At 42.2% G+C, this 288,358-nt stretch overlaps 4 protein-coding genes, 1 long non-coding RNA gene and 1 pseudogene across 7 annotated transcripts; 4 read left to right on the top strand and 2 right to left on the bottom strand.

Annotated features, from left to right (window-relative positions):
* Positions 1–89,820: 89,820 nt before the first annotated feature.
* Positions 89,821–152,331, top strand: LOC125706537 (uncharacterized). Of its 3 annotated transcripts, XR_007382013.1 has the most exons (5): positions 89,821–89,956; positions 124,381–124,516; positions 125,511–125,571; positions 143,391–143,479; positions 151,337–152,331. It is a non-coding gene; the product is annotated as an uncharacterized LOC125706537 (long non-coding RNA). The 3 variants fall into 3 exon arrangements; XR_007382012.1 differs by lacking the exons at positions 143,391–143,479; positions 151,337–152,331 and adding an exon at positions 132,717–133,675; XR_007382014.1 differs by lacking the exons at positions 143,391–143,479; positions 151,337–152,331 and adding an exon at positions 132,717–133,675 and having other exon boundaries at positions 89,826–89,928.
* Positions 141,091–166,103, bottom strand: LOC125706536 (potassium voltage-gated channel subfamily A member 1-like). Its single transcript, XM_048973262.1, has 3 exons — positions 165,525–166,103; positions 161,154–165,200; positions 141,091–143,460 (listed from the first exon to the last, which is right to left on the bottom strand). The coding sequence occupies exon 2, from the start codon at positions 164,496–164,498 to the stop codon at positions 162,492–162,494; it is 2,007 nt and encodes a 668-aa protein (XP_048829219.1). The 5' UTR covers positions 164,499–165,200; positions 165,525–166,103; the 3' UTR covers positions 141,091–143,460; positions 161,154–162,491.
* A 3,932-nt stretch (positions 166,104–170,035) lies between these two features.
* LOC125705949 (oxysterols receptor LXR-alpha-like) lies at positions 170,036–189,602 on the top strand. Its single transcript, XM_048972337.1, has 11 exons — positions 170,036–170,277; positions 170,986–171,093; positions 179,469–179,549; positions 183,976–184,173; positions 184,675–184,941; positions 185,768–185,976; positions 186,081–186,260; positions 186,477–186,576; positions 186,713–186,826; positions 187,139–187,233; positions 187,519–189,602. Exons 3-11 carry the CDS (start codon positions 179,510–179,512, stop codon positions 187,663–187,665), a joined length of 1,350 nt encoding a protein of 449 aa, XP_048828294.1. The 5' UTR covers positions 170,036–170,277; positions 170,986–171,093; positions 179,469–179,509; the 3' UTR covers positions 187,666–189,602.
* Positions 189,603–190,344: 742 nt separating this feature from the next.
* On the top strand, positions 190,345–244,117 carry LOC125705950 (MAP kinase-activating death domain protein-like). The gene is given in 37 exon segments (XM_048972338.1): positions 190,345–190,604; positions 202,117–202,309; positions 203,873–204,451; positions 206,790–207,093; positions 207,988–208,119; positions 208,827–208,940; positions 209,248–209,328; positions 211,720–211,889; positions 212,887–213,122; positions 213,605–213,773; positions 215,312–215,415; positions 215,544–215,737; positions 216,245–216,522; positions 216,873–217,012; positions 217,341–217,442; positions 219,642–219,701; positions 220,710–220,818; positions 221,325–221,511; positions 222,553–222,703; positions 223,127–223,342; positions 224,767–224,820; positions 226,204–226,304; positions 226,511–226,594; positions 230,352–230,510; positions 230,847–230,952; positions 231,509–231,531; positions 231,533–231,572; positions 232,705–232,825; positions 232,903–233,008; positions 234,034–234,144; positions 234,697–234,804; positions 235,247–235,411; positions 236,116–236,188; positions 237,654–237,760; positions 239,564–239,633; positions 242,129–242,175; positions 242,594–244,117. Coding segments are annotated over 36 exon segments (4,974 nt in total). The 5' UTR covers positions 190,345–190,604; positions 202,117–202,250; the 3' UTR covers positions 242,708–244,117.
* An 18,545-nt stretch (positions 244,118–262,662) lies between these two features.
* On the bottom strand, positions 262,663–262,810 carry LOC125706915 (U1 spliceosomal RNA; annotated as a pseudogene).
* Positions 262,811–278,686: 15,876 nt separating this feature from the next.
* On the top strand, positions 278,687–285,169 carry LOC125706514 (transcription factor PU.1-like). The gene is made up of 5 exons (XM_048973239.1): positions 278,687–279,554; positions 279,960–280,053; positions 280,666–280,856; positions 283,584–283,743; positions 284,208–285,169. The coding sequence occupies exons 1-5, from the start codon at positions 279,513–279,515 to the stop codon at positions 284,525–284,527; spliced, it is 807 nt and encodes a 268-aa protein (XP_048829196.1). The 5' UTR covers positions 278,687–279,512; the 3' UTR covers positions 284,528–285,169.
* The last annotated feature ends 3,189 nt before the right edge of the window (positions 285,170–288,358 follow it).

The following is a 288,358-nucleotide window of genomic DNA, read 5'->3' as shown; positions in this document are numbered from 1 at the left end:
CAAATTTAAAGATTAAAAATATTTTTTTAAATGTCTTTTGACCCTGGGCAGGATTTAAAGATAGAAAACACAAACATATTGTGGAAACTGATTATTTGATGACATGTCAATCAATCACATACACTATATTCTAGTGGCAAAATATCAAATTCAAAGAATGCGTCTTTTGCACTTACAATATGAGGCAGCATTTTCGTGAATTATACTGGACTGCAATCCATGCAATTCCTCATATTAACTTCAACTGCTATTCAACTGATGCTTGGCGTTTAAATATTTAAGACAGTAGATTTCCCTAATATGAATTTTTGGGTCACACCTATCCCTGGGCAAACTGTTTCGAGTAATTAATAGCGTACACTTGAACTCTGACACACAGGCGTTCTCTTACATCACAGCACAACACAATGCCTTCTGTGTATATATGATATCCAGCATTTCTTTGTGTCTCTAAATTGCTCATAGTGTGTGAGGGTGTGTCCCAGTGGTAGAATGTCATCATATCTAGGGTGTTTCCCTTCTTTACCCCCCCGTGCTTTCTGGGATGGCTCCAACCCCCCCCCCCCCCCCCATGACCCTGTACATGACAAGCATGATGGAAGATAGAAATATGCCAGTTCTGTCCGCTCTCCATGAATAACCGATTAACCTAATTTTAAACATGTGCTTTAATTCATCAATAAGAAGGCTGAGGAATTCAAGTGATAAATACCTTTTTTTTTTTGCATGCTACTCCACAATGCTGCGTCAGGAAATTAACAACAGTGTAGCGACAGACAGACCTCAAAGTGGCTGATTTTGTACAGAACTGAGTCTGTAGTAGAAGAAGTCAGAAGTCAACAGACAACAAAAAACCCTATAGCAGTTACAGGAGGACAAGAAAATAAGTTCTGCCAGCTCAGCTGGCTGCCTGCGTTGCCGTCGATACCAACATACGAGTTAGAAATAAGTGTGAAAGCAGAAATAGATAAAAGTCATAATGAAGTCATTAGAAAGAGTGGAGTTGTGGGCCAGTGTTAAGACCGAATATCACAAATCTATAGAGTGATGCTCTTTAGATCATTGAATAGGAAGCGTTATCTTTGTTATACCTTATTATAACATTTATATAAATGTGTGGAATGGATTACTCTGTAGTGCACATCTCCAAATAAAAAACATATGTGTGATTGCCACGTGCAAATTCCTTGTCAACGAACCATTAACTGTTATCTGACCGCTTTTCTCTGCTGCAAATCATAAATTGCATAGTAGAAAGTATACTGTGTAATAAAAATGTATTTTGGATCAAAATATCCTACAGTAGAACAATCTTACAGTGGCTTAACTGAACGGTTTTAACAATGTAAAATTTTCAGGTTTGGATATATTCTCTGTTATAGGCCCATATACTCAAACATGACATTAAAGCAGTAAACATTGTAATAATCTCAAGATGGTCACAATAATCAATCTCAATAATCTTGAGGTGACAAGATATCACATCACATCACCTCCGCTCACTTATACGCCCATTGCTCACAAGGGAGGTGGGCTGCTTTTCAGATGACTGAAAATTCTGTAGCTTTATTCGCAGGCTTATCTTGATTTCTTTGAAAGTGTGATATAACCTTCTTTAGCATAGGTTAAGTCAGCTAAGCTTGGGACCATAACGTCCTAAAAACACACTTCAGAAACTGAGGATATGAAAGAAAGATTTTTCACAGCCATGGAATTATGACTAGGGCTCACCCTGACCTCAGAACTCCTTTTTTCTACATGTCATTGTAGTATCTTTCTCCTGTGTATTTTGCTAATCTTACTCAACCCATTGTCAGAATTTGTATGCTGTGCTGAGCATTCTTGGCCATGTGAGAGACTGGCTTTGAATTCCCCAATGACTACTACCAGCTAGCTGGTAAGCTGCTGCTCTTAAACTTCCTTTTGAGGTTCCCCAGGGCTCCGTTTTAGGCCCTTTGCTGTTTTCTTTAAACTCCATAGTCCATTGGCTCTGTGATGTCTTTTTTTTTTTCTTGCACTTTCACTATTACTGCTTTGCTGCTGACACTAAACTCTTTCTCTCTCTCTCTCTCTCTCTTCCTCCTTCTGAGTCACAGGCCGCCTCGTGCCTTTCTGCTATTTCTGATAGGATGACATTCCACCACCTACGACTCAATCTGTCTAAGACTAAACTGATTTATTTAACAGCTAGATCGTCACCCCACCAAAGGACTCTCTATCCTCATTGACAGCCTCAATCTATTCCCATCTAAGACCTCAGAGAATCTGATAGAGTACCACCAGTGACCGCAACCTGGTTTTCATGAAGAAAATTTACAAAACAACATGTATCTCTTGCCTATACAACATCTGATACATCCAGTCCTTCACTACCAACTTCTCAGCCCATCTACCTATTGAGGCCTGTTTCTATTAAGTCTGTACTGTAGTCCATGCTGCCTGTATTCCCTAAACATACTACCAAACCATTTTAGCTAATTTTGAATCTGATAATCTTCCCTTTAAGGTGCTACAATTTCTTCTATTCTGTCCCTTCATCTACAGCAGTGGTTCTCAAACTCGGTCCTCGGGACCCACTGCCCTGCTTGTTTCCCAGCTATCCCTGCCCCACACACTGCTGATTACCTGGATCACGTGTGTTCAGTTATTCAGAAGCTGAAAGACAGCTGGGACTTGTGCGTAGGGCAGGGATAGCAGGAAAACAAGCTGGGCCGAGTTTGAGAACCACTGATCTACAGAAAGACATTTAAAGCAATAATGCATGTCAATTAGCACAAGAAAATCATGGAATGTATTAATTGTGGTTAGAGCTAGGTATTTAGCTTTAAGGTAATTTTAAAGTTTATTATTGCAAGCCGCAGGAGTGTTATGGTGTACCCCTGGGTAAGGTTCTTAACCATATCTTCCCTACAGAAATGATCCTACTGAATAAATGGGCAAACGTTTTTTTCAATATTGGAATCAATCAGAATCGATGATCTCCAGATGAACTACAACCATGCTCTCAGTCTTTAGACTAGCTTGACAAAATAAATACTTTATTCTTTAGTTATTGACATTACAGAATTATTAAAGCTAACTATAGTACTGTGATTTGCATGCCTTACCATATCCGATCTCAACTTAGAAGAGATTCTAAATAATTCACTTATTTTTTAACCTTTTATTTAAATGAAATATCGACAAAGTGGTGAACAAATTAGTTAATTAGAATACCTGGACGAAACATAGATGGAGAAACCAAGGAAGGTTTCCCCGCCCACCCTGCGGTCACCTCCGGGAAACGTCAGCCGGAGCGGCATCATTTAAACGTCCCTCTCCTGTTAACGAAAGCCGTGTCCCTGCCTCCGTTTCCAAAAAACTTGTTTCGTTGAAGTGGATTTTTTTTTACGTTGTTTTGCCCAGAAGCCATAAACAAGCTCAGCTGGCCCATTTTATTTGGTTTATGAATAGAATTCCTTTGTTTCTTTTAATCGGAACCCTCTTCTGGATAAGAAATACGGGTGAACATCGCGTGGTGCAATTCCGCACACGTATTATATTTCAATAAAACAATATTGTACTGGGAGCCACAGGATGTAAAGTCACACTAAAGCATTTGTGGCTTGCAGGCATTTTACTTTTCGTCTCTGGGCACACAAAGGATGGGATGACTTCTAGTAGGCGCGCTCTTTCTTGTTGGCCAAAGTGCTACTGGCTGCTGTCCCAGGTGCTGAAATCTTTTGGCTGCGATGTCGAGACTTTATTTGTCATTTGTACAAGTTTGAGTGTAGATGCATCGGAATGCTGTCGTTTTTGCATATATCATCTTGCTCTCCATTTTAAGGCATTCACATTTATACAGGCGGGAGTGAAGTTTGAGGCTCAGCCATTCATCCAGCAACCCACAGGGCATTTTTTCGGGGGAGGAGGGGGGATTAAGGGCCTTGGTCAAGGGCCCAACGGCAAGGATGGGATTCAAACCAGCGACCTTCCGATAACAGCGTCCTCACCTGCTGAGCCACAAACCACCCCCGCAAGGTGGCACTGAACAGACAGCTGACCTGTTCCCCCTATTTCAGATATATATATTTATTTATTTATTACATAAAAAAAAAAAATTTAAAACTTCTTATAATTCGAGATTAAGTGATATTCTGACAACATGTGATTTTGCCTTTGATCAGTGCTTAACTGACCTGGTAAAATGGCTGATAGATTCATTTGACTGTTGAGTTTGAAGCCTCATCTAACTTTCAGTGCTTTGGTGTATCTTTGGTATCACCAACATACCAGAGATAGTTTAATAGTATGTGTCAGTGCTCTAGTTATCTCAAGGACATTGAAGCTGATCCTTGATGACACAGTTATTTTACATAAATGGATGCCAATGTGAAGGTGTAAATCCTACATATGATTTTTTAAAATTTTTTCTGGACAGTTACGTTGTATATTTTAACAAGTTGCTAAAGTTTGTTGTCGATAAAAATTTGTCAATGTCTTTTGCATCTGCCACTGTTATATATTGCTTCTGTCATATTTTTTATGTCTCAGATATGTTTATTTAAAGCAAGTAAGACGCAATATGAAGGAAAGGTCTCAGAATACGAGTACCAGCTAATTTGGACTGCAGTTAAATATGTCACCTAATCGTCTGTCTCTTAACATCTGTTGTTGTATTTATGAGTCAGATAATGGCATTTAGGAAATTATGATTGGTTAACTTTAAAGCACGTCACACTGTACTTAAATATTTATTTCCATTAGAGAGACAGGGAAACAAATTTAACATTTATCCAGGTTTTTTCATGACGAAGAAATTACAGTTTTTGGCCGAGACGTTCATTTTTAAATAAATAAGTTGTCTTAACCGAGAAAGGTTACCATGATTGCTTGGAGCTACAGCAGCCTTAAATCTGTGCTATATTGACATTGGGTTTAATATATACAGCATCTTCTTTCTAAAACTTTGAGACACTGAAAGGTTCACAGTCTCCAGAGCCGATTTGTGGAGACGGGGGACGGTGTGGGCGGGGAGAGTGCCTCGCTATAGATTTTCCACAAATTAACGAAGACATGGAAAGTTACAGAGTGTGGAAGGGAACCCCTGACAATGCAGGCAAGATGTTCCCCTATCCTTGATCATGAGACGTCAGTGGGCGTACAAATAGAGGCCCCCGGGGTGTGGAAGGTAAACTTCAGCCAAGCTGCTCGTGGGAGAGACCTTTAGAGATTACTTGGTCTTTCTGAGCGATTAAAAAAAAAAAAAAAAAGTGCTTGCAAAGTCAGATTGCAGTGACGGCAGTGATGCCAGTCCTCACAAATAGCTACAGCCCTGGCGGTTTCTGTTTCCAGCAGCCCTGATGAACACTGATGCTGGGTGTGCGTGACTATATACAGTATGGCTCTTTAACTTTCCCCTAGTTCTTCCAGGAGAAACACTTGCATGAAGGATACATGGCGAGCCACAGGAAGTTACTTTATATACCACATGAGAGAGACCCCCCCTGCTCTGTGTGAAGTGTTCAATCGGAGGGTTAGGATCAAAAGGTGACCGGTTCCAATCCCGGCAAATTGACGTATTCTTTTAAATTCCAGAATATAATGCATCCATTCACCTGACCTGTGTCATTAATTAATAGCTTTAGCAGTTTTCTCTCCCTGGCAGCCCCCAGACCCTGAAGCATGACCCCACAGTGTCACACCGTGTTCCCTGCTCGCCGTTTTACACATGCCTTAGCCAGGGCAGGTGCGAGTGTAAACCATCCCATAACAGTCTATACAACCTTCCTCCTCTTCCCAGTCATTCAGAACATTAAAACCCACCCTCTCATGTGACCAGAGGTGGAGATTTCAGGTCCAAACCAAGATTTTGTTTCAGCCAACAGTCCAGGTCAGAGAGGACTCAACTGGTTGGTTGAAACAAAATCTTGGTCTGGACTTGTACTCTCTGGACCTGAAATCTCCACCTCTCATGTAACTACCTGGAGGCAGTTATTGAATGCGGCCTCTATGTCTTCCTTCCACGTAGCCATGTATAACTGCATATGTACCAGTCCTTTGTTTTCTTCCAGAAGCAAAATATGTATGTATAGACAGACAAAACATTGCATTTTTAATGCTGTTCTTGCATGAAATACATGTTCAAATATCTGAGACTGTCAAGTAAAACTGCACCTTTGTAAAAGTATTGAAATCATGCAACAATATGTATCAAATGCTGCCATGTCTTTAACGTGACAGTCTTTGGGGGCGGAGATACAGGGCCACTGGTCCCAGGTGAAAGCTGATTGGCCCTCGGACTACCCACTCCCCTGTCACTCATCAATTCAAAACATATCATTGGTTTGCCCCTCTGTATGAATTATGGCATCTCTTATACTGCCCACCTGAAAAATCCTAGAATCATCCCATCTTTCATGTTTGGACTGGTAATACAAATTACTGACACTGGATTGACTCCAGAAATTGCCTGCTTAGATCTGCACCCTGGGAGTTATAACATTCGAATAAAGGGATTGTAATAGTATGAAATAATTCCTGCTTTTTGTTAATTATCATGTGGGGTGAGAGTCCCAAACAAAAAGCATGTATCCTGTAGCAGTGCCCATCATGGCTATAATAAAATCAAAGAAACAAGAAAACTAACAAATTTACCACACTTATGATCATTTCACTCACAGTCTGACACTTAATACGGCAAGGGTGTGCACGTGCGTGTGTGTGTGTGTGTGTGTGTGCACGTGCGTGTGTGTGTGTGTGTGTGCGTGCATGTGTGTGTGTGTGTGTGCACGTGCGTGTGTGTGTGTGTGTGCGCGTGTGCATGCGCGTGTGTGCGTGCGTGTGTGTGTGTGTGTATGCATACGTGCCTGGCGTGTGCTGCTCCTTTCACCACCTTCCTCTTTCCTGTCTCCAAGGTGATAACAAACTTTGTTTTTACCTTCTCTGCAGGGTGCATATTAACTGGGCTCTGTGTGCCTTCTGAGTGTGGCTCACTAGTTCCACTGCAACCTTCTGACTGTTAACATTAAAACGCTAAGGCCCAGCTCTTCAGCTATACATGTCCTTATTCGTCAGTACTTATCTGTAATCATAAGTATATGTGTGTTTGTTTACAGTAGCTATACTATACCAAAGCAAAAACTCAATTTTGATGTAAATATACCATAATTTTCAGTGGGAAAATGGCATTGAGAACAGAGTACACAAATACTACATTTGTAACACACACTCAAAGTTAAACTGGACAGAGGTGGAAAGCTTGAGTCCAGGAAGTGGAAATCCAGACCAAGATTGTCATGAGAATGACAACAAAATAAAAAATAAGTCTTAAACACAAGTAACTCCACTAAATAACAATCTGTATCACTAAATAACTGTTTCATTCCCATCATGCTTTTCACTACCAGGAAGTTATAGCTCGAAAGCGACAGGCTCACTACAATACCTTTCTGTGAACATACACAGAAACTGGTATGTAGTAATGTGATTAATCAATTAAATAGATCAACAACTTATAAAGATCATGTAAAGACTGTATATGGTAAATTCCTAAAAAATTACATACTTTCAATGCTCAGTCTACAGTAGATTAAGTGCGCGGGAATAGCTGTAAACAAAACGAAATAAATGAATAACTTTGAACTGGATATTTTGTTGATACTAATTCATCTTTATAATTCACAAGAGATCTTCTCTTTATTAAGAAACTCTTTTGGTGTTTATACTCTAGCTGATTTACATCAGAATTCTGTTTTTTTTTTTTTTTTTTTTTTACAATTAAAAGACACTTAAGTTCTAAATGATTCCACACTAACTCCAATAAAATATCTAAAGAGGAAAGTGATTAAAGACTAGAGGGACATCCACCGTAACCAATGCGTTTCTCCAGTACCAAAACTCCTACGCTGTCATTACTCACTTTTATGAAGAGAGTTCTGTAACTTTTTAAGGCTGTCTGTATCATCAATATATTCAAAAGGGTAATTGGTTAACTAAGAATAGCATAATAAAATAAATAAATGAATCATTCAATGAAAGTTATATGAGTCACTGAAAAACATGATTATCTCATCCAAACATAGAAACTGGCGAAGCTTAAATGTTACTGGCCCATAAACTTACACTTGTGTATGAAGTTGTGTAACCTTTTCGTTTAAATGGTCTTCAACTGTGTGAAAGTTCAGCTATTAGCACCAACTTTACGTTTAATGACAGTCTGGAAACTGTCATTAAAGTTATGGAAAATAACATGTGACCTGATTTACCATGACTATACAATAGAATTGATAGTATCATTGTTGAACTAGATTTTGTTTAGACCTATAAGTGATCTAGTTTTTATGTTCAGCTGACACTCCTGTGAGTAAAAAAGAGAATATCTCCTTTGTATTATAACAAACTCATAATTTAGCTATTTCTCCAGTGAGAAGGTTAAAAAAAATATGGCACAACTCAGTGCTAGATAAGCAGGTATGGAAGATTTTGCATGAATATTTCTGATCATTGGCTGCCTGGAAAGTTCTTTCACCAGACAAGCTGTCTCACAATAAATAAATCCTAAATATCTATCCCACGACAATGCCCTACGAAATGACAACATTCCACTAACAGGCGGGTTGTGCAGAGACACGTGATGTTGGTAGTTAACTGAAACAATGACGGGTTTCTCTTTTCTGCACACGCTGTGTATTTTACTTAGATGCGCTGTGGAAAAACAGTTTTGAAACCGTCCCTCAGGAGACAAGAGTAACAAGGTCTCAAGTGTATCAGTCAAAGACCATATGCACTATAGTCTTTGTCACTCTCCTTCATGCCCTTTTCAGCTGTGAACAATAGACACTGCATAACATGAACAGGAGAGTCGCTTTCCTGTTTACTGAATTACACTAGAAGGAATTGATGAGTATTGACTTAGTGGCTGCCCCTTGCACACTTTAAAAGGTCCCTAAACCAGCTTTGAAACTCCAACCTTCAGTTTCTCAGATAGAATTGAGCAGTTCAAAGTCTTGATGTTTCCGTCAAACAAATACAGTAGGAAGTCCTTCAAAGTTATAATTGCTCCTGTGACACATCAATCGCAGCAATCAAAATGAAAAGAACACTGCACGTAAAAATTTTGGTTTAGTCCGCCGGAGAAGTAATTGGTTCTAGAGGCAATACCCACGGCTACAATCCTAGAACGTCGCTTCCTTTGAGTTCTGGGCTCCTTGGAATTGGTCCCATCCCAATCTCTCACTCGATAAGCACTTCTGAAACATTGAAGGATGATGAACAGGTGAAAAATGTCAAGAGAAATGACATCCTTTCTAGACTTGACACAAGAGTCATATTTCTTGATCGGAAAGACATCTGAGAGTCCTTACTTACCACTTTAATCAAATTCTTAAATTCACCCTTCTGCATTGCTAAAATGCGTAATAAAAATGCAATTATTTTCTGTTGCCTGAATTAGAAATGGATAATCTACACTCTGAAGCTGTAATTTGCCACTGTCAAGTTACTGTCCAAACAGCACTACAGGAAGTTCCAGAGTGGTGGAGATGCTAATTGCCTTTCGGTAATTTCTCCCAGGTGGTGATTGAATATTTTTTCACAAAACTTTGCCATTAGCAGATGACCCTTTCTGTTAGAGCTTATATATAAATACCTTCACATATTTTATAATTAAAAAGCATTCCTACATGCTCCTTTCTCTCAAATTATGTTTATACACAAGAACCAATGAAAAATATATCCCACCATTGTTTAACTAGTGTACTGAATCAGTAACAACATTTAATTTAGGGAGCGTCTGAAAATATATGCGGTAGGTTTCTTCGCAATTTATTTGGCTGCAGTTTTTTTTTTCTGTGCCCTGAGTCTGAATTAAACTGAATCTATTACGTTGAATTGATTTTCTTTTGACTTGATAATTACTATTAAAGGTTCTGAACAGATGAAGTATACGACAGTACATGCCACCCTAATTTATTGGGTGTCCAGTCATGTTCAAGCAGTAGGTGCTTAAGGATTGCAGAATAGCAAGTCTTTGAGATAAATGGGTCCGTATACCTTTCGCTGATGAATGATCTCCATCTCATCCATTTGCAAAATCCAGTCAATTTTAATTTATGCCATGCTGCACACTGACGTTTTTTTTTTTAGGTCCAAAACAGTTAGATTACAACTATTAGTTGTTAAATCAGAACAGGAGTTTATTACAGTTCCTCCTAAGAGTTTTGTTGTAATACATCTCTGGGGGCGTTTTTTTGCAACAAGAAAAAGGGGTAAGAAACTGGTTTACACATTTGTTTCCTCTGGGGATGTAAATATCAGCGCACCAAGGATGACTTCCAGCAAATTCTTATATCCAAACATCATTACATTGCAGCAGTTATCGTATTTATACGTTTTAAGCGCTGGAGACACCAAAAATGTCTCATTCTCCTTTAACTTCATATTGAATTATCTTTGAAATGAATCGGTATTAAGTCTGAATATTGCCCCTAGGAAGCAGTTGTCTGGGGTGCAGGCATGTCGCCTAGGGATGCTAACTAGTGTAATGTCCGTTCAGGGTGATGGAACTTCACAGACCAGTCATGTTTCATGATCCATCACCCACTAAAAATCATTTAACCTCTTAGAAGCGAGAATGTGCATTCATGGGACGTCTCTTTTAATGTTTATAAACAGTTACATGCACAGTAATGTCATTACAAAAGCACTGTCATCATAAAACCATTGTAACCTACTCTGTACTGTATGTATGGAGCCTCCATACACCTCACATGAGCAACTGTGACTGTCCATTTAAATTGCGATTTCCCATTTTAAAGAGGTCATATTCATTGCCGTCAGAACAACACATTTAATTGCAACTCCAATTTTAGTCCATCTGTGAAATATATTTAACATTTTAAATGAAAGTCATGACAAAACAAATATTTATGAATTTTTGTATTTTTGCACCACTCTCAATTTAAATTTGCATTTTATTCTAACATATACAAATAAAAAATTTCCAAGACATGAAAAAATTCTAAGAGAATATAAAAATATTTTATATGCTGTACCTTAGATGTTTTTTTTTATGTCCTCATAGACTATAAAATATACAGTTTGCTAAGTTTACTATAAAGATTAATGTTTTATTGATACAGTATAGACTAGTAAAATTCAGGTTTCAGGAAAGAAAACAGAAAGACTTCAGAAATGTTGCTAGAAAGTAAAATAGTACAAAGACTCGTTCCGAATTAATACCCAAACATGCCTATAACATGCAAAATTTTAACTGTCAATTTATGCTGAATCTTGAATGAACACCATAAGGGTTGGTAATATATGTCATACCTCTAATTTTTCTTGTTGAACCGAACTGTAGGGCATCAGATAGTATCGTTGATATTATTCAAGGGTCAACACAGTGTCGGTCAACTCATTAGGTGACATAGGCAGTCACCTATTGCATCATTTTCTGAGGGGGGGGGGCAACTTAGCAAATTACCGGTGCCACCCCTCTGGCTTGAGAAGCCTTCACTGTCTGAGACAAAGTGAATTTGGCCGGTGATATTTTCCCGTAGCGCCACTCTACAGCAAACAGCCAAGGATTACAGTGAATCACGAGCCGCCAGATTCCGTGACCAGATTAAAGGGAACATTAAGCTAGACATCCGAAATGTGGAGTGTTATGTCAGGTGCAAACACAACAACGTACCTCACCCACCCAACAGATTCCGCACTGTGAAGCATGGTGGTAGCAAGGTCAATTTATGGGATGCTTTTCATCAATATGAAGTAGGAGCTGGGTAACTTGTCAGAATAGAGTGCAATGTTGATGAAGGTAAATACAGAAATGAGGAAACAAAAAACATACTTTGGTCTAGAAGAAACCATCGGCTAAAACATCTATTGATCTTTTAGATTTTTAAGTAGAGCTAGATGAGTTAAAAGCCAGTACATTGATTGTTGTAGAGGCTAATGTCACAGTCACGGCAAGACCTATTCAGCAATAGCCTCCATCCCTAAGTAGACCAAGTCTGAAGAATCATCAGCAAAACTTACTCAAACTTACATCAAAGAACTTACATCTGCAATGACTATGTAGGTTCTGCCATAAAAAAAAATGCATAAATTATTCAGGATGTGACAAACAGCATGGAAAAAGAAGGCTAACACTTACACTATATATGATCGCGGTTGTAAAAAAAAAAAAAAGTTGCCATTTACACAATTCCAAGAGTATAAACATAGTTTCAGACGCGATGCAGCATCTCTTTCAATCTCTTAGGAAGTGAGAAAATTGAGTTTTGAGTGTAACTGAATAAAAAATAAACACAAAGTATAAATTTAGGTGAGGCTTTTCTAGAAAGACTTACAGTTTTAATCATTTATACAGATTAATTCTTTGCTAGAACCATCAAAGTTAACTGTCTTACTCTAGCGGACCCCTGTGGGCTCTCTCCCAGGATAGGTTGAAAGTCAATACCCTTTATTTTTACATTACAAGGATAATTGCTCAGATTCTTCATTATTTTTATTTTTTTTATAAACATAATATGATTATATTACATCCATACATACATATGTGCATGTATATGCATACCAATCACATACACAATAACTGTCTGCTTTCATTTTCCCGGATCTCAATTCCCCATCTTGCAGGCATGAAGGTTTACAGCTGTGTCTGAGAGCTGTCAAGTTCCACCGTTGTCAATGGGGATCTGACGTCAAGCAGCTAATTGGGCCCGTCTTTGTGCGTAGGTACCGGGGCACGCCCAGCGATGCTGACGTGGAGGACGCCTAAGATCAACAGGCGCTTGCGTCTGTCCCGAGCATGTATGGGGAGGAGAGGCACGCCGGAAAAATAGCTTCAGCGATTGTCGAGGCACGCGGCAGTTAGCCCCACCACCTGAACCCAGCAGCCGGCCGGCACCATGGCAGGTATCCTCATTAATTCCGTACACCGTCTCGGAGCATAGAGAAGGGGAGAAATATTAATCCCGTTTCTCCCAGTGGGATCTATTTGTCCAGGAAATCATGCAGCCTCTAATCCCGTCCATCATCCTCATATATCAGCATTCCGTCGTCACGGGTCTATCGACTGATGAGACTCTTATTAACAAGGGGATAAGATCTTGGTAACGGGTGGGGTCCTTTGTCTCAGTGTTTTTTTTTTTCTCCCCAGTTTACCCACCCTCCCTTTTTTCCCTCCTCTTCCTTTGTTTTGGTTCCTCTCTCCAGTCCTCTCTCCTTTGTTAGTCTGCTGACATCACGGACGTCATAGCGGCTAGATCATTTGGGAGAGGGGTTTACTCAAACAGTGGCGAGAGCTCTCGTCACAGGAGGGAACAGGTGTAAACGAGGCCACTCGCTTGTTCATTTTTAATATTTTTCCCTTTCATATTAAAGGACAGCGTGAGGCAGCGCCGATACTTATTCCGATAAATCCATATGGTACTTGCTGGTGGGGGTCCCATGGGATCAACAGGGTAGCTGATGGCTTCACTGTTGCCTAGGCGAGCCGGTGACGGGGGTGGGGGGCAGAGGGGCTGCTAAGGGCAGTCAGACGCCATGACGATGGCTATCTGGGGAGCTTCCTCTTTGTGTCTTACAGCTGCCACTGATGGAGCACTCCGATGTAGCCTCGCATTCGCTTCGCATCTGGCAGCCCATGTAGGTGTAAGTCAATTCTTCTTATGCTGCAGATTAATTTATAACTCTTGTTGCTCGACTTGGAAGAATCCACCCCCCCCCCCCCAATTTATTGACTAACGTTGTTCCACCCTGCGTTTCATGTTGGACCTAATATGTGCTGTTTCAGTGTAACGTCATTGATACTGATCTTAACAAATGTCTCATTCATTCATAGTATGAAAAGCTATATCCACACTAAAACAATATTGAGACATTTATCTTAGGTCTGACTAGAATTTTATCAATAACATGGTTAAAATACCATTTACAAATCATGAGTATGACAGAATAGTGATCCGTATTTTCCTGATTTTTTTGTGAAACCTACCATGATACCTCTATGTTCTGTCTCTCAAGTTATATACGGCTTACCTAAATAATTGGATTAGACCCAGCTCTGCCTACTTACACAGCGTCTTCCTAAATGCTTGTGTGTCCCTCAGTTAACTGGGGAAATATTTAAGTTGTTCCTAAAGTGCCATCTTCTTTCAGCACATTCCTCTTTTCACAAATTCCTACAACACTGCCATTATCATACCTTAGTCATGACGTAAGTGACTGAATTAATGCAGGCGATGTTGAGCAGAATCTTTATGATGCTCATCACACCATGACTAACAGATTCTGTGAATTATTTTATGTAGAAAGACCTAAACTTATAACACATCATCAGCTGCCATCATATGGGCAATTGGAGAGTTTAGCCTTTCTGTTTGAAAGATGAAAAATCTATCTATCTATCTATCTATCTATCTATCTATCTATCTATCTATCTATCTATCTATCTATCTATCTATCTATCTATCTATCTATCTATCTATCTATCTATCTATCTATCTATCTATCTATCTATCTATCTATGATTGTGGGTGTACTTTGTGTAAGCTGAAAAAATTCAGAATATGAGGAAAGTGTCCTTTCCTGAGTGCCACCCCTCAGTCTTAGGCGTACGCTGTGTCACCGGAGCAGAAACCTCGTCAGCTATCCAATGTGGTCAGAGCTTCTGAAGTGGGAGAATATAATTGCCTCCATACCACCATAGGGAGGTTAAATTGGCCCAGGTTGGCTTGGCCATCATGGCTGCCTGCTGCGTAGAGCTTTCCGGCAAACAACGAGAGGTACATTGGAGAGGCGAGTGTGATGGAAGACGGGGAGAAGTGTAATAGGGACTTTGATAAACATCTATAGCCAATGCCGCTTGTAGAACATCTTACGCAGTTCGTGCATAGAGTGATGTCTGTCCATGCATTCACCGAACCAGTCAGAACACACTTTCAACACCTTGGAATGATTTTCTCCAAAACCTTTTTAAAAGCTCCACTAGGAGTTTATTGAAATGTTTCATCATTCAAATATATGATATAATAGGTTTATAAATTGTGAACTAAAGCAATATAATGTACAGCATAAGCAGTATTACACCGATCGGTCGATTTCTATGAATGAATTGCATTTTTCAGTCATATTTGCCATCATGCTACTTTGGCTTTGAATTCTGTATGATCCAAGCAATGAAATCAAACTTACACACATGGGCAAGAAGTATAGATGGCACTGAATACCGTCCGAACTACTTCACTCTGCCCAGAAACTTTTCATTCTGGTTATAAATTGAATTTTTTTTGAGGCTGATATTTGAGAAAATAATCTTTGGAGTGTTTTTGAGGTAGACGGCATGCGGGTGGGGGGGGGGGGGTGGCCCCAGCTCTTTGTGCACAGAGCATGTCCTCTCTTGCTTCCGTGGAATTCCTCTGGGAACGCCGGTGTTCCTGCTCTGCCCAAAGACACACAGTCGAAGTGAATTGGCAACTATAAATAGCCGGTGTGTGTTTGTGTATCCAGCTATGTGTGAGTCCTCTGCGATAAACTAATGTCCTGTTGAAGGGGTGTCTCACCTCGCCCCTAAGACTGACTTTGAGTTACATGAGCAGAGTATTCATATGTATATTTTTTTATTTATTTCGCAGACACTTTTATGCAAAGCGACAAAATTTTTTTTTTCCGAAAGTAGAACCAGAACAATTATGAGTGTTGGGTCCACCAGCAAAAGGGAACTTGGGCAAGAGTCCAACAGTGACCAAGGCCCACCAACCTTGGGATTGGAACTGGCGACCTTCTGATCATAGGCACAGCACCCCACCACCCCCTTGAGCCCCTGATTGTTGAAAAGATTCATTATTGAAAAGAGGCATTATTGGGCAAAGGATATTGAGTATAAGATATTGTTTTTTGGGTTTTGCCAACAAGCTTGCAATTGTTTTTAAGTTTCTCATGTAGTACTCCAAGCAGCTGGTTCATAGATCAGGTCCCGGTTCTGCCATTAAAGTGAACGCAGTGTCTGTAAATGTGTGTGTATATAAACACACACACACACAAAGGTTTGTAATCATATCTTTGTGGGGACTGTCCATTCACTTCTATGGGGAAAACTCTAATCCCAACATGACGACCTTAACCCCTACCCAGCCCTAACCTTAACCATAAGTAACCATTGACAGTTCATGGTCTCAGAGCAGCTGATACTGCATTGCACTTTTTCCTGGTGGTAATTTGGACCATGTTTTAAAATCATGTTTCTTGTTTGTTTGTTTTTTTATTTATTTATATCAGCCAGTAATGTGATTATGGTGTGTGGCACTTAGCCGGCCGACATCCGTCATTAGGAAGTGCGGACAAAAAAATAAACATGTCTGACAGAGCTAATGTTTCATTAACACGACTCTGCCTTATATTTAACTTTTTTGTGGTTTTCTTTATTGATTTTTGACCCAGAATGGCATTCCGTTCTGCTAAATCGCCCCTGTGACTGATCATGACGGGTGACATCTGCTACTGTCAAACTCATTTTAACATGATGAAAAAAAGTACATTGACAGCAAACGCAGATAATCGATATTCAGGGACTTAATCCCTTATATGACTCAAGTTAAGTATATTTGGAAGAAACATTTGAATAACCATAAATTTTTTTAATAGTGTTGATAGCTAATTACAATGATCAGAATTACAAAAATGTAGAAATAAAAAAACGTGTATTACACGCTTTTAAAGATAAATTATAATATTGCAGTTTTATAGTGACTTTAAATGCATTGAACGTACAGGTCAGAACTGCAGCAGCGCCCCACACATCCACAGCCCCTTCAGTCTGGACTCCTGCTTTTTGACTAACTGTTCCGCTCTGCCGCCCAGCCGGACTGTCACAGCTGCCGTGGAGCAATGGCACCAAGGTCATTGTTCTCATTAAGGCCGCTTCACGGTGTTGTAGCTAATCTCCAGTTAATTGTAGTTAACGAACCAATTCTTGCTTTGCGAGTTTTACAAATTTAGGTGTCAAATGTAGCTGGAATTAAGGCCCCAGGTGGGTTTAACATTTTTCAATTTGTGTTTGTGTGTTTTTTTTTTTTATTAGTCGCGGTCTTTAGTTCTAGTATCAGATTCAGAGTAGACAAGGATCTAGAAGTTAGTGCCGTCGACCTAAAAGAACGATTCAAACGTTTTAGCAGGGAAACTGTTATCAGAAACTCTGTACTGTCTTCAGGAACTGTTGGGATACACATTATGCAAACTGAATAGCCATATAACCACACTGGAGGACAAAACAAACAAGTAAGTGAAATGTAACTTATTCCCACAGTAAATTTCTCATAAATGTAATCTCAGATGTGCGGGCTATAAAGTTGTGCATCTTTATGCCCATTGCTTAGAAATACTTACGTACGTTTCAACAGGCGCTTGCTTATGTACGTTTCTCATAAAACATTCGCTCAATCGCCTATAAATAGCATTAATAAAGTTCCCACATTATGTGGATATTTGGATGTCCGATATATCTGCATATACTGTAGTGCTATGAAATCTGAAGAATTAATTAAGACAAACGCTAATGTATTTGAAGGGGTCCAGAATTCTTATGATACCCTCCATGCAAATAAAACAACTCCTCTCTCATTCCCCAAATTGTGTTTTTGCTATTTCTAATTACTGCTTCATTGTTAAGAGGGCCTTGAACTCCCGGTGGCAGCCAAAGAGCATTTTAAGGAGCATTTATTTCATTATTCAGCTCTTTCAATTGTAGTCTGTTCATTTAATTGTTTAATTATTTGTTTGCCTAGAGGCTGTGGTGAATAATTAGTTGTTAGTCATCTTTTTAGACAACTTTTCTAACTAAATGCAGTTCCGTGGTCACACGTCCTCCTGCAATTTGGATAATCATCTCGGATTTCTGGCACCCTTTGGTCGAAGCATACAGCCAGGTTTGCATGTTAATTTTCTGCTTACCTAAAATGATATCGCGTCCGATTAAACAGGATACGTCCTCATCGCCCGGACCTCTAAAAGACAAAGAAGAGGCAAAGGAGTTAAGTCTGCATCTCTTTGGGAGGACGGACCCGGTTGTTATCGATCCGATGAGTCACAGCAAGTGCCGCAGAGCACAGGAGAAGTGCTGCGCGGAGCGTACACAGAGGCAGGCATCAAAGAGGGCGTGACGTGGCATGCATGGCAGTGAGGGCTGCAGCGGCGACGGAGCGTACACAGAGGCAGGCATCAAAGAGGGCGTGACGTGGCATGCATGGCAGTGAGGGCTGCAGCGGCGACGGAGCGGCGCAGCAGCAGAGGCGCCGTTACCTGCACCGCAACTGGCTCTGCGGCCGCATGCCAGAACGCCATCTGCATTCTGAGCGACTGTCACAAGAAATGCATTATAGAATATGACAGAAATTCAACATGCTGATTGAATGACACACATAATAGAACTGTAATGTACAGTATATTGTGATATGTATCTTTTATATAATCCAAACACACACACACACACACACACACACATATATTTCCAGTGAGGTACTTTTAAATAAAAGGTACAACAGAAGTTACCTGAGTTGTTGATCTGTTGCATCACAGGGCTGCTTTTTTCATAATGGCAGCTGGCGTTTATATACATAGGGAGTGCTGACCTTAGTTTTGGATGGCTCAAAGGCAGGACGCCCAGTAGCTGGATGCCTCAAAGGCAGGATGTATGCCGCTGTGACGGTCTCCCTGCCAAGGCTATTGCACGCTTTGCACACTATGGGTCAGCAGGCAGCGGGAGAGCCAATGCTAATCAGAGAACTTGCGCATTAATAACCGCTGGCAACCTTCAGGTGGACGGTGAGCTTTCTGGAGGCGTTACTGTAGTTTGCTAGTATCTTAGTTGCTCATTTTCTAGGACAACGACTTGCATTCCAGTGTGAAGTCACGGGGTGTAAAATTTCCGGAAATCAAATGATGTTAAACCTAATTTTGTTTGTTTCAAATTCCTGTTGGAAAAAAACATAGACAAACATCAGGCTATATTTGTGAGAGTTCCTGCGATGACTAAATTACAATGTAATTTCAAGCTCTTCGCACAACCATTGAAACATGCAGTATTGATTGAGTATTGATGCTACAATATTCTGACTGCTTGTTTACATAACTTCATACGACCTATATCTGAACACAAAATATAGCATACAGGCTGCAAACATCAATTAGGCATTGCAGTGTTAGATATGGATAACTTCACTGAAAAACAAAACAGAGCATTCTAGAACAATAATAGCAACATCAGTGCTATTAATGCCAGAATGCTACATAAACAGGCTTCCAAGTGGTTAGCACTGAGACATCTGTCATGCAGATTTCCTCCTGTGATGCAAAGACATACAGTACGCGCTGGTTAGCTAGCATATGTGAATTGTCTGTAGGTCGAGGGTCTGCAATTGACTGCCATCCCACCCTCCCTGATTCCCTATGTTGCCAGGTATAGGTTCCAACAACCCCTTTGACCCCAACCGGTACAAGCAGCCGGAAGATGGATGGATGTAAATTAAACTACACAGTACCACAGTTTCTGAATATATGCTGTGCTGACTAACACTGAATATCACCAGCTAGGTAATCTGTTTGCAAAACACAGTGCAACAGACATTGCAGTGCAAAGTGGTTGAGATTATTGGTACTAATTGCTATTAATAAATGAAATTAACACAATTAGTAAAATGAACTACTGAATTAATCAAATAAAATATAAAGAAATAATAAATATAATGGAAAATAAATGTTCGAGCTACAGGATGTCTTTTTCTATTGTTAATAAGTTGATTTTTGAAGGAGGAGTCTGAAATGCAACTGCTTGTGCTGAAGAACATGACATAACATAGCCATTGATGAAGATTTTGTCATTTATATTATTATATGGCTTAAAATGATCCTAACACATCATAAAGATGGGATGGGATTCTATCGGCATCTTCTTGTTTTTACAAAATATTGCGGCAGCTTTTCACTTTCACTGTAGTTCTGTTTGTCATTGCTGAATTATGAACAATCCACTTTCTTTTGTGAATGCTTAAAGCTTGCCCACTGTGTCACCTTGGAAACGAAACAGCATTCAGAAACCTTAACTTAGCTATGCTGACATTTAATGCGTGTTTAGTGTTTAATTAATGTCAGAGCACTCACAACTTTGGATCTCCAACTCACCTTAGCATGTTTTTGGACTGTGGGGGGTGGGGGGGGGCGGTGGAACTGGAGTACCCAGAGGAAACCCCATAATGACAAGGGAAGTATATGCAAATTACACACTCAGAACTCTGGGGGAGATTTGAACTATGGCCAATGAGCTCTGAGGCAACAGTGCTAGCCACTGTGCCACCGTGCATTAACAATTCTAGTAATTCTACAATTCTAATTCTTTAAATATGAGTCTGCCTTTTGGATGTCAGTATATTCATATCCAGCTTAACTCCTAGCCTGTAAACAGTGTTTACAGTGGAGGTACACCGACCGGCACTGGAAGAAAACAGGACAGAACAGTGACCGAGTGGGAGGAAACAGAAATGGCTATGTCCACGTATCTGAGAGGAAAGAGAAAGGGCTATGTCCACGTAACTCGAAGAAAAGAGAAAGGGCTATGTCCTCATAACTGGGAGGAAAGAGAAAGGGCTATGTCCATGTAACTGGGAGGAAAGAGAAAGGGCTATGTCCACGTAACTCGGAGAAAAGAGAAAGGGCTATGTCCTCATAACTGGGAGGAAAGAGAAAGGGCTATGTCCATGTAACTGGGAGGAAACAGAAAGGGCTATGTCCTCGTAACTGGGAGGAAAGAGAAAGGGCTATGTCCATGTAACTGGGAGGAAAGAGAAAGGGCTATGTCCATGTAACTGGGAGGAAACAGAAAGGGCTATGTCCTCGTAACTGGGAGGAAAGAGAAAGGGCTATGTCCACGTAACTTGGAGGAAACAGAAAGGGCTATGTCCACGTAACTGGGAGGAAAGAGAAAGGGCTATGTCCACGTAACTGGGAGGAAACAGAAAGGGCTATGTCCATGTAACTGGGAGGAAACAGAAAGGGCTATGTCCATGTAACTGGGAGGAAACAGAAAGGGCTATGTCCACGTAACTGGGAGGAAAGAGAAAGGGCTATGTCCATGTAACTGGGAGGAAACAGAAAGGGCTATGTCCTCGTAACTGGGAGGAAAGAGAAAGGGCTATGTCCACGTAACTTGGAGGAAACAGAAAGGGCTATGTCCACGTAACTGGGAGGAAACAGAAAGGGCTATGTCCACATAACTGGGAGGAAACAGAAAGGGCTATGTCCATATGACAACAATCATGTTCACAGACCAATTTCTCATATATCACTGACTCACTTTGCACGATTTCAGCACAGCAAGGATTTTTTTCGTTTTCACTTTTCTTTCCCTTGAAGTTGAGTGCTGGAAATAGACGTTAAAAAAACAACACGTTGGATGACTTAATGTGTCAGCGGAGTATGTGAGACAGTTTTTTTTTTTTTTTTGTTTTTTTTTTTTGAGTGGTAGTTGAACTAATATAAAATAAAACATGCAAACCATGAATTCTTTATTTTGAACATAGTATATTTTAAAAGATGGAACGAATACATTGGTGAGGCATTACACCAATTACAGTAAGGGTCATACCATCCAATAGTATTCAATAAAAGATTAATTGCTTCCTTTGAACCTATTTCATCATTTCATTGTTTAAAACATGTTAGAAATGGCTGTGGAGATTTCAGTACCTGTGTAGGTGATGCTGAGTCATAATTAATATGGTTACCCCTGAAAATCTTTTCAAATGTGCCCACAATGCTTCTCTTAATATACTAATTAAAATGTGGGTAAACAAAATTTCAGAGCAGATAATGAGTGCTACCCATTAATTCATGCTAATTAAGAATAAATTGACAGTTTTTAATTACAAAAATCTATACTAGATCCAAAGAAACAATGTGTCAGCTGGGGGGGGGAGTAGTCTATTTCTGGAATAAAAGCTAGGTTGTAGCAGCATGAATGCTGGATTCATGTGGTTGTGTCACCTTGGCAGGAGAATTTCCCTTTGAAGTACAGTGTAAGCAGACTTGGAATATTTTAATATTTTTTAAAATAAGCATAAAAACATATTTAAAAGTTAAAGGAACATAGAGTATTAGCCTTTTCTGACAAAGGTATTGTTCTGGTTTTGAAGGGTAAAAAAGGGCTGTGTTAAACAGATATGAAATTTTGGCAAATTCTGTAAGTGGACCTTTATGTAACCATTACCAGCTGGAATTGGGATGTGGAACAGCGCACAATGGACACCAGTCAGCAAAAAGACGCGTTAGATCTAAGCAACACAGACAAGCTACATTCACGAGATACAGAATACGCGATGTCTCTGTTAGCTAAATTCACGTCATTTCTCTACCTCTTCATATTTACATATTAATTCACTTCTCTGCTTTGGTTTGCATGTAAAATATGTATACTAAAGTCATTTATTTAAAACTGATCTTATTTTTCATCATGCGGTCTGCTGAAAACTTTGGGGTTAGGTAGATATTGAAAGCAAATGGCTGTGCTCAAGAATATACAATAATCAAAAAAATTTACTTCTTTCTTTGAAATGGAAAGGAAAACTTTATTTTAATTTCATATCTGTTTTTAAAACTGTCCCATTCTGGCTGTTTTTTTAATTAAATGCTTCAGGGACAAATGGCATTTTCTTGATAAAACATTAACTTAAACGTATATAACAAGGAGCATTGTAAACCCTAATGTAGACTCTGTACCTGGCTGGTGAATTTTTATCATATATATCTTTCTAGGATGTTATAAACTTAGGGTTGAATCTCATTACTATACTAACTATGCTCAGCTGTATTTTGCTAGAAATAGCACAAAATATTATTTCAACAAATGATTTTTTTTTTCTAATTTTGATATGACTTCAGTAAGACTCAGCTTCATACGTTTTGAAAACATGAGGCAGATTAACTACAAAAATAAATAAATAAATTGGATTTTAACTTGCTGAGACATCAGTATTTATCGATTATATTGACAGGATGACCCATTCTGCCACCTGTACTTCCGGGACCCAAATGTCCAAGTCCGCTTGATTGTGCCTCTCTGGTATGTTGGTGTTGATCTCTGCTCAGTCTGTAAGCAGTCGGCCTGATCTGTTTGAGCTCTGTTACAATTTTATTCACAGAATTTTGAATTCTAAGTTGCAAATCTCTGAAATCTGCATCTACATTTCCTGGTGCAGGAAGATACTTCTTCAATGGTAGATGCCAAGATTCACTAAGGTCAGCAAGTATCGTAGCTTTTATTTAATATTGGATGGTCTTGCTTCTTTCATTGCTACCTGAAAGAAAACCTGTATTACAATATACCCAAAAAAACTGCATTCAAATCTACTGAATGACATTGGTCTTTACAGGCGTAGATAGGCCATATATTTAGTGTTTGAATGCACGTGCATCTGTCTTTCAAGGTCGCAGCTCTCAGCAAATGGTCAATATACGTCCATCAGAAGTTTCGTATATTTTATGAATTTCAATTTAATTCCAGTAAATCCATTTACTTGTTAGCGTATGCTCTGTCACAAATGCATTCCATGCCAAATAACTGGATTTTCTATTTGCGTATTGCTTTCATAGTTGCAATAAAATGATTCAGTGTAAATTTAGTGGAATTGTCTGTACGACTGTAATAATTAGACTTTTTGATGCATCAAAAATGGGAAATGCAGCGTAATAATTTACAACCATGTCAGCTGATGTTTTTGTTATAGTGGATCTCTAGCGCCTCTGTGTGCCAATGACGAATAAAGTGGAAGACAATTGAGAAAGGAGTGCTTTTGTAATGTGTGAACAATGCGGCAATGTTTCTATATCTGGAAAAAGCATTTGAAATCCAATACGCTGCGCTACTGCACATTCTCTGCATTGTAAACTTCAGGGTGTCTGAGATTTATACCTTCATAAAGTTTTAGCAGAGCTTTGGAGAGCTTCCATATCATCCCTAGGAAAGAAGTCAACTCGTTGACCCTGATGTGTGACACAAGGAATGAGACGAAGACGGTAGATGAAGCCAAGCCGTTGTAAATACCTCAAGTCGAACCAGAGATCGGACTCTGGTCCACACTCCATAGTCGTATCTTTAGTGTTGGGCTATCTATTCCTCCAATGACATCTTACTCTGTGGCTCATTGCCATCTACTAGAAGAGATGTAGGGGTGATGTAGTATGTGGATAAGAAAAATGCTTGCTAAGCACCGTTAACCAGTATGATCCCGAGGTTTCCAGTGAAGGAAAGGTTCCAAGTGAAAGCCAGCATGTGGTCCTTTGAAAGGAGACTCATCAGTGTTTGGATGCATATGTGAGGTCTAGTCCAAGCAGAAGGCTTGTATATCTCAGACGCGTGTGAGCTGCAGGATTGGCTTTCAGTAATTGTCCTCTTTTCCTGTGTGATTTGAACACGGATCCTATGCGGTGTGGCTTGTATCTGAGGTTCCTTTTGTCAGTGTGTGATATTAATCAGCGCATCAGCTTGTCAGGTTTGTGTGGGTTCATACCACATTAATTAACCTGTTTAAACAAATATATATTTGATGTATTTTTGCGTAATTACAGATGACTAAATTGGAGATCTTCTGTCAAAAGCAAGGTGACAACTAGTGTACTGTAATTGCTGCAGAATTACTATAATTACCACTAGGCTTGAAAAAATGTTAATGAGGCCCATGTTATTGGCTTGCTTTTGGAGACAAAACAGGGCAATCAATTTTAATTGATACATGCAATATAGCCAAATTATACCCTGCAAGGCTTTTATTTAATCCTGAACCACCACACCCATCTTGACTGAAACTGAGACGTACGGTTTAGCTCATGTACACAGTAAAATGACACTAATAGATTTTCTCGACAGAAATGAACTATGATATTTGCATATAATGCACAAAATACTAAATTAAAATGCTAAATTGCACTTTCAGTTAATTATTTTCTGCAATATAAGAAAGTTAAAATGAGTACAACTCAAATGTAATGTTCTTTAAAGTAAAATTCTATAGAGTGGTAGATGTTTTTCATTTGAGGACATGATTAGGTCTAAATAATTTCTCATATCATGACAAAATATGTCTGGGAGTACCGTGTAATATAACCTTCCAAATGTCTCATACAACAGCACAAAACCTTGATTGATTGCTATATTATTTGATTATAAAGTAATTTTTAAATCCTTTGATTCTACATAATGTAATCTGTACCAGAGTAAGCACTTCCTGGAATAAATACCTTACATACCTCAAAGCAAAATTCAACAGTCCACTTAATGTATGCAAGAAAATCAACAGATTTTTGTGGGCTCCTGTGTAGGACTTTGGAAATACCAGGTTCTTCATTCCACAGCAGCCTTTCTGTAATACTGTCTTGAAAATTCATTGTGTATCAGGCTCAGAAATGGATTGGAGAAAAAGCTAAAGGCTGCCTTTTTTTGTTGATACTCATACTGTAAATAATCTTAGTTGTAACTGTGCAATGTAATGGGCACAAGTACTTTGGAAATGATTATCAAAATACTGTTGGAATTAATAGATGAATCAACTTGACAGTTACAACATTCTTGGGAATAATTACATTATTCAGGCAATTAATGACAGAGGTATACATGTGACACATTTCATCATCGGCTTCCAGTCAACCCTCCATGACAGCATGCTTCACTAGGGAAGAAACTCTTCCCTAAGGCAATGTAGAGGCAGCAGACCCCATAGGGTCTCGCATCGTTTTATTTTGAATAGTCTAATAAATGCACTCGTTACATGCATGTGGATATTGATCGTTTGTCAGCTGCGACGGCCGGCGACTGCGTCAGTGTTTATTTTATAGATGAATAGTTTCGTATCGTCAGCGATACTCCACCATGCTTAGCCAAACTGCTGATCCCAATCCACTACTGCTGTCTGGCAGATGGACGCACAACAGAGTAACGCCCATTCTGCTGCCGTATGTAGGGGGGGGGTTGACAGGGGGGGGGGGGTGGGGGTGACCGGGGGGCGGGGGTGATGCAGCGTGCAGGGCTTATAAGGTAAGGGGCTGTGCTTCTCTGGCTATAAAAAGATTTCTCAATGAAAGTCTTAGAGGTTGAAGCCATTTGAATGATTTTTTTGAATGACGCAGGGGCTTGTGTCTCACGGGAGGCAGATCAAATCCAGCCAAAGAGACTGAGATATTAAAGCGGAGTGAAGGCACAGCTAGAAGCCCTGCATTTCGCTGACTTTCAATTAAAACCTTGATCAAAATGAACCCGGAAATATCAGCCATCCCTTGGGGTCTGCTACCATGATAACGCGACAAAGCAGAAATCCAACACCATACCACCCACCTTTTTTTTTTGTGTTTTGCAATAGTCTCCTGCTTTTCTGGAATAAACACCAGTAATTTAGATTTGCTGATTGACTTCCTTAAACATCTGTTTTTGTGCAAAGCCCAGTAGCTAGTCGTGATCCTAAAACAGGAATGTGCGCTGAGGTAGTCTAGTAGTTCTCAAGCAGATACGTGTGGTCTGAATATTTACATTTCCTCTAATTCTTGCACGCATGCACACGCAGAAGTTTGGATTACTGCTGTGTGCAGAATAAGCATGGATGTTTTGAGAAACCACTGATTTACAGGCCAGTGACATATTTGGGTATTCTCCCAGTGCAAGTAAACATTTTTTTAAAAATAGGAAGTATCCTAAAAATGATCACAAAAAATAGTGGCAGATCAAGGGGACACGGGATGATAATTTGAAATATGCAATTGAAGCTCTTGGGGCAAACTGAGGACTGGCTGCGTCCCTCTGCCTCTCCCTGGAGGATCATGGGATTGAAAAATTCTCTGAAGCAAACTGAAGCACTTGGTAACACATAGACAAGCCATCCGGAAGCCAAGGAGCCTATTGTATATAGGGGGCTTTTGTTGCTGCTGGTTGAATTACTTACTGGGACATACTTACCGGAATGCCTAAATGAGGACATGCCGTCTAAGGAGTTGCCTCGCTACACCATCAAACCCTTGCTAATTTGGACTGCAATGTGCATCATGATGAGGTTCTTCAAAAAAAATCTATTTATTCACAGATTATTGCAAGACATCGGGCGCCTTTATTTGTCTACAAGTAAAATTGCATTAATGATACACTGATTGAAAAACTCTTTGTGGAAAATTAAATTATGGATTTACCTTTCTTTGTCGAAGTATGAAGAACAATCTTTCCCTTCCTGTTTTGGAAAACTCACCCTTTGGTATAACAGTTTGTCACCAAGGAAAAGTTACAAAAAAACTATTAAAAAACTGATCTCTTGTACTCTTATTATTTGAGTACAAAAAAACTCACCTAGCTTATTGTTTACGTCATTGTCTTAATCGTTGTACTATGATTATTCAATCAAAAAAGGTTAAAACATAATCAATTCCCCAGTGATGTTCATGGAGAGGGCTATGGCAGCAGCATGCTGAGCACGTCAGACAACTTTTCCATGTCTACAGACTTTAGGATCCCTAAATGTTCCCGAGCCAGCATCTCCTGGGTTTTCTGCCTACTGGGACATGATAGGTACAGCTCCCTTGGGAGCCGTCCAGGTGGCATCCCTATGAGAAACGCAAACCGCCTCCGCCGACTCCCCTCGAGCCAAAGCTGCACCAAACTCCCTCCAGATCTCCACACCCTGTCCCACAGAATGAGTCCATCAATCCTGTGTAGAAACCTCGTTTTGGCTGCTTTTACTCACAACCTTGTTCTTTCATTCATGACCTATATGTGAGGATAGGGATGTAGATTAACCAATAAATTTACCATCACTTCCGAACAAAAGCCCAAAGTACTTAAACTCCTTCAATGAAGGCAAGCCTTCGCTTCTTTCCTGAAAGAAGTAATCCAGTCATTTCTAAGAAAGTACCATGGCCTCGATTTCAGAGGTACTGATTCGGACCCCCACCACTCCACATTTTACACTGAGTCACTGAAGTGCGTGCAGGAGCTCCTGCTTGGATGAGAAGCACGACACCATCTGCAAATAGCCGGGACATCACTTCTAGCCCCATACCAGATACCATTCCAGCTATGGCTGTGCCTTGATGTCTTGTCCATAAGAATCACATGTGACAGTGGATACAAGATGCACTCTTGACAGATGCCAACACCCACTCTAAAAAACTTCGATTCTGTGCCAAGGACATAAAGACTCTTGCCTCATTCATATAGGAGCCATGCATTAACAGCCTTGGTACTCCGTATTCCTGCAGCCCCCCCCCTACCTCCCCAGTGTTGAGGGCAGTCATATGCCTTCTCCAAGTCAATAAACTGTGTTAACCACATAATCCCTACAGCATCTTGTGCTGTCAGCATCTCGGGACAGATTTCGTTTACTAGTGCCATTCCAATATGGAGGCCTTTGATCACCATAGTAACTTCCTCTGCACCAGAAGTGGTGGATGGGAGGGGGCATCCATCAAACTGAGGAGTTCCTCAACAGCTCGCATTTTGGATACAAAGTCCTGATTTTTCAAATATCCTAAAAATCAAGCAAAGCATCATTCACAGTCTTCGACAATATCAGTAGAGTTGGCTTGAACTTCCCCAACTTGGCTGAACACAGTCCGAACAAGGTCCCAACTCCCCTTTTTGAGGTGTCGAAAACATCTTGCAGGCCACCTGGTCTTTATCCATGGCCTCTCCAACCACCTTCCATATATGAGCTTCTACAACTGCTTTTGCTATAGCCTTTCTGGCCTGTCAGTACCTTCCAACTGTCTCTGAAGACCCCTGTTGCCCTGAAGGTCTCCTTCTTCAGCTTGACAGCCTCCTTCACCACAGGTGTCCACTTACAGGTCCTAGGGTTACTGCCATGACAGGCACCTACTGTCTTCTGGGCACAGCTCTTTACAGCCGCTGCAAAGGATTGAGCCCTTAAACATCGTCCATTCGGCCTTGCTGTACCCGACCTCACTTGGCTTACAATCGAAGTCTTTCCGGTACTGTGAACTGAATTCATCTCCCACAGAAGCTTCAGCCAGATATTTCCAGCAAACCCTGACTGCTTGTCTGGGTCATCCTGGTCCATCTGGCTTCCTTTCCATGCGCCAAATGTACCTTACTGGCAAGTGGTGATCAGTTGAGAAGTCTGCTCCTCTTTTCACACAAATGTTCAAAACACACATCCTCAAATCAGATGAAACAACTTGAACAGTTGATTGTTGACCTTTGCCCTAGGATACACTTGGTACTGGGTACACTATATTGTTTGGACATGGTATATGTCATGGAAAACCCATGGGTTTCACAAAAGTTCCACAATAATTTAGCACTCGAATTTTGATCCAGGAAGTCATTGTTCAGAATTATACCCTGTGTGAGAATTAAAGTTTTCTAGTTAGAGCATAGTCTGTAGACAGTTGTTTTGAGCAACACAAGTTGTTGTGACCAACTAATCCATGTCAGAGGGGACACTATGAGCAAGGACAGGGTTTGTAAACTACCATTTCAACCATTTCAATTTAAAAAAAAAAAAAAATGGATTTCACTTAAGTTCTTGCTGTTTGTTGATTGGTCAGTCTCCTCTAATCATGCACGTGAAACAGCTGGATGAGTCTTTCAATCAAGGAAACAATCCTGGAAAAGTACAAGATGAACCAAACAATTTAGCCGAGCATGGGAGCCTTTCAGTTTTAAAGTAGTTTATAAAAGCTGAAGTAGCTCATAGTGTCCCCCCTGACATGGGTTAGGTGGTCACAGTAGGGGCTGGGGCAAGGTCCCAGCCATGCAAAACCCTGAGGGGCACAATGAGGATATTTTGTTTTTCTGAACCTGAATCACAGATGTAAACCAGCTGGGGGGGGCACTTTACATACGAGACAGGGAAATATTTCTTGGTGGTTTTGAAAACAAGCTTCATAAAGAAGCTCAATAATTCAGATTTGACATTAATAGAAACTATCGATACAAATGCATTAGCAATCAGTAATTTAATATCAAGACAGTTAGCAAGAACTGAATGCTAACTTGCTAATAAAAGAGTTTATATTTTTAAATCAATAGGTAGAGCGTTACATGTGTGTGGAGTTTGCATGTTCTCCCCATGTCGTCGTGGGGTTCCTCCGGGTACTCCGGTTTCCCCCCACAGTCCAAAAACATGCTGAGGCTAATTGGAGTTGCTAAATTGCCCGTAGGTGTACATGTGTGAGTGAATGGTGTGTGAGTATGCCCTGTGATGGGCTGGCCCCCCGTCCTGGATTGTTCCCTGCCTCGTGCCCATTGCTTCCGGGATAGGCTCCGGACCCCCCGCGACCCAGTAGGATAAGCGGTTTGGAAAATGGATGGATGAATGGATAGGTAGAGCGTTTTAAAGCAATCGGTTTTGGTTTTTGCCATACAAATGGCTATGCAGAGGGCAGCTATGCAGAGTATTTATAAGCTTGGTGTCCATTGCAGGGGAGTATTTAGTGAAGGGAGGGTACTGGCCTCAATTCGGGCATCAAACACAGAAATAGGCATGACGGGATACTTTAACCAGAGACACATGGTTTGTTTTTCTTTTTGGATAGGTTGGATTTCTTTTGGAGTGAGATCAATAAATTAAAATGTAAATCTGCATTGAACTACTTATTATGCATATGGGTTAAATGTGGTATGTGAGTGAAGCGCTATCTACTAATCTTTTGGTTTGCTTACTTATTTATTTGTCCATTTATTTAGGTTTCTAAACAAATAAATACTGTGATGGGTTGGAGCCCCATCGTGGGTTGTTTCCTGCCTTGCATTCGTAGCCTCCGGCATAGGAGCCTGGACCATCCACAACCCTGAATAGGACAAGCAGTTTCAGAAAATGGTTCGATGCATGGAACAAATAAATAGTATTGCTGGCAGAACAGAGAATGGATTCAAGAATGAAACAAGTACAGGTGGTTAAAATGAACTAAAAGCTACCTAGCAATTCGAATAAACAAAAGCGAAGCGCAAACCTACTCCAGTAATTCAGTCTTGTACAGCTGTGCATATCCATAGCAGGATAACCGGTCCGGTCAGAACCAGCTGGCCATCGTTAATGTTGCCTCAAGTAGACCCTAATCATGTCATGAATGCATGTGTCTTACATAACAAATCCACTGCTTTCATGTTGAGATAATGGTAAGCAACAGGCTAGTTCGAATACTTTTAATATAGGTAATATTTATAGGTGTAGATCTTGGAATTTGTATTTTATACATTTGGATATTGGGGAATGGGATAACCCTCTGTGATATTTGCCTCACTCTCAACAGCCAATATCTTAATTTTCTGAGATCCTAAAAGTCAAGAACTGCACAGTGAATAGAATTTTCAAGGCAACAATTAGTAAAATAAGTAGTTATTTAATTGTATAGATGTGCCTAAAATTTGCTAAATTTAAAGCATTCCAACTAGTCTGTCTCTTACTATTACCTCAGCCTGAAAAGAGTGGTAGCTACTGTATGCAAAATTTAGTAAAAAGTTACAAATGCAGTTATTTAATTGTACTCTTTGTACAAACCAGCCGTGGCGATTACATCCGGAAGCTGTGTGAAATTGAGGTCCACACTCCCTGTGGTCATTATGGATGTCCTGGCCAAATCTGCTTCTCTCAATTTGATCACCTAATCATTCCACAGTTAAACACCCTAATTAATCCCTGTCTCTCCACTCAAGTGATAAATTACATAATGGCAGTGTGACAATGCTACAAAGATGTTTACTCATCCTTGTGTCACAACTTTTTAATGCTAAAAGTATTAAATATATATTAAATCTTTAAATCTTATTACATTATTTAAAGTGTCTTCAGTAGTAGGTTTCCGTTAAACCTACTAAAATATTCATAGTTATAATTATTATTATTGTTATAATAATAACTATTCCAAGTTATTATTATTTTATGAATTCATGATTTTCTCATAGATTTGAAATTTCTCACAGAGATTTATAAGTCAGGGAATTGTTTGGTTCAGTTCACCTAGGAGATTCAATTCCACTCTATATAAACTCAATAATGTTTGGATGATTAATAGCCTCACTAAACAGTTAATAACCTAGCTTTATTAAGAAGTAAGGGATCTGTTAAATATGTTTAACATGACATCAATATAGCCTGTGTTTCGTGAAGCATATGAAGAGTAGAACTGAATGTTGTGATGCACGAGCCAATAAAGATCTGGAAACAGCCAATCAGAAAAAAAACAAAAATGCAAGCATAAAAACCACATAAACACAAAGAATTTCACAACACTTTTAGTGAGAATTAAAAGTATTACATTGACATTAAAAGAATATTGTTAAACTGAATATTTTTGTAAGAGCGGCAGACTTGCACTTAATTGGATTGTAGTCTCCCTGGCTTAGCAAAATCTGCAAACCTTATTTTGTAAATTCCACTCAAGGCCTATTCATTGAATTCTGCATATGAAATCCCAAAAAAACACAATAAAACTGACATAATTTTATTTGTAATATCATAAAGATGATTAATTCAATTCGTCATTAATTGCAAACAAGAGAAATCCAAAGAGAATCACTTTGCCCTAATTTTGTTTTTACTCTACACACCAACATAGACATACGTACAAACAGGCACGGATACTCAGCATTCCATTTGTACTTTCCTTTGCCATTTTGACAGAAAAGGGAGGAAATTCTGTCTGGCGCCACTGTGGAAAAGTGACAGAGCCTAGTGATTGTAAGAAGGTGGTAATCAACACCTATGAGGCTGCAGATAGCTAGAGAAGAATCGAGTAATGTGGGGTCTCAAACACCAACCCTCAATTATCCTCCACTGAGAGGTTCAAGTCATAGGGAGCATTAGGCGGGGAAAATAACACATTGTAACAAGCTGTAATATTCACTGCGCTGCACTGTACATTTCACAATGGGGTACTCCGGGAGACTGGCAGCAAAGGAAAGCGGCAAAAATCAAGTGTTAAAAACAACCTTTTAGCTAATAATAGGGTTTATGATATGGCGTATAATTTGAGTCAGGGGCGGGCAAAAGTCAGGACGTTTGTTTTGTTTTTACAGTAGGTTTTTTTCTGAAGGCAGGCGGTAGACAGGAGAGACAAAATAAAACAGGAAATATTTTTTTCCTTTGTCTTACTGTTTATGGTGATTTTTTTATTTGGATTGTGTCGGTTGCTAATGTATTTTGAACTTCTAATTCAATAACTCATTTGTGTTTATTATCCATCCATCCATCCATCCACCTTCGACACACTTATTCCAGGCGGGATCATGGGTAAATCTATTTTGCATTTTAGAAATGTTTGCCTTTTGTATTTTTTTTTTATTATTATCTTTCTGGAACCAATAGTGGCATACATTTTACACATTTGCTGAAAAGTTCAGAATGGGATTTTTGAATTATGACTTTATGTTAATTGTTTACTGCATATAGTATAATATAGTCAGTGTAATGGAGGAAATGAAAAGGAAACAGCTATTCTGGCAGCTGGTTAAACAAATATCGGCATTAAGTGATACTGAAATGTTGTTTACCCTGGATGGATGTAAATATTGATGATGCTTTGATATTTTTTTTACATAATTTTTTTTTGCCAAAGTTTTACCTTTTTCAATGTTCCCTTCTCTTTGCAGAACTACTTGATTATAAAATAATGCTATAATACCATCATAAAATAAAGGAAAAGAGCTACTTTTTTAATAGCCATAAACTCCTCTGACTGCGTTATCGTTATTATTTTAGCTATGGAAAATGTAAAGTATGCGCCTATGAAATAAATCTCAGTCCCACTTCAGAGGTTCAGATGAAGCAATGTGGACCAGACTGTGAAGACGCGCAAACGATAAACTTTTATTATCTTTTCCAGGAAAATGAAATAAAATAAAAACTGGAACAGCCTGAGTGAAACATTCTGTGGAGAAACTCGAAGGCATTTTTAGCTATGAGTCTCCGGTGCAAAATTTTAAATAGTGTCAGCCGAATGCCCAAAACATGCGTGAAATGCAATACTAAAGCCCCATTTTCTAACCTTTACTATAGAGATCTGCTATGTGTTATATATGTAGACACATACATAAAGCAGATCTCTTCTATATATTTTTTCCTCATTGTTTCCTACGTCACGTACATAAGATTGTGGAAGTATTTTCCTTTCCAAGCCAAAACAGATACACTGCGATTTGGTGACTTGTTTAAGTGACTGAATGTGTTCACTGAATGGGCTGATATTCTATTCAAGATGCACTCTGCCGAACGTTGCATGTTTTCTGGGATGGACCATTAGACGGTTTGAAAATGGGTGGATGGGCAGCATCTCAGCATATACCTACGCTAACGTTTAAGAACCATTTTTAAAGGGTTTTAAAGGTTTTATTGCACTGCTGCCTTTGTCTGTGCCTCGGCTTGTATGTTTATGCAAAGTAAAAACCCATTAATATTTGTGTGTTTAATTAGCAGGCATGCAGATTATGTTACAGAGATTATCATGCTAAACTGAGGAAAGAAGTCAGAGTGCATTCAAAACACATTGCTCTAGAGCGGATCTAAATTCCAAAGGATTAGCATGGGTAATAAATAATGAACCAAAGCCTATATTTGACATTTACAGTATGTTATGACTTGTGTCGATGTGATAGGAGTTTAGATGTACATGGAGGCAAATAACAATGAATGAGACATAGACAGATGATTAGGACTGCCAAAGCCACCTCACCTGCCCCCCTGCCTGCTTAGCCGTCTGCCTACCTGCCTGCCCCAAAATGCATCTGCCAGCCTGTGGTGTCCTGGCATCTGCCTGAATTTACCTCGCACTGAATTATGTAAACATGTACAGCTTAGTGCCAGCCGGAGGAAGATGGGCTTCCCCCATGATTCTGCCCCCTCCCAGGGTATCATCCTGTCTTTGAGGGAGCCCCTCCCTGCTACTGTCACCTCAAGCATTCTCTCCGGGGACCTGGGACCTGTAAAGTGCTCTGTGTCAATGCCCCTTGTTGAAAGTACTATATAAAAAAAATTATATGAATTAAAATTAAGACTGTATTTTACAATAAGTGCACACGATAGCAGTTAATAAAATCAGAATTTTAAATAAATGAGGTTTTTTCACCAAATACATCCCCCAAATATCAATGGATATCAAAACTCTTTGCTTGAAGAGTTATTTTTTTGATTGTCTATATTTCACATTACTTTACTTGATTGCAATTCCTTACAAAAAAAGAACTAATTGTTTGTACAGCTTACAAAGCACCCAACTTTTAATTATTTGTTACAAATTAGAGATAGCTAATGTTTCCAACCTTCTTACTTACTCTGGGAGTTACCGTAGAAAAACTGGAATTTACTTTTCAATAAATTTATTTTTAAGAACTTTATTACGCAGAATTATATGTAATTTTATATTAAATGTTGAACTACTTGGTAAATTCAGCAATAGTGACAATAGTGTATAGAAAATTCTAAGTGTTCGGTTGTTGAGAATAGCCTTGCTTTGGACAACTGAGTCATTCACAACAACAATAATAATAATAATAATAATAATAATAATTTGTCATCACAAACATGTTTTTCCAGTATAGACAGTGTTATTTGTATTTAATATTTGAAAACAGTGCTATATACAGACTCTCTGCCGCTATACCTGATAAGCTGCTGGAATGCAGACTGATGAACATTCACAGACTGAGAACCATGGAAGCTACAGTAATAGTACAGTGCTGCTGAAAAGCATTTAACATGAATACAGTGTGAATAAAGTATGAAGATCTTATGCAGACTTTTGTAGCCATCCCAGCCTCAATGGACTTGTTGAAAGGCTGCTCGTGCAAATTTGGTGAACATGACTGACATTGGCAAATTTTAATCTTAATTTAAAATCACAACAAAATGAAGGAGAGAATCCTACGTTTTAAGCCTCTAGTCTGCGCCATAAATAATATCGAAGAGCAAATTATTCTGAGCCACAGATAATGCTATGGCATGGGATGCATGTTGATAATGGTGTTAAAATCTGGCAGGTACTTTACTTATTTCCCATATGCAAATGGGCAGTGAAGTGGCATCTTCATACATTTGCGAGTGATGAATTAACTCTGACAGGGTTTTTTCCCTACAGAGTCCCGGGAGGCCTAGACGATGTCATTTCCACTTGACATGCGATCTTAATCACTCAAGCAGCTCTCCCACAATCCCCTTCCTGTCACATTTCGGCGAACTGTTCTGCTGCCTCTCTAATGGTTGCCCCCACATTGCTGACGCTTTGCGTAAACAGAGATTGGATCTACTTTAACTGTTTAGGGTGATGTGGGTGTGTATGCGCCCGGCTGATGCTAAATCAAATATGATGTGATATGTAATCAGTTGGCTAATCATTTAGCTACTGGAGGGCTGCGGAATAGCCTCTTCAACATTGTAACAACAACCTATATCAGCAGTCGTGCTGTGAGAATTAGCGTGTGACACTTGCCGTCGTTTTTTGGAATTCTGGGTAACAGCAAGGAGGACTCATCTTTTGCTTCATTTCCGGGTGGAATCGAGCTGAATATACTTGCACGTTTTTCTTTCAAGATAAGGTGCAGCAAATAGTTTATGGAATATTTTACGGGATATCGTGCTTTATAGAATACAGTCTTATGTTGAGTTACGCCTGATTGAGCTACATCCGATCGCGTTTACGTCCAAGGTCCATAGTGAATAATATACACTGATCCAGAGATGCCTGATAGCAGGCGTAGTAGGACGGTAGTCAGTGTGTCGCTTAGTGTAATTGGTGTAGCAGGATGAGCAACACTGCCAGCCATATAATCATCCACTGTCCATATCTAACTTGCAATACAGTACACATACAGTAATGTATATGTGCTGAACAGCTGCAATATTGAAATATGCCCAAATTGATTTGTGTCCATTGGTCCGAGTCCCAAATGCCACCACGAGTCGACGCAAAACTGTATTCCTCACTGCAGTCAATTCATTTTACAATTACAGTATATATAATGTGTGGTTAGTTTGGATTAGTATCTATTCATTGACGGTAGTGTTTTGACTCTGTGTCTGTGCTGTCCTGTCCACTGTGTCCCTAGCATCTTGCTCTATGCTCCTAGCATAGACTTCCCACCTGTCTTCACGCTGTAATGCATAGGTGTTTCGGAAAATAGATGGATATATGTTCTGCATTACCTATTCTAGGCTACGATAATACATGCATATACTGCACGTCAGCAACAAGATGTGGAAAAAAAATACTACTAACTGGGACAGGAAGTAAACCTCAGGATCTGATGCTGGCATTCTGGTATTTTTAAGGGACCCTGCTCTGTAAATATCAGCTTTCACGTCTGTCGTTGGATCTCCTTATCTGCAGCTGTGTAATTAAGCATTCCTCAACCTTGCTATGCCCATCGCAGCCATCTGTCAGGTCGGATCGTCATCAGCAAATAAGGGGGATCGGGACAGGAGCCTGGGTTATTTTACATTCTGGTCATTTCCCATAGCCCCAGTTGTCAGGTCGGCCCTCTGTTCAGTTACTTTGCACTAAATCGTCCTGTAAGCTAGAACCGTTACTTTAAACATCTTTATATTTGAATTGCAAGATTAAGATAACAGATCCCAAGTAAGATCTTTGGTACTTAAATGTTAATGATAACTTTTTGCGGCAATCACATTAAAGAACGGGCTGTTTTTGTATTATTGAATAGCCAGCTAAAGGCTCAGAAGGCACTACTGAGTAAAAACGTTTCTTTTTTGAACAATATATCAATGAAAGGCAACATCAGATCACATGGACAACAGGTATAGGGTAATAGAGCAGCCATAAATCCTTAATGATGAGATATGTGTAAGCATTAAAAATACAAATATGATATTAAACTGAGCTCTCACGCAAGTTGATTTAGGATAAAATAAAACGAGATTGAAAGATTTAAGAATAAAGATTAAAAAAAAAAATAGCCAGTGTTTCAGCTAGAACGGCAGGTTTTAATGTCATTATCGAAAACGAAAATCCTTCACTCAGAGTATTTGAGGAGACTAAGATATATCTTTACTTGTGTTAAAAACCTTCAATGACCTTAAAAACAGCGTTATAAGGACACAGAAGAATGTGTCCACATTTTAGACACTTATCTCTTTTCCTGTCGATATTTGCAGTTTCTTCCAGTTGTCCCTTTATAGGATTTGTGGCATGATGGTGGCCGGGGTGGTGGTGGTGATGGTGGGGGAGGGGTGGATAGCCATCCTTTGGAGTGAGAGTCAGATGACGATGAGTGTTGCTGATCATTCTGTTCACCTGACCTGGTTCCTAATAATAGATATAACCTGGTGTGTTTTGCCTCGCCCCCTGGTAACCTGAACTCGGTCTTGACGCCAGACTGAGACCTGGGGAGGCAAGATTATGTTTTTGTTTTCCTTTGTCCCCTTCGTTACGTAGATGGGTTTTATTTTTTTCCCCTGTCTATGCTTAGACTTTGCGCAGTGCTCTGTTTCTCTGAAGGCCTCCTCACAGCGCTGCATACTTGGCCTGCAAGCAATTCTTCCACTTGTTTAAAAGACCTACTTCAAGTGCTTGTAACCAAATGTTCATTTTTTATCCAAAGTGACATTTCTTTTTCGGGTAAGCAGGAACAGCCAGTCCCAGTAGTAACTGAGAGGTTAAGGGCCTTGATCAAGGGCCCAACAGTAAAAAATGCTCTGGGATTTGAACCCGTGACCTTCCAATCAGAAGCACAGCATCCCAGCCCTCCAAGGCACGCACCACATCCCCATGGAAACAGACAGACACTGTGAAGTGTCCAAAGTAACTCAAGTGGCCCACCTTCTACACTTGTGAATTCACATTAATTATGTTTCTGCTTGCATTAACAGCAATTTTTCATTGTTTTTTTTTTTTTTTTTTACTGTTTCAGTCATTTTTACTCCAGTTAAGACACAAAGAATCAATTGTGGGACAGTGGCTCTGAGGCTATTGACCTGTATCAGCAATTGGCTGGTTGTTGGTTCCAATCCCGTGAACACCAAGCGTGATCCTACTCCATTGGGCCCTTGAGCAAGGCTCTTAACCTGCAATTGCTTCACCCTGGGTATGATGTTAATCTACATCCAGCCCTATAAGGAGGACCTCCAACTTACTGGAAAAATCTGGGGGTTGGTGGTAGGATTGGCACTCCAGCTACCGGAAGAAACTCACACTTTTCCATTCGAACTACCGTGCTACTGAGGTGCCACCTACCACATGGCTGCACTCAGGTTCCCGTCCCTGAGGTGCTTTGTGATGTGGTGGGCGAGGTAATGCCCTGTAATCAGCGTGTGCTCCTTACCTCTAAGAAGCAATATTTAGGTGCATGATTAAAGTGCCAAATGTTCAAAGGTAAATGTTTTTAGTCTATCTTATCTTTTAGGTTTTTCATAGCTGCATACTCTTTCCTAACATGGAGCAACATGACTAATACTGATATCCTATTCATCAAAGTTAATTCACCATTGAGTCAGACATTCAGGTGACATTCTGGCACTAAAAATAAGTTGGCGAAAACAGAACCAAGGAATTTTTACCGTTTATATTATGAATAAGTCTGAAAATAGCTGTAAGTATTACCTTAAGCCTTCCACATGTATAATTGTAGGACATGCATACTGTACGCTGCCCCCTTTTCATAATTAAAACAGCCTGTGCAAGGTTTTGTGTTAAATTTTCTCCATGTTCTGCATATTTTGCATTGAGCATTGCATTGCAAGGTGAATTGAGGCCTTTTATCAGCTGACTAAACTTAATTTGGTGACTTCTTTTAGCTGCCACTTTGTATTATGGGATGGCAGAGTGGCGCTGTGGGTAACCTCACACCTCCAGGCTTGGAGGTCTCACTCCCACCCTTGGTTTCAGTGTGTGGAGTTTGTGTGTCTCCCTTTGCCTGTGTGGGTTTCCTCGAGGTGCTCCGGTTTCCTCCCACAGTTCATAGTTCTACAGTAAGTCATGCATAATGTGTGACTGTGTGGTCTACAATGTCCCCTGTCCAGGAAGTCCCCTGTGTTTTCTGGCTCAGTGTGACTGTGCACCAGGCAATTGTGGAATTTGGATGGATGGATGGATGCCAATAAATGTAATTGTGCCTTTCATAGTGGATAATGAACTGAAATTGATGTACCGAACGGCACACGGAGAATATGTTTACATTTACGGCCCTAGTATACAGGTTATGTGTGTATTAAGAGAATGATTTTCTGCATGGGATGTATTGCCAAAAGTTCCTCATTGTATATGTATAAAGAAACTCTGTATGCATTCTCCATCAATGCTATAAAAGAGAATATAGATAGATAGATGGATGGATGGATGGATGGATGGATGGATGGATGGATAGATAGATAGATAGATAGATAGATAGATAGATAGATTTAGTAACTTATTTATTAGTGGTCTGTTCCATTATGCCACTGGCTCTTCCTACCTGTATAAATAACAGCTTTTTTCTGGGTCCTTTTCTCACCACTGAAGGTTCACTGCTATTTTGGCAACAACATCCTGTGTCTGGTCGTCCACTACAGAAGCTCATTCTCTGACACACGACCACACTAATCGGCTTGTTTATATTCTTGTATCAGCAAGCGTCTACACTAGTGCAGAAGATTGCATCCCCATGGTAACAGACAGATACTGTAAAGTACCCAAAATGACTCGCTTGCCACAGAACATGAGGGTGTGGAGGAACTCAAAGGGCTTTTTGATATATTTTGAGTATCCCAAAGGAAACCTGTGCTTCTCAAACCCATTCTTCGTTTCTCAGGAGAAGCACTGCATATCTCAATTTTTAAACTCACTTTGTTGTCTCAATTTCTTCTCCTGATATTATTAGAAAAACAAACAGCCCAAAAAAATGATCAGAAGTGAAGTATGAGTTGGTTAGATGCAAACAAATTTAGATTTTAGACTATATAAATGTGTGTGTGTGTGCATGTGTGTGTGTGAGTGTGGATTAGGTTTATATTACATTGTAGGGATCAAATGTCCCCAACAATATAATAAAAACCTGCTATTTTGACGTTCAGGTCCCCACAAAGTTCTGTGAATGCAATCTAAAAAGTAAAAATGCCAAAGGTCGTATGTTGTGTTTGATTGCTTATGGTTAAGGTTAGGGCTGAGTAGGGGTTAAGGTCGTCATGTTGGGATTACAGTTTTCCCCATAGAAATTAATGGAGAGTCCCCACAACGATATGATTACAAACCTACTATATGTACTGTGTGTATGTGTGGGTGTGTTTGTTTGTGAGTGTGTGTGTGTGTGTGTGTGTGTGTATATATATATATATATATATATATATATATATATATATATATATATATATATATATATATATATATACATACACAGAATAATGAGGTCTTCTATGAATCTGATTTCAAGATGTCCTGAGATGTTCTCTTTCACTTGGATGGACTGGAACATCCACTGCTACACACCACTGTGGCTGCTTGGCATCTGATCAGCTGGCCAGTGGCTTGTGGTTTGGGGAAGTTCTTTGTCCATTTCCGGATTCCCTCAGAGATATATACAAAACCAGGGAAACATTTCGTAACTTCAGTACCTAGTACCGTCATGAGGGTAAAGAACTGATGACTGTCAGCTGTAAGTTTTCTCTTGAAATTCACCATGGTTATATACGTAGCTAAAATCTCCCCTCCATTGAAGTTTTGGTACCGCCGAGGGTTGAAAATGTTGTCATATTTCCCCATAATTTACAGCTCTAATTATAGAACCATACAACTATAGAAGGTGATATGATATATAATAGAAAAGTATTACAAACAAGAGGTTCAGTCTTGTACAACTCATTATTTATAGTACAAATATTGGGAGAACCACGTTTTTTTTCCCAAACAGAACACCTAGGTAATTTCATCTCTGACCATCTCTGATGTGCGTCTTATGATGGAAACTTTTACTTTTGACATATTTGTTGACAGTTTGCTAGCTTCGCTATTTCAGATATTTTTAGAAACCAATCTTGTAAGCATGTCTACTCTACAGGATGCTCAATACATAGACCGTGTTACAAAGTTATAGAATCACAAACAAATGTAAGTCAGGTAACACTTTAATTTACCTCGATAATTTCTTATATATTGATGACAAGCCAATCAAACCGATCAAATATTATGAAGACGGATGTTGGCATTAAAATGAATTTTAACATCTATTACCATGGAAAGAATTTTATCTCAGCAACAACCAATCAATTTCCTCGGTACAGACGATTTGAGTCATTTCTGATGGTTTATTGGCACACATCTATAGCACATTGGTAATTATAGACATATACTGTAGATGTAGTGACATAACACACGACAATTACATTATATCTAATGCAACCAAAAACCAGTAGATAGCAGGATAATTTTCAGTTGTTTTTTTCATTAACTGCAATACCGACAATTAAAAATATGTTCTATTATACAGTTTGCATTGTAGAAAATCGTTAGGTGTAGGAACTGGTTATTTTGTGTAAAAAAAAAATGAATGAATCCTTCGAGAAACCATACTCTTTTTCCATCTGCTGCATTGGTGACTGGTGGGTAAGCTTTCGCACTGGTAGGATTATGACAAGTATGACCAATGGATTTTACATACTGTAGCATCAATGTGTTGCAAATTCGGAAAACACAAATTCTAAAGACACATGCAAAATGAAAAAAAAACAAACGCTGCAAATCCGGTCACAACACAATGGAAGTTTCTGGGGATCAATGAAAGGAGATGGACCATTAGGGCTGGGCGGTAAATAAAATATTTATTTCAATGTATTTTCAAAATAAGATGTGCAGTGGTTAGCACTGTTTCCTCACACCTCTGGGACCCGGGTTTGAGTCTCCACCTGGGTCACATGTGTGTGGAGTTTGCATGTTCTCCCTATGTCATCTTGGGGTTTCCTCCGGGTACTCTGGTTTCCCCCCACAGTCCAAAAACATGCTGAGGCTAATTGGAGTTGCTAAATTGCCCGTAGGTGTGCGTGTGTGAGTGAATGGTGTGTGAGTGTGCCCTGTGATGGGCTGGCCCCCCATCCTGGGTTGTTCCCTGCCTCGTGCCCATAGCTTCCGGAATAGGCTCCAGACTCCCCGTGACCCAGAAGGATAAGAGGTTTGGAAAATGGCTGGATGGATGGACATAGGATGACACAATACTGTTTCTATTGATATACTTTAATTGTGCGCTAAAATCGGGGCTCTTTTAAAGTGTACAGTCAAAATACTGGGATGTGGTTTTTGGTATGTATTGCCCAGCTGTACACGCCATAGAGAGAAGAGGAAGAACATGCAGGTTCCCATGTCATGAGTAAGTCAGATCTATGTTTTCTTGTTAGCTGACTATGACTACATTGACATGTGATAACCCCATTAAAGTGATTGCATGTGTTTTTAATAACCCAATAACTTCACATGCACGTGGCTCAGTGGGCTGTGCTTATGGTCAGGTCACCAGCTCGAACCCAGCCTCGGCATGTCAGCAGGTTCTTGAGCAAGGGTCTTAACCCCCAACTCCCTGGGTGCCGCCACAGGTGGCTGCCCTTCGCGGCCAGCTTACTCTTCCCTACAAAGAGCAAGTTGGGGGAGGAGTAAAGAGATTGGCCCCACAGGAATCTATAAAGTATCAATTATTATTTACATCCTTCAGAGGTCTGCGCAATGAATCTTGGGATATGTTGAGCTGCAAAGGATCCAACAGCTGTGTCAGAATTTAGGGCCTGCATCCTTATATGGTGCCTTCGAAGACCAAATACTTCACAGTGGTGAGACAGGGCTGCCCCATTTCGAAGGCTCCTTCAAATGTAGTCTAGACGCGCGTCGTCCTTTTGTCAACTTGCAAAAAATCCACCCAATGAATCCTTCGCAGCCCAGCATATTCCAAGATTCATGGAGCAGAGGTAAATGTGTCCCAGCTAGGTGATAGGAACAGAGCTCTATGACTAAGAGGTAAGTGCCGGAACAGCTGATGCCGTAGATAGGAAATTATCCATAGGCCAGAACGTCGCATTTGACAATGTTTTCTGTTCAACCTTTAAAGAAAGCAGCCTACGAAGGCTATGCCTTTGTGGACTGTGCCCTTCAGAAGATGCAGCTTCTGAATTTGGACCCAGCTGATGTATGGATCCTTTGTAACTCGGCAAAAGAAGGATGCAGTCCTAGACTGCATTTGCAGAGGCCTTCGAATTGGGACAGCTTTTTTATGTCGCTGTGATGCATTTGGTCTCTGAATTCAGACACAGCCATTGTTGGCTGTGGCCTTGGAATGAATCTTGGAAAATGTTCGGCGGCGAAGGATCCAGCAGGTAAATCATTCATAACTCGGCAAAAGAAGTATACATTCGTAGAATGTATTTAAATATAGCCATTGAGTAGTTTAATTTTAGCTGTGAATTCTGGAATTCTGGGCGATGTGATAACAAAAGATCTCTCGTTATTTACAACTAGAAAGGGATACTATTGGTCTCTATTCTCTTTGAGTCCTACTTTTAACACGCGATAAAAGTATGTAAATATAAACGGTATTGTGTCATCCTGTGCCTCATTTTGAAAATATATCGGAAACATTCAATATAATATCCAGCCCTAAAGCTCCCATGGATATTTTCATAGTGTTCTATTGTCTTGTGAGCAGATTTGCCACATTTTTTGTTTTGCATATGTTTTAAGAATTTGTTTTCTGAATTTACAGCACTTTGACATTCTTCTACCACCACAGTTAAATACCATTTTCACATGTAATTTAGTTAACAGGGGGCGGCATGGTGGTGCAGTGGTTAGCACTGTGGTCTCACGCCTCTGGGACCCGGGTTCGAGTCTCCGCCTGGGTCACATGTATGTGGAGTTTGCATGTTCTCCCCATGTCGTCGGGGGGTTTCCTCCGGGTACTCCGGTTTCCCCCCACAGTCCAAAGACTTGCTAAATTGCCTGTAGGAGTGCGTGCGTATCACACACACACATGAATGGTGTGTGAGTGTGCCCTGGGTTATTCCCTGCCTTGTGCCCATTGTTTCCGGGATAGGCTCTGGAGTTTGAAAGATGGATGGATTATTACTACTTAATAATAAGGTAAGCAGAGACTTTATAAATTACAAAATGTCACTTGTTTTCTAATTGTGATCACTGTTGTAAAAACTTGTTTTTATAAATATATGCAAACTGTAGGTGACAAGGTTGGTCTTTTAGCATTTTTCACTGCCTTTGTGAGACTTTTCGCGAGTAAAAGACTACAAAGCAATCATTTTATTGGACTTATTGTGTTTCTCAAAATACATGACATGTAAAATAGCTTAAAATAGTATGGATTGTATTTGCTGACCGTGTTTCATGTAAAATATTAACTTTTGCACTAAAAACACGTGCATATCTCACGTAAATGATGCAACTCACGTGTTCCCTCTTCATTCAAAAACAGAAGAAGTGGAACTGTGACATAAAATTTAAACATAAAAACAGAGTGGAGGTACATTTCCTAAAAGCATTGTTGCTAATTACATTAGCGACTTACACATTTGAACCATATAACTTAATGCTTTCAGCTATCTAAGATGCTAAGGTGAGCTTTTGGGAAATGTGCCCTAGTTCAGCAGTAAAATATGAATATATTTAGCGAATTATAATGCAAAGTAGTTGGGAGCGAGTGTTTGTGTTGCATTAGAATGTTTTTGTTGGCTGGTGGGCCCAAAAATGTTTTAAAAAATAATCATGCAAAGTATTATCTGTTGTGGTTTATTACTGTGAACTAAAAAATACTACTTGATGCACTGTTGTATAAAAGCAATAACACTTAAAATCGTGTGGGTTTACTGCAGTATACTACAGCCATGGTATACTGGAGTGCGACCACCCTCCTACTCGTATGTTAATGCTTAATTATTACCTAATTGAGTTAATTTGTTCTTAGTCACACCTGTGTTGTGTTATTCTCTTGCTACTTAAGCCTGGTCAGGTCCTGGTTACTAGCATCTTGCCTCTTCTGAGCATGCCTGTGAGTACTGTCTGCTGGCCTGTGAGTACTGTCTACTGACCACCTATTTGAGCCCAGCCCCCTTTGGATTGTCGAAGCCACTGATTGCTGAATCCTGGATGCTGCCTTTACTTCGACATTGACTTGCCTGCCCCTTTGCTGGCCCCTTAAGGAGGGATTGTCAGTATAACCTAGCAAGGACTGTATAGATCGCAGTCCTCTCTGTGCTCCACGGCTGATATTAAAATACATGGATCGTTCTCAAGCACTTGACAATTTTTCAAAAAACCGTTTTGATGAAATTGTTTTTTTTAGGTATCTTAAAATGATCATTTTGGGGGTGGGTAAAACAAGGTCGAAGAACAGGCAGGGTCCAATGGGAGAATAGCATGAGATTTTTAAAGACCGGTAGGGGATGGCAAGCTAGTTCATTTGATATCTTCCAGCCCTATATGTGTGAAGGGGGGGGAGGGGAGCATAAATATGAGGGGTGCCAACTTAGCAATGGTGGCGCACCTATGTCAATATTGAGGGGGGCTGTTAAACACTGATTTTGCAGTGAGGCAGTGCTAAGTTAGGGGTGTCGACTTAGCAGTGGTGAGTACCTACTAGGTAAGGGGGCCACTGACTAGGCAAGGCGGGGCAAATGGGAGGTGCTAACTAGGCAAGGGGGAGACCAAGATAGCAATGAGGATGCTGCCTAGACAAGGGGGGCACCAAGTTAGCAGTGGGGATACCAAGTTAGCAATGGGGGGTGCTGATTAGGTAAGGTGAGCACCTAATTAGCAGTGGGTGAAACACTCTAAGCAGGCCGCAAATAGATGCTCCTCGACTTGCGATGAGGTTACGTCTGTGTTTGCCAATCCGGTCCTCGGGGACTCTCAGACGATCCATGTTTTTGCTTCCTCCAGCACCCAGTAAAGGAACAACAATGTGTGCTGTCTGATAAGGAGCCGGGAGGGAGCAAAAAGGTGGACTGTCTGGGGCTCGCCAAGGACCGGATTGGGAAACACTGGGTTATGTTCTGATGAACCCATCTGAAGCGGAAGACATTGTACGTCAAATATGAATTTGCAGGACACACCTGGGTGTTTAGTAGATACAATGGGCTAGGAAAAAATTTTGAACACAGAAAAAATGCCGTTATTAAACACTGTATGAGATGCTCACAATCACTACAGGGACTGGAAGCATGGCTGAGTGGTTGCTGTCATCGCGCAGCAACAGCGTAAAATATCGTACCATGTATCGCTAACCCGGGAACTGAATTCAAAGTTTGATGACTACTAACTAAGCATCGCTATTGCACAATCGTAAAGGTGAAATACCGTAAGTCAAACACATCGTAAAGCAAGAAAGACCTGCACTTTGGTTTTACAAAAGCAAATTATCATGGAAATAACAAGGGAATTCTCTCACTGATTCTGTCACAAGATGAAAATCTATGGCATTTAAATAAAGATAAACGCTGAGTGGTGTGGATGTTTGATGTCACCATAGCGACAGAGCAGCTGGAGTATCTGCCTATTGTATTTTTAACGTTATATCTGACTTCATTGTCCTCCAAAGGATTGTCTTACATCCCCGGTTGTATATTGCAACACAATGTATTGTGTTAGCACTACAATTTCTGTATCAACACCTGTTCATTGTCATACAGAAATTTAGCTACTGTAGGTGTGGTATTCGATGTTCTATCAACTCGAATAAGCTAGGCGTTAGTGTGGTGCGTGGCCCAATATCCCTCTGAGTAAATATTGAGTTAACTGATGATCGTCGTCATTGATGATTACGACGGTCTTACCTTTTAAATGTTTTACCTTCTGTGAGGGTAGAGGCGAACGGTCCAATTGGAGCAGGATGTACCATGCTAAGGTGGCGCAGTTTGTGCAGTGGCCGACACCTTCACGCTTCGGGGATCCAGTTCCTGGGCCCGGCTCTGTTTGTATCGAGTTCCTCCGTGTGTTTGCTCTGGTTTCCTGCATGAGCTCTGGTTTCCTTCCACAGTCCAAAAGCATGTGGTTAGGAGGATCAGAGTCTAAAAATTACCCATGTGTGAGTGTGTGTACCCTGCGATGGACTGGCATTCTGTGCCTAGTCTGTCACGCCCGATGTGCTTCCTGTGACAGGCTCCAGGCTCACCATGACTCTGGTTATGGGTGCATGACTCTAGGATTTTGATTATTTTATTGACAGCAACACACACACAACTGAAGCAAATGCAGCTATATACGAGTACTGCTTCAACAATGCTATTGTATAGGAACTGGGGCAACCAGGCGTAGATTGAGAGCGGCTATAGTCATTTGTGTCTTCCAACCTTTTGTAAACCATAACCCATTCAGGCCTTCATAATCAGGAAATGCTTTTGAAAAGATTTGGTAAAATGGAAGTATTCTTTTCTATCACTGTATATCACCTGTTGGAACCTCTTTAGCTGCCATCACTGCAACAGTGTTAACGTATATTACACCCCCCCCCCCCATTTTAATGGTGATACAGTATTGATAAATTACAAGCCAAAGCTATTTCGGTCAGCATACCCAATACACACAGGTTATACAAACTATTACACCTATTGATTCAAGCATTCCTGTTGTAATAGTCCTTGAACTAGACTGCTGACCTCAGTTGTTCATTCAGACTGAAGTGCAGCGCAGGGTCAGCTACCAAACAAGCCTCGCCCCCTGGAGTATAATGCCCCTCGCACCCAGCACCATAAAAGTGTCTTTTCAGTGTGTCTGTTTGCTTCCGTTAGCTGGTTAATCTGCGCCCATTCACCTCACCCGGAGGCCCGCTGAAGTGTTACATTTATGCTCTGTTTCAACAGCGTGAAACAGTCCTTGTGTTCTTTTGTCTATGCTTATTTCCCTGGTCTTGCCACATTTGCCATCAACATATTCTGTAGATATAAAATGATTATAAAAATATGCATCCTCTGTCATGGTATTATGCAAAACGCAAATCGCCCGATATCTCAAAAATCAGTAGATGCTAGTGAAAATTTACACGTCAACCAGATTTACACGTTATATACAAATAAGTGTCCAAAATCATGCCATACATGCCATCCATGTAAAGCGCTTTGGGACAACCCTGTTGTGAAAGGCACTATACAAAAATAAATTGAATTGAATATGTTATGCAATGCTTAAAGATATTCATAATATACTAAAACATACACTTTTTTTCCAATGCAAACCTATGTAATAACAATCGTTTTATAAAGGTGATTGTTAGGGAAACGCGAGAATTTACAACAATGTTTATTTAGAAGAGATAACAAAGGCACAACCTCACTAGACAAGGAACTTATTTACTCGGGGAAAGATCAAACTGACCAAACTGAGTCTTTGATCCTCTGACTTGGCTCGATTCTGAATTTCCATGGGTAGAATACTTCCTGCTGATGTTAAAGTAGCACCCTACGGTTCATCCTTTGAAGAAAACTGACGTACAGAGCCATAATTTTGTTGCTTGATGATGCTCCATAGGTTCTCAGTGGGGTTGAAATCGGGTAAAGATGCTGGACACTCCATCAGATGGGCAGTTTTGAAGCCCAGTTTCATCAAGTACTTTTTGGTTTTCTTGGCAGCATGTGATTGAGTAATACCATGCAGGAATATCGTTTTTCATTTTGATGCCAGGGGCTTGCTGTTGTATCACGGCACAGAGTTGTTTTTTCAGAAATTCAATAAAGCATCTGTATTGAAATGTATACCTTCAGGAACTTGCCAATGACTAATCAGCTCGACAACAATTATTTCAGCCCAAAATGTCACACCATCACCTGCATGTTACTGTCTTTGGGAGGATGAGGCACCATTTCTGGTCCAATCCTTGCTTCATCAAGTCCTTCAGGAGTCCACCAGTGAAGAGTATAGCTTGGAAATATTTTGGGGCAATTCCACGCTCATAACTTTGTGGCTGCCCTTCAATGGATATAAAATCTGTACACAGTTTCCAAGGTGGATCCTGCATCTTGTAGCTCTTGATACATTGACGGTACCAACCTCGTCAAATATCTCTGTCCAATTGGCTAAAGGCTTTTTCGTTAACATTCACTTAAAGAGTAAGAACTTGCCTTATGAAATAATCTTTCATTTCCCCCTCATCTCATCTTGCCTTAACTGCATTCGATTCTGCCACATTCCTCCTTATAGCACGATGGTCTCTGCTTGTCATTTTAGCAATTTAAAGCGTTAATTTGCCATCACCTACTTTCTTAATGCTCACCCTCTTTGCCTCTGCAATCTATCGTGCATCCCATAACAGCTTTGCTAACAAATTTACACAACTTGCTTAATACCATGGTACGATTGTGGGAAAAAGAAGTGCAAAGATGGAAACAGTTTTTATACTCGGGAGCAATACGTAATCAATTAAATTCTCACAGATGATGCAGATGAATTACTGTCATCAAAGTCCTTGCAAGGTAAGACTCCCTCAGAGGGAAGGCGTTATGGAAGGACTTAAGCATTTCTATTTGCATAACAGAGTGGTGCATAGTGTGTATGTCTGTGTATATTTATGCAGACATATATGTGAAAGCAATAAATAAATACATTTAAGTAGAATTTCATTTGGGTATTAAGATGCCATTTTCCATACACAATGCTAAAGGCTTTTTTACAAAAAATATATTTTTTGCGCTGTGTAAAAACAGCCCTCATTATGCTTGAGGTTATGGAAATTACAGGCAGAATATGTTGTCATTGTTAATCTTTATTATTATTTTTCGGTTCAGTCTCGTTACCTGTTTTGCTACTGTGGGCACTGCAGTAGACAGCAGCATCACAGACGCAGGCAGAGCACTCGGCGGAGGGCTCCTCGGTGCTCGCATTCCGGACGGCGCCTGACCCACGGTCTCCGAGTGACGTCAGCCGGGACCCCGTGGGGATGCGGTGAGTCAGAGAGGGGTGGGGCCGCCGGAGCCGTGCGGCAGCCATCAGGCTGTCATTGGTAATCCCGGCAACACCTTCTCATACTCTTTGGCATTTGTTTCAAAGGGCCTCCGCGACGCCGGCTTTATTTACGAGTGCTGTCAGGCCCTCGCTCTGTTTGTTGTGCGGAGGGATGTGCTTTTCCCCGCAGTTTTTCGAGGCCTTGGTAATTTAACCAAGCGGGCCTGCAAGGAGAAGTGGGGAAACGTCAAAAAATAACACCGAAGAAAGATCACGTGTTGCTGCTTTTAATGGATCATCTTAATGTTCATGTACTGCAGATAAATTAGAATTATTTCCACGGGAATTTAGATATTGTTTAGGTAACACTTACCTAATCGACTTGTTCTTTCCATATGTGTATGTGCATGGCATGTATGTGATGTACAGAGATGCTGTTATAGCTGCTGTGTGATATCCATAATAATACATAGGCAGTGGTATACAATTTGATGCTTATAAATGTATTTTTTGTTATTATAATAAGCCCATTTATTATGAAATTCCAGATAAAAAAAGAATACTAAATCATTTCATTTTCTATGAGCCCACTGCCCATTCATTTTTCTCGGCAAGGCTGCGGTAAACTTATGCAAGTTACACTAATTTAACTGATAGTTACTAGCTAGCTAGAGATTACTAAAATTTGACTATCATTATGGGTGTCAGGGTATGACTAGTAAACTGTGTGTGACTTTTACCTCGTTTTAATTCAGAAATGCTCACTGGTCGGTCATTTGGATACAGTAGCTGCCAGTGGTCATTCTGGGCAGCTTAGGGAGAGGTATTTGAAGCGCATTGTTAGTTAAAAAGAGTTTTGATTGTCTTTGTTTTTTTGTAGTAACCATTTACATTTTTTTTTCATGAACGTATTGGTTAGCCTGCTTAATAGTCATTTAATAATGTCTGACAAATAAAATACAGATTACTATAAGAAAACCGACGTCAGTTGTTTAACGACCAGGGTCTTTTCCATGAGATTAAATTGCTTAAATTAAAATGTCAAAATGAAATTCTCCAGTGACAAACATACAAACACACTCGCCCACACACACACACACACACCTATACCATTGTGTATACTGTGTATGGATGGATGGATGGATGGAGTTTCATTACTGAAGTCTGAATTTAATAGCAATATTTCTGAAGAATTCCTAGTGAACCACGATGACTTTATCTATAACCTTTTATTCCGTTCTATAAAACTATAATTTGGTGAAACAAAATTAAATATTTAATATCAATAGGTGCATCATGCGTGCAATTATTTGGTTTGACAAACTCAGTAGCATATGCAAATATCTACAGATTTTGTCACACCCATCATCAGCGGCCCTTGAGGGCCATTCTGTTTGCGAAGGGCCCGTAATTACAGTATGTCTTAGACTCCATGTGTGCTGCGAGATTGAGTCTAATGAGAAGACAATCCTGTTAACATACCCACCCAAGCATGACCCCTGTGATGTCTGATTATTACCCAGCTCCTGCATGAAGCTCCTTTACTCCTTGTACAGTTAAGCTCCCTCAAATGTTTCTTCTACCTAGATCTCAGGTAGGGGTCTTTTACTGAAGAATATCTCACCTTATCATGTTGTACTTCACCTTGTCCTCAGCCCTGTCTTTTAAAAGAAATAGTGTTATACAGCATGACGATATACTATATTGGAATTAAATTGGAAATGATGTAACATTGTGTCTATATACAGTTCTCATTTTACTTGTAGATATTTTATTGACATTTGCTGTCATTCTACATTTGTTATTCCATCTGTTTTTATCCATGCATCCTTCCATCAACCAATGTATACAACAAAATCCCATTATGTTTATAAAATTAAGTTTTCGTATGTATAAACTTTCATAACCTCCATTCTTAAATTGCATTCTTAATTACATATCCAAATACTTAACGTAATTTGTATATTTCCCTTATGATGAAGATAAACAGTTTGATGGATGGATGGATGGATGGATGGTTGGGTATACTTCCATTAATGTCGAGTTTCCATTTAAGATTCCATTTAAAGAGCAAACAGATCAACAAGTTTTGATGCTATAAAGTGTAAAGCACTCTATAGTGTTCTATGGTTCAGTTGTAGAGGCTCAGCTCTGTGAAGAACAGTATTAAATGCAACAAATTCTCAGGTTTTAGTGTGTGTCTAAGCCAATAGCTTGACAGTTACAATATGTAAGTCATGTGACTGTATCTGGTTGGAAAGCTGATATAGGACTGTATGTCACTGGCTGGCTAAAGGGCCCTCCCCCATATATATATATATATAGTGTGTGTGTGAGAAAAAAAGAAAATGAAGTAAACACTAGACTCTTGGTATCCAAAGGTATATGAAACGATATCAAAAATGCAGGAAAAAGAAACAAGTTTAATGTTTTATGTGATTTGTTTAACAGACTGTTTGTTTGTGCACAGACTTTCCTGAAACAAGATTCAGTTGATACTTTGAAATCAAAATAAGCAAGGTATTTGCCCCCATATATATATATATATATATATATATATATATATATATATATATATATATATATATATATATATATATATATATATATATATATATATATATATATATATAATATGAAAAATCATAGGGATTAAGGGGATTAGTTTACAGTTAATAATTCTTTTTGACCAGAGCGTGACTCAGTGGAAATGGACCAGCTCATTAGTAAGGCTTCTTCTGCTGCAGCTTGTGACTCACCCCCATTAATAGTTAGATCTCAGACTCTCTTTTCAAAGAGGAGATGCGTAACGTGCCTGTTATCTGTTCGCCATTCAGATTCCCTCCGGCTAGCTACTCATTAACAATCTTTTTTTTTTCTTTTTTTTTTTGCGAAAAGGACACACACACACACACACACACATATTTATATGCATGTATCCATTTTGCAATAAAAGTGAAATGTGCATAAATTTGACACTATTAGCATAATTCTCTTTGTGGTTGTCTTTTGGTGGAATCATTTTGAATGTGTGTTCTCATTTCGTTATCTCAAATTGGATAACTTTTTTCAAATTTTTAAATATTTATTAGCTATCTGGAAATTGATTCTATTAATGTTGTCTAGTGGAAGCGCTTAGATACACAGTAACATTATTGTTTTTGTATTGTATTTTCTTTATAAAGATGAGCTCATGACTAAAATAAAGCTTTAAGTGAATCTTTAAGTCATGTTCTCATATCAGTAATTATTGGTTAGCTTATGGAAAAGCTTTAATGCTATAGTTTCATTTAACTACATTAGGTCATACGTTTTCAGCAAAATCACACTGTCAACATTTAGCAAGCATTCCACCATATTGAGGTTATCTTTGCGTAATCATGAATTAAACATACGTATGTCTGAAAATGTAATTTTTTAACTAGTGTTCACTAGTTTCGCAACATCTTGTTTGTGTTGAAGACACTCAACATGGGCACGTATGTTGTGTGAACAAAATTGTAGAATCTGGGCAATGGAATAATGTATAAATGATAATGTATCATGCACTTTACATCCCATAAATCAGGAACTACAATCAATATACAATCAGAAATTGTAATAGATGTATGTGACATATTGACACAATATATTTGGTTTAATTATATTACCTTTCTGTTTAAATGCAAATACGCTTACGAGCGTTATTCTTCGTTTAATGCATTATACATAGTTGCTATTTGATGTCAAAGTGCATTTTTATTTGACAGTATAATACAGTGAATTTATGCCTTCCAATCTGAAGCTATTTATCTTGTCTGCACATGCAAAACTAACAGGGTGAAGTACGTCACCTGACAAGCAACTTTTTAATACAAATTCATTTTTTGTATTTGAAAGGATGTAACTTTTAACATTTCATTGTGGATCTTTTCGCAGGCATTGTTCATCTCCATTTTCGCAACTATCTATCACCCAACAACATGCCGCAGAGGAAGAGAGCAGACGCACGGGCAAAAAGGTCAACGGAGAATGAGAAAAGCGGAAGAAGGATGAATACAAGGCCAGGTCAGAACAGGCAAGGAAGACATTCACAGTACATAGAAAAAAATGCTTTTGCCTTGAGATTCCTTTATAATTGTATTTTTGTTGCCTTGAGAATCTTTGTAGAATAGGCTAAGTTCATTCCCAGAGAACGATGTCAAATAGATTACATGCATGATGACCCAGGCCACTGCACCAGTGCAACCAGTGTAGCACAAGTAGGGAATGAATCCAACACAACTCCCAGGTAAGAGGATTAGCTTTCTGACCTGCATACCCATGTCCCCAGCTCAGACAACCAATCATGCTCTTGCTTAGCTATCAAGGGATGACATCACATTCAGAATGCACTCTTACACAATCCTGATATAGAGTTCTGATCAGCTTTGCCCTTCGACTGCATTGACTCATTCTTATGGCTAATGCTTATATTTTGCAGTATTCCGGAGTGCTAAGCTACATTTCATAGAGCTGTTGGGCTAAGTTATTTTTCCTGTTTGTCAGTATAGTTTGCTAATATGAGTTATAAAGCCAGTCATCACCCAGTTAGCAAGAGTGAAACACAAAACAGGATTTAACTAGGAAAAAAACTAAGGTTATGATTTTCTTTATTTCATTTTACTGTGAATAATAAGGATTATCTTGAGCTCTTTTACCGCAAGTGAGATCAATGAGTTCTTCAAGATACATATTTTAGTGTAATGTTAAATTACTGTGTGGAACCACTGTCCGCTTGCGTAAATGCTGGATATTTAAGGAGGATTTTGCAATTTCTTAAATTGACTTCTTATTTATGAATTTGAAGATGATGCCAGGCCCTTGGTATAGTTGATCTTAGTGAGACATTATCGGTCTATATTTTTTGTTCTCATTCGTATGTTTGCAAGAGAACATAAAGACAAGTCATGCCTTTTCCCACGAGTAAGAATGAATGTAATTTTAAGGTGAAGGGGTTACCAATTTTGTGAAGCCAGCAGAATTGTTATGTGCCAGAATAGCTGTACCTGGCACTTGCAAGGGGAGCTGACCGTGCATCACAGCCTAATGTTTCACTTTATCTATTATTTACAAGCAACCTATTGGCCATATGTCACAGACTTAGCTTGGTGACAGATTCAGTATTCGTCACCTTTTCAAGCTGTCTCCTATGAAAGTTTTTGTTCTTTCCTTCGTCTCTTTTTTACACTTGGGATTACACTGTGTCCCGAAACAGTCCCACTCCCCCATGGGCCCAGTCCCCTCCACACCCCCCCCCCCCCCCCCCCCCCCCCCAAATACCACTCTTCGCCGGCAACAATGCGCTGAGATGCCCCGTCAACAGGGGAGCCGAGGAAGATGAAGAATCCTCCTTAAGTGCTCTTTTTGTGTGACAGATATTGTCTTCGCCTATCTCAGTGTTTCCCAACCCGGTCCTCGGGGACCTGCAGACAGTCCACGTTTTTGCTCCCTCCTAGCTCCCTGCCAGACAGTCCACATTTTTGCTTCCTTCAAGCTCCAAGCTGGGAGAGAGCAGAAACGTCGTCTGTCTGAAGGCCCCCCCAAGGACTGGGAAACACTGACCTATCTTTGAAGCCGAAGACCTGGCTTCTCCATTAGCAAATGAAACGGTCAGGTGATACGATCACGGGGCCCTGGCACAGGTACAGCAACAAAAATGCAACATGCCGAGCGCCGCACTGCCAGGGTGCCGGCCAAAGAACCAGCCACCTGAGCAGAAGGGAGGAAAAAACACATTTCAAAAGGTAAACTAAAAATAGAAATACCTCAGTACATATATTTTTATTGCCCCTAAAACTGCAAACTACATTTTTGATTGGACACTTGCTGGCCGTTATTGTCAGAACGTAACAATGAAGCTGTTTACCTGGAATTCTCTATTCCCCCCAAAACAACAGTTGCACACATACAAGTTACACGCAGTGAACAGTTAACCAGCTGAGTCTGTGACTAATAAGCTGCTGATATAAGTGTATTGGTGCTGTGACCATCATGTCCCTGGACAGATTAGTTGTAAAAACGGTTGTAAAAATGGAGCCCATGGAAGGCAGTGCTGGTCAACCGGTGATATAGGCGACTGCCTAGGGCACGATCATCTGACTTGGCAAGCCAATTTCACATTGTCTCAGATGGGGGCGCCAACAGTAGAAGGCATGCTTAGGGTACCTTGTGGTCTTTGACCGGTACTGGCACTTATGATAAAATATTTGTATGCAAATTGTATTATTCTTTTCTTTCCTTTAGAAGAGTGAGTTACTTTATCAGACTGGTTATTTAAGAAATCCGTTCAATGGCCTTAGTATATTGTTGAGTGGATAGGCTCTGTTTGAAGCTGGATTGCAATAGATGTGATACATGAACTGCGACGTGTAATAAAACTCAGAATACTACGCTCGTAGTATTTGGGGATATTCAATGACACAATGGATAGAAAATGTGAAATGTTACATTTCAGTTAATATTTATAAGCATGTTTTTAATATTAAACAGCAGAAATCAGTTGTGGTTTATTCAAGGACTTACTATTATTTATGTAAAAATACACATCTGCCACCTGCTGCTTGTTGTGGTTTGCCTCCCGGAAAGCATCGCAATGTTAGCGATATGGTAGCTTAATAGGGACACGGTGAAATTAAGGCTGTGTTCGTTTCGGCTGAGACTCAGAAAAAGCAAAATCCCCCCCACTCTCCCCCCCCCCCCCCCCCCCCCCGAGTTCCTTCTGCATGGGGGCAGGAGCTACATTAATAACCTCTGCATATAGACGGCGAGACGCCAGCACGGAGAGAGAGGTCTGCACCGCATACGACATTCAAACTGCCACGTGACGTCAGCACATCAATAATTAATGAATTTTATTCATAGCCTGGAAGAAAAAAGAATCAATTGACAAATCACATATTCACTTTGAGTTACTTCAAACAGAGAGACGATTAAAATGCAAGTGTATATGTGCATGTCAGAGTGTGTGTGCACGAGGTCACATGTATACACAGTCTGTTCCTAGTTTTGGTTTCAATGAGATGCATGCTGATTTTGGACATTTAATACAATTCAAGCAACAACAAGCAATTCTGTGAATATTGTAGCGCTGACAAAATAGATACATGTTGTGGTATGAGTAGTTTTTCAATTGTCAATGTATTTTATGCAAAAATACAGATATTATACTATACATATAATAAAATACATATACTATCCATACATATGAAAATCATTGCACCACATGTTATAAACCTTAAGCATCCTTGAGAACAAACTGTTAGATTAAAAACGTTCAAATGAAGTGAACAATGTCTGATGAGTTTAAAAACGGCTTCAGTGAGCCCCAAAATCACACATGGTTAAAAATGCATTACATGCAATTATGCATTTTATATGACTGGCTGTTGCTCTCAGTACAGAAAGGAGTCTCCTGACTAAGCAGTAAGGTTGCATAGCATGCAGCACTATTGTGATCGATTATCACCTGACCCAAAACATACATCATCGGGTTCTTGCTATTAACTCAAAGCAGCTGCCTGTATTAATGAATAATCTTGCTTTCTTCACAATGAAGTTATGTACCGCAATGTATTAAATGTTTCACAGTAGCCACTTTAAATATCCTGTGTATAATATTAACTAATAGTAATATCTTAAAATATGTATTTTTGAACTGGTGAATAGGTTAAATGCATATTTACTGGCACTGTGAAAGGTATTACCCTACAATGCAAAACTAGCATCCAAAAACTGGTTAAATTTTCTACTAGATGTTTCAAGTTTGAATGAGGGACACTTAACCTATATAAATAGTTAAGGTGTAAAAATACAAACTGTTCTATATTGAAGTGTCTGCAAACCCGGCGATGTGTGACGCTGAGGTACTCTGAGAAGTCATCCTGCTTGTTCATTTCCGCACAGACGAGGACCACAGAGAAGCATTCCGCTCTAACAAGCATTTCACTAGGTCCCTAAATCAAACGGGAGCATTGCTGAACTGACTGAAGGTGCATGTCTCACTCTAGGCCACCGGCAAACGCTGACACATCTTTAACACAAACGAGAAGCCGTAGCCAATGAACTAAACCCCCTCCGTGTGATCAGAAAGCTACTAACTGCGATCCTGCGTTACGGAATTCCTGGAAATAGCCACTTTAAGGCTAATGGCGGAGTCCAGACTCAGTCCGGCCTACACCCTACATGAGCCCGACTCTGAAAATTAAACACAATGGAGCCACTTGAAACACCGTGATATGGATTTAAAGTGTGACTCATGCGGCAGGAAGTGTGCGCTTCTCCCCTGACGACAGTGATTCACTGACAGACAAGGGGATGAAGCCACTCGGTTTGTTGCCAGCGAGCCTGTGAATGTGATCCACGCCGAAAACAAGAAGATCACAGCCCGTCGATCCCATTACCAAATACTAGCAAGGACCACTCATTAAAGTTTTAGAAGAGGTAGACGTTACATCATGTGGAATGCCTAATAACTATCTAACTATGATATAACATTAATTAAATGTTACCTTTAAACCCAATGCTATTTACAAACCTGTATAAGAGCAAGAAGAAAGTAAAGAACCCTTACAGTAAAATACTAATAATAAAAAAAAACATTGCATGAAATATCAATGATATTTTTGGCGGAAAAACTGAGGACATCATGGAGTTTTGTCGTCACACTTTCACCATATCAATGACACGCATTCTGCCACTTATCAGAATATGGCTTCCTCTCTTGTAATGCTGTTGCTCTGAATAGCTTATAAGATTGACCCAGGTCAAGATGGTTCCATACTCTCCTGCACCACTGCCTGATCCTGTCTAATAGTCCACCTCTTCTCTTCCAGTGAAGCCAGTACTCGGAATCAGGTGCATTATGTTTCGTGCTGAGTAGAGCACAGACCACATTTCCCAAGAAATAAGAGACAGAAATGTTCTGTAAAGTCAGGGTGTGCGCGGGGGGAGAGGGGTTATCTATTAATGTGAACTGTCCAATCAGAAATTCACAGCTCACTCATTTTGTAAAGCGCTAACATGTTTACTAGATGTAGGCTTTCAGTCTGCAGCGCAAAGACTTAGGATGAGAGCGATAAGAAATTTAACTCGCCTGGGTCTAGCGTATAGCTCAGTGGGTTGCTTGTCTGGCTCAGAGGCTGTTGTTCCTCAATCATAGGTTTGAGACTGGCCTCATCTGTTGATCCTAGCAAGAGTACTGACTTTTCTTGTTCGGTTGGAGTAAGTGCTTCATGTTGTAGCATTGGTGGCCTGATGGTTGGAGAAACACACTTGTAGGGCACTGGGCACTGAATTAGCTGCCCCCCTGCTATGTCACATATGGGTTAAACGCTGAGGACATATTTCACTGTTGTGTACTGCTATGTGTCAATAATGACAACTAATTACTTTCATTTTGCTTAGTAAAGTTATTGCAAAATGTCTCTTTCTTTATGACTTAATGATCAATCCACTTATTGACAAGTCATATGTCTGTCTGTGTATCACTCAACCAATATAAATCAATTGCAAAAGAGCATATATAAGATAATTGTGTGTATGACATTCTATTATCATTTGTTTTTGGAAAGAGTTAACAAATGATCCATCAGAGGTGTAAAATCCAAGCTAAACAAGAGTGAGACTATCCTGTCAACAATTAACCTGTAATAGAGAGACATTCCTCCATCTCATTGTTCAGTTGAGAGCTTTGAGCAGCAGATGGCACAGTGGTGAGATACTGTGTTTATACTCAGTATGCGACAGGTTTATATCCAATAATATAGGGCTGTAGTCACCCTTCTTAGGCTCCGCTGCCCTCAGACCCACATGGCTCACAGACCCCGCTGCCCTCAGACCCACACGGCTTTCAGGCCCCGGTCTGCTGCCCTCAGACCCACACGGCTCACAGACCTCGCTGCCCTCAGACCCACACGGCTTACAGGCCCCGCTGCCCTCGAGCCCACATGGCTTACAGGCCCCGGTCTGCTGCCTTCAGGCCCAAGGCTCTCAGGCCCTGCTGCCCTCAGACACACATGGCTCACAGACCCCGCTGCCCTCAGACCCACACGGCTTACAGACCCCGCTGCCCTCAGACCCACACGGCTTACAGGCCCCGCTGCCCTCAGGCCCCACGGCTCTCTGGCCCCAGTCTGCTGCCCTCAGACCCACACGGCTCTCTGGCCCCGGTCTGCTGCCCTCAGGCCCCACAGCTCACAGGTCCCGCTGCCCTCAAGCCCCACGGCTCTCAGGCCCCGCTGCCTTCAAACCCACACGGCTTACAGGCCCCGCTGCCCTCAGGCCCCACGACTCTCTGGCCCCAGTCTGCTGCCCTCAGACCCACACGGCTCTCTGGCCCCGGTCTGCTGCCCTCAGGCCCCACAGCTCACAGGTCCCGCTGCCCTCAGGCCCCACGGCTCACAGGCCCCGCTGCCTTCAAACCCACACGGCTTACAGGCCCCGCTGCCCTCAGGCCCCACGGCTCTCTGGCCCCAGTCTGCTGCCCTCAGACCCACACGGCTCTCTGGCCCCGGTCTGCTGCTCTCAGGCCCCACGGCTCTCAGGCCCCACAGCTCACAGGTCCCGCTGCCCTCAAGCCCCACGGCTCTCAGGCCCCGCTGCCCTCAGGCCCCACGGCTCTCAGGCCCAGCTGCCCTCAGGCCCCACGGCTCACAGGCCCCGCTGCCCTCAGACCCACACGGCTTACAGGCCCCGGTCTGCCGCCCTCGGGCCCCACAGCTCGCAGGCCCTGCTCTGCTGCCCTCAGACCCACACGGCTCTCAGGCCCCGGTCTGCTGCCCTCAGACCCACACGGCTCTCAGGCCCCGCTGCCCTCAGACCCACACAGCTCTGAGGCCCCGCTGCCCTCAGGCCCCATGGCTCTCAGGCCCCACGGCTCTCTGGCCCCAGTCTGCCACCCTCAGACCCCCACGGCTCACAGACCCCGGTCTGCTGCCCTCAGACCCACACAGCTCTCAGGCCCCCCTGCCCTCAGGCCCCACGGCTCTCAGGCCCCCCTGCCCCCAGACCCCCACGGCTCTCAGGCCCCCCTGCCCTCAGACCCACACGGCTCTCAGGCCCCGGTCTGCTGCCCTCAGGCCCCACGGCTCTCAGGCCCCGCTGCCCTCAGACCCACACGGCTCTCAGGCCCCGGTCTGCTGCCCTCAGGCCCCACGGCTCTCAGACCCCGGTCTGCTGCCCTCAGACCCACACAGCTCTCAGGCCCCCCTGCCCTCAGGCCCCACGGCTCTCAGGCCCCCCTGCCCCCAGACCCCCACGGCTCTCAGGCCCGCCTGCCCTCAGACCCACACGGCTCTCAGGCCCCGGTCTGCTGCCCTCAGGCCCCACGGCTCTCAGGCCCCCCTGCCCTCAGGCCCCACGGCTCTCAGACCCCGGTCTGCTGCCCTCAGACCCACACAGCTCTCAGGCCCCCCTGCCCTCAGGCCCCACGGCTCTCAGGCCCCCCTGCCCCCAGACCCCCACGGCTCTCAGGCCCCCCTGCCCTCAGACCCACACGGCTCTCAGGCCCCGGTCTGCCACCCTCGGGCCTCACAGCTCACAGGCCCTGCTCTGCCGCCCTCAGACCCACACAGCTCTCAGGCCCCCCTGCCCTCAGGCCCCACGGCTCTCAGGCCCCCCTGCCCCCAGACCCCCACGGCTCTCAGGCCCCCCTGCCCTCAGACCCACACGGCTCTCAGGCCCCGGTCTGCTGCCCTCAGGCCCCACGGCTCTCAGGCCCCCCTGCCCTCAGACCCACACGGCTCTCAGGCCCCGGTCTGCTGCCCTCAGGCCCCACGGCTCTCAGGCCCCCCTGCCCTCAGACCCACACGGCTCTCAGGCCCCGGTCTGCTGCCCTCAGACCCCACGGCTCTCAGGCCCCCCTGCCCTCAGACCCACACGGCTCTCAGGCCCCGGTCTGCTGCCCTCAGGCCCCACGGCTCTCAGGCCCCCCTGCCCTCAGACCCACACGGCTCTCAGGCCCCGGTCTGCTGCCCTCAGGCCCCACGGCTCTCAGGCCCCCCTGCCCTCAGACCCACACGGCTCTCAGGCCCCGGTCTGCTGCCCTCAGACCCACACGGCTCTCAGGCCCCGGTCTGCTGCCCTCAGGCCCCACGGCTCTCAGACCCCGGTCTGCTGCCCTCAGACCCACACGGCTCTCAGGCCCCGGTCTGCTGCCCTCAGACCCACACGGCTCTCAGACCCCGGTCTGCTGCCCTCAGGCCCCACGGCTCTCAGGCCCCGGTCTGCTGCCCTCAGGCCCCACGGCTCTCAGGCCCCGGTCTGCTGCCCTCAGACCCACACAGCTCTCAGGCCCCGCTGCTCTCAGGTCCTGGCCTGAGAAAGATGTAGCCGTATACTTCTCTTCATATCCCAGTAGCTGCAGCCTTCATTGTTGTAATTATCCCAGCCCCCGTGGGGATTTAATTAATTAAACTAATTTTAAAAAGTCACGGAGGTATTGATTAGCTATATGTGGTGTGCCAGTGGTGAACTCCAGAAATACATGGGTGTATTAGATGGTTGCTGTAAATAGTGGGGTGACTTTCAGAGTGAAATAGGAATGAATGGCTAAGCTGGCACACTTTGACAGAATATCATCGTTCTACACAAACATGAAGATCATTTGCACATAATTTTCTTTGACTGCCTAAAACATTTGCACAGTACTGTACAAAGGAATTTAGTATTGATGCTTGAATAAATCAATTTTTGAGTAAATAAATATTTTAATACTAAAGACATGACAATAATGTTTAATTCATACCAACATATAATAGCTAAAATTATTATGCAGAAATCTTGCAAAGTTCATTGCTAAAAGTTGTATCTGTAAAATATGAATGAAAGCTGATGTAAGCTTTACTTCAGAGAGTTCAGTTGATAAAATTAAGTATTTGCACATTACTTTTACCTGGAAAGTATGGATAAATATTATTAAATACTTGTGTTTTAATGAATAGGTGTAAGATAGCTGTGAAAGGAGGTATGCAGAATATACACATAGACATGAGAGGTCCTACAGTGGGGATGTGCAAAGACGACATCATTTTTATGGACTTGAAGAGAAACCCCAAATGTAACAGAAATATTTATAGGTAAGACATACAGCCAAAAAGAGGAATTATTTGTTCTAGGGGTTAGGAGCACCTTGCATAGTTTAAATTCTACATGGTTCATCTGTCAGGATCATATTTTTTTTACTGAGAAATCACAAAAAAAAAAAAAATCTGGGAAATGGAAGGAGATGCATTTCCTCTCACAGAACTTAAGTCTGACGGCAATCTGATGACAGGGAGGTATGTAAATATACCGATGGTTTGCTGACACTGTATTTGGAATGGAGCCAATGCATTGCATCAGTAGAACAAGTCCGAAGCGTTCCTTCTACACCAAAGTAAGAATGGTTTTTAAAGTTCTATTTTCTTTCTATTGAATTGTTTTCATAGCCAGATCAAAAAAAAAGATTACATTTGCTTAAAACATTCACAGTGATTAACTTAGTTGTATGAAAATCGAAGTTAGCAGTATTATCTTTCTGAGGCAAACACACCGTGGTATTTATTAAAATAAATCATGCTTGAATGATATAGTGACGTGGATCTAGAGGGCAACAGGATCATTATCTTCTACGTTTTGTTCTACCCAGACACTGAGCCAGAAATCTTGGGAAAAAAAACGTGATGGATGGATATTGATTTAAAGTAAACTTTTTAACCTTTACCCCTATGGAATGAAACTGACCTTGGATCAGTTTGGGTTCAAACTAATCTGATGTCACAATAAACGGCACGTCGCAAAAGTCAATCCATGGCGCAGAATATTCAACAGTTTTACAGCTAAAGGCTAATGCTGATCTACAGAAGAGGATGAAAACGGAACCTGTATGGCGTACATGAGATTTCCTGAGATGGGCATGCAGTTGTGGATGAATCTGCAGTAATGTCACTGTTGGAAATCTTTGATTAATCACATCATATGTTGAGATGTGTGCTGGACCTGGCCTCAGATAGGTCCCTACCAGGATCTGGGAAATCTACCAGGTATGATCCTGGCAGTGCTGGTCAACCCATTAGGTGACATTGGCGGCTGCTTAGGGCACCATCTTCTGAGGGGGCGCCAGCTTGGCAAGACAGCTTCACTTTGGTTGTGTAACGCAGAGATCGCACTGGTATTCTTGGTAAAAGCGGCTGTGCGAACTTGCCTCCCAAGAATGAACTTGGGACGCAATGAATCATGGGATTGTTCTGTTAAGTGAGGATGCAAGTGATCTTAATATTTAAGGCAGGGTGAGAGTGACATCTGGCAATTTTTACCATGCTTCTGTTCTTGAGTATGGAACTGTACTGTGTCAATAGGACATGATGTCAAACGTGTATGCGAGAGCACAGGAATGGTCAGGTTCTTCAGTTGACACTGGATCCCAGTTTAACCGCCATGTAAAGATGGCAAATGCGTCAAAATGCCAGTTACCCAACTCTACCCTATTTATGTACATTCACACCCAGTCCTGAGAAATATTTCATTACTGATCTCATAAAAAATCCCCTACTGGGGACCTCTGTTAGGGTAGGACGCTTATCTGGGTGCCGGAATATCATTGCTATGACCATAGACTCCGGTTTTAAGGAAAATAAACCGCATATGTCCAATATCCTTGAATTAACCTTGAATTTTAATTCCATTTCATTTTCATTTTTTTCCTGTTTTTGATATTTTTTTTGTACTAAAGTATGATTTATATATATATATTCAAATGAACACAAAGGCATCTAAGTTTTTGAACTCCAGTGAATGCCGTAAATTATTTGATTGATGTCTAAAGACAAAATGAAAATAGTGTATTGCAGTGGAAGCTAGTTCAGGGAATTCACTAATACAAACATGTAATACCTAATACTATTATACATAAATCCTTGTAAAATGCTACAAGGTAATCGGTTATTAGTAACTATTGGCATCATGGCTTCTAAGACATATGGTGTATTTGTTTCTTAAAATTACAATATACATTCAGTTTATTAGCTTTTACGAATGGATACCGTTACTATTTTTCTTTAAATTGAATTTAAATCTAACTTTCTTAATATATTTACATATAACTGTGATGGAGAAAGGGACAAATGAGTTGCCTGGTGCCAGAGCTCAAGGCATACATTAGTTAGTTGTATCCATCAAATCAGGATGAGGAATTTAAGGATGCATGTATTTTGATGACAATCAGAGCAGCTCTGTGGTCTTACAGCAGATAGCCAGCAAGTCCTTCCCTGGATGCAGTGACTAATCCTCGTAACAAGGTGCTCAAGTGGTCTTTATAGATCAGATTTTAATGTATACTGACATTTCAGATCTCAGCTCAGGAAATTAATATGGCTGCAGTGAGTCGCACAGTGTCATTTGTTGAGTCGGGGAATGCTGGGGTATGGTTTGGGGGGAAGAGCGAGATAGATGTGGAGGAAGACAGCTGTGGGCCGTGCTTCTGCCGGTTCATTCATAAAACGGCGTGTGTATTTTTAGCTTTTCATTCAGAAAAAAATAGATAGAAGTAGCACATCCCAGTGGGGCCAAGGCAGGCGTCATACTGGAACTAACAAGGCATAAATTGAATCAGGAGAATGGTTTTTCCATTTTGTATCACTCCGCAAATGAATGCATTGCTGCCGCAGCTCATTAGCAATCTGCTAAAGTGTGCTGAAAATACCAAATGCAAAATAACAGGTTTTTTTCCCCCGTGCACTATTCCTGTTTAACGTTTCAGGTTCAGTGACTTTACATCTGGTATTATATAAATAAGCAAGGGTTCATAAAGTATCAGTGCGGCAAGCCTTGTAAATAACAGCTACCAGTTTTGTTAAAAATTAACAGGTTTTCGTTTCAGCTCTCCAGCTCATCTAAATGCACTTGCTACACTGAACCAGTCATAACAATCAGGAGTGACCTTTTTGTCATTTAAAAATAGAAAGCATGAGGCTAGGGACAGCTATACCCTTGTATGTGCATGTTTGTTTATCTTTTACCAGAATTCCGGAAGTGATTTAACCTTTATTGGTATTTTTGTATTATGTTTCAAATGTAGACAATCTATTCATTTATGTGCAATTATTGCCATTTAATTACTTGAATTACACTGGCATTATAGTTCATTGATTGTAATGCAATTAAATGCTATTTTCACCAGTTGTTTATCGCTCACAAATAAATCAAATTGATTTAAAGTAATAACTGAATTTCACAACTATATAAGTATAATATTCTAGTGATAGGACCTGTACCTCTTGAAAATCAGTCAAATTTTGTTAATTACAGTACATAACACAGAATACACACTGTAGGATAAGGGTGATGAACTATTGGTATAATGCTAATTTAAATATAAATATATCATAAGTGATTATGACTATATCCATCCATAGTCCAACCACTTACCTTTGGTCCCCGAGGTTCCAATATGAAATTAATGTCATATTTTACCAGTTATACAAGCCACACCTGACTATTTAATTCAGACTCATTATAGATCAGCCCACACCAAAGAGTCAAATTGCAGGGCTATCCGCCAGCTTCATAAACTGATTTACAGCACAGTTTGTCTGGAATTTCAAGACGCAGACTTATTATCCCTAACATTTCTGTTCTTAAAGCTCTACCTTCCAACATAACTAGCTTTTAAATATGAATACCACATGCAGATTGTTTTATTGGTACATTGTTGCGTGCTACAATATAATAGTCATTATTTAATTAATCAGCTACTGCAGGAACCGTCACCTCGAGTACGATACATGGGACATTTTCAGGGATTTACAGATGCACCCATTTCCACTTCACACCATCAAGAAGAAGCTGTCAAAAAGGCAAATGGGATGCTGAGATTTATCTGTAAGTGTTTAAAACTGAGGTCATGGTGATGCTGTATCATGCAGCATGGTCTCCGGTATTAGTGCTTCAAAGAAACCTCAGTGAAGAGTAACCTGAATAATCCTGATACTTGGAGACCTACCATATGAGGACAGATCCCAGATCCTAAAACTCTTTGACCTTGAGTATGATGGTACACAATCCAAGCATACAGAATTTCTCGGAAAATGATGTAGCCACCCTCGACGACTGCTATACTTCTTGAGCAACAAATTACCGCTAGTGGATGAGCGATTGGATTAAGCGAAAAAAATGCTTAAAACCAAAAGCGATAAACGTTTCTGTCATGTTTCCTAGCAGTTAAAAGGTGACAGGCTCTTTGAAGTTATCACAACATAAACTTTCATCACCATAAAGATATTAAATATCCAAATAACCCACAAGCAAGACTGTCTCCAGTCATGTGTAAGATTTTCCTACGTTACTTTTTTCTTTACTTATGCAAATAACTGAAGACCGAAGAAAAAGGCCTCCTTCCTAACAGGAATCATCATCCGCTTGTCATACATTTCTATTAAAAATGCAAGAACTGTGACTCATTTTGTGGTTCGTCAAGTTATCGTGGTATTTAAAAAATGTATTCCATCCGTCTTCATATGCAGTTATCCTGTACAGAGTCTGGGTGAACATTGGGCCAAGCGAGTACAGGGAGCCAGTCAACATAAGCTCGGATAGCCTGCCAACCACAGTCACACACAATCACATGGTATGAGTGATGTAGAGACAGAAAATCACCCAGCCATGTGCGAGGAAACCCATGCAAAAACCGGGAGACCCTGCCATTCACAACAATGCAGGCGAAACTTAACAATGCGCACTTTCCAGTAACTACAGAAAATATAAACTATAGAACATTGAACATTTTTCATGAAACACTTACGTTACAATACCTTCAAATAAGTTACTATTTTAAATTAAATTTAATGTTTTAATATCATGTAATATTACTTTTGTTCCAGGCTTTGAAAAAAGCACAATAAAATATTTACCTTAATTTTAAATTCTCGTAATATAATCCAATGTTATTTCAGTTAACTCTTAACAACGTGTGGCTGAAGTGAGGCACCGTTTCACTGGTTGTTGAATATATACTTAATTTTTTTTTTAACTCAGCAGTTCATTAAATATATGAATATCGGTATAATAATGGTATAAACAGCAGACTAACAGCTTTTTATTTCAAAGGACACAGTAGCCATTTTCTTAGGATGCATATTAACAAGCCAAATTGTGTACTTCCAAATGTTTTATAACACATAGAGACAGATTAAGATCATCCCAGTAAAGTAACATGTTGCTGCAGTTCCATGTAACCACGTCGTGTACTACAGAAGGCAAATAGCCAGTCATTCTCCAGGCTTTTTTGTAAATCATTCTTGTGGGAAAACAATTTATTCCACCAAAATACAATAGCAATTCCACGCAACAAAGCTGCATTTCCTGTGTACGAACAGGCACATTTATACAAATTTCTGATATCGGTTGTATGAACAAGAGACCAAACAAAAGGATGCAGAAACTGATTTTCAGTTGATTTGAGGCCTGTTGATATCAATGCATAAATTTTCTGAGCGTTTTTTTGCAGGCAGATGGAGAATTTTGATTAACTTTCCTCATGCTCAAGATGATCAAATTTGAACTATATTCTGAAAAAAAGAATGATACGAAATATAGACCAGGAATACTTTTCATAGTGACAGACATGGACATACAAATCATTCTACTTTGAAATGAGGGATTAATTGTGTCCTATTTATAGTTACGAACATTTCCTGACTATACAAAAATTTTTATATAGTAATTTTACTATTGTTGATGGCTTGATTTTTATGATAATAATCCCACGTACGAGTACCCTAAGGAATGATGTTTTGCTGTCTCGTAACAGCATGACAAATTGCACATTTGTGCTGACATACACCTCGCCATTTTGAACCCATCATGTTGTGATACACTTATTCGAACGGAACATGCTTTCTTGCTGGTCCATCTATGCAGGGACGGATTACGGACCTGGCCAGCGGGGCCGCTGCCCAGGGGCCCTTGGGGTGCAGGGGGCCCGTGGGGCCCCTAGCCCAAAACAATTTGCAACGCTTATCAACAATGTATTTTCGTTTGTCTATTTTAGAGGGCCTACATTCTTTGATCCTCTGCCTACAAGGGCCCCTGACCCTATAGGGAGGGCGTTTGGCTGCCAAGGGCCCTAGAATTGTGGTGGTTGTGGTGGTGGTGCTGGTGGTGGTGGTGGTGGGGGGGGGGGAGGGGGGCCCTCGCGAACGTTTTGCCCAGGGGCCACACAACCCATAATCCGTCCCTGCCTCTATGGGGTCGTGTGAGTCTATCTCCCCCTCCATGCCCCATTCGATATTAATCGGTAAAAAGTAGGGAGATGGGGGTGGGAGACAGAGTGGGAGGAATGGGGGCTGCAGGGCTGTGGTTTTACATCTGGCCAACATTCATAACCTGGGTAAATGTTGCAATAGCCCGCAGATTTAAAAAAAATGGCGTAATTTTACATAAAGTGGCTAAGTGACACAATTAACAGTAATTTTAGACACATCAACAATGCAGGTAAATATATAGATATATGCCAGAAAAGTACTGGAAAATGACAGCAACACTACAGTCATGTATCTGTAATTCAGAAGGGCTGCTAGATTTATTGTAGCAGTACTATAATATTATATATTTTTTCTGTGTCGATTTTGCGCAACAATGCTACATGGTGACCTTTCAGCTGAGGCCCCATTTTAAGATGCAGCCTAACATCTAATTAAGTTGTTGGGCTCAAATACATAAATGAAATGCTTCAGGAGGCACTGAAAACCAGCTCCGTGCAACAAACGATGGTTATAAAAGAAGCGGAGCATCTCAAGTGCTGCTGGCTAATGGAGATGTAACTAGGCATTCAAAAATGTGCCGTACGAGATCTGAGACACAGTTCTCAGGCAAAAATCATGGTAGTGGATTATTGCTTTTCCTAATGGGAAAGAGATGTGATGCTCCAGCCCCCCCCCCCACACCCCCGACCCTGACCAGGATAAGCAGGCGGCAGATGTATTGGCGGTTGGAAAGCAATGTGGTCCCGCTGTCATATTACATGCATATCAGCGACTGACAATCACAGTGAAGCAGCACAACTGTGTGTAAAGTCACAACAAAGTAATGTAATAGCCCTTAACAGTAAGGGGATTTGGCAAGAAGGACAATGGCCAGAAGGCTAAAGTAAATAGTTCATAATATATATGTGTAACCCATATATATATATATATATATATAATATACACACACACACATGCATACACACATATATATGTAAGTATGTTATATATGTATATACTGTATGAGTGTGCGTGTGTGTGTGTGTGAATATACTGTAAATGCTTATGTAGATTATGTTTATATTACATCGTGGTGACCAAATGTGAACCGCAATGTAATAAAAATTTGTTTTTTTTGATAATGTGGGGACCATTTTTCAGGTCCCCACAAAGATCTGTAACCGCATTCGAAAAACTAAAAATGCCAAAAGGCTCATGTTTGTTACTTATGGTTAAGGTTAGGGCTGGGTTAGGGTTAAGGTCGTCATGTCGGGATTAGAGTTTTCCCCATAGAATTGAATGGACTTCATTGTGCCTTGCAATGGTTTGGCTTCCCATCCTGGGTTCGTCCCATCCTGTGATCGGCCCGGGACCCCCCGCGACCCTGAATAGGATAAGTGGTTGCAAAAAATGGATGGATGTATATATCTGACATTTTAGACAAAGCCCAAATGTTTGTTATACAGGAAAAATTCCAAGTAATTAATGGTGGAAGAAAAAAAAATAGTTGATACTTTAATAAGTACATTTTAATAATATCCTTGAAATGTAAATGTGACTCATAATTGCACAGTTTTAGAGTTTGAAGAATAACTGTTGAAATATTGTAATTGTCCTGTTCTGACATCAGGCTGAAATGGACACTCGGTTAACAGACACTGTCACACAGAAGTTTGCGACGTGCCTTTCACTCCTCTCCATGATCTTTCCTTTCAGGAGTCATTTCTTAGTATTGAGTTTTACGCTAAGTGTGTGTTCATATCACCCAGCCTCGGGGCCTTTTCCTTCAAATCCCAAGCAATATTTGCTGAACGGCGACTGTCTCTCTTGATTGTAATCAGGGGTAGAGCTGCATATTCAGATAATGAAATCCCAGCCATAATAACAAGCAAATGATGAATTTCTGTATGAAACAATTTGAATGAACTGTCCTTCATAATAGAAGTTTATTGCCTGAGGTCAGGCACATGGACAAGAGGCAATTCTGGACACGGTGAGAGGGCTCAAAAGTCAAAACCCTGCCTTCTTAATTGGTATTAACTTAATTGACTTGTGACACCTGATTTACTAACAAATTAGCTAAGTTTGTGACATCCCCAGCCCTTGAGATTTGCCACAGTCTAACTAAACGCCAGTGTGTGTAAGTTCACAGTATTTATTGTGTTGTCCTCCAAAATATTGCTACAGACTTTATGTCTCACAAAATTTACAAAAGTTTCAAAAATGGTGACAAGCACAGGCAAACGAGACCAGTGGCTGCCAAGTCAGAGCTCACCGACTTAGCAGGATAGCTGCTAAATTCCACAAAAGTACGGCCACAAAAATGTACCACAACACTGAATCGGCACCTCTGTGGCTGGTTGTCTCAAAGAAAAAAAAAATGAAACAAGCTGTGAGCTTCACTAGGCTGGAATTTATGGCAGGACTGCTCATTGGAAACCAGCGGTATCCAAGGCCGATGCAAGGATGCATAACCTGATGCATCTGGACCCTTGAGCAATGGAAAGTAATATGGTTTGATGAGTCATCTCACACACATCCCTCTTCCTCTGGATGAGTTTACATTTGGTGAAACCCAAAGAATACCTTCAAACCACAATGCAGTTGATTTGTAATGCTATGGGCAGCCATCTTGCCTGTGACTACTTCTGATGACTGCTCTGCATGATCATATAACAGTCAAAGAATATAAGGCCATTTAACAGGACTGGGTGAGCCCTACTGTGCTGTGTTCCCTCATGACGTTCCCATATCAGAAGAAGATAATTCATCGGTACACACAGTTAAACAAATTCAATAGTCAAATGCCCCCAATCATTAGATCTGAACATCCTTGAAACTTTAAGAGAAGTTCAGAAGCAAAGAGTGCAAAGTAAATTTTCTCCTACTTCATCCATTGAAGATCTAGGACTAGAAGAACTTATTAGATCCTTGATATTATTACATTGTCGGATTTTTTTTTCCCACCCCCACAATTATAATATCCTGGATCAATTAATTAGTGAATCAGTTTTTTTCTCCATTTTATACATAAGAAAAACCACAAGCTGGGTCTATCAATATTTTCAAATAATATTCCTCATTGAGCCACCAGCCCCAATATACAGAAGAAATATACAGAGGAATATACATACTTATGAAATCAAAAATGAAAGCGGTACATTTAGATACATTTCTCTATCCCCCAAATGAAAAATCACGACAGGAAAAAAAGTTTTCCTTTGCTTTCTTGAGATTTGAAACTGGGGTATTTAAGTCCATAAACATGAAATATCCAAAGCTTGTATAGCTATTGGACAGTGAAGCGTACAGGTAGCGCGGATATAATCAGAATGAAATGGCAGATATGAACCGCAAGCTGCAGTTTCTCCTCTCCTCGTTTGTTTATGTACTGCCGCGTGAATGGAGTGAGCGAACCCGGGCGTCACGAAGAAAGGCGGAAAGCCACAGTATTAGAGCATGTAATAACTGGTAATGTTCAGCATTGGGAAGCAGCCCAGGTCCCATTACGGCCCTAAACGCTTTAGGCCTTTGAAACGCTCTCACCTCCCACCCTCTTCTGACCTATGACTCACCAGTCGTTCCAGCCTAATGGTAAATCTTTATTAGATTACCTTAAATCACAAAGCCTCACATTAGGGAAAAATTTGACATTCATCTCTTTCTTTGCAGGAGAATGGGTGCAGGAGCTCCGACGTGCCCGGTGGTGTGCGGGGCACGCTTCTCTGCACGACGCGTCAGCCACGGGCCCCTGGTGGTCATTGCTCATTGGCTGGAGTTTATGCGGGAGTCAGCACCCACACGTCTTATAAATACACACTGTGCACAACTTGTACTGAGAAGCAGGGGATGGCTACAGGGCTGACCGTTCCCCGGGAAAAGCACGATGGCGGACAGATAAAGACCACATATTTTTTCTGTTTGAGATGCGTAAAGCAGGACAATCTCTAGGGAGATCTATTAAGGGGCATTATTAATCACTTTATATTAAAATACCCCATTTACTACCAGCATATAAACAATTACAGCACTGGTGATGTTTGCATAATTAAGAAGGTCGTCGTTAACAACTGGCCCGTAAGACGCTTTTTAGCCGGCGTCTCGTCCGACCAAAGTTGTAGAAGCCTCTTCATCTGAGGATGACACAATATGTCCGCCCGTGAGTAACCCCCCGACATCGCCCACTGCCCCTCTGACACACAGCCTGCCCATTCGTGTGCTTCCTCCACACACCTACGGGGCAGGAAAGCTGCGCGCGCTTCCGGGATCACGCGTTCTCGCACTGACCCCTGCTGACTCACACCGCATCGGTGCTACCTCTGCCCAACGAGATCAGACCTGCTGACATCATCCGGTGGGAGGGACAGAGGCAGCTCGCATTGCGAAACGTTTCCAGTCATAATCCATCTGTAAGGCAGGTGCTCTTGCCAGCTCTTGCTAATTTGGTTCAACTGTGCATTTTAAAATACTGCATGTGTCCAGTTCCTGTTTTAGACTGACATCATCCTCAGCGATTGTGACAATAGCAGTATATATGGACATATGGTCTCACTGGGCCGACTTGCCAGTTTTCTCTTAAAATCCCATTGATATTGCTCATAGGGGCAGGTCTGCAGGACATGGGCTAATTCTACGGCTGAAATTAAAATAACAATATCAGAAATGCATTCAGTAAAGAGAAACAGCCGCACTGAGCAAGATAAGAACAGGAAGTGCAGCACTGAAATCTGTTTTGGACACATATAATATTCAGTTAACTCCCGGTGAGGAGTTTGTTGTTATAAACACAGTGTCTCTTTGTCACGGAATAACATGAATGAAAAGAACATATGCAGCTTCATTGTACTCATGTGGAAAAACGATTCATTTAAGTGAGTCATATCTGTGTGATTTGCCTCCTTGATTTATGCACTTATTCTATTATGGCACTTAATTATTCTTTAAATATTTTATTAGTTACCCCCATTGCAATGACAAGAAGAGTAATAACACCCCAAATTCAGTTTCTAATTACGTGAAACAATTTCCTCAAAGATAAGACTGCAAATGGGTCTGCTCAAGGGCTTATTAGTCATGGCACAAAATCATTGTAAAAAAACAGCTGGTGGTTAAATATACTATAAACACAAGCCAATAGCATCAGATCTAATTGTAGAAAAGATTCTCTCTCAGTCCAGTGTGGGTTCAGCATCACGCTCTGATTACCAGTTGGACATTGCGCTTCTGTCATGCACTGCATGCATATTTTTGCTTCGTGTAAAAATGAAAAAGATCCAGTTTTGATTTGTCCAGAATATTTAATACAGAACAACAGAAAAATAATATATGTTATAACCCCTTACAAAATAGTTCAATATTATTTCATATACCACCCCGCCTGCTAGCTACTAGTTATAACTCCTAAGATTTTTTTTTTTTTCTCTCTACTTTCTTTGCTTACATATCAAACTGGGTCACTTGTTAGTAGATTCATAGATGTTACAGGGTGTTATAATTAGCTAGTTAATGGGTTTTCACTCATTTTCTCGATAACAATTGTTATGATTGTAGAAAAAAAATCTGCACAGGTTTGTCTGTGCTGCTCTAAAGGAGCAGATGTGCATTAAATTAATTTGTTTAATTTATGGATGCCAACTGTGGTCTTAACCAGTTTTAAATACCTTTCGGTTTATTGACATAATCCCCGTTAGAACACTCAGCGAACTACTCTAGAATTAATGTTTTTCTCCCGGCATGTATTTCGTTGTGATCCCACGGGAGAACATTTCACACTTTTTGTCTTATTCTGGATAACTTTTGAGTACATCTATCTTATGGGCATGATCAGTAAAAACACTCACATAGATTTAATAATGCTGTCTGTGGAAGTGTTTAATAGCCACATTTAGGAGACAGTTACAAATGACAAAAACGCCGATTTACTACTAGAACCGAAGATCACGCTAGATAAGGTTCTGGCTTTGCTTGCCAGATTGAATTTGTGTTCCATTCAAACTCATTTATGGAAACAAAACAACAGCAAGTTAAAAGATGCCTGAAATAAAGTGTCTGACAAACATTTATTCCAGGATACATGCCAGATATGTATGCTAATTCTGAACCGTTACCTAAACCAGTCCATCCATTACATAAATGTAGATTAGGTTGATGTATCTGAAAGCAGTATTTAAATTCTTGCACTATTTCTTAAAAAAAATATTATCAAGCTGGTATGTAGTAAATAAAGGTCCGCAATGATAAATGAATTTGCCTTCCGTTTTTGCACAAGTCTGTTTGACAGTGATTTTCTGAAGATAACTGTGACCATATTGTGACATTTCATACTAGGATAAATGCATAGATTCACATTCACTTCATTTTGCTCTCGCGTCGTTCTTTCAGCTTCAGATGTGATGTTAAATTTCCACCTTCGTGTGAACCTTAAATTACAAGTGCGCCGTCCTATTCTTGAAATGCGGATGCGCGGATCAAGGCCTTTATGAAAGGATTTCATTTGGCGCGGCAATCTGACAGACTCGGCTGCAGTTAAGTCAAATCTATCCAGTGTCCGCACTGAATAACACGTTTAATTAATAAGCATTCAAACGTCCACTTAAATTAGTCAATACACTTCTCCAAACACTCGTTTTTTTCCTGATCTGATACCTGCATTTGAGGATTGCTGGCAGAATTCCACTCTTGTGATTTTGTACAGGAAGAATGAGGAGGGAATGAAACGTGTTACAGAGGAGGACATGTGTCAGCGGGTTTGAGCCCCCATGCAGAGGGAATTGCTGCAGTGTCACATACTGTACATGCTTACGGTAAAGCACTATAACTAATGCTTTTCATAGAGGACCAACCATCGAAATATTTAACTGAACACCAGGACAAGGTGGTTCAGGATGCCAAGTCATGCTTCGTTAATTAGGCGCAAAAAAACAAAACAAAAATACATCAAAACAAAATCACAAAGGATATGAACAAAAAAATATGCCTGCATTTTTCTTTTCTCCTCCCAACTCTCATGGCAAATACAAATGACAAACATACTCAATAATACAACAAATACTACAATCAATATTATTTCCCCATTGGCTCTTTGCACGGTTTTTCAAACAGCACAACTTCTGCTTGAGGTTGGATGTCAGAAGATGTAAAACATCCTGTGGAGCAAAAGTAAGCATAACCCCCCCCCCCCGACTTTATTAGTTACTCTTCTGCACTTTTGGTTCATTTATCTTTAATTTACCTGCCATTCTCTCATCCATCCCACCACCGGAAAATAATTGGCAGCTGCAGAGAGTGACTTTAAAGGTCTTAAACTACACGGTAAAAGTAATTTTACATGCTATTATAAAGTGAATGACTCTTGGGATTTTGTGACGCATATATTTCAAGCTTTGTTTATTTTTAAAACTCATTATAACCATGGCTGAATTGCAGGTTAAAGGTTTATTAGCATGAGGCTATTGCATAGTAGTAATCACCTTGCATTTCTTCCCCCAATAAAACCCCTGAGAAAATACATCAGCATTGTGCTACCACAATAATAGCACAGTTATCTTTAAATTATGCAGAGTGTTCCTACTTACAGCATGGAAGCAGCCGGAGTACTAACTCTACTGGAAAAAAAGGCAAACAGGAATGTGTTGAAGCCCCATAATCTCTGACGATGGAGAAAAACAAACAGACAGACAAACAATCAAACAAGACCCACAGATGATCATTGACGTTCCAAGAGTCTGTTTGGGACTGGTTCACCCATGTGACTATACAGGATCTATTCATAGCTTAGAAGCCGGTTGCCATGAATGTGCCTTGGCGGTACATTCAGAGGAAAGAGAGACCCATCAAAGATTTGTTTGCCCATTCATATCCCACATAACCGAAAGATGAGGTCAGAAAAGATGGGTGACCACAGTGAGCAAATGCTGCATTTAAAATCCAAAAATTACGAATAGGACCTGAGAATGTACACGAATATGGATACATGATATGTCATATACATCTACGAATTATGGCTACTGTGCCCCCTGCACGACTGAGATTGTTTCAAAAAACAGCACACTGTATGCTATATCATTATATTATATTATATATTTTTTTAAGGGGGCGGCATGGTGGTGCGGTGGTTAGCACCGTCGCCTCACACCTCTGAGACGCAGGTTCGAGTCTCCGCCTGGGTCGCATGTGTGTGGAGTTTGCATGTTCTCCCCATGTCGTCGTGGGGTTTCCTCCGGGTACTCCGGTTTCCCCCCACAGTCCAAAAACACGCTGAGGCTAATTGGAGTTGCTAAATTGCCCGTAGGTGTGCATGTGTGAGTGAATGGTGTGTGAGTGTGCCCTGCGATGGGCTGGCCCCCCATCCTGGGTTGTTCCCTGCCTCGTGCCCATTGCTTCCGGGATAGGCTCCGGACCCCCCGCGACCCAGTAGGATAAGCGGTTTGGACAATGGATGGATGGATGGATGCCATTCTTTGGTGATCTGTCTGCCTATGGTGTAAATTCAAGACTCTAGAAATACAGACTTTCTGACATATTTGAAAGAAAAGTTTTGGAAACCCCCCCCCCCCAGAAGTGCAGAAGTGAGCCATCAGAAAAATGTGAAATGACACAGGACTGGCAGACAAACCTGGTGCATTATTGGTTTATTCTACAGTCTGCAGTTAATCATGCGCCATTTTTAATATGTTTTTAATGCAAATCAAATTCATACTGGAGTAGCACTACTGCATTCATGGCACACAAACTAAACAGGTTCATGATAAGTGGTGTCAACAGTTTCTTACTGATGAGGCTTAATGTTTCTCCACATTAAATAGAATTTAAAGTCGCATATGAAATGAAATAAGCTCTATTAATGAACATATAATGCAAATTTTTGACTGAGTATTGTTGATCGCATATTGAATGGATATTGAAAAAATATGCATCTTTGACATTCTAGTATATGCATTGCTGGCATGCATCATTCCAGCGCTATGCTTACATGATTACAATAAAGAGGAGAATTCGGAAGTAACCTGTTTCTAATCTGCTGCATTTCTAGTTGTGAGTGGACCCTCTGTCGGAGGTAAAGAAATAAGGGAGGAATTGGATGAATACAATTTAAACAACTTAATGGTAGGTGCTTGGTTGCTATTTACTTCAGGTTCTTCTGGGAAATGCATTTTTGCTATACAACCAACCTATTTCTCTGTGCGGCCCGGAATGAATTGCCGGAATGAAACGCCAGAGCCAATCTGCGCATTTGCCTGACTGATTCATGCACCCTTGCATTTTATTTATTTATATATTGTTATTATTGCGCCGGCTTAAAAGCTGAACAAACTATCCGAAAAGGTTCCTAGTTTATACAAGCGGGGGGAACCACTGGCTCAATTTTTACTTATATGCAGAAGTCAAGAAGCAGCAAGCGAACGCATCTTGAGCAATGTAATACGTTTGCAATGTTTTTGGATGCTAAATTAATTTCCAGTTCTGCTCATGCTGAACTTTTCCCACCCTGTGAAGGATCGTGACTGGGCATTTCATAAATGTTGCAAAGTAGTGTTATGATGTAATGTACATTCAAAAGTAGTGCTCCAGGTCTCTCAAAACTGCATAGTTATTTTGCTTTTATCTGCTTTAGTCGTATTTTCTACAGTTGATGGTGGTTGAGGAGCTCTGGAACGTATTTACATATTAATCGCATGTCTGTTCTGTGCCAGAGGGTATAAGTACTTATAGGGGCACGAAGAGCACCACTTATAGGGGCACGAAGAGCACCACATGCACTGCCTAAGACAAAATGAAACTGGCTTTACCACGTCGGCGTCCCCTCCACAAGCAGAGGGTGGTAATTCAGGTCCAGAGAGTAAAAGTCCAGACCAAGATTTTGTTTCAACCAACCAGTTGAACATAAAGAGTTACAGTCACAGAGTACTCAACTGGTTGGTTGAAACAAGATCCCGGTCTGGATCTGACTTACTCAACTGTCCACAAATGTAACCCAGTGGGTTGATGCCACTGATTCCAACTATGATAGAGGTCTCTCTAATAAGCCTAATAAGACTAGGGCTGAAGTTTTACCATGGACTACTGTTACACCAGAGTCACCGTATTGGTATCAGAAGGGGATACCAATGTAGAGTTTTAAACATGAGAGGTTTAAAAACGCTGACTGATGTCTCTTAGTTGCCCAAAGAGTGTGTCAGTGTGAGTGTGTGTGCATCTGCCTCCAGGGAAACCCCGTCTTTCTGCCCCATGCTACATGGAATAGGTGCCAAGCACATCTGTGCAGGATAAGCAGTTCAAAGAAGGATGAATGGATGGATCATGATCTTTGTCATGATCATCAACATCATCATATTTTTTCTCCAGGTGAGGGTCAGTTGGGCAGATCCTCCACTTTACCTGAAAGGAGTAATCCTTTCTTTTCCAAGAGAAAACTCTGGCTTCGGGTCTGATGCTGCTGATCTTCACACTGGGCATCAAACTATTTAAGTTTGTACTGAAGGTCTTAGTTGGATGGGGGCGAAAATAGCAGCATCATCTAAAAATAATATTGATGTAACCGCTGATCCACATATCAGCAGCCCTTTCAGCCACAGCAACATCTTAATATTCTGTTCTGTTCTTCAAAGTTTTCCTTTCACCTAGTACTGGTGGCCACCTTTGTTACCTAATGGGTTGACTGGCAGTGCTTCCAAACACTCAGCAGTGTCCCTAGATTTGGGCAGTCTTCCTTACTTCTACTGAACACAACCTGGGGAGGGTCCTGCCCCAACCTCCTCAGGCATTAAACAGTTTTTCCACAGCATATTTTGGGCCACACAATAGTCTGTCTCTATAACTTCCCCAGATACTTCACATGCAAAAGATTTTACCTCTGTGCCTGCCTTTGCCACATCTTTCAGGTGTCTCGGGAAATCCCCATGCAAGCATTTCCCTGAAAGCCTCCTCCTTCAGCTTGACAGCTTCCCTCACCCCTGTTGTCCGCCAGCAGTTTCTAGGGTCACCTCTATGACAGGCACCAACTGCCTTCTGGCCACAGCTCTCTGTAGTCACTGCAATAATTGAAGTTTTGAACATGATCTGTTCAGACTAAATGTCATCAGCCTCACCTAGTCACTCAGAGTGCATTAAAAGTTGCATACTTTTTGCTATGTAGTACTGTATGTGAAATAGAGTATGCGAAGTGAGCATTATGTCTGAGTACTCAGCATGGATGAGAAAGTAGGTGAATGGTATCTGGATGACATACTATATTCTGCGAAATTCCAAAGCATTCAACTCACAGAAGCTATGCTATCCCACCAATCCACTGGAACTGCACCCAGTGATGAACAATGTTGTTCAATGTCAAACAGTTGTACTGTTCCTTACGCTTGCATATAGTATTTACTAATGGTCAAGCAGTAGGCGTCTGGCAAAATTCATTACCTACTGTGTAAGTAAACTGTGTAAGGACACTCAGTTCTTCCAGAGGTGGGAGCTGAAAACATATTGCATGGAACCTTCAGCCAGATCTGCCCAGCAAACCTGAAAAGCTCATCCGACTTTTTCTGGCCGCCTCTCCATGCAGTGAATCCAGCTCACCACCAAGTGATCAAGAGTTGATAGCTCTGCTTTCTTAATCACCCAAACGTTGAAAATACGTAACTTCACGTCAGATGGCAAAGTCAATCAATGACCTCTGGCCAAGGGTTGCCGTGACAGCAAGTACACTTATAAACATCCTTGTGAGTAAGTACAGTGTTCGCTTTACACAATCCATGGCTTTAACAGAAATCTAATAACGCTTCACCACTCTGGTGCAGACCCTGGAGGCCATTCTTACCCTTCATACCCTCCCAGCATTCCCATCATTCTCCACAAGTGCACTGAAGTCTGCCAGTAGAGCCATAGTGTCTGTAGGAGGTACCGTTTTGAGCACCTGACCCATTTTCTCTAAGAACAATGAGTACTCTGAATTACTATTTTATCCCTACACACAAACAATAGCCAGAGCACTTCTGCAAAGTGCATTCATGTAGAGAGAGTCTTCTTGTCCACTGGGAAAGACTCCTGCAGCCCAACCCTCAGGCTGAGACTTGTGAATATCCCAGCACCCACCTGTCTTACACCATAGGGGACACTTCACCCCCAATTAATCAGTCTACTTCCAGAGCCCAAACTGTGTGTGGAGGTAATGCCGACTACATACTGCCCATACTATTTCTGGCTTCTACTTCACCAGAGACCTAATGTTCCATGTTTTCAAACCCCGTGTCCTGTCTTCCTGTTCAAGCGTCTGCATCTGACTGGCACTTTTCACCTCGCAGGTTGTGACGTCACGAGATGGTTCAGTGGCTCACAATAACCGTATTACACCCCCCTGGTTTCCTGGGGTCTTTGTTGGATCATAGTTTGCCTGGACCCTCCCCAAAAGCCTCCCCCCACCTCCAGGAACTCCAGATGACAGAGCTCCATGGATCATTGAAGCAAACAAACCCCACCGCCATGCTAAGATCACAATCCTCTGAAGAGTGTACATGTACATGCATATTTGCTGGAGGCTTTGGCCTGTTGGTGTGTGGGTTGTCAATGGCAGCTTAAAGCAGAAACCTAATAAAGATTTAATTGAAAAACAATACTAATGACAATTGATACCCTTCGTATAAACAAACAGTCATGGTCATTATTTTCCTTCGAACATGAGTCCAGAAAATTAGGTTTGGGGGAATTAAATGTCCCACAACACCACTGTCAAAATATACTGTGCAAAATACAACTGCTTACTAGACGAATAAAAAGTGTGGCCCACAAATCATAATAAAAGCGTTCAAGAAATGCTATGTATGGTGTATTTCGCGAGTTACACAGTGGTAAGAAGGAACAGCAAGCAGACATGCAAGGGAAATGAAAAACCCATCAATTCAGAGAAAACGATGTGAATATATCAAACGAAACCAGGTATGGGAACTGCCGCTCTTCAAGACAAAAAAAGACAGGCACAGAAAACAGAGAGTAAGGGATTGTAGTCCAGTCCCTCTTCGCTTCTCTTGCTCCACCTTAATGGCAACACGGCCTCTCCTTGTGCCCTAGTTTCTCTTGTTAGTAAGATGAGAGCCAGAGTTGTCACTTTCATACAAGGGTCGGTTGGGGGGGGGGGGGGGGGGGGGATTATAGACCAAAGTCTGCACACTGAGGTCACAGTTCTTGCTGTAGTCTGTGAATATCCTAAATGTACTAGTTTGTCAGCTTAATGAATTATGCTGTTTTAAACAGTAAGGAATATGTTGTCTTTAAACAATGTTAAGATCACAAAATGTGTTACGGAGAATTCCCTTAAAAGAAATTACATTCTGCAGTTCCAAAACAAAGAAGAGGACTTAAAATTTCTATTTCCATAACGTTCTCTCTTTGGCACCCATTATGCCACAGTATGCTGGAGTGAAACATAGCGTCCTGATGAATGAGCTTCTATAACAATCCCCCTACACGCTATTGCTGTCTGTTGCTGACGCAGTGATAGACATGAGATGTGTCAAGCTAAATATAACCTCTAAAACAATATTTATAAAAGATATAAAATGGTATAAATACCCGCAGTCATCACCTGTCAACGCCTTTTGTCTAATGATGGTGTGTTTAATGCTCTGAGACCTGATTTCTGCCCGGTACCCAGCTGAGGGTACAGTATGTGTTTATTTTAGCCCTGCATTGTGCTGACGACTCACCCTCTTCCACTTTGCAGGCTTATTAAACAATGAGGACATCTTGTACTACTGATTTCTTTTCTACAGCTGGAATATGGGATATTAATTGTTTTACCAGAAATGCCTTTTTAACACATTAGAAAAAGCTGAACGATTGTTTTCAAACCCACATGCGAATAAGGTTATAAATTAAAAGAAACATACATTCGGTGACAAATTGTTCTGTGGAAACATCTGTTCATTTGTGTTGTTCAGTGTCTAAAAGAGAACACCACAAACACAAAGTAGATCTGAAGTGATATTTCGGGCGCAGAGAAACACCTTTCCTTTCTGTGGAGCACCGATATTCAGTTGTGCTATGAATATATCCTGCATGTCAGTTTGAGAAATGGTGGACCTCTGCAGCATAGTTCAAATACAGTACATTATTTACCTGGTGTCGCCCTCAGAGTACGGCAGAAAGCTGACAGCACTTAAGGAACATTTAAAGAACTCTGACACAGCTGGTTCCAAACATTGCTCGTTTAGCTACCGTGATAAGTTGTGCTTGACACGGGCCTTGTAGCCTTTGAACGAGGCACGTGGTTTAAGTTTATTTTTCACAGCAATTTATTTGTTATTACAGAGCTTAACTGTATAATGCATTTTCACCCCTATTTCAACAACGGTATTTAAGCTGTTTTTCTATTATTCAATCTATCCTTTCGTTTCTGCAGACGTATGTTTGTTATAGGCAGAGGAAATACAAGAATTTCTAAACGCTGCATTTTAACAGCATGTGTAATGTGTTCTATTGCAATATGGGTAGTCAAATCTGTATCAGAGGTAGCTAGCATTTGATTAAACCAGACAAAGTAAACCTTGGTTCTTTTCATACCCAGCTACAAGTATATGTATTATCCCGATAAAACACTAGCTGTAAGTCTGAATCCCAATTGTTTGCCAGAAGGTATCACCGTATTCCCTGGCAACAGCATAATTCCTCCACACAGCTGCTTCACTTCTGTCTCCTTTATTTAGTTACACAATGTTTGGCATTATTTGCATTTTTTTTTTTACAGATACTATTAAAATACTTCGAATAGACCTCTTTGAAATAAGCAATAACCCATATCGCTCACTCCTTGGTTGTGTAACCGAAGCTAAAATCGTGATACGCTGATGTAAGTGGACAACTGTGTATTAAGGCGTTGCTAAAAAAGTTCCCAGGTTGGGGTTGTGTAATAAGGAAAGGAAAAAATGAAAAATGAAATGTACTAGTAGGAGCAAATGCCTGGGAAGCAGTCAGTATATACAGCTGGAAATTCAAGCTATTTCTGGGTTTTATTATTATAGAGAATAAATATTTAGTTCATGCAGTCCAAGTCAGCATGATCCGAACATCATTCCATGAGCTTTGTAACACTGAAATGTAAGTGCCCTTTTTTTTGGAACGTGCAAAATGCCTTTTTGGCTGGACACCCCCTACCATTCCCAGTTATTCAGGTGTGAGTCAAGCAAGACTGCAGTTTGGGGGCTGGGGAGGGGGGGTTGTAAATGCGATGTCACGTCTATGGGCGCCGTATAACCATTCCCGGATGTGTTTGTGTTACCCCGGACTCTCGCTTGCCGCACTCGGGCTGATTCACTGGGCCTGCTGGCAAGCTGAAGCATGTGGAATATGCAACTATGTCACATGTGGAATTTCTAAGATGTATCACAACACAACTTTTGCCTGTTTTTGGGCAACGGTCCGGATGTTTTTCGAAATGGTGAAATAAGGGTGATTCATTGGACTTTTAAAAACCGTTAAAATTATTATTGCATTAAAATACGGTTTGCAGTGATATCGTCAAACAGGATACACTTTAATACATTATTCTGTTTTGTCGGCACCTGACTGGGTTTGATGTGGATTTGCGAAGGATGGGGGGGTGTTGTCCTGGCTGGTCTGCCCCCTCCCCCGATGCTGATTTTCATGCAGTACAATATAACACCCCATGAACAAAGGGTGATTGGGCATGTCCTTGCCTTTTTCCCTCTGAAAATACTTCCATTTGATAATGGGCTGCTTGTTGACGCCGGACATTTTTTTCCCTGTGGAGAACATAGCTGAGAACACATTACAATTTCATATCAGACAATGGTACATTCAAAACCAACTGGAACAGTTTGTCATATCAACCGAATTTGTAGTATATTTGTCATATACTAAGAATTAATACTAAATTGATTGGGATAAAAAGTTAAAAGGCAGCTTTAGGTCAACTTTCATTGTTGCGAGTGACACATCTCTAGTAGAACTGCTGGTAATTTGCATGTAAAGCACCGGTCTGCCCATATTAATTTTTAAACATGTTTCACTATAATGAAAAACACAAACCGGCCAATCATGTGAATCGGTGGAAATGCAACCCCCCATCCCCACCAGCAAGCTGATCCAGCAGCTGTCCAGCTCTGAAAATGGGGTATCGACTCCCCCCCCCCCCCAGTGGTGAACTGTGGAGATGCCCGGTGACAGTTTGGCGTTTTTTCTCCCCCCCTTGATGGCAGACAGCTACATAAAAGGCGAGCGTGCGAAAGAGACTGAAATGAAGAGATCAGTGCACACAAGCCAGACCCTTCTCTGACATCACAGGAAAGGTGCTTGACACCCAATCACAGTCAGTCTGCCCCACCATGGCAACTCGTACCTCTGAGGTTACAGAGAACCTTTTCCATCTGCAGTGTTTGCCTGTCGCTCTGGAGGGGCCATGACTGAAGCCATTTAATACGTGTCATGCGCATATATATGTATATATATATATATATATATATATATATGAAGAATAACTATTATAATCAAAATGACATGATCAAAAATGATGAGCCCTAATGTGAAATCCTTTCAAAATGCCATATTATAGGAAATACAACTACTTTCAGACACCAATCAGCAATTGATCAAATGTATCAAAAGTGCAAACTGTATGTACAGTATATCATGTGAATCACCATTATTCACATTTAACATAATATGAAAAATACCCCAGATACACTCTTCATCCAAAACACCGTCAATTTGACATAAAATGGCACAACATTCGAAAGCCTTTGAAACTGAACCATGCGGTACATCAGCGAGTGTCAGTAAAAACAATGTTATCGTGGGTAATTATACGTGGGGGTGCGCCGCGACGTCCTTAAGGTGAGCGGAGGAGCACTCAGAACGAGCAACAGCTGGGGGGCTTTTTATGGCACAATCCGGGCTGCCTTTGTTACTCCCCCGTTTGATAGCCTGTGAATCAAAGGGGCCCAGCGATTCGGCAATGACGTCACAATGGGGCATCAATCACGATCCTCCGGATTTCTCAGGTATAAAAATGATACATTTGCCGATCTCTTGTTCTGAATGAAAAAGCTGTCAGTAAAAAGGACAGAATGGCGACAGCAAATGATAAATAAGGCTTTTGTGAAGGTTATTTGGCGTGGAGGTACCAGTGTCATTCCAGTGTAACATGTCTTTCAGTATGTTCATCTATATAAATATCTAGACTGCTGATTATTAAAATTTCTTTTTACTAGACGTATGAAGAGTATATTTTATTTATATAGTTTTTTTCTTTCCTTTATTTATATGCAGAAATTGAAAATTAAATAGAGATAAAATAATTGGGGAGACTGGGGACGATTGCTGAACGGGGTCAGTTGTTTGAAGCGACACAGTAATATTCCGGTATAATTCAGATTGTCCAAAACACAGCTGATGTTTAACAGACTAGAACAGCTTTACTTTGAAAGGACTTTTTTCCATTGCGTCATATTTCTACATTTTCTAAATATTACAATGAAAAAAAAGTCAACTCTTGTCCCCAGTCCCTTCCTTTTTGTTGTGAAACACGGGAGGGTGGGTCATGTTGTAGTTCAGTCCCTGCGGTGATTTGCAATGGTGGCCACACTTCCTCTTGGTATCTGCCTTCAGGAAGTCCATCTTTCATAACCACATTTCAAATGCAGGGTCTAGGTGATCCTTGAGCCTGTCCCAGGAAGCACAGTGTTGGGGGGGGGGGGGCGGTAAGGCTTGAGGAGAATGTGAAAACTCCACAAACAGGGGGCTCACAATCCTAGGGGCGTGAAGTGTGAATGAAGTTATTGCCGGGATTATAATAGATGCTGGTAGCAAAACGAACTTCTAGGTAAAATATGTGAGTTGTTCACTTATTCACCTTATTTTAGGTTAATATACTGCCAGTCTTGTTTAACAAATTCCGGTTCCGGTCCATGCCTTTCTTGCACAACATTAGCCAGTCCGTAGTCATCAAAAGGTTGTGAAGCCCTAATATGGAGGCCTTAAATTACCTGGGGCAGTGTTCCCCAATCAGGTCCCCCGGAGGACCCGCTGACGGTCCACGTTTCTTAAGCTGGGAGGGAGCAAAAATGTGCACCAGGTTGGGAAACACTGATGTAGCGTAATAGAAGTCAGTAGGGAAGGAATTACCTGGACTGTGCACCTAATTCAGAAGCCGTGCGTACTGGGAACCACCATCGCCAAGCAGAAATCTCAGGCCCCCCAGTGCGAGTAGCAGTGATCTGCCACCCATCTCTTCAATATTAATTGAGAATTGTATCGAAGCTGGCGTGTTCATAAACATTCTGACAGAAGTCTGCCTATGCCGACTGACATGCCTGGTGTCAGTTATGGGGACAAAAAGTGCTGGAAGCAAGGATTTGACCAATCTGGGCTTGTCACCTTGACTACATTACTGACTGTCTGAAACTAAGGCTCGCAAATGTTTTCCATCTACTGACAAAGTCGTCTCCAGCTGAGGAGCTCTCGGTCACCCTCGAGGGTACCATGGTTACCCTCATCATCAACTTTCTCACTTATTATAGGCATTTCCTATAAGAGAATAAAAATTTCAGGGCTTTTATATTTTATACAGCTAGCTGAAATGTAAGGTATATGTAAAAATTACCTAGCTAAGGCAAATTAGCTATATATATATATATATATATATATATATATATACACACACACAGACACACAGACAAAATTGTTTCTGTATCTGTATTCTTAAAATTCATACAGCAAAGAGATACTTTATTAATCCGTATGGGAAAATCCTTCTTTTGCCCCATCTTGCTCTCCGTACAGGTGAGAACAAGCTTGGGGTCACAGCAAAGGGACAGCCACCTTGTACCCCCCAGGGAGCTGGAGATTAAGCGGCCAGCTCAAGGGCACACGGACATGTGACTAATTTGCCGACCAAACCAGCGACCTTCTGACCATGGGCACGGAGGTTTAGCCTGCTAAGGTACACGCCGCACACGGGCTCTCACAGAGTGTTCCGTCCAGTATTTGGTCATAATTGTGTCACGTCTCTTTTAACTGAATGCTAGCTACAGAATGACTCACAACGGCAATGCTGATTTTGTGCTAAATCACTGCCACACGCCTAATGCTACACGGCAACACTGGTTGTTCTCATCCATCACTGAAGTCTCACATTAATCATATAAATGAATATGTAATTCTGCTCCATTAATGCCATCGCTACAAATTGATTGAATATTAAACATATTAGCATAATACTTAAACCAGACACTGTGTTTAACAGGGAAATTGAAACATGATGAAACTAAGCATATAATTGCGAAAATGTGACAATGTGTTTTGGTAACAGTGTTTCCTTCAAAGCCAGACTGATTTAGAAATGCATATATATGTAGGGGTCAGATAAGGGTACAGTAACAGTAACACTGTAAAATGTAATTATAATAATAAAAAGGCAGAAAGTAATAAAAAGGTCATGCAGCTTTTAAAATGTGCAAATTACCGTAAATGAATGCATGCCACTGCAAAACAATGGTGTAACCCGGGTTTAGCCCAGCTTATTCAAACCGTACCCTATTAGGGTGTCTGTCCCTTTAAGGCTGGGTTAATAGGAGCGCGCTCCATAGCGTAGTCTGTGGATGGACGTACGGGTCATGCGGACGTGTAGCGCTGGATAGCTGGGCTGGAAGTGCTTAACTGCTCTGTGATTGGAGGAGATACTAGTCTGTTTGCATCCCACTCACATGGTAGGTGAGAGGGTGGGTCCGGGAGTGAAAAAGTAACGAGAGAGTTGAGGAAGGAGCTACGCTGTGTGTTCGACTGCAGCAGTTCCTCCGGCAACGCTGGATTACTGCGGATCGGATCCACTGGACGGGTGACTTTCCAAGCTTCACTGGGGTTTTGTGAGTACGAGACTGTTGGGTGCCCATTAGGGGTGCTGCAAAGCGCGCCAACGTAATTGAGCAGGCCTGTACCGGTATATACTTTTGTATACTGTGCAATATTGGTTCACCGTTGTTGGATATGCGACATGAATGTGTGGGGTAACAAAGGCTTTACCTATGTACTTTAGTTTGTTTTGTAGATTGTGTATGTGCTGGTATTGGAAAACCCTAGGGTTTCTAGTATATTTGTCAGTTGGGACTGTGTTTTCACTTGGACGGAGCTTCGGTATTAATATCTTGGGAGAGCTGTTTAACCGAATACTAGCGTGGGTTGGTATTGCTCGATTGTAGGTGTTTGCACCGGTATCGGTAAACGAGCCTTTAGCCGAAGTATTATTTTGTTTTTGTTTAGTGAGCTGACTTTGCAGACGTATATTCCTATGTTTTCATTTAAGAACTCGGGCAGACCTGGTGGGGCGAGGCCCACACCAAAGAAAGGCCACATAAATTGCAGGCACCGCTGGGATCGTTAGGGTTTTACGTTTCTTTGGAGGGGCTTATCGTAATTTTTCTTATTATTATTTTTGTTGTCTTAAGGGTTGGCGGAAAGCAAGCTTAACGTTTAATCTGTTGGGTTGCAGTTTTGTTCACATTATTTAGGCGTAACGAACTTGTTTCTAATTATTCTTAAGCATGTCTCTGTTTAGTAATTGGTGTGAGAGTGAAGGATTGGATCCCCATTATGCTATTATAGTTAACTGAATCCCCAAAGGCACTGAGATGGCTGAGGTGGAAGACACCCTCCATACCATCAAAGCCCTTGGCAGAATGAGGGTTAGGGGAAGAATTTTGATCCCTGAAATTCAAAAATGCATGGCGTTGTGTGCATGCAGTCAGAAAGTGAATATGAAGGCTGTTCCCCTAGATGTTGTACCTCTTAGTGGGGGGGAGCCATGGACCCTCATGGGGATAGGATGTGAAGCCTCCTCTATCACGTCGGAATGGTTGTTCCACAGTGAGGAACGAAGTGAGAGAGCAGTACCACATGAGTCCCTACCTGCTTCTTCTGTGGAGTCACTCCTTTGAGCGATGGGAGACCTTTTGGAGAAGACAATGAGAACTCAAGTGGGAAGTAATACTTTCAGACATCAGAAATTTTTCTGGAGTGAACCCTACTGCAGTAGGAGAAGAGAACCTGAGTAACTGGTTGGAACAAGCTAATTTAATGATTCAGAAATGTGAGTGTTCAGACCGGGAGAAGCGGAAGAGAATTGTGGAGAGTGTAAGGGGTCCTGCCTTGGAGATAGTTCAGACTGTAAGATTTAGTGATCTCAGTGCTACCCCGACTATCTTCAGGCACTGGAAAGGGCTTTTGGGGTTTTTGAATCTGGGGAAGACTTGTATTTTCGTAAGGATAGTGCATGCCTAGAGCAGATTTTGAGGGACGCTTTGGAATCGGACGTCATGCTATTACAGTTACGGTAAAGGAGCGGAGAAGACGACCGCCTTCTTTCCTGCAATTAGTCTGTGAGATTCGGGAGGAGGAGGAGAGGAGGCTGAGGCATATGCTTAGTGCTAACCCTAAGACAACAGTTCGTCAGGTGAGTGTAGCTAAAAGTGCCACAGAGGTGCCCCCTAACTCTTCAGACCTGATCAGTGAAATCCAGGAGCTGAAGGCTAGCGTCGCTAAGTTAAAAGCACAAGGGTGCAAGTCCTCCACTAAAAGTGTGCCGCCTCAGGAAGTGACTGATACCCAATTGTGGTGCACACTTTCTGCACACTTCAGAGACTGGAGTGGGCTATGTGAAATGGTCCGGTCCTGGACCTCTTGCACTTGCTTCGGGAGAAGCTCGCCTTGCCACGGGGGAAGTGATTTTGGTGGACTCGCAGAGCCCGAGTGTCTTAGTTCTTGATGCTCCAGGAAAGCTACCTGGAGGTGTTTTTTCACCACCATGTGTTGTTCTTCCAGCTGACCTGGCAACGGGTAGCTGTTCCGTATTGTTACAGCATGAGTCTCTGAAATGGTAATCCCGAAGGGTACGGTTATTGCCCAGATTTATAAAGCTGATGTAGTTACGGAGATCCCATGTCGGGGTAAGACCAAGAACCTGATTGACCCTAAGCTATTCAGCTTCGAGGGTTCAGCTATTCCATCAGAATGGAAAGACCGACAAGCAGCGAAATTGACCCAGAAGACCCAAGTCTTTTCCTTGGAAGAATGGGACGTGGGTTTAGCGAAGGGAATTCAGCATAACATAAGATTGTATGATTCAAGGCCATTTCGGGAATGCTCCAGAAGGATAGCCCTCTCAGATATCAACGAGGTCCGACGTCATCTACAACAATTAATGGCGGCGGGGATAATTAAGGAGTTGGAGTCCTTATGCTTCTCCTATCGTCGTTGCCCGTAAGAAGAACGGAAGCATTAGAATGTGTATAGACTAACGCACGTTGAACTCCAGAACCATTCCAGATCAATATACAGTACCCAGGATTGGCAATGTTTTGGATTGTCTAGCTGGCAGCAGATGGTTCACGGTGCTGGACTTGCGCAGCAGATATTGCCAAATAGAAATGGCAGAACAGAACAAGGAAAAGACAGCGTTCATTAGCCCATTAGGATTTTTTCAGTTTGAAAGGATGCCACAAGGGATCACTGGGGCCCCGGCTACTTTTCAGTGCCTAATGGAGAGGGGTGTAGGGTATCTTAACTTACTGCAGTGCCTTGTTAACTTGGATGATCTCATAGTATTCAGCAGGACACTGGAAGAGCACGAGGAATGCCTATTTAAGGTTTTGGACCATTTGGAGGAGTACGGGTTAAAACTATCTATTGATAAATGTCAGTTCTGCCGCAGTGAGGTCAAATACCTGGGCCATGTCATATCAGCAGCCGGCATAGCCGCTGATCCTGAGAAGATTAAGGCAGTAGCAGAGTGGGAGCAGCCTACTGATCTCTCCAATCTTTCTTAGGCTTTTGTGGCTACTATAGGTGATTTATTAGCAATTTTTTGGCTATCGTGCGCCCATTGACCAACCTCACCAGAGGCTATATGCCAACACAGAAGGGGCGGAGTAAGACGAATGACCAGCAATCTTACCTTAAGAAATCGGAACCCTTTGGAGAGAGATGGACTCCTGTGTATGCAGCAGCCTTTTAGAAAATCATTTATTGCCTTATGCATTCACCAGTGCTGGCGTTCGCAGACCCCAGTAAACCCTATGTGCTTCATGTGGATGCCAGTTTTGGGGGCCGTACTTAATCAGGAACATCCTGAAGGTTTGTGTCCCATAGCGTTCACAAGTAGGAAATTGCGCAACTCAGTGAGGAATTACCCGGTACACCAATTGCGATTCCTAGCTTTAAAGTGGGCCATAGTCGAGAAGTTTCATGACTACTTGTATGGAGTGCAGTTCACAGTGCAAACTGATAATAATCCCTTCATTTACGTGCTCACCACTGCAAAATTGAATGCTACAGGGCATCGGTGGTTGGCAACTTTAGCTACCTATGACTTTGGCATGCAATGTCGGCCAGACTGGGGAAACATAGATGCTGACGCATTGTCCCGGAACCCCATGGAGAAGGAGGGATAGATTCCCCCATCAGGGGTAAAAGCTATCTCATAGTTTGTCTCTTAGTTTCAGGGGTGGGCAGGTCACTGTGTAGAGCAGTTAGGGGTTGCTCCAAGTATGATTCTAGACCTATATGCTTACCCCACACGCCTGTCTGTCTCAGATGTGTCCCGACACCCGGGAGAGGGTATTGGAGATACCCGGAGGTGGAGGATCATCAAGAGACCTCAGTCAGTACTAGTGCGCCAGAAAGAGGGGTGACTGGCGCTCAGGACTCCAGTGAAGGAGAAAGTGCAGAGGATGTTGATCGGGAGAGGAGGTTGTCAGGATTGGCGCACGGTGAGGTGGATGTTCCTCAGGCATCGTCGCCTCTAGTAACCACCAGAAAACGGAGGAGTGTTAGATCTCCTAATCGCCTGAGCTATGATGAGCCAGGGAACCCGTCCGACCGGCCTATCGTAACAGTGCGTCGGGAGAACAAGGATGGAGGTGACTATCCATTAAATGCCTCAGTCACTGTAGTGCTCACGAATGTCTGTCGGGGGACATCCATCGAATTCCATATTAACGATCAGGGTTCAGTTAAGTTGAGTAACAGATCAGTACCTGCCATCTGATGGAGACATCTAGATGTTTAGAAGGGAGGGGGGGGTGTAACCCGGCTTTAGCCCAGTTTATTCAAACCGTGCCCTATTAGGGTGTCTGTTCCTTTAAGGCTGGGTTAATAGGAGTGCGCTCCATAGCGTAGTCTGTGATGGGACGCATCGGTCATGCGGACGTGTAGTGCTGCATAGCTGGGCTGGAAGTGCTTAACTGCTCTGTGATTGGAGGAGGTACTAGTCTGTTTGCATCCCACTCACGTGGTAGGTGAGAGGGTGGGTCCGGGAGTGAAAAAGTAACGAGAGAGTTGAGGAGGAAGGAGCTACGCTGTGTGTTCGACTTGGTTTTTTGTCTCGACACGCTTGGCGGTTGCGGCTCCAGAAGAGATGCCAGGCTATTGAGGTTATGCTGAGGCTAGCACGCACAGCTAGGCTAAATAGTGGTTGCACCGTTTTCTTTTTCCAATTTTCCTTTGGTTTGGAGTAATTGTAATAGTTAGAAGTATTATGGTTTACTTCCAAAAGGCTCCGGCATAAACGGGGAGGGTTTGGAACGTATATGAGTCACTAATGTGGAGGGAAGCAAGTATTTCTCCGAGGACGGCAGCGACCGTGACGCCATTTTTCACCGGATAGGACTGCGCGGTTACCAGGAGAGCCCGCAGTTCCTCCGGCAACGCAAGATTGCTGCGGATCGGATTCACTGGACGGGTGACTTTCGAAGCTTCACTGGGGTTTTGTGAGTACGACTGTTGGATGCCCATTAGGGGTGCTGCAAAGCGCGCCAACGTCATTGAACAGGCCTGCACCGGTATATACTTTTGTATACTGTGCAATATTGGTTCACCGTTGTTGGATATGCGACATGAATGTGTGGGGTAACAAATGCTTTACCTGTGTACTTTGGTTTGTTTTGTGGATTGTGTATGTGTTGGTATTAGCAAACCCTAGGGTTTCTGGTATATTTGTCAGTTGGGACTGTGTGTTCGCTTGGACGGAGCTTCGGTATTAATATCTTGGGAGAGCTGTTTAACCGAATACTAGCGTGGGTTGGTATTGCTCGATTGTAGGTGTTTGCACCGGTATCGGTAAATGGGCCTTTAGCCGAAGTATTATTTTGTTTTGTTTAGTGAGCTGACTTTGCAGACGTATATTTCTATGTTTTCATTTAAGATAGTGAATAGAATTGCAGTCGGATTTGAGTTAAGTCGTTTATATCTTTCTGCGCTATTTAGCCTTGCTGGGAGCGCATCGATTTATTTTGGGGTCAATAAAATTTGTTTGATTATAGAAGTAGCAACTCTGTGCCACTTATTACTACTCTAATGTCCATTTATGTTTTAGAACTCTGGCAGGTCTGGTGGGGCGAGGTCCACACCAAAGAAGGGCTACGATAGGTTTGTCATTTTGTTGTCCAAAACATAAGAGATGAACTTATATTCCGATCTTTTGAGGCAATTAACTTTTGTTTCACCCAAAAGCACTTAAATCAGTGTTTGTATATTTTAACTAAACATGGTGAAAAATCCCATATAAATATAATTTTGATATAATTTGAAATATAATGTGATTATTTGGATGAAAGAATGAAACTCAGTATTAATTTAGTTGCATCAGGTAGATGAGTGAACTGAAAATTGCACATAATCATGACAACACAAATAAACAGGTAGGCTTGTTGCTAGAAAAAGCAATTGACCAAAAAGTACAGTGTGAAGAAATGGGCTGTGCAAAACTCAACAAATGAACCATGAACCAGAGTATAAAGGGTTTCTTGTGGATTGAATAGCCATAAACTCTGGCAGCACTTGCTGTTGGGTAAGCAGCGTATTGCTAAGTAATTAAGCTGCATTTGTTGACGGAATAAGCACAGGGAGGAAAAATAATGCGTATGGGTAGGAAAAGCAGCGAAAGGCCTCGTGTGATGCACCTTAGGCGTTTAACGCAATACTCGCGCTATAAGGATGTTAGCTAATAAGTGCAGTGATATATAACGTGAGAAAAAAGGAAGAATTGCACCCTCCTTATAATTGGCCAGGAAAAGCTGCGACTGCCCCGGTTTTAATTATGTTAGAAATAAGAAACGGCGTCCCGTAGCCGATTTATCAAAGCCGTGGGATCTTTATTGAGCTGCCCTTGAGGAAAGAATTAGGAGGATGACGCACGGAACTCAGGTGTTTGCGGGAGTGCGAAGGACGCGCGCAGGAAAGGGGGCCACGCCGGAGACGCTTAAGCAAGAGCCCCAGCCAGCCGCCGCTTCTGCTCCTCTTATTCCAGCGCCTAAAATAATACCTACCGTCTCCCGTTTTTACCTGACTTCAGCCAAATCCATTCTGGGCGCTTTGACTCGGGGTCTACCCTGGCTCTGACGTCACGCACGCCCCACATGCATAGATAGACGCGCAAGCACCCAGAGACACTGTTTTTCCACATATATACATTCATGCATGCATTCCTATATATATATAAGAAACTGGATGTCTACATTTGCAGGTTTATAAATGTGCGCGTATCAAACATATATACATGTGCGTGAAAATTAAAAATTTAATAAATAATGTGTGCACGTGCCTGTGCAGATGTCTGTCAGTAATCGCTTGACGGGTGGGAGCGCAGAGGTTCTGTGTGCCGGGGGTAATATGACAAAGATTAAAATGACATGGAATAATTCACTCCTAACTGCCATGGAGCCCCCTCCCTCCCTTCCCCCACAGCTGTCCGTCCCGTCGATATGATTAGAAAGACTCCTCCCCGGCTGAGTGAGACGCTTAATTACTCCTTGCGGGGGTTCACAGCAACAAAGGGGGAGGGGGAGGGGGGCAGCTCCTCCTTGCCGGCAGCTGCTGCCGTCTAATAGAAGCGTAAATAAATGAATCAGTTCGGAGGGAAAGCCGTGGCGTGTGTGTGTGTGTGCGTGTACGTGAGTGTGCATATATGTTCGTGCGTGTGCGCGCATGCAGGCGTGTTCGTGCGGCTGCGGGGCGTGCATCTGCATGTGTGTCCGTGGTGCGTGTGTGTGTGTGTGTGTGTGTCTGTCATTCCCCCCGTGTCTGGTCTTGCCGGTGTATCTCTAACAAGAGCTACACTGCCTTATTTAAAAAAATAAAATAAATAAAATAAAAAACACCAACTCCCAGAGGTATGTGAGAAAAGCCTCCCGCTTCTGTGCTGTCAAGGATATGTGCGTAATAGTCACTCTCTGACGTGATCCGGGCTCGCAATGTGTGCTGGCAACACCTTTGGTGAGAAATTATTTATAAGTCGGAGACAGGAAGCAGAGGCAAAAATACCGCCGTGTCTTTGGACAGAATCCTGTGATTCTGCGGTAAAGACGGCACCATTTCTGCCCTAATGTTCTGTGTGTTTATCAGCTGCTAACCCCAGGGCACATTCTCATTTCTTACAGCCCTGTGTTTTGGTGGATAACTCCATAACATCCCCGTGCTAATTTTGGTACACTTTGCAGCTCTCCGCTGGGGCTGTGTGTGTTCCTGTGTCTGTGCCTGTGTGTCTCTGGGTGTGTGTGCTGGCTGGTTTTACTCTGTCAACATTTCTTTAAAACAAAACCCTCCCTCACCACTACAACTGTTTAAATACTGCTTAATATTGTTAATAAACACCTCTTGGTACCAATGAGTGGGCATAATATGTTTATTGTGTATTTCTTTTTCTAGGTATATTACAGTATATAGTCTTGACGTTGTTTCTAATAGATCTGTATTCACAGTGTGGACAGGCAGATTGCCATGGATACGATTGAGCACACTGAGAAGGGGCTATTAACATTAAATGAAACAATTATCAGAAGCAGTAATCCAGGAAGTAGTAATCGCTACCAGCACGACTGCGTAGCTTCACAATCCAAGGCCTTGTTATGATGTGCAGTGCCATAAGTCCTTGCAGACCTCTTGGGGCTATGCCACTTAGCCTTTTTTGTTTTTGATATTGTGCAGCTGTAGGATAAGATCATTCCCTGACTCTCACATACATTTGGATATGGAAACCAAAGATATTTATTGCAGATTTAACATAGACAAATTTTCAGATTGTCATCAAAGGAAATGCGTAATAGAGCCGTAAAAAAAAGGGGATTTCATACGTCTGGCCTTGTGTGGCGATGCAGCGTTGACCTCGGCGCTGACGAGAATCTCCGTCTCAAGACGTCCACATGCACGTAAAGGGTGAGAGGATCTTAAACCGCGGCTGAAGCAAACACACGTTACACTAGATATCAGCAATTCATCACAATGCAGACAAAGGGATAAATGATAGATAAATGATGCAGAAACGGAAGCCACAGTTTCATTAAATGACGTGTGACAGATAACCCTCGTCTCCAGCAGCCAATATTCAGGTAATAACTCTTAATTACAGTATTAAACCAGAAGTGAGTCTCGTTTATCTTGGTTTTATGTTTGAGAGTTTCTGGCATGACGACACATGTGCGTGTGGTTATTCATTCCCACCCTCCCCATATCCGTGAAATATGAATATTTCATAAACATTTTTGCCTTTCTTCCCCAGAAACGAGACACAGAAAACCCTTCGGCTGAAATATAAATTAGAAGTCAATGAAAGACAGGCAAAAGAATATTACCTTTAATCATCGAAAGAAATTCTTCCTATTCTGCGTGGAGTATTTATAATTATTTTGAAATGTAATGCATACCTCCTCAGCAGCAGCGACAGGGGCGAGGGGGGGGTTAAGCAGCGGTGAGTCATCGCGGGTCTGCTCACATAACGCCGTGATGTTAATCACCCCACCTGTGCGGCACAGTGCCCTCCACGACGGAGCCTCACGTGTGGCTAAATCATCACCGTGCTCAGACCGTGTAGTCTAGTCTCTGATAATTTTCTATTTTTTTTTAAAACACCATAAACACACCAAACAGGCAGGGGCACCGTGGGGGAGGGGGGGGGTTGGTAGGATGATTCCAAGGGTCCATGATTGACTAAACATTTTGTAATTTGGATTGGTCTGAGTTAAGGGTGCGGTATCTCTCGTAGCATCCCTGCAGAGAAGTGACAAGGTAGCCTCACGACTCCTGGATCGGGAGGGGGTAAGTGTCTAAATCCTCGCCCCCAGATCTCTGCGTGTGGAGTTTGCGTGGTCTCTGTCTCAAGTCAGCTCCCTCCAGTGACACATGTGTCCTGCTGTGGTCCAAAGACATGGGTTTAGGGGAACGGGCATCGTAAGTGGCTCATGGCGTCTGACTGTGCCTGTGTACGTGTCCTGACGTCCCTGGCATCCCATACAAGGTGTACCCTGCTTTGTGCCTAATGGATGGGTTTACACCGAACTCATGGAAAAAATATCCCTAAAGCCCAGGAAAGCGGGTGGGAGTCATGTCAGACGCATGAGCTCCAACTAGTATGTAGTATAACTGTATTCTATAAAGAAAAAGCACAAATTAAAGTTGAACCATGACTCAAGCTGTATTCAGATGAGAACAGCAATGTTACAATGGTGAAAAGGGACCCTGAGTTTACCCTTGAGACTCAGTTGCACTGAATGAAGGCTTAAAAAGGTAGAAACCATGGCGCTTGTGTTGTATAAGGAGATGACTCACCACCATCTTTATATCTTGAAAAGATGAAGAACTGTTTCATTGGTCCCCTGTCAGAATAATGCGCTCTTGAAGTTCTTTGGGAGGTACCTGTCATTGCTGCGGAATCTGTCTGGGAGACGTGGAATGTGCCGTTACCATGGCGGATGCATCCCAGACATGCATTTGGAAGCGTGCGGGTCACACCGACGCTCACGGAAGCGGCAGCCGGCGGGCGAGCAACACTGCGCTTACGAATCCCTCGCCTTTTGTCTCGCGTGTCCTGGGGAGCGACACTTTGCAAGTGTGGTCTGCATGGGTCAGTAAATACCAAACATGGGCTGCTACACTGGATCAGTGACAATATGTGCGGTAGAAAGAAAATGGTTTAGGATTACTGACAGGCTTTGACAACCACCTAGCACAGGGTCCACAGGGACCCCGATAAATATGTTTTTGTATTTAAATTATTAAGATGTGCCCCCCCCCAATATCAATCTGTCTGCTTATAGAGTTCAGTGTGTTTGCTGGAAACTACACAGCAGATCATCATAGCAACGAGCGAGCGAGACCATTGTAAGAGCTCTAATTCTGTAGAGGAAAAACAAGTAAGGTATATTAAAAGGAATTTATGAGTAAGGAGGGGACTGAGAATGGAATGTTGTTAAGACATGCACAGACAGAAGAGAGGCAAAGAATGAAGCACAGGAATCACACCGAAACAGAGGGGAATATGTAATGGAGCATTCGGCACCCAGATGGACCAGACCGGACTGAATATAATGAAGTATTTTGGTTCAAGTGCTGCTTTTTGAAATAGCACTCTAGCGTTTAATGTTCGACTGGCCAAATGGGCAGTTTACCCCGCCGACAGTGGGAGATGAGGGTATGGCAGCGTTCCCCCCCCCCCCCCCCCCCCCCCCAACACAAACTGTTTCCTGGGCAGTGCTTCTAAAAGTCAGTCTGTCATAAACTGGGGATCAAAGCGTCGCATGAACAGAGCGCTGCGTTCCGGTACATTGTCACAAGAAGAGGAATACAGTATATATGATGTGCTTAGTTTGGTAAGGCGAAGGGAAACATTTTCACTTTGGACTGTGCTTGGGACAGTCCAGTGAAAAGAGGCATGTGGCCAAGGGATTTTGGGAATGGACCAGAATTTTATTTGGGGATTCGGAGGTGGGATAAGAAACAGGACAATAAAAAAAAAAGTCTCCTGAATGACAATATAATGTTTCCATGTCAGGCAAAGGTCTGACAGCGTGGATACTTCAGTGGGGAATTGTAGACCAGGCTCAGGGGCATAGCTGGAAATTCGGGGCCCCCTGCTTGGGTGGGCACTTTCAATCCAAATTCCCACTGGTCCCACGGCAGATAGACTTTGCCGAGGGGGGGGGGGGGGGCGGCGGTCACCTTCGGTAGATTTAGCCAAACAGGAGGCCCCCGATGGTAGATTTTGGGGCCCTTGTAAAGTGCTGGGCCCCCTGAATCTGCCAGGATGTCCATACCTCTCTGGAACCCCTGTCCAAGGTTATAGGGTCTAATAAAAACAAAAGCATAAAAAGGAAATATGTATATAAAGCGATTAAGTAACATGTGGAATGAATCAATGAAAACAATGAAACTCAAAACCTTATCACATACCTAAGGCGGACGGCACACTCGCCTGCTTCTCCTCATGTGCTTTCTCAGTACCTGTTTACTGTATGGTCTGGCCTCATAAAACAAACCAGTCGAGTTCTGTTTGCGTGGTGCTATTTCTCACTGCATTACAGTTTGCACTTCTAGTTGTTTGTGATTTCTATGCTTCCATACCAACTCTGTGCTCACCCCCCCTTGTGAAATAGGGCCTAAAGATCAGTTGCTATAAATCAAGTGTATTGTGCATGTGCTTCAGTCATTTATCACTAAGGAGCATTTTAAGGATTGAGGAATCTCTTCATTTTCTGTATTCTTTGCTTAGATTAAGCACATCGCGTCTGTGAGCAGGATGTCCCTTATCATTTAGGAGTAGCCCTACATTAGCAGAAAAAGGTCATCTCCCTCCATGGTCCCTCCTCCTTCATATATAACACCGAGAGGAACCCAAGTGAACTTTGCAAGCTGCAATCTTACTTACCCTGCATATAGTTCGGCATTTTTCTTAATTCTTGCGTCTGTGTTTTGAATTGTAGCAAAAAAAAAAATCAGTGTGTTAGAGGACTACTCGACCACTGAACCAATTTTAGTTTCTCACCACAAATTAATATACTACTGAAAACAGACCCCCCCCCCCAGGGCCTTCCCCGTGCTTCTGTTTGAAACCCTGACCAGAGACAATATCTCACCATATCCTACTGAGGTTTGCGGCATGTTCAAGAGCGAACTTGCATTCCCGCAGAGTCGATTATCCCACATGACATGACACCACAGCTGTATACCCTCATCCGTATAACAAAAATCACTGCTGATGAAAAATCAGTCGTCTTAATAGAGCAGCCCGGGCCTGGCATTGTGCGATTTGTGATGGAGAGCTGCAGTTTGACCTTGTGGTCAACTATAGCCTCTGACCATAAATGAGAAGGAGACATGTGGTGCGCAAGAAGCTAAAAATAACCCCGCTTTCTCGTACTTGGGACGGCGGCATCCGGGAAACAGGCTGGAGTGCCAGACTAATGTGCTCTAAGGAGTCTTCAGCAGCAATCCTAAGCGCAGAGCCCCTACCGGTTCATTTGTCGCTCCCACTGCAAGCAACACATTTATTTTCGATGCTTTCGTTAGCGAGACGAGGCCCAGTCATGCTGACTTGTGCCTGTGCTGGGTTTTGGGTCGTGCCGGCGCTGGTCCAGGCACACTGTGGCGAGTTGCCCCTTGAGTGATCTCACCCTGGGCCCTGGTACAGTAAGTTTAGATTGAGTTTGCCGTTTTCCCATGGTAGATAAAGGTCACCAGCATCATTGTGATTCCTAGAGGAAAGTTTATTTTGGCCTCTGCTGACAACATAATTACCTTACTAAACACGGAAAGTTACACTCGAGTACTGCTGTTGATAAAAGTAAGAAAAAGTGATTAAATAAAAGCTTTCTGGCAATTTTATATATTCCAGAAGCCTCAATAAGCTGTAATAAGTGAGAAAAATGATAGGAATTTTGACATGGAATCGCGCTCTCTTGACCAGAGCATTTCTAGGTAAGGACATCATCATAGCTCTGGCATCCGCCCTGTTGAATATCATGACCAAGGGTTGTGGGAAATTTACTTTAGTGTCTCTGGAATAACCATATTTGGAAGTCTAACCCTCCACAATCAGAAGTACTGCAAATGCTTTGTACCCACAAAATCTGGCTGTTTCATGTACACTTTTGCTTTCTATTCCTCTCATCAGTGTCTCGCTGAAAGCAGATATGCCGATGAATAGCCAGGATGCATGTAGGAGAAAATGATTAATTTTGGCTTGAAAGATCAGCCTGTGCGAGGTGTCCTGCCCTCCCTCCTCTGCTGATGTTGATCCTATCGGTCACTACAATCAAAGGCAGAGGCATCCGAGGGTCATGGATACCGTGGCAGGTTCAGGGGGCCTGGAGCTTAACAGGGACCTTTGAATATGTAAAGTAATAGGCAAAATTTGGTGGGGGGTGCCCCTAATGTTAAGGTAGGCCACTGACCCTAGGTGATGGTCTGAATATAGACCGACCTGTGAACCAGAAGCTTTGTCCGAAATCTCAGCTCACAGTTTTCTGTGATGGAATAACAGTACCCATCATAAAGTGGAACCCACATCGGTCTACTGGACATGGTTGCCTTCCTCCTTTCTCCGTTCTAATAATTTAAGTAGATTTTCTTTAGTCTTCCTGCAAATATTTTGGCAATGCAAAATATATCGAATCACATAATAATGCTTATGTCCCTAAGATATTCCAGCCTCCCTCCCGGGTTTCTTAAACATCACTGTGCATGTTTTTCTTGTTTCTTACAGTGTGGCTCAGTTTGCTAAATCTCTGTGCCTGTGATCAAAGGGTTGCCAATTCAGGCCTGGCCTCCATGCATCTGCGGGTCCTTGAGCGAGGCCCTTAACCCCCAGCTCCCTGATCGCTGCTACGGGTGGCTGACCTACACAGCCAGCTTACTCTCACTGACAGAGAGCAAGTTGGGGGAGTCGTAAAAAGAATCCCCCCACGGGGGTCGATAAAGTATCAGTTTTTATTAATTATGTTTATTACCATGCCAGCTCTCACTTTTGAACTGCTAGTGTGCCAGACCCGCAGAAGTAGGACTTTCTTTTTTCCCCCACTCAGCCTTGTTTGAATGTTACGTAAGCACTCGCATTCAAACTCCGGGGATTCATCCAGCTAAAATACCCTCATTTTCTTCCAAAATTTTAACGGGTGTCAAATTCTGTGACGCTGCTTCCACATATTGAAACTTTTAAACATCACCAATGGTCACAAAAGAAGTTTTCTTCTACCCAGTTAGGTGGTAGAATGTTCTTGCCAAAAAAAAAAAAAAAACTTCTGGAACTTTCCATTCATTGCATATCATGTTGAACCAATTAAGATGTAATGAATATGCATGGATTCAGGTGGCAGAGGGCCTGGATTTTTACTGTATACAAAGATCAAAACCCTAAAGATAAAGCCAGACAGAGTCAGAGGCATGTTTTCTAGCCATGCATCCCAGCAGTGTTACCACTACAGTCACATGGGTTGCAAAAACCCCTTAAAAATGTTTTATGTCACCATGGGGACAGTATTAAGTGAAGGTAGCTATTATTGGATTTCTGCAAGGTCTGTGGCCATGAAAGAACATTACAAATTCTCTGACTCATCTGCTACGTGGTCCTTAAAAGTATCACTCCCTTTATGATGAATCTCTGTGTCACGATTAAGAATTGAACACTTTGTAAATGTATTGGTCTGTGTGTTGCTTAATTCCCCACCATCTTTCATGGCACTTTCAGAATTTTAACCCCGAAAGGTTCTTGGCTGTTAGGTGTGCGTTTTGTTCTGTTGTACATAGGTGCTCCAAAAGCTCGCTCCTTCACGGTCAATGGAGGGTCTTCATGGGACACACTGGCCTTTTCTCATGATTAGATAGCATTGTACAGTAAGTTCAACATTTCTCAATGGGATCTCGCCAAGTTCCAATTACGCCCACGTTCCTATCGGTCACCCGGCACGCTGCGTAGTTGAAATAACTAGCATCCCTTTTTTCTAAATCCACTCCACAACATACTCGCCACATTGTACCCAACTGACAGTCACTGCTGTTCCTAGATGAAGTGTTCATAAAATGTCCCACTAGAGTGGACATCAAGGAGATTTGATCTGAAGCTTTTTAACATTAATTAAATAACTAAATGCACTGTTAGCGCACAAACACACGTGTCGGCATTTGCCATACACTTGCTAGCTCTAGTCTTCTATTTCACTTTCCTTGTCACCTTTGTGTCACTGCCTTGTTAGAACCCTGATAACTCTTAATATTATGGAAATTGCTGACACTGACACTGTCCTGCTGTTTATCGCTCTTTACCTATTTGCATTTATTGTATTTCTTTCTTGGAAAGCCCAGCATGTTTCCCTGGATGAGATTTATACAGTTTTTAAATGAAAATGCCATACTGTGATTAATGAGTACACTGACGTGTTGGCATTTAATTAGCAAAGCAGTTATGTGGCATTTCAATGCCCCCCCCCGCCCCCCCCCCCCCCCCCGGACTGAGCATATTAGTAGGATAGTGGAGTTTAGTTTAGTTTTGTCGACCATTAAAGAATGTGTAGTTTCTTTCCTATGCTTCGCTGAAAATGTACATCAAAGGAATTGATACGAACGTCACCAAGAAGAATAACAGCTACTCTGGCTGTTTGGCATTTTTCAATACGCCGATTCACCCCTCTGCAGGAAAGGGGGAGGTCAGTGTTTAGCCTTAATGCAGAAGGAAATTCCCCCAAATGCTAAGAGGTTCACAAAATATGCAAATGGGGCAACACGGGCCGGGGGCTTTTGCAAGCGGAGCTATCCGTCGCTTTAGGAACGCCAGCATTCTGAATGGTCATTGGGCATCTTTTCCTCAGAACGCTAAGCCAACAGATAATATTACTGCAACATGCACAGCAACTGGACTGAAAAGACATTCATGCAGTTCAAATGTAACACAGTGGGTCTATGGCCTGTCGTGATGCGTATCTGATAAGAAAAGATGAAATTTGGGTGCGTAGGGCAAAAAAGATAGAGCAAACTCATTTTAAATTATTTGCACAAAACGAACATTAAGGAAATATATATAAATACACAGACACACACACACACACACACACACACACAAAGTTTGTAATTATATGTGTGGGGGACTCTATTTCTTTGAAGAAAACTCTAATCCCAACATGACGACCCTAACCCTACCCAGCCCTAACCTTAACCGTAAGTAACTGAACAATATACGAGACTTTTGGCATTTTTCGTGTTTTGATTGCATTCACAGATCTTTGTGGGGATCTGAAAAATAGTCCCCACAATGTCAAAATAATTACAATGTAATATAAAAATGCAATGCACACATGCACAGAGTACCAGTCGAAAGTTTGGCAACACCCATGGAAATGTCTATTTGTGCAATTCTCCACATTTTAGAATAAAGGCATAGAAATTGTAAAATAACATACATGGAATTATCCACTGCGCAAAAAAAGAATTCGATTAATTTATTGGGGTGGGGGGCAGCTCTGTGGATTAGGATTCATAAGGTTGCTTGTTCAGTTCCCAGGGTCTCCCAGTGCTGCATCTGGGCCCTTGAGCAAGACCCTTATCCCCAACTGGCTCCTGGAACTGGCTGACCCTACTTTTCCCTCTGTACCAGTTTTATAAGGTGCCCTCCTGAGATGCTTTTCCAGGGGTCCTGAAGGAGGTCCCACATGTCTGCTGAAACCTCATTGGCTGCTTTTCCTTTCCTGTAAGGTCACACTCCCCCAAAACCATTTCTCCCATGTTTAGGTCAGGTGGCCAGATTTTGTGATGCGATGCTCTCCTTTTGTAGGCAGCTCGGCGTGTCCAGACTTTTGACTGGTACTGTATACGGTGAGATTAAGTTACTTGTAAGAACGTGACACGATGCAGAAATGGAATTTTCAAAGCATTTTTTTTTTTAAGAAGTTCAGTCAGTGTCACCACAGAGAGAAAACGCAGAGCGAGATGCAGCAGGGACACCATGGAAGGGGCAGAGTGTGCGGAGGATTCGGTGGGAGTAGGTTTTCAGTGTTAACTTGGCACATTCCTGGGCCTGGGCGTCGTTGACGTCCTGAATGACAGGGCCGTATTCTCCAGTCAACCTGCCATTAAATAGGTCCAGCAAAAGAGAGACTCAAGCCACTTTCTCTGCATGAGGTCCTGGCGTTAAGCAGCAATGACGGTAAAAAAATGAAGCTATGGGGTTAGTATGGAGAGAGCCCATGTGCCTTTGTTAGAGAACGACAGGTAGCTATGACTCCATTCATTATGTCGGTAATGGATGACACATAATGAGTCAGTTCCTGCATTGGTATGTAAAGCATCTTAATGGGTCTGATGTTGCAATTCCCTTTACGTTTAAAATTCTGTTCACTTACTCACTCGTTTCGTACTTTTTTTTTTTTTTTACTCAAACGGAACACATTTGCCGTCTTCAGCAGTAAATAGTTTTATCGTGATATCAGAGTAGATAACGCGTCAGTACAGGAAGATTACTTGGGACTTCAATGAGAGATCAGCGGTGGGGAGAGAAAGACCTGCGGAGCAGAGACAGCGGCATCTAGTGTCGGGGCCACGCCGGGTTTGTGAAACGCTTTTCATTCAAAACCTTTGCTGCCTGTGGGGATTTCAGATGGGAGCCGCAGATGAGGCCCCATTGAGAAAGTGAAGAGGATGTTCTGGCAGTGTCATGTGTCTCATTCTGCGTGATTAATCTGTCGTATAATGGAACAAAGGGGAATTAGAGAACGCAGAAGAGGAATGGATCAAAGTCTCATATGAATTGTGCGATTCAAGCCTTACTCACCACGCTGAATCAGATTGTCATTAGACATGCTTTGCGCAGTGACACTGCACGCTTTCCTTACTATACATTAGTCGTTTCTGCTCAGCATAGATGGCTAATACCCAGCGGCCCTTTAGCCTCTGAGTGATGTTAGAAAATCAAAGGTTTCAACGCTTATTGAAACGTTACCTTTTTTTCATCCTGAAAATCTCCCATCAGACAGTTACATTCCATCAAACTGATTACGATTCACTGCAGTGCAGAATGTACAATATAACAACAGTTTGATGCAGTTTATATCGCATGAATAGTTTTCACGTTTAAGGAAAAGCCCCAGAAAATGACGTATTCATTAAATAGTATCGATTTGGTTTAATCTGTTTTAAATCTGATCCATTATGTTTCAGTACATTTTTGCAGAGTTAACCTTTTTGAGGCCTGGTACATATTTTCTCTGAATGTTTCATAGTAATGTTTGTAAACCTGGGAAGTTATCTGCCAAACAAATATTCCTGAAATGTTCATCATTAATATGAATGCATTGCTGAGGTAGTATTACATTTAGCATAAAGGGTGCGCAATATTGGATGTATGGTCATTTAAAAAGGTATTTCCATGCTTTTCTACTAAGGCAGCAGAGACAGTAAAGCATTTTAAGCGTCTGTATCCAAATGGAAGAGAAGAAAATACAAAATTGCAAAGTGCAGTGCTATGTGTTCTGTGGCTTCCATTATTCACTTACCTGATTAATACAGAATTTTCAACCAGTGACAGCTGTTGTGAAGCAGAATCCCATATCTTTAAGCATGGGGAAAATGCCTAGTGCTGTCAAACGGCCTTGCAAAGCCTGCTGGGGAGAGACTTTGAGACATGTGAATCTCATTGGATATCAGTATTCAGGCTCACCAGTGATACCTGACTTTTGTTGTACAAAAACGCATGTTTTCCTTCCCTCAGTGACACTGTCTTTGAGAAGACGACCCTGCGTCTTTTTTTCCCGAACACATCATCCATTCAATCAAAAGGACACGACTCTCATTTGGACCGGGGAGGTCAAGCCCCCCCAAAGACGACTTCATTAAGCATTAAAGAGCACATTACCATTTTCACTGACTAACGTTTCTAAGGCATAACGGAGAAAAGTAAAACAACTGTATGGAAAAATAATCACACCTAATGATGCTGTACAACACTGAGTTATAGCCACTCGCATACGGGAGGTGCAGTGAGGATTTACAGCCTACACGGGAGGGGGGGGGGCAGCATCTGGAATAACACCTCGTTTTTCTGCGTGTATAAAGATGGAAGCAATTATGGAAAAGAAAGTAATATTTGTACTAAAGATGTTACTATATACCAAGGAACTGTACCACTTATTCATTGTTATTACGATCAATCGGTCAAGTTTTATTTAGTGTAGCACCTCCTTTATAAGCTGGTTTGTTACACTCGCACAGGGGTCTTACAGTAATTTATCCAGAGGGAACTGAAAAACAGTAAAACGTAAGTAAATGTCAGTACTGGGGGAGCATGTGAAGCATTTCCTTGTGCCTTGAAAAATGGTGGTATATTTGACAAAAAACAGCCTACAAACAATATTCTGAAATATTTTTATTGTGGCTTATAATAATAATAATAAATAATAAAAGATGATGAGTATGAAATATAACGTAAATATTTTTTAAATACAGTATTTTAAAAAGTAATTGAAATGATTTTTTTCTATTGTATATATTGTACCCAGTACATGCATCTATAGTAAGAGTGACTTGATGAGTCAGTTATTGCCGATAATCATGAGGATCCGACTTCCTTTAAAAGTCGTTTTGCGGCTGTATCAGAACAGAGCACTTGGGGGCAGTGCAGGAAAAAAAGACATACTGTATGAGTACGGCCTCCTCGGGATGGGTCTTGGGCCTATCCCAGGCAGCTCAGGGCACAGGCCCAGGCCCCACCGCGGACAGGCTGCCAGTCTATCACAGGATGCACCTCATGCAATTTTAAATGCTCTTTAGCCAAACTGCATGTCTTGGGACTGTCAGGAAAGTCATGTGACCTGTAAGGGAGGGTATGCAAAATCCTACACACACACACACACACACACAGAGCACATGGGGGGGTGCGCTACCCCCTTTGTCATAATTCTACTTTTTGTAGTGTGTTAATCATCGGTAGTAATAATTTAGTGTCTGATGCTGTTCACCGTCACTGAGGTTGTTTGTTGGTCGACAGCTGCAGATTTAACAATATTCTAAAATTGATACCGTGCCTGACAAAAGTGGGAAGAGAGTGGTGTCATTGTGGCTGTAAGTTTAACAGTGTGGTGGATTAATAATCATACTACCGAGGTTCACTAAAAGTTCTCAGCGTCCTTTGATCTTATTGCTCTTTGCAGTTCTGCATCAGACTTTGTGATAACCCCCCTCTGTCCGGCCTGCTGCCTCCCTAACATGCCTGTGGGAGGTACTTCTGTTCCAGCCAGCTGATACCGTTGCATTAAACACCCCCCCCTCCACAAGCAGCTCTGCTCCACTGCAGTGTGACTCCCATTGCTGTTGGGGAGTGACGACAGATAGGCTGGGGGGCAACCTCCGAAATCACCACATCCCACTGAGTCACCAAGGAGCCTTTGAGTGAAGTTCTGAACGTAAATTATTCCAGTAAACACCCAGCTGCTATGCTAGTGGATAGCGATATGCATAAACACATGTGCCAAGTGGATGAATAAAATGCTTTATATGTGCAAGGATGGAGTTTCAGGGCCTTCAGTAAAATTCTGGAGCTCTAGGAAAAGATTAAAGTTACAGTCGCCAAATTTTAGCCTCAACAGCTGCATGCTGAAGGGAAGGGAGTGACAGTGATGGGTTGGTTGTTCCGATAGTGCGGAGCTGTTGCCATGGCGCCGCAAAGCTGATTGGCCGAGGCAGGATCAGTGAAAGGGAAGCAGAGTTGGTTGGGAGTGTGGGAAGAAAACAAGGGGTTCCGATTCTAGGCTACAGAGTGGTTTTGGAAGCACACGAACCAGAAAACTCGCCAAGACCAACTGTGGTCCTCTACGGATACTGGCTGGACACTTAGACAGCGAATGTCACTAATTATAGTGGCAGAACACATGGGCCAGGATGCACAGCTGGCTGAAACAGCTGGGGAATACAGAATGGCGGCTGTATAAAATAGACGGAAATTAATCAGACCACGCATCTTGCATGCAGGTTTAAATATTAGGGGTTTCCTTAATACCAAGAAATGCTACGATACTACCTGCCTAACATATATGTATATGAACCCATGTATATAAAAACTACTACTGTAACTACTGTAGGTGTACGCTACATCAAACTACTACTTTTGAAAATGAGTAATCAGTCCTCAACATTTTTATGGTACATGTGCTAACATCCCCCTTCATGTCAAAGGTTTCCCTCCAACATGGAAGAACCCAGGTACCACTTAAGGAAACCAACAATGATATCGCCCAGGCCAAAGACTGCCCCTTTAGAATCCTGTAAGGCCTTTTGACGGTTTCGAGGTTCCCTTAATTTGCCAAGCGCTGATTGGCTGAGCTATGTGGCCACTGCAGGGTTCATTTGTGGTTAAGGAAGAGCAGCACTGGGACTGGGAGCAGCTGTTACATCATCGCACCTGAACCCAGCTCTGCAGCCAGGTGGCACAGCGCAGTAGCCCCCAGTCTGGAAAGCCTCATGGGGGGGCGTGCCTGTTTTACACCTCCTGAAGCCTCTCACCCTATTAAAGAAACCACCAGTACACTTCATCTCCATTAAACTATGACAACTGTGCCTATTAATGCTAGGAATAGTGGGAATACTGCCACCTTCTTATGCTCCAAATGACCTCCAACGTGCTTCTCGTCACAGCAGTTCGGAGTCACAGCCAAAGTGGACAAGAGTCTTCATCTGTGTTTGTCATTCTTTCATCTTGCAATCGTTCTTCGTTTTTCTGTGTAAGGAACTAAACTTTTTTTCAAGCAAGAAAAAAGGAAAATTGTTGTAACCATTCCGCATACAGTACGTTTGGTGTGGTACTTAAAACGTACATATATACACACAGAAAAAATTAACCCTGAGGAACCCCAAACAGCCCTCCCATTACTTACGGAATAAAAGAAACCTTTTTTTCCCCCAAGGTTTTTTCAGGTCCTTATCTATAGCTTGCCTGTTTTGATGTGTCCAGCAGATGGCAGTATGCACAAAGACTTAGTTTGCTGCCCAAATTTGCCTGTTCAAGAACGACAAAAAAAAGTATTGAATGACTCCATTTTGCTAAGCTGCAAATAACCTAAAGCTTCATATGACAACTCTTAATCGTCATAACAATTACTAGCTGTAATTATATAATTATTTGCATATAATATGTGTATCTATGTGCAGGTGTGTGTGTGTATATGTGTGTGTGTGGCCATGTAAAGCTATTTGGTTTGTAGGTTCAGTGTAGCTTGTGTAATGCTTTGCTTCTGGTAAATGGACTCGGTGTCTAAACAGGTTCCTGACCGACGTCTGTCTGGGTCTGCAGGTCTATTCTTGTTGCTTCTTGCTGTTAGGAATCCCAGGGGTTCGATTCTTTTGTTTTGGTTTGGTTCAGTTTGGAAACAGCAGAGCCACACACTGCCGGTCTGGAAGTGGACATCGCGCCATTTACCTGAGTAAGCTTGACGTAAACGCGAAAGAACCTCGTAACGTAATTTTGTTTTATCAGTCTCATGACTACAACAAAAACATCTCAGCTCTGTTGACTTCTCAGAAATAATGGATGCAAGTATTCAACCCCATTTGCTACTCAGTCATTACATAACATCCATTGAGTGACAATTTGTTTCCTCGGTTTTGGGACTCTTCTGTCTCAAGTCTTTTTTTTTTTTTTTTTTTTTTTTTTACATCATACTTCTTTCATCTTTCGTACTGGTCTTCATTTGGACCCTAATGAATTATGTAGCCTGTATCGTGAGCGGGTTGAAGAGTAATGCATGAGAGCACTTTAAAAATAAGAGAAGCGTCCCCTCGAAATGGAATAAGCTTCTGAGGAAAAACACACGCAGGAACTGGTCCAGCATGAATGTCAAATTTCATCCCTTCAACTATCCAATCAAGTCGGGGAGGATTTTGGGGAATCTCTGCACCACGGACTCCTGGGTGCTTAAGAGATGGGGGCCTCACCCGATGATGCAAACATCTGACCCCTAGCTTTTATCCTGTCACATGACGGACAAATACACTCTCAAGTGGAGAGCGTCTTAACTTTTGGAATGCCTTAAACGGTATTTACAAAGTAGTATTCTGCATTAAACTAATGCTGTCATTAATCATCATGCATAAACTTGTCAGAAGGATGAAGGGCTAAACTAGAGGCTAAATGGAAAGTGAATCTTTTTACATTTATATTCATAGTAATAGTAACAAATTTTAAAGAGCAGTCACGCAAAGGTATTCTCTATATATTCTCCTACTGGTGGCTGTATCAAAAATTATCAGTATGATGAATGCATGCTTCCTCACATTGTGCCTTACTGGCCAGTACTATTTCTTTGCACCCGTAGACTAACTGTGTGGGTGCCCTGCGATGGACTGGCATCCTACCCAGGATGCTCCCCAGCCTTGCTGTGCCCTATGTGGGATGGGATCCGCAGACGGCATGTTCCTTGTAACTATCACCAAGCCCCGAGCTGCATCTGAAGCATTCAGTCGTGCAGCTTTTTGAGGTCACTGGTGCGGGAGTGATGTTTTGAGACGGTCATAGTTTTTGCTGCACATTAACCGCGATGCATCATCACAACCAGAAAAGTTCTTCAGTGCTTAATACTACATATTTGTTAAATACACTGGCAAAGATTACACATTCTGTTCCATATTTTCATGAAGAGCGTGTCCTTTTCGATTCACAATCCTTAACTGATTTTAAAACATGAAATAAGCTGTGTTTTGTCAAGAAACATGGATAAGCTGTGTTTTGTGCTTCTGTCCACAAATGTTTATTTTCTAACATACTTTAGTTTTTTTCCCCGTGGCTCCTCTCAGTCACACACACATCATGTCCACTTATCCCTGCTTAATTGAAAATGCTACACATTTTTTACCTTAAATGTCAATGTAATAATGTAATTCAGTGGTGATGAAGAAGCCTTTTCTTTCGGTTTATAGCATAATTACATTCTCATTGTCAAAAAGACTCTGTCTCACAAATGAAGTGTAACAAAAGTACAAAGTTTACGGTTCTCATTGGATTATAATAATCAAGACTTTGGCACAAATACTGGAAATGTAATGGTCATAAGAAATGGCCTGCGTATGATGTAGTATTTTTAAAAATTCTATGCTAATTAGAAGTAGTAATATTAAATAAGTACGATTTTCTTAAGTACTTCAGTGCAAGATAATTTCATAACATCGCTTAGAACACTGATTAGAGAAATGCCAATTCCTTTTCCAAGTGATTCATGGCTAAGGAAGATCCATGCATCCATCTTCGAACTGCATACCCAGGTCAAGGACAGGCCTTTGGATGATGAATGGGTGGATGAATGAATGGATCATCCTGTTCAGGGTCACAGGGGTGGGGGTGGGGGGGAGGGCTTGGTTATGTCTATATCCTACCCAAGGGCAGGGGTGCACTCTGGCCGATTTGGCAGTACGCTGTGTGATGAAAGATGCATTTAACATTTATTTGTTGCAACATTTCAAAGATCTGGAAAGTGAACAAATTTTATGGAAAGGGCTACTAATGAATTGCATATATCAGGATCAAGCTGAATGTATATCTATTGCAAGTATTACGTTGTCATGATCTGCTACAGCTCTTTTATCTCCATCATGGATGTATAACTAAGTGTAGGGTGTGTAGGTGTGAATTCCTCATAAATAACATGAGCAGAACAAATGACACGACAGAAGACAATGGTTCTTTGTCAACCTCATGTTAGTCAAGTCACTATTAGTCCTTGCTGTTGGACTGAAAAACTCAAATCATAGAACTACAGTATATGTGTGGTTATGTAGGGGGTGCTACACTAAATGGAGCATAAAGACAATGTAAAACCAAAGCCAGACACTGGTGTCTGCCCAAACCTGTAAAGTAGATCCAGGTGTAGCAATTACCTGGGTATGTCTACTCAAAAACGTTTAATCCTTCATTAATCTAACAAGCACAGATATAAAACATGCATGATTATGTTTTAATATTGAATTTACAAATGAAATACAGTCAGCCCTTCTGCGTTGTGACTTTCCCCATCATGGTTTCAATAGTTTCCGTGGGATCCTGTTTGTTTCTGTTTAATCCTTAGCTAATAAAATCTCATTTTATTCATTTAAATTCCTGCTCCCACATCCTCTTGCTCGACATGAGAGAATTTCAGGACTCCCAAACTATTCCCGTTGGCTTCCAAGCATCCATCCACCCGGCAAGCAAACTCCTGTTAGCGGAAAAATGAAAGGTATGGAGGATCCTGGAGGCTGTACTACTCATACGAGCTGTGGCGGAGAAGCTGACACGACTCAACCTGGGCTCAGATCCAAAAGCGGTGGAGAAGGTCTGGAACCTGTTGGCAGAAGAGCGGAGGTTCCTGGTGAGCAGAGCTCATAGGGGCATACTCTCTGGACCTGCCGTCCGGGCTTTGTGGTCCCTTGACGGTCTTGACCCATGAGTCCCCTCAAAGTAATTGGGTCCCTCTTCTGAGAACCCATCGTCGCCCATCGGTCCCAGCTCTGCTGTTCCCATGGGATCACCCAGTCCCTCAAACCTACCAAGACCCCAGAGAATCCATGGCCCCAGCTCCCTGGGTCCCAGAAGATCCCCATTCCCGTTGTTTAGGGCTCAGTTTCTGCCCCAGGATCCTGAAACAAGATTTATTTAAGATTCAAGAGGTTTATTCATCACGTACACAGTTGTAAACATACAACAAGCAGTGAAATGTAGCCCTGGTCACTCCGAGCAGCTGTGCATAAGAGAATAACAAAATATAGAAAGAATAAAAAAATAATAAAAGATAAAAACTATATGAAATGTTCAGCTGTACATAATCTATACACAAATGATGGGTAAAAGGTATTGTGGAAGAGGCCTGAGATACGTACCAAAAAATTGGACAGTATGAAAGCAGTACTCAGGATTATGTCAGTGTTACAGTGACTGAAGAGTCACTGTAGAGTCCGACGGAAGACCTGAGTATCGTCCTGGTTTAGTAGCCTTATGACCTGCGGAAAAAGCTCCTCCTCGACCTTTCAGTTCTGGTCATAAGGCTGCAGAAGCATTTTCTTGAATTCAGCAGGCAAAACAGAGTTATTGGGGTGGGAGGGGTCCTTGGAGATTTTTGTTGCTCTGGTCCTGCAGCGGCTGTTGTAGATGTCTTGTAGGGAGGGCCAGGCAGATCTGGTGCAGCGTTCAGCTGCTCTAACCACCCTCTGAATGGCTTTCTGGTCCTGGACAGAGCAGTTCCCGAACCACGATGTGATGCTCATGGTCAGTATGCTCTCCACAGCAGCCGAGTAGAAGGCCTTAAGGACAGCAGGAGAGACCTTAAACCACCTCAGATGGTAGAGCCGCTGCCTCACCTTGCTGACCTGTGTGTGTGTGTGTGTGTGTGTGTGTGTGTGTGTGTGTGTGTGTGTGTGTGTGTGTGTGTGTGTGTGTGTGTGTGTGTGTGTGTGTGTGTGTGTGTGTGTGTGTGTGTGTGTGGACCACGTGAGGTCTTCCTGTAGATGGATGCCGAGGTATTTTAAAGTGCTCACCCTCTCCACTGTAGCCCCATTGATGTAGATGGGTGTGTGAGAGCCCAGCTGCCTCCTGTTATCCACAATCAGTTCCTTTGTTTTGCTGATGTTCAGGTGGAGGCTGTTATCCTGGCACCATTTTTTCCAGGTTCTCCACTTCCTTCAAATAGGCTGACTCATCGTTGTTGGAGATGAGGCCGAGCACTACTGTGTCTTCAGCAAATTCCACGTAGGAATTTAAGCAGAGTGTGGATACACAGCCGTGGGTGTAGAGGGTGTACAGCAGTGGGCTCGAAACACAGCCTTGCTGAGCTCCCGTGTTGAGGGTGATTGCACTGGATACCCAGTTGCCTACACTCACCACCTGAGGTCTTCCTGGAAGAAAATCCAGAATCAATCTGCTCAGCTGGTCACTCAGTCACCCTGTCTCACCTTTGTTTTTCCCTGACCTGTGGTCTCCCCCAATGTGTTTGTTTCTAGCTCTGGTATTCATTCACTTGTCTGTCCTCTTTCTGTCCAATTGTGTGTCCTGTCTCCTTTCCCTGCAGTCCATACTCTTTATCCGCGTCCTGGCCTTAGTAGTGTCCTGTCTTGACTTGTCCAGTGTGTGCCTATCTCCCCGGTTGTCACTGGTCTTGTTCTGCTCTGTTCCCCTTGTGATATTCTGTGTTTGGTCTAGTGGTTAGTATTGTCCTTTTGGAGTTCTGTCTTGTCTTGTCTGGTACTGTTGGATATTGGATATTGTCAGCCCGTGCCTTGTCCCGGGTCTCGTCTGTTTTCAGCCCTGATGTTTGGTCCCTGAGTCCCCTCCCGCATTGGATTTTGGTGCATGGAGGGCATGCTTCGGGGGCACAAGGGTGAGGTACTGTCACGCTCTGCCTATCCATCCCTCCCTAGTGTGGATCTAACAAGCCATGCCTGTTCTGCATTAGTTCAACCTCTCGTTCCTGCCTTTGGATAATGCACTCCAGCTGCCTCTTGTTCTGCTCCCTTGTTAGTCTCCGGTATAAAAGTATTTCCCAGTTCTGTGTTCCCCAGTCCTGACATCAACAACACCACCCCTGTATGCTGTTTTCCCCATTTGCCCTTCCTTATTGGTTTGTGTCCCTGTTTGATTCTGTTCAGCCCTTAGCTAATTAAACTCCATTTTGTTAATCTTGACATGACAAAAAGCCCATTACCTGATAGTTATTGATGTTTTATACAATTTTGGTATTTGGGGGCCCAAGGGAAGCTAAACTTTGCATGATTCATCATAGTTTGGTGTCTTAACAGGTAAGATACTTTGTCATGTGTCGGCTTTATCTTTGTATTTATCTCATACTGAGTCCTCTTTGCAGTGATTGCTATTTCTGGAAAACTGGGAGCTGTTGCGTGATGCACTGTGGTTCCCACAGGCACCGCAGCATTAACTGCCGCGGCCGTCCTGGCGCTCGGCTGCGGCGGCTGCCGCTGAGACGCCGCTCGCTAGTTCACATTGCTTAGGGTCAGGCTGAGCCGGAATGACAGGAAGGATTTTGGTTCTCTACGTAACACCTCGAAGGCTGGGCGATGAAATGCTCATATCGCCGTCTGCCGTGTGTGGCGCACGCAGCGAGATTTACAGCTTATCTTTTCGTTGTTTGTTTATTTATTTATGTATTTATTTAGTTATCTTTGTGACTGCCATTGCAGGACGCACAACACCACTGTGATGAAGGGCATGTGATCTCTCTCAGCAGAATGACGTAATAGGAAAGTATTATCCTTATTACGGAGTGTTAACTGATGAACACTTAAAGAAATAGTCGTGATAATGGTAATTTGAATATCTAACTGAAAAGATGATTTAAGAATGTTATCGTTTGCCTCTTGTTCATACAAATGATACAAACGATTCAAATCTAGCTAGGCATATTTAGCTATTTAGTTTTTGCACTCATATTTGTCTAATTGAAGCACCTTAATCTGTATTTGTGGTTTGTGTTTATTGGTGGCATAGAGTGAATGTAGCGTGAGATTTTCAGTGTATAGTGTGACTCACGGTTTACAGTGCACATGACAAACTCTTGAATCTTTATTTGTTTGCTTTTTTATTTTATTTTTTTTTTCTTTCAGTTTTCTGTGCTGTATGGGAATGACGTCAGGCCAACTAGCCAGGATAGACATTAGCTATACCAGTTCTATCCAGGTTCATCATTAGCCATCATTAGCAATGCCAATTAATAACAATGTATTACGTGATATTTTGCGCATACATACAGCAATATGTCTACAGACAGAGGTTGGACAGTACCGTGTAAACGACGGTTTAGTGAGACACAAATAAGACAGAAGTGTAGTATCCTATGAACAGGTAATTACTACAGTTTTTTCATAGTTGATGCACAGAGCAGCCATCTTGAACTCTGAGGTCAGATTTGTAGAAGTTCCTCTGACTTTGAGTTGGAAGTCCGACTTCAGGGGACATTCCAGTTAAAATTTCCCACTAGGAACTCGGAAATTCTGACTTCCCAGTTCAAATGGAAAGCACCATCATTCACCATCTGTCACTGGTCTTCTCATTGCTCAGTAGTCTGTTAACTGTGGAGTAGACGCCGGGGGAGGACTGGCAACAAAATGCAGCCTGAGAATTTGCTGCTGACTGATCTCCCATCGCGATCCACCGGTTGACCACCAATGAAATAAAGCATTATCCGTTAATGATCTCCTTTAAGCGAGCTGGAACGATGTGAGATCGACCAGCGAGTTGGGCATCCCTAGTATATAGCTTGTATAATTCCAGGATTGGGGAAGAAGGACTATCCCTCACAAGGCCAGTGCAGTTTGAAAATTCCTGAACCTCCAGATGCTGTCTTCCAAAGGGATGGGCTGTTATATTTCTGCAATCTACCAGCCTACACAGCAGAATATCCATCCAGCCATTTTCCAAACCGCTTATCCTACTGGGTCGCGGGGGGTCCGGAGCCTATCCCGGAAGCTATGGACATAAGGCGGGGAACAACCCAAATGGGGGGCCAGCCCATCGCAGGGCACACTCACACACCATGCACTCACACATGCACCCCTACGGGCAATTTAGCAAGTCCAATTAGCCTCAGCACGTCTTTGGACTGTGGGGGGAAACCGGAGTACCCGGAGGAAACCACAGCAGAATATATTTAATGCAAATATTTAGCTTACTTCCTGGGGCATGGACAAGCAAAGAAATCCTGCTTCTGCAACAGCATAAAGGGCCATATCTTTATGAAGACTTGCTCTTTCATGGTTTTTGCATGTTTGATATGATCATTCGGCTGAACTGAAATAATAACCAGTGCTGATTTAATTATTAAACATATTGAGTAAATCAGGATGTTATTTTTCTTTGGATGTTGCCATCACTTTCCTCCACCCCTCCCCCATAGATTACATGCCATCAGTAGTATTATAGCTCTACAGCCATAATCGTTCCAAACCCCCCCCCCCCCCCCCCCCCCCCCACCCCCGCCATGTGCTAATGGGAGGTGGGTAAATGCCACCCTCTGTCTCTAACAGACTGCCACTCATTTTTTGGCACAAACAACCAACCACGAATAATTTCAAATTAAACAATCAGTTCTTATGCACTGGGTGGGGGGCGGATAGATGCATCGGCTGTGGAAGGCGGGGGCGCTGCTAGAGATTTTGGACCCCATGAAAGCATTGTATATTAGGCCCTTAACTCAGACCAATTATGTTCCATCTTTCATTTCCATTTTACATATTTAGCAGATGCTTCTGTCCAGCACAGTGTACAAGTGATGCAAGCAGCACATTACAAACATTCATGCCGTCAAGGAGTCAACTATGCGCAAGTACAGCTAGGCTGAGCCTGCAGTGGATGCCCAGGAGCATAAGAGGGCATAGAGCTACCGCCACCTCAGCAACATAAGTGGCTATTTCTTCATGAAGACTTGCTCTTCATTGATTTTGCCTGTTTGAAATGATCAGAAATAAAAATCACCACTAATTCAGTTATTTGTCTTATTCAGTAAAACAAGATGTTTTTGCGTTTGGATGTTGGCATCTAGGAGTGAACTGGATATACATCAAAGAGTCAACTAGGAGTTAGTGTGGCTAGGCCAAGCTTACAATGATTGGCCAGGTATAAGTGTAGTTCCAAAATTTTAAAGGCCCCTGACACTCGGGGCCCTTGGAATCATCTTGGAATCCCCCCCCCCCCCCCCCGCCACCTGGCATCCCTGACGCTGGGCTATAGATTAGGCCCCTAGCAAAAGCCGGGGCTTCACCCCATAACAAAGTTTTATAGCCCAGATCACCTAATTTTACTGACAGCACCTCATCATATTAGCCTGGGGCCCCCAGAGAAGTTAATGCTCCCTTCCTTTTGCAGTTTGCAGTGGCTTTTTATGCTGCCTTTAATTTGCATGGCCAGTTTTTTTAACTTCACTGGAGCCACTGTTGTGTCACATGTTGCTATTTTCCTTTTCACGTCATTATTTTGTTCTCCATTTTCTTTTTCGTTTCACATTCTTAAAACATTTATATTTTTATGTCTTAGAGGTTATATTGAATTTGGTATCATACGTCTTATTTATATCAGTATTTATCCTTAATGAATGTTACGTTTGTGCACTTTATGAACTCATTTGCACTATATTAACTTGTCAATACTCTGTGCTATATTGCACTTGTTCTGCACTAAATGTTTGTTTGTTTGCCCTTCACCAAACTTGCTGCTCTATGCAGAGTAATTCTCCCTTGTCATCTTATGACAACAAATAATTGTACAGAAACTTCAAATTATGGGGAAGAGCATGAAAAGTAATGTGAGAGACTTAATCACGCAGAAATGTGTGGCTTATGTAACTAAATGTGGGCTTTAGCGTATCTGCAGCCAGAATGTGAGTGATGAAAGCATTTTTAGATCTGACCTTGGATGGAAGGCCCAAGCGAAGCACTTGAACCTCACAGAAGGAAAATGGTAAGAAAACAACACTGGCTATAAACAGCCAAGTCGTATATAGCTCCTCTCAGGTACTGTAACATCCGAGGCATTAAATAAGCATCTGACTTAATAAACCCCATCTTCAAAACAAACATCTGTAATGTGAAAAGGTAGGGTGGTTGTGGGGGAAAATGAAAACTTTAAGTGAATATGTTAATGGTTTGCATATAGTTATATAATGAGATCCGCCAATCATCTGGAAAGGCAAAGAAGCAAGAAGCCTTTACGTGTCACTGGCGGAGGACACACTGGGGGCCAGTGACACGGAAGCCGTCAGCTTCGATTTATCACGGGCAGCTTGCGGGCTGGCTGTCAGCATGGCATGTGGGGCTCTGCGGACTGGCCTCCCGGGGGCCGTCTCAAGCTTCTGCTCTGACCCAGGTGTTGGTTTCCTCGCAGGCTGAATCTCATGCCGAAGAGATGCTGTTAGCTGGGGGTGGGGGGTGTGCATATCCTTGTATGCACCCCACACACATATCTTGAGATAAATATACTGAAGTGAATGCTGAAGGGGGGGGGGGTGCTGACATTTGTACAATAACTTGACAAAGGGACAGAAGTCCTATATTAAGTTGACTAGTATATTATTGGAGTTGCGTGATGATACACTATGACTGGGTGAATAGTGTCTCTGTGGGTAGGTGCTCTCACCTTTTTTTTGAAGGGGGGTTTGGATTTGAATTCTACCCCTGTTCTGTGTTTGTGTGTGTGTGTGTGTGTGTTTGTTTGTGTGTGTGTGTGTGTGTGTGTGTGTGTGTGTGGTTTTTGTAGGATCTTCTATGCTATGTACTTTGGATTCTTCCAGTTCCTCCCCCAGGGCAAAATCATGTGGTAAACGAATTGGTGCATCAGATTGGCAGAATGGCCCCTAGCATTTCCACGTTTGTGGCTCAGTGTGCCCTGTGATGCAGTGCCATCCGTCCAGCATGTTCCCCTGCCTTGTACCCTGTACTGCTGCAGGAGGGCTGCACGCTTGTTGCTACCCTGTACTGGATATTGAAGATGGATTGATCAACATTTCATGCATTTTTCCCTAATTAACCGCTATTTAAAAAATGCCATATTACAACATTGTTTACTGAATCACAATAAAACTACAAATGTAGCACTGGTCAGGGAGGCTTGCAGAATTTACAGTTGTTTATAATACTTGTAAATTCCCAGTGACATTGTACATAGAAAAGAAGTCTTATTTTATTTCAATACCAAAATGATTAAAATTAAAGAATGCATGGTGCAGTTTCATTGCAATTCCTCAGTGTTGGATCATTCTCACTGGAAATGCTTCCTAATCAGACTTTTCCAATTAGTTTGAAGCATTTCTCTTTACGACAGACGGCACAAGACAGCTTAGAATTACATCGTGGCTTTATGTAGTTAAGCTCAGTAGGAAGACTCAGGTTTTCATGCAGTTCAGCTGCAGGATAATTAATCACACAACTCAGTCCTTCCAGGGACCTGGGGGAATTGCACTGTGACAACTGGCAGCCATTTTGCCTGTTCCAACTCCCCACCCCCCCCAACACACACACATGCACACACGCTTTAATCTGGCAGAGACTGGGCTCACTGGTATTTATATATGTATATAATCGCACACACCAAAAATGTTCTTAGAAATGATACGTCAGCCGTTAAGCTGCCGGAATTTCGTCATATGGTACCATTTGGGAATTCCAGTAGGCCAGCTGTCTTTTTCCAGCCTTCCTAAAATATAAATACAATTACCAATAATCAGTGCAAAGACCACGATAATGATACGATCAAAGAAATCTATAGATGCATATCACACATTGTGAAAAACACTATGACATGGATTTATCTATAAGAAACTCAGAACTGTCAGATGGGGTTGATTTTTATTTTATTTTTTTCCCCTGACAAAACCTTCCTGGCACCTGTGAGTAGCTGCTTTCTCTGCCATCCTAACGTTTGCCGTGCAGAGGATGAATGCATTCGCTGAGTTTGTATGCCTGCAATTCGTCCTTCCAAAAGTACAGCCACGTTACCCAGCTGCAAATGAGTAGCTCGAATTGAGTTTACATTAAAATTCGTATCCATTTTTAATTAATCAATCAGTCTTATATGTGGGAGATGACGCTACTGCAGGAACCTTTCTTGCTGGATGGATTGCACATCATAATTTTATTTTCTGGGTATATTAGTCCTAGTTGTGTCAGCGTGGACAATGAAGAGGCAACCAGGTGAAAGGGGAGGTCATGTAATTTTCCCCAGGAATGTAATGAAATCTCTTCTCCTCAGAGTCCATCACTACTGCGCCCTGTGCATTACTGTAGCTTTGCTCCGATCTGCGATGCCGCTTGTTGATTTATTTGAAATGACAAGCTGACATTGTTGCATTGCTATTTTCATTGCTGACCTCTGGGAGCTGCAGATAAACAGTTCCTGGTCCTGTTCTGGAAACGGAAGCAGCTCTCTTCCAAGAAAACAACTTTTTTTTTTTTTTTTCCCCCATGACAGAAAACCGAAGTCTTTTTTTAATCAGAGCCACACAAATGATCCCGAGCCAAAATATCCCTGCGATCCCCGAGTCGGGAGCAGGCATGCACCAGTACTAACAGGGAGTGGAGTTCATTTTAACTGATACCTTCTATCCCAACACTGATTCACTGCCTTAGACGGTTTGCTTTGTGTAGACTAAATTCTGCTTGGTATTGAATATTGCTACTGACCTTATAAACCTTAACTAAAATCTGGTGAGAAGACCAACTAAGTATTAGTGGTTTAGAAAAAGGGACCCAACCTGAATTACTTTTGAAATAATCATTATTATTATTTATTGTTGTTGTTGCCTAGCGAGCTTTATACTTGTTAAAGAGCTGTATGTTCACTCTGTTTACATGTGTTTCCTCCCAATCCAATCCTGTCTAATTTACTCTTAATTGATCATCAGTATGTTGTTTCGTGATCGATTTTTGTATAAATGAAGTAACAATGGCTTCTCACACTCTTGTGGGCAGCTGTGTAGTGAACGGTGCTGTCTAACCAGAAGGTGACTGAGTATGTTCTCGCCCCGTGATGCAGTACCATCACATCCAAAGTGCCACTTGTCCTGGGCTTTCCGGGATAGTCCCAAGTTCACTCCAGCTCTGCGCCGGCCGTGCGTGTTTGGAACATGGACGCACGGATGGATCACCAAATTTTCATAAATTCAAAGAAGGTGATGTTTTTGTTTTTGCTGAATGTGATGTGTAATTGTGGAAGTCTTTGACAGTTGACCATTATATTAGTAAAATAAGGGACAGGTCACACTGACAGATGACACCATTACAGTAAATACCCTAAAATTGGATATTAATCTTTAGTAAGACAATCCCACGAAAGGGATTTACTCTACACTCATGAACATGCACCCTTTTTGTCTTTGCCATCTGCTTGGTGAGACCTTGGGTTTCTAACTGTGTCTAAAATAAGAATACACAAGAAGAGCCTATTTTCAGAGCTGATTCTCTGCAGGCGGTGAGCGAGTCTACAGGTTCGGTACGGCGTACGTGCTGGTGTGTGACAAGGTGTCTGGGAGACCAGCTGGGACTTTCTTGTTTCTTAAAATTAAGAAACATTTTGCAAATTGAAATGTACAAAACGATGGTTAGGGGCTATCAAGAAAGTGCATTGCTTTGATAAGAGCGTAATGCTCATAGCAGTACCTTAATTCATTTTCCCATTCCCGCTCACTTATAGAAATCCTGCTTTTAACTTTTCCCCTTATACATTAATAATGTAAGTTATTACTTTTTATTTTTCAAATAAAACTTACCCTGCTGCTATTTTTTTTACTTTAAGTCATTATTGCTTTTGTCAAATTCAGATCAGTGTTTATTCAGGTCTCCTGCAGATTATCCTGTAAAGTAACCACATCCATGGATTTCTTTTATAAAATTCAGTGGTACTTTACTTTAGTCCCTAGTGTGGCTTCCCCATCTCCCTGAGCATATAAACATCAGATGCTGATAGAAACGTTATGACTGTCTATTGTGGTCCAGCCTACATGGTCCAGGTTTTACAACCACTTCCATCTCTGTGCTGAACCCATATAATCTGACATTGTAGTTCACTTTTTAATCCCTGAAAATTCATTGATTTTCTCTTTACAGATAATTGCTGCTCACTGGGATGTTCTCCATTGTAATGTTCTACTTGTTTTTTTTGGGCAGAAAATGTAACGCTGGAGAGAAACCCCACCAACAAAGAGCGGCGTGACCATTTGCGCTGAAGGTTAGTCTACTTCTCTTGTTAGTGCGCTTCCGTCTACGAAATATTGCCCATGACTTTGACTGGCTTACAGGGAACTGTGGGTCAATGTATTATCTCTTAGTGTAGAGCCATCTAAAACCCAAATGTACTGTTTTTTGCGACTTTGGTTTAGGATCATTCATGTTCAAATACCTCATTTTCATGTGGCATGAAAAACAGGGTAGAGTACAATACAACAGAAAAATCTACATAATCTAACGAAAACATACACTACTTTTTAAGTTATCACTAGCCAGTGTAATCATAATGGCATGACAAAAAAAGGATCCGGTATTGGTACATCATGCAAAGGGCCAAACACCTGGCAAAGCAAACGGGATTCACAGTTTGAATTGTTGTCACGGCTGTTGCAGGTACCTTGAAATACGGCATCATGTGCGTGGTGTACAGACAATCTACTGGGCGGATACTTTCCACGAACTAAAAAGCTCCGCACCTCAAAAAAGTAACCCGTCTTCCAAGAGCAGCAGGACAGTCACATGGCTTTTAGGCCCTTAACCTCCCATTCCATAGGCACCAGATAAATGGCTGACCCTGTGCTGTGATGCCCAATCTCACCTCAATCTGTGTGTCTGTCTCGAAGGAGAGCAAGACGGGATATGCGAAAACTGACATATTCCAATGCACCTGTCCTCATTTGACATACAGAGCATCATTTCATTTCCTACCCAAAGTAGCATAGAACAAAAGGCAGGAGAAACGCCCTGCATGGTGTGCCAGTCCGCCACAGGGACCAAAGCGGGAGAACACCCTGGACGGGATGCTAGTCCATCACCGGACTTGAGACCAGGTACATCCTGAATGGCATGCCAGTCCATCACAGGGCACATAGGGTCTAGGACACCCAGCCCTGCAGGTGTGAGGCTATAGGGTTCCCGCTAAGCCACCTGCAAGCAAGAAATGGTAGATTTAATATGTTTTCATTCAAGGTGCCTCATTCAACACAAAACTAATAAATAAATAAACGAAGGTTGTTTTTACAGGGAAATAAATAATTCACCAAAAATGATTACTTATTCTCCCGCCCTAAAGCATCTTTTGAGTCCAGTACAATGATTAATATTAACTTCACACTTCCTTTGAGTTTGTTTTTTTTTTTTTGTTTTATGTTGAATATTGGGTGACTCAGTGTGTAGCACAGTGGCTTCACGCCCCCAGGGCTTTGTGCCTGCGGGTTATTAGGTATGTTTACATGGTTTCCCTACATTTCACTCGGATACTCGGTCTAAAAAATCAATGTCACTGTACTGGGGGACTGGCATGTCGCTCAGGGTGTTTTTCCGTTCTTGCACCTGATGCTTCTTGGGGTGAGCTCCCTCTAGTGGATAAGTGGTGAAGGCAGGTGAATTGAAATTTCAGACAATGTGTTCTATGGATTTGGGGAAGCATTTGTTTTTTGGGGGGTTTTTTTGCAAAGCACAGTGGCTATAGTGTGTCAGGGATTTCATCAATGCATATAAATGCCAATTTGTGTTATTTTAATTGTTGTTATGCAAATATATGTGGGAGAAAAGTCAAGCAAGAAAGCAAACATTGTCTGTTTGGCTATGGCTACCTACAAGTGCAATGTTTTTTATCATCATTTATTATTATTTTCAGTGTTTGGCTCTTGCTCACATTTTGGCTTTCATTTGTCACCCTCACCAACAACACACGCATAGATACTCCCAACAACTGGCTGCGAAGCAAAGTGCGTAACTTTAATTCATTACCTTGTAAATATGAATTGATGTTTCTAGAAATGCAATTTTCCACTCTTTGTTTAGTAATATCTTATTAATAGCAGACAGTTTTTCAGACAGATGGAGCGGTCCCAAAGGAACATCTCACCTCCTTCAGGAAGGTGCTGGACAGACATGTAGCTGAAAGACTCGGCAAGAAAATGCTGAGCCATTAGTCAATGTCGGTGCATTTTCCCGAAGGTGTCGTCAGTCTCTCCAAAGTCAATAGTGTGGTAAAGACACAGCATTGTGGATCAGAATGGGGTTTATTGGCCTGGTAATTTCACAAATAAAAACCACAAAACAGAATGCAGTTAGGCATAAAACCGCTCAATCAACAGTCAACTTCCAGCCAACAGCAAATACAGATAAATAAAGTAAATAAGGGCAGTATATGGTGCAGTGCAGGATACTAGCAGTAATAATTTAGCACTTTGTCGCCATGGCTGGGCGCGATCAGTTTGGGGGGGCTACTGCATAGGGAAAGACGGCAAGAGCAGCAACCTCCGTTTAGCTAAAACTAACAAACTTGTTTAATGTGATTGAAAAAAATATTTCAAAGATCGAAGTCCAAATAGGGCAGTAGCTGAAGCAATGAGAGATATGCAAAATGTAAGTTCCATCCATCCATCGCTGGGGCCCTATGCCAAAAGCTCTGGGTGCAAGGCAGGGAACAACCCAGTGTAGCAAAATTCAAGAACATTAGTCTAGCTATTAGCAAAAGAACAGGTCAAAGGGGGAGGAGAGGGATGTGGATGTCCCAGGTCGGGGCTAAATGATTAGGGGGAGGAGAGGGATGTGGATGTCCCAGGGCGTGGCTAAATGATTAGGGGGAGGAGAGGGATGTGGATGTCCCAGGGCGTGGCTAAATGATTAGGGGGAGGAGAGGGATGTGGATGTCCCAGGTCGGGGCTAAATGATTAGGGGGAGGAGAGGGATGTGGATGTCCCAGGGCGTGGCTAAATGATTAGGGGGAGGAGAGGGATGTGGATGTCCCAGGTCGGGGCTAAATGATTAGGGGGAGGAGAGGGATGTGGATGTCCCAGGGCGTGGCTAAATGATTAGGGGGAGGAGAGGGATGTCCCATGGTGGAGCTAAATCAAGTGACTCGCCCATTTATTTAGTTCACCTCTGGCTATCAGTGAGAAACACTGGTCTCTGTTTCCCCTGAGGCCTGGACTGCACACTCAGACCCTGACCCCTGAGTTCACGTAGCAATGTGGCCGTTTCTGAGAGCAGTTTCTTAATCCTGTGTTGTCCTCTTGCAATGATGCAGCTAGGCTACGCTTCTTGTGGAGGTGACTTTGGCTTTTTGCTTTTTATCCACATTTACTTTCCAGTGGTTATATTTAACTGAACGTAAAACATATTACTGCTAATTTCTGAATCATCCGATCGTATTTCCCATGGCACAATGATTCTATACAATATCCAAACATCCACTTCACTGTCCATTCACTTTTTAATTCAAATGTAAAAAAAATGCAATTAGTTTTGGTGAGAAACTGTTGTCTAGTACCTTCTGTCTAGTAGCACTACGCCTGTTAATTATCCGACTGTATTGTGCCGAAGGAGTAGAAGCATCAGCCACCAACAATAAAAAATGCCTTCCGGGAAGCAATATTTCTGCTGTTCGTAGTGCATATTTAATTATTTACGTTTTAAAATTAAAAGAATTCATCTCTTTCAAACTGTTACTGCAAACACCCCCATTTCACTTCATGCATTACATCTCTGGAATTGTACAAAAGTAGATATAAACATGGAATTGTGATGAAAGTATGGTAAGCACCATAATCAAAGTACCGTTTCACCAAGGAGTCTGTATGTTAATTTTCTACAGATTAATTTGTGTTATAGCGTTGCACCCACATACTGTGATATATGACCCAGATAAATAGCATTGTGCTGTTTTCATTAGGTTGCACAGTAGTTTACTTTTATATACCTGTCATTATAAGGTTAGACTATTGTATTGCAAACTACAGTGCTTTAATGACAAATGTTTCGATACTAGATGAAAAATGAGTCATCTGTATTCTAAAACATAACTGTTTAAAGAATCCCACTGCTATTTGTGATTTCCAATTTCTATTATGTAAGAGACTTATGCACCAGGCCTGTGTGGCCCAAGGATATATTATTATTAAATTGTGACATTTTATACGCGTGTCTCTGTCCATTTTCTGCCTGTGTGTGTGAATATTGAGCTGAATATTCAGTAGACATGATGGAGGCCAGATCTGCAGAGTAGGAGTAGGATTATTCAAGAGCCGCAGTTGGACGGACTTTGGAGTGCACAGGTAGCCATACGTCCATGTTCAAGCACAGCCAACAAATCGTTCCTGAACAAAAATTACATAATTACGTAATTGAAAGCAATTACAATTTCCAGTTTTTCGTCATTGCCACAATGACAAGAACCCATCACCCACTTGTGTATATAAAACTTGTATGTATATTCACGGAAATTCTTGCTATTGTATCTCATGAACTTTGTGAAATTGTTCAATATTACATTCCCCCAACTATCACAGTGTGGAAAAACAGGGAAAGGCAGTTTAATATACCTTTGTCGATTTTGCTTCAAAGTGAATATTAATTCTACTGCTAATTGTACAAAATGAACACACTCGTAGTAATGAGGGGCATCTTGTTTTACTTGAGGTCAGAGGTATATCCTGGTATGTTTTTTGCAGTAAGGTACTTCCCCCTGTATCTGCAGCTGGCTCATTCCAAGATCTACCACACACTGCCAAAACCGTGGATGACAGCGAACCATCCATGGACCCCATATATAATGTGGTTTTCCTGTATTTACATACGTTAATTGATCAGTTAACATACAGTAATAACAAAGTACATTATTCATTATTGTAGACTGGCAGTATGGTATAGTACTGCACTTTCTCTTAAAGGAAAGGGATTCTGATGTTTTAGCGTAATTCTCCAGAGCAATGAAAAAATATCACGTATCAATGGATGATGGAGCAATGAAAAGTCATGCCTTTTATACCTCTCAAAGGACGTAGGAACAATGGGAAAGGGCAATCTTTTTTCGAGACCATGGTAAACTGCAGATAATTGAAACCGCTAATATGGGGGAACTACTGTACGTGGGACTCAGCGGGCCAGAGGTGCTTATGCTGCTTTGGGTTTTATCTGATATCTTTCGCAGTTTGCAATTTGCCACACATTAGTTACACAAAATGACAAAAGCTGTTATGCATGCTTATGCCTGTGTAAATATGTGTTTTTACAAAATCGTTATTTTAATCAAGTGTGCATGACACATTTCAATGTTTTACTGAGTTCCTTTTTCACACAGGAACACACAGACTGTACAGATTGAGTAGTTTAAATCAGTGTTTCTCAAACCTGTCTGTCTAAAGAATTCCAGTGTAGTTGTGGAAATGACAAAATAAAGCATCATTTCATTAAATTGCCTGTAGTGTGACAACTGAGAGTATTGACCGTGTGATGTACTGGCATCCCATCCACGCGGGATATTCTGCGCTGTGCTTCATATAATGGGCTCCTAGCTCACCACAAGAAAAGCTGGAACAATATCAACTTTTGCAACCTACCCTCTGAAGCTGTGGCAGGGAGCTGGGAGGGAGCAAAAACATGGATCATCTGGGGATCCCCATGGACCGGGTTCAGAAACATTGGCATAGTCTCTCCTCCGCCCCTCAAAGGTGCTATGATATTTAACAGGTGCAAGTTTTATTATCGGCCCCCTACAGGCAGGATGTCCTACCACCCTCAGAACTGCCAAGCTGTTTGTATCCCTCTGTCATTCAGTAATTTAATTGGGGGCTTATATGGAAAGGGCTCAGGCACCCACCTGTGATGCTGTGTTATTATTTTGACCCCCCACCCCCGCAAATTCTCCCACAAATGTTTTAAAAGAGCAAATGAAGAATATGCAGTCTTAATTTTACGCTGGTTGCGCTCAGTAGCGTGCCTCTCTGCCGAAGGAGAAGAATGAAGTAAGGTGTCAGCATGCTGAAATACTGCAGGACCTTAATGGTTTCTTAAAAACCTGGCAAATTACGAAAAAGCTGTGGCTTTAAAGACGATTTAAACACATGGCATGTACAGAACAGCGGGGTCAGTTTGTCCCTGGATTACGGGCTTTGCTCGAGGAGCCCTACGGCAAAATCACAGATACTGGAATATGAACCAGTGATTTTCCAATCACAGGCACAGCAGCCTCACCTGCTGAGCCATGCACCGCCCCCAGAGCGCGAAGATCTCATCCCTGTAAAACAAAATATTGCTACTAATGATAAATTCACCTGGAAGTTTCCTGAAGTTCTTCAATGTAAACTTATTTGTGAGATACACTAACATACGCTATGAATGTCTGCAATGAAATGCTTTGTCCACCTGCCTCATGGATGGTGCTTAAATAAATACACAACACAAAGAATAGTAGTATCAAAAGATAAATTAAAATAATAAGCTAAAAATACAAAATATGTCAAAATTAAAGCGGAAAAATATAGCAATAAAAATCAATGTGTCAGTAACAGGATTTATTTAAGGCAGTGAACAGCAAGATGTAAAATGAAAAGTGAGGATTGGCATCACGTGTGTGAAGTGGCATGTTAGATATTGTGATATGTCAAGGATCCAGGCAATGGACAAAACCACAGAGGGTCAGTGCTTTGTGTAATAATTAATTTAGCTGTGACATTCCAGAGCAGCTGTAATATAAAGATACACAGATGAACTTGTGTGTCTGACGTTTTACTTGGTAATGCCAGATTTTGATTACAATTTTAGTGAATAAATGAATTTTATTATTTTTTATTATAGTGACTCCTGGCCAATAAAAAAATTTAAGTTAGAAAACATTTTAACTATTGTTTTAATCTTTCCCATGGATTTCAAGAAGGTCAGAGCACATACCCTTCTATATTTAGTGAATAACTTTTATTTTGGTCAAAATTACAATAATACATCATTGTTGAGAAACACCTGTATGTACCAGATGCAAGTGTTAAAGGTTATATATGCAAGATAAATCAGAAGATGAGCGGTCATTATAAAGAACTGAGGTTAATTTCAGAATTCGTAATAGCATATTTCAGCAAAGGCTCCATCTGTTAATTTTTAGAAACTTTCAAAAAAAGTTTTACCGTAGGTTTTTGACTGGATTACCCTTAATTTGAAAAAGTGAGTGATGTAAACCTCTATGTGACGGCAATTGCTGTATAGCTTTTTGAGGCCACAGTGTGTCTCAACATATTCAAACTAAGCCTGTGACCCGACCCTGACCTCTCTCAGCATGTCACATGACCGTCCACAGTCACATGACCGTCCACAGTCACATGACCGTCCACTCTCTCATGTATTCGCCTATTATTTTCTTTCCAGAAAAGTGCATGCCGAGGAGGGTAGATGATTCAGTTGGCTCAGCTGAGTGATGGCATCATGGAAAAAGGACAGGGTCTCCTCTTTCAGCTGCTGCTTAGAAGAGGCATCGCAGTTGTGGAGTGGACAATCGACGCCACGAAAGCCAATATGCAGAGATTATTCCTGCCTTTGTCTGGAATCAGACTGAACTCTGAATGTGATCTGCATGAAAAGACGAGGGAGATTTCAGTATCGCCATTATTGCCGTGGAAAATGGGATGATATTTCACACTTCGAAAATCTAATGGGTCTGTCATGAGGGTTTAACAGTGCAGTAATGTGACAGTCACAATGTTTGAATGAAATATGGAAAACATTTCGCATTTAAATCATCTAAATCATTGTTATGGAGATTTACACTGAAAAAAAATTAATCCTTTTCAACTTCTTATAATCAGCAGCCAAACATGTCATGCCGCTTGTCCACAATAGTTACACCATTTCAGATATCCCACTTAAATGCTTTGTAAATACCAGTGTGTGTAATCAGATAAATCCTGGCTGCTACTCATATGTCACTCTTCATTAATGTTAGGGAGAATACAGGCTGCTATTAAGGAAAATGAAAAATAAACTGGATAAAGACTGAAATTTGCAACCTTTGGCTAGAACCTTTGTTTGGTAGAACCTTTGGATAACTACTTATCCAATCTTGTGGTGACCTTGAAGCGCATTATATGAAGCACAGGGCAGAATATCCCGCGTGGATGGGATACCAGTACATCGCACAGTCAATACTCTCAGTCTGTCATTTCCACAACTACACTGGAATTCTTTAGTTTTCCCATTTCCCATCAGAGCTGTGGTTGAAATCACGTGACTGATAGGTATGAAGTCACAGTATTAGTCACAAAGTCAAAGTTTTCATGACCAAATGAAAGCTCTGAAATCATATTTATGATGATTTTTATTATGTTGTACTCAATGTTTTATTTTTACCTGTAATATTACGCTAAAGTTAAGCAGGGGACAGTAAGATAAGACAAGAAATAAATTCCATGTTGTTTTGAAAATGGTTTGACAAATTTCTAGTTTTTATTCATGTGAATTTGCTGCTCAACTTTCAGACTTCTTCAGCATTCTCTTAGTTTCACTCAAAGCTGTTTCCCCTATTTTTGGTTAAAAATATAAACATTTAAAATGTCAGGCTATTTTTATAATCAGTTGTTGGTTTTGGAATGCTTTAGTGTTCTCTCTGCAAAGACCGTCTAAATGGCTTTCATTCAAGGTGGAAAGAATTTAGTGATCAGTGGTCATTGTTGACACACCACAGCACACAGTGCACAACAACGAAATGTGTCCTCTGTGTTTAACCCATATGTGACATAGCAGGGGGCAGCTAATTCAGCACCCGGGGAGCAGCGCTTGGGGGCGGCACCTTGCTCAGGGTACCTTAGTGGTCCTTTGCTGGTCGGGGATTCGAATCTGCAATTTTTGAATTACAAGTGCCAAGCCAGCCTCCACTGTATAAGAACAGGGCAACACATGAGTCATTTGATTGATTGATTGATGAATCAATTGATGATTAGTATTCTGCTATGATATACATGGACAAAAGTATTGGGACACTTGGCCATTATGCCTGCAGTACCTTTTATGACATCCCATTATAAATCCATAGGCATCAGTAAGGAGTAAGTCCCCCATGGCAGCTATCATAGCTGCCACTCTTCTGGGAAGGCATTGGAGTGTGTTGTACGTGAAGGTCTGGCTCGCAATCTCCATTCTATTTCATTCCAAAGGTGTTCCATGGGGTTGAGGTCAGGCTACCACATCAAATTACATGTCCTAAATGTCTTGGTATGCTTAAGCGTTGAGAGTTCCCTTCTCTGGAACTAAGGGGCCCAAGCCCTGAAAAACAATCCCATACCATTATCCCTCCTCCACCAAACTTTACAGTTGGCACAGTGCAGTCAGGCAGGTAACATTCTCCTGCCAAACCCAGACTCATCCATCAGACTGTCAGACAAAGAAGCATAATTTTTCACTCCACAGAACACGTTTCCACTGTTCCAGAGTATGATGGTGGTTTTCACCCTACGCCATTTGACGCATATCGTACTTGGAGATGTGAGGTTTGCATGTAGCTGCTCGGCCATGGAAGCCCATTCCATGAGGCTCCCAATGCATTATATTTTTGCTGGGGTTAATGCCAGAGGAAGTTATTCTCTGCGGTTATTGAGTCAACAGAGCGTTGACGGCTTTTACACACCATGCGCCTCAGCGCTCAGTGACCCAGCTCTGTAACTTTACGTGGTCTCTCACCTCGTGGCTGAGTTTCTGTTGTCCATAATTGCTTCCAGGTTGCAATAATACCACTTACAGTTGACTGTGGAAAATTTAGCAGGGAAGATATTTCATGAGCTGACTTATTGTAAAGCTGGCATCCTGTGACAGTACCATGCTTGAATTCACTGACCTTCAGATCGACCCATTTGTTTGTGAGCCTGGCTGCATGGTGCTTGATTTTATACACCTGTAGCAATGGGTCTGAATGAAACACCCGAATTCAATGATTAAAACGTGTGTCCCAATATTTTTGTCCATATAGTGTAACTTTAATGAGAAAAGATGAGTTGATCTGGTTGCCCCTTACATTAGCGTTGTGGAGGGAATAGCACGCGTTAATCATCGACAAAGCTACACTATCGGCCAAAATTGTGGAAACATTTCCAATTTTTACAGATTGCAGAATTTTATTCCAGTTACTCCAGTTACTTATGTAATTGTCCTAAGTATGACATTTGTAAAAATTCTTTTGAAGTTTATATGCGTTAATGCCCATATTCCTGTATTATTTTTTTGGAGCATAATGACAAAAATACTAGGTGTTTCCATAATTTTGCCCACTGGTTCATGTGTTCTGGCTGGTAGGGCTTCCCTTGTGGAAACAGGCCAGAAAAATTATGACCCAAAAAATACCCCTAATGACCCACCAAGAAGATTCGTGTACTCGGCCCAGAATAGGGTTACTGGGACCTACCCCTGCAGTCAGAGCGCTAACCCTCAGACTCACAGGAGCATACCGCTGATGAGGGAGGCTGTCAAGTTGGAGAAGGAGACCTTCAGGGCAACAGAGGCCAGAAATGCTGCGGCAAACGCACTCACGGAAGTTCGGGGGTGGGAGGAGTTAGCAGAGACCATGGAGAGAGACTCGGGGCCTCAAAGGTATTTCAGTCACCTCAGAAAGGCAAGGTGGGACCTTGCTCAGGCCGTGTTCAGCCAGAGTGTGGAAGTCCAGATCTACAGTGGGATAACGTAGAGGGGTGCAGAGAACGTTTCGAGAAACGTCCTAAACCTGGGGGGGCGTCTTTTCCTTCTCCACACCTTTTTTGTCAGTTTGTGGTCAGGATATGAAGATGGAGCCTTAGCAAGAAGGATATCCAGATTGGGCAAGTCAGCCCATTAGGTGCCCTGTGGTGCCATTTTCTGGGGGGTGTGCCAACTAAGCAAATCGCCAGGGCTACCCCTGCCCTAAGTCGCCCGCCCGGGACGTCTTCAAAACCTCAGCACCTCTGAATCAGAGGACACTGTATAATGATGGATTGTTACTTTAATTTGAGGTGTGAGAGTCTGCCTTCAGCGAAGGTGGTTAAGTGATGGTTAGATTGGCAGGGAGGTCAAATAGGTGACTGCACTTTGCAGGCATGTCATGGAGGTCCATGGTGCTAAGTGTAAGGTTTGCAGTTTACCCTGCAGGCTGCGTCCCCACGGTCACCTATAAAGGTTTGGGAAATGTGTAAAAGAACAAGGTCACAAGCACTAGTGGCCAAAATGAGGTTTTTCCTCAAGGTTGCCGGGCTCACTCCCCGTGACGGAGTTCCGAGATCTGGGTGAGACTCGAAAGGGAGCCGCTGCTCCTGCGAATCAAGAGGAACCATGAACATCTTCTGGGGATGCCATCGTGATGCCTCCCAAGGGAGATATCCCAGGCACACCCTACTGCATGGAGGCCCCAGGGAAAACAGGGGACACGCTCCATGGATTATATCTGCCAGCTGGCAGGGGGATGTCCCCGGATCCCCCCCGGAAAAAATCTGCATTCTGCGGCCATGGAAAAAGTGGTCTGGCCTGTCCTGTTTGGCTGGCATCCGGTGTAACACAGTGGGAAAATGAGACAGTAACAGTTAGTTTTCCCGTCTTCCCTGTTGTCCAGTTCTCCACATTAAAAAGCTGATTAGCTGAGAGTGCGTACAGCCCCCTGATTGTTTCACTGTGATCACAGAAGTAAGCCTGAGATCCCAGCCCGGTCGGGGAGTCCCGGGGGCTCGGGCCGTCAGCCTGCTCCCCGCATCATCACCCACCCCCTGGCATGTTACTCACAGACGCCTCTTCCTCTCTCATTGGAAGCCACTCCAGAGAAAAAACACAGGCTTATTCTCCCTGTGACCCGCCCACACAAGCAGGCCTGTGTCTCTAAATGCATGCGGATATTATATGCGGCACAACTGAAGAATTAAAATGCTCTGTGTGATAAAAGATACCATTATAGATGCTTAAACATTGTTATTAATGAGGATTTGATGTTCAAATGTTATGACTTTGGCAAAAATGCCGAATAGCAAAAGAATTCCCATGATTCTGTGCTGTATAAGCAGTCTGGGAATGGAAGGTATGGAAATGTAAATGCTTTACAGAATGAATTGCATTTTTCTGTAATTCGTGGCATTGTTTCACAGCAGGAGGCTGCATGTGCTTTATGTTGTATTGTAACCTGAATTCTCAGTGAATTCTTAGCTTCCCTTCTTAGCTTTAACCTGTGTGCTGTGCCTCACTCACCATTTTTATTTAAAAAGCCCTCAAATTTAATTAACCATGACTGAGGTGCGGCTCAGTAGGTTGGGTCGCTGTGATCAGAAGGTCACGGGTTTGAATCCCGTGCTCCGTAGAATAACCCTTGAGCGAGGTCCTAACCCCCCCGGGGGACCAGACGGTTGGCTGACACTGTGTCCAGACCCCGTACTTTGCCCTCACCCCTATATGTGAGTGTATTCCTTAAAGACTAGCATGATGGCATATCTAAACACATTCCAATGGACTTGTGCAAAATATAAGGTTCATTTTCATGCTATTTTACTTTTGATGGTGTGCTGGGGCACAAAGAGCGGTGAGGTTTACGTGTTCAGTGCGGTTTAGTGAAATACGGTATATCTTCTCTGCTTCTGTCAATCTCACTGGCTCCTTGGAAGGGCTGAATGGGATGTAGGAGGCCATAACCTCAGTCCAGGTCCCACATCACGGCACCCTGAGAACAGAAGGCACCATGGTCACCTGAAGATGTGTGCAAACCCATCAAGCCGAGAAGGATCTTTATGCAAGGGCGGGGCCACAGGGGCACTGGCCCCAGCTGAGAGCTGAGTGGCCCTCTCCACTGTCACTCATTGATTCGTAACATATAATTGGCTAATGAAAATGTTTAGTTAAGGTTCAGATCCTGAACTTACAAAAATGCCCCTTTGAGTAGGGAAAGTGATCTCAGTCTCATTCAGAACACATTCAGGGCTGTTTCGTACGTTTTCTGAGAACAGAACCTGCATTATGTTAATAAAGCATAACAGGTTAATTCATCCGGCTTTCTTCAGCTGATCTCCTTGCTGGCTGTGACGTTTCTGTTGGGCACTGCATTTCCTCTGATAGGTTTCGTACGCTTACATATCACACTCATGCGTGTTTCATTTTTTTCCCAAAAAAATGCAGAAATATAGTCTCACCGCGAAGAGGCACGTAATCCCCTAAAGCCTCGATGGCGCTGGAATCAAACTGGCCTGACTAAGATTTCTTTTCCGCTGTAGACGATCTGTGCTGGCAGTTACCATGACAACGAGGAGGAATTCGCTTCACACTTCACTAAGTGCATTTCGCCGGCAGCGCGCCACGGCGCCCTCTCCCACGACCACGAGTGCGGCTGCTTCCGCATTCCGCAGACGTCCCCGGTGCTGTGGTCAGCAAACACAGCTGGGAAGATAAGGTGCTTCATTATATACACCTACATAACAGTTCTTGTGTGGTGGATCAGTCACGTGACACAAACATGAACCTCATAGACACAGATGAGCAGAGGAAGGAGACATGGAGATGGTGGTGGTGGGCACAGTGGGTTAGGCTGCTGTCTCTGTGTTCAAATCCCAGGGTCAGCAGAGCGATGTCACCGTTGGGCCCCTGAACAAGGCCCTTAACCCCCGATTGTTCTAGGGACTGGCTGAACCTGCTCTCTCAAACACGAATATGCTTTGGATTTAAGCGTTTGCTAAAATGAATAAAATACAACCGTGTACAGGTGGAGCACAGTACCCAACCATATGCATGCGTCGGAGAATGCTTTTCGCATTAAAAAAAAAAAAAAAAACATGCTAAAATGCGTGATTTTTCTATGTGCATGTTTGGGATTTTTAATCGGCAGAATGGACAGACTTCATAGATCAGATGTGACCCCATAGTAGCCGACCATGGAATGATTCCCCGTAACAGACAGGCCCTATTTGTCATTATGGTCTTTTCAGTGAAAAAAAGGTTTAAGGCACATGTATGACAAAAGGCAGAAGCGGAGGACATGTAGAGGGATGCCACGATTTTATTCGGGGGTGTGAGAAGCAGCGATTGGTTGTTAAATGGGACTCTGACTCCGTCGGCTGCAATTTAAAAGTACTAACAGCCTACGATAGTCGCATGCAGTGAGATCACATGAAAAACTACACAAGCATGCATGTCTTTTTGCAGCTAATGGTGGTACGCATCTCCATAGCGCTCTTCATCCGGTGTACCTCCACCTTGTACAAGATCACAGAAAGGGGGACACATGAATCTGAGAGAGACCTATATCGACAGACTTTGCCTGGTGATAAATTGGCATGGGTGGATTCTCTACCTGTCCACAATGCAGGCGGGGGGGGGGGGGGGAAATGCGACTCGCAGCCCTGACACTGATAGAACTGCGACAGCATGCTAATTGCTGCAAAGCCATTAGGGGAAAAACCATTACCAAGGCAAAGAGGAGGAAAACGAGCGTTAAGGCTGTGACAAATCAAAATTCTGCAAACACACAGTAACAAAATTAAGCTCTTTCTATGCTTATTATGACAATTACCTATTTTATGAGAAGGGGCTATTTATATCCGTGGTCGTCTCATTAGCACAGAATTCGTCTGAGCGGCGGTAACTGGAAATGAACCCCAAGGACAAATGCTGGTTTGTATCGATGCCACAGTGACGTGGACAGCCCATCAAATACCAGGCAGCTCTATATCCGTACTCATCAGTCACCCACATAAACAAGTGAGCTGTCCTGCAGGCTAGAGACGCCCTCGTAGGAAATCTGGGCCGAAAACATTGTGCAAAAAACATTTGACAGATACTTGTATTCCCAGCTGGATTATTGAAACTCATTACGTGATGCACGTTTTATTTTTAAATTTGTTTTCCTTACTTAAGTCTCGTCATAAGACTAGACTTAAAAGCCTTAAGTGCAAAGAATCGTCAATGTTGTTTTATCGACAGAATCCCACTGCTGTAAGTTTTTGGGCGCTTTTCTTTACTTTGTTTCTGGGGGTTTTTGCAGTGGGTTTGAAAGTCTGCGAGACTCATGCATGCAGGTCGCACACCTGCCGTGGTGTAAAGATTCAGAGGCCGGGTGTCAAATTGTTTGAATTTTCCATTTGCTGTCAGGCTGTCACGCTCCCCTAGGCATCGGGTTTCGTCTGGGCTCCTTCGGTACCGTGTGCCAGGACACCGTGCACCTGGGCAGCAGAAGCATGGGCCAGCGTCCACAACAATGCGATCCATCGTCCGATGACAAGTCTAGTGTTACGGTGGCCACGTGACAGCGACAGTTGCCCCCCTGGTCATTGTGATCAGCCCTGTAAACTGCACCAGCCCCCATTATTCTCAAGATAATGCTCAGTTGCCCTAGCGCACCATAAAGGCAGCGGCATCCCTTCAGCTTACACTCAAGCTCTTGCGCTGGAGTACTTCTGCATTTGCAATGGTCTCACCCTGCTGGCTGGAGACGATGCTTGGGTTTTTAAATAATGCTTCAACGTGGAAATTCGCTGATAAATCAATCATTCAATCGCATTAACAGGCATCAAAAATGTAGCATATTAAGATGCAAAGAGTCAGATGCTAGCGCTTTATCGGAGCCCAACTGGCTGCCCACCCAACATTCGCTAATTACAAGGCACAGAGCCTGCCTGAAATATTTAAATGACATTTGACACTGCTGTCTTAGGTAGTGTGTATGAAAAATTGCACCAATATCTTGCAGTTCTAGAAATTTTAAAGGGGCAAAAAAGGGTGAGGATTTTGTGGGTTTGCTGCTGAAAGACACAGAACAGTCTGGAACGTTTTAGTTTTCCTTTAATATATTTACGGATTTAATTCAACATTGCACGTGGTTTTCTTGTTTTTCCATCACATCTCATATTGCTGCCTACAAAATTATATGAATATAGAAAATCCGATCTAATTATGACTGCTTTACAAAAGAAAAATAATAATAAAAATAAGAAAATAGGTAAGGGAAATTAGTGTCCGGAAATACATGGTAACATACTAATAAATAACAAAAATACATCTTAGATCTGGACACTCTTAAAATTAAATCATGCAAAAAGGAAGGGTGGCAGTGTCCCTCTGAACTTTGGAACACCAGAAAGGATACAATATTAATATTACACATCTCTCTGTAATACAAAACTATATGTTTTCAGGTATCTAACATTTTCAGATTTTTAACAATAAATAATTTTGGGTTGATATCACTTTCATTGAGTTACCTGTACCCATCAGCACGCTATCGTTATCATTCGTAAGTCAATGACACAACAAGCGGTTAAGTGTTGAGGTCATTTGCTTCTCCTCTTATTGCAATGTCTGTAACATGATTGTGGTAACTGGAAAGGATCACCTTCATCGTATCATCATAACAGTATTTAGTTACATTGTGCATATGCTCATCAACACAAGTGACTTTACTTTATTTGTATATAAGGTTTTCCTACACATTTGTAACTTTTTCCAGTTCTGTCTCTCCTTAAAGAAAATAACAAGTCATTTGTTTTTGTTTTTTTTTTACTTTCTAGTAGCCTTTGGTTATTTTGGGGCGAATCCCCCACTTCTTTCTAAAATATAAAATAAAATCCATTTAGCAAGGTTTTTACTGTAGAGGACAATGGTCAATCCTCACCGTAACATTTTATGTGCACAAGTACAACATATTTTAGGGAGAATGATGTTGAATTTACTGTTTATTTATTCTGCCTATTTAAGTTCCTTTGTCAGAATAACTGATTTTCAATCACTAGCCATTGAAACTTTGATAAAGACACAAAATAATTGTCTTAGCTCGTACTGTTAGAGAACAATACTTTTCTACAACAATACCTTCTTAAGCTAGTGCACTATATATATTGTATAACTGTAATAGTACACAAAACACATCTTCCAACACATGGCTTTTTTATATTCACCAGAATATATTAAGCCCGTGAGATTTTTGGGGGGGTTGGGGTGGCACATATTTTTCTAAGTGTTTTATTGTTTATTTATTCTAATTGGATAAACTAAGTGAAATGCATAGGGCAACAGCATATCTTCCAAGTGTACAGGACATCCACTGATTCAGTATTACGACCAAGCAGTTTTTCTCTAAAGCTGCTTAAGAGAAGAAATGTGTGAATGTTATCTCAGTTAGTATTATTTATGAAGTTGAACATTGCAGTGTGCAATAGTATACAGTATCTGAATTTGCAATTGCATTTCTGTCAGACATTGAATACTCAAATTCAAGTTCTACACATGATTGTTCCACCAGGTGCCGGGAATGATAATCACTCTGTGGGTTTATCAGATTATAGCAAATGGTTTATTCAAACGTAAACAAACCATTTTGTCCATTATATCATTAAAAGAAATTAATTATTTTCAGGGATTTATAATATGATAAATGTTCTTAATGCAAAATTCAGCACTGTGCTAAACACTGGAAATGTTATTTTTGTGTTTTATAGGTGTTTGTTTTGTGTGTGAGTATGTCTACGTGTTTGTGAGCGTGTCTGTGATCACATGCGTTGCCTTGCTATTCCCATGACAACACTGTAAACGTCACTGAACACACAAATTCAGTCACACGCATGCACACACAAATGCACGCACACACTAACTCACGTAAAACAGGAGAAGTTCCTATGAGTAATTAAATAGGTGTAGCACTGATCATCTGTACACAATGCAAAGTCATGGAAGAACCTTCCTTTTTAGTGAAATGTAACCCAAAAAAAATCATGGATATAAATTAAAAAACAAATACACATACTTTTCATTCAGCAGCTCCACTTAAGTCAGTGGTATTTGGTTAACAAAATAAAACAAAACCGTTTGCCACCAAAAGATGGCGGAAATCTTTAGTTTGGTTCAGTAACAATGAAGCTGATAGCAAAAGTACATTTGACAACCACACTATTCTCTCTGAAGTATTAAAATATCTGCCTTAAAACACACTGCATCACATCTGAGGAAAAAAGATGAGTCTGTGATACAGTAGGTCTCTAATTACGGTGACTCAATCATGCATTATGTTTCTGATCATTAAGGCAATCAGCTGAACCCTGAAAAGTAACTCTGTTCCCCTTCCTTTCCGAGGGCCTCCAACGTGATGTTGAGTTGCTGTGTCCCGCGTTTGTCCTGCTTCCCGGACCGGCACTTCATGAAACTGTAAGAAAAGAGGGAAGGTCAGTGGAGGTACCACGCCGTCCCCACGGCAACCGTTTCTAAAATTATTCCTGGAATTCCTCAGAAACAAGAGTTTCATAAGTACAGCTCTGCTGCGGCGTTAAAGCTTCCATCTGAAGTGAAGATTTCGGACCGTAAAATATTTAGACCAAGTTAGAAACCGGTTTCAGAGCGAGGAAGTAAGAAGATTACCAAGCTAAATTTGCTATAACCCTTGTATAACAATTTCTTTCAGCCACCCATAAATATCACTAGTTGGTGTCTACAACACTGTGGGACAAATTGATCAGATATATCACTCTATGTATTAACTATCCGTCCATCCATCTTCCAAACCGCTTATCGTACTGGGTCTCGGGGGGTCCGGAGCCTATCCCGGAAGCAATGGGCACGAGGCAGGGAACAACCCAAGATGGGGGGCCAGCCTATCTCAGGGCACACACACACACCATTCACTCTCACACGCACACCTACGGGCAATTTAGTAACTCCAATTAGCCTCAGCATGTTTTTGGACTGTGGGGGGAAACCAGAGTACCCGGAGGAAACCCCCCGACGACATGGGGAGAACATGCAAACTCCACACACTTATGGCCCAGACTCAAACCCGGGTCCCAGAGGTGTGAGGCAACAGTGCTAACCACTGCACCAGCATGCCGCCCCATGTATTAACTAGAGAATGAAAATAAAAAGCAATCGTCATTACAACATCCATTACTGTCATTGTTATGGATGACAGTGTCACATCACAACACTAGGGGTTGTGCTTTGATTCTTTCCCCCCCACTCTCTGTGAGCAGTCTGCCAGTTCTCCCTATGTAACAGAAAAAGGAAAGGGGGTGTGTGTTGGGGGGAGGGATTCATCCTCTTATCTGTTACTGACGACAATTAAAAGCAGTCATTAAGTAGGACTATTGACCCTCTGTTGTCTGCCTCTGGTTTATAGAATGCCACTATCAGAGTAACACACAGTAAATCCATGAAATGAATACTGCCTGGACGAGCGGCTAGCAGCATAGCAATCCTTTTATTAAAATCACAGTCAGGTTAAAAACAGCTATTTAGGCAGCGCCATTCCCTGTATGAAAACGGTGGTATTTATTAGTGAAAACAATGGCATGGGATTTCATGTTAATGGCCTAATATCTATTACGCATTAACATCTCCATGTAGCATTTGGACCGAGCCTGACACAGAGGTAATCTTTTATCCTTGGAAATAAAATGTACTCCCCAAAGAGATCTGAAGAACAATTAAGAACCAGACAGAGCCATGCATCACCGGTTTAATCATTTAACTAAATAAAGCACCTAAATACTTATCCTCCTTTCTCACAAGAACCTAGAAAATTGGTGCCTATTTTCCTGGCAAGAGAAAAAAAAAAAAGCAAAATGGTTTGCGATATTGCAGTATAGTGAGCCAATTTATTTCTAAATGGTTTCTTCAGCGGAACACAGTTAGACATACTGGTCGTCAACCGAGCACCTGGTTGTTAAGACACAGGTACCCGCGAGAAGCCACTTGCCCAGGTTTCCACAGTGGAAGCCTGAACACATTATCAACATGGCGACTCTGCCGGCAGCCCTACTCAGGCTTCAAGAATCATTAAAGCCAGTTAAAATGAAAAAGCCGGCTGGGTAACTCCAGTGAGTAGGTAACATATATCTGATAGGAGCCAGTAAAGAGGTCAGATGAGATTGGAGGTGCTTGTAACGAGCGCGGTTAGCGGGTGCCACTTCGGCTAGCTTCGGGCTAGGGATTCCACTGCTTCCACTTTAGGGGAGAGTCCCGCATCAGTGGCACCAAGGGACACGGGAGTCTTGTTTACACTAGTAATTTGGCGTAATTGCAGTGCTTTCCCTGTGTGATGTTCCCTGTCATATGCTCCACCGGAACTAAGCCATTTGTATCCACACCCATGTCTTCCCTGTAGTCTTGGGTGGAATGGAACCCTGAGTGAACTGGAATGGTGCTTTTGTGAGCTGCTATGAGATTTGCCCGGAGCTAAACGGAGAAACAGCGTGACCGCCATTAGCAAACCAACATTAGCTTCTGCAGAAGGCTGCCCATTGTCCCACTGATACTTAGCTCAGTGCAAAGTCTCCCCGCATTGAGGAGGTCATACAAACTGACAGCAGGCGCATAAATAAATGCTGAATCATTAATTTGTGGTTTATCAACGCTTCAGGCTTTGATGCCAATGCTAATTTGTCTCAGCTGCTGCCGCCCCCCTAACCAGTGAGTTGGTCTCTTGATCTTCTGAAGCACCAACGGCAATATCCCATCTCCTTCAGCTCTCACTCACAGTAACAAGCGAAAGCCTGGGAATTCCCGTAGACTGGTGCCCATAAGACCGCGTGATAACAATCTGCTTCTTGCGAGCCGTGCGGCAGGCGGTAAGAAGTCGAAGCAAACCCCATCCACCGATAACGGCAAGTAGGGTGCCAGGAGATCGCATTCTATCCATCCTCCTTCCGAGGCCGATTCAGCTGGAACTCAGTGTTACAGTGCCCTCTATAATCACAGAAGGCTCTAAAGACATAAGTTTCTCACTGCTGCCTGGAAGATTACTACACACCAGCTTAGAATGCCGGACAGAAAGTGCCGGATTTCCTGACGATGGGGTAGCTGTGTGAACTCGCTTCAATAAGTGCAAATTTATTACATATTTTTTGGCAACACGTTTACTTGTTGACTCACTGCTGTATGCACAAGAATTTGCCCCTGGGATCAATAATGTTTATCTTAATCTTACATTCATTCTTACTAATGTCCAGGGCAGAAATACTCATTATCTAAAAGCTGCATCCATGTGGATAAGCTCTTTTTACAGGTATCTCTCCTCTGATGTTTTATCCTCTTGGTTCTATATTTGAGGAATGTTAACATATTTTTTTAAACGCTATACATCTGTAAATCAGAGCTAGATAAGATTTAAACAACTCTGGGCTATTAGTTAAGTTCTCCCCAAACGAGCTTGATGGGCCAAACGGCCTCCTCTCGTTTGTAAATGTCTTATGTATGGTGTGGGGATTTGATGAGTTTCTACATGTCCGTTTCCATATTCCTGTTATGAAACAGTGTTTCAGCAGATACAGCATGATAGCAGAATAACATAAAAATGGTACAATGGGACTTGCCACTTTGCAATCACCAGCACTTTAAATAATGACATCATGCTACAAGATATGGTAATTCTGAATAAATGCATATTGCATTTGAAGGGGGGATTGGTGTCCATCCTGACTACTTATGGGCGGGGGGCTGGGGGGGGGGGGGTTGCTTTTAAATGACACTGGCCTGTGTTAAAACACTTACAGTGAGAAAGCGTCACTTCACAGAGCTAAAGGCTTAAGTTGGCTTCTGTGCATGGAGGGGGAGAGTTTTCCTCAGGTTTAAATCTGGCCATCTTCTTGGAGCAGCCAAAAGGACTTTGCACCTACTTTTTAATATAAAAATCTTGCTATGTGGGTGGCAAATAGTCATCTGTGTAGCATCACACATCGGGGGCTGTGAGGCTTTGGGGTTATGGGACTATGAGCTGTGGGGTTATGGGGCTATGGGGCCTTGGGGCTATGGGGCCTTTGGATTATGGGGCTTTCGGACTATGGGACTATGAGCTTTGGGGCTATGGGATTATGGGGCTGTGGTTCTATGGGGTTTTGGGGCTATGGGGCTGTGGGACTTTGGGGCTATGGGGCTATGGGATTATGGGGCTGTGAGTCTACGGTGCTATGAAGCTTTGGTGCTATGGCACTGTAGGGCTAGGGCTTCACTTCCTGCCTCTCTGTGTGCAGACCTTGCATGTTCTCCTCCTGTCTGTGCATCCCTGTCTCTGAATCAGCTTTGCTGTGCCAGTGTGTGCCCTGTGGTAGACTGGCATGCCTTCCAGGATGCCCCCTGCCTTGTGCTTCCTGGAATAGATTCACTGCTACCCTGTCCGGGAGAAAAAGGAAGGATAATAGATGGAAGGATTTCAGATATTCAAAATAAATCTCACAGTTTTCACCTTGACAGGGTTTCTGCAATTTCGCTAGACATCCACACCAAACACACTGTTCACCTTCTGTTAGTAAATGTAAATTGTAAATATCAGCTAGTTTCTTTTTTCTTTAAAACTGTTCCAGTTTTGTATCCTATTTCATTTTTATGAATACTAATTCAGGCTTTTAACCATCCAGGTGCCTTTAGGTCTTTTACAAATAATGACAAGTAACAGGCAAAGACTGAAGGTGGACCAAACCCTAAAGTAACTCTTATAACCTGGCATTAAGTTGCTGAAATTAGATGCAGGTCTGAAAATCCCTTTGTTACAAATTGGCATGCCTTTGTTCTTACGACAAGCAAAACAATGCACAAGCACCTGGGAAAGCTGGATATTTCACTGGAACAGCTGGATTTTTCACCAGGACAGCTAGATATTTCACTGGGACAGCTGGATATTTCACTGCAGCAATTCAAGGGAACCACAACAAGGTCCTTTTGGGTTCAAAGATTTTTTTCTATTCCCTTACAGTAACAATGGTATTAAAACCAAGGTTAAGCTTAATAATAAATATTATATAATACCTTGTTAAAAACCTCAATTAACAAGAGAAGAAAATTCTATAAACTCCATATATAATGTTAACCTTATCTCAACCCTACCACCCATTGCACATCACATTGACAGATGATCAGAAGCTTGCGGCAGCATTTCTGTAACGGAACTAATTTTCATTCATTTTCATCTTGTACAACCATTTGTCTGCCATCGTACACTGTACCCACCTGCTGTGAGTTGTTTTGTTTCCAGTAGGCTGTCAAAAATATCTTTCCTTCTACCCGAAAAGCAAGTTTACCCAAAAGCAAAATAAGCTCTGTTTTTTGCGTTAATGTGCCACATCAGCTTATGGTCAGTTTCTCGTGAATAAGAAGCCTGGTTACAGGTGTTTTTCCACCGCTGTTGCACGCATGCTGGGGCACAGTGATTCGGAAAGTTTTCAGCCTTTGCTCAATACCTGAAGTGTTTCAGCAGAGGTCACTGTGAGTGGCACCTTTGTCACATTTCCCTTCTGGTGAAAACAGCATCGACGTGCAACCAAAAAGGGTTCCGTCTTCTGCTCCAGCTTTTCAGATGACCTCACCAGACACATTCATGTACAGTGACTCCTGTAGTTTCAACATAACTGAACACTGAACCGGAGAAAACATTTATTTCTTTTCCTTTTTTTGAGCTAGAAGCATCAGTGGCATTGAATATGACTCCGTCTTGCTTTTCGTTAGTTGTGTTAGACTTTGTAATACTGCCTGCAAGGAAGGTACCAATCAACATGAGCAACAGGAATATGATAGTGTCAAATAGGACGATTCCAAACTGTTCTATGTCGTCATTCTAGATTCTTTAACAATTCCAAATGAGCGTATGACTGAAGGCTCAGCAGAACCTTTTGTTTACAGCGAGCTCACATATTCAATCTATCTACTAACCTCTTATCGTGGTCAAAGTCCCTGGTCTGGAGCCTATCCCAGGTGGAACATGGCGAAGGAAAAGGTGCATCCTGAATGTGACCCCAGCCAACTGCTGGGCGCACACTCAAAATCTAGAGACACCACAATTAGCCTAACTGCTGGAGGAAGCCCAAGCACCCAGAGGGAACCTGTGTAACACCAGAAGAACATACAAACTCCACAGAGAGGGAGAACAGGTGGGATTCAACCCACCTAGGAGGTGTGAGGCAACAGCAGTACCCACTGAGCGTTGGTGCTACTTCCAAACTCCACATACTGTGGCTAATATATATTTTCTCTAACAAAACTCATTATTAGCATACAGATCCTGACATGAAACATGTTTGAGCATAAATGGCATGGAAAGAATAAAAATGAAACAATACATTAATCCAGCCAACTGCTAAGCACTCAACGCTACGCTGTCATCCGTGTCAGCATTCCCGACACCTTAAAGTCACCTCTGCGTTCCGAAGCACCCGCAGCGGTGACAGGTAAAGAGAGAAACCTCTTTATTACTGTAGCATCTAATATGACATCGAAATCCGTGCTGGCGTTTGTCTCCCTCTGATGTCGCTGGAGCGCAGACGATAAATAATTCAGCCCCACATCAGACAGCCAGTGCTACGGTGCAAATGCAGAAATGGAATCCCTTTCAGCCGAGTCTGCTTTGTCTACATGAGAGAAAATAAGCAAATAATAATAATAATAGTAATAAAAAAACGGCAATAAAAAATTCTTAGCAGCTGGGATTGACAGTTTGTGTGTCGCCCCGCAGACTTGCTGTTTCATGCTGGGCTTGACAGTCATTGCTGGGAGCCTTATCAGTCACACAGGTGACTAGTACCCTCCACTTCTCCCTCCCCAATCCGATCGCTTCCATATGCTGACAAGGACGGGTGATGTGCTGATTGTCTTAAATAATGCGTAAGAAAGCACTCATATCACAACATGAAGAATCATGCGATATTATAAGATTGCGATCCGTGTTGCTATGGTGATGCAAACATTCACTGAAAATGCTGGACTCTTCTGACGTCCCCCCCCCCCCCCCCCCACAATAAATCTGACTCTTCTGTTTTGTGTTTTCATATTTTCCCTCAGCTGATACCCATACAGCCTCGGCTGTGCCAAATATTCCATGGTGTGCTAGAATATAAATTTTAAAAAGCTATTTGAATTGTGGACTTTCTATCATTCCCCCCCCCACCCCCCCAGTTTTTTCTTTAGCAACACAGCACTGAAAAGCTTCATGCGTGGACTGAATGATTGAATAGAATTTTATGTCTTAGAATTAAAAAATATATATATTTCATATTAGTCCAGCTGGTTGCTGTTTATATAGTCAGGCAAGTGGGGCTTATCTGTATTCAAAACTTTACATTCATTTAGGAATGGAAAGATATAAACATTGTGCTTCTAGTGATTAATGTAATAACATTACATATACGGTTCTAAAACTGCCCACATACAATAACGACTGATAGAGAAACAGTGACATATTACATCCAGATCAAACTGGCTGCATATAGCCAGTGATAAATAAACACTTTAAGCTTACAAAGGGAGTGCCGTAGCTTCCTGTCTTTTTCAAATGAAATGCAGAGGCCCGATCTACTGAGCACCCTGCGTCTTTACACAGACTGGCAAACCTGTTCTGTCCCATGGAAGCGTTCCCTCGCTCGTTTCCCTCAAAACGATTGCATTTTAAATTCTATTTCACAGGTTCTTGAAAAATCAACGATGTAATTATATCGAGCATCACAAATAATAATAAAAAAAAAAAACGCAAGAAGTACAGTGAGCTTTCAGTGCTATATATATAAAGAACAAATATATGAGATAAATGGCTGCACACTTTCATTTCATATTTTTAAAGATGTGTCAAATAACAAAGGAAAATGCATCCAAGTTTGCTTCTGCTTCTGGGCAACTCAGAACCCTGCGTCCTTCACTGATCATCTGGATTCTCACTTCAGGATGTACCGCCAAGAACCTACAAATATCCTTTTCTGCTAAAAAAAAAAAATTCCATCACTGACCAGCAATGTTATTTTAAGGATTCTTTACATTCCACCCTTCATACTGCGTTATTTACAGTTTAAAATTATTGCAAGCAACTGCTAACTCATTTTATTCACGATCTCTTCCTTTTCCACGGAAATATTTTTTGTTCTTCTGGAATTAGACCTTCTGACAACCATTAAGATGACTTTAACAGGCACGTGCAACTAATATACTCAGAAAAGTGTAGAAGCAGGGGTACTGTAGGCCTGCCACAGTAGCAAAGCTGCCTTGTTTGAGTTTGTTTGTCACGTGTCATTTGGTGGATGCCCTGTGCCTAATTGCCACTCCCTGTTTTTCAGAATTATGAGCTGCTGAGAAACCGTAGTCAGCTGTGGAGGAGAAGATGCCCCTCAGCTGGGAGGTGACTGGTCCCACTGCTTCCAGAAAACCAGCTTCTGGCCCCGTGCACCACTAGCACGCCTGGGTTATATACAAGTCTCCGCTGCTTGAAATGGTGCTCATCCAGATAATTATCATGGTATGCTTAAAATTATTTACTGCCTGCATTAAAAATGTACTGTACGGTTATGCACTTCCCACTTTGTGTTATTCCACATAGCTTATTTGTTGATTTGTGCTTAGACAAAAATAAATGCTCATTCTTCCTTGCCATTGAAAAAATAATATAGAACCACTTGGAAAATACTGTCATGTCATGTTGGGGTCATGCACTGGTACAGCGTGTTGCTGCACCCACTACATGACGAAACACCCCGGGATCCCAGTTGGTGACCCAATCAAATCAAAATTTTGGGGCTGAATCTCTTGGTTGAGAAAGGCAAACACTGGCTGGTGAGCCCTGACACCCTGACGGTCAGAAAGAAGGACCTACTGTCAGAAGACGTGGCCTGAACAGGGAGAAATGCTAAACACAAACGTTACCAGTTCGGTAAACTCTGCCCAAATGCAGCACATGTACAAAAAAAACACTCCAAGTTAAATAGAAATACTTACGCAAGAGTTTAAGTGGAATCTTTATAATACTAAAACTCTGTCTACCTTTTCAAAATTACTACGCATTTTTTGTCAAGGGCTGATGTAAATTTCCATCTGTACTATCCCGAGTTTCAAAACAAACAGGATAGATATTTGTGTCCTGTACAGCACTTGAGATAAGTTTTTAAAGGCTAATGATGAAAATGAGCGTGAATTTTGTGGTCTAAGAGCAAATCTAGTCCGGATCAGTTTAAGGGGTAGAAAAAATCAAGAGTGCTTGTTTATTTTACATGTCCACTGTAACTTGGTGTGTGTTTTTACGTCTTCCGAGAAGCCTTCTGCTTTATGCTTTCAGGTTTTTCCCCCAGTTGATACCGATACAGCCAGTGAGTTCTGTTGTCGCTGTGAGTGTTTTTCAACTGGAAAAAAAATCTACACAATTAAGCAAGTCAAAAAAATGTGATTTGATATTGATATCCATCTGTGTTTCAATTCCAGTGCTTTGAGGTTAAAGGTTATTAATTGCAGAAATATAGCTTAGCTACGCTGTGACTGTATCTAAGAAGGGTTACGTAATAACAAGCGATCTGTCAAATAAACCGAAGACACTTTCCCCCGTATTTCACACTTGTCTGAATAATTCAGTCATGTCTGCTGCGTGTGTGTTCAGCTGAACATTTCAGGGAAGTACCAGAGCAACAGTTTCACTCTTTAAGCCTGAATTTAAACAATCTCTGGTTTGTAAGTCAATTTCCTTAAACCGCAACATGACTTTTTTTTCAGTTTTTTTAAACATAGTCAGGGGTTTCATTCTTCAGATGGATTCCAGTCATTTTGCTTTAGAAGCATACAGGTTCCAGCTGAGGATGTTGGCTCAGTGCAGCATTATTTTCGGAAAAAAAAAGACCAGTGAAAGTTTATTCCATGATCTGCAGCTAAATTCATTGCTATCATTGTGTAATATCGACAAAAAAAAGCACCCTCAGCCATGACAGTTGTGCCTTCCTTGGAGCTTAACGATAATATGTCGAGCTTGCTATTCAGCGTCTGTGCAGGCCTCAAAGCACGAGACCATTTAGGAGCCCACAAAATCAGCAGCGGAATTTTCATCTGCCCCAGTGCATAAAATCGCAGCTATTTTAAGCTGGGAGCCAGTGCCGGATGGAGGCTTGTCGCTTTAATTGAGAGTTTTGGTGACACTGCGGCCCCAGCAGGTCGTGAAACGGCAGCTTCGCGGCTTCTGCTCATGTGGCACGTGCTACTTACACACGGAACGGCGGTGTGCTCCGTCATTCGGGCCTAACGGACCTGCTGGCGGTCCCACCGCCTGCCCACCATCAACAGGTCAACATCGGGCCTTTCAGAAAGCGAGAACGACGGGATCCCTAAACTCCCTTCTGTCTCCCAGATAACAACCCTCAATAGGAATATTTCATCCTGGTAAATGATAATTGCGTATGGGCAGGAGTCAGACGTTTATAGTTATATACATAGCAAACAGTCAGTTACACTATGTGATGAAAACCTCCTTCTGCATATCATTGCAGTTACTGGTAAACGCAAATACAAATTAAGGTGGCATCAATATGACAATAAATACGATAAGTAGCTACTATACAGGCGCATGTGAGGAGCTCGGAATCGCTTTCTTGGATTGACATGTTCTGGGTTCAGACGTCCAGGGGGAAGCCGGTGTTAATGTGGCAGTGAATGGCGGCTTTTACAAAAGCACCTTGCACGTGCGGAAATGCGGAACACATTCCTACAATAGCTGTAATTGTGTCTTGACACATATGTTAAGCACTGCCACGATATGACGGCTGATGCAGACCCAGTTTGTCGTGTGCACACTTGGTACTGATGACAATAATCGGAAAACGGACAAAATATGGAATTAATACGGAAGTGTCACTTTCTAGCTGCTACCTGGAAGATGCACCAGCATCCCACCCCACTATCACAGTGGTTAAGTGCAGTATGGTGTGCTTAAGCATGCCCTACAGTACAGAGGAGAGCTGCTGACCACAGCTGGGTGTAGCGACTCCCTCAAAGGAGCGGAACGCTGCCTGTTTGGCTAGGCAAAATAAACATAACTTCTAAAAGTGCAAAATACCACTAATACAATCTCTACTAGTAAGTAAACACTCTTTTATTTGGAGATGTTCAAAGGTTCATTTCCTCATTAGTCAAAGAGTAATTGTGTTTGGGGAGGTGTGTGGATCTGTGGAAGTCTAACAATTAAATGCAATACATATGTTTAACTTTCTCCAACTGTCCGTGCTTGTGGGGAACATTTTTAGCAGACTCATCTGTAGCTTTGAAACCAACCCACCCGCAGGTTAACCCAACAATATATGCAATGCGCCTGCTTTTTGCGTAGCAAAGCTACAGTTATTTAATCTTTCCATGTGATATCGGAAGCATCATCAGATAATGTCGGACTGGAAATTCAGCCTGGGGAGGAATGTTCATTTCTGGAATGATGGAGCATGGAAGGAGCCAGTAAAACGAAAATGAATAGAATGAGAGATTCTGAACAAAAAGACTGAACACAGACTCTGTGTTGTCAGTGTTTTTCGAAATAGCCCCGAGGATGCATGCACATAAGCACAGGGCACTGAACTTTCCTCAGTGCAGACTTAGTCTAAAATAGATCTACTAGGATTGCATGGCGTCACATAATCCATTCGCTCTTTCAAAGACCGAACTAAACCATTTATGTGACAAGGTTTATCGTCAAAACGAGTGATTCGTCTTTAGATCCTGAAAATAAATATGAACGAACAAAGGCTCAGTAGAAGTAACATTATTTTGCAAAATATACAGCACAAAACACTCATGTTATCTTCACCATATTCATCAACACATCAATACTCACTGCAACCTACATGGACTGTCACCTGTGACCTATATCCCGGGTCCCACTTAAAATGAGACAAATTCACTGTGTAATTAGAGTCAAAGCTTTCATTTATAGAATTATAAAATTAAGCAACTAATTTTAAATTATGCTGAAGGTAATTTGCCTTGACTGGCTGCCAAGCTAATTCAAGATTACAGGAATCAGAAGAACTATACAACGATAAGGCCTTGCAGCTCACTGACTCAGTTTCATAATGTGCGGGTTGTTTGGAAAATGACATCAAGATCCTCTGGCTTGCACCTGTTGAACTCATGCATATATTTTTATTGCTGAACAAGCTCTGTAAGGCAGAAACAGCTCACACTTCCTTACTGGCCTGAACACAGACAGTTTGAACAGCAGTATATAATTATCCTTTATGACCATTAGGACTGATGTACATCAGGCATGTCAAACAACTATTGGTAACACTTCAAGGGCACAAATAATGTAGTAGTACTGTACACTCTTGCTTAATGCATTAAATACCCATAAATTAAGCATTAGATACGTACTGATCCCATGTTCGTTCATCATTAATCAATCATTACGGTTCAGGTATGTCCTACAGATACTATATTTGCTCACAGTTTTTACTTGAGTAGTAAGTGAATTACACAGTTACTTGGGCATCCCCTCTCAAGTAAGCGTTACCTAGTTGTTTTTATCCCAGCATTCTAAAAGGGCAACTTCACCCAGATTCGTAAAAGTTGGTAATATTGTATTACTCTCATAGCACACTGGAGATGCCAGGTACCCAGAAGATCAAGTCACAGGGATGTGTCCCAAGCCACATCGTTGCACATATTTTCTTCCATCTACTTTGTGCTAAGGTAATGGCCTTCCTTTCTTAATCATGGTCCATCCCCGATGATAGACACTGCAATGGAAACTTTATCTTCTTGTAAATTTTTCATAGACTACACCAATCTCACGGAACTGTTGCTCCTTTCAAGGGTCCCTTTATTCTTTACTAGCAATATATTCCAATAGTTCACTGACTTGAGTACTCCGGCTACTTTTTTTTTTTTTAAGAATGGTCAACCAGTTTTCTTTTTTTTCCAGTGTCTATGTCTAGTTTACTGCAGACGGTTTCTGAATCCACAAGAATAAGCAACAGGTCGCCCAAACACAGCTCTTGGTGCGGCTTTGTTTTCCTGATTTTACTCATAGCAAACACATAGCATGTGTGCAAACCTTTTTTTTTTTTTATGTGTAGCAGTGACAATGTAAATTACCATTACCGCTAACTTCCAGAGACTGAAATGCACTGAGTAAATCACTAGTGAGTTTCACTAGTTGTAATTATAACAGCAGCAAATGACTACAGATATAATAGTCACAATTATTGTTGCTGTTGTACTGCATAAGTGGGTGACACAGTGGCTCAAACTGCCATGGTTAAGCTTTGAATCACTTCTCAGCCCTGTTTTTACATGTTCCCACCATATCACATGTGTTTTCTCGGCGTACTCTGGTTTGCTCCCGCAGACCAAAGACACGCACGGTAGGCTGACTGGGGCCTCTAAACTGCCCATAGAGTATAACTGCATGTATACTATATGGACAAAAGTTTTGGGGCACGCCTCTTAATTCGAATGTGTCATTTAATCCCATTTCTACAGGTGTATAAAACCAAGCGCCAAGCCATGCAGTCAGGTTTAAAAACATTCGCGAAAGAATGGGTCATTCTGAGGAGCTCGCTGAATTCAAGCGTGGTGCCGTCATAGGATGCCACCTTCGCGATAAGTCAGTTTGTGAAATTTTGCAAGATATTCCACGGTCAACCATGAAGTGGCAGACCACGTAAAGTAACAGAGCGGCGTCGCCTAGTGCCGAGGCAGATAGTGCGTAAAAGCCGCCAACGCTCTGTTGACTCAATAACTGCAGAGTTCCAAACTTCCTCTGGCATTAACCCCAGCACTAAAACTGTGCACTGAGTGTTCCATGGAATGGGCTTCCATGGCTGGGCAACTGCATGCAAGCCTCACATCACCAAGTGCAATGCCAAGCGTTGGTTGGAGTGGTGTAAAGCACACCACTGAACTCTGGAGCAGTGGAAACGTGTTCTCTGGAGTTACGAATTACACATCTCGGGCAGTCTGATGGATGAGTCTGGGTTTGCTGGATGCTAGGAGAACGTTACCTGCCTGACTAGTAAAGTTTGGTGGAGAAGGGTTGGGCTACACTTCCAGTAAAGGGAACTCTCAATGCTTCAGCATACCAAGACATTTTGGATAATTCTGTGCTTCCAACTTTATAGGAACAGTTTGTGGGGGAGGCTCTTTTCTGTTCCAGCATGATTGTGCCCCAGCGTATGAAGCAAAGTCTAAAAAGACATAGTTAGGTGAGTTTGGTGTGGAAGACCTTGACTGGCCTGCACAAAAGCCCGATATCAACCCCATTGAAACACTTTTGGGATGAATTAGAATGGAGATTGCAAGCCAGGTCTTCACATCCAACGTCAATGCTTGACCTCACAAATGCTCTTCGGAATGAATGGGCATTAATTCCCACAGACCCACTCCAAAATATTGTGGAACGACCTTCCCAGAAGAGAGGCAGCTGTTATAGCTGCACAGGGAGGACCAGACTGATGCCTATGGATTTAGAATGGCCTGGTATCCTATTTAGCCCAGTTTTGTGCCTGGGATAAGCTCCAGGGTTCCCCCTGACTCTGTACTGGTCATATGTGGAAAGGTGGATGGATGATTATGGGTGCTAATGGATGGATCATTGCATGTAAGTTCTTGATTATTACCATGAATGGGGCGTGAAGGCAAACACGGTCTTTAATTCTAATGAGTGTCGTTAGGAGTGCTAGGTAGTTTATTGGGTTTACAGGTAGTTTATTGGGTCTACAGTCACTTCATGTTGCAGTACCGGTTAGAGCCCGGATGGCACCCTAGGCAACCTTAGACCCTGTATAAGACAAAATGAAATCGCCTTGCTAAGTCCTAGGCAGCTGCCTGTATCACCTAATGGGCTGACCAGCACTGTCCTGTTGCCGCCCTTGTGTAAATCTTAAAGATGAAGTAAGATTTACTAAGCAAAGTCCACACCTTTAATCACAGTTTCAGGACTGTAGAGTGCATCCTCTTCATCCACGTAGTCAGTTACAAATGGAGCGTGGCTGGATTTCCTCCCTCACTGAACATGGACTGTTTACAAAGAAATCTATATGTTTCTTTATGCTGTTGTATGTCTCATTTTCAAAATACAGGAGGGCGATGGCTTCATGGCAAGGCGAAGGAGAACATATCGACTCACAAGAATAAATAAGTACATTAACCTATAAAATAAAAATGAGCATAAGTGGAGATTAGCATTGAGTGAATGTTATAATTTGGGGGACCTTTGAAATGGCTTATTTTAAAGGGGGGGGGGCATGGGAGTTTGTTATTTGCAAGCTAGAGTTTGAACCAAATGCATCTGCTTACAGAGCACCAAAGGCCCGGTAAGATGTAATTTCCTTTGTGCCGGCTGGATGTGCGTGTTAACGTAAGGCAAGTCGTTTACACAGTCAAGATCAATATATCAACACGATGTCAAGCAGTCATTTGAGAATCATAATATCGACCATCATGCTCGATGCTCAGAGCTTCGGCACGTTGTTAACGTCTTGACAGCTTTGAAAGTTCCCCCCCGAGTTCGTGCTTCTGTCGTCCCACAAGCTGCATTTGAGCACTGTGCAAAGTTTCACGTGCAAAGTTTGTAAGGTGTAAGTCTACAGTAGACTTCCATTGACCAAAGGGTTCTTTAAGTCATAGCTAGGGCACGGAAACGTTAACTGGTTCAATGACCTGCTTTGTTCGTTTATGGCAATTTGCAGAAATTCCAGTGTTGCACAAAAGGTAGAGCACAGCACAGTGAATAGTGAATTGGGACATGCTACCTGTTGTTTGGCTTTCGAACGATTCATGCATCTTATATAACAGACGAAAGCTTCCATTCGGTTTGAACAAATACGCACAGTTAGAAGACTGCAGTTAACAGCTGGTAGGGTTTTTTTTTTTTCATTTCTTAAATTGAAAGAAAAAAATTAAAATCATATATTTGGAGCCCCGTCCATGGCAATTGCTTTGCACCCATATTTTTTGGAACCTCCATGACCCAGCATAGGACTACAGAAAATGGATGGATATGCATGGATGGATGGATGGATGGATGGATGGATGAATGGATTAACATGACTTAGAGTTAAAACTAGTATCTCTGTAGAACTACATGCTGTCACCCATACTCATACTGTATAAAGAAAACTGCTTATAATGGCTAAAAGCGATTGTGGGAATTAGATTAATTTTTTTTTTTTGCACATATTTATATATCTTTTGAATTATAATGATATCAAAGAGTGCCCAATATTAACGTAAACGAATATAATGATTAATTTAAATATAAAAATTGGCCAGTTTATTAGGTGTACCTGCTTGTTATCATAAACTGTCTACTGCTACAAATAGAGACTCACACAGCAGTTCCTGACTATACGCATCACAGGGGAAGCAGCATCAGGAGGCCCAGCTACCATTCGTCTAAGCATTGGAACAGCTACAGCGGTATGATTGCTGGTGCCAGTTGTGGTGGCCCCTGCACCCCAGAAACAGCCATCCTCCCGATTTTACATAAACTACAGTGTCTGAGGCTTACAGAGAACGTTGCGGCGGAAAAAAAAACACCGTGGTAATGAGAGAGGTCAGGGGAGATAAGCCAGACTCATTGAAGCTAGGAGGAAGGCCACAGATGCAAGTACAAGGAGAGCAGTGGTGTCAAAGACATTGCTAAACACACAAATCATCATCCCCTGAAGTAGTTCTGGGGGAGAAATGGGGCTCTGCTACAACGTGGTATGGGTGCATTATAAAGAGGCCGCACGATATATGACAGGTGCTGATATGTCACATATGCATAAATCCCATGCATTGTATCTTTTTTCAGAAATAGTCTTGCCAAGCAGAGTCACAGGGATCTGGAGTGCAGAAGCACGGCATGCCAGGCCATCTCAGAGCAAGCACACTTGTAGGCCTACAGTTTCGCTCACATGCAGACGGCCAGGTAGTGTCACAAGGTCACTTTGAGGCGCCCGAAGGAAACGCATACAATCACTGGGCAAACTCTGTACACACAAACACTGGAGCGAAATTTTATATCCTAGTTATCTGCCATGGGTCCTGAGCTGTGGATATATTTATGTTATTAATTTATTGTGTACTTTAAAAAAAGGGAATAAAGTCTTAAGAGAGATGTTCCTTTAAATCCCATTTATATAACATGCTTACCAGATTAATTCACAGGTTAAATATGTCTCATGGTCACGCTCAGTGAATTGCAGTGAAAACATTCAATCCAGATCAAGGTAAACAATGTTTTTTTTTTTTTAATAGGCCTACATGCTTGCAGTGGTCTTAATATTACTATGGATGAATTTGCCGCCTGTACCTAAAACTTCAGTGTAGTTTCACTGGAAAATCAACAGCTCATGGGCAGAAACCGACGCATTTTAAAAACCACTCCAGAATAACTTAATAAATAATATACTCAAATAACAACATACATTTCGACAGATTTAGATGTTAAACATTACTGTTTTAACTATACATTATTACAACGCAATGCAAGCCACTGTTGTTGTATTTTCAAGATCCTAATTGACACCAGCTAGTACTCTGCCTGGTAATGATGATTTATTATGATCTTTTAAATGCCCGTTATCGCATTCACTGGTATCATTAAAATGCACGGGTGCTGATACGTTACAATGATGAAGGTAATGAGGCCATGAAAGAAATGGTGGGATTACCATATCCTGTCAGTCACTGTGCCATTTTACCCTGTTCCTATATGGTAAACTGCTGATGGTGCACTTAACCAGTTTGTAACTGTCACCCCACAATACCCATCCCAGGCTTCGAAACCTCATTACCCATATAACTAGATGCCCCCCTCCCCCCAGTCATCTGAATATTCAGACAGGCCATTATCCTTATAATTTTTCATCACCCAGATCTTATTCGCTATCCATTAGTAAATCACACCCTCCACAATGTCATACAGATTTGATTCTCATAATTTACAAGTGCTGCTTTTCAGTGGACAAGTTGAATTCAAATTCTCGTGCTTGGCTAAAACACCTGTGTTCTCATAGTAATTAATGTGGTCCTTTTTTTGGATGCAATCCTGGAAATTGATATGCTTATACTTAGCATTTTAACAAGCATATGTGTCATTTAATTGTGTTTTGCATGTGATTAAATCACGAACATTTACAAACATACCTTTTTATAATTCCTGTATCCCGCATCTGCTCTCCTGGAAGACCAAAAGTTCTTTCACTGAGGGTTTGTACAGGAAGTCAGTTGATCAAAAGAAGAAAAAAAAATCGTCCACATACTCATAGACTCAATTATACATATTTTTAGATTTCCGTGAGATTTCATCAAGAGGAATGTTGACATTCTCTTGCGGTGTTAAAGGGGCAACCACAAGTTTTCTTTTGAATTGTCCAAACTTCTCGCTCTTCTTTGCCCCTGCAGTTTTTGCATGTCTGCAATTTTTGCTCCAGGTAATACATATGCAATGCCAAGCATGTATTCGTTGCTCACTGCAGAAATTCAGTGCATGCCTTCAAAGCATGAAAAGTCCATGTACAAATATATAATCCAGTTCATGCTTTAAGGAGGTGCCGAAATGCACATCTTTGTTCTTGCTATAGCCGCTGTTTGTGAATTTGATGCAGCTGTATAAAAAGAGGATTTCTTAGACGTCTAATAAACTACCCCATTTCCTATCTTGTGCCCATATCGTTCAGGAATGTGTATGAAAAGTCGATTAACATTGAACATTTCGAAGCGAGAGCCAATCATTTTCTGTGGCACAGATCACAGTGACAGGTACCGTCGCAGTTTCAATGACCATACTAACAGTAATAGATTTACAATTTAGGAGACGTCGAAGCGTAGGATTACTAAAATCAGGATTAAAAAATTCTTTGTCACTTTGTAAATCACAACGTACACAATTGTTACAATATCTATTAATGAATCTCCAAATTACGGACAATACAATGAGCCTTAAACATTGCAATTTGCCGTCTAAAAAAGGGGTAAATATAATTTAGTTACAAACACGCCTTTTTGCTGACGATCATCTGATCTAAGCATTTAACCTGCTAACCATTATATTAGTGTTGCATTATACGTCAGTGCTAAAAAAGTCTCCCATTAATCTAATTCCAAAGAAGTAAACCGTGTAAAGTGCCATCAAAAAATAAAGTTTACATAGGAAATATCAATTATGTCTATGAGTAACTTTATTTTATAGTAATTTGGTGGTTTTTAAAGATATGTTACTTAAAGCTGGTGATCTTGCGGTTGCATGTTTCAACTGAAATGCTTTCTCTAGGGAAGTTCGAAGCGACGGGAATATAGTTTTATTTTTAGCGCAAATAAATAAACATATAACGGAAATACCACTTCGATGTATGCAGCATTGCTGTGTGTGATTTCTAAATGCAATGTATGAATGTTCACTCAGACTTGTACCCTCTGCACGCTGTACCATAAATCGTAACAGGCGACTAATAAAGGCCAAACTGTCTTTATGCAGCCCTGTAATCATACATCGGTTTGAAGCGATTTGGGATTCGTGCTGTTTCCTCGAACATTATCTGTACCGTTTCCTTTTTCCGGGCTTTGCTTGTCCAAAGTGCATAAGGACTGTGTCACCGCTTCTTCCATCTCCATGTACTCTGCTTTATCCCCAATAGAAGAAGCAGACACTGAACTCCTGAATTTCTTGAAGAAGTTTCCAGAGAAATAGGGACAGGGGAGCGTGTTTTGCACCACTGGTGTTTGGTCGTCATTGTCAGTCTCTCTGTGATAGAAGTAATTAAAGTTGGAAACGATGACAGGGACGGGCAAAGCGATGGTTAATACTCCCGCTATAGCGCAAAGTGAGCCCACTATTTTCCCACCCACTGTTATTGGTTTCATGTCCCCGTATCCGACAGTGGTCATGGTGACAACTGCCCACCAAAAGGCGTCTGGGATGCTAGTGAACTGGGACGTCGGCTCATCGGCTTCGGCGAAGTACACGGCGCTGGAAAACAAAATAACGCCGATGACAAGGAAGAAGATCAACAACGCTAGTTCCCTCATACTAGCTTTTAAAGTGTGACCGAGGATCTGTAAACCTTTTGAATGTCTAGAGAGCTTAAAGATGCGAAAGACCCTGACCAGGCGAATTATTCTGAGAATCGCGAAAGTCATCGCTGGCTGCCCGTTGCCTTGCTGTTGGGCAAGATCAGTGCCAAGGGTAATGAAGTAAGGCAAGATGGATACAATGTCTATAGTGTTCATGATGTTTTTAAAGAAGGCAGGTTTGCTCGGGCTCGCGAAGAACCTGACGATTATCTCAAAAGAAAACCAGATGATACACGCGGTCTCCACGATGAAGAAGGGATCGTTGAATGGTGTGAAATCACTGCCAGGATGCGATGAGTTTTTACCCCCGCTGAAGGATTCTCTGTCGTCCCGGAACTCGGGCAAAGTTTCTAAACAGAAGATGACAATGGATATAACAATAACCAAAACAGACACGACCGCAATGCCTCTCGCGGGGCTTGAACTTTCGGGGTATTCGAAGAGAAGCCAGATTTGACGCTTGAACTCGTCTTCAGGCAAAGGCTTTTCCTCTTCTTTTACGAAGCCCTCATCTTCCCTAAACTTGAGAATCGCTTCTTCTCCCAGTTCATAGAACTTGACCTCCTCTGAAAATATGTCAAAGGGCACATTAGCGGGTCTCTTTAATCTCCCCCCGGACTGGTAATAATAAAGAATTGCATCGAAGCTCGGTCGATTCCTGTCAAAAAAGTACTCGTTCCTCAGGGGGTCGAAGTACCGCATGCGTTTGTCAGGGTCCCCAAGCAGTGTGTCCGGGAACTGAGTCAGAGTCTTAAGCTGTGTTTCAAACTTAAGACCGGACACATTAATGACGACTCTTTCGCAGCAGGCGTGCTCGCTGTAAACGTTTTCGTAGCCTGACTGGGGGCGTCTGTCCGTGAGTGAAAATGTCTCTTCTTCATCATCCATATTAGAGACAAAACTTTTTCTCCTGCCACTCGTCTCCTCGCCACCACCGCCTCCGTCCTCGTCTTCTTCTCCCTCGTCTCCAGCCTCCTCCTCCTCTATCATAATTTCCTCCTCGGATCCGAGTAGCGCCAACTCCGAGTGACGCAGATCCCCGCCTAGAGTAGGACGGTTCCTTCTTCGGTGCTCGGCACCGCGATGCCTTTTCCTTCCTCTCAGGACCGTCTGCTGTTGCTCCGTGTGCTGCTGCTGCGGCTGAGCCGGTTGCGAAGAGGAGGGGCGCGAGGCGGTACTACCGCTGGTGTTGTTGGCATGGCACGAGGAGGCGGCGCGAGACTGGTGCAGCTGGTGGTTGTTGGGGTGATGGCTGGTACAACATTGCGCTTCAGCAGCCTCAGCAGCTGCCGCTGCGGCACGCGACTGGACCTGCCTCTCCCGTTCGCGCTCGCGCTCCCTAGCACGCGCCTGTGCGTATCCGTAAGGCAGATGGCTGTTGCACCCGCCACTTTCAGCACCTACCATTGCAAACTCCATTTTAAAGATGATGTATATATATATATATTTCCGGTTCGGAGAATATATAGTCCCAGAGGCAACCGAAATAGGTACAAGGTTGAAGTCAATTTACATGCTGAAGCGCTGCATTCAACTGGGCGAAACTGCGGGTAGCATAATGATACCTTGTAAAAAAGCTTGCACCTATTACTCTATGCCTGCAGCCGTTAATGAAAGTACTTTTGACATCAAAATGATATGTTGTAACGGTCCAGGAATCGCGGCACTCCGGCATTGTTTTGTAGTTGCTTGTGTGTTTAATTTTCAAAGTTTTTTTCTTTTTCAGTCCGACTCAAGAGATTCGAATAATGTTGATAATGACAAAATAATGATCCTTATCTTCAAACAATGCATTCTATTGGTCGTTCTTTTTCCAGGTTTTACCATTAGAAGTATTTAATAACAAGAGGGCACAAATCATGTGTGTTTAAGATTTTAGAGCATCATTTCAAAACAATTGAATTAATATTTAATGCCGAATGACTCGCTTCTTTTCCAAAAATCGTCGCACGTCGCCTCTTTACGTCGGAGACTCCAAATAGAAATCAATATCTTTACGAACCATTTGTTGCTTCTTTTTCATCTTTTGTTTTCTTGCAGATGGGTCGAGTAGACGGCGTCTCCGTCTTTTTCTCCCATAAGATGTTCTGATTAACTATATTCCGTTGACGCGCACAGCAGCTGATAGGAAAAACACAGGAGTATTACAAGCGACAAATAGCTTCTGCGAAATATTTCCAAAATAGCAGCCTCCTTTTCCACGTTCACAAGCTCGTTGAAAGAAATCTCACCTGGAGCTGGTATCTAGCTAATAACTTGGAGAGAAACACAATTTAGATAATAAGCTAATATAGGCCAATTCAGGCAACAGGAGATTCTCCGTGATTACATCTTCATAAAGATCCGTATGCAGTTTCCCCCACACAGAAATGCAGTCTCTGCTTCATGCACACATTTTTCTTTTCACCCACAAACCTGCTTCATGCATTCATATATGTTACTTACATTTCAAAAGGCCAAACATCTTCTTATATCTTCTATTTTAATTCAAAAATGTATATATTGTTGATTAGCCAGGTTGTAATTTCCACATTTGCGTGATTTCCATTTTGCTTAAGAAATGCGCGTATGACAATGAAGTAAAGAAATGAAAATAAAATCTTCACATTTGCGGTCTATCAAATTGGAAGCACTGCACTTTTTGAAGCGTCTAGATAGAGGATTGTGTTGGAAAGTGACGCCTTGCCTAAAACGAAAATATCGCCTTATGCATTGCGCTGCTCTTGGTATTTAAGGTGGCAAAAGGGGTCTTCTAATAAATACACATAAATCTAGAAACAGATCAAACAGCTATTAAATTCGTCTTCATGTTGATGCAGCTGTTTGAAACGCAATTCAACAGCATTATTCATCACTTGTTCTTCACCTTGCAAAAACTGCAGAATCTTCGCGCTGCAACCGTTCTTGCACTAAGCAAATGGTCTCTTATCATAACAACGGTTCGTGATAATCAGCTATTTACAAAGTCGGAGTAACATACATGCGCCGTTCCGCTCTCCTTGTTTGCTATTGTGCATGTGTTTTGGAAACGCACATCACCGTAGTGTAAGGTTCGTTCTGTTGCGCTTCCTGGGCTTAGATCATCCCTCTGTGGTTGCTGTGTGATATTACACGCTGCAGTCCGAAAGTGCACGTTCAACACAACTGATACAGATTTTACATTCTTAAATAGTTTTGATTCCGACATATTCTGATATAATTCGATTGAATAATGGTGTGGTAAAAATAAGACCTTAAAAAATTAAGAAACTCTGTCTATTCGTCTGTCTATTGTAGGCAGTGCAGAGGACAGAAAAATCACCATGCAAACATTTGCATTATTACATATAGCGTATCTGTTATTATTTGTGAAAATATTTTTTTCTGGAATAGAGAGGAAATGTTGCAAAAAGGAATATTTAATGAGTGTTTTAAAACCAAGGGTGGTGTACATGCAGATTCATCAAAAATACATTGTGCCATTAGTGGATAGTAATGAAAGACACCTTGGCAGATATGGGACAATTCTGCATGTTAGGAACTAATAAAGATCCAGACATTGTTAGTGATGGTGATCTTATTTGAAGGTAAAACCTGATGATGTCCAGGAGATGGACCACACAGAGAGGAGATGTGGCCCTGAGCATATAGCTGTTCACTAGCTTGGACCTAAGCCCTTATACTTGATCCTGCTTGCAAAAAAGCCAATTGAGACAAGGTGAGAAGTAATGTATGGGTTCCTAGGGGATGAAACAGGCAAATTCCTAGTTGCAATGCTGTCTAAAAGCACATGCATGAACCCTGGATATAATTAATTTGCATTGGTATAGAGGAATGGTGACTACAGGGCCCAGGCACAATTCTGGGCTGAGATGAATAAGCAGATTCTTTCAGTATCATAAAGAAAAGACCTACATGTCCAGGTAACTAAGGTTACACTGTGGTGAGGTAATGCCGTTGTCAGGGGCAACATCTAAGTTCTTGGATACAGATGCAGTTAAAATGGAAAATCCAGGTGAGGTGAGTGACTGGCTCCAATGTATATCAGTGTGGGAGAGGTTCATTTTCAGGTTGTAACACGGCATTCATGCAGAATTCCCAAGAGTCAGCATGAAAATCACAGGGAAGAAAAGAAAGGAACACTTGTTTATGAGTAATTGTTTTCCGAGCTGCATCAGTGGTAGGAAAACCAAAGTAGGTGAGCAGAAAGAGAAGAAGCGTGGTCCAAGGATAAGTCACAAGAAACCTGGATATGAGGTGAGAGACTGAGACATGATCACTCCATGCCAATTGGTATGATCATGAATGAGCAGGCAGAGGTCTGGTTGTGGGAGTCTGCCAGGTGATGACCACTGATGTAAATCATAACCAAGTAGTGTTGTCAATGGCTGTATCTCACAGGGTGAAGCAACATTTCTGGTCGTTGTCTATGGTGTTATGGTGTAGATCAGTGGTGACCAAACTGTGTATATGGATTTTCATGCAACCCCCTAATTAAATTACTAATTACTAGACTAAGTTGTCTGAAGAGTTGTCACACCTGGGTTTGAACGATTGACCCAGTGGTTATCCCAAAAACCTGCATACACACCAGCCCTTTGCGGATAAGATTGGCCACCCCTGGTGTAGAAGGTCATTCGGAGTATAGAGTGTAAGAGTTTTTACATCGTGATTCTGAGCTGCAAGAATAACAGCAATAATAATTGCAATAAGAAGATGCTTGGGAAATAGAGAACAGATGTAGATTTCTAGGCGTTTAAAACCCTTGGATGATAACCTAACAGTGAAACGACTGGTACCGCTTACTTAAACTCTTGAAAAATGTAACCTCCAATCACTGTCAGCCTTGTTCCATTCCAGGGAAAGTTCGCCCTCTGCTGGAGAACAGGAATCATTATTGCTCTATGGCATAGGTTCTCGGTGTTGTTTTTGACACCATATAAAATGTATTTGTATAAAGATCAGAGAACGTCCCCTCCCCATAAAAAGTCCATTATTATTTATATAGCTCATATAATTTAAAAGCACACAGTAGAATACAGAGCTGGTGGAACTCGGATTGGATATTAAGTGGTTTGTCAGACAGAACAGTCTGTTTCAAATGAGAAAAATAAAAAAGGCTGTCATTATCATTACTACTACCGAGTAGTAAGATCACATAATTATTATGGTCATGTATATATCAAGAACAAGGATCAATTTTCCATGTAACCAATCTGTTAAAGTCCCTATAACTGTGAAGAGCCCATTCTTCCAGGGAGCTTCGAGGAACTGAGTAACCCTCTGGATGTGTGGTTCTTGGCTAAACCATGAATACACACAGCCAGCAGTGTCAAGGTCTCTTCCAGGATTGAAAACAATTAAAATTAATTAGCCTGCTAGTGAACAAGGCAATCTCATTCAAACAAGTACATTTCAAGGTAAAACATAACGGCTTTTTTACAAAATTGGAAGGGCTTGACAAACGATCCCCTCTTGTATGTTTTTAAGTGATTGATATACTACAAGGACACATCGGTGTTTTCGGTATTGATGGCCTTTACCGCTTCAGAAAGCCATTTTAAGTAATGCAATGTAGTATTTCTGTGGATACCGTGCTGGGAATTCTTTGAGCTGTAAATATTTTCCAAAATGGCAGTCCTCCTTTCCATTTTTCTTTAAGATTTGCTTATATTGATCTGTCAGTGTTCCACGGGACTTCTTTTGTTAATTTGTAACACACTGCAAAACGTAAACAAATTTACTGCCCAAACAACTCTAAAGCATCAATCTTGCATGATTAGATAAAAACTTCCCCTCATTTCTCTATAACCACGTTTCTCCTATCCCTGATAACCCAATTAGAAGGCAAGAAAGCCCAAATTAACCACCAATGGAAAACTTCTTAACAGGGTGTCATGCTGTGTTATGTGGTTATAACAGAGAATGGGATGGCTTAAAAATTGTTACAATCTGTGGGCCTGTGAAAGCTAAATAGACAGATCCATGCTGACAAAAAGCCCCATTGTCAGTTACAAAGCACAGTAACTAGGCAGTGTGCAACAAGCAACGGAAATTCTAGATTTCAGTTTCAGTTTATCGAATTATATGTAAATACCAATATATCAGCGCTAAAAAAAGTTACAAATTACAGCCACATGGTGGTGTCCTTTCTTAATGGATACGGATCTTTCGCTGCATGTTTTGTTAAATTTGGAAACAATTTTATTTAGATTTTTTTAATTATTAAAAATATTAACCTATACATTAACACATCATCGCAAATTATGTCATAAATTGTAGAATAAAGTTACCGGAAAACTATATATTTAGTCTCAAATCAGCTGACAAATATAAATACAAATGGTCAACAAACTAACAACCGACCATGTAGGTATCTGCATGCAATAAAACAGAAGTAATTATACCATGTTTCCTGCACAAAACAACTTACAAAATCAAAGAATACACGTGTGAAATTACCATATGGTAATGAAAGAAAAAAATGTTGCTTAAGAAATTGTAATTTTAGGTTTATTTAGTTCTGCCAAACTGCATAATATGTGCTATTTCTAAAACTGTTGTTTTTAAACATTAATGGTATTAAAAGCAGTCTAGTTTTAGTTGAAGGTAAGTACATATATTCAGTTGTAGTACAAGTCCTGTATAATAAAATGTAATATAATGTAAACAACATTTTCTTGAAGTTGAGATTATAAATGATCAATTTTTATAAACGCATAAATTACCTAAGCATGTATTTAGTAAAATTAAGGACATACTTGTAATCTAAATGTTGCCTTTTATGAATTCGAGTACAGCGTTCATTAACAGCCCCAAATTCGGTAAAAAAAAAGGGGGGAAGTGATTGCTTAGTGCTTAGAAATGAGCACATATAATACTGTATATAATATTACAGTGTAGAGATATTCGCCGATCGCCGCACAACTAAAAGGCCCCGCCCCTCGACACGGGGAGCTGCGCAGCGGGCGGGGCTGCGCGCAGCTCGAGGCGAAGCATGTGACTCGACGGTTGCTACGCTCGGTTTTTTAATATGACATCACTGCTTTTTAGGAATGGTAGCTGCAAAACGAATATAATTTCACGATAAACCAGTCTCCGACAAATTGACAACTTTTTGGTTATTACTGTCCTCGTAAAAGCAGCGATATCCTCCTGCCTAGCTTTGGAATAAGTGACGGACGCGAGGTTCAGCTCATTGAGGACTCATCAAGTACAGGTAGCTATCGGTTAGCCTGCTAGCTAATCCGGTTTCGACAGTGAGAGATACTCCATTTTCTTTGCTGCTAACAGTATCTGACTCTTTCAATGTTTCATTTGTTACGACTTTCGAAAGTAAAATGTCTACCAGCCGAAACATTTCGTATTGACACAATAGCAGTCGGTAGCAGGAGGTCATGTACTGCAGAGCAGCTGGTTAGCAAGTACAGTATAACTCGTCTGACTTAAAACACGGGTGTTTACAAAACCTTTCTATTTTAAGCACCTTGGTTTTGAAAATGTTCTTAAAATGCATAACTGGGGTAATTTGAAAATAACTAGTTAGCTAGCTAACTAAAGAAGTGATATGGTTATAACATACACATTAAGGTCTGGTGAATTGCCAGTAAACAACGTGCTAGTCTGGTTAACTAGCTACGTACTAGCTGCGAGTTAATCGGGTCATTCTCGAAATGGTTCGAGCACAGCGGTGATGCAACTTGCATGCCTTTGTTTTCACTTCAGCAAAAGGTTAACCGTTTAGCCCCAAGGGAATGCCATGCTGCTTAATGTCACCCAACTCCGTTCTATTAGCCCGCTCTTGTTCTTGTTTACCATGGATCCTGTTATCTGCCAGATTAAACAGCACCTTTGTTACAGGCGACCTAACCAGACATTAACCATGTCTTTGCTCAGATTTGATCTAAATTTGTCCTTTCATGTCTAGCTTTCCAACCTGTGGTGGAAAACCTGGCAGGATTGTCAAGAATCCCGCAGGGATAATGCCGCTCTCTGCAAAGCACAGAGTAAAACCACTGTCATCGTGTTAATGCAGGTATGCTTAATAAATGCCACATTTAGTTAATGTTTTAAAAGAATTATTAATACTTAATCAGTCTTTCACTTCATCCATTTCAGTGGTGGATAATGTTAGTTACAAACTGTGATTTAATGGTTAATATTAATACATGTTTTCAATCCATCTTTAAACACATGTATCCTTATTGCTGCAATGGGTATTGTAACTTGTTTCGGATGTTGCCCAAGAGATAGTTTTGGGGATAATCGTCTATAACTGGGTAGCACTGTTGCCACACACCTCCAGGGTTGGGGGTTCGATTCCCACATTTGCTTCTTGTCTGTCGCTTTTCTATGTTCTCCCTGTGTTGCGCAGGTTTCCTTAGAGTATGCTGCTTTCCTGCTGCACTCCAAAGATATGTAACTAGGCTAATTTGTGACCGGTAGATGATCGTGATTGTTCACGGTGTGCCCCGTCCTTATTCCCTATGCTGCCTGGGTTAGGCTTCAGGACCACCATGACCCAGATTCTTTATCCTAGTCAGATCATTTGATAATTTTTACTCCTTAGTTTGAACATATGTCATGTTTTTACTCATCACTTCAGTGAATGGTAATTATGACTGATGAGTTGTCAGGATGGGTAGGCGCCCCATCTTGAGTTATACTCTGCTTCCATAGCTTCCGGAATAGACTGTAGTCCCCCATGACTTTGCATAAGACAAGAGGGTATATGGATGAAGCTGATGAGAACATTGGGTTTATTAACTGCGCACTTGTAATGTGTTTATGCACGTATCTCAGTGAATTAGCGAAAAATACAAGCTGAGCATTTGTGAAATGTGTGGCGAGGTGTTTTGCGCTTTTATACAGTGTGAAGAATCTCTTCAGAGGTACAGTGAATATCTGCATGTTTGTCATAAGCAGCTTAATTCAGCTTCCAATATCTGTTTCCCATGCTGAGCAAAAGTGTAAGTTTGCTGATGTTTCTACTGAGAGATTGTACTGTTGCCAGTTATATTTAATTCCTCTTTTTTATACATTCCGTCGTATTCTGTGTTTTATGCGTTGGCATTTATATTAAAATTGCTGTTCTTTTAAATGTAACAAAAACATAACATCGCTTTGGTAATAACGAAGAAACAAGCTGCACTTATGTTTTTTTCCTCAGGTTCATTACTGTATAATATGCTAATTAAACAAATTGTGTAATTATAGTACACGTCTCATTCCCTGATTAAGAATGAACCATGTGTGATAAGTCGGAGCCAATGCCTAATTATATTGCCAAGTGTCAGGCAATCAAAAACCTTAGCAAGCCTTAGAATGCAGAGTAATTCACCTACCCAACCCCATCTTTCCACAAGCCACCTTTTCGCCATCTTTTTAAATTATTTGCTCTGTTTAACATGGTTTTCGTTGGAGCACGGTTTACTCTCAGAAAGTTGAAGTTGAAAACAGCAATGCAAGCAGCACGGTTTTTTTTTTATAAAGATGGGCGGAGCTTACAAATGACAATTTCCCATGATCCATCTACATTTTTTTTTGTGCCTTAATAGACTACAAAATCCTTCATTCTTGATACTTCTTGTAACACTGAAAGGCAGTTCAGGAGGAATTGCAAAGGTATGTAGCCAATACGTTTTATGCTGCTTGACTTGACAGCTCTTGATGTTAACGTGCCAAAAAAAAAAGGTTCAGTTAAGCAATTTACACCAATTGTGCGGTGAGCTGCCCTTTAGAATCATGCCATTCTTCTGTAATTCAATCCGATATGTATTAGGAAAAAATTTGTGTGCAGTAGTTGTCCAATTTCCATGAGTTTTGATATTATTTTATGTGGTGGAACCTATAGCATTTCTATGTGCAGTCACTTTACCATTTGTTGTTTAACTTTTCTTTTTACTGTAATATTGTGTTTATATAATTAATAGATTAAAGAATGAGTACAGGACATTACAATTTTATGGCGCAAGCATATCTTATAAATCAAACTGAAATCAAAGTGAAATTGCGGGACAAAAACCTATAACCCCCTTTCCAGAAATGTTGGTTTGTGGTGTAAAATGTAAATAAAAGCAGATCTCAATGATTAGCAAATCATATAAACTCATATTTAACTGAAAATCGAACAAAGACAGCATCAAATGTTGAAACTGAGAATTTTTATTGTTTTTTGACAAATACATGCTCAATTTGGTATCAGTTTGAATTTGATACTTTTATTATGTTTAGTAAAAGTTGGGATGGGGCAACAAAAAACTGGAGAAGTTGTGTGATGATAAAACAAAACACCCCATTGAATATCTCACAACTACTTAGGTTAATTGGCAACAGATGAGGCAGAATCTCTGGAGTGAAGATGAGGAGAGGTTCACCACTCTGTGAAAATAGTGGCGGCTAAAAAGTCCAGCAATTTCAGAATAATGTTCCCTAGTGTAATATTGCAAAGAATTTGGGAATTTTATCATCTACAGTACACAATATTTAAAAAGTCAGAGAATCGAGAAATCTCTGTACGCAAATGCCAAGGCGAAAAACCAGTATTGGAAAGTGTGATCTTTGGGTCCTGCATTAAAAACACACACAATTCTATAGTAAAACTCACTGCCTGGGCTCAGGAACACTTTAAAAAACCATTGCTTGTGGACGCAGTTCATTGTCGCATCCACAAAGGCAAAGAAGAATCCATATCTAAACATGATCGAGAAACGCCGCCAATTTCTCTGGGCACAAGCTCATTTAAGATGGACTGAGGCAAACTGGAAAACTGTCCTGTGGTCTGATGAATCAAAATTTGAAATTCTTTTTGGAAATCATGGACGCTGTGTCCTCTGGGCTAAAGAGGAGAGAGAGCATCCCAGCTTGTTATCAGACGACAGTTTCAAAGCCAGCATCTGTGATGGTATGGGGCTGCATTACTGTCCATGGGTCCTTGGCTAGCTTGCACATCTGGGAAGGCAGCATTAATGCTGAATGATATATACAGGTTTGGGGGCAACATATGCTGATATCCAGGCTACGTCATTTTTATATCAAGTCAATATAAAGCACATTCTGCAGGTATTATAACAGCATGGCTCCATAGCAGAAGAGGTTGTGTGCTAGACTGGCCTGCCTGCAGTCCACACCTGTCACTCACTGAAAACATCTGGTATATCATGAAACGAAAAATACAAGAGAGGAGACCCCAAACTGTTGAGCCATTGAAATCCTATATCAGGCAGCATTTCACTTTCGAAGCTCCAGCAACTGGTCTCCTCAGTCAGTTTACAGAGTGTTGGTAAGAGAAGAGGTGATGCAACACAGTGGTAAACATGCTCCTGTCTCAACCTTTTTGAAAGGTGTTATTTGAAAGCTGGCATTAAACTGAAATTGAGCATATGTTTGTCATAAAACAATAAAATTTCTGTTTCAATATTTGATATGTTGTCCTTGTTCTATTTGCATTAATCAAATTTTGGCTTGTATGTCTTGTAACTCATTGCATTCTGTTTTTATTTATATTTTACAGTGTCCCAACTTGACTAGAAACAAGAGTTGTAGATATTGGCTCCATATACACCTATGACAAACTATTAACTAATTGTTGATACATGGAAATGTTCTCAAAGTGTGAATCAGCAAAATTTAAACTTATTTATACTTGGAAGTTTTTGATATTTTTCTTTGTCATTTCTGCTCACCTAAATTTAATTGCTAATAGCTTTCAGGTCTGAACTTGGATGGCTTTACCCGTCTCTTTTTTTCATTAATAATCCGCCATGAGTGACACATTTCAGCACTAGGGCATCATTGTGTGCTTCTTGTTCACTTAAATCAAAATCTTTTTAGCTAAGCTGATAGTGTGTGAGGTCAAATCTGGTAGATGTTTTAGAATTCTTTATGTATACTTGATTTTTAAAAAGTCATAAGGAAGAGTACAATGTTTGTATAAGCTGTTATTTCTAATTAATATGCATGGTTACGTATTGGATACTTCAGCTGTAGTTATAAATACATCGCAATAAAAGGGAACTAAATTAAACAATAACTCAAAAAATTCCAGAAATCATTAAAAGCACATTTCCATGCTATTAACCTAATCGGCAGTGCTAGATTCCCATTTATTTTACATAGTTTTTCATTAGTTGAGGCTTTTGTCCAAAGCGACGTAGAAGTGAGGCAAATGACATATTACCTTAGGTTTATTGGTCATGAAATAGAAATTGCTTCTAGGGTGAAGGAAAAATGCATTCTGTTACAAATCGCAATTCTTCGATGTGGCGATTTTTAAGGTGCACGAGAGTTAAACTATCTTTTTAATATTAATGTAAAAATAGGTTACTGTAACTATGTTGGTCACATTTGTTAATGCCAAATATATTTATCGAGTTGTAAACACGTTTTAAGGGACTGACACAAGTCTGGCATAGTGCTATCATGAATGAGGAAGCATGTGCAGTAAGGATGGGCCTATTCACACTTTTTCAGTTCTGAAGCAATTCCGATATGCAAGCTTTCTGATGCTTAAAAATGCCCCACATTTTTTCCTCTCACTGACAAAAGCGTCGCTTTAACACCCCTCGTGTTTCACAAGCAGTAGCGATTGTTCAAAGAAGCCCAATCTAGTGACTCCCAAATCCTCTGTTGCTTTTTCATTTTACTTGCGTTGTCTCGCACAATTGTGTGCACTTTGTTTAGAGAGAATATCGGATTGCCGCATCTCTAATCTCTAAGAGACTTTTACAGCACAATCTCAATTTGGGCAAATTTCGATTCAGTAAAGTAAATAGACACCTAGATGTGATTATGGTTATCGTGATAATACTACTAACATTCAGATGTGTCATTCCGAAAACCCACAGTTTGATAACCGCAAACTCATTTGCATACCAAGTAAAAGTAAGATAAATTTAAAAATTTACAAGATTACTTCATAACAATCATGAAGAACTAAACCCTGTCTTCTCTCCTGCAGTGGTGGTCTAATGGATAGGGAAATGTGCTGAAATGTGCTTCAAATGTGTTGAAGATTGTTGGTGTGAATCTCTAACCTGCAAGGTACCACTGAGGTACCTTGAGTACAGTACTGTCCCCAAGCACTGCTTCCTGGGTGCTGAATTTGCTTTCCCCTGCTATGCCACAGAGGACACATTTCATTGTTGTGTGCTGTGGTGTGTCAGCGATTAATCACTTTCACTTCACTACAGAGTATGATTGTATATGTGTGGTGATGAACACCCCCAGGTCTCCATTCATTCATTTTGTCTGAATTTCCTGGCAAAAACACCTTAAATACCACTGGGAGACTAATGTGTTGTGTTTTCCTTGCTGTGGTTGTATGTAGACTCGGGTGATGAATTTGTCATTCCAAAAAAAGTCATTTAAATTGTTGTGTTCCCCTCCACATCAGGTCTTCTCCTATGCCATTAGTACCATACAGACCTTGTCTTTAGTTGAAATATAGACCTGAAATGCTATTCGTCAAAAACTATTAAATAACCTTGATACATATCGCATTGGCAAACAGATATCAAGATATAATTGATTCAGGAGGACTCTGTGAATTCCCACCCCTAGAAAGCAGTTTATGTTGTTGCTCCTGCTAATTTTACACTTATAATAGTGCAACGTAAGGCTAACATAACTGCTAACAGTGCAATGTCTTTAGTAGCGGCAGAGTTGAAGGTCTTCTGTAATACCCTTCAATAGATCCTATGCTTAGCAGGACTTTCCTAGTTTTAATGGCTGATGGTAATAACATTTTTCCTCAGTACTATTCACTCAATCCATGTGAAACTCATACGGTCAATCACACAGGACCTTTGGACTTTCACTCAAGCTCAGGCAGCAAGCATCTGGATGTTTAAACAAAGCCAAGCCTTCTGCCACCTTCCTGGCCCATCAGAATTCAGGCAGTTGAGTAAAAAAATAAACAACTGTTACAACTGCTGGACTGATAATAAAAACTAATGTCACCACAGCTTGGCCTGACACCAGGGGTAACCACCTGTGCTTTGACAGAGTGAATCCCTTTCCAAGGCTCATGGTTTGGGGCACAAACTTCTTCGGAAGTGGTGCAATGATTTTCAGGAGTAGCGAGTACAAGTATCTTAAAAGGAGGGGAAGCGGTAGAATCATCAATAATGGTGAAATTTTGTTTGTGGCAATCCTGTCTGTGTAACCCTTTTCTATTTTTTTATTATTTTTGCAGTCAGATGTCTGTTACTAACGATTAGATAAGGAAACGATGAAAGGTGGTGCTGTAAAGTTCTGCTTCTGGAGATCTGCCCTTCAGCTCATTTTTAAGCTCTCATTAAATCACGGAGCAGAGATAAATGGTTTCCTTCAGGGTTGTTTGTTGAACTGAGTGGTTCTGTGCCCAGATGGACCGAAGGCTCAGATCCGAACAACAGTGGAGTGTATTTGTCATTTATAATCAAGGCCTTTTCACGCCCCCTGCCTCCCTCTCTCAACCTATAAATAAGAAATTGAAAACTTTCTTTGTGAACCACATTACACTTTGCTTTGCTTCCAGCTTTGTTGACCAAACAGTTTTTGGTAAATTTATTTTAAGGAATTGAAACTAATATCTAGTATAATATTGAAAGTGCTTTACCCCGGCATATACAGGCGTGGAAAAAATTGAGACCACTATATATTTTTAAACAAAATCTGCATTTTTAAATCATAAATTGTGGTCTTCTGAGCAGCAGGATGCTTTCAGGTTGAAAATTTCTAAGACAGTAGGACACAAAAATAAAGTGAAGCAGGAGACACTGGGAATGACCAGAAACCAGCCAGGTAAAAGGCGGAAGCCATATTCTAATGCCAGAGATGACCGCTAACTTATGCGACAGTTTCTCATGAATCGTAAGATGACATCAAGTGACCTTCAGTAGGAATGGGAAACATTAAGTTCAGGTGTGCAGTGCACTGCTGGGACAGTTTATTTCAGGCTCCTGGAAGCAGGACTGGGGTCCCACAAAGCAAGGAAGAAGCCCTTCATTAATGAGAAACAGTGAAGGACCAATTTGCAGAACATTGTATATTATTCACAGACGCATACCTATTGAGAAATGAGTGAAACAAAAAATTATGTTGTGGTCTCTTAGTTTTTTCAGCGGCTGCATTATTGTAGTATGAGAAGTCTCTTTCTGGATTATCCTAGCAAAGCCTAACCCTCAAAAGATGTCAGGCTTATGAATATTATAATAATTTAAGGAGTTTATGTATCTCTTATGTATCGGTTATTTAAGGTGTGTGTGCGCCATTCAAAATATTCCTTTTAAAACTAAACTTTGCCAACAAGAGTCCTTGAAATTATACTGCTGTGCTACATATGTATAACATGTAATTGCCCCTGAATATGTAGCAGTCTTGCTATGTGCGTGAATATGCTCTGTCTGGTCATGGGAGTGGACAGTCTATGACATTATTTCAGTCCATCACTAAGAACTTTGTTTTCCCAGCAAGCTTGTGAGAGCATTTCCTTACCGAGTGGAATCCCTGAAATATACTTAGTATTTGTAAGGTAAATTGGTTGTTAATTTCTAGTCCTGATTGTGATTCCTAGGCTGTGACTTTTTGGTATCCTCAGGGTGTCTGTCATTCTTTTAGTTTGGTATTAAACTGCTTCGCTTACTTGTACTTCGTGCATATGCCTACATAGCTGCTATTGAACCCACATTCTACATTGATCAGAATGGAATACTGCACGGTCAATTGGCTCTAGAGTTCTCATGCTTTTGTGAAGACACTAAATACTGAACATGCAGCATGTCCCTCTGGCCACATACTGCATTGTGCTATAATTAGTCCTTCACTTCATGGTGCCCTAGGGTGGGGTTGTAATTTCCCATGTAATTTCCACTTGTCAGCAAGCACAAGGTGAAAAAGAAGAAGGAAGTCCGTGCAACCTTGCTAAAAGTGGAGGTCTTTGCGTCCTGCGAAACGCATTGTTCATCACTTTCAGTACTCTTGGGAATAGGGCAGGGTTTTTTTTTTCTTCTTCGAGGCAGTGCGTCCAAATTCCCCTCGCAATGCCATCCAAAAAGTAAGAGGAAGTATTATGTTAGGGATGTCTTTAGTATTTTGTGTCTCTGGGGAAGTTGTACAGCATAGCATACATTGAAATGTTCTTTCTAGTAAGTGTGATGTACAGTTGTGACCAGGGAGGCACCATGATATTGGCACAACATCAGTATCGCCTATTATCGGCCTCGGTAAATATGAAAATTTCGGCCGACGATCCTGGTCGATGAAGTGACGTGTTAACTCTGCCACAGGGGTTTCATGGTGCAGCTTAAAATGCGAAACACCCTTGACACAAGGGTTTAAATACATGTACATACATAAGGCTTTATATACATAATACAAGGTTATACTGATGCTAATTTCTTCCCATGTGTGAAAATGTATGTTTTCCAGGGTGAAGGTTGATTCTGTTATGACAAGCTGCTGTGAAAAACATGTCCACACTGTCTGCGACTACTATCCCTGATGGCCATGGTAAATGTTTCACTTCCATTCATGTCCATTTTTGTTCAAACGTTGGCCGGGTCGGTAGACCTGCAGAGATAAACACTATCTAAATAGCCGCTGCGTCATTCTGTTTCCCCTCTACATCCTTAAATATAAAGCAGATCAGATGTTGCTTAGTAAGTTGAAAGTATGTATCCTTGGTCTGATTATGATTGATGTAGCTTGTTTTTTTTTTTTTTTTTTTTTAAATCTGTGGCATCTGTTTGCCCCATGTTTTATGCCCATCTACTGTCTGATTGGTGTACCTTCATCATATGATGGGGGTGAGTGGCACAGCAGGTTAAAAGCTATGTCTGTGATTGGATGACCACCGGTTTGAACCTGTGGGTCGGCAGAGTGATTATACGACCCAGCTTTCTCAAAAGTAATCGACATCGCTGTGGACTAAAGCACCTTGCATAACCCTGACCTAATTAGTGAGTTTTAAATAATAACAAGTCGAATAATGATGACTAAAGGCAAAATAATTATCGCGAAATAAATGCACCAAAGAAAGAGCACAGGGTTTTTGGACTTGGATAAGCTCAGGGCTTTGCTGTAGCCATCGTATCCTTTTGCTGGCAGTGTGGGTCTCCCCAGCCTGAAGAAAAGTCATCGTGCGCTGCAAATGCCACTCTGTGTGCAGCCTGACTCATGGCTTGGTGAAGTCTCAGTGAGTCAGGAATTTTCCTCCAGCCCCGTATGAACGGCTGCTTTATTCAGCCAGCTTGCGCTGCCCGGGAGGCCGCCTTCTCAAAGGGCTACACTGGAAATGGAGGTCGCATGCGTTGCTCCGTGTCACTAGCAGCCATGAATACCAAACACTCTGCTTTGGGAAGCCGGTGCCTTCCCCATGGGGGTGGATGGGGAGCTTGAGGATGTGTTTTGATGTGCTGTGTATTTTAGTTTCCAGGCAGTAACCTGTCCAATGCAACTCTTTGGCCAGTACTTGTTAGATCCATTAGCGTCTATTGAAGCTACTTACGACAACAGCATGGTCTCTTTTTTTGTTGTCAGTCCGCTTCTTTTTATCCGAAAGTGAGGTGCGAGTAGTACTGGCATGACCAGAGTTTTGGCCGAATTAAACTCTGGTTCCCTTTTAGTTGTGTTGTAATGACCTTTGCCTTAGTTTTTTTATATGCGCAGGAGGTTATATGTGGTAGAGAGTTTCCTAAATTAGGTCACTTTTTCTGTGTGAAATACAGCAGAAGATGAACCACTGTTCCTGTTGCCCAGTATTGGCATTGACTCAGCAGTGGCTAACGATAGGTTGCTTTGAAACATTCCGGTATTTCTAGCTGGCTGATTACCATGATGTCGTTATTAAAACATAACTACTGTTACACAAAAGCAGGAACTTTATTTTATTTTTTTGCTGAGGCAAAATATTTTATGAGTAGCCATTCAGTCTTTGGACTGTTACAAATTGAACTCTCTGAAATAATCTGGTGTAAAATGATAATATTAGATTTTATTGCTGATTTATGTAGCATGAGAAGTGCCCCAGACATTCATATATGCTTGACCAGTATGGGTGGTCGCAGCTTTGCCTGTTGAAGTTCTTTGTTTGTAGCTGTGTTCTTCTCTCTGGTCTTTCGCCTAACACAAGCCTCATTAGACTTGCTCACAAAACCCGCATTCCAATACATTGCCAGAATAAAAAATAAATGAATCAACAGAAGAAGCCTTGTTTCATGGTGAATTGGGGGCTGTAGTAGAAATTGATAATCTGTCTATGTGTGCGTGAACAAAAGACCTTTTCACGAAAATGTCACCCAGACTTGTTTTGTCAGAAGAAGTTATTCAGCGGTATGATGTGACTGTGAATCATTCCTGCAGAATTTTTACATTGCAGAGATTTAACTGACGACAACTTGACCTGTTTGCACAGAGAAAATACCATAAGCCTGAGGTTGAGTTTAAGACATTTTATATGTGATTCTTTTAAACACAAATTTAACTCCCTGTCACTGTAAGCCAATACCTTGGCCTTTCCTTCATTCTTCCCGCTTGTAAGAAATGCCAGGTCGATTGTCATCTGCAGGCCTGCCTGCTGAATCAGTGCTCTCACTCTACAGCACCACCTACAGGCTGAAATGGAAAAATAGGTCTGTGATAAGTGGGCTGCTGTAGATCGGACTTTTAGATCTGATCTAAAAGGCCTTTCGTATTGTTATGTTGTTTAGATAAAACATTTTCATTAATATCAACATGATTACAATTCAAAGTCTGCTTTATATTAGTAGATCCTTTCCAAGCAATTTTGAAAGTATCTTGAAACATGTTATCCCAATAATAGACTGTACAGGCACAACTGACCAGCCAATAAATCTTCCGATTTATCTGAAGTTTGTTTATTTGTCATGCTGTGATACTGAATCATTTTAAAACACTCCCCCAGATGAGAGGAGTGTGGCCAACATTGGGCTAGTTGGTATGCACCAAAACCCATATCTTTGTATGTAAGGGCAGAATATTGACCACTAAGAAATACACTCACCACACACACACACACACACACACACAATTATTATTAAAACAGTGTGGTCAAAACGAAGTGCAAAAACAGCGTATACAACTATAGCTATTCAGCATAGACATTTTCACTATTGCAAACAGGAGTCTCAAAATATTTTTTAAGATATGCCTAGGCCTATATCTGTGTTGCAGAAGTTCAGTTAAGCAGCCTCGACATTGTTCTCTTGAAACGGAAGGTGAATGTTTATGAAAAAAAATCTAAATGTAAAACGTCTGCCAAATGGCTTTAAAACAGAAGCTTGACGACCAGCAGTGTGCTTAACTGGAAAGACCCTCATTTTAAGTTATTACTCTTTAACAAAATAAAGCAAATATTGCAAATTACGATATATTTAACCTGTGAGGCTTTTGTCAGTGTTTTAAATCAAAACGAACCTCCAACAGATTCCCCCGAGATGCTAACTAATTTGATTTTAGCTGGGAGTCGGTGCAATGTCATGACCGAGGATCTCGTGTTCTTTACAACCAGGAAGGAATACTATTGTTATCGATTAAAAAAATAGAGAGAGCCCTTTTTTAATGCACAATAAAAGTATATTGATATAGAAGGTATTCCATTATCCTATATCTCTTTCTGAAAATATCAATATACCATAAAAATTCTACGTACCGCCCAGACCTAGGCCTACATAACATGCTTGTTGCTTGAGAAAATCGTAGTGAGCGAGTGCCCAGCAGCTTGGGCCACTAGATTGGTCATATCCCTACTTCCCCTCTTGTTCATTTTTTTTTGACCTGTGGTCATCAGCAGTAAGTTCTTGGGTCAGGTCCAGAGGTCACTGGCAGAACATTCGGAACATGTCGTTAGGGTTCCTGAATGAGTAAACATGTGTTTCATAACTCATTGGGAAGGGAGGCGGAGGAGTCAGAGGTTTACTGATGAAATCGCCATGCTGTGCATAGACCCTCGCTTCTCCAAGAGCAGGTGCTGTAGGCCGTCCCGTTTGCAGCAGAAAAAGATGCTACCAGGTCAATACAACCTTGTACAGTCTGCTGCTAGAGCTGTGGGCTTATGTCATCATGTCCGTTCCGTCGACTTGTAGGCCACTAGTCCTGTGTGGAATGTGATCCTTGTGCAGGCAGAACTTCGACCATGAGGGTGGCTTGGACCCACTTACTGAGAGGAATGTGACAGTGACGTTATTGATTTATAATATGTCATGCATGTTAACAGTGCAGGTAATCATAGCTGCATCCCCTAAGTTTATTTATGCTGTTAATCTGCTTGGGTGAACCTCCGCTCTCCAATTTTCCGGGGGTTTCCTCATCTCACCTAAATCATTCTTTGAAAGGATTGTGTCTAGAATATAACGGCCGTTTAAAATGTATCTGCAATATAGCTGTGGGTAAATGATGTTTTATTTTGAGACCTGTTTTTCCCTTCGCGATTGAACCATTTTTGAGAGCAGTTGTACAGAAATCCATTTAAGCACTTACACAAATGGCTCTTTCTGAAAGGGTCACATTTTTCCTGAGCATAGGTCACTAATGTTTTCCACAATCCCCTCGCAATGCATTTGTGTAAAATATGAGCAAAATAAATGCACTTTAACTTTTTTTTTTTTTTTTTGCATCATCTTTGCTTATAATAAAAAAATGCAATTTGTGTTTGTCCAGCTGGGGTTTGTCAGTTGTGGTTTCTAGCTAGTGGCAGAAATCCTAAAATGCCTTGTAGCATCTCCTTTTCTATGTGCTCATTCACAAATAATATTGGCATAAATCCAAATGAGAAATGAAGCCTGAATTCCTAATGAAAAGGAAAACACCTGTATAGGATGACAAGCGTGTATGACGAACAGATCCAGATTGTGTTCCTTCTCGGAACTGCCATGCCATTTACCTTTTTTTTTTTTTTTTTTTCTGTCCTCCGCTGCAGGTGAAATTAAATTGTTTGGGGTGGTGCCAGAGCTGGTCTCAAGTTTGAAATTGCCCCCCAGTGCAATGTTGACTCAGAGCAGCCATGATGGGTCTCTGCAACCCCTCCACCTTGTTGGCCTGCAGGGGGAGCCCATGGGACCAGGGCTGCACTGTTCCATGTCCATGGACTCCAGTGACCTCAAAACAGACATCACAGGTAACTGGCGGACGTTTGACTCAGGCGAGGCACAGACTGCTTAAATGTTATCTGAAACTGCAGTGCTGCAAATTTTATCATGACTTACTTTGTTAGTTCATACAGTTTGTTGTAACGAAATGTGACTCCTTTGACTGCAAATGAGAATTATAGCATAGAATGGTTTTCCAAGGCACTGGGCACATTTGCTATGGTTTATAATTTAAGATTGTAGTAAATATTTGACAAAAGAACTTTTATTATGAGTTCATAGTGTTTTCTTGATCTTTTCTCCTCCATAATTGGGCTCCCCTAATTTTGCTAAATTGTACATTAAGCTTAAATACTCCATGGTATTAAATAGAAGACAGGAATGTGCAGAGAGAAGCGAGCTGACTCGGTATGCCCTCAGAGACAAGCAGCCCGTTCTTTGTCAGCAGTCATATATAAACTAGGTAGTGTAGTCACATGTTGCGTGTATACAGAGCAGGAGTGTGTCACTGGAGCACGTCCCTCCTGCAGAGAATCAGCCAGTGAAGAGGAAGAAGGGTCCGGCCCCCAAGATGCTGGGCAATGAGGTGTGCAGCGTGTGTGGGGACAAGGCCTCGGGCTTCCACTACAACGTGCTGAGCTGCGAGGGCTGCAAGGGCTTCTTCCGCCGCAGCGTCATCAAGGGCGCCCAGTACACCTGCAAGAACAGCGGCAAATGCGAGATGGACATGTACATGCGGCGCAAGTGTCAGCAGTGCCGGCTGCGCAAGTGCCGGGAGGCGGGCATGCTGGAGCAGTGTGAGTGCGCCCCCTGTTGGCTGAAGGCCTGCTCCGTCTTCCAGCCGACGATCTTGTGTCAGTAGGCATAGAAGGCGGTTTCTGCCTCGGTAGATCAGCCCGCTGTGATCAGAATGTTGTCGGTTTGAAACCCCGGCTCGGCAAAGTCGTCACATCTCAGTCGTGCCCTTGAGTCCTTTACCCCCCAGAATGCTCCAGGGGTGCCAGATCACTGGCTCACCCTGTGCCCTGACATCAAGTTTTGCTCTCAAATGTATATATGTGGGACAGCAAGGTGGGATATGCAAAAAGAAGCATTCCAATCTAGCTGTATTCATACTCCGAAATGCAAATAAAGCATTTTTTCATTGCTGTTCTGGGATGTTACACTGCTCTGCCTATGTGAGCAGATATGTAGCAATACTATTTGCATATTATTTATATTTGTTTCCAGCCATCTTCCAAGTGCTTATCCTGGTCAGGTGACCCCTGACAGGCATTACACTGTAGATGGGATGCCAGCGAATTTCAAGGGCATATTAAAACTATGGGCAATTTAGAGTCGGCGTAGCACACCTTTGGACTGTGAGGGAATTCAGATGACTCAGAGAGAACATGCAAGCTCTTCAAAAACAGAACAGAGGCGAGATTCAAATCAGCAATCCTGAGGGCGGGAGGTAGCTGCGCTACCCACTGAGCCACCATACCGCATTAGGAATATATGTGTTACTCATTTAAACCATAAGTAAAGGCATTATACAACCATTTGGCAGGAGTGAAAGCACAGAAGGTGGGTTCACTGAGCACATCATGCTGTGCTTAAACACGCTCTGTTCCCATGACTCAGGTGTCCTCTCAGAGGAGCAGATCAGGCTGAAGAAGATGAAGAAGCAGCACGAGGAAGAATCAGCCCGTAGCTCTGTCGTTCTGGCCAGCCCCACGCCGGGGGCCGAGTCAGCCCAGCTACCGCCGCAGCAGCAGGAGATGATTGAGAAGCTTGTGACCATGCAGAAACAGTGCAACAAGAGGTCCTTCATAGACCAGCCCAAAGTCACCGTACGTTCATTCTAATGGCACTGGGCAATTCATACTTGCGCCCATCCTGGGTCTACATCCCTCGCAGCTGTGAATCAGTTTGGTTTCACTTTGTCTGGCCCCAGCCTTGGCCCCTGAGCCAGGACCCCCAGAACCGGGAGGTGCGGCAGCAGCGATTCGCCCACTTCACCGAGCTGGCCATCATGTCCGTGCAGGAGATCGTGGACTTCGCCAAGCAGCTACCGGGATTCCTGGAGCTGACACGAGAGGACCAGATCGCCTTGCTCAAGACGTCCACCATCGAGGTGAAGCCCAACACTCTTCTTCTCTGAAGAAGCATATGGCAAGTCGGTTTCTGAACCGCACCTATCAGACTGCAGACGGTGGCATTTTACTTGTAACATTTTTTAATGGGAGTCCTACCATTTACTGTTCTTCTGCTAAGCCTCTGTTCAATGCCCAGGTCCTTTATTTTTTCTTCTCTCCTGTTACTCACACATATATTAAAATACTCTCTTCAGATCATGCTGTTGGAAACCTCACGAAGGTACAATCCTGATATTGAAAGCATCACCTTTCTGAAGGATTTCAGTTATAATAAGGAGGATTTTGCAAAAGCAGGTTTGCATCCATTATGAAAACGTTTCTTGTCAGTTAGGATCAGTCTTTAGTACATTAACTCGTATTATTTCCTCAGCTTCAATTTCTTTTTATTTCCCAGAAAATTGGACTTCTGAATGTATTTTCATATTTTAAGGGCTTCAGCTGGAGTTCATCAACCCCATCTTTGAGTTTTCTAAGGGCATGAATGAGCTGCATCTGGACGAGGCCGAATACGCCTTGCTTATCGCCATCAACATCTTCTCAGCAGGTTGGAAAACTTTTACCCGTTTCTTCCCATCACTGTACAGATGGCAGGAGACTGTATGCTTATTGGAACTGCTGAAAGATATACATGTATACCTGTGTTTGTGAGTAAGAAATGTGAGAACATCTGGTCATCTGCAGGTTTTGGTAATTCATGTTTGAATACATAAATATCTCAGCTTTTTTGTCATTCATAGCAGGGTATTGTACTGGAGGATTCTCTTTAAGCAAAGATCATCACATCTATGCTGAGGCAACCTTCAGGACACAAGTCCATGTTCTTAATTATTGTGCCACCTCTTGATGTGTCTTACAGATCGTCCTAATGTGCATGACCATGCTTTAGTGGAAAGACTCCAGCAGCCATATGTGGAAGCTCTTCACTCTTACATCAGATTAAAGAGACCTATGGTAAGTACTGGAACTGCTACTGAAAACCTGCATGTGATAATCACTAGTTCTAAATCTTATTGTTCTTTAGTATGAATTGTCTTTGTCACTCGGTGTTCTCAAGTGGATCCTACAGTGTTTAAATCAACTGTCATGCCTCAGTGTAAAATGGAAGGTTTGTGTGCAAACACCTGGCTCAAGGACTTCTGTATACAAAGTGCTTCCTTTACCAGTCTGCCAGGTGCCGCCATTGCTGCTGCTGTAGTAGAAGAATCCAGCAAAAGTCAATCTGTCCATGTCTTGCAGGACCACCTGATGTTCCCACGCATGCTGATGAAGCTAGTGAGCCTGCGGACCCTCAGCAGCGTCCATTCAGAGCAGGTCTTTGCCCTGCGTCTCCAGGACAAGAAGCTTCCACCCCTCCTGTCAGAGATCTGGGATGTCCACGAGTGATGGAGTGTCACCATCACATTCTTGGCTCGCCTTGCCGGGGCCACCTTCAGTCCTGCCAAGATCCTGTCAGGATTGAGGAGTTTGGTGGGAGCGTACACCTCTGTAGGTTTGGATCCCTCCCAGAGACGGATGTGACGTTTCCCATAGTCTGGGCATTCCTCTAACATTGAGCTCTCTGCATCATAACTCCTGGCCATGTACTCCTCTCCACAGAGCAAAAAATCTGAAGGGACAAAGCCAAAGTCACTAATATAAATTTTATTCCACTTAATGCAGGTTTTAAGAAATACTCTTCTTACAGATACTGCCTCAGGAAATTATAGGCTTGTGTTTCTGACTTCTCACGTTATAAAAAATATACATTTGGGCTTACGCCATTAAGGAATTCTCTGTCGACTCGGTATAACCTGGCAGCTCTGTACTTACAGTATATTTCAGACTTGACAGCCAGTGTTAATGCTACAATGACTTACATTCAGAAAATGCATCTTTCACTTTACTAAACTAGGGAGCTTTAGCGGGGTGTGGCATGCTTATTCATAGAATGCATATTATGTCTTGTACTGACAGAATGTTTATGTGGGTAATTAAGTGTTTAATATTGCCCTGCAGGTTAGAGGCAAAGCGTAAAACATTAAGGAATAATGTTGCATAAAAACACACGTATACCTAGACCCAGACATGAAAATATAGTTTGTTTGAATCTACTGTATTACACTTACAACTCTGTCTTCCTCATGGTGAGGCTGCAACTTGTCCTCTGCCCACCCCCCCCCATGTCATTTAGAGAAGTAAAGAATGTATGGATGCTACAGGGATACCTTTGTATACTTACAATGTGGAAGAGCTGCAGTAAAATCTACCGCTGCTATGCCTAAGGCAAGTTGCAGTTTACAAAATAAAACTGAGAGCATTTATGTCACATAACAACCTCTTTCTCTGAGCTTTAGCACTTTAACCTTGGGTCTCATCTGTGATATTTTTGGGCGGGCGGGCGCAATAGTAACCTAAGTGGGGCACTTTGAACAAGTAGCACACAAACATCACAAGTAGCTCTTTGAATAGAGCAGTATTTCTTGCAGTTTAGTAAACTTTCCATTTAGGTGCTGTTGTGTCAGACCCAGGGGGAAAATTTATTAACTTTTAGTGCAACATTTGCTTTGAGTAATAAAATTCTGATTGTGCATTCGAAATGAAATATACATTCAGAGCATCAGGGAAAGGATAAAGGTGCTTGTTTAATTTATCAGTTTTTTTGCTCATTTGGAAAACTGATTGAAAAGTAGATGGAAATAAACCAAGTGCAGGTCTAAGGTACATTTCCTACTACAACCTTGTGAAATCCTGACTCTCCCTGGAGTTTCTCCTCTAACATCAAAATTAAACTTCCTCTGTTTTCATTTCACTTATTTTGTCAATAGGTCTAATTTGAAGAATGATTCGCCGACTGGAATATAACACCACACTTGAATTGGATATCTGCTGCTTTATACAGGGTTTCTAATGCACCCATACATCTTGGTCGTAAAGTTGTATTGTTCCATGAACAACTGCTTATTTCGCTTGTTTTAAAATGTTTAGGAAGCAAAACGTACTTATATCGGGCTTCTCCGGATTGTTATACCAAAACGTTTAAAAGTATATTTCAGAGCTGAAACAATGATTTTCCCTTGTACTCTATGCTATCTGTGTTTAGATTTGTTTTCATATCTAAAACTGTTGCCTTAATTCCTTTTGTCCTGCTTTTATGTGTGAAATGCTGACAAAAAATATGCACAGATGTTTTTTTAATTATGAAAGACTATTTTTGCAGAACCTTGTTGAACCGGATGTGTATTAAAATTTGTGTATATGTTTGTTTCTAATTTCAAAGTGATTGAGGAAGTATACAGTTGCCTAGCACGCTAAAAATAAAACGAATAATTTCTTGAATGGGATTCCTTTTTCTGCAGAGAATCATTTATTGATTGTTAAACTTTTATATATTACTGAACTTGTATTATCCTGCTCCACAGTATCAGCCACTGAGTTTTGTACGCATTTCAAATAACAAAATTAGCAATGACTTAATAAACCTTCGAGTCTGATCCTCTTCAGCAAGAAAAAATTACGCTGCTTATATGGTATCTGGTTACCCCGCGGAAAACAAACTAGGTTTAAGTCGCCATTGATCAATTAGTTACCCATACACAAAATCGAAATTTACACATGCGGGCGCCGTTTCTTCTCGAAAACAATGCCATTAACGCAGTATTCCCCTAGGGGGAGCTTTCACTTACGAAAAGAAAATCTAACTTTAATTTCCCAGGCCGTCATCTAATTTATTTATGAATTATCTCTCCTTACGTATATGTATGTTGTGGAATACTTCATACCTGCAATATTAGCTTAAATGAAAGCATCTGCAAATAACGCTCATAACAACTTAAGTTGCAGCTGAGCGCTTGGTCCACGCCAAAGGTCCAAATGGACTGTACCATTACAAATGGGGGATGTAATATGCGCTCTGTGTACTTATACAGATGAATAGGCTAGTATATACAGTTCGGTTTCGCTATTATTGAACGTACAGTTCACGCCACTTCATGCTAACTTTACAATTACAGCTATACGCAATTTTACGTACACCGCAATGGCGAAGAAGGCTGTAGACGATACGAGGCAGAGAAACGCATAGCCCCGACCCACACGCGTGGCTGTCGACCTCCCCGCTCCGGAAGATAGTAGGATCTTCCCACGCGATGCGGAACTCGACGCGATGACGTATCAGCGGAGGTGAGAGCTGTCATGCAGCCTGACGGGCTTGTAGTGCAGCATCTCCGGTGAGCACAAAGGAGCCTCCGATGATTAACAAGTACGCCTGGAATATTATTCAGAAACCACCATACGTCTTGAGTCCATTATAGTTTGCCAGAAAGCCATACAGCTGAATCGGACAGGTAAGTGGACGAGCAAAGACAGCATTTTTAGAGTAATTAGCAGTATGTTGTTGACTGTTCCGTCGTTATTTGTTATCCAACAACATACGCATCTTCTCCAGCGGCTGTGCATTATAACTAGCGAGGAAGGTATTATAAAAAAGTTCACAGTAGCTGCTGTAACAAGCACGGGAAACCTAAAAAAAAAAACAAAAAAACTTAACATAGCGTCATTATTTTGTAGGTGTTGTCAGGCAGTCGTGCACTTTCCGACGCGGATCGTGACAAACCTGCAGGACCTTAGTGAGCATCATCACCGCTGCAAGCAATCAGTAGTGTTTTCGAGAGTTGATAAGCACGCAGATGTACTTTCTTCAAAGATGGCTCATTTCTTCTTGAAAACGTAGCTGATCCGTTCCGTTGTTACACGTGTCCCAAACCAGGGATGAGTATCCCACCGGACTGTACACTATCTCTCCGGCCAGTGTGATCGCTGCCTGGCTTCTAATGCACTGTGGACGGATGTGCAAAGCGTCCCCATGATCAAAACAGATGACAACCTTATAAGCACATGACAAGCCTGGAAGAGTCGCGGCCCGGACTGTGAAATGAATTTCGTTGTGCCGTTAACATCTTATTATCATCTTATTTTATCAATTTAATATTAACGTGGCGTCAATAAAGAGACGGTGTAGTGTTGAACTAAATCTAATGGGCTGCAGAATGCAGCTGATCCCACCAGGGCCGCACTCGATATGCCTAAATCGCGTTGTCATTGGTGTTTATTTGGTGTAAGTTTTGGTTTAAAATGGTGCAAATCCACGCTTTTCGTCTTTGGGCCAGTGTCTTGTGATCACACCTCATAAGCTGCATTAGTGTGAATACGCAATGGGTAATATGATATTGTTCTGCGAAAGCGTTGATAAATTACTTTATATGATTTTCTTCCCCTCGAAGCCAGCTTCGACAGGAGCGTATTTTGAAGTTTAAACTCTGACCAGAGATACTATCTGTGTACTGACCTTCTGTTAACACAATTAAGCACCGGCACCTTGTTTACCTACCAGGCCAAGTTTGTTTTACATCCCCGTATTTCTTTGTTGCTCCCCTCTGTCGGGCTGATGCTATTACAAAGAGTATCCACTGCGAATAATTAAAAATAAACTGAATGAGAGACGGGGCTGTTTGCTCTGTCAGTATTCCGCTGTCCGCTTTTGATTGCAAAGGTAATCCCAGATAATAAGAGGTAACCGGATAGCGTTGTGCTCCCTTTTTTGTGGGTCCTGCCCTCCTGCTGATTCTTCATTGACGTCAGTATGTGCCGGCGTGTTTGCAGGTTGCCTTTATGCCACCTCAAATGAACTGCCGTTGTAGAAATGATATGCGAAAGTAAATTTATCCTGGAATATTTTTAATTAAAAAGTTTATTTTTATTGCTGCCGTTGACACACATGTAGAAAAAGGGGATACCTTTCTGTACAGTGCCTTGCAAAAACATCCAGACATTCTTGGCAAAGTCAATTCTTGACTTTTTTTTTTTTAACTGTTCTTTCCAATTGATGATTTAATTAAAATGACATTCAAAATGAATTACTTGAAATCAACAGTTGCACCACAATATATGGGGAAAAAGAGAAATATTTAGACTAATTTTGGGAAACCTTAAGTTATTTAAACACACTGATGTTAGCAAGCCAGATATTCACATAATTCTAAGACGGAGGACTTTTAAATTCATGGTGTATCCTAGATGGTAGTAATTTTTTAATTTTTATGAATTTGAAACCTGAACCTGGCCAACCCAGAATATTGCATCAATGGGACCAATAAGTAGAGTGTAGTCATGTGTGGTGCGCTTTGCACTAGTGAAATGTTTTTGTAATGCATGTAATGAAATTTACTTTTTCCCCTCACTATATCTCATTCTCTTTATCTCTCGCTGTGTATGCATTCATAATGGTGTCTGTTACTGATTGTATCAGTCCTTTCAACATTAATATGTTCAAAATAAGACTTGAATTACACTTTGATTCCTTAAGATGCTTGGAGGATTATATGTTAGAATATTGAACCGCAGTATAGACTGTTTAATAGCACTGATTTTTGTTTCTTAGTTTTGAATAATATGTTTCATCTGAAGAAATTGCTCCCAAAACTCTGCAGAGTGTCATGTCATATATAAAATAAAAAAAAGGGCGGCATGGTGGTGCAGTGGTTAGCACTGTTGCCTCACACCTCTGGGACCCGGGTTTGAGTCTCCGCTTGGGTCACATGTGTGTGGAGTTTGCATGTTCTCCCCATGTCGTCGTGGGGTTTCCTCTGAGTACTCCGGTTTCCCCCCACAGTCCAAAAACATGCTGAGGCTAACTGGAGTTACTAAATTGCCCGTAGGTGTGTATGCGTGGGTGAATGGTGTGTGTGTGTGCCCTGCGATGGGCTGGCCCCCCATCCTGGGTTGTTCCCTGTCTCGTGCCCATTGATTCCGGGATAGGCTCCGGACCCCCCGCGACCCAGTAGGATAAGCGGTTTGGATGGATGGATATATATATATATATATATATATATATCAGTTATTGAAATAGTGGATTAAATGTTAGCCTGCACTAGCATTCTTTACAGGCCATACAGGTATATCTGCCTCTGCACAGTGCCTGCCCCTCTTCCACTCTAAGATTTAACTTTCATTGTCAATAAATCAATAAGATATAATAGTATATTTACTTGCTTAGCCTGCATCGCTTTTTACTATTTTTACCCTTGTATAAAACGGGGTATTCTAATTATCAAAGATGCTCACAGGTGCTACAGCAGGACCTCTGGGATGTGAGCTGATGACCTTTGTTACGACAGTGTGGCCTTAATCATCGCACTAATACTGCGGTCATTATTTCAGGCCCAGTGCAGGTTCTTCAGTGCAGTAATTCGCTGGCCTCAATACTGAGGATACCAACAAGATTTGGGTTTCTTGTAGAAATATCCCGAAGGAGCCATAGTTTGATAATGATGGTGATTATCTTTAAGCTATTCAGGAGTGAATTGTAACAGCTCCTGGTTGGTGGCAGGTATTTTGGTAATAGCTGTTTCACAGGCTTTTATACATGTATAATTGAACATAGGTCTTTGGTAAAGGGTCTATGTGAGGAGTTTTATACTCTAATATTTTGTCAGAACTGTTTTTTTTTTCTTTTCTAAAAGGAAAATTGTTTTCCAGGGACCCTTCATTAGCCGAAAAACAAACTGATGTAATATTTTCCGGCAGTCCATTAAACAGATGGCCGGTCTTCATCTCCTGTGCTAAATACATTTTTCTAGCTTTATGGTTTTGACATCTCTAATTAAATTTCATATAAAGTATGTCATGGTGGCTCAGAGGGAATGGTCCAGGGTGTAGCCCTGCCTTGTGTCCTATGCTGCCTGGGATAGGCTCCAGACCTCCCCCCGATTTGTTTAGTAGATGTGTATCATCTGCAGCGTTCTACCTTTTCCCCACAACCCTGACTGGGAGATGCTGAATGAACGTTTGGGAGATGGATGAATGAAGCATGCCTTAATTATTCCTATTGTTATATGATGATGGTGGTTAAATCACATTAAGGTTATACAATATTATAAGGGTAACCTTATTCCTTAATAGCCTCGGTTTTCTGAGGTTTTTGTAGAAGTTCCCAGTCGGCCTTGCAGTAGTGGCTTTGCATTGGGCTCCCTCCTTGTCACACTGTCTGAAGGGACTTTGTAACTGCTATCCATTTTTTATGCTGCTTTGAATTATTAAAGCGAATAAGAGCCAGACCACAGACTGCTTGCTGTGGGTTTATGGTAGAGCTGTTGAATGTCACTTGTCACTCCGGAGGAAAGAGCTCTGCAAAAAAAAATGTTTTCCGGAGCCATATTGTAATAAATTATTAAATGATACCATTTAGCAGGTACACCAGTGATGCTTTATGTAGCCGAAAAAAGTTTTTGGTTAAAACCAAACTTTTGCATGTTAATGGTGAAGTTATGTTGCATTTAGTGAGACCAGGACGGTGGTGGTCAGGGATCCGCTAATCCACTAATTAATTGAAGATAAAGTTAGCAAATTAGCGTTTCATTTAACTTTTTAAAACTTGGTGGACCAATTAGCTTCTGCTAAATTTAGTTCCGCTAACTATAAATCCACTCTCATTTTCTTGCAGGTATAGTGAATAAAGTTTAACAGGCAAAAACTTTTGTAAACCCTATAGTCACACATTTCTTCTGTTGTGAACGTGTCTGCTGCAGTCTATCTGGCATGCTGTTGGCTGACTTAGCGTAAACACAAGATGTGATTGGTCAATAACTTGTCGGATTTAAGGTAGTCTGGGTTAAATGTAAGTAAACAAATATAAAGTCCATTCAACCTGGGGTCCCCTGAACTAAGTGGAGAACAGAATCTTACAGATGGGGCTTCAGTGTTGAACAGGTAAAAAGTTTAGGTCTGTTTTTAAGGGTTTCGGTGCCAAAAACCAAACCAATCCAAAACTAAACTCGTGTAAATAAAGTTAGCAGGTAGCAGTTATCGTTAGCTTCCGCAAAATTTTTGTGGTTTATCGTTATCGAATTAAACTGCGGAGTTAGCTTTGATAACCGTTAATCTGCTAACTATTCAGTTGTGTCCACCACTGGATTTGGATCTGTCCAGTGATACGAATGTCAAGATGAATGTGTGGCAGAATGATCTTTCCATTAACCCTCAGTTGTCATTTTGGGTAACATCGTCTGTTAAATGAGTAAAATGGAAATAAGCAGGCTCTCTACAGTAGTAGAACTCTACCTTATGAAAAGAAAGTAACCTTGGTCTGTGAAAGTCTTCTGGCACTGGTAAGATTTTTTTCAGAATATCCTTGGCTCCTAATGGTGGTTACTTTGGCCCTGTAAACTGTAAAATCCAGCTCTAGGTTTCCATGGACACTCGTACTATATCTAGTTTCTTGCCAGGACTGAAGCCTGGTGGCTGAGAGCAGGTGTAGAGTAAACAAATGTGCCCCCTGGGGAGTTTACAGGAGATCCTAGGGGAAGGTTAAGTCGGCTAATCAATGGAAGCCTGGCGCTTGGATCTTTGTTGCTATAATAGCTTAATCAGTTTTGCTGTATTGGGGGGAGGGCTGATTCCTGTCCCTGGAGGGAGCCCCCTTCCCTTGAGTATGATCAACGGATGGAAACGATTGTCTTGGTAAATTTACAGCTTGAAAAATGGGAAAACGCAACGGCAAGTACATAAGGCACTTTGGATTGAAAAATTCAGTTAAGAACTCCGGCTTCAGATGTGATTCTCTCCTTCATGTTCCAGAATCGTGACAGTGAGCCTCGTTGGGCCTTAGAAGGGGCACGAATTTGACGACAGCTGTCCGCATGCGATAAGCCCCTCGGCATCTTGTAATATTCATATTGAAGGAATAAAGCCTTGTGTTAACAGTCTATGAAAGTGAACTGCTACGTTTGTGTGTTATAAAACTTTAATAAGACTGGTGATATTAGGTATTACCAAATTTACAGGCATAGTTGCATGTTGGAGAGCAGTTGGACACTGGTATGATAAACAAGGTTCTCCATGCAAGCCTGTACCCACCTAACCTTTTAAGTACTCATTGTTACAAATGGAAAGCAGATTTTTTTTTTTTTATAGAAATGCAAAGTTGATTGTCTTTTTGCATGTTACAGTAAAATACAGTTATAACGGACTTCAAGGGACCTGGCAAAACACTCCGTTAATTCCAAAGTCCATTATATCCAGAGTTGCTGTTTGCCCAGACCACAACTACAGGACACCATTTACTCATGCCACACCCCAGGAAACACACTTGTGGTACAGATTATTATATTGTACATGTAGTAATCCATCTTTACCTGACCAGATGTGTAACTATTAATAATCCCGACTAGGTATCGGCGCTGGATATCACCGGCATGCCACACGCCTTGTAGGCGTAGCTGCATGTCCGTTATAGCGAACAAAACTACGATGGATATTACCGGCACGCCACGCGTCTTGTAGGCAGGGCCTGCATGTCCATTATACCGAACAAAACTACAGCTAAAAGCGGCCCTGGGGACCAAATTGTTTGTCTGTTACATGTGGAATTCCGTTATATGCCAGTCCACCATATCCGATGCTTTTTCTGCATGTTCTTGAAGGTGCACGGCCTGCACTTTGGTGTCATATGCATAAAACATCAAACAAATAAGTATAATAGTAAGTTGTGGGTTATTTGTGATGGTTCAGGTTTTCTTGGATTGTTGGTGCAATTGTTGTTTTGGCCACTGGAGGCAGTTGATTCTTGAGGACTTATTCACTTACGTAAGCAGGATTAACATGGTCAGCATCAACAATGGCTTTTTCTACCCCCTCCGCTCGTGCTCATGTTTTGGCTCAGCATGTTTAGATAAAAATAGCCCTCACTGCTAGGCCAGTGAAGAAAGCAGATTGAGTTGCTACAGCAACCAAGCAGAATCAGATTAGCTTGGGGTTTATGGGAGAGATTGCATGTGGTGATTGGGGAAGAGAGATGTGAGTCGGGAGGGAGGGTGTCTCCGGGGTCTGTTCCAGTCACCAGTGACTGATGGTGTTGACCAGCTGGTCATATGGCTTCCAAGCTGACCCCCGCACAGTAGGTTTGAGCTCGAAACATAGTGGATGCCCTTGACCTAAATGTAATCAGATTTCTAATTCCCAGAATTCAAAGCAGTATGAGAAAAGTGATATATCTTGGGGATTCCTGAAGTGCTGTGTGATTGGATCATTTTCCTAAGCTTGTTTCATACTTTTTAGCTTTTTGAATGCTTCCCCTTCAGCCAGTTACCTTATGAGGGATGTGTGAATAGCAGGATTGTCAGAAGGCGTGATGAGTGATGAGAGGATCATTAGTGATGGGTGGCGAGTGGCTCAGCAGGTTAAACCTCTGTGCCTGTGATTGGGAAGGTCGCCGGCTCAAGCCCCTCCCCGGATAAGACCCTTGTCTCCCAGCTCCAGGGACGCCGTATGTTGGCTTTCCCTGCGCTGTGACCCCCAAGCTATGGAGAGCAAGATGGGGCAGGCGAAGAGAATAATTCCAGTCTACTCGTACTTGTGCAAATGGCAAATGAAGGATTTGTCTTTATATTTACCTTGGTGTAGAAAGAGTGCACTATAAGACCGTTAGCATGCGTCATGTTGGGAGAAGGTGGGAGATGTTGTGACAGTATTTTTTTTATACTTCTCTCTGTTGAAGGTGGCATTCTCTACTTACTCATAGCTTGACACCTGTCATCATCATTAGCATCTTCATGGTGATCAGCTTAGCTTCATGGTGATTAACTTGGTCACCTGTTACTCCAACTTTGTTCTATTCTAGGGGAGTCGTGTCACTGCAGAGGTGCTTTTCAAATGCTTCGTAACATACGCCCACAACACACTTGTTTTCTTCTTCTCTCTCTCACACGGGTAAAGACTTCTTGTTGAAGAGCAGCTCTTTGCTGTTCGTCATACAGCATGTGTTGTAGTCTTATCAGGACTCGCTTGCGTGAGTCAGATTCAGAACCTCTTCAGTCACATGAGTCATGAAGAACTCTGTAATGAGGCAATAAAATAAATTTCAATCTTTGTGATAATCATAAAAAGACCTGAAAATTCCCTGTAACAATATCAGCAAATGATGTAGTGGTAACAGTGCTGATAATAATCGGTCATAATAAGTGTAGTTCTACTGACGGTTTGGAAAATGTTGTTTTATAGTATAAATAAGTTAAGCTTTTCTTGATAAGATCAAAGGTAGCCTACTCGTGGTGGGTGCATGTTTATGTGTGAGTTATTGTGGATGGCATACTTCTGTAGTTATCTTTAAAAATGATGTTTTTTCTTTCTGCATAGTCCAGTATGCAGCATAGTTCAAATGTCAGGCATTGTAATGTTCCTGAACATAAATGGTGATATAAATATGATTTGACACGTTCTGATGTTTAGAAGACATCTTAATCAATAACGTTGAACACTGACACATTTATCCTGCAACTGTCATGACCAGATGGGGGGCAGGGGGGGGGGGGGGGAACAAATCAGACTCTTCTGTGTTTTGTGGACCGGATCTCCGAAGCATGTGTGAATGAAGCTAAAGAGCTTCAGAAGGTTTCACGGCTATTTAGTTGCTTCAAAAATTATCGATACACAAACTGAAATCATTTTACCAAGTTTTAAATTAGCAACTGCAAATAAATCATAGCGCTGCTAATTCTTTTTTGCACATACATTAAAATAATAACATGGGTAATACCTTATGTGAACGCAGGAAAACCACATCAAATGCACATCAACATTAAAAATCTCCAGAGTACTAACACTGCCTTCCTCCTTGTTTCCTCTAACAGAAAACAAACCCACGTAGCATGATGCACCAGCGCACCTGCGTCTGGGAGACTGTGATTAAATTTTGTTGGTGCTGGACAGTGTTTAACATGAATAGATTTCAAAATGCAGTGATCAACCACGGTTTCAGTGATAATTGAAATCTGAAATAGTAATACTAAGTGTTAGGAATTTTACCGAGAAACTGGTAAGCATTTCATCTGAACTCGACACGCACACAGTCAGAAGGTGGGAACTGAATCCCCAGACCTGTGGGTTTGAAGCGGCACTAGGGCCCTCCAAGCGATTCTCCATGCCGAACCCTTATTAAATAATAACAACACAAACCCTGAACTTAGTCAGCACCTGCATGTGTTGATTTTCTTTTCCAGCAATATAAAAATCAATATAAATTTGGTTTAGGCCACAATTCTGTTCTGTTTGTATATGGTTCATATGTTTGGACCTGGCTTCAGTTCACTTACGAACTTACGAACATCGATTTGTTTTTGTATTTGCAGCCAAACCTCTGTGCTTTAAATGGGGCTGTGTTCATTTGAATTTATTTTTAACATCGGTGTACAGTTTGCATTTTTCTGTGTGTGTGTGTGTGTGTGTGTGATATTCTTGTTTTTTTTTTTTATTTTAATTGTCTCAATTCCCTAATCAGATTTGTTTGTGCTCTTGCCTCCGAACAATGAACAATAAAAAGAGATTGTTAACCAGCATGGAATGGGGGCTGTTTTTGTTGTTTTATGTAACAGTGAAAACAAGTGTGTTCAGTCTGGATAATCTAAACATGAGGGTGATTTTAAAATCTTATTGTTTCTGGAGGGCAGGTCTTCCTGCTTTCGGAGAATAAAAGTTCTTTATGTGCGTATTATTTGAAGACATGGTGTGTTCTGAGAGAGCATGATAATTCATCTTTAATTTATGAATGTTCAGCCATCTACTGATTGTGTTGTAAGTTTGCGTCATAACTGAAGCCTTGAAAAAAGCAGTAAAGAATAACTTAAAATTGTAGGATTTCGTGTGGCTGATATATGCCTTAGATATACAGTAGTTGGGGGGGGGGGGGGGGGGGGAGGCTCGACTTTGCTTGTACATGAATAATAAACAACTCGCACCCTATCCCGGACCCCCCACCCCCAGAGCTTGCTGGGTTTAGGGTCCAGGCCTTAACACTGTCTTGGCTTAGTGGTTATAGAATATGGATGGATAAATTAAAAGCTAGACAGTTAATTTGCAGTTGATTTGATTTGCGATGAAGAAAACTAACATAAACTTGGTTGAATATGAAGGCTCGTTTCGGCTGTTGTAGAGCTTAGTAAATGCTCTTTAGTAAACCTTGCCCCTTTTATGTTGTATGGAAAGTGTAGATTGTGATTTCTTCAGCAAAAATGTCAAATTCTGATAGGATGAGTTTATTTTTTTCCCCATTTATAAACTTTGATTGGAACCCAGTGTTGCAAGAATATTCAGGCAGTTTTCTTATTTTGCGGCCCCGTTATCTTGCTTTCAAAGTAACCTGCCGCTCATTTATATGTCACCAGCCATAACACTGCTTATATTCAATTTCCTCCCTGTCAGTTTGTTATTTATAATAGCTGCTGCTGAAGCGAGTCAAGAGAAAGATTGGTGTTCGTTTAAGAGTGCAACAAGCAGCTGCATAATTTTTAGATGGGGATTGATGAGATTCGGTCCATTAAACTTTCTCTGAGTGACCCCCCCCCCCCCCCCCCCCCCCCCCGGTGTTGTATGACGTAATGCCTTTGGCATTTGTGTTTTTCCACTCTAGTCTGATGTAAAGCCTTTAAGGCCATAGAGTCCAGGGACACTGTGTGGCTTACTGGGTTAAGACACTGTGCCTGCTATCAGAAGGTTATTGGTTCAAATCCCTGGGTTGACGGAGTGGTGTCACCATTGCACCCCTGTACAAGGTTATTAACCTCCGAGTTGCTCGCAGGGCGGTCCTGTCTGGATCTGCTTTCTTAAAAAAAAATATTGATTGGGTAATAAAGGCTGTTTCTCTAACTTTGTGTTTGTGATATTACTGCCACCCCCCCCGCACTCCCCCCATGCAAATGTTCCTGTTCACCAAGCAGCTGATGGAAGGTGTGACATCACTTGATGGTCCACCTTGTGACCTTGTGTCTTCTTATTGGAGGGGAAGTTCTAGTCACGACGTTGGCAATGTGAGTCAGGTGCGGGCATAGCATCCCCCCGCCCCCCTCAGGCTGCACATCGCGTAGGAGGCCTTAGGAATACTAACTAATCACACTGACAACTCAAACTCTTCTGCTGCGCTGTCCTCACTCTTGCTACACAATTAATTAAGTGGAGCTGTAGGAAAAACGTTCCTTACCTTGAGGTGCTATACCGTATTTGACCTCGTGCTTTTTTTTTTCCTGTAAAACGGGTTTTAATGTTTTCCTTCCTGGAAATAGTGCTTAAGGTCACTTCTTCAGTGGTCGATCTGGACTCTTAGGAATACAGTAATGGTGTGCTCTGTGATAATGTACGTGCCTGTGGTTTGTGGTCTTGCGTGGAGGAAGAATCCAAAATGACCTACTTGCCGGGCTGCGGACGTGTTCTTGGGAATGAGCAGCTGGTGGTCGTCTCGCACACTTTTGGGGATGTTCAGGCGGCAGGGTCTTCAAAAACCGCACACTAACCTCGGTCAAAAGAAAGCTGCATGATCTGCGGATAGCGGGCTAAAATGAACGCATGTGAGAATGCGTATTGAAATGCGCGGCGGGTGGTATTCTGTTCATATGGCTCTCGGCGGCAAACTCGCGGGGCAGAAGGGCTTGTGTACCAGGTGTCCACATGTAGGCTGGCAGTCTTGCTGGTATTGTAGCCCTGGGCCATTTAGTTGCCTTCACTGTTTTCATGGGCACTGCTACTTCAGGAAAGGGGGGTGGGGGGGGGGGTCATGTGGACGTTTCTACCAGTGCTCATTTTTTGGGTCAGTTGCAAATACAAAGAGTTCCTGTGGTGAAAACTAAACGTATTAGATGGATTTGTGTTCCGCCTGTTCTGCCTGGCCATTGTAGGGCGACAGCCAGCATCTGTTTCATTAAGCTGGAGATGAGGATAACTTACTGTAATTACATTGCAGATAAGTCTTTCGCATGGAGATAAGTCTTTAACTTTCCTTTTCCTTTCTTTGTTCCTGTCTTTCTTTCAAAATTTCAGATATTTCACTACGGAGAGTTTGCAGGACTTCAGAATGGTTTTAACGTTGTGCATTTCTGGGCTCTGAGGTACAGCATTGGTGCATCTCCATGACTGGATACATTGTTCTGCGATGACTTAAAAAGGAGAAGGAAATGGAGAAGAAGAAGCCATGTTCCCGGCTGCTGGACTATCTGGCGGTGGTGGGAGCCAGGTGAGTTCTGCGGCTGCCTTCGTTGTTTTAGGAACTGGAATTCTGTTCTTGAATCCAGAACTGGACAATAAATAGATGTCAGTCTCTGCAAATAGCAGTACGTTTGTTGCCATATTTGGTATTGAATAGTTTTAAAGGGTTTTCACGTTCTGATCCGATTGAAATGCTTGAAATGTTTAGTGTTATAAAGCCTGACATTTAAAATTCTCAGTTCAAATTTTCAATTAATTCTCAACGACAACAATAAATAAAGAGTAGAGAAATATTTGTGAACTAACTGCATTGAAGGTTATGCATTTGCAAGTATCAGTTATTACACAATTAATTTGCATCGCAATACCTTTGCACCTTTGATTTTATCAGTTCTAGCTCAAGAGGATATAAATGCTGGAAAATGTGAGTTACTGTGTTTTAGTGCCTGGTGTAATGCAATCCAGATTAATAACCTGAACTAATCTGGCCTCACTAATATGTACTCTTCATTCTTGATTTTTGCTGAGATTCTTTTAAATATCCAATAAAATTTAAGCCTTTTTGTAGTCTTTACCTTGATTGTAATATGACAATTCGTTGAAAATGTCCCTTTTTATAAAATCACAATTGCATACTGATAGTTTATTTATTTATTTATTTATTTTGTAAAATTAGCATTTCAATATTGTCAGTAGTTTAGATACTCAGGAAAGTAGTGTTAAGCTGGGTCTACACTCTGCTTTTAAGATCAGTAGTAATTAGTACTAGCCAGTGGGCCATATCTGAGGCTACGTCGTAAAAAATTTAAGGCGCTAAAATTTTGTCACGGGAGTTTTCGAAAGAACAGACGTGCATCCACACTACCGTTATCACTAGTATTGGGGAAAAAAAACTGCATTCTAACTGCTCCAAGTAAAAGGCAAATGACGTAGCTTACGACGACACAAATAATTAGCTTTAGTATTTGTGTAATTACATACAGATGCTCCTTTACTTACGAATGAGATACGTTCCGAACGGCCGTTCATAAATTGAAATATTCAAGTCGTTATTCAACATGATTTTAAGAGTATACGCAAGTACAAAGAACTAGGATGCTGTGAGTTCGCACGCTACGGCGGGAGTAGCGGCCAGAAGTCGTACTAAGTGGAATTGGTACGCAGAAACAAAAAAATGATGTTGCGGACAAGAAACGGGAGCCCATTGAACGTAATTTGGACTTGCAGTCCTCTTCGTTCGTATTTCTGAAAGTTCGTAAGTAGAGGAGCGTCTGTATATTGTGTATGAGTTGTTGTCAATGTAGATATTTCTGACATTTTAACTTGCATATTTAGCCAAATCTTTTTATGAATGTCAAAAGGGTCACAAGCCAAGTACGAAGCAATCAGAGCTCACTGATATAAGCATAACAATGTTTTTACGTTTATGGGCATCCGCACTCGTTTGCAGAAAGATTAGTTGTCAAACAGTGCTGAAAATGTTCTCTACTTCTGGGGGAAAAAAAGAACTGTGGTAGTTGGAAGAGAATTTTTGCGTTACTGAACGAAAATGTACCCTGAATTGCTGCTTTTGTTTTTCTCTGGTGTGCAGGCAGCCCAGCAGTGACAGTGTGGCTCAGACCCCCCAGCTCCTGAGACGCTACCCCCTGGAGGACCATGCTGATTTCGCCCTGCCCCCCGACGTTGTCTTTTTCTGCCAGCCAGAAGGCTGTCTGAGCATGCGGCAGAAGCGCCTGAGCCTGCGTGACGACGCCTCCTTCGTGTTCATGCTCACCGACAAGGACTCTGGAGTCACTCGCTATGGCATCTGCGTCAACTTCTACCGCTCCTTCCAGAGGTGCTTCCGCAAAGCGGACAGAACCGAGGGCCATCGTGGCCGCGAAAAGTGTCCCAAGGGGGCCTCCGGGCCACCAGATGGCGCCGAAGCAGGATACGAAGGCGAGGTCACAGAGAGCGGTGTGCTGCCTCTGGGTGCCGAGCCTGGCCAGGACAAGCGGAGATCCAGGATGGGCTCGAAAAGCCGCAACAGCACCCTCACCTCCCTGTGCATAGTCAGCCACTATCCCTTCTTCTCCACCTTCAGGGAGTGCCTCTACATCCTCAAGAGGCTGGTGGACTGCTGCAGTGAGCGGCTTTCCAAGAGGCCCGGCATCCCCAAGGCCATTCAGAGGTGAGCTTCCCTGGTCACTGTTCAGCTCTGGTGTAGTCTGGGGGGGTGGCAGTTTATTCTGGGGTGGGGGTGTCAATGACCCGTGTCAAAGCAATCTCCCTCCTTGTTCTGCCTATTATCTGTATAAGTCAAAGACCAAAACATTTTTTCATTTAGCAGAGACTATTATCCCAAGCAGGGTCAGTCAGTCTCTGGAGCAATTAGGAGTTAAGAACCTTGCTCAAGGGCCCAATGGTTAAATCACTCTGTCAACCCTGGGATTTGAACTAGTGACCTTCTGATGTCAGGCTTTGCATCCAAACCCACCGAGCCACATACCTCCCACAATATCTGATGGAGCAGCTCCGGAGTTTTCCGGAATTTGATTATAGCTTAATTATTTCCTATTTTTAGCAATCCAATTTGTATCAAAATCTTAAGAAAACATTGTTACATGATCAGCGCGTCACATGATTGGATTATCTTCATGCTATATGCTAAATTTACATGGGTCATTTCTTATGGGCTTATGGGCTGTTCCTGCTTATGGGTGATTGAACCGGTCTTAATGCTATGCTACTGCAATGTCAAGGTGGCCAAGCAACTTTGCATGATAACCCACAGCTGTGTCCTGTTTGGTGTTCTGGAAAACGGTGGTTTCCCTACCAGGTGATAAAACAGTTGGATTCACAGATCAGGCTCGCAGATCGGCTTCAGTGTTTCTATGGTTACCTGGAGGAGAAATGCATTTATTGTGGAGTATCAGGTTGGGAACAGATGCCTGGGAAGGCTTGGCTATGGAGTCGGTCCTGAGCTTCATCATTATGGATGTATGCACTGAACAGTGGGATGAACCCTCTGGGGGAATCTATGCAAACTGATCAGCTTCATTTATCTGGATGTGGAATGTCTCACTAAATGTTGTTGTTATTCTCTGGGCTGAAGGAGTCTTGAATTAATTTAAAAATGACAGTAAATGGCAGCGAATTAAAGCGTTCGTGAAATCATGTTGGCACGCAGAGTCGCGGACCCCCCTGTCAGCCACATTCCTCTTGGCACCCCTTGTTTCTCCATATCTCATGGACTGTGGTCTGCCTGTGACCCCAGTCTCACCCCATCCCTGTGGCTCTTGCTTTGAAGTAGGAGAGGAAACTAAAACCTGCCGCTAGAAGGTATCATTTGCTCTGCAGTGACACTAATGACACGCCCTCTGGCTCTCCCTACATGACCTGTAATTTCAGCTCGGCCAATAGGAAATCCTTTCTATCGATGATTCATGTCCTTTGTGCTTTGGTGACTGACCAAGCAGAAAAGAATCAAACAAAGACTCGCATCCCATAAGATGGAGGACCTCACGCCAGACCCCAGTTGTGGTGGACTCCACAGTATATTTGTCCTCCTGGGGATTCAAACCAATTTACCTACTGGTAACGTGGTCCAGGCTTAATTTTATTTTGTCACTCAGCCAGAAATGGCAAATAGTTTTATGTTACATAATCAAATTAGTTTCCCTCTTGATACATACGTCCTTCTGGAATAGTTTTATAGTTGTTGAATTCGTAAAACAACGACAACAGGAAATGCCTGCCATTTGCCATATTTTATCTTTATGGCAATAGAAATGGTTAATGCTTAATAATGCTTAGTATTTGTTGTTGTCGTTGGATGCCTGAGAGATAAATTTGAGGCAGAATTATTAACGAGTCATTCATGCTTTCAATCTCTGGTGATCCCTCTTTGTTCATAGTCCTAATTAAACAAACAGATTTTTTTTTCCTTTGGGAAGGGACATTAATAAGGGAAATTAAGATAAATGTTAGACAGGGTATTTCAAAATCTAAGTCAAAGTTCTTTTCATCTGTCTGTCGATAAGTACAGCATGGATATAGAATCTTAATTTAAAAATTAATATAAACACATCCATTTCCTCTCTCCTTGGTACAGAAATGCCCTCAGCGTGCCGTCGATACTAATTTTGTCACTGCAAAAGCAATGATTTCTCCATGATATTAGTGGGCTGTAATATGATTTAGCAGGAAAAAAAGCTTTTGTCTAAAGCCAAATAGGAATAAGCTCTGAACTCATTTATTCTGTCCGTTCTGTTGGTCAGTTCTGTGTCATGAAAACAATGCCTTTTATTATGATATAGGAATATTATTACAGGAATATATTATAGCCACTTCTGCCTACTGCACCCCTCCCACAAATCTGCTTCATATAGTACCTAATCATTAGTATATAGTGCCTGAAATATTGATGTAAATTCTGAGTAATTGTGAGTCTCTCCTGCCCTGAAGGGTATGGGAGCTGTGCCTGTAATGCAGGGGGATGTCACTGTCTGGCCCGTCCCCTGTCTCAGGGACACGATGTGGCGCGTGTTCACCGGTGCCCTGACGCTGGAGGAGAGCAGCGGGGTGCTACTGCAGGACCTCCGTGAGATCGAGGCCTGGGTGTACCGCCTGCTGCGTGCGCCCGTGCCCACGGCGGGCCAGCAGCGCGCGGACGTGGAGGTGCTGCCCCGCGACATGCAGCCCGCTCTCACCTTTGCCCTGCCCGACTCGTCCCGCTTTACCATGGTGGACTTTCCCCTGCACCTACCCCTGGAGCTGCTGGGTGTGGATGCCTGCCTGCAGGTGCTTACCTGCATCCTGCTGGAGCACAAGGTAGCTCCGCCTCCTGGTTGCCGCCCATTGGCCCTTTCTTTGACTCCGCCTACTGCTATTCTTATTTGTCCTTAGGTCCCCGAACGATACTAAATAAAATTTAAATGCAGCAGTGCAAATCATAATTCAAATACACAAACACACACACAATGACAATTAAGATATTCTATTTCGTGCATTCATATCCGTGCTGTTACTCCGGTTGTACTTCAAAGTCATCTAAACCAAAGGAAAAATATTTCCAACATAAATTTCAAGCTTGCCTTTAATGCAGATAGAGCCCCCAAGTGGCAAAGTCATGGCACTGGAAGCATGTCAGGCATTTTAAGCGGCTGTAATCTCAGCCATTGCAGTTATCAGGTCATTTGAAAGGGTTGTGGTTGGTACTCGGTGTGGCACTGAGTCAATGTGTCAGAGCTTCACCAGGCATCTGGAACATGCGTCTCGTGACTCTCTTTTAATAACGCGGAAGGCCGCCTGCAGTTACTGCCTGTATGGGTACAGCGTTTAATGTGATAGCAAGTATCCATCCAGACTCGTGTTGGAGTGCATTGGCACTTCATTGTGGGTAAAAATACGGTAAAGGACACGGACTCCCGTCTTTTAGTTTAACAGTATTGCCGGCTCTCGACTAAAACTGACTTAAGTAAATCTCGATTTATGCAAAAAATATCCGCGATTATAGAGTTTACGAAAGCGCTAATGAAAAAAAAACCCTTTGGTATAAAAGGGTAAATCCGTAAAATTTTACTTAGGTTTGTGGAACACACCGCTTGTGTCATCTGAGAGCTGCATCTGTGTGGATTTCCTTGACCTGCCACTCGCGGTGTCAGACTCGCTGAGGGGCCTGACCCCGATGGTGACCTCAGGCCATCGTCTATGCTCTTCCCACAGGTGGTCCTCCAATCCCGCGACTACAACGCCCTGTCCATGAGCGTCATGGCCTTAGTCGCCATGATCTACCCGATGGAGTACATGTTTCCCGTCATCCCGCTGCTGCCCACTTGCATGGCCTCTGCTGAGCAGGTACATTGTCCAGCGCCCCCTATTGGCTCGTGTATAAATGTCTGCAGTGTGTCACCTGGGTTCAGTAAGTCCACTAAGAGATACATGAGAACTCCCCAGCCGCTGCTCCCAGAAGGCCCTCAATATCACAGAAGACTCTTCCTGCCTTGGTTATTCCTTATTTGAATATCAGACAAACGCTTCTGGTTCATCCGTAGCCACACAATAAGGCTCAAATACAGCATTTTCTTCCACAGCTGTTGCTAGACTGCTTCCACCCAGGGCTGTCTGGGGGACATGGAGACACTGACAGGTTCAGGGGTCCCAGCACTTCATAGAGGCTCCTGAATATGAAAAAAATAATAATTTATGGTCGGGGAAAAATACCTGTTCATCTTCAAATTGAAAGTGTAACCATTCCAGGCGACTCTGGGGGCACATTTTGTCAGGGAGCACAGAATTTAAAGATACTAAATGTAAATGACGTATCAGCCTCACACCAGTGTGCTGTAGGGTCCGTGGATCTGGTTACTATACATTCTGCTACTTGCAACCCTTTGACATGTTGCACTGTTACCATTTTGCATCGTCTCGCGCTTCTTGTAATGTGTTTATTTTTGTGTGTATCCACATGTGTCCTTGCGTGCTGCTGACTGACACTTCAGTGGTCTCTCTGCACTGACATTAAGGATTCTTATTTCCTCTTCGTCTTGGTGTCCTCTTCTCAGCTTCTCCTTGCCCCCACCCCATACATCATTGGGGTTCCAGCCAGCTTTTTCCTGTACAAATCGGACTTCAAGATGCCAGATGATGTGTGGCTGGTGGACCTGGACTGCAATAAGGTTGGTGCTCTTGCGCCTCTCAATCACCCAACTCTTATCATCATCTCCTGGGTCAGCACATCTCTCAAGCAATGGACCACCAGTGTAGACACTCTGTGCGGCTCTTTGGAGACTCCATTCACAGCGTCAGGGCTCTTCTGGCCTTTTCTGAGATGCATCGGATGAATAAGAAGCAGTGAGGAGCTGATACAGTAAATATGAGAGTGTGCCCTGAGCAGCAGCAGGATTTGCCCGGGAAGGTCTGCTCTTGGCTGGCTTCAGAGTGGCCGGATGCCAGCTGGGTTCTCCAGCTTGTGATGCCTTGCAGGTGATTGTGCCGAGCAACGCTGAGATCCTGCCGGAGTTACCGGAGCCAGAGGCCTCCGAGCTGAAGAAGCACCTGAAGCAGGTATGGGCGCATTTTACCGCTGCCGCTTCCCTGCGCTTGCCAGAGTAATGCAGGGCAGACAATTGCACAAAAAAATACATCAGATATTTTCATTTAAGGCAGTACAGTTTGCACTGATGCCAGTTTGCACTGATGCCAGTTTGCACTGATGCCAGTTTGCACCACCCTCCTTTCTGTAATCGTGTGGCATTTTCACTATTTGACGCTCGGCCGACCGTGACACTCTCTCTTGCGTCTTCTCTCGACCACGCTGATTTCTAGGGCCTTGAGGTAATGTGGTTACTGTCAGGGACGCCCCCCCCCCCCCCCCCCAATCTCTGATTTAAGTAACGGCACCTACGCACAAACCACAGTAAGCCGTATCCCTCGGGTCTGATCTGTGGCGTCCGCTTTGCCATGAATAGACTTCCCAACCACGTATATAAATCTGATTAACAGAACTTCAACGTGGTAAGACACGTAAGTTTGTCCCACCTGAATGTAGCAGGGCTTACTCTTGAGTACAGTATTTTGTTTACTCCTGATCAGTACAGTGAACCTACTATGAATAACAAACAAATGTAGTCCTATATTTATATTTACACAAGTAGCTTTCTATTGCCAAATAACTTGTAAATATACATTCAGTGGCTACTTTATGACAGCTTCATTAATGTAAACATGAAATCTAGTGCCCCCCACTCGATGCATATATGAAAGTGAAACGAAGTCATTGATCAAACAGTCATTGTTTTGCTGAGTATTAGAATGGGCAGGACATGTGACCTAAAGGATCTTGAATATGATGTAATTGTTGATGGCCACTGTTTTAATGTCTATGAAATGTCTATATTATGAAAAGCACGACAATGATAAAATGGACTATGTCTCAGCTTCTGGATAGATGCCTCTTGCGCTCCTCCCCCCATCTTCCGGAAGCTCTGAAAGTCAGCAGGTTTTTTTGAATAAGTGTAGTTAGTGTGTTTCCAGTACGTCCCCATTAGTACCCAGTACCGAAAGTATTTGATTTGGGGAAGACTAGATTCAGAACAGAAAAGCTTCCTGAAGCTGTGTGAAGCTGAGAGACTGTATCGTAAAAGTAAGGAACAGCCTTTAGTTCCACTTTATTTCGGCTGTAGCCTGAACTGGCCTTTGACAGACCTCTGCGTCTTTGAAAGAGAGGCTAATGTACAATTGCGAAACAAAAGGTCTCTTAAATTGTCTTGTGGGATGTTAATAGTTTTTTCTAATTAAACCAAGGAAGCAGAAGGATGTTCCATTGTGTTTCCTCCTATTATAGCTGCTCATTTGGAGTCTAAACCTGAAAATGTTGTGTGGAATTATCCCTGTATATGCATGTACCCCTGTGAATTTTTTACCAAGAAACGTGGTATAACCTTTGTTTCGAAATGGCTTCCGCAGCCTCTAGATGCTACTTTTAAGAATGTTTTAATGTTCTAATTATCATGTTTGAGATGTGAAGGACCCCCCCCACACCTCACACACACACACACACACACACACACACACACAATGTGGAGGGTAGTATCCTCTGTGTTTGATCACCTGATCATGTTTTTGAAGCTCAGCGATTGGCCCCTGTCTGTCATGTGACCTTCCATGTCTTTTATCCTTTAGTGTCTGGTAAGGTTGACTGCGATCACACAAAGGCAGATCTTCACTTCTGACCCCAAGGTTGCTATCGGCCTGTTTTGCCATGCTTTTGCACGGATATCTGATCAGGACCTTATGGCTTTGCTTGTCATTTTTGTTACATTTCAAATATTTCCCAGTATTATACGCTTGTCATAAAGAAACACTAATAATCCGCAAGCTTTATCTAACGGCAGACTCTGTTTCGACTTCAGCCACTGAACTGAAAGCTCAGAGTGAAAGCGAGACGTTTGCGTTCTTCTGCTAATGGTTTGTAAAGCTGGTTCTGGCTGAAGCATGTGCACCCATTCACCGTTAACAGGTAGCCCCATCAGAAACGTAACCTACATTTCTCCAGCTAAGGAGACCATTCTCGCACCTTTTGAACGTTGCGCTAATCAACAAACCTGCTTTTTTTGGCCAGACCCTGAATGAGGTGCATATACACATTGCCTCCCTTTGCTTTTGGGAATTGTGAGACTTCTAGTAAGCCATAAGTGACACTTTTACTTCAGGTGTCAATTGTCATCATGATTTGTTTTAGATTTATGTTGAAGCAGCATCCAACTTAACGCGCAAGTTCCCATGCTGCTTCTAAGTAGCAGTGGAGAACTACAAAAATGGCCGCCTATATCTGTTGTGGTTCTGCTTGCTTTTTGTCTGACACCTGACATGAAAGTGCACGCTTGGCCCATGTTCATGTGCTAATGGATTAACTGTATTTTTTTTTTGTTTCTGCCTCCTCCTGGTCCTCCTAAGGCTTTAGCCAGTATGAGCCTCAACACGCAGCCCATTCTCAACCTGGAGAAATTCCACGAAGGTCAGGAGGTCCCCGTGCGGCCTGGTGGTGGGAGCGTGCCCACCCCTTCCACCGAGTTTAACCCTCTCATCTACGGCAACGACGTGGATTCTGTGGACATTGCTACCAGGTGTGGAATACCCTTCTGTACAGACCCTTCTTTGAAAACGTCATAATCTTTTCTTAAATTTGGTACCGCAGGTATGTACGCTGATTGGAGGGAAACGTAGCAACCAGTCCAAAATGCTTCTGATTCAACTTATTTCTCTGACTAGAAATGTCATATTTATTCATTTCACAAAAATAAGTTGTTTTCCCTTTTTGCTAACATATTTCTGTTTATCTTATCACTGAAATGATCAATTAAAATGCAATTTTTTTTTTTCTTCAGCCAAAATATTAGTAAATTTCACTCTCATGTTTCCCATATAAGCTTATACTGTAACAAGCCCCATTAAACTAGGTACCAAAAAGCATGGAAAATTCAAATTTTTTCTGGAGTTTCAGTGTAAATCCCATCACCGGTAGACAGGGATGGATTATGGGTTGTGTGGCCCCTGGGCAAAACGTTCGCGAGGGCCCCCCCCACCACCACCACAACCACCACAATTCAAGGGCCCTTGGCAGCCAAACGCCCTCCCTATAGGGTCAGGGGCCCTTGTAGGCAGAGGATCAAAGAATGTAGGCCCTCTAAAATAGACACGAAAATACATTGTTGATGAGCGTTGCAAATTGTTTTGGGCTAGGGGCCCCACGGGCCCCCTGCACCCCAAGGGCCCCTGGGCAGCGGCCCCGCTGGCCCGGTCCGTAATCCGTCCCTGCCGGTAGAGACCAAAGAGATGAAAGAGAGACCCCCCCCCTCATCAGATCTGGGGCTACCCTCACAGCTATATCTCTAACACTGTTAAAGATAATGACTGGGATTATTTGTGTGTTTATTTTGGTATCGATGTTCAGTTTTGCCTGCTGGTACCTACTAGGCTAATTACCTAAAAAATCTGAATTGCGAGAATGCAGAAGATGAGACGAATGGTTTATGACCCAGTAGCCCCTAGCCAGTCTGTACCACGGGATTGTCTTACCTGAGGCATCCATATCACTTGTTCCATTTCTGGCTGCTGTCGCAGGGTTGCCATGGTGAGGTTCTTCAACTCCCCCAACGTGCTGCACGGCTTCCAGATGCACACACGCACCCTGCGCCTCTTCCCCCGGCCCGTGGTGGCCTTCCAGGCGACCTCCTTCCTGGCCTCGCGGCCTCGCCAGTCCTCCTTCACCGAGAAGCTGTCCCGCACGCAGGCGGTGGAGTACTTCGGCGAGTGGTCTCTCAGCCCCACCAACCAGGCTTTCCAGAGGATTCACAACAGTGAGCGAACCGGCTGCAGGGCTGCCTCACCTTTTCCATACAGAGTAGGGCTCTTCAAATCTGGACCTGGATTCCAAATCCAGGCCGTGTTTTCAGTTCTCCCAGGCAGTTAGTGTAATAATTAATAATTCTGATTGGCCAGAGGCGTCACACCCGGCTCACCGGTAAAGGAAGGCTGGAAACTCAGCAGGGCACAGACCTTGAGTCATGAAGCCTTTGGAATCCATTCCATCCACTTTATTAGCGTCTATAATCCCTTTTATGTTTATGTAATAATTGTACAGTCATAGGTACTAATACAGATTGTTCATGTAACTTTTATTGCTAATTTATTGTTTGCTTAGTCATATATTGCTTCTTGTCTTGCACTCTCGTCCTGTATCACACTGCTGTTTGACCTTTGTTCCCTCCAAGCACCCCCCCCCCCCCCCCCAGCTGTGCATGACTCTTTCCTGATTGGTTTATGACCATCTCTCTCGCAGATGTGTTTGACCCTTCCCTGATTGGGGACAAGCCCAAGTGGTATGCCCACCAGCTGCAGCCCATCTACTACCGCGTCTACGACGGGAGCTCCAAGCTGGCCCAGGCTCTGTGCGAGCCGACCGAAGTGGAGCAAGGAAACGACGATGACTTTGAGCCCTCCGATGTCAGGTGCTGCCACGATCATTTCTGCAATTCAGAGACAAGATTACTATCACTTTTTTTTCCACCCGAATTTTTATAAATATAGTTTGTCCCTTTTAGAATGTCAGTGATGTTTGACCTGGGGTTATTGGTCGTATTGCTCTTATGAATTTTAGTAAATCTCTTCATCAAAGAGAAATGTTTTTACCTGAAATTCTGTAATGAAATACTTCTTTGTTTCTACTTTTTTGTTTAACTGACCATAAACAGGTGTAATATTGTCTCTTTCCCTGAAATAAGCCTGTAAATAATAGGAGTGCAACTGGTAATAATGTTTTGTAAATCTTAGAAGTGTTTTTGAATGGCACTTGGGTCCAGATCCCAGCCTCGCCTTTCTTTGTGTACAGTTTCAGTCCAACGACAAGTAAATAGGTGAAGTTGTGTCTCTGAATTGCCAAAGCTTGTGTCCTGTGATGGATTGGTGTCTAAGGCCTTGTTCTCAAAGCTTTCTGAGATGTGCCCCAATCTCAGCCTCATATTATACTGCATCTGGATAAGCAGTTATGGAAGACGAGCAAATAGACGTTTTACCAACGTGACTTATGCTGTTTTGGTGTTTCGATTTTAGCTGGTTGCTTAAGCTGAATATTTGGTTCTATGTGCAAATAGTTCTCAAATCGTGCATTTGCATGGGGCCCCCCGTTGGTCACAAATAGGCACTAAACTTAATATTAAATAAATGCGTTCCTTAGTTAGGAGATGCTGAAGCAGCATGTTCTGCTAACCAGCTAACCAGCTATGATCTTCTGACTCTACTTCGCTAACTAATTTTTTACTTTTTGAAACATCTGAATGGGGGGTGACTTGTGGGGCCCCAGAAATTAAAAACCGGCCCCTGCAAGGCTAGAAGCAAGAGTTCTGAAAGTTGGTCAGATGCCTTTGTGTGGTTGGAGCAGCAGGCAGCAGCGATGACGTCATCGCTCTTCACACCAACTCGGCAGGCAGCAGCTCGCGCTCCTCACGGCCTGGGCCCAACGCGGCCGCCTCTGATCCCTCAGGTGTGGGCTGTCCATTCAGCCTCCTCCGAGTTCGTGCATCAAATACGCGATCGTGTGGCGAAGATGTACTCCGTGACTTGCCAACCAGTGGAGCGTGACACGACATGTTTAAGCTTTGCGCAGCTCCAAAGAACTTTTTTTTTTTTTGTTTTTCCCTCGATCAAAAATGCATAATTATAATTGAAGGCAGAAATTAGTTAAATTGTTAACAGGAGTGAAATGTTCTGCACCGCGGTTGAGATCCTCTGATATGGCAATGAAATTCATCTATATTTGATCTCATGAGGTTCTGCTTTCATCACCCCAGGCTTTTTTTGAGTCCTGGTGAAGAGCGTTTTGTTGAATGATCAATGACTCTTCTCATGTCACTGTCTGCATGTGATTTAAATTTTTTTATTTTTTTTTCTCTCCAGTTAGCAGTGAGTTTCTTTGAAACATCAGTTTGTGTTTTATTTGGTGTTTGGTGCTGAATGGCCCTTCGCATGCTGAATCGTTTGTTTACTCCAGTGGCAGTGACAGTGGGGACTGCGACGACTCCAGCTCCTCTTACTCTTCTCTGGGGGACTTTGTCAGCGAAATGATTAAGTGTGACATCCAAGGGGACATGCAGAGTGAGTTATTTTTACCAGTCCCCCTGCAGTGGGGAACTGGACATAGTCCTGAAGTTGAGTGTTTGCTGATGACTGCAGTGCTGTGACTGTTACTTGACTGGCACGCTACCCTGTCTCGCGAGTCACAGATGTGGACCCGCCCACCCACGCTGCCCTCGGGGACGCCAGCGAGGTGGAGTTTCAGGACTTCCAGGAAGGGCGGGGGCACGGGCCAGGTCAGCCCCAGGAGGCAGATGGCTCTCTGGACACCCGGCAACCCAAATCCAGTTCCAGCACCACCACCAACTCCAGCCCCAGCACGATCATCCAGAACGTCAACCATGTGGGTGTTCCATCATAGCCCCTGGGCTGTAGTGAACGTTGTTGTGGATAGAATAATTTCAGTCCAAGCATTTTGTTTAGATTATTTTAGATCATTTTAATTTGTATGATTTGTTAAATGTCCATTCACTGCTGTACAAGAAGGCTAATTCACATATACAGCTTTCATGGAAGTTTTAAATTTAAAATTTTAAGAAGAATTTTACTTGGCAGATGTTTTTTTTTTTTTTTTTTTTTTTTTTAAAGCACCGTACATATTTTTATTAAATTTTTTTGCAAAGTCGGGGTCAAACAATCCCTGGGGCAGCTGGTTAAGGATCTTGCTGAAGAACCCAGTGGTGGTATCACCAACCCTGGCATTTGACCTTCTCGCTGTTCCACACACCATCTAGACCTGTCTAGCAGTCCCTGCTTCTACTTTATATCAACTTGTAGTATTCTGAGGCCAAACGGCCTTATTGAACATCCTGCATTTAGTGAGACGTTAATGCAGATGTGTGTGGTGCAGGGTGAGCCAGTGGGCGTGGGGGATCCAGCTGGAGGGGTGCCTCAGAACCGCTTCGCTGGCCTGGGGGCTCAGCCCTTCCCCGGGACGGGCCCCGAGCAGCGGGAGGGCGAGCCAGGGGCCCCGCGGGGCCCATCAAACCCTGCTGGCCCAAAGAAGGAGTATGATAACCCCTACTTCGAGCCGCAGTATGGCTTCCCCAGCGAGGACGATGTGGAGCATGTGGAAGAGCAGGGGGAGAGCTACACCCCCAACTTCAACCAGAACAGCGCTGGAAACAAGTGAGCGACCGCCCCCCCCCCCCCATTACAGGAGTCTGAAAAGCGAGTGGGTGGCAGCACATGTCACTGTGTGCTTCAAGCATTAGAGGCAATGTTAACACTTACCTGTTAGTGATACTGAGCATTTTAAAGTCCAGTAGATCAAAATTAAATGACTGCATTGGAATTTTAAATTTACAAAACATATTTCATAAACAGATAATTTAACATAATAAGTGTTATATATTTTGTTAATGTAATTTAACATTTATATTAAAAAAGCTGAGCGTTTGGCCCCTGCGTCCCTTCTGAAGCTGACACTGAGGGTACTTTGGCCTTTATTTTGAGCTCCTTCCGTCTTTCCCCCCCAGGGTGCAGAAGCCCCTGCGGCCCAACAGCCTGAAGCTTCCCGGGGACTCCGACGGCGAGTCCGATTCCCGAGGCAGTACGCCCAACTCCAACGTGTCCAACACCAGCAACGAGGGCCTGGGCAGCCTCATGTCCTTTGCTAGTGAGTGCTCTGACTGGCACAAGAAAGAACTCTGCAGGTCTACCTAAGGGGGGTGCCGGCAACCAACAATTAGCTAATTCGGTGCCCCCTAGAAAGACGGCGCCCTGCACGGCAGCTTATATCGCCTAATGGGTGACACTCCGTGAGTGTGTAAGTCTGTCTTCAGATACAGATACTGTATCTGATACAGATCAGATACAGTCTGTCTGTATATGCATGCAGGGCAGCAGCCCCCCGGCCAAGCCGGTCATTTCAGCTGTTATTTCAGGACCTCCTGTCGCATTTCAGGACCTCATGTCGCATTTCAGGACCTCCTGTCGCATTTCAGGTAACCTCTACAAGAACCACGGCACCAGCTTCAGCCTGTCCAACCTGAGTTTGCCCAACAAGGCAGCCCGGGACAAGGCCACCCCTTTCCCCAACATCAAAGGTACTGCCTCCCCAGTCCCGTTTCCCCGCTACACCGGTCCCCTTGTTGTTTTCCCAGTTTTACCGTAACCAGAATAACGGTATATCCACCCTTACATTCCTCGGGCTCATTGACATTTGGTTTTGACATTGTTTTTCGTTAACATTTCACCTATAGTAAGAACCACACCTCCTCTACCACTGACAAATTGTTGTATAATTAAACGCCGTTATTGAGAGGGTGTCAGTCCATAAATACTGATTTTAATTAAATATTCTGTTGTCTGGTTTTTGTTTACAAGCCTTTGTTAACCTGGGGGTTGAATTGACAGGGTCACACACACTGTTCCTGTGCGTTTCCTCCTGAAGCTCCTTTTTATATCGTCCGTTGACTTTGTGCCGTTGGCCACTTTTCTCACGCAGCCGCACTTGCAGTCTTTCTTCTTTCCGTGCTGTCTGTGCCTTTCATACTTCAGGAGGCGATCAGCCATCATCAGCGTAACTCGTTTGTTGAGGGAGGCTTTATTTGGCTTTATGGTACTTTAAAATACCCATTCTTGCTTTCTTTGCAAAATTTTATTTAAAATTAATTAACCCCTGTATTTTCTGAAAAAGACTCCTGATATTATTAAACAGTTGGGCATGTATTAGGTACTCGGCAAATGGAAAAAAGTGCCTACATGTGGCATTGTATTACATATGTCTGTATATATATGTTATTGTGCTATTGCACCCCCTTCTGTTCAGATGACCCTGACAGCCCGGGTATGTTGCCGTCTGATACCCGCATTAGAGAGTGATAGTTTGCTGTGTACTTCACTAGTGCTCTCTCTACCCTACCAGACCCCACCATGTGTTTCTGTCCATAGTAATACATATTTCTGGAAATCACTGTCGCTTACTAACCCCTTTGCTAGTAAATGACTGGAAAATTCCAACCAGGAAACTTTCCGTTTTTCATTTCGGCACACTAACGTAAGATTTTTATGCTAATTTATGCACATTCATGGGGAACATCGTCCGGTAGCATTTTTTCATTTTGATTTAAGTAACTTTTCTTGTCACCGTTGCCCCTTGTTTTCGAGATACAGCCATTCTGTGCCTCTTATAGTGCCGGACGCGCTCCTGACCCTCGCTTGCCCGTCCGCTTGCATGTGACCTGAGCGTCTGTCACCCATGTGGTTTTCTACGCGGGTGGTTGTCTAGCGCCACCTTTTGGGGAGGGGGGGGGGAGCGCAGTGCATGGCCTTCAGCATGACCTTCCCATGCTAGTGATAAGGAAAGCATACGCTTCTGATGGGGCCGACCACGCTTGCCATGAGAACCTGGACAGCTCAAAGTCAACAGTCAAGAGTATCCTTAGATATCTTTTTAGATGTGTGATGCATGGGCCGTAGTAAAACATCATTCTCATTGGCCATAGTGCAAATAAAATGATATAAACATGATATAAAAACTGAGTCGTATAAGCATGAAGACGTGGACTCTAAAACACAAAAGTAAGACAGCATTGAACAGTATATGTTGAGCTCATGGGTGTTTTACACAAAAATGTGGGTAGAAGGAACAGTGATTGGTTCAGAGAGATAACCAATAAGATTGTAGAGAAGGTGGGTCTAAGCAAATAGAGGAGGCGGGACTAACTAATCAGATGTCTCTAGTTGCTTGGACCCGCCTCCTCTACAATATGATTGGCTCTCTGAACCAATTATTATTCCTTCTGCCCTCAGAACATTTTTGTGTAAGTAAAACTCCCATGATCCTGTGTTGATTTTAAGACTCCACTGTCCAGGCTCTTGGCATGTATAATGGCAGGATGTGGAAAGAAAAATATTTTTGTTTCAGGAGCTGCATACCTTTAACACTGAGTCCCTCTGGTCCTGTGCTTTGGTAGTGTTTACGTGAACACTTAGTCTCGAACGAATAGGAGTCAAATCCGCCCTTTATAGTTGTCATATTGCAGAAGTTGCATGTAAAATAAATGAATCTGGGACTGAAGTGGAGATGCCTCGATGAATGCTGATAGATTGGTGTGCCTGTCAACTTTCCTCTGGCTTGCAGTTTAATAATTTTGTCTCCAAATGTGCATTTCTGTTTTTGTTCATTTGTTTGTGTGTGTGTGATATGAATTTGCTATTGTATTCTTTTTGCCTGATTGTTTTGGTTTTTGTTTTGTTTAGTTTTTTTTTTTAATTGCACTAATTGTGGGTTCTGTGTCCAGTATTTGGGCTAAATTCTCTAATGGAGATAATATCAGAAGCCGGCCCGACGAGCGGCGAAGGTGGGTCTCACCCTTGCATGAGCTGCATGCCTCCTCAACCCGTCAGGCCATCTCCCAGCATCCTCTGCTGCACTCGCTTTTCCCTGGCTACTCCGTTGTTGGGCCGTGAGCACAAACCTGACATCTGCCCGGCTTTGGTGCCTTTCTCCCGATCGCGGCCAAAATGGCTCACGCGTATACTTGTGCGACTTCTGCTTGTATGTCTTACGCAAGTATACAGTATGGAGCAGCCTAGTTCTCCCCCCGCGCCTCATAATGCTGTTTTCTTGACCTCATGTGTTGTCGGAGTGTAGACGTTCCGCCCCTGGGTCTTTCGAGCGCCTCTTTTTTCCGCTTTCTCCTGTTTTCTGACACCAGAGCAAAACCATCTCTCTTCTCATGCTGTTTGCAGGTTGTTCCTTAACTGCTGATAGCTGTAGCACCATCAGGCTTTCGATTTCTCCCCTTTGTCTGTCCAAGTGTGTGGTGGTAATGAATTGAGGTGTGTGTGTGTGTGTGTGTGTGTGTGTGTGTGTGTGTGTGTGTAGGTGGGCCTTGATGGCCGTGATTTGTCTGTTATGGGTCTTTGCCTATGCTGTCAGTTTGCAGTGACGTGTGTCTGTGTCCTTTACATGGAGTGTTTGTGTATCTGTGTGTGTGTATTAGGTTTGTATTATATTGTAGGGACCAAATGTTCCCCGCAATGTAATAAAAACCTGTAATTTTGATGGTCAGGTCCCCACAAAGATCTGTGAATGCAATCAAAAAACTAAAAACCACCAAAAGTCTTTTTTATTTTGTTTACTTGTGGTTAAGGTTAGGGCTGGGTAGGGGTTAAGGTTATGTTGGGATTAGAGTTTTCCCCATAGAAATGGATGGAGAGTCCCCACAAAGATATAATTGCAAACTTGTGCGTGTGTGTGTGTGTGTGTTTCTTCTGGGATTTTTGTGTGTGCTCATGCAGTGGTGCCTGCTTGAGCACCATGAGGTTCATTGTGACGGCGCTCACACTGTCTTTCACTTTAGCAGGCAATCGGCCAGCGAGAGCACTAGTGGACCAGAAGTCCTCGGTTATTAAGCACAGCCCGACGGTGAAGAGAGAGTCTCCCTCTCCCCAGGGGCGAGCAAACAACAGCAGGTGATCGGTGATCTCTGAATCAGTACCAACAGCACTGTGTGTTAAGCGTCCCCCACGAAAACTACGCAATGGGGAGGGTGACTCGAGCTGGTGTGGCCTTTGTCTGTCTGTAATGAGGGGGTCACTGGTTCAGACCACAAGCCAGCAGACTGCTGCCTTTAACCCCCTGAAATACTCCAGGGTAGTCTACTTGATAAACGATCTGACCCTGTACTCAGACCCCAAACTTCACTCTTGTCTGTCTGCCTGCCTGCCTTTTAGAGAATAAAGGATAACAAATTGGGATATGCTTAATAATTTATTGAATTTGTTTGTAATTTGTCATACTGTTGGCATTGCAGAAAAAAGGTGCATTTTCAGAATCAGTTTTATTGGCTAAGTATGTCCACACACAGGGAATTTGTCTCCAGTTGTCCTTAAATTTTTAAATGCCGTGCCAGCAGTTTGTGTTGAACACAAAGCGATTTTAAAAAGTGCACCGCAACAAATTATTCTCCCTATTTTAGCGAGAACCAGCAATTCCTAAAGGAAGTGGTGCAGAGCGTCCTGGAGGGCCAGGGGGTGGGCTGGCTCAACATGAAGAAAGTGCGCCGCCTGCTGGAGAACGAGCAGCTGCGCGTCTTTGTGCTGAGCAAGCTGAACAGGGCTGTCCAGTCGGAGGAGGACGCCAGGCAGGGAGTCGTCCGTGACGTGGTGAGAGGACAGATGCGTGTGGGGAGATCAGCACGACACAGGCTGTCTCTAAGCAGAAATGCCATCTCTCTTTCACTTGCCTTCTTTTCAGTACTCTAATATACACCAAGATATGTACAGGGGGTGGATAAAACGGAATGTCTTGGAATTCTTTCTTGATCTGAGTGTAGGAGAATGCTTTGGACAATTCTTTGATGGAAGCCTTGAGGTCTTTCAAGGGAGAAGGCTGATATCTATGGACGACGGTTAACTGCTCATGAAAGCTCTCTGGAATTTGTATTGTATGTGGGCATTGAATTGAATTTGGGTTATACTGTATGTGGGCATTGCCACTTGCTTGCAGTTATTACCTTATATATCAGTATATAGGAGCATCGTGAGAGACCAGTTCTTGCACCATAGGGTTCTACATAGGTAGAACGTCCTTGTATTTCTGGGATGCCTTGTGACTATATGAAGAGTAATCATGTGACACTCCCAGAGATCGGTTCTGGGTGCAAGCAGGTGCTCTTTTGGTCTTATTGGATGTCAGTTTGAAAGCATAAATCATACTTCTCTTTTAGAGCTGACATATGGTGCTACTGTAATTGGCATTCAGCCTAGTACAAGCCACCTTTTTTTGTAGGTGGTTTGAATTCTGATGCAGTCAAAATTTCCTTCCATGTGGCATTTTCCATTGTATGGCCAACCCCTGTGGTTCTGTAAAAATGAATGAATCAAAGCATTTCCATTGAGTTCTGCTGCGTAAGATGGTAGCGGAGTTTCGGAGGTTAATGTTTTCCTTCCAGATTGTTTAACCCCAGTTATCCCTTCAGCTAGAGAATGAAATAAAGTAGAGCCCTGCATTTTCTATGGCGTTATAGAATACAGTACGTTTTGAGAATCAGGTATGTATCAGGTATGCTCCTATACTGGGAATCTGTCCAGTTGTCAACGGCATTTTTTATTTTTTTTTGTATTTAATTTATGTGGCATTTATTTCAAGAACGGAATCCTAGCGACTTGAGGGTTCCAGTTTTTCGTCGGCCCTCTGTTCTCCAGGAAATCAGCCGGAAGATGTACAAGGGGATGCTGGATCTGCTGAAGTGCACGGTGTCCAGCCTGGAGCTGTCGTATACCAACGCCGGGCTGGGCGGCATGGCCAGCGTCTTCAGCCTGCTGGAAATCGCACGCACGCACTACCAGACCAAAGGTTAGTTGCTGGTTATTCATGCGGAGATGGGGACCGTACCCTGAGGTTTGGGAAGGTCCCAGGAGAAGTGCTGGATACCGTGAAGGGTAAACATGCAAAATGTCGATAAACTGCAAAAAACAGCATTTACAATGAGGTAGGATATGTATTATTATTAATTTTAACCTTATTACCTTATAGTCATATAAAACATTTACAAAATTATAAAGAATAATATAAATGAAGCTTTTTGAGAATAATTCATATCCAGTCTATAAAATGATGGTTTTGTATTTGGGGCGGAGCTGCAGCCTGTTAATGATTAATGATCAAACGATGTTCCGCTTCTTTTCACCTGCCTTTTTTTAGAACTTCCCTTTCCAGCTTCTGCCCCCCTCCTTTCCCACCTTCCTTCCCTCTCACTGTCCGCTCTGTCTCCCGAAGAGGCCGAGAAGCGCAAGCGGAGCCCCATGGAGGGTGGGGGCGGCAGCAGCCCGGGTGGTAAGGCGAGCCCCACCCCTAAGGGCGAGAGCGCCAAGCCCACGGCTCCACTACTGATACCACGTCTGCAACTTCACCCCCCCAACACCACCACCGGCAAGGGCTCCCGCCAGTTTGACACCCGCAGTCTGAACGAGGAGAATTTTATCGCCTCCATTGGTGCGTACTACCTATACGCACTTCCACTTCCTGCCACCGTGAGGTGCTGTTCTGACTACCAAACTTTGCTGCCTTTCTGTTTATTGTTATTAGTGATTCTGCAGTGCTTGTCTGGGAAAGCATGTAATGCACTTCTTATTTCACCCAGCAGAATGCATTTCAAATACAAAATGACAGACTATTTGTAAATCTCTAAATCAAAAATTAATTTATATTCTGTGCACACTAGCCAAGCAAAGCCAACAGGGTGCGATTTTCCGCGCCGTAGTAAATTGAAGAAATATTTTATTTTGCAGCAGGCTAAATATAAATATTGAACCTGGTCCGGATGACAAGCCACGTTATTTATTAGTGAGTGCATTACATTTGCATCCATCAGCGCTTGTATCCGCAGCAGATTCCAAGACGCTTTGAACTGAACAAGGGCCATTATTTTGTATGGCAGGGAATGACTGTGCCGTCGTAATCCAGGCCAATGCACTGTGTGTATATAGCGTGTCAATATGCACTCTGCGTGTTACAGGAAAATGGGGCTGCTGTATGTTAGCATGTCTTTTTCCGGTATCTTTTCCAGGGCAGTCTGCAGTAGTTGCAACGTATTTGCTTTTGAAATGTGATTGAATATGCAGACCCCTCCGACGCGTCACTGCCTATTTCTCTGGGGCGGGGGCTCGCTCCTCTCACTTCCTACCCCGTTACCCTCTGCCTCCCGCCTAGGCTTCTGTGAGCTGCTTCTGTTTGCATGCAGTCCTGTAGATGTTTCCTTGGAGACTGAAATGCAGCACCTGCTGGACTGGGGGGGGGAGGGGGGGGTCTCTCTTTGCCGCATACCTTGCCACCGTGCGTCTTCTGTGTTTATACGGCCCCAGGAAGGTGCTGAGTCAGCATTTCGGTTTTTTGTTTTTTATGAAATTGACGCGGTGTAGAGTCGTTAATTGGTGTTTTGCTAAGATCTGGATGCTGAACTGCAGCCCCCAGAACCTCGTGTACAGGCCCAGCCCAAAGCAGAATCTGATTAACATTGTTATCATTTGTCATCTTCATTCCCATTCTGATGGCCTGATTAGTTGAGGACGCCCCCTGGTGGCCACTGGGCTCTAAGCAGCCACTTAGTTAGATTTTTGCCTTGGGCCGGCCCTGCCTGTACTTTTATATGCTGTTCTCAGCTGCTCTCCGTAATGTGATGTGCTGCAGTTTGTGCTTGTTTTGCTGGACACACTGCACACGCAGAACTGATACACTTATGCTTTCTAGCCGTATTTTCATTGCAGCGACCATTTTTGTATAATTTTGTCATGGTTTATTTATTTATTTATTTATTTATTTATTTTTTAACCATTTGTCCATATGTAGCCCACCCACCCAATTTGCTCTCTGACTCTCTCTCTATCTTTCTCTCCTCGCCTGCAATGCATCTTGGGTAGAATTGTGGAGCAAGCACCAAGAAAACAGAAAGCAAAAAGCTGTGGGAAAACAGAGTAAGACATTTCACATAAAATGACTTGGGGTCTCATTCGCTAACTTCACACACAACTCCTCCCACCTCCTACTCTACACGCAGCTACTGAGCCCTTTCACACTCCTCCCTCGTGAGCCGGCAGAACGGGGCCCAGGAGGTTAAGCAGAGACCGCAAGATCTCATTAATTAAAAAAATAAACTTTAAGTGCAATCTGAGATGCCTCTATGAATGCATGTGGATGCGTTTATTTAAAACACTGCAGAGCCAGTGTCATTTCAGTTTGCCTACACTACACTGCAAGAGATCCTTGTCTAACCATGTCAACCAAAGGCCTAGAAAAATGCATTGTCAAGTCTCAGATGACTACAGTGCTAATAAATAACTTTTAAAGCATATATTATTCTCTGAATATTACAATAAATCTGGCATTCATATTTCACCAGTCTGTTCAGAATGACATTTTTATTGCAGGTCTTTCTATTGCAGCAAACACACATCCTAACCCTTTTATTTTGTTATCGATACTGATTTTCTTTCCGCTCTCACATTCGCTTGTCTTGCTTTCCTTTGCCGTCTCTGCCCTGACACACTCCCAGCTTGCTTTCTCAGCATTCCAAGCCTCTTTTATCCCCACAGAATGCATGTCTGCTTTCTGTATGTCCCTCTTTGTCCCCCACACCCTCTGCTGCTCACTCATTTGCAGGCTTTACACCTTCCCTGTCCTTCCAGAGGCAGGTAAGATGAAACAGCTGATTCTCTCTCTCACACACACACTCTCTCTCTTTCTCTCTCTCTCTCTCTCTCTCTCTCTCTCTCACACTCTCTCTGCCAGCATTGGAATGCGGGAAATTGAAATTTCAAAGCGCGTTCAGAGTTGCTTTTAGAAGAATATTTGCCAGTGGCTACCAAGAACATTTCCAAATCAGCTTTTTCTATATCTAGTCATACTGTTTTTGGCATGCGGTAGCGATTAGCTTTCCTGATTTTCAGTAAGACTGGCGGCAGAGTGAGTCTTGGGGGACAGGAAGTCCATTCTTCTCTCTGACCAGTGTGGTGAGACAGGGTTACCAAGCTGCCACATTGACAAGTAGATAAGGGGGATTGTCTGCTGGAAGCTAATCTTTGGGAAGATGGCTGTATGCCCGACTGGCTGTTGTCCTTACCAGCTGGTGCCTGGCAATCTAAAGTTAGACCTCTGGCAGTTACCATATCCTGGTCTCAGTCTTTTACTCTTCTCTCAACTCTTCACCCTAAAAAAAAAGACGCATGACCTTAGTGTAAGCAGGAGCTTAGACGGACATGATTTGATTCGTTTCTCCTGGTCATGTGACTTCCTGTCTGAGGATGGAGGAAATTTGCTAATTTCATGCTAACTAACTAACTAACATGTTTCTTCTGTAGGGGAGGAAGGGGCAAAGAAAACCTCCGATGCCGGAGACACAGAGGAGAAAAAGTCTCAGATTAGTGCTGACAGTGGGCTGGGCTGCAGCTCTGGGTCGCAGGTCTGTGGTCTGCGGTCTGGAATTACCAAATAAAAGAATATATGAAGGGATATTTTAGCATAGTTAGCATGCATAATATTGTCAAACTAATATGATTTAAAATTTTCTGAGTAAACACTAGGCACCTAGCGGATTGGTTAACGACGGTGTCTCATGGTGCTGTTTCTCCCCCCCCCCCCCCCCCCCCCCATGGCATGTATCTGTAGAAGAGCGATTCTGAAAGTGTGACCAGCTCTGGACCACCTGCCCTGACCCGGAGTGCCAGCCAGGACTCGGAGGCCAGTACAGTGGTAGGGCACGGCCAGCGCAAAGGGCCCTGTGTGTGTGTGTGTGTGTGTGTGTGTGTGTGTGTGTGTGTGTGTGTGTGTGTGTGTGTGTGTGTGTGTGTGTGTGTGTGTGTGTGTGTATACAGTGGTAGGGCACGGCCAGCGCAAAGGGCCCTGTGTGTGTGTGTGTGTGTGTGTGTGTGTGTGTGTGTGTGTGTGTGTGTGTGTGTACAGTGGTAGGGCACAGCCAGTGCGAAGGGGCCCTGTGTGTGTGTGTGTGTGTGTGTGTGTGTGTGTGTGTGTGTGTGTGTGTGTATACAGTGGTAGGGCACGGCCAGCGCAAAGGGCCCTGTGTGTGTGTGTGTGTGTGTGTGTGTGTGTGTGTGTGTGTGTGTGTGTGTACAGTGGTAGGGCACGGCCAGCGCAAAGGGCCCTGTGTGTGTGTGTGTGTGTGTGTGTGTGTGTGTGTGTGTGTGTGTGTGTACAGTGGTAGGGCACGGCCAGTGCGAAGGGGCCCTGTGTGTGTGTGTGTGTGTGTGTGTGTGTGTGTGTATACAGTGGTAGGGCACGGCCAGCGCAAAGGGCCCTGTGTGTGTGTGTGTGTGTGTGTGTGTGTGTGTGTGTGTGTGTGTGTGTGTACAGTGGTAGGGCACGGCCAGTGCGAAGGGGCCCTGTGTGTGTGTGTGTGTGTGTGTGTGTGTGTGTGTGTGTGTGTGTGTGTACAGTGGTAGGGCACGGCCAGTGCGAAGGGGCCCTGTGTGTGTGTGTGTGTGTGTGTGTGTGTGTGTGTGTGTGTACAGTGGTAGGGCACGGCCAGTGCGAAGGGGCCCTGTGTGTGTGTGTGTGTGTGTGTGTGTGTGTGTGTGTGTGTGTGTGTATACAGTGGTAGGGCACGGCCAGCGCAAAGGGCCCTGTGTGTGTGTGTGTGTGTGTGTTTGTGTGTGTGCGTGTGTATACAGTGGTAGGGCACGGCCAGTGCGAAGGGGCCCTGTGTGTGTGTGTGTTTGTGTGTGTGTGTGTGTGTGTGTGTGTGTGTGTATACAGTGGTAGGGCACGGCCAGTGCAAAGGTGCCCTGTGTGTGTGTGTGTGTGTGTGTGTGTGTGTACAGTGTTGGGGCACGGCCAGCGCAAAGGGCCCTGTGTGTGTGTGTGTGTGTGTGTGTGTGTGTGTGTGTGTGTGTGTGTGTACAGTGGTAGGGCACGGCCAGCGCAAAGGGCCCTGTGTGTGTGTGTGTGTGTGTGTGTGTGTGTGTGTGTGTGTGTGTGTGTGTGTGTGTGTGTGTGTACAGTGGTAGGGCACGGCCAGCGCAAAGGGCCCTGTGTGTGTGTGTGTGTGTGTGTGTGTGTGTGTGTGTGTGTGTGTGTGTGTGTGTACAGTGGTAGGGCACGGCCAGCGCAAAGGGCCCTGTGTGTGTGGTGTGTGTGTGTGTGTGTGTGTGTGTGTGTGTGTACAGTGGTAGGGCACGGCCAGCGCAAAGGGCCCTGTGTGTGTGTGTGTGTGTGTGTGTGTGTGTGTGTGTGTACAGTGGTAGGGCACGGCCAGCGCAAAGGGCCGTGTGTGTGTGTGTGTGTGTGTGTGTGTGTGTACAGTGGTAGGGCACGGCCAGCGCAAAGGGCCGTGTGTGTGTGTGTGTGTGTGTGTGTGTGTGTGTGTGTGTGTGTGTGTGTGTGTACAGTGGTAGGGCACGGCCAGTGCGAAGGGGCCCTGTGTGTGTGTGTGTGTGTGTGTGTGTGTGTGTATACAGTGGTAGGGCACGGCCAGCGCAAAGGGCCCTGTGTGTGTGTGTGTGTGTGTGTGTGTGTGTGTGTGTGTGTGTGTGTACAGTGGTAGGGCACGGCCAGTGCGAAGGGGCCCTGTGTGTGTGTGTGTGTGTGTGTGTGTGAGTGTGTGTGTGTGTGTGTGTGTGTGTGTGTGTATACAGTGGTAGGGCACGGCCAGCGCAAAGGGCCCTGTGTGTGTGTGTGTGTGTGTGTTTGTGTGTGTGCGTGTGTATACAGTGGTAGGGCACGGCCAGTGCGAAGGGGCCCTGTGTGTGTGTGTGTTTGTGTGTGTGTGTGTGTGTGTGTGTGTGTATACAGTGGTAGGGCACGGCCAGTGCAAAGGTGCCCTGTGTGTGTGTGTGTGTGTGTGTGTGTGTGTGTGTGTGTGTGTGTGTGTGTGTGTGTATACAGTGGTAGGGCACGGCCAGTGCAAAGGGGCCCTGTGTGTGTGTGTGTGTGTGTGTGTGTGTGTGTGTGTGTGTGTGTGTGTGTACAGTGTTGGGGCACGGCCAGCGCAAAGGGCCCTGTGTGTGTGTGTGTGTGTCTGTGTGTGTGTGTGTGTGTGTGTGTACAGTGGTAGGGCACGGCCAGCGCAAAGGGCCCTGTGTGTGTGTGTGTGTGTGTGTGTGTGTGTGTGTGTGTACAGTGGTAGGGCACGGCCAGCGCAAAGGGCCCTGTGTGTGTGTGTGTGTGTGTGTGTGTGTGTGTGTGTACAGTGGTAGGGCACGGCCAGCGCAAAGGGCCCTGTGTGTGTGTGTGTGTGTGTGTGTGTGTGTGTGTGTGTGTGTGTGTGTGTGTACAGTGGTAGGGCACGGCCAGCGCAAAGGGCCCTGTGTGTGTGTGTGTGTGTGTGTGTGTGTGTGTGTGTGTGTGTGTGTGTGTGTGTGTGTGTGTGTGTACAGTGGTAGGGCACGGCCAGCGCAAAGGGCCGTGTGTGTGTGTGTGTGTGTGTGTGTGTGTACAGTGGTAGGGCACGGCCAGCGCAAAGGGCCGTGTGTGTGTGTGTGTGTGTGTGTGTGTGTGTGTGTGTGTGTACAGTGGTAGGGCACGGCCAGTGCGAAGGGGCCCTGTGTGTGTGTGTGTGTGTGTGTGTGTGTGTGTGTGTGTGTACAGTGGTAGGGCACGGCCAGTGCGAAGGGGCCCGTGTGTGTGTGTGTGTGTGTGTGTACACAGTGTTAGGGCACGGCCAGTGCGAAGGGGCCCTGTGTGTGTGTGTGTGTGTGTGTGTGTGTGTGTGTGTGTGTACAGTGTTAGGGCACGGCCAGTGCGAAGGGGCCCTGTGTGTGTGTGTATACAGTGGTAGGGCACGGCTAGTGCGAAGAGGCCCTGTGTGTGTGTGTGTGTGTATACAGTGGTAGGGCACGACCAGTGCGAAGGGGCCCTGTGTGTGTGTGTGTGTGTGTGTGTATACAGTGGTAGGGCACGGCCAGCGCGAAGGGGCCCTGTGTGTGTGTGTGTGTGTGTGTGTGTGTGTGTGTGTGTACATTTATGTACATTTATATCTCTCACACACATACACACACACAGAATATTTTGCACTTTGAAATTAAATGCGAAACTGGATTTCATTGTCTCAGTACTTGTGCTTCATGCAGTGACAGTAAAGTTGAATCTAGTCTCAGGGTCAGAATCTCCATCCTGTAGTTTGACTGCATCATCCTATGAATAATAAACCTTTAGACTGGATATTCTGAAGGAGCGCTGCCTCTATGGAGGCTCAGGGTTTTACACGGCACCTAAAAATCATTTAAGTATGTGCATGTAGAGAATTATGCTTATTGAGAATTTCTGGTTATTGCATAGTTTTATAGGGTTTTGCTTTATTAGATGTTTTTGTGTCCCTGGAAGATCAGCCTAGCTGCACTTATGCCTAATCGACTCCTTGACAGCCGTATGTCTTTAATGTGCCTCAGTTGTACACTGCTTTGGATAAAAGTGTCTGCTAAATGTATTGAAAAGTCTCGGGGGCAGTTATGCAGTGCATGTTTTCCACTGACTTAGTATCACTTCCTGTCCTCAGGTCAGCAACAGCTCAGGGGAAACGCTGGGGGCTGACAGTGACCTGAGCAGCAATGCTGGGGACGGCCCATCCAGCAAGCTGGCCCCCCACCTCGCCGTGTCCCGCGGGACGCTGTCTGATAGCGAGATAGAGACCAACCCAGCCACTAGTGCCGTCTTTGTGAGTGGCGGAGCTCACTGTAGAATGGAGAAATGTCGACGTTGTGTCTCTTTTTTTAAGGAAATATTCATATTAATTCTTGGGTGAAGAAATAGTATTTGTTACCGATGTGTGGCTCAGTTTGTTAAAATGCCTTCGCCGGACGGTTGCTGGTTCAAATCCTAGGGTCAGCAGGGTGATTTCACCATTAGGTCCCTGAGCAATTGGGACCATCTGAGCCTGAATTCTCAGTTGTATTTCACTTTGAATAAAAGCGTCTTCCATACAAATATGTAAATGTCACCAGGGCTGACTGAGGACCTCCAGAGGGTGTGAGTGATCTGTCTTTGTGCCCAGGGAAAGACCCACACGCTAAAGCCGAGCCTGAGGGAGCCCAAGGGCGGTTCTGCTGTGCCTCTTGAGGATATTAGTAGAAGGATTTACCTCTCAGAAGGCCTCTTAGGTAAGCTTGCACAGTACCGTGTTTATTTGGGAACTTGGCCCTACAGTGTTTTCAATGAATGTAAAGCCCTTTCCTGCATATACCAGAAATCTTTATATGCACTTTATTCTATGATCAGTGAAACTGACATGAAAGCAGTTTACCGATAATCAGGGGTACCATGGGGGGGGGGGGTAAAAAAATTTGTAACACAATCGAATTGGTCTTGGTTGGGGGCCCAATATGATATGCTTCTCTGGGGCTAGGGGTTCCCCTGCCGATAATGGCACTGGAATTTTTAAAAAAATTCATCTGTACGCTGTCCGTCATATCAGGTGGGTAATTTAACGGCGTTGAAAAGGCCTTTGTTGGCTGCATTGTAATTTTAACTTGTATATCGTACCCTTAACTACACGAGCACCAGCCTGCGCTCTTCTCTGATCCCAAAGCTCGCTGGTAACCGAAACACGCTCTTGCTCTTTCTGCCTTAACTTCCGCCTCGCTGCTTTTTGCCCCCCCCCCCCCCCCCCCCCCCCCCCATTTTTTTCTCTTTGGGCTTACGCTGGGCGTCACCCAGGTCGTGACAAGAGCTCTGTGTGGGGACCAGCTGGAGGATGCCGCCATGGAGACCTTTTCTCTGAGTAGGCCTGACCTTTCCTCCTCCGCCTCAGGCCAGACGGCCTGCCCTCGGCGTGCTCGTGTGGCGTGGCCTGCATGCTGATATTCAGCCCCCACCCCTCATCACACAGCCCTCCCCTCCACTCTACTGTATATGCCCCCTATTCCGTATTGTGATATAGTGCATGAATGTGTTGCATCCAGATTCCTGTCCCCTAGTAAGCATGTTCAAGAAGAACCAGCTGAGCGACAAACCACGCTCACTTGGTTTTTATTTAAACCAGCGATTTTCACAACAAGCCAAGACGGTTGTCTTCATTGTGCGTCAGTCCTTATTATCCATTGTGGCTCATTTCGAGTGTCCCTGCATTCGAGTGCTTGGAATAAGTACAATGAAATCAAGCTGGCTTTATCCGCAGATGTGAATAAGTGCCGAAGGATCTTTGAGTCCCGTAAGAGGAGGCCAGATTTTTATGTTTACAGGAGGCCTTTTGAAAGAGGTTTTCATCCAGTCAGTATGATTAAGAGGCCTGGTATCCTCAGCAGCTGCCGTGCCCAACCTTTTCTTTCAGTTGTCAGTCTCATTGTCGTACTGTGGCAGCCGCCGCTGTCGCCGCTGACAGATGGTGCCTTTGATGCCAGGAGGGGGTGCTGCTGAGCCCTTAGATTTTTTTCCAGTCGCGAGCCACAGAGAACAATGCGAATGAAACGACCTGCTTTTCCCTCTGATTAATCTTTGATAACCCTCTGGATTTTATCTGTCATACTGTCATTATCTGTCATACTGGCTTTTTTAGAGTGACTTCCGCTTACTTGGAACTGTTCACTGTCAGCCCTTTGCTATGCCTGGAATTTAAATTGATATCTGTGTTAGTGGAGCATCGATGTGGAAATTTTGGCTGATATCGATTACCAGTATTTTTTTTGTCTCTAAGACCAGTACCTATAACTGACTAACATCTTGAGCTCCACAAATCTGTAATGTCAGTGATGTTGCTTCTCTACTGTGGAAAATCGCTGATCATTCAATGCAATCATCTCCATTATCGGACTGATACCGATGTCTGTCTTGATTTCTAATGAACATCAGTCGATACCGATATGCTAACCGGTATATTGTGCATCTCTACTGTTTATGTGCACGTGTATATGCAGGCAAAGATCGCTCCACACTGTGGGACCAGGTGCAGTTCTGGGAGGATGCCTTCCTGGATGCAGTCATGCTGGAGAGGGAAGGGATGGGCATGGATCAGGGCCCGCAGGAGATGATTGACAGGTGAGTGTTCCCCAGTAAGTGAGCAGGATGATGAGTGTGATTCTGCAGCTGTTCCCTGACTGCTACTGCCCCTACAGATACCTGTCACTGGGTGAGCATGACCGCAAGCGACTGGAGGATGACGAGGACCGGCTGCTGGCCACCCTCCTGCACAACATGATAGCATACATGCTCATGATGAAGGTCCGTCTCAGCAAATCAGATATTCCTGCCAAAGCTTTTTGTTTGCACTCATCTGCAAATTCTGGCGTGACTCGGTGTTATTTTTGCCTGTGATACCGGATTGTATCTGTGTTGACTGCCCGGGGATGTAGACTTATTAACACCCTGTTAACATGCCATAGATATGTCATCATCACAGTTGGGTATTTCAGGTCGAGAGAGTAAAAGTCCAGACCAAGATTTTGTTTCAACCAACCAGTTGACCATAAAGAGTCACTATCACAGAGGACTCAACTGGTTGGTTGAAACAAAATGCCGGTCTGGACTTTTACTCTCTGGACCTGAATTACCCAACTCTGGTCATCATGCAGAGAAGTCAGATTATATACTGTGGTCTGACCTTAATATATTACGTACAGTTGCTTTACGATGGTTTGACTTGCGATATTTTGACTTTACGATGGCGCGATAGCGATGCACATTCAGTTGCCAACGTTGAATTTTGATCTTTTCCTGAATTAGCGACATGCTATACGAAACTTTGTACTGATACTGGCCAAGGGTAGCATCCATGCTTACAGTCTCTGTAGTAATCACGAGTGTAAACATCTCATACAATGTTTAACAATGTTTTTTTTTCCCTTTTTGACCAAAATTAACTTGTATTTATTTACTTCTCAGTTACTGGTATGTAGTTTGTTGCAGTGATTATTTATTTACTTATTCTGTGACAGTAGTTATTCACTTATCGTATCATATTTGTATTTGACTTGTAATATTTTCCCACTTACGATGAGTTCATCGGACCATAATCCCATCGTAAGTTAAGGAGCACTTGTAATGGGTTCCACTTGGTGATTGCAGGAAGCGACTTAACCTTTTATGGTAATTTGTTCTTCCACAAAGTTACATTCCATGCTAAACTGACACTGCAGTATTGGTTTTCTAAATATTCTTCCCCCTCCCCACCAGTAGGTAATTTGTAAATCTGAGTATGTAAAGTGTCTTTACATGTATGTGTTTTATTGTGATCAATGTTGTTGCAGGTAAATAAGAATGACATCAGGAAGAAAGTGAGACGTCTGATGGGGAAGAGTCACATCGGTCTGACCTACAGCCAGGAGATCAATGAGATTTTGGACCAGCTTGCTGACCTGGTAAGAATGTAGAACAGCAATGGGTCCTTAAGCTTGGGGGAATGGAAATTATGCCAAAAGTCAACTTTGTACTACACTTAACGAAAGGCTTCCGTGGTATGAAACCAGGGGGCAGCCTTGATATTTTGTTGATTTTAATTTAATTAATTAGGAAGCTATGTAGTCATACTGGTTTATATAGCTGGGCTTTTCCTAAGCATAGCTGAGTATCATGGTTGACAGAATTAAATGGAGTCCTTTTTAGTACTTGAGCCAGTAATCTTCTGGTTCACCCTGAATTCAGTCATCGTCAAGAGGGATCGTTGCTAACCTAGTGATCAAGACGCTGTATATCATTTATACTGAATTATAATTCAGTCTATCAATATTAAAATCTTATCAATGGACAGTAATTGCCACTGTATGATATCAGTTATACTCTTCAAACATGTGTTTGGAACATGAATCGCAGCCAAACAAACTCCTGGCAATAGTAGAGTTAACAGAACTAAAGGGAATTGCTGATAATGGAACAGAGTAATGCTGACATCTGCTTTGATGGCTATGTTCCAGAATGGACGGGAGCTGTCAATCAAGCCCAGCGGCAGTCGTCACATCAAGAAACAAACGTTTGTAGTGCATGCTGGGACAGATACCACAGGAGACATATTCTTCATGGAGGTATGAAAAATTCAACTACATTTATTCGTTTGATATTGCTACTTTTGTGTTATTTCATTGTTCTTTTTACTTTGAGTTGGTGTGCATTTTTTTTTTCTTCACTCAACTTGGGAAAACACTTATCTCAGTGAAAAATATCTTGAGTGTCCTTGCTTGTACTCAGAGATTTTGAGTAATGCAAGTAATCCTTTCCAAAAAAAACACAAGAATAAAAAAAAAAAAAAACAACAAAATTAAACTTGTAGTACATACTAAAGAAAATAAATGAAATGGCAAAGTATAAAATTACTCGGGTGTATGTAGCATTTTTGCATTAGCGCTTCCATAAACTCTATGTGCCTCGGATATTTTTTTTCGTAAGTCTGGATAGTTAGTGTCTCAGTTTGAATTGAATAAGCTCTTGAATGGTTCCACTGAGTCAGACAGAGATGGTCTGTTCCAGGTGTGCGATGACTGCATCGTCCTCCGTAGCAACATCGGCACAGTGTACGAACGATGGTGGTACGAAAAACTCATCAACATGACGTATTGCCCCAAGACTAAAGTCCTGTGTCTCTGGAGACGCAACGGCCAAGAAACACAGCTCAACAAGTTCTACACCAAGAAGGTTAGTCCGTCCATTTTTGCCGTTAGTAGCTTTCAAGAACCATAGTCTGCTTCTTGCAGGCCAAAATTTGGTCGGCAACATTTGTTAGTGACAACTGCGTTTGCAAACAAAATACAAAATACTTGCAAGCTATTGAATCGTGACGGAATATTTTGTGGACTGAGGAGATGGGGGGGTCCCCCTCGGTGTATATAGCCAACCGAGGGGGTCCCGATATTACGATATTATGCTGATTTGTGGGGGCGGCCCCCCCTCAGTATGTTTTACCAAGTGGAGGGGCTGGAAGTATCGCAATGGACTAGAACTGTCTTCGCGATCGACTTGTTAATTGCTATTTACTGGTTGTTGACCATTGATGTAGGCCATAAGGCATTAGCAGCTAAACAGTAGAGGATTGTTTTATTTTTGTTTATTGCACAACGGGCCTTATATTCCGAAATGTGAAACCTTTTTGCTAGATTTGATTCAATACTTCCTGACTGCTTGCTCTGTCCTGCTTTGTTAGACTGAAATGTACAGCAATGTCTAAGGTCCTTAGACTTGAAGATGGTTCAGTCTCTTAATTGACAGAACAATGTCTTCATTCCCCCAAATAGCCCCAGAGATTGGCTGACCCTTAGAAATGTTTCTCAAAAAAACGTAACAAAATGTAAAACCTGGGCCTGTTATTACTGCAAGTGTAGCAAACTCTCTTCTGTCCACAGTGCCGCGAGCTGTACTACTGCGTTAAGGACAGCATGGAACGTGCCGCTGCCCGGCAACAGAGCATTAAGCCAGGTGAGGTCTCACACGGAGCAATGCTGGACACCACAGAAGCTGAACGTTAACACTGACGCGGACGCTAAGTTGGCGGTTGGGGGAAACGGAGCCCAGGCTGTAACGCTGTGCACTGCTGGTCACTGACTGGTTTACCTGCACCCAATACCATGATGGATTTTATGTCTGTCATGAGGCGTATGGCAGAGATGCTCATTGTTCTTGAAGAGTACAAGAACATCTCTCAATGTTCAGAAACAGAATGTTCACGGACCTGAGCCTATCCCAGGAACAATGGGCGCAACAAAATACACGTAATATAGTGATGATACACGACAAGTTCCTGTACCATAACAGCCCTAGTAGTGTGGAATAGTTACAAAATATACAGCTTGCCCTAACTTTTTAAAAAGAATAATAGGTTTGTGATTTACATTTGGGGGCGGCATGGTGGTGCGGTGGTCAGCACTGTTGCGTCACACCTCTGAGACCCGAGTTCGAGTCTCCACCTGGGGTGTGGAGTTTGCATGTTCTCCCCATGTCGTCATGGGGTTTCCTCCGGGTACTCCGGTTTCCCCCCACAGTCCAAAAACATGCTGAGGCTAATTGGACGTGCTAAATTGCCCGTAGGAGTGCATGTGTGAGTGAATGGTGTGTGAACGTGCCCTGCGATGGGCTGGCCCCCCATCCTGGGTTGTTCCCTGCCTCGTGCCCATTGCTTCCGGGATAGGCTCCGGACCCCCCGCGACCCAGTAGGATAAGCGGTTTGGAAAATGGATGGATTTACATTTGTTATAATGTTAAGGGTAAAATGAATAATGAGTCTTGTAACATTAGTGACATAATGAGAGCTCAAAAGGCTGTACCTACAGCAGTGGGTTGGGGTTGGTGAGGAGGGGGTATTCTGCTTCTGTCCAGAAGACAGAACCGCGATACCAGATGGGGAACTTCTGTATCATGGTTTCAGTCTCTGTTACACCCTTAATTAATACCCAGTGTTTCCCACAGAAGTAGTCGCGATGGCTGACAGGGGTGCTGGTGTGTGTGTGTGTGTGTGTGTGTGTGTGTGTGTGTATATGCATGAGGAGGCAACCCAGCGATTTTTATTATATTAATTATCATAATGTGTGAATTTCTCACTTGGTTTTACACTCAAAAAACAGGATGTGTCACATGATGTATTTTGTTACAAATTAACAAAGTATATATATTTTTAAAAATACAAATTACGATACAAATTACAAAATAATCAAAAGTAATTAAATATGAATTAAATATGCTGAGCATTGGGCGTTTAGCAACCATTTAGTTTGCTTATGGCTTGAGCCAAATCTGCTAGAACTGAATCTGCAGTTGTACCGCTTAAGGGTCTGTTAATCAGCATGTACCCACAGATGAACAAACTACTGTGTTCAGTGTTTAGGAATGTAATGTTCAGGGAGTTCATTCAGGGACCGGTTCCTAACGCGGTTTGTCCTGTCATCAGGTCCAGAGTTAGGCGGGGAGTTCCCCGTCCAGGACATGAAAACAGGAGAAGGTGGACTGCTTCAGGTCACACTGGAGGGCATCAACCTCAAGTTCATGCACAGCCAGGTAGGGGGCGCCGTCCTCTGATCTCTGCCGCATGTGCATCCTGGTGTCAATGTGCAAATCTGCTCCTCTAAGTGACCAAAACTAATTAGCAGATGAAATTGGAACAACTTTCAGAACAGGGATATATTTTCATGTAATAAATAAGTTGCCATTTATAATGCAACAGTGATTCCTTGAAAGCCAGAAATACTTCTCATAAAAGCATTAAGAATGGGTTTGAGAGCACCTTAGGAGAAATATTTTGTTTGATTTGCTAGACATACCATGTTTTTGAAGATGCAGTGATTCATTTGAACTATGTGTGTGAATAATGCACACTACTGTAGCTATTGTTCTGAACTTATTTTCATTTGCAGTGTGTGTGTGTGTGTGTGTGTGTGTGTGTGTGTGTGTGGGTGGGTTTGCATAGATCACAGTTAAGGTCCAAAATGTCCCTGAAGTGCGGTAAAACCTGAAACTTCTTTGCTTACTTTTTGTGACATTTTCTCAGGTCCTCAATTGGATAACCTCAGGTTCACAAAGTTTGTGAATGCAATCAAGAAAAGTAAAAATGCCAAAAATATTGTATTTTGTTTGTTTACATAGGGTTAAGGTTAGGGCTGGGTAGAGGTTAAGGGTGTCGTGATTGGGATAAGGGTTTATCCCTTAGAAATGAATGGATAGTCCCCATTTAGGTAGGAAGATCAACGTGTGTGTGTGTGTGTGTGTGTGTGTGTGTGAGAGAGAGATTTTTCGTTAATCTATTCATCGTGAATTTGTAGTGATGATTTTAGTAGACGAATGTATCTCTTGGGGTGAAAAGGTAAGATCGGGTGCGTAGTTTTTAAAACAATATTTGTAATATTTGTTATATGGTGTGACCTGCAACACATCTTTCTGATATTCAGAATTGACATGGTTATCAAGTTCAGAATCGCTGATATCAGATTGCTTTTCTGCCCTTTGGTGGCCAGTGGACTGGTCCAAATGCAATGGGTCCGGATGGGACTGGTCCTGTTGGTGCTGTAGTGGGTGCTGGCCCTCATTGCTGGCGGAGGACGCATGGTGGGGGACATGCAGGTGGATGTAAATCAGGGAATGACAGCACGTTTGCTTTATGAAGTGCACAGTGTCGTCTTATGATCCTCTGTTAGTCCTCCTGTATGGACCATTAGGAATATGTCCTGCCTCAACGGAGTCTGATGTCTGTAACAGCACTGCATTCATGGCCCGTTGGTGTCTGTCCTCTTGTGTCTATTATTCTATTAATCGAACCCATTTCTCTCCCATGCCTACTCCACCTGCAAGGAGCGGAAGGTACATATCAAATCTCCAATTTTTAGTAGCAAGTTTAATTTTTCTTTTTTTTTTTTTATGAGAATGTGTGTTTGTGTGTGTCTGTGTGTGTATATGTATATACAATAAATCATACACTTAAGTTTTATTTACATTTCTGCTTTTTTATCTGGTAGAATTTTTGTTTCTCTATTCGTTTCTCTAGTAGAATTTCTGGCAGCCACATTTTTGATGTCCTCGATTGGCCCCGATTTGGAATTAATCGAGCTGCTCTCTCCTTTTAGCAATTACCTATGACAAAGTCCTGGGTGGAGACTACTGTCATGAAATTCTGTCTTATTTTAATGTTTTTTTTTTTTTTTGTGGAGTTGGTCGGCTGCGGTGTTCTCTTTGTAGTATTGCGCTGTTGTTCCTGCGTATGGCCTTTTACATTTTGGGTAGGTTGCACATTTTTGTGGTTTCATTACTGTTGTTGACAAACTTACTAATGTTCGTCAATTTGTTGTTTTTCTTCTCTTTCTCCTTTAGGTTTTCATAGAGCTGAATCACATTAAAAAGTGCAATACTGTCAAAGGAGTCTTTGTCCTGGAGGAATTTGGTAATTACATCATTTTGATACTCGACCGGTATGCGACATGGCAGTAACTCAGATCTGTGGCACTTGTCGAATGGTGATGGCACAAGTGCAGCTGATGCCCAGAACGCTTTAGGTGCGCTTTGCAACATTGACATCGGCGATTTGATTATGTGCAACTGGGGAATTCATTTGAAGGTGCCAAGGAAGTGGTTCAGTATTTATTTCGATTACTGTAACAGAAATTTTTCACTGCATATATTTGTCATATTCTAAATATTTTGCATCACAGAAATGATTGGCTTTTATGTGTGTTAACAACCAGAATTCAGTTAATGCCACCACTGTGTATTTTGCTTATTTTGTTTGTTTGCTTGTTTGTTTAACGCATTCTGATTCAAAGTTTGCTTGCTTTGTTTGTTTTCTTTTTTGGGGTATATGTTTGCTGTAGTGTTATTACATATGGTTAAGGCTGGGTAGAGGTTGTTGTTGATTCAGCACAGGTTGTGAGCGCTTAAATGTATGATCTGACTGTTATCGTTGTCTTCGTCTGATGGCTGCATCTATCAAAAGTCAAATGCCTAGATGAGGACTTTGCTGAAGATTGGCCATAGAGGGCCCTGTTACACAAGTAAAGAAATGACTTTGTATCTCCGGCACAGGACACACATGCACTGATAGACGTGTCTCATGGGCAGTGACAGAGGGTGTCTCTTTAGCCGGGTGGTTTAATACTCAGGAAATGCCCTTCAAAAAGAATCAGTGAAAAAAAGCCAGCAGATGTGCCCCCTCCCCTCTACCACCCCACATCCCCCCCCCACCCCAATGCGGGTTTGAGTTACTGCTTTGTCACTGTGCTTCTTAAATCCGTCCCCTCACCTTTGCTGCTATGAAAACCTTCATTCTCCAGCAGGTAAAGTTCTGTCATCTTAATCTACCTATTTGTTCCACCTTTCTTTCTTGCCTTCCTGTTTCTCTACTGCTAAATTTTTACTTTTCCTCTTGCCTCCCCAACACCTCCCCCCACCCCAATCATGTGTCAAACAGATCCCCGATATCTAGATTAGAGCTAATTCAACGATAATATTTTAAGGTTAGCTTTTAGCTGTACCTTGTTTTTACAGTTGACCGTTTTTTTAAATTAACGTTTAGCTACTTGTTCCTGGCATCTTCTGTGTCTTCAGTGACCTACTGGTCCATGGTTTGTAAAAATGTCCATCCTCCACCCGTCCGTCCATCTATCCATCCATTTTTCTATACCTGCTTGGCCTATGCAGAGCTGCGGCCCAGTCTTCATTTATCCCTTTGACTAATTACTATTTATTGAATTACTGTTGAGTAACGTTCAGCATTCATACTAATGGACAAAACACAAAACACGTATACTTAGTCACTTTGGTACCTTTCTCCACTTTTATATGTATGTATGATAAAACACTGCCTGTACATTTTTTTTAATCGGCAAAACACTTTATCTGCTGGTTGCTTTGTGGATTCTTTCCTCATGTTTTCTGGAAGTAATTATTAATTTTTTTATATATATATATATTTGACAATTTTTCTATATGTTCACATGTATGGGTGTTTGTGTGTGAGTACGCTGGTATAAGCTGGTATAAGTGTCATAATGTTTTTTTAAAGGTACAAAGTAACACAGCAGCATGACCAAAAAAAGATTGGACAAAGATGGCAGCAGTTTTCCCAGTGCTAAATATAAGCACTCTGTAGGCTGCTGTGTGGGCATCACCTCCCTGCAATCTCTAAATGCATGTGTCCCTGTCGGCCAGAAATACGAATTGGTGTTAAAACCTGCAATAGCTGTGTCAGAACTTGTATATTTAGCAATTTCTAGCTGCCGCTAAGTAATCTATAAATTTATAATTACTACTAAAGGAGCTGGGACAGTATGAAAAGTACAGTTGAAAACAAAAAGCAGTGATTGGTGAATTCTGTTTTACTCTTATGTTATTGACAACACTGCAAAAAGACAATAGTTTGAGCTAATGACCATAATATTATATATATATATATATATATATATATATATGCTCGTCCTAAATGGGATGCCAATCGCTGCTTTTTGTTGGGAATGTTTTCCCAACTTTTCGATTTAGTTCAGTTTACTTTTATATAGCGCCTTTTACAGCCAAGTCCAAAGGTCCTTTGCATGGGTGATTTTTCTAGAAATCTACAAATAAAGTTGTAATAACAAATTCAGCAAATTTTTTGCAAATCGAAAGGAGGATCGATATTAAGTCACGTAGCATGCAGTGTTTAATGTGACAGCGATTGTCTTTGTGTTTGAAGTAATCTTGAATCATCTTTATTCACAGGGAGTAGATTGTGGCTGCTTCCTCATGCCGATTTCTCATTTTCAGCCATTTATGGGGTCTAGTTTCCATGACAATGGACTTTCTGAACTGACGCATGCATCCCTTTTATTCCAGCTGTAATTCGGTTCGTCTGCCTTCCTACATGTGTTGAATTCTGTGTTTTGTTTCTTGCACGTCCGGTTGTAGTTCCTGAAACTAAGGAAGTGGTGATCCACAAGTACAAGACTCCAATGGTGAGTGACCTTTCCCTCCTGCACTCCACCTTTGCTCCTGATACGTCTCTCCTTTATGTATGAGCTGACATACTGCATTCTCTGTGCCATTTGTAAAATATCTCCCTTTCCACATATTGAATTCTGTGTAAACCATGCTATATATGCTGTCATAGCCATATCCTGACCAGGATGCCTCTTGATCCTGGTTGTAGTGGAGGGCTGGAGCACATCAGTCGTATATATTTCTTCTGATCTCTCACACCTTTAATCGGGATTCTCATACGTTTTTGGTACAGTCAAGCTACAGTAGTCATCATAGTATTTAATGTCTGCTATTCCTATGTGGGCCTCCAGAGGGCAGCACTCCACCACCGGTGTCACCTGGTTACTGTAATTCCCAAAGCCTCAGTTGTGCTGTGATGTGTCTCCCTCTCAGGCACACCAGATCTGCTACTCCGTCCTGTGTCTCTTTTCCTACATGGCTGCCGTCCAGGGCAAAGAGGTGGAAGGCAAGCCTAGGGCTGTGTCACCTAGGCCGCTGCCCAGCTAATCCGCATTACGTCTTCGTCTCCACCAGGGGGCACCCGTTACCACATTACGCATGGTCTCCTTTCTTGTCTTGGCTTCCGTTTGATTCCTTCCTTTTTAAGCAAATCGTGGAATGTGCTTATTTTTTTTCCCCTCCTCTTTGTTTTTCTTCCGATTTAGATAAAAACGGCAAAGCTGAAGTTATTTGTCTTTTGTAGGGCAAAAAAAAAAATCGAAGTAAAACAAAGCTGTAATGTGAAAAATCAGACGATCATAGTTTATGGCTTGTAAGCAGTCTAGATCACAGTATTTCAGGATGTTTAAGACTAATTCCTGCTTAATGTAATGTTATACGTAATGTAATAATATGGTGTCACATTACACCCAGAGTGCTGTATAACTGTTATACTAAATGGTGTTATAAACTGCTCAGCCTCAAACCCTGAAATGTTTCAAAGCGCAGTGGTCGCATGCTTTAGTACCGTTAAAACATTTCTAGAAAAATTTTACGGTCGGCTAACATGTAGCTCACAGAGGATAGATATGCAATCCAGATTCCCCCGTGATGTTATGTGATGACGAAATTGACTCATTGAGCTTTGTTGTTGTTTCTTTTGTGTTTGTGTTTCTGTTTTTGTGTGTGTGTGTGTGTGTGTGAGAGAGAGAGAGGAAAATACTTTGCTGTACGATTTGTAATTTATTTGTGTGTGGTTAAATGTGTTGGATTGCATGTTACAACGATCTTATGTCAAAAACAAAATGGTGTAGATTGACATTCCCATAACTGTCAACCGCATTGATTTGCTTGTTTCACTTGTGTCATGCCCTGGGTCAAGGTGTAATCAGATTGAGGTTGGGAATGTGCACTACATTTTGGTTTAATAGCAAAATCCAAGCTGTATGTATACAAGTTGTATGTATAAATGACTGATTTGTGAATGTAAAAAAAAATTATAAAAGAGGAATAGCTGTATACATTTCTCCTTGGTATTCATTGTTGTTTGTTTGAGTGCTGAAGTTTCTTTTGCCTCTTTCAACCCCTGGATGGATTATGTGTTTTTGTTTGGGTTTGCATTTTGGATTTTTCACCCATTGATAATGCGTATACTTCTTCAGTATGTTTAATAGTGGAAAGGTTTGTGTTAGATATGTCTTAAAGAGAAACATTTGTAAATATTGCTACTACAAGTAACTGACTAGAGGCCAAGAAGCTTCAGAACAGTTTGGTAGGGACCTGCTGAATGATATTTATTATAGGAGATTATTTAAAATTATCTGTGACCTGTGTTTGGTTGTCTGATTTCTGCTGCTGTAATGATTTTTTTTTCGGGAGGGGGATAGGGGGCCACTGGGTGTAAATATTTCAGTGTAAAAGTATTTATAGAACTTGTACAGCTTTGGCTATATGAAAATAAACTATGTCCAACCAGAATTGATCCATGAGTTTTTTTTTTTTTTAAGTTCTCAAATAGACAATTGACACTCTGGTATTTTCAAGTAGGAATGGGCTTCTTCAGCTTAGTGATGATTCTGGAAGGACATTTCATGATAAAGGGGACCTGAATTCGATGCCTTAGAACTGTGTCTGAAATGTCTTGTTACTGACACATTAAGGTATTGAGCTGTTAACTCCCAGGGTCACTTTCTAGCTGTGCTTTAGTGCGCGGTGCCTGATGTCCCGGCCAGTCGGGCACCCGCCACTTTGCCTGCAGAAGTGCAGAGGTGTGTTTGACGAGCACCCCCATCCCTGGCCCCCTTAATCTGCAGGAGAAGGACACATTCTCTGATAACGCATGCCCTGGGCACAGTCAGCACTAGATCACAGGAAGTGGTACTTCACTCTAAAGGGCAGGTTCCACAGTGGCTGCCAGCTGCTCAGGAAATATACAGCGGAAGGTTCTAGGTTGCTTACTTTGTAAGTGACGGTATAGTCTTTGGATATTTTTATGTATGTATACATATGTATTACGCATAGACCTGGACAAATTTGTTGGTACCCTTACAGCTCATTGAAACAATGTTTCATTCCTCTTTAACTGCTTTAAAATTCATCACTTTTGTCTAATGTATACCTGCATGCCTTTGGTGTGTGATAGAGGTAAACCAATAAAACTGTGAAAAGAAATGATTTGTTGGTTATTTTACAAAGATATGCTAAAATGGTATGGACAGATTTGTTGGTATCCCCACAGAGACTATTTATCCGTGCATTATAGTTGTGTTTCAAACTAAGTGTTTAACCTCAATTAATATCACAGGTGCCTTCAATCTTTTCATTCAGCCTATTTAAAGGGAAAGAGCACTTGCTACTGCGTACCATTCAACCATACAAACCATTCAAGCGAAGCTCCAAGGTGAAGCTACGTCACTTTCTGATCGCACCATCCGTCAAATTTTTAACAATGCGCTCCATGGAAGAAGGGGGGCTCCACTATTGACAGAAAAACATAAAAAAGCCAGAGTCAAATTCAGCAAAATGCATGTTGACAAGCCCCAGTTTTTCTGGGAGAAATTCTTTGGACTGATGAGACAAATCTGGAGTCTTTTGGCCATTCATATCAGCTCTTTGTTTACAGATGAAAAATGAAGCTTTAAAAGAAAAGACCACCACACTGTACCTACTGTGTCACATGGAGGGGACTCGGGTTTGTTGGGGGGCCGCTTTGCTGCATCTGGCCCGGGGAACCTTGGATCTGTGCAGGACACAAAGAAGTCGCAAGACGACCAAGGCGTCCTGGAGCGAAACATACTGCCCAGTGTCAGAAAGCTCAGCCTCACTCGCAGGTAAGAATATTCTTAAATGGCCTCCAATCCTGTCGAACATCTATGGAAAGATCTGAAAATTGCAGTGTGGAGACGCCGCCCTTCAAACCTGAGACAGCTTGAGCAGTTTGCTCAGGAATAGTGGGCCAAACTACCTGTTGGCAAATGCAGATGTTTCATTCTGAAGTACAGAGGTCGCTTGGTAGCAGTGATCACCGCAAAAGGTGCTGCCACAAAATGCTAAATTAAGGGTGCCATCTTATTTTGTCCTTGCCAATTTCGTTTAATTATATAAAATTTTCAACTGAATCAATAATCAAAAGCAAAGTCTGATTTGTGTTAAACATTGAATAAATAATAAGGGATGCCATTAAAGTTTTGTCAGTTTCAAGTTATTTCAGAGATGCTTTTTGTGAAAGGGTAACCAACAAATTTGCCCACGTGGGTATAGTATGTGGATTATATTTATTTATATATTTCATATTCATTAAACTTTATTAATCATATTATGACTAATGTTGCATATTCATATTCTTGTGTGTACATCACACATTTTTCTGACTGTGGTTTATTCATTCTGGGAGTAGCGCAATTGCCTTCCACAATCCACATACCTTGCAATTATGAAATACTTAACCATATACTCATCCTATACACAGCAACCAACAATGACTTGTCTTGTTTCCAAGCAGTTTTAAACACGTTTGTAAGTCACAACTTCAATTAGCCTTGCTTAAGATGTTCCTCAGTTAGAGGCCCTGCTTACCCACATTGTCATCCAAGTATATAATATATAGATACGGCGCTATGCTCTTTCGATATTTTCCTAAAGACATTTTAATAAGAAGCAGTCATTTTGTTTTTTTTTACAATTACTTTTAAACAGGTTTTTCTCCTCTATCCGTCCTCAACCGCTTATCTGGGGCTCGATCATGGGGGCAGCAGTCTGATCAGGGATGCCCAGACCTCCCTCTCCTCAGCCACCTCCCCCAGCTCCTTCCGGGGGCAGGCCCAGGACACGCTGGAGAGATATGTCTTGGTTGGCCAGGAAACAGCTCTTCTGCTGCTGTTCTCGTAGGTGTAATTTCTCATCTCTTTACATTGGCATGCAAGATATTCCACCAGTGAGTACCGCAAGGTGATGTGGTGAATAAATGTTTTCCCAGGCTGTCACTGCCTGAGTATTTTACTGTCAGAATCAGGTTTCACGTCTATTACAGCTGAGCCACTTGGGAACCCTCAAACCTGACTAGCTGCTAAAACCTCAGCTTGTGTGTATATAGTGCTGCCACTACAGCCCTGAATAGGTGTGACTGCACGTATGAAAATTCCTTTCATAGTCTGCATATTGTAAGTTTCTTGAAGGACGACCTTGTTACATGATGATAAGTTTATTGGATTTTCGGTTTGTAGTTTTTCTGCATGCCAACAATAAAGTAACATTGCTGTTAGTAAAATCAGTTCCTTGGCCGAGGTATAAGGACAGTAAATGTACTTAACTGTCCAAGAAGATGCCCAACATAGTGGAAGGGGAATAGATGTCAGATTAAACTGTGAGAATAAACACCATCATTTGAAGAAAACTGGAAATTGCAGAATTACTTTCTGCAAGATGATGACATTTCCAACAGCCATTACTGAACTACAGTTTCACTTTGCTTCTTGATAAAATGTCATTAGTTTATTCGTTTTTATTTGTATTGTAGTTGTTTTTACAATCAGTGTTGTTGTGCTGACTTTCCCAGTCCTGTGGTAATTAACGGTTAACATAACAGCACTTTCTTTTGTTTGGGGAGCAAATTCAAAATTCTTTTCATAACTGATTAAGATTTTTTTTTACTTAAACTATACTGAACAAAAATATAAACGCAACACTCTTGTTTCTGCTCCCATTTTTCATGAGATGGACTTAAAGACCTACAATTCATTCCAGATACACAATATTACCATTTCTCTCAAACATTTCTCACAAATCAGTCTAAATGTGTGATAGTGAGCACTTCTGCTTTGCTGAGATAATCCATCCCACCTCACAGGTGTGCCACATCAAGATGCTGATCTGACATCATGGGTAGTGCACAGGTGTACCTTATACTGCCCTCCATGTGGCCTCTCCATGTCACGCTTCTGCGTAGAGCCACGATCCCCACACATCTTTCATTGAAAAAAGCTGAGGCGAGTAGTTTTCTGAATTTTAAAGTGTGTACAAAATAAGTATAAAATGTGTTAGAAAACATATAGCCAACGATAATTAATAAAGAATTTAAGCATAATATCCCACACGCATCCCGGCCTATAGCTGGCAGAAATGGCGCTATCCTGCGGCCTACAAGATAAAAGCATATGGCACTAAATTGGAATCAGTAGTCTTTAAAAGAAGAAAATACATTACATTAATTTAATGCGATTTTTAAAGTATGTTTTAAGGCATAATAAAACTTTTAACCATTTTAACGGGGTCACCGGACGCGTCGAGCTTTTCTAGGTAGAGAGGAAAGAGGGTATGGCAGTTATAAATGGTATAAGCAGTAGTTATGTATTATTAAAGGGTTTCTTTAAACAAAATGCACTTTTTATATCAGTAAAACACAGCCATCTTGTTTTTAGGGGGATTTATGCGTACTGCATGTCTAGACATGTCGGTCAGCTAATGTCCGCGGCAGTGGGTAACGGGGCGTCAGCACAAGAGCTTTTGGAGTCGTGAGCGATAAGCCCATGAGAAGGAAGCGTCAATGAAACAAAATGGCTGCCGGTTGACAAATTGTTGCCTGGTGCCTGCAGAGTGACTGTAACATCTTATTTAACAGCTGGTCCTGAGTGTGAGAAGCAGACAGCCAGTAGCCCCATCCTGACAGAAAGCACAATACCTCTATTTGTTAATCTGTCTTATTTGTAAATAGTAGAAAATAATATATTTCTAATTTAAATAAAAGTCGATCTCTAACACCACAGCTCTGGGGGTTGGATGAAGTATCTAACTACAATTGTTTAATCAGTGGGATAAAGTGCCGTAAACAGTTGTATGATAAATTAGTATAAAATTTTACTTAAAATTTTAAGTAATAAAACAATTTAGCTGCATTTTGTTAGTTGTATTTTAAAAAAGATGCCCCCAGTTTATGATTAATTTAATAGCTGTAGGAACTAGTGAGCGGTATTTAGCAACATACATCAAAAACATCTTCAACATTCCAATATGGAAGGTAACCGACAAAGTTTTCAAGCAGATTTCATAAAACAAGACACAGCAAGGAGAGCGTTTGATTAGGAGATGGCCCGTACGTAGTCCTGGATAGGAACTATAGTGAGTGGTTTTTAGGTATGTACTTCAAAAACATTTTAAAAACCTTGTTAGACTAATACCTTAGTTATTTAAATAATGTCAAAACATTTTTCGTGTTTGTCAATGTGTTATTTTGAGTAAATGCGTTATTTTCTAACGGCAAAAGCCCTGTCATCATGTTTTAGGTGCGAAAGTATATGGTCTAGCATTATATGGACTAGCAACTGTCTCTGGGGGAGCAGCCCCGGATAGGAACTATTAAGCAGCATTAACTATTAAGAACTATTAAGGCTGGATGTTGGTATTAAGGCTTTCCATACCATTAGTTATCCACATTGTGAGAACTCCCAACATTGTGAGAACAGTTTGGTGATGGCCCCTTCCGAATCCAACACTGACTGCGCACCAGTGCACAAAGCAAGGTCCATAAGGACATGGATGAGCGAGTCTGGTGTGGAGGAACTTGACTGGCCTGCACAGAGCCCTGACCTCAATCCGACAGAACACCTTTGGGATGAATCAGTGCGGAGACCCTGAGCCAGGCCTCCTCGTCCAACATCAGTGCCTGACCTCACAAATGCTCTCCTGGAAGAATGGTCAAAAATTCCCATAAACACACTCCTAAACCTTGTGAACAGCCTTCCCAGAAGAGTGGAAGCTGTTATATCTGCAAAGGGTTGGCCAACTCCATATTAAAGCCTATGTATTAAGAATGGGATGTTATTAAAGTTCATGTGTGTGTAAAGGCAGGTGTCCCAATTCTGAGGGGCCACATAGCAAGTTGAGTCTGAACCAAATCCGGGTAAAAAGTTGTTCAGAAATCGCCACAAATCCGTAAACTAGATCTGCTCTGATCCATACGTGTTTGAGAGTCAAAATTACGAAGAGATGAACCCCAAATGGGAATGGTGAGTGGCTCAGTGGGCTAAGTCGCTGCGCTTGTGATCGGAAAGTTGAGGTTGGCGGTTCAAGTCCGCCCTCAGCAGGATGGTTACAGGATGGGTCCTTGGATGCGCTGGCTGACCCTGCAGTGTGGAGGAGTGTGCGGAGTGTGTGTGTGTGTGTGTGTGTGTGTGTGTGTGAGTGTGTGAGAGAGAGGAGTGAGAGAAGAGAGAGAGAGCAGGATCAGTCAGTGTGCTCAAGGGCCTGCCCTGTAACTATTCCACTGAGGGCAGGCTTGAGCACACTGACCTGATCACAAGCACAGAGATTAGCCACTCACCACCCTTTTTTTAGAAAAAAAAATAATTTTTTTTTGGTGATTCACACTTATGTCCCACCTGTCTCTCTGTCTCTCTGTGGCCCCTCCTCCATCTCTGTGGCCCCTCCTCCATGGCCCCTCCTCCAACTCCATGGTCCCTCCTCCATCTCCATGGCCCCTCCTCCGTCTCTACTCTGCTGAGGCTGGATTCGAACCAGCAACCTCCTGATCACAGATACAGAGGCTTAGCCTGCAGCGCCACTCACCATCCGTACTTGTATGCTGTTTTTCGTATACATGTTTTTTTTTTTCCAATAATAATCCAAATAAAGGCTTCACACACATGTACCACCAATTACTTCTGCCAAGGTTGGGTTCAAATCAGCAACCTCCTGATCACAGATACAGAGGCTTAGCCTGCAGCGCCACTCACCATTCGTACTTGTATGCTGTTTTTCGTATACATGGTTTTTTTTTCCAATAATAATCCAAATAAAGGCTTCACACACGTGTACCACACATTACTTCTGCCAAGGCTGGGTTCATACCAGCAACTCTCTGATCACAGATACAGAGGCTTAGCCGGCAGCGCCACTCACCATCCGTACTTGTATGCTGTTTTTTGTATACATGGTTTTTTTTCCCAATAATAATCCAAATAAAGGCTTCACACACGTGTACCACCAATTACTTCTGCCATGGTTGGGTTCAAACCAGCAACCTCCTGATCACAGATACAGAGGCTTAGCCTGCAGCGCCACTCACCATCCGTACTTGTATGCTGTTTTTCGTATACATGGTTTTTTTTTCCAATAATAATCCAAATAAAGGCTTCACACACGTGTACCACCAATTACTTCTGCCATGGTTGGGTTCAAATCAGCAACCTCCTGATCACAGATACAGAGGCTTAGCCTGCAGCGCCACTCACCATTCGTACTTGTATGCTGTTTTTCGTATACATGGTTTTTTTTTCCAATAATAATCCAAATAAAGGCTTCACACACGTGTACCACACATTACTTCTGCCAAGGCTGGGTTCATACCAGCAACTCTCTGATCACAGATACAGAGGCTTAGCCGGCAGCGCCACTCACCATCCGTACTTGTATGCTGTTTTTTGTATACATGGTTTTTTTTCCCAATAATAATCCAAATAAAGGCTTCACACACGTGTACCACCAATTACTTCTGCCATGGTTGGGTTCAAACCAGCAACCTCCTGATCACAGATACAGAGGCTTAGCCTGCAGCGCCACTCACCATCCGTACTTGTATGCTGTTTTTCGTATACATGGTTTTTTTTTCCAATAATAATCCAAATAAAGGCTTCACACACGTGTACCACCAATTACTTCTGCCATGGTTGGGTTCAAACCAGCAACTCTCTGATCACAGATACAGAGGCTTAGCCGGCAGCGCCACTCGCCAATCCCGCGTTGATGCCCTGTTTTTCGTATATATATGGTTTTTTTTTCCCTAACTTGCCAAATAAAGGATTCACACACATGTACCACCTAGCTCTCCTGCCAAGGTTGGGTTCGAACCAGCAACTTTCTGATCACATATACAGAGGCTTAGCCTGCAGAGCCACTCGCCACTCCTGCTTTGATGCTGTTTTTCGTATATATGTTTTTTTTTCCCTAACTTGCCAAATAAAGGATTCACACACATGTACCACCTATCTCTATCTGAGTTAAGGCTGTTGCTCTAGGGTCTGCGCTGTGACTATTCTGCTAAGACGGAACGATAGATACTACTCTGCTGAGGCTTGAACCAGGGACCTTCTCCATGGCAGGCACAGTCGCTCAGCACATTGCGCCACCATCCATCCTCTAACCAACCACCCTTAAGGGTTCAAAATATGGATCTGCCGGGTGACGTGACACAATAGATACTGCCCTGCCTGAGGCTTGAACCAGGGATCTCTTCGATCGCAGGAACTGTTACTAAGTGCGTTGCGCCCCCATCCATCCTCTGCTTGACCACCCTTAAGGGTTCATGATGATGATCTGCCGGGTGACGTGATGCAAAAACAGACACTACCCTGCCCAAGGCTTGAACCAGGGACCTCCTCAATCGCAGGCACGGTCACTCAGCACGTTGTGCCACCCTAAGACAAACCACCTTAAAAGGTTCATGATAATGATCTTCTGGATAACGCTCGCAATAAAAAATAATACTCTGCTGCGGCTTGAACCAGGGACCTCGTCAACCACAGGCACAGTCACTCAGCACGTTGCACCACCTTCCATACTCTGAATGGCCACCCTCAAGGGTTCAAGATGATGATGTGCTGGGTGATGCTCGCAATAAAAAATTACTACTCTGCTGAGGCGTGAACCAGGGACCTCGTCAACCGCAGGCACAGTCACTCAGCGCGTCATGCCACCATCCATCCTCAACCAAACCATACTTAAGGGTTCATGATGATGATCTGTCAGGTAACGTGATGCAAAAATAAATATTACTCTACCTGAGGCTTGAACCAGGGGCCTTCTCGACTGCAGGGACAGTCACTCAGCGCGTTGCACCACCATCCTCCTCTAAACAAATGCTCTTAAGGCTTCATGATGATGATCTGTCGGGTGACGTGACGCAAAAACAGATACTGCCCTGCCCGAGGGCTCTCCTCTATCGCAGGCACGGCCACTCAGCACGTCACACCACCATTCATCCATTGCGCAGTCACCCTTAAGTGTTCATGATGATGATCTGCCGAGTGATATGACGCAAAAACACATACTGCCCTGCCCAAGGCTTGAACCGGGGACCTCCCCGATCGCAGGCACAGTCACTCAGCACGTTGCGCTACCATCCATCCTTCTTCATCCATCACCCGGCAGATCATCATCATGAACCCTTAAAAGTGTTTGGATGGAGGGTGGCATGACACATAGAGTGACCGTGTTTGCGATGCAGGAGGGCCCCGGTTCGAGCCTCAGCAGTGTAGGATCTTTTATTTCCGTCGCGTTACCCGGCAGATCATTATGATGAAGCCTTAAGGGTTGGTTGGTTGGTTGGTTGGATGGTCTGAGGATGGTGGGTGGCGTGACACACAGAGCGATTGTCCCTGCAATCAGGAGGTCCCCGGTTCCAGCCTCAGCAGAGTATTATTTTTTATTTCTCTCGTGTTACCCGGCAGATCATTATGATGAAGCCTTAAGGGCTGGGGCGGTCAGAGGATGGACGGTGGCGTGACACACAGAGTGACCGTGCTTGTGATGCTGGAGGTCCCTGGTTCGAGCCTCAGTAGAGTTGCATCTTTTATTTCCATTGCGTTACTTGGCAGATCATTATGATGAGGCCTTAAGGGCGTATTGGTTGAAGAATGGAGGGTGGCATGACACACAGAGCAACCGTGCCTGCAATCAGGAGGTCCCTGGTTCGAGCCTCAGTAGAGTTGCATCTTTTATTTCCATTGCGTTACTTGGCAGATCATTATGATGAGGCCTTAAGGGCGTATTGGTTGGAGAATGGAGGGTGGCATGACACACAGAGCGACCGTGCTTGCAATCAGAAGGTCCCTGGTTCGAGCTTCGGCAGAGTAGCAGCTTTTATTGTCCCCGTACGTGTTTGAGAGTCAAAATTACGAAAAGATTAACCCTGAATGGGATTGGTGAGTGGCTTAGTGGGCTAAGTTGCTGTGCCTGTGATCAGAGAGCTGAGACTGGTGGTTCAAGCCTGTTCTCAGCAGGATGGGTCCTTGGATGTGCTGGTTGATCCTGCAGTGTGTGTGTGTAAGCAGGATCAGTCAGTGTGCTCAAGGGCCTACTCTGTATCTATTCCACTGAGGGCAGGCTTGAGCACACTGACCTGATCACAAGCCGCCACCCTTTTTTTGGAGGAAAAAAAAAAAAACTGCTGGATTCAAACCAGCAACCTTGCAACCAGCAACAGATGCAGAGTCTTAGCCTGCGGCGCCACTCGCCACCCCTGCTTGTTTGCACTGATTTTCGTATATGTTTTTTTTTTCCCCAAACTTGCCAAATAAAGGATTCACACACATGTACGACCTATCTCTATATGTTAGAGTTAAGGCTGTTGCTCTAGGGTCTGCGCTGTGACTGTTCTGCCAAGGCTGAATAAAAGCTACTACTCTGCCCGAGGCCTGACCAGGGGACCATCTCAACCACAGCCCCGGTCACTCAGTGCGTCGCGCCACCCTCCATCCTCCAACTGACCAACTCTTAAGAGTTCAAGATAATGATCTGCCGGGTGAAGTGACGGCAATAAAAGACACTGCTATGCCGAGACCCGAACCGGGGACCACCTGATTGCAGGCACGGTCATGCTGTGTCTCGCACCACCCTCCATCCTCCAATGGACTGATCAACCTTTAAGGGTTCAAGATAATGATCTGCTGGGAACCTATTGTCCGACAATTTTGGAAGGGTTATACTATCAAGAAACTGATCAATTTCGTCTTTAGATGGGTTTATCTGTGGTGAATATATATAAAGATCTGTAAAAGTCCCTGAAAGTGTTGTTTGTTCTGTCAGGGTCATACACTGTATCCCCAGTTGAGTCTTTATCAGCACGTATAGTTGTTTTTTCCTTATTTATTTTTAACTGGTTAGCTAAAAATTGACCTGATTTGTTACGATGTTCATAATTTTGCCAGCGAAGTCTTTGTGCTAAGAATTGAGTTTTTTCTTTTTTATTAATAATTTCATTTAATTCTAGTTTTGCTTTACGTATTTTGTTCAGCATTTCCTGTTCCTGGGATGATACGCAAGCTTCTTCTAAAGATTTGATTGTTTCTTCTGATTCCTGAATACACTTATTTTCTCTTTTCTTTTTATGCGATGAGAATGAGATTATTTTACCTCTCATCACAGCTTTGCCTGCTTCCCAGAGAACAGATGCTGATGTTCCAGGCAGGTCATTGTAGTCTAAATATAAAGCCCACTCTTTTTTGAAATAGTTAATACAATCTCCATCTTTAAGCAATGATGTATTAAATCTCCAGTTTCTACTTGTTGGAATGGCCTTCTTATTTATTAGGGTTAAAGATACAGGAGCATGATCGCTGACAGCTATAGGGTGTATCTCTGTGTCTGAAATGTCACTCAGCAGTGAGCTACTGACTAGAAAATAATCCAGACGAGAGTAAGAGTGATGGACATGTGAGAAGAAAATATATTCCCTATGGGTGGGGTGAACAGAACGCAAAACGAAAGTGTTTTCTTTTAAAAAGCAAAACAAATATGTACATAAATGCACTAAAAGGGTTTAGTTCTTTTGTCAGTTGTTGTATGGAGTTCAATCATTAAAAATGTTCCTAAAAAGGAAACCCATGAGTTGTTCATTTTAAGAGACCCATCTATTTTTGCTTTTTTGTATAGTTACTATTGCTCTTTAATAAGACAAAAGTATTTCTTATCCGATTAATCGATGAAATAATCGATAGAATACTCCATTACCAAAATAATCGATAGCTGCAGCCCTAATCTCGACCAGAGACAACCTCGCGTCAAAGCTGGACAATTGCTTGTTGATTGAATTAATTTATTTCCTAATCGAACGCTCTCCTTGCTGTGTCTTGTTTTATGAAATCTGCTTGAAAACTTTGTCGGTTACCTTGCATATTGGAATGTTGAAGATGTTTTTGATGTATGTTGCTAAATACCGCTCACTAGTTCCTACAGCTATTTAAATTAATCATAAACTGGGGGCATCTTTTTAAAAATACAACTAACAAAATGCAGCTAAATTGTTTTATTACTTAAAATTTTAAGTAAAATTTTATACTAATTTGTCATACAACTGTTTACGGCACTCTATCCCGCTGATTAAACAATTGTAGTTAGATACTTCGTCCAACCCCCAGAGCTGTGGTGTTGGAGATCGACTTTTATTTAAATTAGAAATATATTATTTTATACTATTTACAAATAAGACAGATTAACAAATAGAGGTAATGTGCTTTCTGCCATAATGGGGCTGCTGGCTGTGTGCTTCTCACACTCAGGACCAGCTGTTAAACGAGATGTTACAGTCACTCTGCAACAATTTGTAAACCGGCGGCCATTTTGTTTCATTGACGCTTCCTTCTCATGGGCTTATCGCTCACGACTCCAAAAGCTCTTGCGCTGACGCCCCGTTACCTACTCCCGCGGACATTAGCTGACCAACATGACTAGACATGCAGTACGTATAAATCCCCCTAAAACAGGATGGCTGTGTTTTACCGATATAAAACTGTGCATTTTGTTTAAAGAATAACCCTTTAACAACACATAACTACTGCTTTTACCATTTATAACTGCCATACACTCTTTCCTCTCTACCTAGAAAAGCTCGACGCGTCCGGTGACCCCGTCAAAATGTTTAAAAGTTTTATTATGTCTTAAAACATACTTTAAAAATCGCATTAATAAATTAATGTAATGTATTTTCTTCTTTCAAAGACGACTGATTTCAATTTAGTGCCATATGCTTTTATCTTGTAGGCCGCAGGATAGCGCCATTTCTGCCAGCTATAGGCCGGGGTGCGTGTGGGATATTATGCTTAAATTCTTTATCAATTATCGTTATCTATATGCTTTATAACATATTTTATAACTATTTTACACACGTTTACTTATTCTATACACACTTTAAGATTCAGAAAACTACTTGCCTCAGCTTTTTTCAATAGAAGATAGTGTTGTGTGGGGATCGTGGCTCTACGCCTACGGACAAGCGCGACATGGGGAGAGCGAAAGTCATTTCAACAAGGATTGTCCTAGATTTTTCCTTGATTCTTGTTGTCGAAATACTTAGGATGTTTTATTTTAAATAACACATTGGCCGAAAAAGAGTCTCATTACAAAAAAAAAAACGTTATGGTTAATGGGTCTTAATTGAAATAAAAGTACAACATGGCGTTGGTACCGCCATTTTGAAATGGGATGTCTGTGTGAGTGCGCATGCGCAAGATCGGGGCAGTTTTGGACAATTTCAGCCGAGTTGTTCAAACAAATCGATCACACGTACCAGAGCTGGGGGAATTCGCTTATGTCGCCTTTTAGGTACAGTCAGACTTATTCCTCCTTTAGCTACTCGGGCTATTCATCCTAAAAGCTTTCTGGTTAAATGCTTTCTTCGACCTAAGAACGAAATAAAATACTCGTAAATACCGCTAAAAGTTTTCTTCTTTTAACATGTTGGTTAAATGTAATGAGTTTAAGTGCTTTCTTCTTCTAAAACGACATGCTATATGTTAATTGGTTTCGCTTGTGCTTGTTTAAACTCAGCATTTGCTCTTCTGACAATGTTTCGTTCGGGCATGTACTTGCTTTAATTCCGCCTGATTTTCTTTCTTTCTTTTTTTAAAAAAAATAACGCTAAAGTTTTTCTTCTTTAAAACATTTTGGTGCTTTCTTCTGTGGCGCTTGTGCCTACTCCTAACAACCTGTGGCTACGGCTGGACTCTGGATGTTGATGCGCTAGCTTGCATTCATCCCGCTATATTTTTCGTTATTCCTTACGGTTTTTTAAAGTAACACATAAATAAATACTTATAATGTGTTTTTATTCTATTAAAGTTTAACGGCAACCCTTATCTCCCAAGCCATATGGCCCCCTATGGGCAAAACGTGGCATAAGCATGTATACCATAAATGCACATAACCCCTCGACCAATCAGAAATAAGGGATACGCCCCCTGCCGTTTATGACGTCATAAGCGGAGCAAAATTAAGCTCCACCCAAGGTACTAGATAACATCTTTCCTGGTTAAATACTCTCACCTTGTGCAAATCATAAGCATGCAGATCTCAAAGAAGCCGAAAGGATTTGAAGTTACCTCATCAGACCTATCAGGCAGATGTATACGCCCCAGAAAATCCACAGTAAGTTATAGAAAGGCCGTCTTTGAACGTACTAGAAGTCACAAACATATCACACACGTCATGATTAAGTTTAATGCATAAGATAAAAGCCTACTGCTTAAACATCTCTTTAATAAAAACGAAAGTCTTACTATTATGTTTTTATATATAAACAATATGATCAGACTGTAAGGTAATAAACTGTATGCTTATCTTTTTTTATGTTTGTTGTCGTTTTGTGATGTGTTCACACTTAGCCATGCAGCCACATAGATCTGTATACATAAATACATGGAGATGGAAGAACAAAGTGATTTATTGCCTGGAATATAAAAACTCAAAACAGCCTCAGGAATGTTAATCACATTTCAGAACCCGAATAGTATGACAAAATACATAAATGCGAATAGGGCTGCACTAATGGGCTTTTCAGAATCAGCTTTAATCCATTGCAGTCAGCCTGTTTTAAATATTCTTAATTTTATGCTGTTACCTTCGTAGTTATTTCTCTTCATGTTACATCCATGTATTTGGACACAATAAAGCACCTATTTTGAAGCTTGCCAGGATGTATACTGTACATCAAAATCACTTTTCTGCTCTTTCAAGATCAGATGGTTTACGTACAGTATGAACGTCACTGAGACATTTCAGATAATTGATAGGAAATGAAAATGAATTATAAATGGGAAAAGGGTTTCACCTGAGGAATTTCATTACTTGGAAAGAAGCCCAAATCCTATAGCAAGCTGTGTAATGGGGATTAGCGTGACGAATCACAATGAGCTGGGCTTTTACTTTTCTGCACTGTACAGCAATAAAATAGCATGAAATAGACTAGTGAATAAAAAATATGAATTTTTATCTTTGCACAAAATTATACATTAAAAATAAGGGATATGCACTGTTTTCCTGCAAGCTATAAAACAAAATAAAAAGATAACACACATCTGATATGTCTCCCAGGAAAGACTGCATCCCTAACAAGGTGAGTTTATGAACTTTTATCAGCTCAAGAAGGAAACCTCAAGCGTTTATCTGCCTGACTGTCCTCAGCTTCATTATGGTGTGTCCCTGCCCCTCCTCTTCAGAAATGATTCTTTTACCTATTCTTAATATTATTAGTTACCATGGTTGCATATCCATGATGTATTCAGCTGCATGCATCACTTACAATCATAACAGGATTAAAAGCACATGTGCAAAACAAAGGCATCTTTTATGACAGTGCTATTGCCGTTACGTTAAATACAGAATTGAACCATTTTAAAAGTCTTTTTCTGCATGTTAATAATTTCTTTCATTGTATTCGCTTTATTAAGAACTATTTTGGATTATTGTAGTGGATATTTAACATTATAACCTGTTAACCTATAAATTGAACCAATAAATAAACTCCAGCAGATAAATGAAAAGCCTAAACTTGCATCAGAAAGCAGTTTTCAGTTTTACTGAAGAAGTATTTTTTTGTCCAAATCATCATTGCAAGGAGAGTTTGATAAAAGTTTGAAATAATATAAAGAGAATATGAGAAATAATGGGTGATTTGATTTAATCAGGATTCACATTTGCTGAATTTGCTAAACGAAATTGAATTACTTCCCAATAAAGATAAGTGTAAGTCATTCTTTCATCCTGCAGTGATAACGTGTGATTTATCTTTTCTTTAAAGCTGGATGAGGTTAATGTAACAGACTGTCGCTAAATTTAATGTTACCTGTAGGTATGGCTTATCTAATTCTAGCCCATATAAAATGGGAATCTACAGCTGACAAATTCAATTTTTCTGATGTTAAAACTTATTACTCTTCCACTTTCCTATTGATAGGCACAGGAAGGGAAGAGCGTGGATTTCATTTTTCTTCTTATGTTATTTTCCATTTGGGGAAGTGCATTAAATATGTGGAATCTGACATCCTTATATTAACTGGTTTTGTTATTTTTGACTGGCAAGATGCTTCTTTTGCCCCTTGAACTGCACCTTCTACCCTGTGATTTGCCTAAAATGTTATAATCATAATTGATTTCACATACTTAAATGAATCACCGTTTGATCTGTGGTCTTGAGGTAGAAGGTTCGCTTAAAGACAATCGTACTGTTTCGCTGCTGGTCTCTTGGGATTTGCGAATTCCATTGTGTGGAATCCGGGTGTCTGATTTTTGTTGTTCAACTTTATTCTGAAAGGAAAAGCCTGGAAATCTGAAGTATGAATTTGAATTAATTAATTAATTAATTAATTAATTAATTAATTAATTGATGGAAGAATAAATGTCCGTTCATCCATCCATCTATTTTCTGAAACTGCTTGTCCTATTCAGGGTTGCGGGGGTCCGGAGTCTATCCTGGAGGCTATAGGCACAAGGCTGGGAACAACCCAGGATTAGGCACCAACCCATCACAGGGCACACTCACATACAAAATAAATAAGACGGATGGATGGATGGATGTGGCGATTATTTATCAGAATTCTTTGCCATGTCTATGGGTAAAATTTTTAAAATATTACTTAAATGATTCTTTTGCATCTTTGTATGATTATGACTGGCTGTTATTTTATTGTCTGTACAGAATGACACAGCATCTGACCGTATTCTTCCACTGGAACTGTGAGCCTTTTTCTGTCTATTGTCGCCCAAATAAAATCCTCCAAGTTTTATCTGACAGTTTTGTCGGCACTGAACGATTTCACAAGTTCTTCCAGCCACTTCTTGTCTTTGCTCTAATCCATCTTCAGATAAACTCCTAAAAAAATTGTATCCTTATTCTGTGTGTTTTTCATTGTTTCGCTCTGGTTTGATACCACTGCCCCATGTGGTGCAGAAATAGTCATCCAGTCAGATCAATATCGATAATATGTAATAGAATAGATGATAGTATAGGGAAATGTCATTGATCTCTGTAGGGAAGTAGTCTGTTTTATCTACCCCATCTTGTTCTCCATGAGACACATATACAGGTGAAAGTAAGCTTGGGGGTCACAGTGCAGGGTCAGCCAGCATGCAGTGCCTCCTGGGGCTTGGGGGTCAGAGTGCAGGGTAAGCCGGCATGCAGTGCCTCCTGGGGCTTGGGGGTCAGAGTGCAGGGTAAGCCGGCATGCAGTGCCTCCTGGGGCTTGGGGGTCAGAGTGCAGGGTAAGCCGGCATGCAGTGCCTCCTGGGGCTTGGGGGTCACAGTGCAGGGTCAGCCGGCATGCAGTGCCTCCTGGGGCTTGGGGGTCAGAGTCCAGGGTCAGCCGGCATGCAGTGGCTCCTGGGGCTTGGGGGTCACAGTGCAGGGTCAGCCGGCATGCAGTGCCCCCTGGGGCTTGGGGGTCACAGTGCAGAGTCAACCGGCATGCCACGCCCCCTGAGGCTGGGGGGTCACAGTGCAGAGTCAACCGGCATGCCACGCCCCCTGAGGCTGGGGGGTCACAGTACAGAGTCAACCGGCATGTGGTGACATGTGGCGATCTGAAGTTTTCACGATCGCAGTGTGTTCATGCCCTGCAGTGGACCCACATCCAGTGCAGAGTGTCCCCTGCCTCTTGCCTTGTGCTTCCTGGGGCAGGCTCCAGGTCTACAACAACCTGATGCAGCATCAGTGGTTATGAGTGTTGGGTAGAAGCAAAATAAGGAAATATCACAACTACCCATCACGCATTTTTTTTCCAGAAAATGTTACCCCCAAAACTACCATCCATATCTTTATTTGTCGTTATAACTTAATTCTGACTTAATTGACTTTTTAATTTTGTCACATGTGCTTTCTGTAGACTGCTTTTGCCATTATGGTCATGGATGGGACGCACTGTCGCCCCCTGCTGACCACTTGTTACTGTTGCGCAGCATCACACAATTTTGCTTGAAATCAGAGGATTGCCTGCACATTTTGCAGTCACCAGAGACAATGCAGTGAAATTCATGTATTGCTGCCCAGAAAAGATAATTTAAAACTCAGAGGCATATTCACTAAGATCTCAGTTTCTGGCCTGCTGTATATATAAAAGTGTAAAATGTCTTTTTTTCTCTTGATTTCAAGCTGATTTAAGTGCACATCATACATAAATCCATGTAAGTGAGAAGGGAAGGGAAACTCCGGAGCTATACAACTTGGAGAGACATTCGGATGTCATTTGATTGGTGGAGAAATGGTGCCGCCTCTTTAACCGGTCAGTCCCTGTCTTGCCAGAGTGTTTTTTTTTTTTGGTGCTAATGGTGAGTAATAGTCACATTTCACATAGTATGCCTTCCTACCAATGATCATTCATTTCTCTGCATGCTTTTGTTACACCGCTCTTGTAAATCGGTGTTGTCAGCATGTTCGATTTCAGCACGTGCTTCCCGGGTGCTGTGTGAGTTAGTGGAATAAGAGTCAGTGTGACTGTTTTACTGCCGAACTCCGCCTTTGACTGCGCCGCCATATCAATCCGAACGGCTCTCCGGTCATGTTCCCCATTCCTGGCATACTAATCATTTTTCATCCCATGAAGGCGTTTGCTTTACAGGTATTTATCTATAATGGTGTCCTTGTGAAAACCTTCGGAGAAGCCAACTTCAGCAAAGGGCAAGGATGAGAAAAGGATATAAAAGAAAAGCAAGAGGCGACTGATGTGAGTCATCTTCCGACTCGGATACAGAAAAAGGAAGTACATTTGTACAGGGTGTACTGAAGAGCCAGATTGTTTAAAATGTATAAAAATGATGAATCCTTTATTTGCCATTTGTAGAAGTACAGGTATATTGGAATTCTTCTCTTTGCCTGGCCAATCTTGCTTTTTATAGATGGGGGGGGGGGAGCACAGTGCAGGGTCAGCCAACATGCAGCACCCCTGCTGTGGCGAGGGGCCGGGGGTCGGGGGTGTTAAGGGCCTTGCTCAAAAGCCCACATAGTGACCTTCTGATCATAGACACAGAGGCTCAGCGCTCCAGAAAATTGAGGGGAAGCACGAATGCAGTCACCCAGTACCAGTAATTATGCAGTAGAGATTCCCACATTTGGTGAGTTTGCAGGGGTCAGTACAGCCGCGATGCAATGGCTGGGCCACCTTCGTGATCAAGGTGTCTCCCCTGCCAGGTGAGCATGCTTGCATAAAACAACAGCCCATCACAGGGCTTATACACCATCATGCTCTGGGCATTTTAGAGATGCCAGTTAGCCTAGCTTGTCTTTTGATTGTGGTGGGAAACCTACCCATAGCAGACATTTACTTTTTATTCATTATGCAAATGCTTTTCATCCAAAGCGACATGCAGATTTTTGAGAAATCAGGGTCAGACGGTCCCTGGAGATATTGGTGGATCATGGGTCTCGCTCAGGGGCCAAGTAATGGGTCTGAGCCGAAGACCCTCCTATGACAGGTACTGCATTTGGCATGCTGCTGCTCGGAGCCATGCGAAAGAAGGGGAGCATGCAAACTGCGCACAAAACAACCCTGCATGCATGAAGCAACCGTGCAACCCACTATGATTTTTGACTAATAAATGCATGCCCTCTTATCTCTCCTTTCATCTGACAAGCAACTTTTAAAAAAAAGGGGGAAATATATATAAATATATATATTTTTTTTTTTCCCCAAACTATAAACCAAATGCTAGACACAAGTGCCCCTCCACTGCTGACTCAGCAGACGGGTGACAAGAAGGCCGATACTTTCTGTCCAGTTTTTTTCTTAAACGTAGTCATGACGTGTTGATTTTGTTTCGCGTTAGCTTTTTCCATGAATTGTTCAATTAAAAAATTCTAAACGTTAATTACAAAATATAAATTGTAATTGATTATTGCATCCCTCACTATCGACTGTATTCTAATTAATGTTTTCTAATTACTGCAATTAATCAATTAAAGAAACGTGCATCATTTTGATTAGAAGCATCTGCTAAATAAATACAAAACACTTTGTGTTTACAATAAACACTTTGAGGTTGATAACCTCAATTCTCCTATGATACGACTGAGCTCATAAGTTCAGTGGGTGACTCGCTGGATCTATATTTGTTCCTTGCCTAGCTTATGTGTCTGCATCTAGCACTAATGCACATTGTCACTCGCTATAAATGCCTCTGATTCCACATCAAGAATCTTGCAAAAAGTGGCCCCTTCTCTTTGAAGTTGTTTTTTTGTTCTTTTGGTGATTCTGGTGCTGTCAAATGAAGAGCGCAGAACCGGTAAAGGCCAATGGCTTTTTGTTAAGCAAGAATATCACAGAGGTTATTTGCAATCTGGCTTGACATGCTGAACGGCACAAGTATTCCAGCGCTTGACGATACTGTGCGTTTTAGCTTGTCCAGCGGCGACCAATGAGAAAACTCTATACAGAATACACGGAGCTGACAAATCAGAATGCTAATTATATAAATAGAAAGGTTGTCAGTTTTGTGTCTGTGTTAATAGAATAAGAAGAAATGATCACATTTAGTCTCCATAATTTTGTTCGTGTGGGCTTTTGCCTGCTTGTTTCAAGGTTCATGTATGATAAGTGTATGTCTCTTGTTGGTTTGTTTGGTCTGGGCTGGATGGGGGTTTAAGCAGAATTTTTGTCCATTTCAAACAGTGATTTGTTAGTGTTCATATATATATATATAGTGAGTACATACCAGGAAACCCCCAGTACTTTTCTGCTAATACCATGTCTGTCCGGGGTTTACTGACCTCTACTCGCGTCTGCTGGAGTAGTTTCCAAACAAATCATTTTTTAATGTCACAGACTCGAAAAACAAAAGTTCGAAACTACAGAGACAAACTAAAAGTTCATGGCGATTTGAGGCTTTATCATTGCTCTGTGTTTCACTCAGATCCAGGCTCTTCGCTCTGTGGTTCCCATTGTGCGTCCAGTACATTCACAAAATGACTTGACACTTTAATACAGCCCCTTCCTTGCCCACACAGGAAGTGAGCTTTAACAGATAAAGCTCTCATCTTGTCTCGCTGCCGCGACGTAGCTGTCTCAATGTGTATTCATGTGTAGGCAAAGCAAGGCAGTCTGTCTTCACTGTTTCCTCACATTTTCTTTGTAGTGTAGGATCTGCTTTCACGGAAAATAAGGGCCACGATAAACAACCCCAGATTTATTCACAATCGGGTATATTGGTATATTCACACAAACAGGGAATGTGACTCAAGTTGTCAGTGGGTCTCATACATACAGTACAGCAGATTCATACACAGTTAAGACAAGGTGATGGTCATATGCTGTCTATCCAGGCCTGTCACCACAGGGGGCCAAAGGGGGTGTCGTCACCTCAGATGGACTACCCTGCCCCCTCAGTGAAGATTTAGCCCTAATTTCAATTATTTTTTAAATTTATTTTCATTTTTAAATACTAATATATAATTCAGGTCTGCGTAATCTGCTAAATCCCAAGTTACGTTCTAGCACACATTTTCAAATCCTAACAAACCCACTTGATTGGTTGTCTGCGTGAGCATGAGCTACCTAATGTAGCGTAAGACTTGTTGGGTCATGTTGCGTGTCGTGCACTCTGAGACGCCGGATTTCCCACAGTATTTCTCGAAGGTAGCTAGCTGCTTTATGTCGGTAAACGTTGCTGGCTCTGTTGAAATCAAGCTCAGAGAGTCGCTGTCATGTGACGTTGTGTGAATGGTACGTGTTTCCTGGGGTTTGTTGATCTGTTAGTGTGTGTGTGGGTGTGTGTGTAAGTGCTATGATGCACTGCTTAAGCAATCATAAAGCTGCGTAGAACCTGTGTATTTTTCGGGGGTTAAGTCATCACCCCCTCTCTCCATTTCAGTTGCCCCCCCCATGACGGTCCAGCTGTTATATACCAAATACATTTGTGGTTGATAAATTTGCAAAAAGTCTGAGAGTGCGTGCCAGTGCAAGGAGTGTTGGAATAAAGGCAGCATGTACAATATATATGTACAGTACAAATCGCATTACAGTATTATGCATTCAGGCAGGTAGGATTCTCCTAGCTTTTCCAAATCCAGATTCATCCATCTGTCAGAAGGTGAACCTTGTTTACTTAACCCAGTGAACATGTTTGCACTGCTCCAAATTTCAATAGCAGCCAGCATTACACTGCTCTAGAGTTCAATTGCAGCTAGCATTACACTGCTCCAGTGTTCAATGGCAGCCAGTGTTACACTGCTCCGGAGTTCAATAGCAGCCAGCATTACACTGCTCTAGAGTTCAATTGCAGCTAGCATTACACTGCTCCAGTGTTCAATGGCAGCCAGTGTTACACTGCTCCGGAGTTCAATTGCAGCTAGCATTACACTGCTCCAGAGTTCAATTGTAGCCAGCATTACACTGCTCCGGAGTTCAATTGCAGCTAGCATTACACTGCTCCAGAGTTCAATTGTAGCCAACATTACACTACTCCAGTGTTCAATGGCAGCCAGCATTACACTGCTCCGGAGTTCAATTGCAACTAGCATTACACTGCTCCAGAGTTCAATTGTAGCCAACATTACACTACTCCAGTGTTCAATGGCAGCCAGCATTACACTGCCCGAGTGTTCAATAGCAGCCAGTATTACACTGCTCCAGTGTTCAATGGCAGCCAGCATTACACTGCCTGAGTGTTCAATAGCAGCCAACATTACACTACTCCAGTGTTCAATGGCAGCCAGCATTACACTGCCCGAGTGTTCAATAGCAGCCAGCATTACACTGCTCCAAAGTTCAATTACAGCCAGTGTCACACTGCTCCAGAGTTCAATTGCAGCCAGCATTACACTGCTCCAATGTTCAATAGCAGCCAGTGTTACACGGCTTCAGAGTTCAATTGCAGCCAGCTTTATAGTAGCTTCCAGAGACAGTTGGGAAGTTAGTGGCGAACTTTCTTACCGAGAACACCCTCTAGGTTTGGAGAACTCTTTTTGTAGGTTTGCGTGGTCTGCCACTTTGATCTGTTGTTCTTCCTAGACGTCTCACAGTCACTTCACTTACACTTAATGGGGGTTAGCACTTGCAGGGCAGAAATTTCACCAACTGACTTAGTGGAAATATGACAAGTTACTGAGATCTATAGTACGACCCATCTGACAACCAGTGTTTTCACTGTGTGATTGTATGCTTAATTATACACCTGTTCATGCAATGGGTGTGGCTTATTTTGCTAATTCCGCTACTTAAAAGCAATGCTTTTGGCTGTATAGTGTATGTGTTGCTGTGACCAATTTTTATTTGTGATTAATAATAATATAGGGGGCGGCATGGTGGTGCAGTGGTTAGCATTGTTGCCTCACACCTCTGGGACCCGGGTTTGAGTCTCCGCCTGGGTCACACGTGTGTGGAGTTTGCATGTTCTCCCCATGTCGTCGTGGGGTTTCCTCCGGGTACTCCGGTTTCCCCCCACAGTCCAAAAACATGCTGAGGTTAATTGGAGTCGCTAAATTGCCCATAGGTGTGCATGTGTGAGTGAATGGTGTGTGAGTGTGCCCTGCGATGGGCTGGCCCCCCATCCTGGGTTGTTCCCTGCCTCGTGCCCATTGCTTCCGGGATAGGCTCCGGACCCCCGCAACCCAATAGGATAAGCGGTTTGGAAAATGGATGGATTAATAATAATATTTTGAAATAGGACAGCAAGGGAAGATTCATATCTACAGCTTGCTGTATTGTTTTGTGAATAAATGGGTAATTCTCTTAGCATTGGTTCAAATAATCAAAAATATATTTGTGTGCCCCGGGTTCGAATCTCCGTCTGGTTTATGTGTGTGGAGTTTGCATGTTCTCCCCATGTCGTTGTCGGGTTTCCCCCCACAGTCCAAAAACATGCTGAGGCTAATTGGAGTTACTAAATTGCCCGTAGGTGTGCATGTGTGAGTGAATGGTGTGTGAGTGTGCCCAGTGATGGGCTGGCCCCCCATCCTGGGTTGTTCCCTGCCTCGTACCCATTGCTTCCGGGATAGGCTCCAGACCCCCCGCGACCCAGTAGGATAAGCGGTTTGGAAAATGGATGGATGGATGGATATTTGTGTGCCTGTGAATGAAGTGCTGGTTGTGGGGAAAACATTAGAACATACTAGATAAACCTACTGAATCGGTTTCAGTCGCCCACCATACGCCAATTCGCAGTTTTCGCTTAAATGGAAGGCTTTTGATTGTAGAACTTCAGGCTATGACTTGAGGAAGCCTGTGATTGTATTCCAGTTTATTTACAAAGAAAACTAACATTGAATAAATAATGTTAATAATGGAAGTTTGTTAAATTTACATGATGCTGAGTTCAATGTCTCACAAAAGGGTTATGGGCTTTCTGAGTGATCCATGGCTCCAGCATGCCTCCTAACCTTGTAAGATGAAACACGCAGATGCTATTTTTAATGGTAAAACCAAGACATAATATTGTGCTGGTTTGTGAGCATAAACAATCACATAATGCTGTTTTTGATAACACCATATCTCAGACTGCTATTCCATATTGCCATAAATTCATTTCTGGCTAACTCTCTGGTATGTGGGATGCACTGAAAGGCGAATTCTGTGCCAGAGTAAAAGGTCTTTCTTGATGGCCTGTCCTCTCATGTGTTGCTGGGTTGTGTCACGACCACTGTGAATTACGCGGGCAATTGCTCGGGCAAGCGAGCAAGCAGGAAGCAGGCAGGCAGAATACGGGGCAAAACAAGGGGTTTAATTGGAAGACGGGGACCAGGATACATCACACGCCAACTAACATCAATGACAGACAAGGGAAACAGGTAAGACCAGGACTTAAATAAGACAGGACTAATCAAAGTAAGTGGACAAAGCTGGAGACGATCAGGGAAGCACACGTGGGTAATCAGGGGGCGTGGCACACACGAGGAGCGGACGAGCCGGGCATGACAGGTTGACTTCACCCAAAATCTATTTTTGAGTACTTGGTTACACTAATATGTACTTTGTCACGTCTTGTGCACACTAATCAGCAGACCCTGACCTCAAGGCACCGTCATTGGGCAATTTCAAAACGGATTATTATTATTTTTTTATTTTTTTTACCAGGAAATACAGTACGTATTGCAGTTTGTTCTGTAACTGCCGTTCCTGCTACTAGAATGCGGTAAATTCTATATGACATTAACAAAATTAGGTGACCTTTACATTTGCCCGTTGTGGAGTAACGCTCTCTGGTGGATTCTTTGGGTCATGAGTCATCAGTCAGTGCCCATGCAGAATTAACATGAAGAGTCAGTCACTGTGTACCAGTATGTGTTGCTCCTGGGTAGAATGTAATGCATATATTTGCTATACACTATTACAATATTAATAACACTTATGACAATTAAATATGCTGTACACACACTTTATTCTTTACTTTATTCTTGTAATTCTCACACAGCTGGTTTTTTAACTGCTGCATTGAGAATTCATTTTTATTAACTCAAACCCTGCATTACGTTATTCAATCATTTTGTGATTCTGATTCATCGTAACAGTTGTGTTAATGTTGAAATGGCTCATAGCTTCATGCTTCACGAAATACATTAAATATTTTCAGTGGAACAGAAAAACACTTAATGATATTGGCAAACACCTTAAATATGATATCTAGATAAGGCTTTTGCACCAGTTACTGAGTAGAAATTTCAAACAGAGGTGTTAAAACAGCAGCGGGATTCTGCTGAACCACAAAGCCAAGCAGCAATGAGTAATGCTATATTCATATTTTTGTGTGTGTAGTATGAATAAATTTGTAGATAAAAGACAGGATGCAAATATATATAGTTTCCTACACTATTCCTTCAGACAGATGCACTCATACCTCAAAATGTGCTTTCTTGCAGTGCTGATTTCTTTGTCATAATTATTGCAAACGGTGGCGAAGCAAGTTGTTTAAAATCTCATTCTGTGTCAGTCGTCTGAAAGGAATCCCTCTCTAACCATTCAGCCTAGGTGTCAGACTTCTGTAATATTCCAAGCGGAAACAATGAGGAATTCCTTACTCCGAGTCTGTGTTTGAATCATGTTTTGGTAATACATGTTTCGGTCATTTTGCGTTGACCCTTATCTTTCGGCAAGACCATTTTGCGTCACGGTTTCTGCAGTCCTAACTGTACACAAGCGGCGACGGAAATGGAGTAAATAGCAAGGGTAGCTTTCTGTTGGTGGCAATATGTCACTCCTTTGGTATGTGCTAACTCCACTGTGAATAAGTCATGTTAAAGAATATTTTTAGTAACAGTACAGAATGTGCAAACTGGTGATGGAGGAGCGTGTCACCTTGCAGATACGCAAAGTTTATAGTACATGATGACATTTAAATTCACGCGTTTTTCCATAACTCTTTAAAGAAAGCTGGCAAAACATTATTATAATAACAACAATGATGATAATGATTATGATTATGATAATGATTATGATAATGATCATGATAATAATTATGATACTAATGGTGATGATACACCTTGTTCACGGCATATTCGGGGTTTGGTATTATTATTATTATTATTATATCTGTATATATTGGCTTTTTATGTAACTATGACTCAGACCAGGAACTGCAAACAGAACCACATGACAGATGAACTGAAGAGAGGAACAGAGAGGTGAGTTAGTGCCCCCCCAAGTGATGAGCTTACAGTCATAAGGGGCCGCGAGAAGTGAAGGATGGCTGTTTGCTTGTCCAGATTAGAAACAAAAAGCTGCGTGTTACATCACACATGGACATTACTCAGCTACGGGGATTAAAATGAAAGTCTTTGTGGGGAGTGGAGAAAAATAAAAGTTTTACGGGAACTGAGTATAAGTGACTAAATGCAAGTGCTTAACTTAGAGTGTGCACCTCTCCTGGAGGTTCAACCCCCCCCCCCCCCCCCCCATTTCAGGGAAGATGTAGCAAACACAAGTATGCATTAAATTAAGAAGAAAAAAAAACTTCAGTTTCTCATATAATTTCTGGAGAGGTGTTACACAGTGCTGGCTTGCATGTTTCCTGGAGTGACAGGAAGTGTGCTGCAATAAGATAATGTTGAGAAAACGATTCCAGGCAAACAGACGGGTCTCTCTATGCAGACAGTTACAGCTCCAGCGGCCTGTACCATGAAGCTGGATTCTTGCTTAGCTGGGTGACTTGTTAGACTTAAGGTACCCCAGTTTAAATGGACTTTATCGTTGTTCATTTACGTTTAGCTCAGACTACGCTAAATCTGACAACTTATTTGGCTAAGCTACAAATCTAGCCTTGCGACAGAGGCCCCAGTAGTGTGCATTTGCCTGATGTTTCTGACATGAGAAATCCTCTATGCATGCTGTAAATACCACAAAAAGCAGAGCTGAAGGAGGACAGTGCGACAGTGTTTTATCATCCAAAAGCGAAGCCGTTGAACATTGTCCTCCTTCAGTATCATTATTTGTTTGTTCGTTTATTGTATCTAATCTGTGGATATGCAACAGCGCTAACAAATGAACAGATCGCACCAGATTCAATTGTAGTTCAGCTGTGGACCAGAGTGAGCCAGTTGCTGATCATTGCTCTGTGGGATGGAGCCCATATCAGACCTGCTACGGGGATTGAAAGGGAAATTGTTTGTGAAGACTTCATCCATCCAAGAGCTTTACCACAACACAGACATCAAATAAATGACCCAGACTGGATTAAGAAGTCACTGAAACAAGATGCAGTAACAGGCAAAGAATATGCAAAATAAATACTGTACTTATAGTTGTAGACAGTCGACAAAAATGTTTAAGACTGTTTTTCTGGGTGGTAATGTGTTTAGAAAAAAAACAACACAATTTAACACTGGAATATACACAAGGCGGCAGAAAGCAAGTTTTGTCAATTCATTTAAATTACAAAAATTCTGTCGCACATGGTATCTCGCGCTGCTCACAAGAAAAGTGAAACATTAAAACTAGTGTAAATAACGTAATGTGATAGAATGCAACCTGATTTTTTTTGCATCTTTTGCATCCCCTAATGAAATGGCGTGCTAGGCGATCGCCTAGGTGTCCTTCAGGGTGGGCCGGCTAAGTTGGAGGGCTACAAGAACTGTGCTTTGTTTCCCAAACCTCTCCTGAACGTCATACCAGCCATTTCATGTATCAGTTAAATTTCACCAGCAGCTCACTTAATTAATTTAATTATGCCGCTTTTCCACTGCCCCTAAGAACCGGACTGTACCTGACCCGTGCCGCGAACTGGCTGTTTTCCATTGTGAAATATGTGAGCCGTGCCCGAGCTGTACCCATGTTGCATAAGCAGGGCCAAAAGCACGACCAAATCGAACTGGTTGTGTCGCCACCAGTTGATTGGTTGATATGCATGGAGATACCGCTCTTCTGCGCATAGATTATCTATAGGAAAAAGTGTATATTCTATATTCATTATTAGTAGTATCGCAGATGTGAATGCATTCACGAAAACGCAGAACCTGATCATTTCCAACCCCCTACTTAAAACAGTACTGTGGAACAGCTGAACGGAATGGTCTCGTAATGCAAATTTACACATGTGGATGTTAATTCCGCCAGCGTTCGGCACTTGCATTACATGGCGATGTCTCTTGAGTAGTGTCTGTCTGCGAAGATGGCTCTCAGGCTCCTTCCGGTTGATGCATAAACAGAACAATTCACCACTGTCACGCCCCGCCACTCTGTGGACCCTGCATGCACAAAAGAGAAGAAAATAAAAGAATAAAATGATAATTATGTAATGTCATTACTTCAGTACTGTTTCAATTCTGATGTTAAGGTATTTCACGTGTCCAGGATGAATAACACCGTAAATAACGCAACAGCAACTTCCAAAGCATTATACCGTTGAGAATGTTATAACGAAATTAATCATTTAAAAGTGATTAATAAATGTAGGCAGGACTTGGACAAGTAATCATAGATAACTTAGGTAACTGTTGATGCTGATAAAAGTACTATTTGCGTTTCTGTTGTGTGAATTTATATACATAAACAGTAAAATTTTAAACAGTGTCAACTAAATTAAGAAGCATATATTAAGCATTTTGATTTAGAATAGATTGACAATTATGAAACATAGATCGTGCACAAATATATGTGTGGGACTTTTTTTTTCAACACAATGAACAGATATACTCAATTTTGTAAACTAGTGAAAGTACTGTTCGTTCTCTGCACATGCGTCAACCTAACCGGAAGTGGCCTGACAGCAGGCGTGCTATCAGAAATTAGCAAACAGAAAGAAAAGAAGTATGTTACTGTCACTCCCCAAGCTCGACCACGCCTTCATCGTGGTTTAGTCAACAGATGCATTTGTATATTGCGTGGTTCTTGCAAATATTGGGGTGGCTTTAGGAGAGTTTTTGAAATAACACACTTTGACAGACATAAAATTATAGTTTTACCTCAACATGGAGCCATGCCAGAGACTCAAACCCTGGTACCAACAGGGAATAACAATCCAAAAGATACAAACTAATAAACACATAGCAACACAGGAAACCAAACAGACAGGGAAACAGAGCTTTTATTGATTTCTGTTTCATTAGTTTTGCTTTGGTCTGTCACTGTCCCTTTGTTCTATGTTTCTCTTCTGTTCTGTTAAGTAAAACATGGTTTTCGTTGGGGCCTCGTGAGCCGTGCTTCCTTTGCCATGCCCCGCTGTGACAGAACGAACCAAAGACGGGACCCAGGAGGGGTAGAACAAAAAAATAAAATAAAACAAATCTGCTGGGAATAAGACGGGAAAACTAACAAACTAGCAAGGAATAAAAATCCAAAAGATACAACTAACAGACACACAGCAACGCAGGAAGCCAAGCAGACCAGAAAACAGCCCCAGAGCTGCATGCTCAACCCCTTGAGCTATGCGGCGGCCTGGGGAAGAGGGAAACACACAGGGGAATAGGGATACAAGACAGGGAGGGGAGAAGCAGGGTGGCCAGTGACTCCTGCTGGCTAACAAGGAACACAGCAGGTAGAGCAGGGACAGACAGCCATTGACCCTGACACTAAGTTACAGGTGTACATGCTGAAAAGTCAAAGGTCAGCACCAAGACATGTACACTCATATATATACAGTTGATGTTGATAAAAAGGTTCAATGTGTAAGTATATCACACAGAATCATCATGACATATTTAGCTTTGTTAGAGAATGTTGCACAAGACTAGAGACCGCAATGATGATTCTTCCAATGATGATTAGTGGCTTATCAGCCATCTTAGACTGTCAAGAGCAACTAGACCCAGCTCTTGAGTGACCTGCATTACAAAATCATGCCGTTCCTCTCCGTCATTAAGTACCGAGAGGGAAAAGGTACAGCAGAGTTTTCATTTGACTGATATTTAGGCCTATACACGCACTTAAGGTCTGGCTTCTAACCCCAACTTACCAAGCACTTAGAGAAGAGGAATGCCGGTTCAATGGATTTTAAATTCGGCCATTTTTTTTATTCTGTCAGTGTCCGGATTGTTGAGCTGACCGCATTACCAGGGACGGTCACATGCTTATTCGGCAGTTTTTTTTTTTGTCACACTGAGAAATGTACTACCAAATAAAATGGTTTGCCGTTCCTCTATTTCGCATTCTATAAAACTTGCACTGAACATTCAGAGAATTTTTTTTCCTCTATAAATTTATTGTGAAATAATTTGATTCTGGAAAATAGTATATTGCAATATTGACTGTCTAATGAAAATTAAAATGTTAATGCAAAATACAATTAGAAGATCTTAAATAGAAGCCACATAATTTATAATGAAATAGAATGCATTTTTGTTTTAAAGTAAAATGACACATTAATTATTGAAATATGTATTCATTTACTTATTTATGTATATTAATATATTTCATTAGTATTATGGTGTTCCATATTATCCAGCATTTTCTTTGACTTTGCACAGAATATAATTCCATAAATCAGTTCCACAATATTTTATGCAAAAATAGTATAGAATATTGTGGAACGATTTTATGGAATTATTTGTTTGGCCTCTTTTGTTTCTTTGTACTGGAAATTCAGGTTGATTGTGTATCTCTGTAATGTTAAGTTGGGTAATCTGAGCCTTTTTCGTCTGCTTGCTTATTCTGTCACTTGGGTATCTATTTAGGTATTCTGTGCGTGACTGAGCAGGCAATTCCCATTATGAGTAACTGAAGGTCCTTCCAGTTTATCCCTGTTTATAGGCCTGTGGTCCAAAGACCATGCAGATGAGTAAGAGTTCAGTGTGAGTCATTGCAAGCATGTCATGGGGAACTGAATCTGAAATATGTTCCTGATTCCTCATTTTTTCCCGTGTGTCTGCCCTATGCTGGTCACAAAAGCACACATACCTGAGCTTCTTAATGTCGTGTTTATCTGTGCCATAGTTACATTCACTACATTGCCAAAAGTATTGGGACACCCCTCCAAATCATTGAATACGGGGGTTTCAATCGCTTCCATATCCACAGGTGTATAAATGCAAGCACCTAGGCATGCAGACTGCTTCTACAAACAGCTGTCTGCAGAGTCAGTAGCTGCAGACCTCCAAACTTTATATGGCCTTCAGATTAGCTCAAGAACAGTGCGTGGAGAACTTCATGGAATGGGTTTCCATGGCCGAGCTGCTGCATCCAAGCCTTACATCACCAAGTGCAATGCAAAGCGTCGGATGCAGTGGTGTAAAGTACGCTAAAGTACTCTAGAGCAGTGGAGACGTATTCTCTGGAGTGACGAATCACGCTTCTCTGTCTGGCAATCTGACGGACAAGTCTGGATTTGGTGGTTGCCAGGAGAACGGTGTTTGCCTGACTGCATTGTGCCAAATATAATGTTTGGTGGAGGAGGGATTATGGTGTGGGATTGTTTTTCAGGGGTTCCCATAGACACACTCCTAAACCTTGTGGAAAGCCTTCTCAGAAGAGTGGCAGTTGTTATACAGTAGCTGCAAAGGGTGGGCCAACTCCATTTTAAAGCCGATGTATTAAGAATGGGATGTCATTAAAGTTCATGTGTGTTAAGGCTGGTGTCCCAATAATGTTGACAATATAGTGACTGCGGTTCCGTGTGTTGAAGCTCACGGATATGCGTGACTAATGTTACATTCACATGTCATTAAGAGGCTGGCCAGATATTTCACAAATTGCCCTGAAGAAGAGTTATTGCCCCGGGACCCTGAAACAGAAGGGGGGGCACTGTGGCATCACATCACTAGGGTAGGGGGCTCAAATCACAGCCCCAGATCTGAGTGTGAAGTTTGCATATTCATCCCATATTTATGTGGCTGTCCTCCAAAACACATGTTTAGGGCAACTGCCAAAAATGGCTCATAAAGTGCGTGTACCTATGCATTGTCTTTAAAATCGTGCTAAAATTAAATAGCGCCGTACAGGTGATGCAGGGAAGCTCCAATGCAGGACAGGGGTGAAAGATTCAACTTTGTCTCCCGTTTGTGGGTGTGTGTGCCCATGTGTGTGAGTGTGATGGATGACATCCAGTCCAGGGTGGCCAGTGATTCCTGGGATGGTCTCACCATATCTGAATTAGCAATATGCAAAATGGATGGATGTAATTTGCCGGTGTGGCTTCCAGTTATGCGTTTTATTATATTGCATGCAATAACTGCACAGAAAATTCAGTGTGAAAGTTCGCTGATAAAATTGCATTCCTATGTAGTTTTAATCCAGCCTGTCTCACTGAAAAAAATTAAACAGAAGAAGATCGGATCGGCTTGCCGTTTTAACGTGATAATGATTTCATTGGCCAGACACACATTTGCAGATTGTAAATGGAGCCTTTTTCACTATTATTACAAAGCTAATAACTGGCCTTCTCTGCAGTGTTGGGCTTTTACATGTTCTCCTTGAGGTTCCATCGTGGCTCAGTGGTTAGCACTGTTGCCTGACTCTGCTAGGGTGACAGTTAGAATCTCATCTATGTGGTGTGTGTGGAGTTTGCATCTGATCCCTCTGTTGTAGGGGTTTCTTCCTGAAGTGCAAAGACATACCCTTTGGTTGACCCTAGTCGCTCAGTGCATGTCTGCATGCCCTGGGATGGACCAATGCACTTAACTTTCTGTCCACAATCCAAAGCCACATGTCTCTAAATGACCATTGTCTGCATGTTTGTGGGCAGTGATGGACTGGCATCCTGTTCAGTGTGTTCCTTACCATGTGACCTATGCTGCCTGGGATTGGTGGTACTGTCACGGATAAGTGGTTTGCAGCTAGGTGGATAAGAATTATAAATAAGAAGTTAACTATAAATACAGTTTGAGCTTTTATACTGAAACGTCTTTTCAGTGTCCATATGTGTGTTTGTTAATGCTGTTGTTCTGAAGAAAGCATTTTATAATTTTACATCTGACCAAACTACGTATTGCAACAAACCCATTGTTGTTTACTGCAAATCTAATTGTGCACTCTTTGGAAAAAAAAATTGAAGTGGTCTAGCTGTATGAGTGCATTACGGAAATTCCTTAATCCAGAGTGAAACTGAAAATTTCTCTTATAACAAATTTGAATTTTGACTGGAAAAAAATGTTTAATTTTCGACTTGGGGAAAGTGTGAAATGGATTTTTGTGAAAAATTTTGTCTTCATAAAAGGTCAAAAATACAAAAAAAAATGTATCAATCATAACGAATTTCAATAATTGGATGCAAAACAGCGTGGAGTGTCTCAGCTTTTGGGCCTTCTACAGGTCTGATACAAGATTCACGATACGACCTCTGAGGGGGGGGGTTTATTAAAGTGACCATTTAGAAAGCGTCTAGACGAACACTGGCGAATATGGTTATAACAAAGAGGTTTGAGTTCTTATCCTTATGCATAATTCATTATAATACACAGTACTGTGCTAAAGTCTTTTAAGCAATTAAGAGAAATGTTTAAAGCCGTTTATCTGGATAGTGAGTGCACGTTTTCTAAGAACAAAATATACAATTTAGCAGTAGAACGGATGCTTGAGGACAGCGTGGTGGTGCAGTGGTCAGCACTGTTGCCTCTGGGACTTGGGTTCTAGTCTCTGCCGTGGATCCATTTGTGTGGAGTTTCCATGTTTCCGCCATGTTGCCGTGAAGCTCCTCTGACTCCTCCAGTCTCGCCTCCCCCCACAGTCTATAACTATGCTGAGATGAATTGGAGATACCAAATTACTCATAGGTGTGTGTGGAGCCCTGCAATGGGTTGGCACCCCATCTGGGGTTGTTCCCTGCCTTCTGTCTGCCATCTTTGCGATAGGCTCCAGGAACCCCCCCCAACCCTGAATATGATAAGCCATGACAGAAGTTACGTAGGTCTAGCTGGATGGCTAGATGTTCACCACTTCGGTTCCCAGACCTCCCCTCAGGGGCACCTCAGCTCTTCCATGTCTTGCTTAAATTTCCCTACCAGCCCACCGAATTAATTAAATAAATTAGTTTAATAACTAATGACATATTGATTAGCTATACAAGGTGTGCTAGTGGTCTAGTCAAACAATACATGGGGTGTATTAGCTGGTTGCTGCTAATACTGTGTGATTTCAGGAGAGGTTCTGAAACGGCTCAGCTGACACACGTTGACAGGCATAATATCATAGTCTTACACCAACATGAAGATCATTTAAGCATCATATTCTGCCTAAAACTTTTGCACAGCACTATATATGACTTACAGTGTCGTGCTGCTTTTATTTTTTATATTTTTATCAGTTAGTACTGTAACTGTGTAGCTGTGAGGCCCATTCAACACATTCGCTTGCCCAATCGAGCTACTGTATAGAGATTCAGTTTTTGCACACGTCCATGTGAATCGCGTGTTTAACCAAATGTGTGAAGCTGCCCAAAAACCCAGAAGTGAGACTGGATGGCACTGGTGCGTGTAAGGAAGAGAAGTAAAGGGACTCTTATTGTAAAAGGGCAGGGGATTATGAGAATTTAACACACAGAATAGCTGCAGCATTGACGTGATTGATAGGTATCATTGATCTGCTTGAACTGAAACACACCTCAGTAAATTCTGTATTCCAGTTGTTGTATCTTATTTTCCCATTTGTAAGTCACAAGTATTCCAGCCTTTTCATCATAGTCAGTCATAAACAGTTTTCATAATATTATGGCTCTTTATGCGCTATTCAGTTTTCCTAACATGGATCTTTCTCTGTCATGTTTCTGTTGAATATAGTTCAATTAATAATTGCTTTTTCTAAAAAAGAACGTCTAACTCAGCCCTTGGGAAACTTAGTGATTCATAATGACAAAGAGTGTGATTTTTGTGAAATGTTATTTCGAACTTTAAAATATAGTTAATTTTTTTTTTTTTAGTGAAACAAACCCTATTTCATGTTATGATGCTTTTCACGTGATTGTAGATAAAAGTTGCTAAAAAGGAGGCATGAAACCACAACTTCACACAATGCTGTACCGAAACAAGTCTCCCCGATTTTAGACTTACATCTTCTTGAGCTCTAAATGTATGTGTCGTGTTTCTCAAGCTACCAGTTTTGCACGATTAAGGAACTGTAAAGGATTTCAAGAGAGAATTGGTCATTGAAATGACATTTAATGCGTTAATTAAACGGCAAGTGAAATGCTGCGTGGTTAAAAATTGCTAGACTCACTGCCATTGGCTGGCGTTAAATGACACAACTCAGGCCAGCTATATCTGTATGGTCAAATGTTCGCTGACAGACAAACCCACAAGCAGGAACTTTAAGCGCAGAAAAAGAAGTAAATATTGAAACACTACCTCCAATCGTGTGTGTTAATAGCACATACACATTCAGACCTTGAGTGTACAATATATGTCATACCAAAAAGCAGTGGGCTGTGGCTCTCCTTTAAGTGAAGACTCTGAGATTGGCACAGAGGACATTTCCTTGGTTATGCAATGGCTTTTGAAAAGTTCTGAGCTGGAAGGAAACCCTTCAAGCAAGGAATATCTGTCAGAGTGGTCTTCATGCAACGGTTCAACAAGATGGAGAGGTACCTCATCTCAGCTGTGAGTCCTTTATTAGTTTACTCTTTATTCCTCAGGATCTTCATGCTGCTAGGCTACAGCGGGAATTGTGAGTGAGCATGCTGTCTGAAAATTAGTTCAGGATGTTTATTCTTTAGCTTCGCCTTGAGATGGATCGCCTTCTAATTTGCAAGATGCGTTTTCAAAAACTGGAAACTGATCTGACATTTTAAATTTACCTCGTTAAAGTTACGTACAGCTGAGGTGTGTTGATTTATGCTTGTAACTCTGCATGAGAGATTATTATTTAATAAGTTATCAGGAAATAAGTACATCGGTGCTGTACAGATCCCCAGGATGAGTAGTAATGTTGCTTGATATTATACGCGCTTGTTTGTGTTATTAACGCTAAGTATGTAACGCCATCCGCCATGTTTTGCTTAAAAGGCGTCGGATGAAATGGTTGCCTATGATCCTGAAATGTACCGTGGACCCATAGAGTATCACCCATATCTTAGCAGTGATGGGGACAGTCATGGAGGTGAGTTAATAAAGCATAATAATATAGAACCAGAGCTGGGATTTCAGGTTCAGAGAATACAAATCCTGCCAAGATTTTGTTTCAACCAGCCAGTTGAGTATAAAGAGTCACAGTGACAGAGGACTCAACAGGTTGGCTGAAACTAAATCTTGGTCTGGATTTGTACTCTCTGGACCTGAAATCTCCACCTCTGTATATAACCATGTGAGCATTCTTTTGTTGTAGTATGTAGTTATATTTTCCCAATCTGGTCTTCGAGGACCCCCCCAAGACCCCCCTAGACAGTCCGTGCTTTTGCTCGGTTGTTGAGCTGTTGATCAGTGGAGATATAACATGCATCTAACAACCTGCGATTTAGAAATAGATTAGAATTGGTCTGTACAGAGCCAGAATATGATTTTCTCAAGTCACCATTATTATTTGAAAAACCGCTACCAACATAAATTCATGCAGTGTCCTTGATGTGCAAGTCATTTTTCAAAATCAGTTTCAGATAGCAATAAACAAATCGTGTTTTTTTTTTTTTTTTTTTTTAGTGGACTGAACGTTGTTGTTACTTCTGCTGTTATTATCTGAGTGCAGGATTTTCACAACAGCTTCTCCACTTTGTAGATCATGTCTGGGACTACTACGGCCATTCTGTTCACACCGGGGACTTTGACAACTTTACAGAGAACCACTTCACAGAGCTGCAGAATGCCCAGCCCCTACACATCCCCAGCCTGCACAGGATCACTGACATGGACCCACTGCATCCCCTGGACCCGGGACTTAGCAGCCACCATCTCACCATATCTCCACAGGTACATGCGCTCCCTGCTAATCAGGATGAATGGATGGATGGATCGAAAGATAGACAAGGGCGCTGTGAGGTTCTGCTGGTTATGCTGCTGTGCCAGTGATCAGAAGAGTGATTTCACCATCGGGCCCTTGAGCAAGGGCCCTAACCCCCAACTGCTCAAGGGTCTATCTGGTCCTGTTTTCTCAGAAATGTGCACAGCGTTAATAAAAGCATCTGATAAATAAATATAATAGATGTGATAATGTAATAAATATGGCAGATAGATCAGGTTTACACACAACACAAATCATCTATCATATAACTGCTCCATGGAACCTGGAAAAGTAAATAACCATTTTTGGTTTTTGACAGGTCTCTTGCAATAATTTTTTTCATACCTCCTCTAATTGATTTACAAACTCACATATTTTTTAGTGTCAGAAATATCTGTCACCATCTGCTTAAGATAGGTATTCAGAGTTTTTGTACTATACTTCACTTTGATATATATTGTTGAATAAATGGAGTATTCGGCACATATATCGCATTCTTTAAAGTCAGGGTTTTTAAGTAGCGTTCAGGTAGATATGTTAATCCATATGCTAGGATTTTGTTTAGGAATAGTATTCCTAGAAAAGTGTCAAGATATGAGTGAAGTAGATTGATAGTTGATGGCTGAGTGAGACTTTCCCAATATGGCCTGTTTTTGAGTAAGGCCAGACAGACACAGTGGGATTGAGCAAACTCACCGCCCACCAGTCTGTGGGTTTGCCTTATTTACTCAATGTAACTGCTTGGTATTATGACAGAATTTTAGTCAATGGTATAAGGTGGATATCGCACTGTGAGCTTTTCCAGTTTTTCAGTCACACTTAGTCAACCCATTAGGCAATATAGGAGACTACCATCTTCTGGGGGGGCCCTGACCACTGGCACCACCAGGCAAACTTCACTGCCGGTTTCCCCCCTATAAGCACCAGTGCCAGCAGTGCCCAGAGCAAAGAGTATGTTGCATGTAGAGCATTGTGTGTGGTGCGTCTCAGACCAAGTGAAACTGGGTGTTGCAGTGTGTTGGGGGGAGGGGCATAGTGGGGAGGGTGAAGCTCGTCTGCAGCACGACAGGGGCTATGACCAGCACAGATCACACTGCTCTGTATTTGCCACTGCACACCACTGCAGCTGCATGCTGATGATTGCATTCTGGGGCGATGGAAACAAACATCACATCCATGTCTGCCGCAAGGGTTTGTTTCATCTTTTTTTTTTTTAATTTTGACATCATGGTTTTCCATCTCGGGGTGACACTGTGGTTAGCACTTTTGCCTGACATCTCTGGGACCAGGGTTCGAGTCTCCACCAATATTCCATGGGTGTGATGTTTGCGTGTTCTCCTCGGCGTTGTTGTCAGTTCCTCTGTGGACTTCAGGTTTCCACCCACAATCCAAAAACATGCTGAAGGTGATTGGTGTTACCATGTCTTCAATGGATATGAATGGTGTGTGAGTGCGACCTGCGATGGTTTGGTGCCCTATCCTGGGTTGTCCCCTGCCCCAGCCCATATGCTCCAGACCTCCCCGTAACCCTGATAAGACAAAGCTAATTTCCAACGCACACTGTAACCGCTGTTAGTTAGCCATGCATGGAACCCAAAATAAACTGTATCATGCAGTCATCATGCAACTGTATCTGGGTGGAGCCACATCTATGTAGGGATCCTACTGGAATTATTAATGTTGTTACATTGTTACAAATAATCTTTGTCTTAATTGTACTGCATCAGTTTTTAATGCTGCCACATGATTTTTTTTTTTTGAGGAAAATGACTAGCAATAACCACCATTTTGTACTAACAACTACTAGCATAAAAACATCCTTTTAAGAAAAAGAACTAGGTTATGTTTAAAAACAATTCATGATAGCTACCACAAAACTATATCCTTAATGGACTGGTGTTATATTCAAGAAAGTGGTGGTTCTACGATAGTTAAAATCAGGGGATTTTAATGGAATTTGGTATTTTCTGAATGTTGACTTGGGTGCGTATTTTTGATTTTCACTTTTTGATGTGTGCGCTGGGTAATAGCTGAATGGGCAGATACGACCTTGGGTCTGAGGCCTGTTATCCTGAGGGCACTGAAGCTGAACTGATGCTGTCTTGCAAATGAAAGTTTCAGTTTCAGGGTAAACTGTACTGCACACTGTCAGAGAAGACTGGTGTTTGTCACATTTTCTTTACCCTTGTTACAGAATTAGTTTTCACAGCACTTACTTCCCATACAGAAAGATTAATGAAGGCGTTTGATTGTCAAAATAGGATTATTATAAAATGCGCAGTTAATGTCACATCGCGTAGGTGATTTGTGCTGGCACATTGGTCTTTTTTAAAAAACAAAATCCTTCAATGTAGCAGAGCATTTTCAACAGTTTAGTTTTGAAACAAGCGTTACCCACAGGTTTTTTGTATTCTGAGAACAACTTGGTTCCTCTTTCAGAATAAAGTTTGTGGTTTCTCAAATGACAGATTATTTTAAGCTCAGCCATTTTGAATCTGCACTCAGTGGTAAACAGAAAGGATGGTACTGAAGAAATGGCAAATTTAGTAAAAACATAAACCAGTATAAACCTATATAAAATCCCGGCAATTTTGAGCGAGTAAAACTCGAAGAGTAAAAGAGTAAAGAGTAAAAATGCGAAACTGATTGATCAGAAAGGCCTGACGATAACTCAGCCCCGCATGCTCTCATTTCAGATGCAATACTTCTCTCCTGCCCTCTGCTTTCCGCACCCCTCCCCTGCCACACGGAGCTCAGATGAAGAGGAGCCTGGTGTCCGCAGCCCCCCCCTGGAGGTGTCAGAGGGAGAGGGGGACCTGGCCCACCACCTCCCCCGTTCCTCTGTCATTGAAACCGGTGAGTTCCCGCAACCTGGGAATCATTTTGACAAGCGCCGAATAAGTGAGAGTTTGCAGTTTCTGTTCCTTAAAATTAATTTGGCGTGAACAAGGTAAGACTTGTGAAGTGAAAAGTGACCTTTCCTTTAATCATAAATAGGCTCATCTTCAAGGAATATGGCCACGTTTGAGTGTTTGAACACTTTTCCAGTCACCAAATGGCAATAACTGACATGTGCCACTTGTTACCCTGCGAACCAAAGTCTTAGACACTAAGAAAAGATTTTTTACATCATTGAGGAGGGATTTGCTGATGGGTAAAAAAATAATAAGTCCAACATTAGACAAAATGTTAAAAATATACACTCAGGACCCACCAGTTTAGAAATGCTGCTCTACATCATAGTGTAGGTAGAAAACGTATCTCAGGAGAGCAGTTGTCTCAGGAGATATTAAAACATATTCTGTTTTATTTTAATCCAGGAGGCAAGAGAAAGATTCGTTTATACCAGTTTCTGCTGGACTTACTGCGAAACGGGGACATGAAGGACAGCATCTGGTGGGTGGATAAGGATAAAGGCATTTTTCAGTTCTCTTCCAAACACAAAGAGGCACTGGCTAATCGCTGGGGAATGCAGAAGGGGAACCGCAAGAAGATGACCTACCAGAAAATGGCTCGGGCTTTGAGGAACTATGGAAAGACAGGGGAGGTGAAGAAAGTGAAGAAGAAGCTCACGTACCAGTTCAGCGGGGAGGTGATGGGGAGACCACTTTCAGAGAAGAAGATGTATGCATTATCATAGGAAAAGGAGGCAAACAAAATCAATATTTCATATTTCAAAAATTTCATTTCAATGAACAGTTCCTATGGGATGTATATACATACATAGGATTATTTTTTTCTGCTATTGTTCAGTAGATATTCTTTCTGTGTGTCTTATATACTGATATGACGAGGAGCATTAGTATTAATATCTTTTTATGGACAATGTACATTTCAAAGTTTCAAACGGCAGATTATGAAATCTACCACTATTCTCATAAATGGGAAGTGAAAGTTATTTTTAAAAAATGGCACAAACCAGCACCAGCTTACTGTACACATCTTAAAATATTATGTCAAATGGCCAGATTAGCAGTATTTATTAAGAGTGATATATTACTCTCAAAGCCTTTGGGAGGTCCCTTTATTCCAGTTGTCCTCCAAATCAGCAAAGCTAATCTGTGAGAAACAGATTCAAAGCTGTGAAAACAGATTTTTAAAATAATTGTAGGGCAGCAAGAAGCATTTTTTCCCCGAAAAGGCATTATGTTAAGAAGCAGGCTATAGAGAATGTGGTTTAGGGGTAACTTTCGTTACAAACGTTACTGCGCTCATGGGGCTCTGTTGTTACTTCAAAATGCCCAAAATATCATTCCGATAAATAAAGTCAATCTGGATTGGTTTCCCTAGTAATTCGATTGTTACGATTAGCAAGACTGAATTTTACTGAGTAACTCAGCTGAATTTTCCCTCGATACCAAAGAATTCTGTATTTAATTCTGAACACTACTTTCTTCTGCTCTGGAAAATGACAGAAGTTTCCAAACTTTTCCTGACTGCAGACCGACACACTTTGGGGAAAAAAATTTCATGGACCACTAAAACTTGGGGGGTGGGAAGGGGGCAGGGAGGTTGGGCTATAACAGTGACAGGGTGCTGGTGGCGAAACCTGTCAGTCAGGGAGGAGGATCAACCCTTGGGCCAGCTTTGATGTTTGGCCATTGCCATTTTCAGATACATTCAGAAGGCATGAACGTCAGGTGTCGTAAAAAGGGCGTGGCTCAAAATATTTAGTTTATTTTTGGAAATAAACCAACCCCTCCCCCAGCCTCCTTGAGAGCCACTAATCTTTCCATTACTCACCCAGTACAGGATCACAGATAACGCAAATCTACACAACTTGGGGAGGGCGTGCAAACTACACACTCAGAGAGCAGGGGCACGACTGAAACCGGCAGGAAGGAGTGCTACCCACCAAGCAGTCATTCATTGCAATGGTTCCAAGTCAGACTAGACCTTTAATGCTAAACAGATGGGATCACAATAAGTTTATTTTTTTTGACGGCCCCATAAAACTGATGCTGCAGTCATTCAGGCGCTCATCTTGGAAATATGGGTTTTAATACGTGTTGCTGGTGATTCCCATTCCGTGGTTGATATGACTCGAAGATTCCTGTGGACGTTCTCATTTAAAGGTGTAAGTAAGAATGTCCACAGCAGGAGGTGAGCCATTCCCCAGGAAAGCAAATTACCCTTCGAACTGCTACAAGAAATGCAAATTACATTTTGTCCCACAATTTTCCGAGTGAACTGGCAGAAGTCAGCTGTCATTACGGCAGCCTGTTTAGGTCATGCATCTGCTTAGCATTTGGTTAGAACAAGAGAGAGGTGGTACTGTACACCCTGTGTGACACCTGCCATTTTATCATGTGACCATACTATTGCGACTCAATAGATATGGGAATTTATTCTGTTCCATCCATCCATCCATCCATCCATCCATTCTCCTTCTAACAACTCATCCTGGTAAACGTGCATATACATTTTTCTGCAGCATTGTGCCTGTAGAGTCGCATCTTCCAGGTTTAGCATATAATGCATTTTATGTCTACGTTTAACTACATTTAAGTAGCTGAAATTTGAAATTTAGCTTGGAGAACTCAGGATTTGTACACTACGCCTTGATATGCTCAATGTAATTACAGGTTTTAGAATATTTGGTGCAATGGTTAGTTAAAATCATTCTTTATGTATCTACATTGGTTATTGTTTTTAAATAATGTATCTTTCAAAAACACACACATATTCCAGACATTTTCCTCTGACCTAGTGTTGTTTCCTCTTTGACTTGGCGCATTAGTCAGCTCAGCCTATGACTCTGTTTTCCAAATCATGTACCTTCCCTAAAAATATCCCTCATACTTCAGTGACAGGAATCAGAGGGGAGTAAAGCCCTGGGTCAGTATATATTGTGTCTGTGGTATAGAGGCCACGGGTCTTCCGGACTGCATGTGGCATATTATTTTTCAAAGTGACATTTCTGGTGTACAAAGCCTTTTTAAAAATCACATAGTGATCTATTTTTACCAGAAGCATTCCACACTACAGTGCTTTGAAATGGTATCTGAGGAGGTATATATAATTGTTACTTTATCGGTTTGGGCATTTCTATTGACCATTCTCTCAAATGGAATGTTAGCAAATTTTCAACTAAAACTTAATGTTTCATAGAAGGATACTTATGGAAACATATTAAAGGTTTTTTTTTTCCTTATCAAACTTCCAGGATATACTACATCACACAAAAATATCTGACCAAAGTAAAAGGAGGAGGGGGATTTTTTTTTTTACAATATTGCTAATGAGGGGTATTTTCCAAGTGGGTCACACTAGCTTATGGTCTACCCAGTACTCAAGGACTGAATGTGGGAGGAGAATGGTGTCAGCTTAGGTATAATAAATGTCACTTTATTTTAATATAGTACCTTTCAGTCTACAGTCAGCCCAAGGCACTTGACAAGAGTGTGTGACGATCCGTTACTATATCGTTTATTTAAAACGGGATACGTGTTGCTATTACACCGAAAACATTCCTCTATATTGGCGTATGATTAGTATAACTGAATTATTGGAATTATCGCATCATTATTCACGTGTAATAGCATCACGTCGTAGCACGATCCTCACACAGTGCTATGTTGCAAAAGGCACCAAATGACAGACATTATTGTAATGGGGTCCTCATGACCCCCTAATTACAGGGGTCATGAGGCTTGGAGTGTTTGGAGCCGAAGAAGAGGGTGTGAAAAGATCTGAGAAGACAGAACAGACATCTGGGCAGAGCTAGATGTCTCCAAATTGATATTCGTACATTTGTTTATTTAGCAGATGCTTTTATGCAAAAAAGTGCTTTTTTTAAAAATAAAAAATAAAAAGCAAGATCAGCTAATCAGCAACTGGGGAGGGTAAGGACAGCGTGTGCCTCAGTGGGTTTAAATCCCAGGTGTTGCAGAGTGATTTCACTGGTGAGCTCTTGAGCAAGGTTCATGGTTTGAGGGACAGGTCAAGACTTCAGTCTCGGGCCTAGTTGTCAGTCAGCGGGGGCAGGTGAGACCTCTGTCTGCTACTGCGAGCAGAAATGTGGAAAGCCGTGTGAAACCCTCCCAGGAATAGTGTGAGAAGCAGGTGAGCCATCTATCAGAGGAATGGCGTGAGGTGAGTGCTATGTGGGGGGGTCCGGGAGGCTGTCAGTTGGGGGCACAGGTCTGCGCCACAGGGCTTGTTACTCACAGGAACTCCTCAGGAGAGCAGGACGTGCTGAAATGTGCCTGACAAGTGTGCCTACCCATGGAGTCAGTCTCACTGCAAGCGCTTATCCTTACACTGGCCTTATAGATACACAGGTCTTTCTCTTTGTCCTTCTGATGGCCCAACAGATACAAATTTCCCTGAAAAAGAATAAAAAAAAAACCTGAACTATATTCAGACATGTGATATCCAGTTAAAATGTCATTGTGTCTTTTTGATTGTTAAACTTCTTGTGTAATGATCACATGGCACACTGCATTGTCCTCCACAGCGATATTTCTCA

This window comes from Brienomyrus brachyistius, chromosome 13 (assembly GCF_023856365.1).
Source record: "Brienomyrus brachyistius isolate T26 chromosome 13, BBRACH_0.4, whole genome shotgun sequence".
NCBI classification, from domain to species: domain Eukaryota; kingdom Metazoa; phylum Chordata; class Actinopteri; order Osteoglossiformes; family Mormyridae; genus Brienomyrus; species Brienomyrus brachyistius.
The sequence above is the reverse complement of the archived record's forward strand: the minus strand, read 5'-3'. Positions and strand labels throughout refer to the sequence as shown.

Coding starts and splice junctions, on each gene's coding strand:
- LOC125705949 (XM_048972337.1), top strand. CDS start 179,510: ATGTCCACACTGTCTGCGACTACTATCCCTGATGGCCATG. Junction 184,942..185,767: donor GGCGGGCATGCTGGAGCAGT/GTGAGTGCGCCC, acceptor CCCATGACTCAG/GTGTCCTCTCAGAGGAGCAG. Junction 186,577..186,712: donor GGAGGATTTTGCAAAAGCAG/GTTTGCATCCAT, acceptor TCATATTTTAAG/GGCTTCAGCTGGAGTTCATC.
- LOC125706536 (XM_048973262.1), bottom strand. CDS start 164,498: ATGGAGTTTGCAATGGTAGGTGCTGAAAGTGGCGGGTGCAACAGCCAT.
- LOC125706514 (XM_048973239.1), top strand. CDS start 279,513: ATGCAACGGTTCAACAAGATGGAGAGGTACCTCATCTCAGCT. Junction 280,857..283,583: donor ATCTCACCATATCTCCACAG/GTACATGCGCTC, acceptor CTCTCATTTCAG/ATGCAATACTTCTCTCCTGC. Junction 283,744..284,207: donor TTCCTCTGTCATTGAAACCG/GTGAGTTCCCGC, acceptor ATTTTAATCCAG/GAGGCAAGAGAAAGATTCGT.